This window comes from Chironomus tepperi, unplaced genomic scaffold (assembly GCF_022539635.2).
Source record: "Chironomus tepperi strain 1889 unplaced genomic scaffold, CSIRO-AGI_Ctep_v1 contig_424, whole genome shotgun sequence".
Lineage (NCBI taxonomy): Eukaryota > Metazoa > Arthropoda > Insecta > Diptera > Chironomidae > Chironomus > Chironomus tepperi.
Window position 1 is genome coordinate 1 of NW_027226546.1, and position 233294 is coordinate 233294.

General features: G+C 32.2%; 13 protein-coding genes and 1 long non-coding RNA gene across 16 annotated transcripts; 6 read left to right on the top strand and 8 right to left on the bottom strand.

Annotated features, from left to right (window-relative positions):
* Window positions 1–16527: 16527 nt before the first annotated feature.
* On the top strand, window positions 16528–17986 carry LOC139097537 (importin subunit alpha-3-like). The gene is made up of 2 exons (XM_070649414.1): window positions 16528–16710; window positions 17036–17986. The coding sequence occupies exons 1-2, from the start codon at window positions 16528–16530 to the stop codon at window positions 17984–17986; spliced, it is 1134 nt and encodes a 377-aa protein (XP_070505515.1).
* A 25833-nt stretch (window positions 17987–43819) lies between these two features.
* hay (ATP-dependent DNA helicase hay) lies at window positions 43820–46382 on the top strand. Its single transcript, XM_070649396.1, has 3 exons — window positions 43820–44024; window positions 44085–44950; window positions 45011–46382. The coding sequence occupies exons 1-3, from the start codon at window positions 43878–43880 to the stop codon at window positions 46314–46316; spliced, it is 2319 nt and encodes a 772-aa protein (XP_070505497.1). The 5' UTR covers window positions 43820–43877; the 3' UTR covers window positions 46317–46382.
* A 599-nt stretch (window positions 46383–46981) lies between these two features.
* On the top strand, window positions 46982–49704 carry LOC139097527 (cytochrome P450 4c21-like). Its single transcript, XM_070649400.1, has 6 exons — window positions 46982–47367; window positions 47649–47834; window positions 48058–48199; window positions 48262–48490; window positions 48558–48963; window positions 49116–49704. The coding sequence occupies exons 1-6, from the start codon at window positions 47001–47003 to the stop codon at window positions 49289–49291; spliced, it is 1506 nt and encodes a 501-aa protein (XP_070505501.1). The 5' UTR covers window positions 46982–47000; the 3' UTR covers window positions 49292–49704.
* LOC139097528 (uncharacterized) lies at window positions 49635–51044 on the bottom strand. Its single transcript, XM_070649401.1, has 4 exons — window positions 50891–51044; window positions 50696–50805; window positions 50273–50632; window positions 49635–50212 (listed from the first exon to the last, which is right to left on the bottom strand). The coding sequence occupies exons 1-4, from the start codon at window positions 50951–50953 to the stop codon at window positions 49825–49827; spliced, it is 921 nt and encodes a 306-aa protein (XP_070505502.1). The 5' UTR covers window positions 50954–51044; the 3' UTR covers window positions 49635–49824.
* A 424-nt stretch (window positions 51045–51468) lies between these two features.
* LOC139097548 (thioredoxin domain-containing protein 11) lies at window positions 51469–55728 on the top strand. Its single transcript, XM_070649425.1, has 5 exons — window positions 51469–52244; window positions 52306–53824; window positions 53885–54027; window positions 54221–54398; window positions 54505–55728. The coding sequence occupies exons 1-5, from the start codon at window positions 51715–51717 to the stop codon at window positions 54745–54747; spliced, it is 2613 nt and encodes an 870-aa protein (XP_070505526.1). The 5' UTR covers window positions 51469–51714; the 3' UTR covers window positions 54748–55728.
* A 2861-nt stretch (window positions 55729–58589) lies between these two features.
* On the top strand, window positions 58590–62754 carry synr (sayonara). The gene is made up of 4 exons (XM_070649413.1): window positions 58590–58968; window positions 60898–60988; window positions 61507–61691; window positions 61813–62754. The coding sequence occupies exons 1-4, from the start codon at window positions 58870–58872 to the stop codon at window positions 62623–62625; spliced, it is 1188 nt and encodes a 395-aa protein (XP_070505514.1). The 5' UTR covers window positions 58590–58869; the 3' UTR covers window positions 62626–62754.
* Window positions 62755–64326: 1572 nt separating this feature from the next.
* On the bottom strand, window positions 64327–66164 carry LOC139097552 (uncharacterized). Its single transcript, XM_070649429.1, has 4 exons — window positions 66071–66164; window positions 65962–66003; window positions 64783–65576; window positions 64327–64645 (listed from the first exon to the last, which is right to left on the bottom strand). The coding sequence occupies exons 1-4, from the start codon at window positions 66129–66131 to the stop codon at window positions 64559–64561; spliced, it is 984 nt and encodes a 327-aa protein (XP_070505530.1). The 5' UTR covers window positions 66132–66164; the 3' UTR covers window positions 64327–64558.
* Window positions 66165–67699: 1535 nt separating this feature from the next.
* On the bottom strand, window positions 67700–97331 carry LOC139097518 (ABC transporter G family member 20). 2 transcript variants are annotated; one of them, XM_070649391.1, is made up of 9 exons: window positions 97280–97331; window positions 73122–73452; window positions 70932–71050; window positions 70846–70860; window positions 70529–70788; window positions 70342–70464; window positions 69268–70244; window positions 68572–68924; window positions 67700–68243 (listed from the first exon to the last, which is right to left on the bottom strand). In XM_070649391.1, exons 2-9 carry the CDS (start codon window positions 73223–73225, stop codon window positions 68032–68034), a joined length of 2163 nt encoding a protein of 720 aa, XP_070505492.1. In that variant the 5' UTR covers window positions 73226–73452; window positions 97280–97331; the 3' UTR covers window positions 67700–68031. The 2 variants fall into 2 exon arrangements, with proteins under 2 accessions (XP_070505492.1, XP_070505491.1); XM_070649390.1 differs by lacking the exon at window positions 97280–97331 and adding an exon at window positions 84063–84121.
* A 224-nt stretch (window positions 97332–97555) lies between these two features.
* Window positions 97556–106275, bottom strand: LOC139097551 (ABC transporter G family member 20-like). Of its 2 annotated transcripts, none has more exons than XM_070649427.1 (5): window positions 106265–106275; window positions 100658–100790; window positions 100221–100591; window positions 99686–100161; window positions 97556–98783 (listed from the first exon to the last, which is right to left on the bottom strand). In XM_070649427.1, exons 2-5 carry the CDS (start codon window positions 100785–100787, stop codon window positions 97607–97609), a joined length of 2154 nt encoding a protein of 717 aa, XP_070505528.1. In that variant the 5' UTR covers window positions 100788–100790; window positions 106265–106275; the 3' UTR covers window positions 97556–97606. The 2 variants fall into 2 exon arrangements, with proteins under 2 accessions (XP_070505528.1, XP_070505529.1); XM_070649428.1 differs by lacking the exon at window positions 106265–106275 and adding an exon at window positions 102177–102190.
* A 503-nt stretch (window positions 106276–106778) lies between these two features.
* LOC139097525 (ABC transporter G family member 20-like) lies at window positions 106779–118406 on the bottom strand. Its single transcript, XM_070649398.1, has 8 exons — window positions 118210–118406; window positions 115310–115475; window positions 112619–112641; window positions 111998–112368; window positions 111028–111578; window positions 110094–110679; window positions 108920–109280; window positions 106779–107185 (listed from the first exon to the last, which is right to left on the bottom strand). Exons 2-8 carry the CDS (start codon window positions 115411–115413, stop codon window positions 106959–106961), a joined length of 2223 nt encoding a protein of 740 aa, XP_070505499.1. The 5' UTR covers window positions 115414–115475; window positions 118210–118406; the 3' UTR covers window positions 106779–106958.
* Window positions 118407–128940: 10534 nt separating this feature from the next.
* Apt1 (Acyl-protein thioesterase 1) lies at window positions 128941–131574 on the top strand. The gene is made up of 3 exons (XM_070649376.1): window positions 128941–129071; window positions 129407–129952; window positions 130055–131574. Exons 1-3 carry the CDS (start codon window positions 129016–129018, stop codon window positions 130137–130139), a joined length of 687 nt encoding a protein of 228 aa, XP_070505477.1. The 5' UTR covers window positions 128941–129015; the 3' UTR covers window positions 130140–131574.
* Spn28Dc (Serpin 28Dc) lies at window positions 131485–144593 on the bottom strand. The gene is made up of 7 exons (XM_070649375.1): window positions 144428–144593; window positions 135462–135552; window positions 135159–135401; window positions 134075–134268; window positions 133878–134016; window positions 132784–133631; window positions 131485–131844 (listed from the first exon to the last, which is right to left on the bottom strand). Exons 2-7 carry the CDS (start codon window positions 135536–135538, stop codon window positions 131678–131680), a joined length of 1668 nt encoding a protein of 555 aa, XP_070505476.1. The 5' UTR covers window positions 135539–135552; window positions 144428–144593; the 3' UTR covers window positions 131485–131677.
* Window positions 144594–170461: 25868 nt separating this feature from the next.
* On the bottom strand, window positions 170462–171277 carry LOC139097550 (uncharacterized). The gene is made up of 2 exons (XR_011545079.1): window positions 171178–171277; window positions 170462–171119 (listed from the first exon to the last, which is right to left on the bottom strand). It is a non-coding gene; the product is annotated as an uncharacterized lncRNA (long non-coding RNA).
* A 38214-nt stretch (window positions 171278–209491) lies between these two features.
* Window positions 209492–211705, bottom strand: LOC139097538 (ras-GEF domain-containing family member 1B-B-like). The gene is made up of 5 exons (XM_070649415.1): window positions 211676–211705; window positions 211296–211481; window positions 210751–211113; window positions 210440–210568; window positions 209492–209539 (listed from the first exon to the last, which is right to left on the bottom strand). The coding sequence occupies exons 1-5, from the start codon at window positions 211703–211705 to the stop codon at window positions 209492–209494; spliced, it is 756 nt and encodes a 251-aa protein (XP_070505516.1).
* Window positions 211706–233294: the final 21589 nt, after the last annotated feature.

The window sequence follows — 233294 nt, forward strand, 5'->3', positions numbered from 1 at the left end:
TCTCAACATCATCATAATCATCATCATCACCATCTATTGCACTATAATTCTCCTCATTTGTTATTAATACTCTACGCATTTGATCACATTGCTCTATATCATCTATTGGCGACACACCAAATGATGGCGATGATGTTTTTGATGAAAATTTACAACAACAATTTGTACATGAATTGCTATTTGATGATAAACCATCATCATTATTATTATTATTGCTACTATTGTTATTTAATTTCAATTTGGAAGGCTTTGTGTGGAATAGTAAGTCTTGTTCAGACGATCCTCCTGTTACGCCAGCATTTGATAAATCAACACAGCTCTTTTGTAAAAGTTTACTACTATCTAATGATTTCTGTTTCTTTGGTTGTCGTCTTAGTGAAAAGAACCAATTGGTTCTTGGCTTCTTATCGTTACTAAACATTATTGTTTATTGTATAATTCTCCACTTTTACAGTTGTTACAGCTTTTATGATTAAATTTAATTAAATCTCATGTAATGGACTTGAAATAAAAAAATTATTATTCAGTCGGAATCTCCCTCATGTATTGGTGTGGATATATTGCAAATATGTGCTAAAGAGAAGAGGTTCTGACTCGACTCGATGACTGTTGTTGTTGCTGTTTGTGTAAATTTTTTTCAATTTTTCTCCTCTTTCTCCCCAAAAATATATAATATAATACGTACAAAAATTGGATAGAAGGCACTTTAAATGTAGTATAAAATGAAGCACTTTGTTTTATGTTTATGCTGCGTTGATGTGGAAGTTATGCTGTTTATGTTTATATATGCTGACTCTGATTTTTTGTTCCTTTTTTTCTGCCTGTTTAACCAAATAATTCACTTTTCCTTCTTATTTACTGTCGCTAACACTGCTGTTGTTATTGTTTTATATTTTCCTTTTTATGCTGTATAAAGCCTAGCGCTTTGGCTAGAATTTTAATATGGTAATTTCTGGGAGGGCAATATTAAAAGCTAATATTTCAAGAGCAATCATTTGCATGAAATTTTTGTATACTGTCAATGCTACAGCATCCAACAATAATAATCAACATTGAATGATGTAAAAACATTCAACATCCAACATTGACTCTCTCAATGTTTTCTCTCTCTCGCTCTCTCAATTTGGGTTGTTGTTGTCTTGCTACTTGGCAAATTGCCTGCAAAAGATAAAGGAATTTTTTTTTCTTTGTATCTCTCCGACTATACGCTCTTGCCACACAGCATTTTTTCGTTAATAGCACATATTGCCGTAATAATATTATTATACATATATATGCTTGTTTTTATTTATACACATTTTTTTTCTCTGTTTCCAATTTGCCTTGGACTTGGTCAATTGTTGTTTTGTTGCTGATTTTTTTCGGAATAATGAATAATTCTCGTGTAGTCATCAGCATAAAAATATATTAAATACATGTGAAACTTCTGCTGTTTCTCACAATTTTTTTCTTTTTTTCATGCTCATTAATGGCAATGTGGCAATCAATTAAGGACTACGGCATCATATGCTTATACTCACTCTTCCTTAACCAAACAAAACAAGAGTTTTTGCTGGTTCTGGAATGTGGGCGGGCACATTCAATTTCTGATGTTGATGTTCAGAACAAAAAATTAAATAAAAAAGTTTTTTTTGCATTATTTTACTTCCTTTTACAGAAGATTGCTAATCTGTCAGAATAATCACGGAGTAAGTGTCAATTAGTAAAATACTACGTCTCATTAGTAACACATATATTGATGCTAAATTGTATTAAATTTATTCACATAAGTAAGTAGCTCGTCCGAGATCGAGTTGGACTGATTGAATGGGTTTTGCCTTTTAATTTATTTTATATTCTTTTTTTTTTATTCGAGCACATGTAGAATTTTAAAACATGAATTGAGACGCAAGATTTTGTGGATGATTGAGGAAGAAAGTGCGTGTTTGAGGTCGTTTTGTCTATTAAATCATGTAGAGTTGAATATTTTACTGATATTCACGAATTGATAAAATGAGGTTATGTAGGTTTTGTAGAACAGTGGTGGGCGACCTACGTGCCACAGTACATTAGTGCAGTCAATTTTTTCGCAAGTGGTTAAACTTTAAGTTAAGTTTTTGCTAAATTATTCAGTACAGATTTATAAAAATATCAAAAAGTATAAAAAAAAGTAAAGGTTCGAATCCTATGGAATTGACACTAAAAAGGCCAAATAATAAAGTCGAGTCATAGTATCTATTTTAGATTTTTTGTTTGTTTGCTATACTTTTTGCACAATTTTCAATTCCTTGAACTTTTTTTGTTTGTCCCAATAAACAGGTTGTGCCAACGTTTTAAGAAGCGCTATCATAACTCACACAATAATTGTACATTTTCCACCTTAAGTTTATTTCTTTATTTTTTTAATACATATGTATCATAGGAAAGTATAAAAAAATATCTTTCAGCGCCTTGCAGTCGTTACCGTTAACCCACATTTTTCTTCTTCATACATTGAATTGTGTGCTCCTTGAGAGGCCGGCCGCATAATATGTTAATTACCCAATTAATCGTTAAATATACTTAATACCTCTGGCTTTTAATTTAAAACTTTTTCATGGTTTTTAATCTCAAGAGCCAAAAAAGTATCAAGTTTTTTATACATTCCTTCCTGAAATATCTTATGAATATATAAATTTTGTTCTTAATACAATATTATTTGTTTCCCCCTTTTTTTATTGCTTCTCCCATTTTCATTTTTTTTCATAATCTATCCCTGAAGGAAATTAGATTATTTACACGGTAACTTTACTTCCTTCCTTCCTAAACTTCCTTTCCTCATCTTTCTTTGTACTTTACTTCCTATGCCACCCTTTATAATTCATTTCTCATCATCTTAGATCTTCTTAGTTTTTTCCTCTATACATCCATTCATATATATATTTTTGGAATTATTTAGGATCAATAAAGATAACACAGAGAGAGGCTGAATGAGTATAGTATAAATAATATTGTTTAAATGGAAACACAAAATGCGTGAAAAAATAATAAAACTTTTATTTTTTTTTTCTTGCTCCAAAAGACTTGGAACTTCTTCTTATTCTACTTTGCCAAATAGAACAAAGTATATACACTGTGCAGATATGTACACGCCATGGCAGCATACTTAGATTCCCCCCTTGAATGAAATTTCTTTTCGAGTTATTAGGATGATTGTTGAAAGTTTTTATTGGAAATTTTTTATGGTTTAATTGCAATGAGATGAGGATTTTCCGGGCTATGGAACTTTTTTGACAGGAGGGGAGGAAGTTGTGCAGTAACTTGTGGGATTTTGTCAAATTAATAAATTTATTCAAGGTTTGTGTGAATTGTAGGTTCATTAAGGTTACTAATGTTTAATTATGAGGTTTAAAACTAGTTCAAATGAACAGCTTGCAATAGAAGTGACTGTGTCAATGAAGTGATGATGACAGGCACTGGTTTGATGGAGTTTTATTAGCAAAATCAAGTCACAAAGGAGTTTTTGCAAGATATTTCATAGATTTACGACAAATTAAGAGAAAATCGCAATATCAGAACTGAATTTGTTGACAATGCATGCTTAAAAGCTGCTTAATTCTGTTATTCTCTCAATATAACTTCATCACAGATACCCAGACATGTGTCAACAACCCTAACTCCCATTTGACAGCATCAGTCTTTAAACATTCATTCCAATCCCAAACTTAACCTTCAATTCTACCGAGTGACCATAGCAAATGGCAACAAAGTTACACAAAAACCTCAACAACAATTTCCTCAAGGGGAAATAAGAAATAAATGAAAGTAATTTTCATTTCATAAGGAAAAGAATTTTTTTTCCTCTCGTTCAGTCTTCATTCCATTAGACTTTATTGCGACATATCATCCATGATAAAATGTTATATTATTAAATAGACGAAAAGATGCTTTCAATGCTGATGTTTTATTGAGCAGTTTTGCTGGAATTTCTTGCGAATTGGAAATAAATTTAATTTTTTTTTGTCTTTCCTTCCTTCTTATCGACTTTATTTCTTATTGTATTTTCGGTGACGAAAAGTTTTCGACTAACTCTATTGTTTCTAGGGATTCATGATGATGAAAAAATTCCATTAGTTTGTCTTAAAAGACGACAAAAAATCTTCAACTTCGTTAAGCATCATTATGAGAAAAATCAATGTTAAGGGGTACATCTAGTCGCACAATATGCCTTGGATATTTTAAATGTGTTTCTTCAATTTTAAAGGAATTTTTCTTTTCGTCCCTTATGCCTGCCTCATTTCTTTAAAAAATATTAAATTGTATTTAAATGACAATAACGTAAATGGATTTTTAGAAGCAAGAATATTTCCCGAAAAGCACAAAGTGTTTGGTAGGGCATTACCCCGAGCGAAACATGTGAAGAAGACTCCTTCAAGGAACTTGAAAGGCTCAGCTAAACCTTTTATTAACACCAAACGGAAGCGACAATTTTCGATGTAAATAAATGAGATTTAGCTAAGCCTTTTAAACTCAAAGAAGAGCCTCAAAAGCTCAGTACCAAATCCTTCTTCGTTTGTGTCTGACGTGCCCGTGACGACTAAATTCGACACATTTTTTACCTCGAAAAATACAAACCACCTCATTGTGCCGCTCGGGCTTTTCCGTCATAGACATTAAAAATGTCGCTTTCTCTTCCTTAAAACTACATAACATACACAAATATTACCATTAAAAATTCAAACTGTGTACCCATTTGGCGTTATATCGAGTAATTTTCATTGTATCAAAAAGGACATTCACATTATCGTTATCATCGTCAGCATAAGCTACATTTCATTTGAGGACAAAGATGAAAACAGAGAGAGAAAGTATAAACAGAATTTTAGGAAAGTAAGGAAAATCTGTGGCTGGTAAACAATTTCCGGCACTTTAACTTTTTTACTTTAAATGTTCAGCATTTTTCCTCGTTCTGTTAATGGAAAAAAAGCTGTGAGAGGAATATTGGGATAGGAAAGTTTTGAGCTTTACGCTGAATTTGAATTGAATGAAATGAATTTTTGATATTTTTCATCGATTATGGAAAATGTCGACGTGAAACGAGGATGGGATTATGTGATGGACTAGCTATGTAGTTTAAGTATGGGATTTTGTCAAATTTGGATACAGACAAGTTAGTTAGTATGAAGGAAGTGAAGCAAACTTAGAATAAATTAAAAAGCTAAGGTTCGAATCCTTCAAGTTATTAGAATTAAATTATGCTACCATTCTCACGACATTTTTTTAAATACCTTCTTTTTTGGTTGATTTCCATCTTATTTTCCTTGATTGCTCTAGGGACCATTCATGAATTTTAAGACCCATCTTCCCTTCTCGTCTTAAAATCGAACCTTATAAGTGAACGACCCCTAATACATTTATGTCAAAAATCTCATAATCTCCAAGAAATTGCGCATTTTTTCATTCATCCTTCTCCCAAAAGCTTTAAGTTCAACATGTTCATCTCCACCCACACACAGAACAACCTTGAACAAAGAGCAAGGCAGAGCAAAGAGAAGAAAAAAAAACTTTTAGGATTTTCAACTTCCGTAAAGTTATCATCATTTGCATCATAATTAATAAAAATTGGATTAAAAAAACATTCCATATCCATTAAAGGGTCGTTTTATATCAATTTTGAAGGATTCATTTGCATTTTTATTTCGTCTATTAATTTTTGCAGCCTTTTAAGCTTCTTCTCCTCCTGCTTATTTTCACACATCTGCTTTGAATTATGAATATAGCACAAAAATATGAGGAAGGCTTTGTTGAGTATAAAAAATTATAATAATAAAATTGAAACTCCAGAAAAGTAACGATAATTTTAAAGGGATCATATGCACGAATCTTCGTATTACTGCTACTTAATCATTTGAAATGATGATGATATGCAAATTTTAAATTTTTTTGTTCCATATAGAAAATATGGTAATAATAAGGCACAAGTAAAAATTACGAAGGATTTTTTTCATAACATTGAAATGCTTTTGGTCTCGGTTTATGGCATGAACAGGATGTCCATAGGTTTTTGTGGGGAATTCAAAACAATCTCAGTGCTGAAAGTTGTGGTGATAAATGTTTATGGGAGTTTGAATATTTTATGCTGCTGAGGGATATTGTTGGCAGTTCTACAGGGATAATTTGCATTATTTCTATAGCTTATTATAATATAAATTAGCAGCAGTTGACTTGGTAGTAATTTAGTCACTTTAAAGAAGCAATTTACAAATCGTTAGACCAGTGGTGGACAACATGTGTGGCAAGACACACTAATTTGCCGCAAAAATGCCATCGACTGTATACCGTGTGCGGTTGGGGTCAAGACTCATCATAAAAGGTTGCCCACCACTGCAATAAATCTCTACATCCAACGGTCTACTAAATTTCAGATCCTTCATCACAATTTAATATCAACAGTCGCTACCAAATGTCCCAACTGTCCATAAACAATTTGAAACACAATACATTCAAATCCAAGCGGAAAGGTCAGATTTGTGACATTGAAATCTAAGCTGACAGCACTTCCAAGAAGACAGTGAAACGATTTATATCTAAGTAGTCCATCCGCTTGAACAAAAATCAAAAAATTGTCCCTTAAATATCTCTACACATAGACATCCCACACGTAATCTATGTAATTTGATACTCAGCAACAAGCCTATATCCATCGTAGGAAATTAAATAAACAACATAATCTTATGTACGAGATTTAATGTTTAGGATGTGAAATAATAAAGGTAAATAATATGTATACTAGGTCGAATGCCAGAAATCCGTTAAATAATAAATATTTTGACGACGCTATTAAATATCGCACATTCCATCGCATAAAATAAATTCATGAGCATGCGGAGTTACTGTGTAAGCTACAAAGCAAAAATGTCTCAAACTCATAATTCTTCATTTCTTTCATCTTTAGTCGATTTTTTTTTCTCGGCCACCCACGCAATGTTTTTTCGCTCTATTGCCGTTTCTATTATTGTCTTTTCTCGCCTATAATCATCGAGTATCGGAAATAGCCTTTGGCAAAAACAAAATATATACAAAAACAGTATTTCGTTATTTTTATTCATTATGATTCATCAAAAGGAAGAGACTTAAATTGAATGGCATTAGTGGACGTACGAAAGTGATGGGTATAGGAAAATTGGACTGTTTTTTTTTCTTTCTGTATTTGTCTGAGGTTTGACAAGGATTGGGACATCATTTGGCCCTTAATCCTGTACCTCCTTAGACTACACAAAGGGCAGCTAAGCCGAAAGTTCACTCAGAATCAATTAATATCTATTTATCAGTTCTTTACCATATTCTGATCAAACCTATCAAACCCAGACATCATTTATTCGCGTCCCATTTCAAAAGAAGCTGCTTGCTTCCTTTTCTCTGCCATGGCTATGTTGCCATGTCATCTTTAGTATTTTTTTTTTTTTCAAACAATTGAAAATTGCTCATTTAACCGACATCTGATCGTCATTACTGTCGTCTTCTTTTGAGGTTTTATTTTTAGTATCAACCAAAATAAGAAGCTCTTCCCATCGCTTTTTATATTCTTTTCATTTAATTTTTTTTTTTGCACAACAAAAGATGATAAAAAAGAAATCGAACTTAAATGAGAATTTTGTTCTGTTCTGCTTTTTCATTCATTTGTTTTGCGATAATAAAAATACAAATAATACACAATAGAACGTTTGTTCAGCTGATTTTAGCAACTTGTTGGTGATGCTGACATGCTGTTTGGGTGAGTAAGGAATTGCTGAAGGGATGTTGTTGGATAATTTGAATTTTGTGGGATTATATGCTTGAGGTTCAATGGATATAATTAGAATTCAAGAAAGCTAAACTGATCAAAGGATTAGTTCTGTATAGGAAACAGATTCACTGTCTCAGTTTCCATGCGTCATAATGTCAGAGAGACCTGAGAGTGTCATGACCTTGCAGTGTTGATTTAGTCAGCAAAAGAAGAATTGACTCAGGTGTAATAATAAAGAAAACATCAAGAGACATAATGAGATGCTAGGTTAAGATATCGAGGTTAATCAAGGACATCTAGTTCCGAAACTCCAAGAATTCAACCATGTAAGTCACTTCAGGTGCCAAAAATACACATTCCCAGCTCAACAGACATAACAATGGCTTCCAGCTTTTAATCTTCAATCCCACATACTTCCTAACTTTAATCCCTCAGACTGTCATCACAATTCACATCACCCTGATTCCAACCAAACACCAAATGCGCTTCCTTAATCCCTAACACATACACGCTTTCACTTCATCTATTCTTCTTGATTTTCGATTATATGAGAAATCAATACGACCGAAGCTTTCCGCTTCTTTCTTGTTATTTTAATTTCTGTGCAAACTTTACCCAAGAAAACCAAACCAATTCTCGTATTCCCATTTCATGACAATAATAAAAGAGAGTAAAAATGAAATCATTAGCAAAAAAAATAAGATTGCAAAACGCACATACACACGAAGGTGGAACCGGGAAAGGAATAAAAAAGAATGAAATCAAGCAAGGTTCATTGAACTTTTTGTTGATAAAAAAGAAAGAAGAGAAAATTCTTCGTCGATATTTTCACGCGTTTATGAATCCATATATACCGCAGCCTTGCTTTTTTTATGTTCAGAAATGAAAGAAATGAAGGATTTTTATGCCATTGAGGTGGTAATAAAAATGTCTTGAAGAATCCCCATTCCTAATTTGTTTTGTTGGATGAATGCGGTTCCCCCGCCACTCTTAATTCTTTGTTTCACAAACTTTTCCTCTTCCTTAATTTATTGCAATTTACTTGAGGGAAAATAAAGGAATAGAAACACCAAACTGTAAAACGTCACGTGTTATTTTCCATTTTAATGGTGTAAAATTTTTTGGTACGTGAAAATGAATATTATTTTTGGTTCCTGTTGTTGTTGTTGTTTTGGGATATATAGGCATCGAAAGCTGCTACATACTTATAAGACGCATCCCTTTTTATTAGAATTGTCACATTTATTACATTTAAATGGAGTAATAAATTCAGTACTTGTTCTCTTTACAGTTACATACTTTTTGCCTTTAAAACGCAATTCGTGTTTAGATTACGATCTTAAAGCCTAGCAAATATTAAGCTTGAATGTAATAATAAAGAAGCAGCAGGAAAGATACTTATCTTCACATTCTCAACGTGTACATAAAAATGCAATGAGCAGATTTTCATGCTTTCTGTTATGGCATCAATACGAGCAGTGAATCTTCTTTTCATACACTTTAGACAGACAGACAGTAGAGTTAAATATCTACCATAAGAAATGAGAAGGAAGACAACAAAGAAACTTTATGGTACATTGCATAAAAAAGTTCTTTCTTCAACCAAACACTTCGTTTTTATTTATTAAGAAATAGCTTTTCATCCACATCCCTGAATGCCATTTCCAGACACATTTTTTTTTTCTTTTAAATATAACCAAAAAATGTGTTCCATTCAGATGTGTATGGAGAATTATGTGTTCAACATATCGTCATCATGTGACGATGTAACAGCCAGGTATCTTACAGAAAACTTTCATACACAAGTCATTCATCTATGTTGCTACGTGTGCGAATGTCATGAAAATAAATAAAAAAATTTCAAATGAGCTAAAAAAAATTCCTAGCAATGCACGGCACTAGAATGACGAACAAAAGAGATAGCTAATAATAATGTGAAGGAAATGAAAAAGTTACGATGAAGAAGAAGTTAGCACGTAAGAGAATATTATTAAAGGTTGACTGAAGTGAAGTAGATCAGTGGTGGACATCCTTTTGACTTTCGTAGGACAACTTAATAGTAAGTCTAGATGGAAACCGCACAGAACATACGGTTCATGGAAATTTGAAATATTGTTGTCGCGATGTCCTAGTGTGTCGCAAAGTAAAGGTTGCTCATCACTGTATTAGTTTGAAATTAGAATTTTTATGAATTTATAACGGAAGTAACTTTTAAAATGTCTTTGTGACTTTGTCATCTATTAATTAAACTATAAAATGGTTCTTTGGTCAAAATGTGAAGGTTTATGAACTTAAATTAGAGTATGTAACACGGTTCGAATCCTACTAGAATTTTTATAAAAAGAAGATATGTTTTCAATATTGTTTCGATTAATTTTTTGCAAAATTTTTAAAACAAATTGTCCCTCAATCCACTTATGTTCAAGTAGAATCAACAGACATTTTTGGCAATAAGATGATTTTCTATTAAACTGACAAAATATATTTTACCTGAGTCTACTTAAAATGAATAAAATCTGTCACGCTACAATAATCTTGAATTTTAATTTCGTCTCTTTTTTTGCGAATTAAATTTTCAAATTCCTTTATTTGCTTGAAATGAGTTTGGCATTCGTTCATATTTATCTTATTAATGGATTTATATTAAAATTGATATAACAAGATATATCAATAAAATATAATCATGATCGGAGTTATTTCCAATATTTTATATGTGTGCTTAATCATAAGCAAAATCCATCAACTTGTTCTCTTTTGCATGCAAAACGGAAAGAAGAAGAAGATTTTTAATTAAAAAAAAATTATTCAAAGCCAAAGAAGAAACAAAAAAGTTTGCAAAAAGTAGAAAGAAGAACAAAAAATTTCTTTTTTAGCAAACTAAGGAAGAGGAAGCTTTTATGAACGCATTTTCTGTCTGCTTACCGGTCATTGAGTCTTGTTTATCGTACACTCTGAGGAATTAAGTTGAAAGCAACGAAATTTTCTTGGAAAAATATAAATATTCTATTTTTTTCGTAGAAAAAACGTGGAGATTGAGGAAGCTGAGTATTTTGAGTATTATTGACTTTGCAGATGCGATCATAAAATTCAATAGAAATCTATTTAATTTTATTATACTAACCAACATTGATTTAAATTAGCTAAATTGTGACTAAATTTATGACCTTATTGTAGTTTTTATTTCTTGCTTCAAGCCGATTGTGTGCCAAAAAATTATCAGAGAATCAGGGATGGAGCTAGAGGGAAGTCGCGGACCATATTGGTACCGCGGCATACAGGTTTCCCAACACTGCTCTACGTAAATGAATTCGGAACTGTCTTCAAAATTGAAAATGTTCAACCTTGATGCTTAATTATCAATTGGTCGTCAGTTTTCAAGCATTTCAACAATACCCCCAATTTCCCCCTACCTTCACCCCTGTCCTACACCACTCTACATCCTGATTACAAATTTCAAAAAGAAAATGCGCCGATTCAAATCCAAACATTCGAGAGTAGTTTTGAATTTCATTTATTTGATTGAATATAATCCAGACGGTAGTCAGAAACCACTCAATCGATACATTTTTATACTCTACATCTATATCTATATCCCAAAATGCAAATATTTTGATTATATCATGAAAGTCAGAAAAATTATTTTTTTTGCTCATTCCAATTTTGTTATATTTTTTTCTTCAACACATTGCATTTGTTTCGTGATGCTGAGTGCTGTTTTGTGTGGCGAATAAGAATGTACAAAAAAGCAGTGAAAAATAGCTTAAAGCAAATGCAGATTGACAGTGAGTCGCAAGAGGCAAGAATATCATCATATATTATTCAGTGGCAGTAAATTTTCAAGCTTTATGTTGAAATTGTCATTTTTTGTGTTTAGATCTCCTACATAAGTATGTGAGTCAAGTCAAGGGGATGAAGCTCGATGACAATAAATATAACAAAGATAAACAATGCATGTTAAATTAGCTTCAGCTGCTTATTTTTTTATGCATGCATATGTGGAATTAACCTTTTGACAGGAAAGGATGAGCACATCTGAATACGAAATTCCATTATTTGTATAAGCATGCAGGATTTTTATTTCTGACGACGCTTAGAAGCAACTTTGTAAACTTTTTGTTTTATCACTCGAATAAAAATCTGGCTTTAATTTTTTGTCACCGAGCTGCCAACAATTCACACGACAAAGAAATCAAGATAAATCTTGTTACAAAAAGCACATCTTTTGATCAAATTAGATAGAAAAATTCTCCAAAAAAGAAAAGTTCAAAGAAAAAGCTATTCACACGCCAGCTATTGTCATCGCGACACCGCACGACGTCATGGAAACAACGTTTTATGACAAAGAATGAAGTAATTTGATGATGATGAAATAAATTATAATCAAGAATGATAAGATAATGAACGAAAGTATATTATGTAATGTTCATAAATAATGGAAATACATAGGGTCAGTTCACTTAGTGCAGGAAAAGAGACCTCTTTTAGGTACCGAAGAAGTCATTTTGCACCATGAAGGCAGACTCTTTGTCTGCCAGAGAACACGAAAAATCGACTTCACTTCCTCCTAAAGTAAATTGTCGTTTCAAAATCTCGACCCTTCCTCCCTAAGAGCGTTCCATAATAAACAAACGACCCCATATCGTAATAAAGATGTAAAAAAAGCTTGAATAGGCTCCATGTACTTTGTGCGATGTGTCACTCTAAATTATATTTTTTTATTGTTATTATCGTCATTACGTATTAATGTCATAGTTTTCAGTTCCAATTCCAAGTGGATGTGAAAATTAAAAAAATAAAGCGACAATTTTTTCAGTGATTAGTCATAACAAAATTAGAGTATTTATCATCTTTATGATGTTTCTAAATTATTGAGGATATGAAATTTGTCAGAATTTTACGACCTTGCTTCCAGAATTATGAGGTTTTTTTGAATTTATGTGAATTGTGATTAAGAAACTGACTAATTTTTGGAAGAATTTTGGAAGTTGTAGATTGAGTTGTTGTTTAAAGACAATTGAGATTTGACAAGAAAGATTCAAAAAAGCTCAAAATTTAATTTACATCTTTGAAATTTGTCAACAATTTAAGTTAGAAAAATTTCAATTTAAATGAATAAGATTTATGTGAATTTTTTAAAATTGAACAAAAGTTGCGAGTTCGAATCCTCATCAATGAATGAAATCTAATTTTACGTTATAGTAAGTTGCTGTTTTTTTTTAAAGAAAATTGCAAATTAATGTTTTTCTTTTTTTTCATAATTTTTTCCACCGTAAAAAAAATTTTTATTGACTACTTGAGACCATTTCACCCACCACAGATGCTTCCCATTCTCCCTCAGACATAAAAAATATAATTTTTAACGATGACCGTAAAATTTAAGCCACTAACCAGAACATCTACAAACATGCTTGCTCGGTAATGAATCACTAAAACTATGTCTCAAGTCTGGCAACACGGCAACAATAGAAAAGAGAAGAAATTAAATTAAAAAATATTTGCTGCGTTCTTAAAAATAGCAGAAGAAAATAAAACTTGCAAATCAGAGATAAAAATACGATGACTGAATATTAACATTCATTTATAGGCGCTTTCTCATCATTGTGCAAAATAAAATAAAATAAAATAGAGAGATTTCTGTTGCTAATTTAAAATTCAGTAGCCTTCTATTTATTTTCTATGTCTCACTTTGAAAACAGAGTGACGAACTTCGGTTTCTACTCTATTTCTGTTTTTATCTTGCAAATAAATCAAGTCAGCTCGTTGTTTTTTTGTTTTGTCTATTTTATAAATAAAATGAATATAAAAAAGTGAAATTCATTCTCAATGCGATGAATTGGAAAACGATTTAATTTCATTTAATTTATTGATATGTAGATAGATATGTTAGGTTTGTAACTTAAAAAAGAGAGCATCCAACTCTTGACAGGAAGCCATATTTGTCGAGTGTGAAATTATTTTATACCATAAATGACGATTGTTGTTAATACCTGGCATGTAAACATTCAAGCATAAATGTTTAAATTGAAAGAATAACAAGCGATCATTAACTACACTCAATATTGTGGAGTAGAGCAAACATATATTATGTACATTATAACAGGATTAAACCTATCAATAATCCAATCAACTTCAGACATTTCAATTTCGATTCCACTTGACTACATATTCACTTTCCTCTCTCCTAGTTTTTTATATTTAGTCATGTTGAATATTAGCTGATTTTTCATTTGAATTGTTGGAGTTTGAGGACTTTTTGGAATTTTTTTGTGAATTTTTGGATGAATTGTTTTAGGGATGAATTGCATTTGAAGTCGTGGAACTGATCAAATTGAATAATACAAAATGTTAATCTACTTCAAGACCTGGATTAGAGACAAATCTAACATCAAGCCTTTTCTTCCTCTCAAGCCTCTTGCTGCTCTCGAATTCTTTCCTCGTCTAAAATCCCTTACTTTTCTCATACCCCTTGCTTGTCTCAATACCCTTCCTGAATATGTAATTGCTCCCTCTCATTAGATATGATTTCTTAATAGTTTATATAATCCAAAATGTCAAAACTAAATCAAAATCTGAATAACTCAAAAGAATTTGTTAAAATTCGCATGAAGAGTTAGAGTTCGAGTCTCATTAACATCGAAAATTGTATTTAAGTTTCCTAATGATGCATTTTTTCCACTTTTTCAACATACAATGCGTCCCTAATCGTCAATTAAACTAACTTCTCAACTTTATAACTTCTATTTTTTGTTTCCCATACACAAGATGAGATTATGTTACATCTATATTTACTTCATATTATTTTGATTACTTCTTGTCTTTCCCATCCTCTTCCTCCTATTTCGTTCTTATCAGTTTTATTTTTATTTTCATTTCAATCGACTACGTTCCTCCTTTCCCTTGCATTCCCGCATTCATGCTTTATGAGAATAAAAATTGAAAATTTAATTACATACACATGAATGAATGAGCTCCTTCGTTATTCCCTGTTTCTTATTCATTTTATAGAACAGCATATAAAATGGCATAAATAACAGAAGGAGTAAACATTCGAAAATGGTTGTAACGATGGAGCTGAATGAGTTTTTGTAATATTTAATCAAGTGAAAAAGGTAGAAGGAAACTTTTATTCATACAAGCTATTTTGTTTAGCAACAACAAACACAAATACACACTCAATTCATCTACAATAACATCTCGTTATCGGTTTTGAATATGTTAATGCTTAAAATGTTCTATTCATATATTTGAAAGAGTTGAAAATGATGGGGTTTGGGTTCTTTGAGGTTATTTGAACTTTTGATTAGATGCTTGAAAGCATTGAGGATATAGAAATTGTGTTGTTCCAAAAGTTTAATGACCGACAATACAGAATTATGTGTAAAAGTTTCATATCAGTTCTTTTGTGATTAAAATTTGAGCATGTTATCAAAAAAGATTAGTTTTAAGCACTCGCATCCCTAACATTCTCCAAAATTAACATCTCACGTCCCCATCCCTGATTCATTCATAAATAGACAAGCATGAACTCGCGCGCAAGCAAAATGGTTTAATTTAAAATTGTTATTTATTGCTTCTTTATTCTCCAAATGCACTTTACACTTCGCCCTGTATACACTAAGCATAAAGCATATTTTGGCAACAAACAAGGAAAATTAATTTTCAAGATAGTAAAAAAGAGAGATTGCAAGTAGCAGGCACAAAAGAGAAGAGAAGAAAAATAACTGAAAAATTTAACGATCCGGAAGCATTTTTAAAGTGATTTATTAAGCCAAAGCAGAAATAATAGTATAAATAGAAACTTCGTCCCTTTTCAGCTTCACTTTTTTGTACATTAAATGCGATTTAAATCCAAATGTATGTATGTGACCCACATTTCTCATCGCAATTTACTCCCGATTTTTTTTTAGTAAAGTACATCACACAGAACAGATGGCCTGGCAATCATCGAGAGCGAGAGTTACTGTTGCTGCTTTTTTTTACATCATCATGTTTTGCGACGACCCCGCATCAACGATGCCAAATCGATTGAATAAACAAATAAAAAAGGAATTTTGGACGCACATGTTTATTTACAAAATCCTCAAATTCTTTACTTTCCATGAGTGAGGGATAGAAAAAAATGCTACGGACAGGAAGATCACGTCTCTTGGGGCATATTGACACCGTTAATTAGACTTGTGTAGTAAATTTTTTTATTATGTTACGTGATGATCTTTAAAGATTGATGAAATTTTAGACATGCAATCAGAAAAGTCTGAAAAAGAGCTTGTTGAGGATGTGGCATGATCATCCTCGACATGGATATCCTCAAAATAAGGTCACAATTGCTGAATAAATAAGTAGCAAAAAAGTTAAGCATCAATAGAGCTCCACCCGAATTTTATATTCAAAAGTTCATGATTTAGAGCGCATTTTGGTCATGTCTTCTTAGTTCCGATTCCATTATGCCATAAATTACAGCAAAATTACCCAAAACATAAATTATCATCCACAGTAAACTTTGAAATTGGCAATTTTTCTTACTTTATTCTTAAAAATTGCAATTTTTTCATCGCAGAAAACTTTGAAAAAATGAAAATTTTCATTTTAATTCAAAACTTTAACGTTAATTTTCTCAATTCTGTTATTAATTAAACCAAAGTAAAAATTTTACATCCGCAAATCAATACAAGACATCAATCAGTTAATACTCAGCATGAATCCCAAAAAATTGGTAAGAAAATTAATTTACAAAAAAGGAGGAAGTTTTTAATTAATTTTATTCTCTTTAATCGCAGTCAGTTATGGCTATCCAAAGCATTCGCAAGTCATTGGAACAGAAGGTTGACGAGACTCTTGTAAATGACATCCATTTTATTCACTACATGAAATATTTGCTGATATGTCATGGAAATGAGAAGCTACAGACGGAAGCAGCTTGGATATTTACAAATATCGCAGCAGGATCAACAGCACAGACGCAAATTGTAAGTTGTAGACTAAAAATGCAGGTTTTCGATCTACTTGGATGTTTTAAAGCTTAAAATCCTAGACTTCGCTCATCATTTTAATGCCTACAGCACTGAATTTTCAATATTATGACTCATGACAATGTCCCTAAGCTTTTAAGTAAATAAGCTCTTATAAAATTTTACTAGCTTAATCAGCAAATGTTTATTGACGCGATTATGACAGCTTAAATGTTATCAGCAAACATAATAATCCCAAAGTCAATCCAATCAGCAACCAATCCCACAAAATATCCGTTCAATAATGTAAAATCAATCATCCTTTTATTTTCATTTTTTTAAGGTCGTAGATTCAGGCGTCACTCCGCTCCTGATTAATTTGCTTTCATCAACAAATATCGAGCTTGTAGAACAATGCATTTGGGCTTTAGGAAATATAATCGGTGACAGCCATGAATACCGTGATTTAATGATTGAGCAAGGCATTCTAAGTCCATTGTTATCATATGTTCGTGATGGCTTTTCCGTATCATTCCAACGCACCCTCGTTTGGGTTTTTGTGAATCTCGTACGATGTCGTGAATGTCAGCTAACTGTTGAAATTGTACGAGATATTGTGCCAAAATTATGTGAACTAGCTACGAGACGTGATACACCAACAAAAATTGATGCACTGTGGGCTTTGACATTTCTAGCTGATTGCGGAGATGAGTACATCCAACTCATGATAGAAACGGACATAGTTGCAATTGTTATGCCAATGTTGACAAGTTTCAGTCAAAAACTTCAAGTGACAGCAATGCGATTTTTAGGTAACATTGCAACAGGAACGGATGCACAGACACAAGTTATTTTAGATCATGGTGTACTCAACAACATGCGATTCGCATTGATGCATCAAAATAGAAATTTAAGACGTGTTGCTTTATGGAGTCTGTCCAATATTACAATTGGTACGATGGCACAAGCACAAGCTGTATATCAATCGGGACTTTTGGCAATAATTGTTGATAATCTTCATCATGATGATGACAAAATAGTTAAGGAAGCCATACTGACTGTTCGTAATTTAATCAATTCTGGAACGCCTGAACAAATGTTGGAAATTATTGATTGTCGTGCTGTAAATCTGATATTCAATCTCATCATGTCAAATGATATAGAAACAGCAGAAGCAGCTCGTCGAGCATTGGATGTATTGTTTACAAAAGGTGGACGTTTAGTCCAAAAGTATACACAGATGTATTTGCAAATGATGAATTCCAGCGGTTCCACTGGCAATTTTGAAGACTGATATTATATTTTAATTTAATTTATATTCGTGAAATCAATGGCTGTGATTCCTTGATTTTATATTTTTAAGCCTGACTACATGCTGCTCTCCTTTGTGACAGCTTATTATTGCATTATACATGCCTTGTAAATAAAGAACTATAAAAAGTTTCGCCTGACTTTTTTGTGAGTTTTATCAATAAATTTTAATTTGCCATAAAAAATCGCAATCTAGGTCACGTAAAACAAAAATCCATTTTTAACTACAGGAAATGGCAAGGCTGAAAGTTTACTGCACTTGTAGATTCATTCTTTTTATAGTTTATGCGTTTCTGTTTGGGTTTTTGAGTGGAACGTGCCTGCTTTTTTGTGTTTGACTTCTGGTTTATTTGCTGAGTGATTTGAAATAAATAGCTGAATTTATTATGTCTAGTAAAAAGTTTCAAGAGACGCTCTTTTTATTTTGAGAATGTTCGCATAATGTTTTGTGGACTGAAAGAAAATTCAATTAGGGAAATGCGATGAAAGAAGTCAGTAAGAGGATTAATGTCAAAAACAAGACCCGAGCTGATGAAAGTCTCATTTTTTGCTGCTGGTGAGTACTTATGGGGCTGTCTAGAGTCTAGTGATTGGCAAGCTGTGTAACGAGGCATAACTCGCCGACTTAAGGCTACCCACTACTAGTTTAGATACAACCAAGTGTCCGTAATCATTAGAGGCTAACTCGCCGATTAGGAGAATGACCAAGAGTGTTATAAGGTCGTGTCCAGCTCTGAAATATTCTAAATATGCCCTTAACGAAGACTTTACAGTCTCCTTGAAATCAAATTATGTCACTAACATAATGAATGCAATGGAAGCCATTTGGCATCAATGTCATCACTCGGAAAATTATGAAAATCAGCTTACAAAATGAAGACAAAATCCAAAACAGTCAGCAAATACCCAATTAGCATTAATATTTGCAAATTGACAACAGAAACCATTCAAAACAGCAAATCGTTCATTTCAAGCATTCAAAATCGTCTTTATTAATAATCGAATTACTCGATGTCATGTCACAATTTCGATTGAACGGTGCGAATATAAACAAAAAAATCGAAAAATTTGTTCAAAGAAAACTTCAAACAAATGCAAAGAAATGAAATTGGAAATAAATTTATTTCCAGCAAAAGCGACGATAGAAAGTCTTTAAAAAGGCATTTAAATGTAAACATCAAATATATTTTTTTTTCTGTGATCGTTTCCATTTCTCAACATTTTGAACATATGTGATGTGAAAAAAAAAAAACTTTTTCTTTTCTCACTCGTGTTTTTCTCTTCATCATTTTCAAATATGAAAGTTTTTCATCGAATAGGAAAACATTTTCCCACATGAAATTGTCGAAAAGAAGTAGGAAGAAGAAGAAGCACACAAAAAAAAACGTAGAAATCATCTTCATGTATATGAGTTTATAAGTGAACAAAATACGTATGTTTTTCGTGCCTAAACAACATGATTAAGGTTTTCTCCTTCTTGTGTGTATGCTGTGTCCTTTGAGACACTTTTCATTTTCCTTTTCACTTATTTTTCCTTTATTCCTAAAGTGTCATTTGATTGTATACTTTTCGAGTAAAAAAAGAGGCTCTTTTTGATTATATTAAATTTTTCTTTCATTGGTTTGATGCCTTTAGAGACTAGAGTTGTTCTGGGTGGGTGAAACCGGAAAATTGGGATCTCGGAAAGCTTTTGTTGCGGTTGAGCTTTATGAGAGGTTTTTGGGAAGATTGAGTATTAACAATTTGAGAGAATTGTGAGCAGATGGATGAAATTTCAGAGCTCATTAAGTTAGACCTGAATGTTTTGATTAAGGGTAAATTAAATTGAATGGCAGGCTTAATTATTTTGTACGAATGAAGCCTGTGCTGGGCAATTTATGCTTGAAAAGAGCTGAATAGTGATTCAAGTCAGATGAAACCGATTTGTATTGATTTCCTTTATGGACAGGCTTCCAAAATAGCCAGTAATTCTATTTTAAGGACACAAGCTAAATCCCCGATTTTCGAATTTCACCCCAGACACTTGACAGGCCCTGCCTTTGCTACACCACAAAAGTCAATTAATTTTGTACTCGACTCGACTTCAATTTCTATTTATAAAGCATTGTCAGGTAAGCAATTCAAAAAACAAACAAACAGAACCAATAAGCAACCAAACCCCTAAGGCCGTTCACCTATAAAAAAGATAAATTGCAAAAGTATATTTTAAACCCCAGCACTTGACATCTTCCGCCTGTCATCCCATCTGATCTAGAAACTGAACCTCTACTCTTGATTTCTTTAAGATTTCCTTTCATGAAAGCCAATTTTATACTTTCTATTTCTTCGTTTTTCCTTTTTCTTGCCCATTACATAAATTCTGGCCTTCATTTCTATCCAATGTAATGTCTACAAAAGGACGAAACATGTGTGAAATGTGGAATACTTTCCTTTTCATTTCATTTCACTATAAAAAATAAGCAGTAGGAAGAAGTGAAAACCCACAATGGAAGCAAAAGAAAAAATCTATTTTTATTATATCAAGAAAAAAATTCCATTGCTTCTTCTTATCTCCTGACTATTTTTCTTTCTAAATTTTATATACGTATCCAACTTATTAAATTTTTTGGGGATGGACTGAAAAGTTATTATGTGAATATCATTAAGTTTTTATTGGGGATGAGGATTAAAAATTAAATCTTTTTGGGAGTTTTAAGCTTCAATTTTCACTTCAAATTGATAATTTATTTAAATTTTATTGTTTCTAAGCAGGATGGAGAGACAGAGTTGTTAGCAAACCTGCTAACGCTGTATGGAGTATGAGCAGAATGGAATATTCAGTGTATTGAGCAATATATAGTCCATTCTGCAATTTCGAGAGTTAGGCCTCTTTGGTCGATTGGTTAGACAACAGACCGGATACATGTATCACTTTGTAGGTACAAAGGTTCAATTCCCACCAGAGACACAATTTTTCACAGACAAACCAACCCTGATTCTTAATGTTAATTTCGTTCATTATTTTGTTGAGAATTCAACAGTCTTATCACAAAACGTTCAGGTCCCAATCATAAAATTCATCCACATGCCAACAAATTACTTTCAAAAAGCCATAAAAAAGGAGGCCAAAGTTCAAGTCTAAGAGAATTAATCGTAATTAATTATACGGTAAATGTGGGGCTTGGGGATTAAGATGAATTGCCAAAGATTAAAATTGAATTTCAAAGCAAATGAAAAATCGAATGGCATTTTCCCACAATTAAGTGAGTACATCAATCAATCAAGATTGTTGGCCATATTGAAAGAATTTTATTCAATTTTTTTCTCCTCATTTAAATTCTGTGGCCCATCCCGCCCATAGATCTACTTTACATATTTTTCTAAGGTTATTCGAAAATAATCATAAAGGAAAATGAAGCAGAAATTTTTCACATCCGCTTGGCAATCCGCATAAATGTATCAACTGTTTTTCCTTTCCTGATTTATTATACATGCATATTGCTCAAGCGTCTGGAGGTCAATTCCGAATATATTTTCTCTACAGATTCTACTTTTTCCAAATGTTACTGCTGCTTACGGTATTTTATTAGAGTCATAAAAAGATTTTTTTCTTTTTTGCACATAATTTTCTTATTTTTCTGTCGCTTATCAAAAAATTTACATTCAAACGTAATTTTTTTTATTCGGATTTAGTCATTGGAAATTCTGCGACATTAAATTTCTCATGAAAACTGATAACGATAATGGCATAAATAATAATAATGTATATTCTTGAGTATTCATGCTTGTAGCTGACATTATTGTTGTTGTGATAATATTGGATTCGTCATTTTTCATTTCATGTACGTCAATCTGTGTCGGCATTAAGGCTTTTTTTAAGTTGATATTTTTTTTAAAGCAGATGGTTTGATGTGCTGTTAAATAAAGCAATAAGCATTGTCCCGAATAGCACAATGTGTTTGCTAGGGAATTGCTCTATTGCCGTATTAGCAATAAGACGCAATATTGAGCTAGAGGCTACGTGATGCCTGATTTTGGCCAATATTTATGGAAGTTCCCTGCACAGTGCAGATCGGGTTGGGTATACTGAAGCTTGTATTATGATTCAAATCCTCGACAGCACAAAATAGCAAATAAAATATTTACGACGCATCTAAAGAGCTGTAGAGACACATCAGTGTGTCGCAGACCAAGTTTTGAGCATCACTAGTCTAATGCTGAATTTTTTGGGACATGCTTTTATTGTGAATCAATGTTTGTGGACGATAACATTTGTTCATGTAAGAGAATTGAATGCAATGGACAAAAAACAAACACATGATGTCCATTTTCATAGCCATTATCCTTCTTATTGCTTTATCCCTATCAGATCAACTCCCCAGACAATATAAAAACATTATGACTACCTAAAGGCATCGTCTAAGCTGTCTAGTCTGTATTTTTCCACTTCGCATCTTCATGAAATATTCACAATTATAATTTTCGGGATGAAGGCAAAGTTCAGTCCCCTCAAAAATCGAAAAAATCAATCATTCGTGTCTTGCTGTCTTCATTCACACTTGCCATAAAAATGAATTTTGTGACGGCAAAGTTTCATCTTGTAAAAATGTCAAAAGCCATTAAGTTAATTGAAAGATTCTTATCAACATTCATCTACAATTCTATTTTTTTCCTCTCTTCAACTCACAACTCACACAAATTTTTACTTACACGAATGCTCATGACAGATATTTCATAAATTATACCACATTAAATAAGAAAAAGTTTTACCAACTCTCATAAATTTAATTTTTTTTTTGAATAGACGCTCGATCCTTGAAGCATTAAAGTACATAATTTAAGATACAGAATAGAAGCATTTTAACCCGAAATTGAATTTTATGCTTTTTTTTTGTTCTTGCCAAGAGGAAGAAGAGCTTTTTCTTGTGTGTGCATCTGGTAGATGTTGTGATGACTGTGTAGAAAATGTTTGTAGATTTAGAAATCTGAATTTGAAATGTTTGAGGCTGCTCAGTGAATATTTCTTTGAGAATGCTTTAAGAAATGCTCATTGAATTATTAAAAGCACATGACTTGATTTCATCAATTTGGGATTTATTTTGAGTTAAATCAAAAATATTAAATCACAGCCTTTAGGAATTATGATATGAGTTGTGGAAGAGGTGTAGTCAGGGAAGGGTTGTTGGGGCTAAATGTGATTAAAAGGCTCTTGATGGATAAAAACTCTTGAAAACTCGATAAAAAGGTCAAGAAACAGTCGTCACTGTACGGTCAGGGCACTTTTACATCATATTAACGAAACACCATCAACATGGGTCCGTGGCAGTGTCCAGGTGACTGTGTAGTATCACTCAGGTATCATTCAGGTGTAAGCAACCTTAAAAGAAGTGGTACCTCCTTCTAAATGTTCTGAATCCACACCTGATTAAAGCATAATAATCCGCATCCAAATGAAATTCATATTTTCATAATAAATGTAATAAATGTCAGAGAGCTTCCAAAACAGAGCTCAAACTTTTGACAATTATAATACAGTTTTGCTTTAGTCGTCATGTAAATAAGGAAAAGTAACATCATCAAAACATCATTTAAGCTTCAGAAACGACATGACAATTTCTTTTTTTGCGAAAGAAAACAATCTGACTGATTTTCCCCAAAGGGACTTGCTAAAAATAACAGAAATCCTCAAATTTCCTGACTCAAATACAGAAACCAAAAATAGAGAAGAACATGAAGAATGGAACAAGTACTACTAAACACAGTTTTATGGTTCCACTCTTCTGAATTATCGATTTGTATTCTCTTCTTTGCCATTCCTTCCTATTCATGCTTAGGTTTGCATGAACTATATATATTTAAAATGAAAAATAAATTATTTTCAATTTTTTGGAGCAAAAGCATATCAATCTCATCAGTATTGGTTATATTTCCGTTTCCAATTGCGTACAAAAAAAGGAGGGTGGAAAACCATAAATGGTCTAGTTTGGCTTTTTAGTAGATCTATCAAAAAAGAAAATAAAGAAATTGGGAGGATAAACCAAAAAAATTTACTTGATTTCATTTCGTACATTCGTTGAATTTAAATTGTATATTTTAGAGGATTACTTCTATCCGTTTCATTCACAATTCACAACAGTAAAAAAAGGCCACTTAAAACTTCCAGTAACTTCTTATGTGAGAAATTTATGGCACTTTGCTTTGAATTGATAATGAACTGTACGAAAAAAAGTTTCAATTGGATTTGAAGGGAGTTTAAGAAGTCATTGGCATTGCGGACCGTGAACAAGAAGTTGAAATGATAAATTTTACTAAATGTGTAGCCTGAAATGAATGTCCCACCTAGTGATTTCACAGAAAAATATGAGTTCTTCTTAATTATTGCAGTTCGTCTAGATTTGATCGAAATATTTTAAAACCTGTTTTTTTGGCTTGTTTATCGATTGTGAATTTGTATTCGTCGACCGCAATAGTAGATTGATATTTTATCGTTATTGGATTGAAACAGGAAAGTCAATCGATTGTGCAAAAATGTGTTTCGTTGACGGATGAATTGTGGGCGCATTTTTGAGGAATTCACTGTTTTTGTCTGAATTTAGACAACATTCGCTTACTGACCGGCTTTAAACTGATTGATATGCAGTGTAGGTGTTAAATCGGATGTTTGTCTACCTAAGTTATGTCATTAATCCTACTCGACTCTATTTCTCGAATATACTCCAAAAATAATGCTTATCTTTGAGTATATTTAGTAATCAGCCTCTAATAGCCTTCATAGATGCGAACCTGTAAAGTTCATTGGTATAATTGTTCATAAAACGACACCGACCATATCTTCTGATACTTAATTACTTGCTCAATTGAATTATCTAATCTAAGAAAAGCTTTGCGTGCTGTTTTGATAAAAATTTATCACGCAAAAAGCTCAATAACCTCGTAACTTATATACTTTTTTATGTACGACATTCAATCTGAATTTTGATAAAATAAATTTGCATACAAACGAACGTGCTCAATTCATTTTGTTTGGACAATTAAATGCATGAACACAAAATTGGCCATTGACTTAGTAAATAAATCATATACAGGCAATAGAAATCACATGCGGCCCATATCATCTCATGGAATCTAAATCTCATCAACTCACACCCCTCTTCCTTCACAAATACTCTAAGTCGACATTTCAATTACCTAAATGAGACTACTAACCATAATCCTTAATAGATGACAAGCTATACAAAGGGACAATTCAATGACAACTAAATCCTACTCTTAAAAAAATCAGAGCTAACAAAATTATTGAAAAAGAAGAAGATGAGGACTGGCCATAAAACAAATAAGAAGAATGTTCAATTTAGAAAATTAGAAGTCGGAATGCGACTGAATGGAGTGAGACGGAAGAAAAAGATTAAAATTCCGCAAAAATCAAGCTACAAATATAAATTAAACATCTCGTGGTTGTCTGTTGCACATTTCGTTCTAAATGTCGTCATCTATATTCTCAATAGAAGTGACTCAAAGCAAAACAAAACAAAATGCCATAAAAGCCTCTTCACAATCGACAATAAAAAGTTCCAGAGAAGAAGATGACATAATCAAATGACAGCAGAACGTAAGCCATCATCATGATCAAAATGGATATGATTCCCACAGTCCGTACAATTTTCAATTGTTTTCAATTCTGATTAATTTATTCGGGTAGGTAAGTATTTACTTCAAATATCAACAAAACACACAAAATAAAAAAACCGCAAATTGAATGATGAATATTTCGCTTTATTTATTTTTTGGCATGTATGAATATGAATATGCATGAACAGATACCAAAGTTGTATACATAATTCATGACATTCGATAAGTTATTTTCATATTGTTTTTATTTCGTGTTTGTATTTAAATTACAATCGATTTTGCGATGAGAAATGGCAACAAAAACAAAAATTGAGGCAGTGTAAGGGGAAAGCTATCCGACATTGCATGGCTAGAACATGCTATTGAGTAGTTTTTTTTATGCGCAAAATGCTGATCCAGGGGCGTAATCATAAATTTTTAGAGAAAATTTCGGTGATTTTTGAGCAACTTGAAGAATTCTGAGAAGGAGAGGGGGATTTCACCCCCAAATACCCCCCTTCCCCTTGTACACGCCCCTGCCATCATCTTACTCTCTTTCCACGCTATTTTTATAAATAATAACACATTTTTTTGCAAAAAAAATGAATTTACGACTTCAACTTCCGTTTTATATCACCACATTTGACAGGGAAACAAAAATGTTGTGACTATATCTATAAACATACATTATGAAAAATCAATTCCTATTGTGTATGTTTATAACTTTATTTAAGTGTAATATTACCGTATGTTCATATAGACTTGATCAGTACTACAATGTGTTTATAGACACATTCTACATACATAGATTATTATAGAACCCCAAGCATTGTATTTACACTCTTCATCAAACGAAAGGTTAAACGTCTCGTATTTCCTTAATTACCTTTTCGCCACATGTCCGACAGTTGTTACAAAACAAAAAAAAATATTAAAATACCTTCAATTTCTTGTATTTATTTATAGCCAAAACACGATTTTGCTTCTTTTAAAAATAAATTTTCACTTTTTTTAAATTCAATTCCTTAAATTGTATCAATTTTCTCACGCGCAGTTAAAAAGTGTTAGAAATGCCAAGGTTATAGATTTATTTTAAAATCAATTACCTATCACCAAGAGGAAAAAAAAGCCGAGAGGAGTTGCTTATCGAAAAAGGGGGGAATTTAAGTACCTTTAAGTGGATTTAAGATTTTTGCTTATTTACTCTAGTTCCGTGTGACTGCAAAATACATTTTAAATAATGTATTACAATTAGAGGCATTAACTGATATGGTTGTTGTTTATTTTGTGACAGCTTTTATGTTAATTTTAAAATGAGATTTTCTAATTGAAGATTTCTCTTTTATTTTTGTATATGGTGTGAAGGAATTACAATGTATTTATGTTTTGCCAAGTTTTTGAGCAATTTACAAGTGATATTTTAAAAATTGAAAGGAATTAAGGTGTAAATAGTGTGGCATTTGATTGTCTAAACTTTCAATTTCTGAAGCTTTAACAAGTAAACAAATTACCATGAAGTAACTGATTTAAAGTTCATTAATTTACACAGTCATTGACATAAACTCACAAGTGTTTAATTAAATTAAATGTGCTGAAGTTCCAATGCCAGATTATCTTTTTTTTGTGCAAATTATGTCTGCGAATATTTCCATAAAAATTAAATTAAAACAAAAAAAAAATCCAAATAAAGTATCGAATTCCAATCTATTTTTAAAGAAAAGGAAAAAGCCGATTAGACAATTTCGAAAGTCAGCAATCACATTTTATTACGCGCTTTAAAACGTTTCGCTTCTCCCTAATGTTTACTTAAATAATTCTCATATTATTCTCATTAACTTACAACAGCATAAATTTCTCATGTTTCAAATTAGATTTCTTTCCATGAATACGAAATTTTACTTCTTTTTTTTAATGTTTATATTTCAATATATTTTTTGCATACAAAATATTTTCCCGACATTTTAACGATTTGCGCTTAGTTACTGGAAGTTGAGAGAAACTATTGTGGCAAGTTGAGAAGTAAAATGAACTAAGGAGCGCATTTGTCTATCTTAGAATATGAACTTAAGATCGGCGCACATTCATATGTCGTTTTTGTCAGCTTGCTGGCAATAGGAACTAAGTATGCTGTCGTCTCGACGCTAAAGTGGCAATTTATTAAACCTAAATATGAATATGGATTGAGACTAAATAGACGCAAGATACCAAAACATCAGGAATTGTCAGGTTTCTGATTAGCAAGTGATATAACCGACTTCAGTCGCAATCTAAAGGAGGTCATGAATCATTCTTGATCTAGCAAAATAAGCAAGTATGACTGGCAAAAGTTCTCAAAGGATATAGTTGGCTTTAGACGTTTTCTCCTTGCGGCAGTAGGCTCACGTGCTCTTCAGCCAAGGAAGTAAATAAGCAAGCATGACAGATTTTATAGAATGAAGCTAGTATCAGACATTCCCTTCACGTGACAACGGAAACTTAACCAATAAGTAAGTTTAAAATACAAAATAGCTATTTAAGCACTTCTAAAAACAAAGTTCGATAATTGGTTGTTAAAAATTAATTGCATTCAAGACTCATTTCGTGCTAAAACTTCTTACATCAAAAACAGCGATTCAACACTTTTTGTTTTCATTTTTCCATTGTGTATGACATTTCTTGTATGTAAACAAAGAATTCTCCTCCGTTTTACATGCAATATTGGGAATAAGCACATGTCGTGAGAACTTTCAATTGTATTCGCAAACAGAAAATTTATTTTTTTGTTAAATTGCAATTCTCATTTCTACACTATTAATAATACTTTAATCTACTCTAGAATAGCAAATGTACATGTTGCAGAAAAAGTTTTTCCACATTCTCAATTTAGTTTACTTAATTGATAAATAATCTACAATTGTGACTCATCTGTTTCAACATCATCATAAATAAACGAATTAAAATTGGACGGAAAAGTGGTTAGCGATGCAGCAACAAGAAAAAAGGGGGAAATGAAAATAAATGACACGAATAAGTGTGCATAACAGCCACGTGCTTAAAAAACTGAATTCTTTTTTACATTTCATTTATTGTTCAATGTGTTCCTGACATGAAAATCAATTTCCGTAAAGTGATATGAGGATAATAACGGTTGTAGGGGAAAATTGTGTCAAAAATGCTAGGGAACTGTCATAAACACACTACAATCAACAATAACAACTGAGTTTTTCCCCCATTTTTCTCGCCTTGACCCCGAATCAAATTCGCACTTGTTTATGTCTCGTTTTGATGTTTCAATTCATTTTAGGAAAGTAATTTTTATGATGTTTTTAGATTTATGTCTTAATACCTTTCACAACAATAACCAAAAGCTATTTATCTACATCTTCCACTCATCCATTGCAGATCATAAATGTTTTACTAAGAAAAAAGGCTCAATGCGATAAAAAACAACAAACCGGAAAAAATGGAAGCTTTTTTTATAGGATTTGTTGGTAAGTGATGTAATCTAGCACATGTTGAAATGTTGTATCTATGGGGACTAAGCGGACAGTGTTCTTGGAACAAAACGTCCTTTTTTTAATATGTTTGCGACTATATGCGATTCTATGGAATATTCTGCAAGGTTTTTGACTTAAATTTCAATCAGTAACTCAAATTTTGTCAGTGATGTGATTTTATATAGTTTGGACACTTTGACTGTTTAATGAACATAATCAGAACGATATTGGAACTCCGGAAATCGTTGAATTAGAGGACAACTCGAAAATTGGATTATTTAGCTTCCAGCATCCTCACTCTCCCTTCATCCTTTAGCATATCTTCATAAAAAAGTCATAGCTTCCATTGATAGACCTTACACGCCATACAAGAACAGCCCCTCAATCCAGCTTCAACGTTGTAAACTGCTCCCAATAGAAAACTTTTTTTTATCATCAGAAAGTAACAAGAAGAGAAAAAATGAAATTTTTAGTTTTATCGCGGATTTATCCTCGACTCATCGTTTACGTTTCGTTATGTATTCATTTCATAACACAAGTAAGGATGTAGGTTGGATATAAGGATGATGGAAAATGCTTTTTGATCCAATTATTGTGGCTGTTGATGATTGAAGATTAAGGAATGAGGAAATGCTTTGTAGACTTTATTCAATTAAATTTTTGACAAGGTTTTTGTATCATTAATTTTGCATCCTGTCCTGTCATCTAACCCAAAATGAAGCCATCCTCGCGTTTCCCTTAAAAAATGCACCCCGAATGTTATCTCACAAAACGCCAGGCACACAATGATGATTCCCCACGAGAATAAAGCATTTAATAAAACTTCCTGTTCTCGTTATTTTTTCGTCATGACAATATTCAACAACCGAAAATACACTTCCATGTCCCCATGAATTCCTTTCAATTTGTTAGAAAGCAAATAGCTACATGTCTTTTTATGACTTTTTATTATACCGTTTCAACTCTCGTCAGCAAAAAAAGAAAAAAAATTATCCCGATATATTTGGAAATAAAATTACATTTCAATATCTGTATACGATATGGCACATAGAGCGAGTCGGAGATGAATGGGGAAAAAAATTGAATTCAGCCCATGTCAGAACTCAACGTTTTTTTTTGATCGAGTTTAAGCTGCAGGCTTCATTGAATGTAATAATTCAGACATCATAGCCATTTGTTAAGTGAGATGTATACAGTTTCTATCAAATTTTATCAGCAGCAGGTCTCATCTTTCATTACATTTTATATGATATTACATCGAACAAAATATTTATATACTCAACACAGTTAGAGCTGCTGGTTCTATCAATCACCAGGAATGAGAAAAATTTTTACGTCAAAGTTTTATATTTCATTACGTCTATTATTCAACAACAAGAGAAATGAATGAATAGGATGAAAAGTTTCGCAATCATGATACTCTCTCCCATGCTTGTTTCTTCTAAAAGAATTAAGGAAGGAAGGAATAGAAAAAAGGAGGGATGGTAATAAGAAGAAGAAACAACAAAAATAGATAAATAGGAAGAGGAGAAATGCCTTCGGTAAAAATGAAAGAAGCGTGATAAGAAATGAAATGCGACTTTCAAGGACTTTCCTTGGAGATATTTTGGCAGATTTTCAACCTCTTTTTTTGTTGTCCTTCGAGATGGTCTTGATATAAATATTTACGCAAGATTAAGATTAAACTTGTTTGTGGATAGATTAGCAATGGTAATGGCAAAGTTTTTGGAAGGTTTCCATGTGAATTGGCAGATTACATCGGTAGATAATTGCGTCATTCTGAAAAGCTCTTGAATAACTTCATAATTGTTTGATTCTATCTGATTGTGTAAAGTATTGTTGCAAGACATAGAGGTTAGTGACTTGTATGTGACTTGGGTAAACTATAAAGCAATGTTTCTCAAACTTTTACGTCTTGAGGCATGCTAAGCACTATTTTGATTATAAAAAAGTTGAGTTTGAGCTTAATGTCTAATCGAAGTGCCTCCAGCTGATAACGCTGCTCTAAACCACACCACAGAAGCCACCCCTAAAGTTTCCACCACAAAACATCCACAAGGATCATGATTCTACAAGATAGCAAGGAAAAATTTAATTCGACTCCTTTCTCCTGTCATGATTTGTCAGCAGAAACTTCATATAATTTATTGAGCAATTCTCCTACTCCAATATCTGTCTATATTTACATTCTACGGTCTATAACATGACAAAAAGACCAAAAGTAAGCAGGAGAATGTTTTCAGTCAACAAAATAATTTTTATAGACAAAATTTTTTTGTTTTCAACAAATGCTGTAGGCATCGAGGATGATAAATGATTTTTTATATAGAAATTTTTTTATGATTCAAACTTTTTTTTTATTGTCTTCATTTCTCATTATTCATTATCATACATATTTGGGTTAAAGATCATAAGAATAACGAGAATAAAGTGATACAGCAGGAAGAAAATGTTTTGTTTATATTTAAAGAGTTCACGGATGCTTTTCAAGTTTATTATCAACCGCAGAAAGTTTTGACGTAAATATGGCATTGAGAGATACCAGAAGTAAAACAAAAAATTTTCAAAACATCTCACACCTCAGCAGGGGCATTAACATTATCGCCAAAAAAGTTTTCTTCTTCTAAAACCATAAAATCTAAACTCTTTTGTGTCTAAATGTATATTCTCAACCTGAGAGTTGAGTTAGTGTCGCAAATATGTATAATTTCCATATTTACACCTGAGATGGGTAGTAAAACTTTTTTAAGGCTGTAATTTAATTAACAATAAAAAGAAGAATCTGATTCGAATAAAATTATATTTTTTAATGTCTAATGACCCAAAATAGATGTGGTCGCACCTCAAAGTTTATGAATATTCGTGTCCGGTAACACCTGATGTAATTTTATTGATGATAAGTTTGGAATTAATTAGCTTTATAGGCACATATAAAAGAATTTTTTTATAAAGTAAGTGATTTTGATTCATAAAAGTTTGAAGTCATGAAGGAATTTGAAAGGAACCGCTGTGTGATGAAAACTCAAAATTCGCGAGTCACTTCCTCATTCTTTACAATTCATCCACAGATCAAAATTCCAAAAGATATCAAAAATCATTTTTTCCATCAGCTCCAATAAGCATTCATGTCAAAAGCAATACCAAAGCGCAGCACAATGATAAGGAGCTTTCCAAGGTTAAAATCATTCCATTTCGATTATCAACAAACAAAAAAATATGTATTAAATTCCTTCTACTGTATTTCTCATGTTCAAATCATGCTTACATCACATAAAATATCATTATCTCTTTCAATACTCAGTCATTCATGAGAAATGCTGAACAAAATAAATGGACGTGCCAAAAAATTTCTGTTTTTTCCATTGTCAATAATTCCGAATGGCATTATCAAAAAAAGGAAAGGAATATGAAATATTTCCAATATCCTGGCATGGAACAAAATAAAAATCATTTTAAATTATACGACTGAAAGCGTCCTTTCACGAATCAGAACAGCGCTAAATATTTTGACATGAAAAAATATAATAATTATGGAGTTCAATGGTATTGCCCATGCTCTACATTTAAAGAAGATTTTCCTTTCAGTTTCAATGCAAAATCAATTGACTCCGTTTGCCATTTTTTTTTTCGTGGAAGTAGAAAAATTCAGGTCAACGATATCGATACTAACAAGTCCTTGACATAATGAGCTTTAGCTTGATAAATTTATTGCTTTGAAATCAGTGAAATTATCGATAATTGAATTAAATTAAAGGCAGCATCTTCAGCACATTGTTCTCGACAGGCACTTGACAATGTAAATTATCATCTTATACATAAAATGATAAATGACGCTTGAAAAGCTTTTTAATCGAGAAACTTTTTTATATTTTATAAAAAATTTTTGTTTAATGTCTTTATATTCCATGGTTGACTTCCAAACATATATGCATAAAAATATATATCAATGTCATAGCATACGTGACAACAATGATTCGCAGAAATCAAAGTTCATACCAGGATTTATCGTTATTCGCATGAAGAATTCCAGAGCTTTGTCATTTGCCATTTAAATTATATATTAAAACTAGGCCTGGTTTATGTCAAGCACGAAGGAAGATGATTTGAGAGATTTTCAGTTTTTTTGGGTGTAATATTCATGAAAATTGAGGATTTATCCTCGTGAGAAATTCTAAGGGGTTGAAAAGGAAATTTCAAAGTTGGTGAAGATATATCCTTAGGAATGATAGAATTTGAGGAAGGTAGACTATGGAAATTGCATTGGCATTTTGTTTTTTAAAACGAAGGAAGTTTGGGAAGGAAGATTTAAAATATTTTTGAAAGATGAGAAGTTGAAAAGTTTCAAACAAATAATGAGGAGTTGAGAAGTAGTTTTGAAGCTATGAAGCACTTAAAGGAACGTGCCTTTAACAGCAACTATACTTCGTTGGTCGTACAGATCATCTGTGATTCATGACCTCCCTCAGATGACGCCTAGAAATGATTCTATAGTCTGACGTAACTCAACATCCAAATAATTCCTCAAGCAAAAATTCTCAAGGTTCTGTTCATAAAGTCTTAATTTTGGCAATTTATTGAGTTCATCTCATACTTCCGCTCTCTTTGAATATCAAAATACATAACAACGTCTCGAATTTATCGATTAATATCGAATTAACATATTTCTGAATTTCTGATATATCTGAATGCTGTCATAAGTAAACCCCAACAAAATAATTCAATCAATCGGATCATAACAATCCATACACAACGATTACTCTCAAGGAAATGAATAAAACCTTAGAAATGTAAATATAAACAGGTTCTCATCTTACTGACTTGATGTAAATCAACATCACATTTTGCACTTAGTATTCTTAACTAAAGAGCTAATGTAAAAAGAAATCATAAGATGAACGATGATGGAAGGCATGTGAGTTGAACAAAAATAATATTCATAACGTGAAATGAAGCCGGTAAAGTGTCGCATGTAGCTGACATAAAGCCACAATCCGAAAAGAAAGGAGGACGGAGTAAAGAACAAAAAATTGTAGCGCGATAAATAAAAAATTCTTTTTTTCTCCTCACTTTACTTAATTTCTTGTCGTTCGTTCACTGCCATCCATCCGTAAGGCATACATTAAAATCATGTCGACATAAATAAATGTCGAAGTGTAAAGAACTTTTTTTATAAAAATGCACACAGTACTGCTCTCTTCAAAGTCATTCACATTTTGTCATCGCAATATTTCTTAATAAAATTTTCAAGAGGAGGTCATCGGCACAGTAATTGAAGGAGACTGCGGAATTTTTTTTCGGATAATGTGTGTCATATGGGATATAATGGAAGTTAGAATAACTTACAGTATATTCGACAATATGCCTCCCCTAGTTCCAATTTATACTTAACGACTCCATTCCAAAAGTTGTCCCTTCCTTGATTTTTTTTTTTTTTCCTTTGCTATGCACAAAAATGTTTCAATATTTTTTATATTAAGAAATAAGGTGTGCACGTATATATGGAATATGATTGTATGCAATACATTAAATTTATTCATACTTCAAATGCTATGAAAATGACGTTCAGCCCGCAACTTAAGTTATTTATATGCAAAATATGTCTCTTCCATTTAATCAGCAAGCATAGCAAACATGCATGTATAGAGAATATTTATTAAAAGAGAGGGAAAAAAAGAGATTGCTTGAACAAGAATAGTTTTTTTGGTCCTTGGATGGAATTTTGTCAGATTTTTAGCATGCTGTTTGATATCTGATAGTTATATCCAATTTTATATCTATAATCGTAAAAATTGATTGTTTTTGTCTAAATAATTTGCTAACTAAAATTCCATTGGAATCGCAAAAAGTTCAATAACCTGACAGACATCACCAAAGAATCCAAAATTCCTTCAAGGGATCAGCTATTCCATTTTGATTATCATCTCAAATTCTATCTCTATTTTCTAGCAATGAACGACTAAAAACATGAAAAAAGGGGAACTAAATCTAGAAGTACAAAACATACACACGTCCATTTCACTTAATATAAAATCTTTATCACGTCACAACCAACGAGTAAACGAGAAGTAAAAAAAAGGCAAAGAAATTTTTATTTAAATATAAAACTCAAACATCAAGCACAAAAAAAACGATTTGCATAATGAAGAAGAAAATATTTGTTGTTGTATGAAAGCTGTTTAAGAACGTAGCAAAGAACAAATCTTTAACAAAGATAAAGAAAGGATGGATGGAGATCAATTTCAGCAACAGAACAGCATTATAAAGGTAAGTAACCGAAATAAGAAGAGGTGAAAAAAGATATGACAATAGAGATGATAATAACAATAATAAACGTAGAACAAAAATCCACAGAATAAATAAACCAAAATGCTATGCAGACTCTCGGGTTTGGAATGTTGAATTTATGAATAAAAAATGTTTCTTCAACATCTCGTCATTGTCATGCATTCCATAAGGAAATCACATGTAAATTTTGTGAAAATTTAATTCTATATAGAATATTGAAGCATGAAATTCACATAAACAATGCATACTCATTGTAAGTGGATGTAGGGGTATTTAGAGATTCTTAATGGAAGTGCTCGAGTTTTTTTTTGAAAATATTTTAATAAGATATTAAGAGCTTTTTATGAGTTGAAGATGGGAAATAATTTTTTGAGATGAAGTGCCTTGATTATTTTACGGGTTCGCACGTTTTAATGCTGTAGTGTTTCTAAGCAGTTTAAAAGGCTTTAATTTTTTGTGATAATTGTCAGTACATTTTCAAAGTTTATCTCTAAGTAGCACTAAACTAGCGAAGCAAAAACTGCTCATAATCACTAATATAGCTCAAAAATAGAATGAGTATGCAAAGTTCTGATAAAGATATCTCCGACACAAATTAAGGACCAAGAGTCAACATCAAATGAAAGCCGTCACGAAGTGGACCACCCTTGAAAGCCATGGGATGTTTTATGACATGGAATCGACTTCTATTTGGTGTTAGTAAAGATAATCTCGTGTTGTCAAAAAAGGGAAGGTAGTTAGCGATAGGGCTAGCTTCAGGTGCCAACTAAGAGAGGCCAAGTATCACAGACGATCTCTACTTACAAAATAAGTTAATAATTAAAAAAGGAATTTCGGATATAATTTGATTACAAATCGAAACTTTCTCTAATTTTGTATAAAAAAGCAACTTGTTTAAAGCAAACTTCGTGTTAGCTTCGAGGCATGCATCTGAATACCAGAACGAATGCTACTGTCAAGATATTGTTGCTTGGAACCATACCTAAGAATTCCTAGAACTAACTCAATAACAAGCAAATTTCCAAAAGCTCCCTTTAATTGCTTTCAAGGAAGACTTAAAAGCCAAAGCAATTTTATTTTCTTAGAAAGTCAACAAAGTCTTAATAAAACCCCAAAAATTTCTATATCCAAACTTCCTCAGAATTTCAAACAAAACTTTCGTAATTAAAAACATAAACAGAAACTTTCGGCATTTTTGAAGCCCTTCCTAAAAACACAAAAACCTTTAAGCAGAATAAATATTCTCTGACGTAGGATAACAATGATCAAGTACAGACATGCTCCACTTTTCAGCATAGACAATAACTCGACTCAATTATTGCGGAAATTTGTTAAAAACATTTCATTTTGAAATTCAACATCAATTCAATTACAGAGCTAAATACTTTGCAAATTTATATCTCTTCACATTCTCATGTAGGAAATTTGTCATGACAACAATGACAACGGGATGGATGGAAACGGAGAGTTTTTTTTACATGACCCAGAAAGTGAATTTATTCTATTTTTCGAGTCCATTGACTTTAATTGTTTTAGAAGCTCTTAGCGAACATTCCTTTCACAAGTACATTGTATGTGGATATCTAGATCGTAGCTAACTGTATATACACACTGCTCCCTAACAAATATCTAATTCCGATTCTTATTTTCTGATTTCCCTTCTATTGTCATCCATTTTTCGCATATTTGCTTGTGCTTTTTCATTTCCCTGATAAGTACAGAGTCGTATACACGCCCTTTTAAAATCCGATAATATATGTTACGATTAACCCAGATTAACCTGTGTGCCTGAAGATTTTCTCATTTTCCAAATATTTTCTGTCTCTTTACTGACTCTTTACTGGTGTCGAAATTTTTATAGTGCAAATATAAATTTCAATCAATAAAATCAGCCAACAAAAAACCAGGCATGAATTGAATTCAAAATTCTCTCTGCCAATTGTATTATGCTCGTTTGGTAGCTACACAAAAAAGACAGAACGTGCGTTGCTCTTTTTTTTATTTAGCTTGCGTCATTTTCATGAGAAAAATAAATTCGTTAAGTTATGAAAGAGTATCAACTATGATAAATATATCTCGCTTATGAAAGAATGTATGTATATACAGAGACATAAGAAATGTGTGAGAATGAGTCATGCATACTGTTTTCTTTATCAATTTCCTTGCCGTATTTAGCATTAATTTGCGAAATAAATGTGTTAAGACTTGAATTATTGGCACAGTATGCAGGTCAGTGGAAATATTTTAAATTCTGAATTACTAATTGAGAAAATAAGCAATTGTGGTTGGCAGAGCACAGCAATGTTTGTGTATGACTGCATTATAAGTTTTTTGACCCCACAAAAAAAGGTAAACAAAGACGACCTTGAAACAAAAATGTCATTTACTTGGTTGAGCTCAGTTGATTTAATGTGAGTTTCATGAGCACAGGTAATAAGTGATTCAGTCAGTTTATTTTTATAGCAATTCACAGCTTAGTGCGAAATTTTTTTTCGTTAATCATAAAAGCGCGGAACGGAATTATTATCTAGTTATCATTTGGTATCTTAATTATATAGATTTAGATATGAACTACATTAGTCATTAATTATGTCATGATGATGGCATTCAGTTACATTTTCTGGAACAGACGAGATTGTCTAATCTTTAGGGATGGTGGGAGATTTCTAGAGAAATTGCTCTACAGCAAGCTTCCTCGTCAGAAGCAAATTACACACGTTATTCAATCAAACATGCGCTTTAGTCACTAATTATATTATCAAATATAATTCACGACTATGCTATGTATATAATAACTACATGTGCTTACTTTCCTGCACACTTTCATATTCAATCATAGCTAAAATGATGATACATAGTCTATGTTTATATATATATATATTGTATCCAATTTTGAGAACTAAACAGTGTGAAGCAGATGAATGTAATAGCATAATATATGATCTTTGGGCACACGACGAAACGTGGAAGTCATGAACAATGATATTAAATATTTCATCTCCTCTTCTCTTTCATCTTCTATCTTCTATGCAATTCATTTTAGTTCCATTATTTTCACTTTTCTCACTTCCAAAAAACAATTTTTTCTGTCTATGTGGATAAGATAAATTTATATTAGGGATTGTACGGCAGATAAGTAGAGTTTCAAGGGGATGTAGTCTAGAATTTAGTTCTTGAGTCTAATTTTGATTCATTATTTTGTCACAAAGCGCTACGGTGGATGACGAAGGGTCCAGCAACGCAATTTTTAGTGTTACTTAATATCCGAATGCTCCCTTAAGAACCAAAGACATAATTTTCATTGAGACATTTCATAAATGGTTATCTCTGCTCTTTTCATTTCCATTCATAACATCAAGATCCAACTATTGAATGAGCAAAAATATAAAAAGAAGGCAGAGAAGCATTAATTTAGCAAGCGGCTCCGAAAAATTCTCACACAGAAAAATGTTTTTTAATTAAATCTTCAATGTTTTTATTTCAATCTTTCATTAGTCCAATCATTTTTATAGGAAAAAACGAAACCTTTTCTCATATTTCTGCCAATTAAATCATACTGGAATGAATCATCGTCATAAACAATTTCGTTAAATAAACATACGACCCAGACAGCATCGATGATTGAGTAAAATAAAGTTAATTATCACGAAAAATTTTAAAATAAAAATAAATACAGAAAAATTATCAGACTTTGCCTCATTTGCGCCATAAAGCATTAATGGACGTAATTAAGATGACGATTATTGCGAATTTTAACTTTCTTATATTTAAATTGCAAATTCACTGATCCACGACACATTATTATTGTAAGTTACGACATTCAATAATAATAACCCTTAATTATTAATCAAGGTTAATACGCAAATAAGTCTACAAGTTTCTAGTTATTTCTAGTCCTGACCTGACCCAGTACTACTTTATTTGTTTGTTTTGATCATTTTTGGGAATTTTTCGGCAAAAAACTTTTTTGACTCATAATATTATCAGCGCAGCTGTTATCAGTGTTATTTGTTCTTGTTATTCTTTATAAGCATGAACGGTTTTTAATTCGTTTTCAGCAGACTACAACCATGTTCTACACAGTTTATGAACTAAATTTGTTTATCGGATTTTCCCCGATTTTCCGTGTATTTAAATGTCTGTCCTATATAGAATATTTTAAATTGAGTAACTAAATAGCACAACGAGTTTGCTAGGGCTATATGACGTGAATTGATAAATGGCAAGCGGGAGCCATCGATAGAGCCACTTCAGTCGCCGACTAAGAGAACCCATAGATCACATTTGATCTGTGCGGTCAGCGAAGTAAGTAAAATAAGATACGACGTGAAGTGACCCTGATAGTTCATTGCATGTACTACTGCTCGGGAAAGTACATAGAGTGCGATGATGATGCATTTAAAAAGTTATTTAATCCCTTATCATAGTATAAAGTATTAATATGATGTATGAACAAAGAAATTTGTTATTCAGCTACTAAGAACTACATTATGTAGATTGCAATTTCTTTTGAGAATCAGAATAATATATTTAGTGTTCGCAAAGCATATAAAGACTCTAATAGACAAAGAACATGCTATGGCATACTCGCGATTATGAGCATCTCATAGATGTCAAGCACCCTTCCCTCCTAATCCGTCCGACAGGTTGCTGAAGTAATCCGTGCCTACAAATTCTATTTATTAAAGTTCCAACCTCAATCTTAATTTTGTGAAGCAGCTTTAAGCTTTAACAATAACCCCTTAATAATCTTAAGTAGATCTAACCACAAAACTTGACTTGTTCCATTAAACAAGAAGTCAAGAATTACATTTAACTCAGGACATCCCGTTAAAGAATTTTGCTGACTTTTTCAAAACAAACGTCTCTTTTTCCCGTTAAGAAGAAGCATGAGAAGACAATAAGAAGCTCAGACAAACACTGAGCAATGTCTCAGATACGAGAAATGTAGAGAGGAAAGAAAAGGTCACAAGAAAGCAGAAAGTTTTTTTTTTTTTGCACAAACTTAAATTTACAGAACGAACAAAAAAGCAAAATTATTTGTTCCTTCACAAAATCTTGCGCTTGTACAAAAAAATATATAAAGATAATCTTGAAAAATGATTTTTATGTATTTTTTACAAAACTTTTATTTTTTTGTTGTATTCCTTATTTTATCCACTTATGTGTTCTGTATTCCGCAAATTAGCAGGCAAATTCGTTCAAATTTTATTCATCAGAAATTGAATGTGCCGAAAAAATGCTGTGTGGCTGTATTACAAATAATTTAATTAATATCATCCTTACATTAATTGTTCATTAAATAATTTAGTCAATGACTAAAATCAAATAAATCTCGTTGTGGCTGAGAGAATTACTTTTTTCAGTTCACTGGTTAACAAAAAATATTTCACACAATTTTTTTATTTATTTTAAAATGTAATCCGTGTTCTTGTCGCTGAACTTGTCCTTGCCGGTTTGATGTCATGAACGTCTGTTAGACTTTACTCATCTATCATCACTTTAAAGCGCAAAAAAATTTTTTGTCACTTTTTTTTTATAAAACTAGCTTTTTTGCATCAACTTAAATATTTTAATAAACTTAATTGCGCAATTCACTTATACACTTATCATCTATACTCAATTGTATTGAATTATCAAAGCTAATTAAACTTAATGGCAAAACTTTTATTCTCTTTTTTTTTTTGTTGTTTCAATTCCAACAGAAATAACTTTTTTCTAATTCCGCTATTTATATAGCATTTTTTCCTTATCAATTCACTAATTTAGTAACATTACAGCGATACATGACGTCACTTGCTACACTCTCAAGAATATAGAATAGACCTGATTCATATTTCATCACTTTTGTTGATAAGATAATCTATTTTTCACACTTTTCATTTCCTTTTTTTGTTTAACAACTCCACCAGAGCCAATTCACATTCACACACAGAACAAGATAGCTGGATCCTACTTTTATACTTGTATGAGCAGAAATAACTTCTATAAGACAAAAAACTTCGCGACAAAAACGAACTTTTCGCAAGAAAATATCAGCAATAACTGACTACAAAAAACACTCGAGAGAGCGATTCTAAAAAAATTTAATGTTTTATGATTCCGGCAAAACATTCAACATTCAACATTGTAGTAAAAACAGTCTGAGAGAGACAAGAGAGTTAAACAAGGCAGACAAGCCCATTGAAGAAAAAAAAAATAAATTGAAAATTTATGCTCACAAGACAGAATGAAAAAGTTGCAGAAAACAAAAACAACTTTTGCGCCATTCCGATGCTGGGAGTGTGCATTTAATTACTAGAAATCTAAACAGACCTAGTTTCATTGAATAGGAAATTGCGTTTGATTGGAAAAATGTCGGCAAAGAGAAAATGATGAGAAAAAACATTCAAAAGCATTTTTATCATCATCATCATCATCCTTTTCATCCATTGACACACAAAAAAAAGGGAATAATGAACGACCTCATCACCAAATAATGTATGAAAGATTTGAGGACATGATTTTTTTATTGTCAATTCTCTTCTAAACCCCCTCATATTAAGTCTAAACGTTTTTATATGTTGAAATGTCCTAAGAACATGCTAAACTGTCATTTTTATAGATAAATGCGAAAAAAAGGAAAATAAATTGAAATTTTATGTAAATTCTCTAAGAACGATCAATGGCCTATATTTCTTTTATACTCCAACTTCTTATGACTATGCAGTTTATTAAGAATGTATGTTCCGAGTCACACCTTACAGAATGTAATGACTGTTGTGCATATTTAGTTGATTGACCATAGAATTTAATGCTTTGAGTAATTTGTTGTGAATTAATTGGATTTAGGGTTGTTAGGAATGACTGAATATCATTAATATTAATTTGGGGATGATTTTTTTGGGGGTTGTTCCTTAATTGATATTCATCACAATGTAATGTATTAGGGAAATAAATTGATCAGTTCCTAAATTTCTAATATACAAGAATTACTGAAATTTAAACTGGATCCAACTGGATCTTGAGTTGAGACCAATCTTCAAGTATCCTGAACATATTCTTGAAATTATGGAAGTAACAACTTAATCTAATTCTTATCACAAGCTGTTGAATTTGTTAATTCTCTAAAGCCACTTCAGCTTCACTCGTCATAAACTTAAAGGCTCGATAATAGATATTCTGGAATAATCTGAAGCTAATTTTCCATAAAATAATTTAGAATCATTAATAAAACTTGATGAACAACTCGAAAAACACATAACTAGACTATAAAAGCACTCAACTTCTATAGATTACAGGTTCTGCAATAAAAACTTGATCCTCTTAAGTCTTATCAACAAAAATGCGAAACCCAAAATAATAGTCATAAACCATACAGCACCCTATAATAAAACTTGTTATAGACCATATAAAGTCAGCGACCGTTACACAACGCGATTTTTGCTACCGCACGGAAATCGCACCCTTATGAATTCCGATAGATACACACATACAAATTCATGACCAATTTAACAAATTGGAGTCATAAAAATTGAGTCCCATAAAGTCCAGGAAGGGCTTAGTTGATATTTATCACAAATCTGACAAGTGATCACACTCGAGAAATTCTTTAATGATATTACAAGAGAATGCATCATTCAGTCAGTCATTTGTTCATGAATGAAATTACTTTTATTGAGAGACTGAATATTTCTTAAGAAAAAAGGAATTAGTCATCGGACTTTTTTCATGTCATTCCTTAAAATTTTACAGTAAGATGTATGAATAAAAAGAAATAATAATAAAAAAGTATTGAAGCTATTTAATCTTTGCCGTTTGGACGTACTTATACTGTCTATATTAATCAGTTACCATATTTTAATGTTAAATATGAAGTTTTTAATACTTCGGGGCACGTACCTGAATTTCAAGCAATAGTTCTTGCTTTTTTCGTCGCAATTCGATGAGTAGCTTTTGTTGTTCAGGCGTAAGGTCCACTAAAAATGTACAATTGATAACAGTATTATTAATAATATGTCATTTTGATGTACTTAATTCACTATTTTTGATTGTAAATAAATCAATTGAAGACATTCTTTGTTGACACAAATAATTTAATCATTTTCAATTCACTGGATTAATATTTTTGTAATTATTTCACTTTCAGAACACTTTCATAGCACAATTAACTCAATTAAGGTTTTTAAATTGCTTAATTTGAGTGAAAATAATTAAATTTTTTTCAGATTTCTAGATCAAAATTTTACCTTGTTGAAATTCAATGTTTCCTGCATGCATACCGAATGTTAAATTATTTTCCATAACACTAATCATAATATAAAAACAAATTCACTTGCTTAAAATCATTAAACTTGTCAAATAAGCCACAAATTTAATTAATTTAATTTATTTTGAGAATTCTGTTTTCTTTTTTGCTGGCAACTGAATCACGCAGTTGTTGATCCCCTGAATATTTGAACTGAACGCACTCTCATTGTTTACAACGTTGTTTTTCCCCTAACAGCAACAACATTGGAAACAAATTTAAATTCTGTCTGATTAAAAATGTCGAAATATAAGGGAAAGAAGCGCAAGGCAGAAGATGAATACGATTTGCAGACAATTTTAGAAGAGGATATATCCAATGATGGTGCTACGGAAGCTGCCGTACCACAAGCAAGCGGTAGAAATGCGGAGAAAAACGATGAGACTGTAAGTTAATTTCATAACAATGTGCAAATCCATAATTTAATCAATAATTCCAATAAATAGGTACAAGATGATGAATATGGTGCTAAAGATTATCGACCACATCTCGAATTAAAGCCAGATTATTCATCCCGTCCACTATATGTGGCACCAAATGGACACATATTTTTAGAGACATTTTCACCTGTTTATAAAAATGCTCATGACTTTCTAATTGCTATTTCTGAGCCAGTTTGTCGTCCAGAGCATGTCCATGAGTATAAATTGACAGCTTATAGTTTGTATGCAGCAGTATCTGTAGGATTACAAACTCACGATATCATTGAATATTTGCGACGTTTATGCAAAACATCCATTCCATCTGGAATCGAGAAATTCATTAAATTATGTACAGTCTCATATGGAAAAGTTAAGTTAGTCTTAAAACACAATCGTTATTTCATCGAAAGTCCACATCCAGAAGTTTTACAGAAACTTTTAAAAGATCCAGTAATCCAGCAATGTCGTTTGAAACGAACAGAAGAAAATATGGATGAGGAATTCATTAAAAGTCAACAAAACATGAAAGGTGTATCATTTGGACAAAAAGCAATTGAGGAAACACCTGAAGAATCAGCAGAAAAGGCACAAGTTCCAGAAGACATCACAAAGTTTTATGACAAAATCGATAATGAGGACGAAGAGGAAGTAAGTTTAGAGACAGTTTCATTTGAAGTAGATCAAGAAAAGATTGAAATCATCCAGAAGAGATGCATTGAGATTGATTATCCATTATTGGCTGAATATGATTTCCGAAATGATACAATTAATAAGGACATAAATGTCGATCTTAAGCCAGCTGCTGTTTTACGTCCATATCAAGAGAAAAGCTTGAGAAAAATGTTTGGTAATGGACGTGCTCGTTCTGGAGTTATTGTATTGCCTTGTGGGTAAGTTGCTGCTTAAATTCAATGATAATCCTCAATTTTCATACCAATAATTTATTTCAGTGCCGGTAAATCATTAGTAGGAGTTACTGCATGCTGCACAGTCAGAAAACGAGCTTTAGTTCTCTGCAACAGTGGTGTTAGTGTTGAACAATGGAAGCAGCAATTTAAGATGTGGTCAACAGCTGATGATTCAATGATTTGTCGATTTACATCTGAAGCTAAAGATAAGCCAATGGGAAGTGCTATTTTAATTACAACATATTCTATGATTACACATACCCAAAAGAGATCATGGGAAGCAGAACAAACAATGAAATGGCTACAAGAGCAGGAATGGGGAATTATGGTACTTGATGAGGTCCACACAATTCCAGCTAAAATGTTCCGTCGTGTCTTAACACTTGTCCAAAGTCACTGTAAATTGGGTCTTACAGCTACACTTTTGAGAGAGGATGACAAAATTGCTGACTTGAATTTCCTGATTGGTCCAAAATTATACGAAGCTAATTGGTTGGAATTACAGAAGAATGGATATATTGCCAGAGTCCAGTGCGCTGAAGTTTGGTGTCCAATGACTGCTGAATTCTATCGTGAATATCTCGTCACTAAAACATCCAAGAAGATGCTGCTTTATGTCATGAATCCAAGTAAATTCCGAATGTGTCAATATTTAATCCAGTACCATGAACGTAGAGGCGACAAGACAATTGTCTTTAGTGACAATGTCTTTGCTCTTAAGCATTATGCAATTAAGATGAACAAACCTTACATTTATGGACCAACTTTACAGAACGAGAGAATTCAAATTCTTCAAAATTTCAAATTTAATCCAAAAGTCAACACAATTTTCGTCAGTAAAGTTGCTGATACAAGTTTTGACTTGCCAGAAGCTAATGTCTTGATTCAAATCTCATCACATGGTGGATCACGTCGTCAAGAAGCACAACGTCTTGGACGTATTTTGAGAGCAAAGAAAGGATCATTTGCTGAGGAATATAATGCCTTCTTCTATACTCTCGTCTCACAAGACACGATGGAAATGAGCTACTCAAGAAAGCGTCAACGTTTCTTGGTCAATCAAGGTTACAGCTACAAAGTAATCACACATTTAGCTGGAATGGATGAAGACACATCACTTTACTATAAAACACGTGAGGAACAAGGTCAATTGCTTCAACAAGTTCTAGCTGCTTCCGATATAGACTGTGAGGATGAGAAGATGCCAGGCGAAGGTGGATTTCCAAGATCATCAACGTCTCGTAAGACTGGTGGATTTAGTTCATTGTCTGGTGCTGATAATGAAGTTTATTATGAACAGAAGAAGAGAAGCACTGTTCAACATCCATTATTTAAGAGATTCCGTTAAGTTGTTCTATGTTACTTACTGTCTGATGTTTTAATAATGAATAAAAATATTAAGGATCAATCATAATTTGGGGGATTTATGGGAAATTTGGTTGGGTTTGTGACTTGATTTCAAGATGTCTAGTCCAAAATCAAGCAGGCTTGCATGATACTCTAGAACGCTGCAATAGAATTTGACCAGAAGCACGGAAATAACTGTAATCTGCAAGTGCTGAGCTCCATCATGCAGTCACTAAGGCGGACAAGCTTGGTGTCAACGTTATGAAGTTCCTATTGACATTCTGATCCGTGACTGCATTACTAGATGCACTTTAGAAGAATCATGCCTTACTAAATCTAGCAGTACCAACAGAACTGAGTCACCCAAACCAAAACATAGCACGTAGTCATTCAAAACTGTATCATCTCCAAAAACAACAAAGCCTGTCTATTGCGTAAGCTTTCTCCATTTTAGCAAGACCCTGCCAAATATGAAAAACTCAATCATGTCCAAAAATGCGCCGTCTGGATTAATCCATGACCTTATCACCAAAAAGAATCTATTTTACAGTTATCTGCATCAATTTTAAGACATGTCCTTGATATTGGCAAAACTAGAAGATTTTTGGATGAGATTATAAAGCAGCAGTCATGCTCTGATATTTTCCAGTTAGACTTAAACTTTTGTGTTATCAAGAAGTGCCTGATGATGATTTTGGGATTTATTGTTGCTGTTTTATATCTCGTGTTCCTGTATTTTAAAGTGTTTCGTGGCAGTCACATATGGTTTGATAAGGATGGTGAAGTGAAACGACGAAAGCCGCCAAGATTTTGGAGAATTCTAATGACAATGTATGACTTTCTGGTCCATACAAAAAACGAGGATCGGCTGTTTAAGTTGAGAGGATTTCACAAATTTTCACCGAGATACTTCCGATTTAAATTCTGGAAAATGGATTATCTTACTATTTATGATCCGGAACTAGCAAAGAAAGTCTTCAATTCACAAATTACATGCCAGCGTCCATTCAGGAACTGCTTTCAACTTGAAAAAGGATTGTTGTCTTCGGAATGTAAGTTGATTTTTGATGATCTGTTGGTCTTAGGCTGGAACTTGAAGACTTTGAAAATATGGAGTCTGTTTTAAGCCCGAACAGCTCAATGTGTTTGCTAAGGCACCGCTACGTCGTTCAAGTAATGAAAAGATTCAAGTTGCCCTAAATATTTACGGCGAGAAATTCTGTTCATCGTAGTTTGCAGCTCAGGAAGATGTAAACTGATCTTATACTCTGTTCCAATAACTTGCCAATGTCTCTCTTTCTTTAAAGCAATCCAATTACCTTAATACTTTCAGATCATTCCTGGAAGAAGTCAAGAAAGCTTCTCAATGGTGGCTTCAATTTGAATATCTTAAAAGGATTGATTCCAATTTTCTCTCACTATACTGATATTGTTGTTAAGGAAATGGAACAGCACATAGACGGAAAGGAGTTTGACCTGTTACTTCCTTTGTCGAAGCTTACTACGGAGAGTATTTCAGGTATGTTATTTGTTCTGAATTGTTGGATTTTGTATTGGTTTGTGTTCCCTGATTTTCGAGAGAAATCATCTGAATTTTTATGGATTAGGCTAGATCAGTATTTCTCAAACTAATACTAACTCTAAAAAGACATGGCTACTGAGATTTATCTAAACCTGCATAGAAGAATCTTGCCTCCGCATAGCTTGAACAAGTCCTAATTCCATACATCTCAATTAAACAGCAACCATCATGAACGTGACCGACGTCGAAGTCACCGATCTAGAGAAATTAATCAACGAAGTCGCCATATTTTTGGATCTGACGTGCAAGAGAATGCTGTATCCATTTTTGGAGAAAGATTGGATTTATCGATGGACTAAAAGGTAAAGACCACCAATTTTACTTCTAAAGATCTTTAACTTAACCTCCCAATGATTCAAAACAGCTACAAACGCGAAAAAGAAGCTCGTGATTATGCGATGGCTTATGGAGATGAATTGATAGCTGCGTCACGCAAAAGAAGCAGAAAAGATAAAAGTTTGGTTGATGGAAATGGAAGTGTCATTGTCAAAAGAGACGAAAAAGTCGAGTTCATTATCGATCAGCTGCTTAACCATGAAGAGAAGTTCACAGAAGAAGAGATTCGCGATCATGTAATGACCTTGTTGGCTACGGTATGTGACGTTTGAAACCTAATTCCGCAAAATACCCAAAAATACATTTAAATTCCTAAATTTTCAGTCATCAGAAACAACAACACGCTTTGTGGCAACGACACTGCTGCAGCTAGCCATAAATCAGCAATACCAACAGAAAGTATATGACGAAATTATCGACGTTTTTGGCGACAGTGTTGAAAATATCGATTATGACAAGCTTACGTCCTGCAGATACCTTGAAATGGTTCTAAAAGAAGTATTACGACTTTTTACATCGGTTCCAATTTTCCAACGCGAAACTACTGACAAACTTGATATTGGAATTGGAAAGCCACTTGAAAAGGGCGCCACAATTATCATCTTTGCATACATTCTACATCGTCGTAAGGACTTGTGGGGTGAAAATTCAGAAACTTTCGATCCGGAGAACTTTTCACCTGAGAAAACTGCTGAGCGGGATCCTTACTGCTATCTTCCTTTTGGAGCAGGTAAGTGAGAGCTTGAACTAGATTTATCTGATTCAAATGATTCTTTTGAATCAGAAGATCTAGCCTTACTAATTATTTAACGAATCATAACCTCAAAAATCTAGCCAAACCAACTAGTCAACAAATGCTAACCTCAAAAACATTTTTTCCAGGTCCAAGAAACTGCATCGGAAACAGATTTGCAATGATTGCTGCGAAAACTGAGGTCATTAAGCTACTCCATGCTTACAAATTCAACACCAAATTCAAGGATTCTGATATCAAGCAAGGATTGTCACTAACTAGCAGGCTATCTGTGGATTACCTTATGTCTATTGAGAAGAGATGATTAGAAGATCTTCCTAGTTCCCTAACAGGCAAAAAGACTGCTTTTAGGGTATCGTAGTGGTGTTTCTGTACCCTGAAAGCGTGTTGATTGCCTGTTATACTAGACTTAGAGTTAAACCAAGACTTAAAGAGTAATTTTAGGTTATGGTTAATGTGACTAACAACCAGAATGAATATTCAGGATATACCAATTTCTATAAACTTCTAAAGACATCTGATCTAAGACTCAAATGTCCAATTCTTACTAAAACATGAAAAGTTATTCAGATTAGTCGAATACTTACCCTGTACAGTTCTGAAACCTTCAAAATAAACACAACCTCCTTTGATTAATTTTTAAAAATTTATTCCATCAACTTTTTTTTTAATGACTAGCATTATGTATGTGTCAATTAAGCAATAATCAAGTTTCTTGTCCACAGAACAAATCAATTTGTTTTGTTTTTAATAAAAATAAATTACGTCAAAAAAGAAACAGCACTTTTCTATGAACTATGTATCAAAAAGCAGTAATTGAGAGATTCAGAAATGCAGTTAATATTCGTCACTTTCCCCGCGAATGTTTTCAGCAATTTGTTGACATCGTCCAAGGAACAGTGAGTCGTTCGGTCGTGGTAAAATTAATATCTCATTTAGCTCACCACGCGACTGTCGTTGTGAGCGTGACGCTTGTTGAGGCTGTGTATTCCTGACTTGATATTGTATTGGCTGTAAATTATGTTGCATTTGCGAAACAGGCCGTGACGGAATGGGAGGTCGTAATGATAGGAGCTGTATTGCTGCCCATTCATCACTTGAATCGTTATTCGATGACTGAGATGATTGCTGTTGTTGTTGTTGTACTGTCTGTCCAACTAGACCAGCTAGTTTTGGAATTACATTCATACGATTTTTATTTACATTTGTTGAAGTAGGCATTGACCTGAAATGGAGTTAGTTGTTGTTACTGGATCCAGTAAAGCATAAGTAAGCATGAACTTACCATCGTCTATTAATATCAAAATTGGATTCGTTACTTTTATTGTTTTCCATTGCATTCGCTTCACTCCATCGCCGATAAGACTGTTGTTGTAATCGATATCTTTGTAATGCAGCTTGTGAATTTTGTGGAGCACTTGCTGAGCTTTGACAATCAAAATTGCTCGCTGATAGCGGAGATTGCTCGTCGATGTCAATAAATGAATGTGCCATATGATTTAAAAAGAATAAATATTTTTCATATATATTCCCCATTGTCATACGAATTGTACATGATTCAGGCTGTGCCATCTCTTTATCCTTGCAATTTGATAGCTGTGATTTAAAATCCGCCTCAAAGCGTTCTGCCAAAATGAACAAATTCCTACGAAAAAGAGAAAACATTAAAACGTCATTTTTGTGGATATCAGAATTTACAGCTACTTACTGACTCCATTCCAATAAAGCTATGTAACTCTTATTAATAGATGTCGATGGATCTACGTGATTCATTATTTGTGCAATATTTTTGGTCGATATTGCCATATTTTCTACAGACTATAATTTTTTTAGAAACGAAAATACAAGTTCCGGCAAATTAGATAATGTCACTTCCTTTTATGCTTATTTTGATTATACTCACGTGAACGAAACTACTAAGATTACATTGGAAATCTTTGACAACAGAATCGTAGACGGCACACATTTTAAAAACTTAATTTTCTAAATTTATTTATTTATTTTTTAGTCCAGTGTGGTTCAAGCTGTTTGCTGCGGTTCCTTTTGATACCGCGAAAAAAATTCAATTGATGAATGACAGATAGTGCTATCGATAGATCTTGAATGATTGAATGTTGTCATTTAAAGGCTGATTTTGATGAAGATTTCTTAACTTTAGAAACTTTTTATGATCACAAAGTGTGCCATGAACTGAAAAAGGTTTGGAAGATATTACCGTAATTTTCGATTTCAAATGTGTGGGTATTTTAGCAGTGCAATTCAAAAAATTAATGACCGTTATTATATGCTAAAAGAAGGATTTTAAATTAATCCTGTGATTAAACTTAATTCTTAGACTTAGGATTTAGATTAAAAATAAATCAAAGTCGTAATCTCCAAATTAAGTATAAATACCAGAATTGAAAGAGATGCCAATGAAAAAATTAGCAATTCAGAAGTTTCGCATCAGCTGGGAAAAGTGACATTCGGACAAAAAGTATCAAAATATCAAGCAAAGTTCTTCCATAAAAAAATAATTATTTTTCTTCATATAATTGAATTAAAAACCTCTAAAATCGATATAATAATAGGTTAAATAGATCAAATGAGTAGCAGAGAACATCAAGCACAGGTTTATCATCGAGGAATCGAAAAGTAAAGGCATTAAACTAGGAAAATAATGCAAGAAAACTAAAAATACATACAAAAATTGTGATAAAGAAAAAAAATTAAATCCACGTATATGTTATGCTTACAAAAAGCGACGACGATCAGAACAGTTCAGATAACAATCCAGTTAATAACGAAATTATCAGCGATGAGAATCAATTAGATGTATCAAGTCGTAGTTCATCGATAGATAAATTAAATTCAAATAGTCCAATTATGAAAATATTTTCCTATTCGAAAGAGTTAGTGCTGATTTTCGCTTTTATATTAACAACAATCGCAACCATACAAAATAATTCGGGACCTAAAATTATTCGATCTCCGCCGCCAATTCCGTTCTTCTCAAAAGGATCATTCGTTGAAGATTACTACTATGGACAGTTATATCCAACGCAGACCAAAGTGACGTTGTCGGAACTCTCGTTTGTATTCTATTATGCACCATGGAGTGCTGAAAGTCAAAATGCAAGATCTGCTTTCGAACATGTCTCACGACTGTTCTATAAAGAGGCTTATTTCTCGGCTATAAATTGCTGGCAGCCGAACTCAGAATGTCGACTTCAGTACAGCAAAATCATCAGTTGGCCAATTCTTATGGCTTATACGAGGTAAGTTCCTGAAAAATTCACTTCCAATGACTTAACTCATTAAAATGTCTATTTAATTCAGAAACGGCTTTGGTGTGCAATATCAAAAGAACTTGTGGACGGAATCAGCACTAACAAAATTTGTAACATCAATGTTGAATCCAATTAATCGTCTTACGTCACCAGAAGAATTGCTTGACTTCATGTCTAGTCGTGATTGTGTAATTGTTGCATTTATTGATCATGAAGCTCATTCAAAGCAGTACAGTTCCTTCTATAGAGCAGCACTTAAATTTATTGAGAAAGATCCATTCAGAGAAGTTGGTTTTGGTATTGTTCTTGGACAAACCGGCGTAGAATTTGGAGTTGATCAGATTCCAGCTATTCGTGCATATCTTTGGAATGAAACACTTGAATACAATGGGAATATAACATGGGCCAGTAAAGATATAACAAAATGGATTCAAGATAATATCCAACAAGTGTCACTATACTTATCACCTCCTGGAATCAAGTCATCATCATTAGCACCGTACATGAAGCAAGGACCGGTCCTATTGTTATTTACTCCAAGAAACTTGTATTTAGACTTTTCCGACTCATATGTGATGTTAAGGCAAATTGGAATGGAATATTACAATTGTAAGGACGACGATTGGGTGCATGAAGTAGCTCGTGACTTTCTACTACATAAGCGCATACAAAATCGTGAAAAATTAAAAGAATTACAAAAACAATGTTACAAACTGATGCACATGTCTTATCAGTCAAATAAGCCGATGATCAGGAAATGTAATAAACCTTTGACATCAACTGTGTCCTATTTGAGTGTTTTAAATGCATCAAAGAATCTAGAATCAAATAAGATGTCAAATTTTTGTGAAATAAATGAGCCAATCTCATCAAAATGTGAATGTATGTCAGACAACTGTTTAGAGACAAGCCACAACATGTATTCGTACGAAAGTAATAATCTTGCATCCAACAGTAAATACAGCACATCAATGTTGGATAATAAGAATGATGAAAAGTCACCAGAAGCAATAAACAAGTACAATACAAGAAGGCAATGTCAAATGCTCAGATTGGCTGAAGAACGTAGTGAAATACAGTTTATAGACGATAAAGATACAGCACCATTAAAATTAATTTCAGGATTAGGATGCAAATCAAATAAAACATTCACATTAATATCTATGGACAGTGTTAGTTTTCATACATTTGCTGAACGTTTAGGTGTAGATATATTAGAACTAGAAAATAAGACAGCAGCAATGATTATGGATCAAGATAATGAGTCAACATATCTCCTTGATGAGCCAGTGTCACTTAACTCACTATCAAGATTCATTTACAGTTTTCATCGAGACGGTCTTCAAAGATTTCTCAGAACAAACAGCATCCAGTATAGACACACTCATTTCTTTGATATTAATCAGTTCCTTGTTGTTAAGTCACAGGAAACCATAAAAGTTGAGAATAATGAGTTTTCAAACAAGAAAAAGTGTCAAGTTAGTGATGTTAAGGAGGAAGACAGCCACATTGTGATACGAGAAATTAATTCTGAAGATTTCGATTCTGTTGTTATCAAGTCTAATAAGGTATGGAAGTGATCTATAAAGCAATTAAGATAATTAAATGTGATTTTTTTATGTCCACAGACTGTTGTTATTTTATTCTACTCCACCAACTGTGCCTTCTGCTCGATGATGTCACATAGTCTACTGACGGTGTCAAGAATACTACATAAAATGCCAAATATCGAGTTTGTGAGAATTGAGGGAGATAAAAATGATTTACCTTGGTAATTATATGGACATTAAAGCTATTACTGTTAATTGGGGAAATGATTTGGGTTATTAACATTGGAATGAGTATGAGTTGCTGACTATATGCCTGGATTGTCCAGAAAATTACCTAAAATCGATGTTAACCTCAAAATTATTGAACCTAACCTAAAAAAGTTTGATATAACCTCAAATTCTTCTTCTCCCCAGGCAATACACGATGGCTGAATTCCCAACATTACTAGTTTTTCCAAGTCATTCAAAGTCCGACAGCAGAAAATTCTCATCAAAAATGCCAATAAATGTAACAAATGTTTTAGGCTTCGTATTAGCAAATCTAAATCGATCATACAGATTATTGGGCTTGGTAATGGCATGTAACTACAAGGTAATTTACAAATAATTCCAAGAATGTGTCAAGTCTTCAATTTTATTTTTTCCACATTATTTAAAATTCATATTTTTTGCATTATTTCTTTTTACAATAATAACAGAGGCAAAACTCAACAAACGACTGCATATTAGCAATTCAGGAGGAAATAACAGACACAATCTCGTATGCATTACGCGAATGGCGGAAACATTCTAGAAAGCGCTCAGCACTACTGCGTATAATAAAACAGCTAAAAGAAATTTACCTCAGACTATTTAGTATAGAAAATTCATGCAATTTCATAGAAATCGAACGAGATGTTTTCCATTTAATAAGACGATGGCAGAAGGTTAAAATTTTCTGATGACTACTTGCTGATTAAAGTTTTTTTAATATTCTTTTCAACTGTATCTGTATCATTATTTAATTCTAAAGAAAGTTGGTGTTATTGTGATCAATATATGGACTTGGTGGTTCGTATTAGTAAAGTTACAACAGTTTTTAATAAGAATGATGTTGTGTTCTTACTTTAGGGACTCACATTTATATTCATAGGTGTTGATAATTTCCCAACTGTCGTTTAAAATTCAAATTGTATTTGCAACCAATATTAGTTGATTTTCCCCTTTTTTAGTTGTTGGCCCCTTATTATTATTTATTATGTTTTTAAACTCCGAAGAATAAACATCTTATTTATTTATATTTTCATCCAGTTATTAATTATCTGTAGTGACTTATAAGTTCCTTCATTTACAAGTTATAGCTGTGTCATAAGCTTTAGTATCTTCAGTCCTTCCTCAGAAGTCAAAATTGTAATCTTTCGGTATAAACTGATCATTTGGTCAAATATAAGTCTTCTATCCCGTTCCAGAATATAGTTCACTAGCAACAAACTTGTATAAACTCAAAGCTCTTTCCAAACATTGATTATTGTCCAATTATCATAATAATGAATGGAATCACAACTTGTTTATTTACACAAAAAAAAACTAACCGAAAATCTCACATTAACCTCTAAAATATAATTAAATTGACCATTTGATATGAAGGCATTTCCATATATTGATTACAACCTAATGGATTCTGATAAAAATTAACTTAATTACATTTTATCATTCACTTCTCAGTGAACACACGCAGTGCATGAAAACAAATTTGTTGCAAAAATTGCGTCCTAAATTAGAAATGACATATGGAAATGGAATTTAAATAGAAACAAAAGAACAAAGAAAAGGACATTAATCATCATTCCAAAAATTCCAATTCTTATTTCATTCATTTTGTTAATAATGTTATTACTATTGTGAAAGCGAATAAAAGAATTAATTCAGACTGAAACAATGAAGTCCTTCTTTTCATTTTCCTTTGAAAAAATTCCTTTAATGTGTCCGGGCGCGCTTTTTTTTTGTGCATTATTAATGAAGGTTATTGTCGTCGTTCACATCAAAAACAGTACGGCACATTTTCATAACAAATGTAAGCTAAAATGCTCAGCATAGGCATTACTTTACAAACATGAATTGATATTCTCATAAAGTTTCAAGTTCATGCTTGTTTTTGTGGGGTAGTAAAAATGTTAATTTTGTTGTTACATATGTATTTGGGGCTGTTAAGATGCTTAACTGAAATTTTGTTGACATTTCTTAATATTTAATGAATGAAAATTAATGGACTTTTGGATATGCATAGTAAATGTATGATATTTTGTGTTTACTAGAGTGTTAAGGGTTGTTGGATGTGAAACAAATATGGAATAGACATCAAATGGGAATCATGCTTTAGTCTAAAGAATATCACGAAGCAGTAAACTCGATCGGAACAATATGTTGTCCATACAACGAATCCTCATGTGATTTGCTCATGGAACATCGTTCTGAACCAAATCGAATGACTCAATTGGGATTAGCATCAGTTTGGACTCGATGTGAATATGTTCTTTGTGTTTATTCGTTTAATGGAGAGAGCTGTGAATGGCATCAGTGACCTCTATATGATAGAGCATTAATCTTACTTACCAAAGATTCTGGGTTCGATCCCAAATGGATCCCAAGGCAAATCTAAGTTTCTAGGCTCTTTTACTATTTCTTCGTTCTAGAAACGAAGCTCGGACTGTGTGTTAGATACATCTTTGAAGTATTTAGCATTTGGAGATCACTTTAACCTAACAGAGTCGATTTGTCACTTGCATCGGATTCCACATCATGCCAACTCATCTCCTATTAAGGTTGACTATTAAAACTGGATAACTTCTACGAACAACACCACAAAAGCTTCAAGAACAACAATTCTCATGTCCAACACTCTACAAACTTTTTTAATTTGCCTTACCTAACACATAATCCACAGCTGCAAACCAAATATTTATTTCACACGAGGTGAATATCCTTCAAAATTCCATAAAGTTCCTTAAATCGACAAACTTTTGTATCAAAAGTTCATTCCTTAATGAAGAGTTTGAGAAACTTACAAGGCTTGTTGAAATTTCAATGGAATCCATAAACTTTCCACGAAAAGCAGAAGTTCCAGTGACAAGAATTGAGGCAATAATTAATTGAGTCTTAAATTTATAACTAAATGTGAAGCTATACACACATTAAATCAGTATATAGTAGAAAAAATTCAATACTTCAATATTTACCGTAACTATATCATGTCCACCTACTCACATAACCGAAAAAGAAAACCTTCACATATAATTAAAATCAATGACTATCGTAGGACCCTGTGATTGTTTATCATTAAGCATTAAATATTGTATACATATACACAACATCATAAACATGCAATCATCATGATTGAAAATAATGTGACGGAAAATCCCAAACATAGATACATACATGTAGTCAACGCACATGCAACTTATTGAATGAATCGAGTGTGAAAGTGAGTCTCAAGCGTATACTCAAATATAAGCCATATGTATATCCCACCTGATCCAAAACAATACAATAAAAAAAAATCTTACATACATATAGTATGAAAATTTAATGATTTTTGATGAAAGATAAATATTATCATTCATAATTCCATGTATAGTTCCATCATACCATGACATGAAAATCGATTCCTAACTTTTTTCCTTTTGCCACACGTTTTATACGTTTCGGCATGAACAGCATAGCATAGATATGGACATTCATGATTGACTATAGCGCAATGCTTCCTGGATTAAAGCGCATTATCTTGATTTGCAGATCATATCCACTTAACCGTAATCCATCACGTTAGATTATCAGTTAAATCCAATATAATGATAAGAACTGTGCAATGAGCATTGAAAAGATAAGAAAACTTAAGTTTGCATTGTGTCAAGCTCAATAACAACCCTTGATGGCTTAGTAGGTAAGAGCTTGACATATTACTAGACATGTAGCTAAGAGAGTGAGGGTTCGAGTCCCACTCGGACTATATTTGTGAGAAAGTATTCCGATCGCGAGAAAGACAGAAGAATTCCTGGATTTGGAAGTGTTGAAAAAGGACGCTAGAGGACATAAAGTTACAGTTCGGGATACTGGCAGAAGGTTTCGAATGATAGAGCCTTCGTTAGACATTCCTTGCTAACACCAGTAGGCCATCGTGTGCCCTAGCCAATGAAGTAAGTAATAAAGTAAGAGTCCGTATATATAGATATTGCCCTTAATATCCGAATTGGCAGAAGGTTTCGAATGATAGAGCTGTCTTTAGACATTCCTTACGCACATCAATAGACCCTCGTGCGCCCTAGCAATTGAAATAAATAAGAAAGTAAAATTCCGAACATAAAGATGTTTCCACTGAAACTGGAAGTCAGGATTGAAAAGTTTAATACCGAACCATAATCTCCGTAATCCTGAATCGAAAAAACCGAGTTACTACATGGCCAGAATCTCAAAAAGCATCTAAATTCGACTAGACATTCTAAGCGATCGAACAAAGTATTGGTCATTAGCTTAGAAAGCCAGCTGCTCATAAATTGGAAATCGAAAATGGAATTAAAAACCAGTCTGGGTAAGATATTAATCCAGATTTGTCATATAACAGGCTCCAACCCAAATATTCATCATAATAGACAAAATGCGTCTAATTCAGTCAAACGTCAATCAGACAAAATGAGTACAAAACCTTCATATCTCTCCGAAATAATGACTCTAAAAACAGTTGTAATGAGGAAAAATAGAGAGAGAGAGAGAAAAAATATATTCATTCATTCATTTATTGGACACGGCCAAGAGCAGTCGTTGAAATAGTAGTGCAAGTTCAGGATTGCAATATTTTATATGAAAAGCTTCTTCAATGCTATTTCATATTTGGTGGTGAACGAAAGCATTAAAAGGAAGTAAAAAAAAAAATTTTTAAAAAGTGAAAACGGCCGGAAGATATAGACTTGATTGTTCTTGTGCTGACTACATTTATTGTGTGCATATTTTAATAGAAAATTTACAACAAGTCAAGATAAAAAAAAGTGCAAAGTCAGTGGATTAAAAAAATAATATCCGTCGATGATGTAATGGGTTGTGGATTTTCAAATTCATCAGCAACTGTCAGGGAGGCGAATAGTCCTGATTATCAATCTAGTGCCGATACATATAATAGGAATCGTACTAAAGTGAGCTTAATATAGAAATTACCTTTAATTGATATGTGAAAAAAATAAAGTTTTGAGGAACAAAACACAAAAATTGTCCGTGAAATTTGCAATTTGAAATTGAATTTCAATGAAGTAAGAATATGGTGATTATTTGCATGTTGCATGAATTCAATGCTGTTTAATTTCACATAATTTTGTTGGAAAAATTTTGAATTGAAAATAAGTAAAAATAGTCAGTTTGTGCGGTTTCTTAATGACTTATTCAATCATAATATGCTTGTAATTTATTGGATATAAAATGGTCTCGAATTTGTGGATATTTTGGAATATTTGGAAAGAAAAAACATAATGAGATCGCTATTGTTGCTACATCAAACTAGTTCATCAGACTTAATAAATAGACAAGTAATGTGTCCCGACTGGCACATGTTTTAAAGTGATCAAGTGGCTGCCACATGGCGTCTATATAGTATTTTTCAAAAATGTTCGACAACTGCATCGAGTGGACAGCTTGACATAATGTCTAATTAATAACTAGACCTAAGGTCGGTATATTTTCTTGGCTAGGGCGCACAGAGGCTCATTGCCAAGTTTAGAGTACATATGTAGTCAGCTCTATCTTTCGATAACTTCTGCCAGTTCTTGATACAGGGTACTCTAGACTCTCAAACATCCAATCCAGGAACTTTTCGATTAATGACAAATTTTACGGACGTTCCGGAACAAAATGTCATTAATCAATCATATGTCTAGTTAATTACAAGACATTGCATCAAGTTGTCCACTTGGACACTTCCTATATGCCACCTACCTACCTAGCCACTATGAAAAACTGTGTACTACTCGGGTATTAAACCTAGTGAGTATTAAAACAGCTGAGTTATTAAAATATTGCTGATCAAACAACTCGCATTGTATGAAATATACATCATCAAATGAGACAAGCTAGAGGTACATACGCTCGCAGGGTATACTCATTTATTTAATGATTAGTTTCCATTGTAAATATTTTGAGCATTACAGCAAAATTATAATGTTAAAGTTGACTGACTATTTGTTTAAAATCTGTAAAATTTATTATTTTTTGTGGTAATTTGGTACAGAGTTGGTAACTAGTAGCTGTAAAGAAATAGAAGAAATAGTCTAGTTTTAGTTATTTTCAAATATTTTAATAATTAGTGAGTCTTCGAACTCAATTTGAATTTCAAAGGGATTGGAGTCGACTGTCAACTTATCAATTCATAATTCGAGTCAAATTCAATTCCCCGTTTTGCGTAGGGGTTGTAAAGATCAATCTGCTAATCTGAACTGTTCTGTCAGTCTTTAAAAAAAATGCTGAGTCATTCATATTTACCTTTATTTCCCAGAATGCTTCATATGAATATGTTTCTGATCTAATCTCTTGCTAGACTCTCAGAACTGTCTAAACAGACACATTTGAAACTGTTTTGGGTTGTAATCATGTAATAAGCTCTGAAATCTTTAACAAGATTCTATTAAATCTTCAATTTCTAAGCCTTAATTTATCCAAACAATCCACATAATTTACAAGATACAACTATAATCTCTAAATTAATCATGATAACTGACCAATCCACTCTTAAATTATCCAATTCAAATTTCAAAATATCACGATGATAATTCATTCCTTAATATCAATTACTAAACAAGCTTAACTAATTGCAATAATTAAACAGACCATGCAAAAAGAAAGGAGTTAAATTGGACATAAAGTTACCATCGATCATGTTTTTGTCAATTCAAATAACAATTTTTCACGTTTCCTCATTTCATTTAAAAAAAGCCTTGATTTCCATAAAAAATTCATTAATCATGTCTACAACTACAAAAGCAGCAGTTGAAATAAATTGACTGACTAATTACCATTTTTCACTTCTTTTTTGCTTTCCTCCAACAAATATACGCCAATGCACTCTCTTACAACAGACTAAGGAAACAATGATTCAGGCGTTCAGTCGGATAGACGATGAAATTTTAGCACTCGAAAATTTATCGCCAGGATCAAGACTAACAACAGGTAGTAACAGTTGTATTAATTATGCTTTGATAGTATTCAGTTAATTAATTTGTTACGTCGTTATTATCATTGATATAGTAACAATTTTTTATGGGTGTTAAGGCAGTAAGGCATGAGGTTATTGTGCTCTGTTTGTCTGTATGTTCAATTTTCCAAGAATTGCTTTGGTATAGTTCCAGTTTAAAGTTTTCTAGTATTATTCTTTGATTAAATAATAGTTTAATATACCTGGTATATGGATATGACGTAAGGTCTTTTAATTAGTCACTGTCTATGTCTAATATCTCTAAATATTAGTGCTTCTAAGAATTCTATTGTTTTCAATACAAAAAGCTCATTATTGCGTAACATTCAATAAAAATTTTAAAAATTATTTGACCGTTAAATGTTTGAATATATTTTGTCCGTTAAATTATCAAACAAAATGCTCTGTTTACAATCAAATTAAACCTCATTTCTAATTTACTTCCTTTCATCTCACCCAATTACCCCCATACAAATAACAATTAAACATTCAGCCGAAGCATGGATAGACCACTTACAGAGTATAAAGCTCAAAGTTGATGATACAACAATGACAATACAGTCAGAACGATTAACTACAATGGAACCAATAAGTGAAATTGATGAGACGACATTAGATGACTTAAATACACCATCGACAGCTGACCGCGATCAAGGCGATCTCATCAAGGTAAAAAAAGTATGTAAATGTTCGTGAATTGGTTTAATCGATGTTGTCAAAATTAATGGAGAACATTTTTGCATTTTTTTTCCTCGAAAAATTTTCCTTCTGTTCTGTCTATTCCTAAAAACAATTGTAGCTTGCCGTTAAATTACAAGTTGCATTTGACGTAAAAAAGGCTTCCGAGAATGAAGAATTTTTAGCACGAATAAGTCGCAGTATGATGGAGGTTGAACTTCAACGTTTAAAAATGGACATGGTTGATCATGCTCGTAAGCGTGTTGAAACGTTGTCTGACTCATTCAATAATCTCCGGCAATTGTACTTGGAACAAGATGGATTAATTGCATCTGTATCGGGTGGAACTTATAATTCATCATTAGAACAAGAACTGGATAGTGAATTAGAAGCAGTACGTGAAATACGTGATAGACTATCTGGTGTTGCTGAACAATGGCGTACAGCAAGTAATTTAATGGCTGCAGCTGCAAAAGGAAGTCTTCAAGCATACGAATATTGGTGCATTGTTGAACAGTCAAAAATTGCTCCAGAGCGTATACAATTAGCATTAGATACACGAGCGGCGTGTTTTAGCTCATTAGTAGCACTCGATTGTGCCCAACAGTCTCTTCCACAAGTTGAAATACCATTTATCACATTACGACAATGCAGTGCTGTGCGCCATAGTCTCATTTATATTTTGACGGATATGGCAAATGAAAATCGATATAAGCATACGAAAAATGTTTTAGAAGCTTATCAAGCGAATACAACGAAGGCCGTTGAGTGGCTGTTTGCAACATATAAGAAGACACTGGATGAAGATCTAACGACACAAATTGATAATATTAAAGTGTTGGCATTTCGGCTGCGACGCGAACGAGTTAGACACTTTAAGGAAATTGTGGGAAATAAAATGTATACACGGCCTTTTATTAAAATGCCATCATAAATTATTCTTGTTGCTGTAAAATTTTTATTATATTTTAAAAGGAAAACGTGCTTTAATTATAGATAATGCTACAAATAGATGATTAATATGAGTGCTTTAACATACAATAAATTATATAATTAGGATTAATTCAACATTAAATGTCAATAATTAATCTACTTACAGTCATTTCCTTTTATTGTAGTTTAAGGATATCCTGTTGAGTGTTAAGGATTATCGAAATATTTATACGCGAATTTTCCAAGCAATTCTACATAATTCTTAATTAAAAATGAATTTCAAGACCACGTGGAGTCGTCAAAAGATAATAATGATGTCATTTATTCTTAGAATATTAATACAGTAAGGTTGACAGCAGGCTGTCAATCATAAAGCTTATGAGTAATTTATTGCACGTGAAATATGAGTTGAAAATGTTTAGTTGTATCTTGGGTTGATGTATAGTTTGCATTGTTTTGAATTTTGGAGTACTTTATAGATTTATTCTTTTAAATTTGACGATTAGCGAGGAAATTTGAATCTAGCTGAAAGTCTCAAGCGTAGTCTCAAGCTTGTTAATCGTTCAATCAGATAAGCTTTGCATATAGGAATCTCAAAATGGTTCGTCGCTTAAAATTTTACTCTAGAATTGATAGTTCAATACTGGAAAGTTTGTATCAAATTTACTCGAAATTAATCGAGTTCTAACACTTACTCGTTCTAGGCAGTATAGATAAATGGAGATCGATGTCCTATATTAGATAGCGACACAAGTTAGAATTATCGCTGGCTCACGCGTGTCAATCTGCAATTCAAACCCAATATTGTCCATATCAACAACTCTCTAAGGTTTCCTAATTACATGTCAAACCCAAACACAACCTTCCAATATCAACCTTCAAAAAAGCTATTGCGACACACTCTGATCCGATTCCAGAGATTTGTTCCAGATTTTTATTTGTTAATCAACTTTCAATTTTAACTTTTCATGAGGAACTGAAACTATTTCAGTTTAAGTTTTGAACACTACCTACATTTGAAATTTTCTATATCTTTGATCTTTTAACAAATTCTTAGCATATTTGGTCATGCTTCACGGTTTATCATTGATTGATCTAAAGAATTTCAAGCATAAGAAAGTTCTTTAACCTTAGCAATAAAAGCATCGAAACTTAATGAAAGCTGGAAAATCATCATCTAAATCAAACACTCAGCGCCATCTATTGAAAGTAAATGTAAATTTTCTTTACTGGTGTTGTTTTGAAGCTTTAGTTTCGTAGGTTTTTAGAGGAAGGATGGATTTTGAATTAATTTTAATAAAAAGAAATTTGGAGAATTTTATGTTAAGGACCAATATGGAAACTTCTTTCAACCTTCTGGGAGTAATTCACTTGTCATGTAACGCTTTTTGGCAATTACATATGGGTTTGCCCTGAGTAATAGGCAATCCCCTGAGTAATAGAATCTATAAGAATCGTTAGAAAATTCATTGGTTGAGACGGTTTGAGTCGTACCTAAATCTCGCATGATTATTCATATTATCATTTTGATTGAATTTCATCATATTAACATGCTGATCAAAATAAAATCAATTTCAATTAAATTTTCGAAGAACTGGATGTCAATTTAAATCAAAAATACAGAAATAGAGAATTGAAGTAACTAGAATAAGCAATAAATATTATTGATATTTTAACTAAAATTTACTTTTATTTTACGCTTATACATGAATAGCCATAGACATGATTTAATCAATTCAATTGGATAATTATCATTAAAAGGATCATAGCCAAGGATAAAAGGAGATTAAGGATCAAATTCTTACACTTATACGATACGATATTAACATATCACAATTATTATTAGAAGATATGTAGCAACTACGATATTTTGGACATCATTTATAATATATCCGAAACAGACAAGGAACATGCTCACAAAATTGAGAATTTTTTTAAGTACATGAATAAATTTGAGTACATCCTTCGAACCACGAGCATCCAGATGAAGTATCTTTCAATATATAGTTATAGTGCCTTAACTGAAAATTTTAAGAATTAGTAATTAATAGGGTTAAATATTCTATATTTTATGCTTAGCTGGAAGTTGACTTGAATGGAGTCGACATTTCCATGCAAATTCCGAGTCAACTTCCAGCTCTGATTTTATATTACTTACGTGTTTATCTTTATTCTTCATCACATTCATCTGATCATCTGTTGTAAATGGAACTGAACCAATAATAATTGGAACTACAACAGTCAAGTCTTTTCCTTGTATTCTTGCAGACACTTGAAGAAAGTGCTTAATTCTGTACATTTTTGAGTATAAAATGTCTGAGATTCTCATATCATTCGGTATAGCAAGCTTATGTTCAATCTCAGCAATTGGATCAAATTTAACTAATTTTTTATGGTCTTTAAATATTTTAGTTTTTTTAGTGAGGATATTCCTGTTATAATAGTACAGTTCCTGCCACTCTTCCAATGCAAACTTAATTTTCTTAATTTTTATCATTTCAGCTTGATAAAATCTAATTTTTATATGAATTTCCTTTCCAACAGCACTGCCAAAATTTGGTAAGTATACCAACAGTTTTACAGGTGGCGATGTGGCTGTGCATTTTGATGTTCTCATGACTGCTTGATTTGAAATAGGAAAATTGTTCAAATCATCAATTCTCTTAACATTAAAATATTTGCGGCCCTTGGTCATTGTTCCTGACACAAATTCAACAACTGCTTCACAGTAATACTTGACTTTACAGCCGAACATAAGCGAATTTATCGATTGTGGCAAATCTTGTGGAAGTTTAAATTCAAACTTATATTGATATTTTCCATTTTGAGTTTTCAAATTTACATTTTCCAGCACAACGATCTTCTCATTAAGGTAGATGTCACGTAGATGGTACTTAGTACGGCCTTTGAAAATTGGGTCACTAAATATTCCTTTGATTTTCAAAAAGAGAACTTTAAATTGAAACGAAAAAACAAAAATAATCAGTTTGGTGTGTATTACGTGTAGACATAGATTGTATTAGATTTTAATTAAAGTAAATTAATTTCAATTTCAAAGCATGGGTGGGAATTCCCTGATAGCCTGTTGTTAGCCAGTTGCTAAGTCAGTCCCGATCGACACATATTAAGATATTCAGAACTAAACCAAAGATGGGAACATACTCAGAACCAAATGGCAACCACTTGGCTGCAAAAACAACCAAATTTGTCAGTTGGCTGCCATTTGGTTCTAAGAATATTGCCGTCTAATCGCTATGAGAGCAATGTTTCAATATGTGCCGATCAAGACTATAATTGCCAATTTATATTTACTAAAAACGCTTATAAGTTCACTGACCTTTGACATTTGTCTCTTTTTTCAAAGCAACCTCGATGTGACCTTTTAGAAAATTAAAAATTTTCAATTAAAACACCTTAAATTTATTCTAATTATCCATTTTCCCTACCTGTAACTGTGTCGTTCGTGTAATAATTTTCACCATTATCGAAATTCACTATAAGAGACATTTCAAATAATGTAGATGTATGTCTATTCTCTTTCAAATCACTATTCAGAATGAAATGTAATGCAAAATAATAAAAACAATTCAAAATGAAATAATTTCACCATCAAACAAACTCTAACGACGCATGATGATGATGATGACGTTATAAACGCATATGCTAGACATGTTGTTTATTTATTTTAGGAGTGGTTATTTTTAAAAGATGAGAAGATGGGGTTTAGGGGTCAAATTCCCCTACTTTTTGGAATAAAATTGTGCAATTTGCTTAGGGTAATACAAAAACTAGTATAGACCTGGCTACTCATGACCAACGGTAACGCATTTTCCCCTCACTGTAAGGACCACTCGGTAACACACTCGAAAAAATTCTGAATGCGCCTCTGATTCTAGGTCATTTGGCCGTTCAGAGAATAAATGCTATCTTATGTAAGCATTGAATGCAGAAAATATCCGATTGCTGATTAGATTAAGTATATCGCAAGAATCGATGACTTAAGATTGTTTTGTGAATCATGTTAGTTTCAAACTACTTGGCATTGGAAATTGGCAAGTGGAAGACAACGATAGAGCCAGCTTGAGGCGGGTCATTGATCGCAATTGATCTGTACAACCAGCGAAGTAAGTAAGCAACTTGAGTGGACAAAAATAAGCTAGAACTATTCAATCTCAAATTGATGTCTAGTTCTAAGGTATTTTTGCCCACTCGGGCATGTATTAGTTTCAAAGACAGTCTAATGAGGCTCATGAGTGTCTAATAGATAAGCATAAATTTAAAATCAGTCACTAATTTTTTAATTTAATGACGTTGCTAAGGTTGTTTTGGATTATCAATAATATTGTTCGCACATCGTCATAATCGACATTAATTTAAAAATTGACATTTGAAATTTTTGGTCATTTGTATTTTGATAATTCACAGATCTAATCAATTTGTTGACATTTGACATTTAGGAATTCCCAAAATTAGAAGGGAATTCCAGGCCTTCATAGATGTAAGAAACTGCAGATCTGCGCATCTGGATGCGCATCTAGAACAATAGAAACTGCAGGCTTGCTCATCTTTTCGAACACTATTAATATTATTTGATATCTTATTCTTAGATCCAAGTGGCATCCAATTGGCAAAATTGGTTGTTTTCAGCAATAGGCTGTGTCTTGTTTCTAAGTATACTGACCCTCATCGTCATGATGGCAACATTTCAATATTTGAAATTCATTTAGTAAATCAGCATTTAAATCAATGTATTACATTAATGTTCCTAAGAAATATCAATGTATTATATGTATATGAAGTCTTTTGGTTACGTCAGCCGTCGTCTATGATTAGTTACTTGATTATTTTTGATTGTAGATAGGATCTTCTAATCAGCTATACAGAGAGGGTGACTTAGAAGGTATTGCGTTTGGTATTGAAAATTGACAAGCGGAAGCCAGCGATAGAGGCAGACGACATCTGAGGGATATCAGAGATCAAATTGATCTGTACGGCCGAGTCGAGTAAGTAAGAAAGTAAATATTTTCTGATGAAATTTTTTCAATTTTTTTATTAAATTTAATTTTCAACGCTTTTTACAAATTTGAATATTGAAATTCCTTTATTGTTTTTTTTTCGTATAAATTAGGTTAAAAAAATTTACAAAAAAAAGAAGTTATGATTATCCCATACTGTAACAGTGTTTTTGTTGAGCTTTACATTAATCTTGTCATTTAATTGTAATACCGAATAAAACTACCTATATCTGACATAGAAATACTCGTAAAATTAAAAATGTATTTATGGTGTGTAAAATGGTCGTGGAAAGATGAAAAGAAGTAGAGCAGCGATTAAAAGCTGTGTGAAGAAATGGATTTTTTTTTTCTGTGAACTTAAAGCTTTAATTACATTTTTTTTATACTTCAAATTATTTCTTAATTTTAAGTCCAATAAGACATAGGATTAAAAGTACTACAATCCAGATGGTCGTTATGCTGTAACCAGCAATGATACTCATATAGGAGAAGCCCCATCCTTTGGCTAATATGTCTCGTACTGCAATTGATGGTAGGGTGAATGGTAAGAGGTATGAGATGTATTGTAGATACACAGGCATGCCTTCGAGTGGCCAGAAGATTCCTGGAATTGAAATAAGAAATTTGATGTTAGAATGAATTATTCGTGAAGGAACTGCCTTCATTTTATGGTAGATCCTAAATGCTGGAGAGTTGGCAGGACTTCATTGTGGAGGTGACTCCACTAAAGTCTAGAATCCAGACCTAAAGTCCTGTCAACTCGATTTCCAACTTCAGATGCCGATTTCTTCGGTATGGCTCGATATACGGTATGGGGTACGATATAGGCACACTTTACCAATGAGGTACACCAGTGAGGTGTCTTTACCGTACCGTCCCTACACCGAAGAAATCAACCCCAAAACCCACCATCCCATTCCCATCAAACTTACCACAAAGAATAATCATAGGATAGAAACTTCCAGTTGCCATAAAGTTCGCCATTGTATGAGAATCACAAAATATTGAAATAAAAAGTCCATAAAGCATTCCCGAAAATCCAAGTAGCATCAACAGCAGTATGACAGTAAAATTGTCACCATGATTCTCAGTATCAAATATGAATGCAGCAAGTAGAACAATTTCAACGCACTGCATCAACATCACAGATGATTGTGTGATAATATGAGCAAGTAGAAGCTCAGTCGTTGATATTCCAGCGACTAACGTTCGATCCCAAATGCCTTCTAGACGATCCGTAATGAAGATTGTTGACGTGATGAGAGTTGCGAGGAAGAAAATCATGCTGAAATTGAAAGATTCAATTAAAGAATGTGATAATTGTGCTGTAAGGTGTTAAAATCTTTAGATTTGATTCAGTTAAGTCATAGATTATGAAATAACACTGGAAGTTAATTGATCGAGATGTAATGGATGGTTTTTAGAATGTTAAAGGGGTTTAGCATTAGCACCTTTGGTTACTATAAATACTATAGCATGCAAAGAGCTTGATTTCAAGAGCAGAGTATGGCACATGAGCATGCTAAGCTATGAGTAATGCTTGAGAAGCATTGGAGAGCATATGGACATTAAACCATCAAAATTACGACCAGAATCAACCAAATATAACAAAATCCTCAAATACTCACGTCATGACAACACCAGGAGCTATATAATCAGTATAAACGCCATCAATAGATCCATAAATTGGATCCCTAAAGTCTATCGGTATATTTCCAGCTTTAATCGGATATTTACAATCACCCATCAGCTTCTCAATAAATTCATGATAAGTTTGCATCAATTTCTTTTCCAGGAAGAATGTCAGCTGCTGATCTGACTTGTCCATATAAATTTTAATTTCAGCATTCTCAAACGATCCTTCAGCCGCAAAACTAGCCTCATCTCTTATATCCTGCATTGATTGTGTGAAATTTTTGGCAAAATAAATGACGCCCATGACACGTCCTTTCTTAGCGTCCACATATGCCTCATCAAATGAACTGTAATAATGTTTAATGGCAACGCTGTCATTTATGTGACTTATAAAACGGCAAGAAATTTTATTTAGATCACAGGTATCATTGTATGGATGTGCTGTAATTAATGAATTATTCCAGCATTCACTAAAGCTACCAAGCTCATCATCGACAATTCCAAGTTTAAGACCAATTGGATTTCCACCAATTGCCACATAGAAGCATACAAGTTGAAAGATTGGAAAGCATGTAAGAAATATCATTCCGGCAGGTTGTCTAAGCATTTGTAAGAAATTTTTCACTAGCAGTGCCTTCATTCGCTTCCTCGTTGTGATTTGAAGGTTCTTTACTAAATTCTTCTTGTTACAATCCACATCACCAACACCTGTACAACATGCTGTATTTGAATCATTTGATTCTATTGAATTCTTTCGTTTTACTTCATTTGGATTTACTGACTTTTCATCAGTCACTATTTTATCGGGTATTGTGCTAATTTGTTGAAGTTTTGAATTTGCCTCGTCGGACACGCCGTGCTTAACACAGAGCTGTAGGAAAGCATCTTCTAATGATTCTGCTTCGTATTGACTAAGAATATTTTGGGGTGAATCTTCAGCTAGTAGAATTCCATTTCGCATAAGTCCTATCTGTGGATTGGAAGAGATATGATTGAAGTATGCATCAAGCCTTGACCTCTAGCAAGTGATGAACTTGCCAGTCAATACAAAATAATCAACAACTTACACAATTTGCTTGTTTTGCTTCTTCAATGTAGTGCGTTGTAATAATAACTGCAAGCTTGCTTGTCCTTGTTGTTTCAACCAAAAAATCCCAGATTTTTTCTCTGAGTAGCGGATCAAGACCAACCTTAAAAACATTGTAAAATGTCAATATGCATCACTAATTTGAAGGGCTTTTTAAAGTCACTTACTGTGGGTTCATCGAGGATCAAAAGTTCAGGCTCATGTACCATTGCTGCTGCGAATGACACTCTTCTCATTTGTCCGCCCGAACAATGGCCAACTTGACGATTGCCGGGTGGAAGGTCAAGTAGATCTTTAAGTAATTTATACCTTTCTCGGATCTTTTCTGTGTTCATTCCATAAATACGTCCAAAATAGTAGATTGTTTCTTTGATTGAGAATTCTTCTGTGAGAGCGATTTCTTGTGGCATGTAACCAACACGTGGACCTGAATATATATGGATATTTAGCTTAAAATTACAATATATTTTATAAATTTACATACCTGGAACACCTGAACCTAATAATTGATCATAAATTGTAAGAGAACTTGGATTAGTAACAAGTCATTAGCATGTAAATTAGAATTACCTTTCTTGCCAGGTGTTCCACCTAATACTGTGATTTTGCCTGCATTTAAAAATTTTACACCAACAATACATGACAATAGTGTCGTCTTGCCACATCCGGAAGCACCCAATAGTCCGTATCTATAAAGAATAAATTACATAGAATTAAGTAAGATTTAATTTCAGTTGCCGACAATTTGTAACTTAAATTAGCACCTATCATGGATGAAATGGTATTTATTAACAAAAATGTGCGAATTCTCAAAACCATTAAGACTGGCTGTTTGCACATGTCTCGATATATATGACGAAGTAGACAGTTTGGAGATGAGTTCATTATGTTCATCTATTGATTGAGTCACAAGCTGTTCTTTTAGACAATAAATTTTGTTTTTGACACACGCTCACCTCACATGTTGCTTAATTACAAGCCATAAAATTGTTTGTTAATGTTATGAATTTCACAATATTTTTATCTGGTGAGAACTGTTCATTAATGTCTAAATTGCGTGGTGATTCTTATCAGAAAGTTTATGTAAATTAACTAAACTGGGCTTAACAGGTTGTTATAAGCTGTGAGGAAGGATGATTGCATGTGGAATAGACTGCAATTAATTTTAAGCGATCTTATCCATTATTGTGTATGACTATCAACAATCTTTTAAGTTATAGGGTAATTAATTAGGTGTGCTAATTGAAAATTCAGAAGATTGAGATCTAAAGTACTTTCAATTTACTTAATTGAATTTATTAGTTGATTATCAATAAGATTATTGTAATTATTGCCACGAAAGTAAACAGATGAAAAATTAGGAATGAGGATGAGATGTTGTCTATTTTGGGATAATTATAAATGTGAATTTCAATTCATCCTGACAATTCTTCAAATTGCTCTAACAAACATTCATTAATTCATCGATTCTAAAAAGATAAGAGTCGACTTCAAGCTCTGCTTTCTGTTTACTTATTACTTATACTTAATACTTAATCAAAATCACAAGTGGACAAATTGACATAATGTCCAGTTAAAAACTAAACCTACGGTCAACTAATGATATATTTTATGAATCGTTCCATCATGTCAAGTTGTCCAGTCGACATCAAATCATGCATAGCTCGAGGTCGAGTCAGATTTTGTATGGATTCGAGTCGATTTAAGTCGACTTTTTATTTCAAAATCCGAGTCGATTTCGAGTTCTGAAATCATGGTTCATAGGGTTAAGTTAGAATGCACCATTCAAGAACTTCTTATGAATTAGATTCAAAATATGACAAAGCTTTACAATTTATCGAGCCTAGGATCGAACCAAATTGAAGATTTTTAACAGAAACATAAACTGATACTTGATAATACCTATTAAAATAAGAACAAGCTTGTTAATTTGAACCAAACACCAATATCAGACACAGTTCATTAATTAAAGCATATAATCAAATTTTTCACATGCGTTAATTTACAGTCAACCTACCAATTGACATCAAATTAATCAAGAAACAAGTGTTGACTTGTAAATTACTTAAAAATTGTGAAGAATACAAACATGATAAAATTCACAACTAAAATATTGTGCAAAAATTCACAAATTTGCATCTATGCATAATGAAGTGCAAAACTCAATATTTACGGAAGTTTTATTTTTGTGCAAAAACAGCTCGTCATCGTAATTTAAGTTTTGAAAGCCTCACTCGACATTCTTAAGTTAATGCAATAATCAATCTCTTTGAGAGTTTTTTATTCTGCATCATCATAATATTGTTATTTGAAGGAGATTCGTGAGATGATGATGATGATGAGCAGTCACAAGGGCAAAAAGCTTTCTTACTTAAGCTGTTAATGAATCATTACATGCAAAATTCATTTGTGACTCTTTAATTTTGGGTTGTTTGGATGTTATGTCATGCGGAGGATTATTTGAACTTGGGATTAGGATGAACTCAATCCTGGGATTGATCTTGGAACCCAAAAAATTTGATTCCGAGATGACAGACAATTGAATTCCCGATTGAAATCACTAGTCATACATCAAGCAGAGGATGGACTCACATTTCGAGTTTTAGTCCAATTTTTCTAAGAATGGACCAACTTGAGAGCCTCAAAATCCAATCCAAAGCATCACATAACATCCAAACATCCCCAAATAGACTGTCGCTTCTTCACTCAATTCCACGTGACTCAATGGCAATGAAAATTCATCTATTCAATAATACTCACATTGATCCATGTGTAACCGTCATGTTGAGACGATTGAGAACAATTTTTGGATCTTTTTCCTTTCCATAAAATTTGTATCCATCTCGAACCTCCACAGCATTCATGATTGTGTTTATATTTATTGAACTATTTACACTGTACAAAAAAGTCCTTTTATTTTTATTGGCGTGCAAAAAGGCACGCAAAAATTTGTTCCTTTTTAATTCACTTAATTCCACTTGATTGTTCTACAGATTATAAATTGTTCTGTTTCTTTTAATTAATTTTTTATTTCTTATTTTTTTGCTCGATCACTGCTAAGCATGTATCACTTATGGCATGAACATCATTACTAAAAAAGATAGAAGAAATAATTTTTGTTAATCAGGAAAGAATGTGTTAAGCTTGTCGATGATTTGAAAATGATTTTTTAATTGTATATTAGGGACTGTTCATCTATTACGTTACAGAACAACGAGCTCTCTATACCCAGAATGTATTAAGTGAACAGCCCCTTATTCCAGAGCTTGAAGTCGACTCGTAATTTTGTATGGAAATGTCGATTCAAATTGACTCAATTCAACTTGATTCCATTTGAAATTCGAGTTGACTTCAAGCTCTGCATTATTATTTACATCCGCGGAGATAATTTTTATAATTTTTCTGGAATTCGATTATTATTTTATTATCAGGTGAATATTAAATTAGCAAAATATTAGCAAATAATCTGTCTGATCTCTAGATCAGACTCATCATTTATTCAAATTTGAGCATTTTGCACGCAAGAACTATAATTTGAGAGTCATTCATATCAATTTTAAACATCAATAAAGTGAATAAATACGGTGAATTTCAGTGTCTGTTTAGCATATTTAAAATTGATTTTTGATAAAAATTAAATTTAATTAAAAGATCCCCTTTGATGCAACATCCTAGTGATAATCAGTCATTCAGATAATCGCATGAATTATTCAAATTTAGGGATAGTTTTTAAATTTTTTTTACTAAAAAATTCCAACAAATGAAACAATTTTTAATGTAAATGAAGAAAATCCGATCAAAAATCAAGTCCCAGGATCAAGATTTGATGCCGGTCTGGTACCGGATCATAGATCGATTAACCGAGTTGACTTCAAAAATTACAAAAGAAATCATTAACTTAAGCAATCAATAGGAATAGCTAATTTTTACAAATTCAAACTTAATATGCTGCTCAGCTTTTGATGCAACAATCTGATTTATTTAAGTAATAACAATCTATATCACAGTAGAATCTACAAGTTGTAATGAATAATATCGACTTTTTAAATCCTCTTGGAAATCAATCCCGGAAAAAGAATCAGCACTTGTTCAATTATGCATATAATCTGATCAAATCAAAATAAACAAAGGAAAAGACTTAATATCAGAAGTATTATTGAGAATTTGTTATTTTTTGCAATATTTTAATAAGATTGACAGAACTGACTTGACTTGATAGTTGTTGCCATTTCTAAAACTATGCAAAATACTATTTTGGAAGTCATTGCTTTGAAAAGTTCACGGAAATATTGTTCGAATTTTAAATTTGTAGATAAAGCCACGGGATACTCATGACCGGAAGAAAATGTTTAGTAATCGAAATCGCAACAGACAATAAATCATTTCCTGATTTTATTAATGAGTTGTGGATAGAATCATTGTACAAACGTAAATTATTTTGTTTTAATAATGATCCTTTTGGATAGAAATATGTAATTTTCTTGTCATTAGTGAGCTTGCCAGATCCCCACATATTGAATAGTTGACACTTGGAGGATGAGACGGCAGTATACATACTTAACCAAATGGTACTCAATTGGTGAAGACAACCAAATTCATCTCTTGGTTTTAAGTACACTGTCGTGTTGTGTCCTCGGTGGCAACATTTGAGTGTGGACCGATAGAGCGGAATTAAAAGCTCCTTGCATCGTTTCCGAACAGCAATCATTAATAATTCGCAAATAGAAACCGCAACTCAACTTCAAAAGAGATAGAGAAACAGCTCTTACTAAAGAAAAGAACATTGCATGCAATCCATTAGAACCTTTACAAATGACTTGTTCCTTTCATGTCAAAACAGAACCTCATATTAATCAAGACATCAACTTTGATGAACCGCTGATGATTTTTGTGCTTCAAATATTTTGTTCATAATTTATATCATGTGATGATCATTATTAATAATTAATCATTTATCTTTTACAAAGAATCCACACGTTAATTACAAATAATAACTCTTGTACATCTCGCTACACATATTAATGACATATAATTATTTAAAGTTGCAAATCCAGTGTACATTTAATGAGTGACAAATTTTCAAACAACGGCGAGTCTTAAAATAGCGATCGGATTACTGTTTATTTTTTGCAGATTAAAACTGCTGCGTCATTTCTTTTTAACTATGACCGTCAATAAAATCTGATATGACATGGGGTTTGTGTCATTTGATCCATTGAGATGACAAAAAATGAGTTTTAATTACTGAGAATACTTAATTCTGTGACTGTTTGAGTATCCCGAGCGACACAAATGGAACTGGATCTACTATGAAGCTTTTAAGGGGTCATCTGAAGCTCCTTTATTAAGACCAAATGGAAGCCGTCTATTTTTGACAGTTATATGAACGTCAAACGGGTCACAAACGGAAGCCACCTTCTTTCGGCATTCATATGACTGCCAAATTAGGTGGATTCCATTTGATATTAATAAAAGAGCTTTTGCAAAGCCTTAGAAGCTCCTCGACGGAGACTTCTTCATTTTTGTCGCTCGGTATTAAATAATTCAGTTTTAATCCTTCCTTTATGTCCAGAACTGATTTGAAAGATCTTAATCGATTCAATATTCATAAAAAATGCAGTGTGTGGTTTAATACCTTTTGAATTTTAGTAGCTTGAATAATTAGTGGACATAGTTGAAAGCAACGTCAAATTCAGCAACAAACTTTTTGACATGTCTGTATTTTGTGAATTTAGTCAGTTGTTAACAACAAGCCCATTTTAATTGTTAAAATTCAAAATTACACTGGATTTTGAGCTCTACTCCAAGCTTTTTCTAACCGTGGTACACAGATAGCCTATCACTGCTTTAGATTGTCGAATGTTTCAAAATGAACAGCAGTTAATTCATATTCAATATTCCAATTTCATGACCATTATGACTTATCAAAAGTCACTAAATCTTAATAATTTATGAATATTTTGTGGTTTCATAAAGACATTATTGCACTTATTTTAACGGCTTTGTTTCACGTGTAGTTTAGTTAATGAAATGTTTAAACCACAAAGTTAATGATTTACTGCTGTGATTTTTATGATTTTAAAGACTTTTCAGCACTCAATAATTTTTTTATGGGTACAACAAGCAGATTGTTTAAGAGAGGATTTAAAAGTTCATAAACATTATGTCCTGCTAGGAGCTCCATTAAGGAAGGCATATCAGTGACATTTATCACGTCCTTGTCTTAAATATGATCCAATTAGTAACAGTTAATCTCTTTCCATTCAACTAAACTGTCCATTAACTGTCCATGATCATTCAATTTGCTGATTTACATTTCCTTTGACGTCAAGGAATCAAAATAAAAAGTAAAGTTTTGCACGCCTTTACTGTAGCGAAATTTAAATTAGGAAATAAGCAAGCATGTATTCAAGCATGACTAGAAAGATTCAATTACCATGCACTTGTTTTTTAGGATTTATAAGTCCTCGACGTTCATGACTTGTCACTAGTTTTGCTAAGTACAGTCAACAAATTTAGCAAAAATGTTGCGAATAATTGAACTGTTTATTGAAAATCATTTGATTTTGACAGGTTATTAAGCATCTGGAATTCGCTAATTGTCCATGCTTAATATACACAGATAATGATCAGTCATGGGAAGCCAGTGGAAAGCTTCTCGTGGGACTATCCTTCAGAAGGTCAAACACGAGAATTATTGTAATTAGTCAGTTTAAAATAAAAATCATGTCCAGCCTTTTCTAATTATTTACAATTTTGTCCATTACATGGTGTACCTTTTCATCAACTCTCAAGTGATTGATTCCGAGCAAGATAATTGCTTTGTTATTAAGATTAATTATTTTCATATTATAGGTACTGATGTTGAAATCTGTTTTTCATTTAAAGCTAGTAAAATGGTCTTTAGTGGATTTAGTATGGATATTTTGGAATTAATTCCCGAGTTGCATAAATGAAGGAACTCCGCCATGGAGCTTTTACTAGGACTAAATGGAATCTGTCTTTATTTGGTAGGCTAAGAAATGTTCAGGAACAGTAAAATGCGACGAATTTCGTCACTTCCCTTAAAAATGGACAGAAATCAGCTGTCAAGTTGTCGGGGCATATTCACGTTTCACCGTGAACGCAGCAACAGCGAAGCCTGAACGACCAAGTTGTACTGCACGGATAATCAATTCAGCTGCCTAATTTACTCAAAGATAGTGGACGTGATAGCCACAAGGAATCAAATTACAGGTTACTGGAATAATATTGTCTTTTTAGTGCCAAATGACCATCTGCTAAGTATTTTCAAAGTAATTTTTATATATTTCTACTTTTTTTTTTGTATTTTCACAAGTCAGTAAACCAATATGCTTCAAAGTTAACTTAACAAGTTGATTCATAAAGCGAATCATTTTCTGCGAAAAATATTGTTCATAACAATTTGTTGATTAACAGGCTTTGTTTTGATGATTCTGTGTATAGTTTATTATTATGATACATAAGATCATAAAAGCTTCTTTTTTTAAACAATATAAATGAGAATTAAATTGAAGGGCAGTGGCTATACTTTAAACTTAATATTAATCATTAAGTTGAAGATTCACACAACCAACCCGAGTAGCAATATACTGCGATTTGGCTCTTTTATTAGTTCGAAATCAGCTATAACTATGCCACCCGGGCACTTTTGTGACTTAACATTAATATGGCGACTTAACGGTGTCCTAGTGAACACGATTTACTATTCGGCAAACAGAACAAAGCCCAAAATAGCTAAGTTTGGACAATTTTAAGTTTAAAACTGGTTAAAAGTCCTCAACAGCAAGCTGGGAGTGTGGACAGAGTGGACAATATTACATTACAACCCGAAATCGGTCTTCGCAAATTCTCCAAGCCGAGTACGAGTCTATCCTGGGAAATCTCGATCTCGGTCTCAGTCTCGGCATCGAGAACCCTTAATTATGATTAATTATAACGTATTCTTGTCCACTGGGGCTACACATCACTGCCTGTACCTGTCCTACATCTCTCGGAACGTAGAATATATATATTTCACAACATCACGTGATCTTCAAGCCCCAATCTTATTTCATTTTGATTTAAACGAGTCGCATTAATAACCTGCGTATAATTACGTCACATAAGAAAGGGCATTGAATGAAGCAAATATAAGCAGCCACAACAGCAGCAACAGAAAAATAATAAGAAGTGAAGATCAAAGGGAGAGAGAAGAAAAAAAATTATCAAGGTGATGTGATGGAAATTAATCACAACTTGCATAGCGCGCAACTTTACGTATAATAAATTAAATGTGCTATATTACAGCATATAACCTGAAGAGAGTGGAGGCATTCAACTCGAAAGAAAATTGGTCTGTATGGGTGAAGGTCGTTGAAAGTTTTAATTAAATTTAAGCTTGATACATTCCAGTTTATTTAAGATACATTTCCCATCTCACTTACTCTCCTTTGCCGGAATGGACCCGCGAGAGCCACAAGTACATTCGCATATGAATGTGAATTATGCAAACAAAAGGCAAAGCCGAAACGAAGAAATGAAAGCGAAAACTAACTCAACTTATGCATAATAATTAAACTTATTTACCGATATGTGTGTTACTAGGTAAAGCACATTTTTTTCGCATACACACATTATTTGCTGTTTCGTTTACACACTGAGCATTGCTCTTGATTTTTTATTTACGTATGCAATCCAAACATTATGCAATGACTGGTAATCTGATAATGAAGATGTTGTGTGTTTCGGGGGGATTTCGGAATGCAGTGTGGATTGAGTTGAGTGATTTTTATTGGATGTCTGAGGAAAGACGCATTTGTGTGTGCTGTGAATTAATATTTGTCAATATTTTGTTGCCTTCACATTTCTCTTGTAATGTGGAAAGACGTGACTAGGAATTTCCGAGATTTTATTTCACATGATTATAAAGAAAGGGACAGTTTTGTAATTCAGAAGAATTTAGTGACGCACGAAAGGTTTTGATGCTGAGAATCATGTGATAAGTTAGACTAAGCTTCCTGTAGAGCTCATCAATGAGATCACAAGATTTTATTTGGGAATTTAATGAAATTTCTACATTTTTTTGCTGATCTTTGACTATTCTTCCTCTAAATACGAAGATTAATCATCGATGCCGTTTTAAGACTTTTTAACCGACACGCAGCCACATTGACTTCCTTACTTTTAAATCTAAATGTCAAATTCTACTAAAATTTCGATATTATATTCTAATTTAACGAAAATAAAGCACATACTTATTGAATTCAAACGTGACATATCCATTGATGATCATAGAATATCAAAATCTCAATAAACAAAGCTAGATTCCAAATAAATCTAATATTTGATTCAAACTACAATCAGCAAAAGTCAATATCATAAATAAAGAGTCGTAAAACTGCGAATTCTGTGCGAAAAACTTGAAATTCTTGACTACGCAACTCAATTTCTATGCAAATCTTCAAACCATTAGTCTAGAGTAAGCTGAAGAATACGCAAAAATGTACAAAAATTATTTATGATTTTTTGAAGTGAGCAAACATTTATTTGCCAATTTAAATGCCAAAACTAGGCACATGCTGTTGGGTTTTATTACGATTTATTATTTATGAATTGTCAAAGATCTTTAAAATGCTTGAAAGGTGCTTTAAAATGTTATCAAAAATTCAAATTTGAATTCGTTTTGTATAAAAGCGCTAAACTATTTTCATAGCTTGAGTCCCTTTGAAATTTCACGTGTTTATCAGTCTTACAGCACTAAATTCGAAAGTTTTCATTAATTACATCAATTTAATTGAATTAAAAGAAGCAAACCAAGTTCCATCTCATCAAAAATCTTGCATTATTCAGCAAACAATTAAGACAAAGTAAGTAAAATATTGAAATCTCATAATTTACCCAACATTTTCAGCTTAAAAAATTATTATTTATGAAATGAAAAAACAATTGTCAGCTCAAATCTTTCTTCACAATAGCTGTTGACAAATTATAATTATTAAAGCGATCATCAACATTATCGTCAACGTCATGTTGTGAACGATATAAACACAACTTCTTTTTTTTTGCAGATACAAGAAAATGACGACATTGAACTTTTGTTTCCATTACAAAGCAACAAGCTCTTTTGTTTGGGTGAGAAATTTTTTTTTTCTTCTTTAAGCTTTGAATAACATTTACTTTGGCACTGAAATTGCAAGCATTTAGTTAACACTATTAAATCATCTTCATTGCTTATATTACGCACAGCTATTTCTGTATAAGATTTCGTTCCAGTGACCTCAATTGATTCCATTTAGTCACTCAATCTGGTGTTGGTTGGAAATGAGAGAAAAAATATTGTTTATGGACGAAACACACAGAAGAAAAAAAAGTTGAAGCACAACATTTCGTGAGAGACCCCGAAAGAAATTGAAATGAAAGTGAAATGAACTGTTGGATATATTATGCGCAATGCTCGATTCCCTCATGAAAGAGAGGCGAAATTGAAAGTGAATCTGGTTAATGCTGTAGACTCTCGGCTGTTTGTACTACTAACAAACTAACCTACATATAAAGCGACAACAAACTTTGTGTAAAGAAGTAAGTAGAAAATGTGAGGTAATAGCACGAATGCGCAAAAGTCTGTTGCAAAGCTTTTTTTCCTAGAGTCGCAATTACGGTTAAGCTACTGAGCCAGCAGCTACAATGACCCTTCTCTGGTCTTTTGAGAAAAAGCTATGCTGAATAATCTGACTCATATGCTGTATCTATTGCATTATAATGAAAATGTTTTTGATATAAATATTTCAACTCATTGAAAATTTAATCGAGTTAAATATTGTGGTAGGAATAGCAGTTGGAAATGTGATTATGTTAGATAAGACGCATTCGATCTTTAAGGTTCAATTAGATTTGATTTTACTGTAAATTGAGCTTGAATTCTAATAGAATCTTAGATGAATTCTACTTTTCTGTTCAAAATGAGATAAATTCGACTTTTGAATACAAAATCTGAATCAACTTCGAACTCTGATTTCAAGACATTGGCGGTATTTGTTTGAATTGGATATTCTGTTTTGAATTGTTTAGTTCTTCTTAGTCTTGAAGATGATGATCATTTCACTCTTCTGTGAAGTGTTTGGCGTTTATAAAAATTTTGATACCAACTCGATTGTTAGATACAGCTTCAAACTCACTGAATTGTTTGAGTTGTTGGGTCACTTCTTTACAAATGGATGATTAAGTAGTAGCAATGAGTTTGTAAAGATTTCGGCAAATTCCAGAATACAGCTCGATGCGGCTTATTAGTAGTGTCTTTGCCTAGCTTGTATATTCGTGACTTACCGCTTAGTAGTTAGCTTTTTTTGAATCTTTAAATTCCAAATGACTAACAATTTTTGAATACACATAAAAATAACGCCAGAATGTCTAGTTTTTCGTCAAGTGCACCACCACAATTGTGTTTTTGACATCAAAATGAGCATTTATCAATCTAAATCTTGACATGGAATATTGTTTACAAGATTGTGGTTTTATTAGTAATTTAGAGAGTCTTAAATATTTAAAATATTGAATTGCTCATTAATAACTTGAATGTGAAATGTCCAGGTGGTTTTCTTATTAAATATTCCAATAAAACTTAATCAGATGTTGTTTTTAGATTTTCAATCAACAACAATTCTAAACTTGTTATTGTAATTTATTACTAAAGATTAAACTAAATCATATCAAAAACTGCCCAAAATGACGGCCCAACAGCCACAACACATTAAAAATTCAGACACAAAAATTACACCGATGTTTTGAAACATCGTAAAGTGTTAATTGTATTTTTTTTTCTTCTTTCATTTCATTTCTCGCACTGGAAAATTGCAATCAGATTAAAAACATTTTTAAAGCAAGTTTCTTAAATTAACTTTTGTTCAAATCACATCACACGAAATACAAGAAAAGAAAAGAAAAATTAGTTTGGGTTCAACTATTATCCAACACTGAATTATGTAATGAAACTTTTTGAATATTTTTTTTTTAATATTTTAATTTTGTAGCTCAAAAAAATTTTTTTGATTTTGGTGGACAAACGAGTTGAATTCATATTTATCTCTCATTCATTAATTTATTGCGACTTTCTTGATTGCTCTTTTGAATTATTTTCTTTGTTCTTGCCTTTCTTCATCCATTCATGATTTGATTTGGATTTGAATGATGATGATTAGTCTTAGATCATTGTTGTGTCTTAAGAGAACTTTTGTTTAAGCATATTATGAATAAATTACTCAATAACGACAATCCGTGACTGGAATAATCAATTGTCACTTGACATCTTAATAAAAATGGTTTATTATTATGCACACATGTCTTAATAAGAATGTTTGTAGTAGAAGAATTCAGGATTAAAGTGAATTGTTCATTCGCGGAATAGAAGTTGATTGTTCAGAATATGCCAACGGTCATTTTACATTCAAACTATATAATCAACTTCAGTTAATAGATTTTCCCCTTTTACAGCTGATAGTCCCCTGAATAGAAATTTATAAGTTCCTTCATTTACAAGTTATAGAATTGATTTTAACAAATTTACTTTGCCAAATGAATAGTTCACATTCTTTAAAAAGCAACTAGATAGTCTGACAATTTCTGGAGTTCTATAACGCAGACAAATTTAATGAATTTAAATGAAACAAACCTAAATATACCAGATTTTTGGAATTTGATATGAAAAGTCCTACTAAACACAGTTCTTACATGATGTAATGTTATTAACTCATATTTCTATATACAACCTAAACATTCATTGTCTTACGTCCATTAGATTCAAAAGCTTTTAGTCACAAAACCAAAAATTCTACCTAAGACAAGTTTTCAATCACTTTTAATGTTCTATAATTACTATTTAGACTGTCCAAGCTACTTAAAATTCAAACATACAATACAGCCATTAGCCCTTAAGTCGAAGTCCAAAGCTTCTTCAGACAGAACCCAAAATCAATAACATATCCATACCAAAGCCATTAATTTACTTGGTCTTGTAATAAATGAAGTATTTAAACTATAATTAATTAAAAATTCAATCAAAAGAACTCATGGCAATCAAGTTTTTTTTGATAAGTGACTGTCAGACGTTGAAAATTAAGACACAGCAGCAAACTTGCAGTTAAAGTAAGACAAATTGCCTCATAGGAAACATAATAAAACGATTTAATATTTATGATCAGTTGCTCTTATTTTTTGTTGATGTTATTGTGCAAGGCATTTACTAAATTTAGATTCAAGTGTCCAAACACATTTTTGCCACTTCTGTCAATCATATTTTGTACTTAGAGTATCCAAAATTATATATTTTCGTAATATTTTGTACACAGCACGTAGCAACGCGTATTTTAATGATTCTAAAAGTGGTAGCGTCAACTAGTTCTTCAAGTTCAAACACAAAATGTCAAGAATCTTGACAATTTATCCACAAACATCATCGGGTGATTATTACATCAAGTTTCTATTGTTTAATTGTTGTTAAATTTCAATGATTTTTTTCCACAAAAGTCACAAACAGTGAATGTCCAATGCCACAAAATTTAATCCAAAAAATGATTGCACAAAACAATAATTTCATCACTGAATTCCTTTAAACTGTCTCCATCTTGAGCCCACATGTAAGTTTCGACATTTTTTTCATTTTTTTTTCTTTTCTTACTATAAATTAAATAAAATATTTACACTGACCAGAATTGAAGTCGCGAACCAGCTTAGTCTTTCGATGTTTATTCGCTCGCGACTAAAACTCAACTGCGGCAGCGTATAAACTCATAGTGGCATTGCTTAAGCTCCTTTTGAGTAAGTTTTTTTTTTTTTTTGATGCAAGCTTGTGCTTGAAATTTTTCACAAATCTTTTCTCTCTCGAAAAAAAATGTTTTTTACACATTAAGCATGCATACATGTAAGTTTATGGACGGAGTGATAGGCTTGCAAGACGCAATATTCAATGAGAATTGGGAATTTCTAGAAAAAACTTAATGTATGCAGTAGAAAAGAAAGAAATAAAAAAAAAGCCATTTCAAAACTCCCTTCACGTGAATGGTCATGAAATATTTTTTTATGGTTCATTTCTCGTGATTATCGAGAGTTGAGTTGATGCTGTGTCTGCTAAACTTTTTATTGTGGTTGATCTGTGAATTTATAGGAATTGTCAATTTGATTCCATTTTGGACTAACCATTTTCAACCGAAATTTCATTAAAACTTGATAGTTAGTTTCCTCAAGCTTTTCCTTCAGACTATTTCACAACTCATCCGCACCGTACCTTACATCAACAAAAGTGTGACACACCCTTTCCGATATCTTATCACGTGAAAAACTTGTTATGCGGCCACAATATATTATCTCGATTAAACAAATATCTTTAGCCTTCTTCAAGCTTTGAGTAGCTTGTGTCAGTATTTTTGCAGAAAATAAGGAAACGATTGTCAATGCGAATCTTATTGCTGCTCAATTCTTATTCTTTGTGATCTTCCGAAATTGGTTCTATTTATTGGATTATTATAATTTTTTGCGACTTTTATGTGGACATTTGGATGGCTTAATGCCAAATTATTAGATTGTGATTTGTTTGATTATTTAAGGAAATGGCACATGCTATAACGGTCATTTTAGATTTAAATAATATTTATTGTACATAGTTGAAAACCCCTTTTTTTACAAAAGTTCAGTTTGTGATTGAATTTCGAAGAATAAACATAAAAGTTGAAAATTAAATTCATTTGGAAGTTGTTTAATTGAACTGATAGCTTAATACAATAGCACATAACATAATTTGATAGATTTAAGTCACTTTTCCTACATAAATGACCAAAAATTCTGAATATTATCCAAATCCACAAAGATAAAGATCAAAAATTATAATTTATCAAACATTTATCGCAAATCTACCAAATTAATCAGTTAATCTATCAATCCTAAACAACCTTTTAAGCTAAACATTCCAAATCTCCTTAATTAATCAATTCCCAAGACATTTACTGTCACTTCCAAACATAGTTGTGTCAAGACAGCGAAATTGACTTTGATCCATTCATGTATGACCTTTGCCGTGTGCGTGAACCAAGTTTTAAACTCAATGAATCATTTAACTCAGGCGAGCATATGTCAGCAACCTTTGAAAGTCGGTCATTTGCAAGTGACCATCTGCTACAGTTTTGCAGTAAGTGTGAATCATATTATGGACTGTAACTTCTTAATGTGATTTAATGGTGATCTGTCAAGTAATTATGACAGTTTAGTTAGAGTTGAAGTCATGGGAGGAGTTAAGGATTTCAAGTAATTCCTTCCAATTTCTCTGAAAACACTCATGTATGGAACGTGACCATTTTATTGAATTAGCATAGCCAAATCATAAACATAATGCGTCATAAGGTAACATAAATTCGCAAAACTTCCTTAAGTCATCAAATATTTATCATAAAAATCATCGCTGTCCTCGCTCAAAAAACCTTACCGAAGTTGACAAAACTCAAAACTAACATAAACAGTCAGACCCCATTTCTATGAAATTAAATTCATTCGTCCTTCGCTTGAGGAAATCCGCAAAGAAGAGTTGAGCAATGGAAGTGAAAAATTTCCCATCTCTTCGGTATCATCGACACATAATCGTGGCATCCAACATCAAAAATACATTCATGATTGCAGACTGATTTATGTATTTACATAGAGTATTTCTTCTATTTAGTCAAAAATAGACACTTTCTGCGAAGTGTTATACGTTATGTTATGTCATATTGGATACAGCAATAAAAGAAACTGACCATGTTTGCTTATTGTATTCGAAAAAGAAAAAGATATCATCCTATGAATTACAATACAGTAATAATACGAGAAGTTGTCTCAACTACAACATCGTCATCTCGTCATGTGTGATTATGTCTTCTAGATAAACGAAATTAATGAAGAAAAACAGCAGTTTATGGTCATTTGTGGGTGATTAAAGCGCATTTTTTGTGCATAGAATTGAAGAAGAAATTAACGGTCAAGAAATATTTGAAAAATAACGAAAAACGACAAATTTGAAATGTAACGGCCAAAAATCTTTGAAAAATAACGAAAAACGACAAATTTGAAATGTAACGGCCAAAAATATTTGAAAAATAACGAAAAACGACAAATTTGAAATGTAACGGCCAAAAAATATTTGAAAAAAAAACGGTAAATTATAAATTTGAAATGTAACGGTCAAATATGATTCAAAATGATCAACAATGATCAACAATCTCAAGTCAGACTGATGGACAGACAGACAAAAAGCATCTAAAATATCTCAAAATTCCGATTAAAAAGCCAATGCGAATGAAATTGGGGAGAGTGAGACAGAGCCATAAATGAGCTTTTTCTTCTTTCCTTGTTATCGAAATGGCTTTGAGAGCGATTAATACCGCTTACATAAATTAGATGAATTTATGATCGCCACACACCGAAAAAAAAAAACTAAATACACTGCCTGCTGTTGAAGGTCGTCGAACAATCTCATTATGTAAAGCAATTTTTAAAGCTATTGAATGAATGGAAATATTATAGACATCTGTATCTATTGCAATTCAATTTAGATGCGCTTTTGAATTGGATTTTTTTCGAGAAACTTAATTGTTTTTTCTTTAATTTTTGTAGTGTTTTGTTGCTGTGTGTGAGCTTGAGCTAAAAATCAATTATTACAATATGCATTTAAGTTATGCATGAGTTGATTTCTGCTAAATATTTGAGATATTTCAGAATATATGTTTTTGCTGCTTTAATGCACATGCTGATGCCTCAGTCGATAGTTGTCATATTGATGATTATTTGAGATTGGTAAATAGTCGACGTACAATAGAATTGTTGAAATTGCTGCATTTGAGGAATTTACCAGCTGTAAAAAATGCAACAATAATGACAAAAAAGCTTACAAAGCGCCACTAAGTGGGCGTCACAGGAAATTAAATAAAATATTAGAGATAAACATAATGCACGAAAGGAAATAAAATGGGTCACGAATGTGGTATTACGTGGATTTATTTGATCATTTTTAGAGATGTGACTGCCATGCCCTAGTTACGGCTAGACAAGTGATAATTTTGTTTTAAACAGGTGATTTTGAAGTGCTGTTGTAGTTATGAAGTTCTTTGAGGTGGATTTGCAGTAAATTGCAGCATTTGGTAGAGCTGAAAGCCGACATGATCGTAACATGCAGTCTAGGAGATGCATGTTGACTTGTCAATACAAAATTCAGTCAGCTCTGAGCTGCCTTCAAGCTCTAGTCTAAGGAATTTATAAAATTCCTACAATTTTATTAGAATTCGACTTTGTTTAACAGAAGGCTACATTAGGCAGCGATTTAGAAGCCACACGGAGTCGGGTACGTAATCAGCAGTAAGATATGGAAGCCAGATTGCCGAAATTCGATGTAAACTGCTTCTAGCCATGTAATCTTCCTGAGGGCAATCAATGCAATACATTTTGGCAACATTGGTACAGTCATGCTTCAAATTATACTAGTCCAGAAGACACAATGTTCAAAATACCCCAGAATGACTACCTGATTCTGGCATGAGACTGGATTCAGCTAGATTAAAATCGGTCTTGCGCTAGATCGAACTCGAAAATGTCACTTTTAAGCTGTCAAATTGATAAAATTCAACAAAATTCATAGAAAACTAATCAACCGGCAGCCAAATGACCGGCAACCTTTAGCTTAATATGACTAAATGTTTCCTATTAACCAAAATCAAAGCTTTCATTTATAACTAATTTTTTGCATGCGCCAAAAATATCCCTGACCATTCCTAACGAATGTCAATGCTAATGTACATACTTTCGAATATTCATTCTAACCCTGATTTTGGCAAATAAACAACGAAATTTATGTATAATGTTAAGCTTAATTAATTGATTGTGAATACAAGTGTTCAAATGTAGTGACGTCATGAACTGGGATTTTATCATTTGCGTCATTGAGGTTCGATTTAATAACATTGATTCCAAATAGTCATTCCATAAAATTAATGAACGATTTGAAGCTTATGACGTGAGAACTAAATTTACATCCTCAATTTTTGAGCCAAAAATTCTCAGCTGTCAGTCAAATAATTAAATGAACTGCAAAAAGTTGAGCATTAATATTATTTCTGTAATTTACATTCATCACTTAGATTCCACTCAATTACAGCAGCGGCAAATAAATTCACACACAAAACAATTTTATGTGAAATAAAATTAACAACGGCAGCAGAAAAAGCTATGAAACTGAAAATGTGGGTCATGTTTACTTGAAATAAATGTATAAAGCTTTTAAACAATTTGTAATTTAGCAATTTTAGCATTATGAATACGATTTTCTTTGCGTATGATTTACACTTAATTTTTTCATATTATTCCGTGCTTTTGTGTATGAATTGAGGCAGTGGTGGTCAACCTTTGTGCCGTGGCACACTAATGGACAAGCAAATTGCCATTGACCGCATGCCATGAGCGTTTTAGTCGTGGTTTACCACCTGATAGTGTCTTGGAGCAATAAAAGTTGTCTACTTCTGGATTAAGAGGTAACTACCATGATAAACATAGTTTTAGCCAACAGACAGTGAGCATACTCATCTAAATAAGCGTTTTCATGAGTAAACGCAATCAACATAATTAAATTTGCTCAATTTTGTAATAAGCATGCTTCATGTCTGTTCCGTTGTTGCTCCATAAACTCCTCAATCAAACCTACCCTCTAAAATCATCAATACCAAAGGAACAACAGTCAATCATCTTAAATCTCAATTTTAAGGAAGTTTTGATCCACAGATTAATCCGATAGCTAGCCATTACTGTTAATCCTACAGTGACATTTCACACTTCCTTTAATCATTGAAATTAACAGCCAATATATCGGCAGTTATGAAATATTTTACTTTTTTTTGCATATTATAAAGTACTGGAAAGGTCATCGCTCATGATCACGAATTAGCCATAAAGAAGAAGAATTGAATAAATTCAAAAAAAGTGAACGTAACTGCACAAAAATGACAAAAAATTAAAGTTGTACAGCGTAAAGGAAGTTGAAAATGATTTTTAATGGTTTATGTACAAGTAATAAAGTTGTCAAAGTAAGTTGATGCTGATTTTATAGCTTTTTACGGGGATTAATGAGGTTTTAACTAGAACAGCTGATATTTTGTAAAGGAAGGTGGGGTAGCGTATGTTGAAATGTTGTCTATAAGATGGGAATGCGGGCAGTTTACTTAGAACCAAATGATGTAATTTGGATATACTTAGAAGCATATTAAGCATGGCTGGCTTTGTCAGTAGCTCCAGATTGGCACATATGACCAAAAATTAACATAATCGTCAAGTGACCGGCATTCAGTTCACAGTTGTGGTCAACCTAATTCGTGTCATGGCACTCCTGAGCATCCTGCATACCACACCGCTTATACCACATCACACAGTCTGTCCACTTTCAAGCTATTCAATCATAATTTGCGACCATAACTCAATATCACCAAATTAAGCTAATCTTAACACAGTCTAATAATTTAATCTTTAATGATCCAATCATAAAAACTAGTTCATAAAAGGAAATTTAGGACATGACGCATATACCCCAAAAAAATTCCAATAAATTTTTACATAACACTCAAATTCCAAACGTGAGACTTCACTGAATGAAATAATAATTTACATGTGAGCCAGCGGCATTTTACTCTAAACAGCAATTTTAGATTTGCGAAAATTATGAAATTGTTGATTATAGTCAAATTTGGAAGTATTTAATAATAATAAGAAGGATAACTGATTGTACATAATCCACAGATGTAACTGAATGATGATGGGGTTCATGGGGATTAGTCAAAGAGTATGAATAAAGCATGAATCAATCAAGCTATGGTTTTGAGTAAGGTAATAGTCAATCTGATTAAGATTACCTTAGAACAGTGATGGGCAACCTGTGTGTCGTAGCACACAGCTCATGGCATGTCCACGAATTATCAATGGTGTCACGGCACACAGGTTGTCCAACACTAGCCTGTAGCTACTAGAAACTGACTAATATCTTGGACAAATTCCTTCTGAACATCATAAAGTACTCAAAATTCACCTCAAATCTAGTCAGACATACTGACTCAAAATATTTAATGAACTTCCAAAACAAGTCTATCAAAAACTTTCATTATTGTGGCGTTCAAATTAAAATTCATGGTTGAACTGCTTCAAATCCATTTCAATTTCATTTCCGATTACATTTAGCTTAATAATTCATAAATGCTTAGCCGCAAGCTTATAAGAAATCAGAATCAAAAGTTTCATTTTCATGACCGTTCTGAATCCGAACAGCACAACGTGTTCGCTAGGGCACTGCTTTGTTGCCTATGATTTCGTAGGATTGTGCTCCTCGGGAAATAAGCTTCCAATCATGATTAATCGTAGAGAATCCAAAGTCTAATGATCCTACACAAAACAAGACGTTAAAGTTCCTCTAACGTGAGAATTAAGGAATATTTTGTGTGATTTTTATCAAAAAATAATTCAAAACAACCAAATTTATTCACTGTCTATGACGTACATGAACTTAAATGCTTAATTGATCATTTGATGAACTTGAAATAATGTAGTACAAGCTTGTGGATACAACTTAATATTTGTTGTATTTCTTGCGAATTAAACTGTTTTGTGCAAAATACCGAATACAATGAACGTAATCTCTAAATTGCATAAAAAACAATAAAGCAAACATAAAACAGCTGTAAATGCTCCACAAGTTGTATTCAAACTAATTTGATTTAGTGATGAAATTTGATTATGAAATTTTATGCAGAGCATTACAAATTTTAATGCCTATTTCGGTTTTAGTTCCCTGCTGGATATGAAATGAGGGAGCTTTTGGGAGTTGTTTATCAATGACGTCTGTTATTTAGTAAGATTTTTGATCCTTTCGCTGTTTCAAGAGCTAGAAGTCGACTCGGATGTTGTATGGACAAGTCGGCTAAGCTCGATATAAAGTTTGAATCCAATTCGAGCTCTGACTGTTCCTTGTTTTAAAATTTCAAAAATTCTACAAATTGAGACAGTACTGAACTTGGTTTTAGCAATTATCAAGCGATAGAGTTAGTGCCAGATCCAGTCTTAACAAGGTTCTGCTCACTTGATGTATATAACCAGAAAAGTAACTGGAAACTCTCTAAGCATTCATGTCAATTAATATGACACCATAGTTGAATACCCCTCATATTGCATATTCTTCAAACTAATAAGACATCCTTATTAGAATATTTTGCAATTAGTCAACACTTTAATTCCTTTAACCTTTCAATAAACCGTCACTAATTGAAGCTATGATCCTCCGCAAAGTGATTAAAAATATTTTAATCCACCACTGATCCATTAAATTGAATGGATAATTACTTTGATTCTTCATAAGATTAGCATTGTGAGTTACTCAGCGGTTTTTGCAAATTTATTGAAGCTTATGTGGGCAGTGATTGTTTGGAATGTGATGAATTTGAGTTTGAGAAGCTTAGTTTAAGGTTGTATTGTTTTTGAGAATTTTATTATACTGCGCTTTATTGAGGAATGTCAGGAATTCAGAGGAATGTGAAGTGACTAGATTATTGTTGTCCAAACTGTGTGCTCGGCATGCTAGTGTGAATGTCATGAACTACATGATGTGTGCGGTTTCGTTCGCGGCTTATCACCAGGATGAGCTATGAGTCAAATATGTTTGTATTACACCGGCACTGGACTAGATTATTATGAATCAATAAGCTCAACAATCCATTAAAAATGGAAGATTGGGGAACTCTGACTCCGAAGCTGACCAATTGTCATCTACCACGTGGTGTCCCTTGATTAATGAAACATCAAAAATGTCTACTCAAAAATTCCATTCTCTCTCTGATTTTCTCTACGAAAAAAAAGTCATGCGATAGAGACTCACGAGACTCATATCAAATGTCCGAATATAGTAACCTGTCTTTACAATTTGAGAGACAACAAAAAAATTCATTACACAACATTTTTGCATATTTGACATAATTTTTGACTATTCGACACCAAAAAAATCAAAAATTTCTGAAGTGAGGATGGAAGATGAAAGAGATAAGCTATAAAATTTCATCGTATTTGATAAGTCTTCAATGAATTAACGAAGAAAAAACTTTAAGTTTCTTCTGGCCGACGATCTTTTATTTTTAAAAGGTCAATAAATGCATCACTGTATTATGTATTAGATAATTTTCTTCGAGTATTATTTAATGCCTGTAATTTTCGACACGGTGAAGACATTACAATGTTTATTTTGAGTATGTTTTCTTGATATTTGATATTACTTAAGTACAAACATTGCTGCTTCTTTTGTGTTTTTTATTTAAAAGTGAATTTCGGGATGTTATCTAATGACGGCTATCAAAAGGGATTCCTGTGGCAACATGATTCCTTGCTACGTCACTGCGGAGTAACTGAGTCAAAAAGCTACGAGTTTACCGAGTAAGAATCAAAGTTGCCTAGACTCCAACGCTCGGGTAAGTAACTAGTTTTAGTCCCGAGCAGAACAATGTCTCTAAAGCGCCGTTACTTAACCGTGTTGATGACAAGACGTGAGTGTACCCTGATGGCAACAAACACGAGTGGCACAATGCGGTGAACTAGACTTTTCGCTATAAAAATGGGTCTGGATTAGCCGTCATGGTGCCGTCAGGACAACCGGTAATGTAGCAACAAAGCAGTGTCTTAGCGAACATGTTGTGCTGTTCGGGATGATGCTTGTTTTCGGTGTATATTGAAGCCAAAATATCAGAATCTACGAATCATCCTGTTTGGATGGAATTCAGAAGCTAAGATCTAGAATTGAGTTGTATGCAATCCTGAAATCAATCCCAGGATTCAGTGTATTTTAAGAACATTATATGTCTAAACTTAGAATGAACTTTTAGCACAATTTACTCCTGAAATTAATTTTGTATCAATTTTTCACTTCACATTCTTAATAAACTTTAATCTAATATTCTCAAAAATTAACATCCAAATTATCCACCGCCAAAAATTGGTAATTATCACTGCACTAATAAAATCCACACCAAATCTTCTCTGAAGAACTTTTATGACGACAACTTACTAATTTAAACTCGTGAAAACTCAATAAAATCCAATAAAATCTTAACACAGTTAATCTCAGTATGTAGCATAAGCTATGCTTGATATTGGATATTAAATTTGTTGTTATTAATTGAAGGTCTGTCTATTTGTATAATTACTAAACATTTGGTAATATGGAATGAAACTGAACATTTGAAATAGCAAAAATTCACATGAATCTAGTTGGATTTGGGGCTGTTAACTAGTTAGGTGACGGGGAAAATAGACTTGCTGACTGCATCCCACCTCAGACTCCTTTAGAAGAAATCCACCCACTCTCTGTTTGAGGTACAAAATCTCGATATCCCTAAGAGGGGGTTAAGAGCATTCCATAATGACTGAACGACCCCCATATAAGTATAACAAATTAACACCAATGCTCACATGCTTCATATATTAATATTTCTAAGTAAAAATAAGTGAAACAAGAAAAAAAAGAATTGGAAGGTCATACTGGTCATTTACTTGCTTAGAAGTTAAAAACTGTTTCTATGTCAATGCAAATATTGGAAGTTGCATTCATAAATATAAAAAAAAAAAGTTCAACAGCTTCTAGAAATAAGATCGTTAATATGTTAGATGTGTGCTTAATCGTGTGACTACTTATTACGATCTTATGTTCAGGTTTTGATATTCAAGTGCTTAAAAAGAGTTCATTAGTTTACCTTGGAACACATGAAGCTTATAAAAAAGTCATACTTAGATTGAATGCAGCAGCGACTACACATTTTATATATTTTATAAAGACGACAACAGAGCAAAAACTTTCAATGTCAAGTTAGAGATAAATGATGAAATTATCTAAGCAGATAATGCGTAATTTTTGGTGGTTTCGTGCCAAATTGACAAGACATGCTAATTAAAGTGTAATGGAAGCTGCAACCTCCTTTTAATCAATTAGGATTAATTTTGAAATTTAATGTTATTTTTGGATATAACAATAACAAGTTTATGAATTAGATTATAGAAATTTTAGATGATTACAAGGTTCCTCAATCTTGTTGATAAAGTCTTGAACTTAGCTTCTGTTTTTCATGGTAAATAACATAACCAGCTATCAAAAGAATACAGCTGATAACGATGTGACAACTTATTCTTGTTTTATCATATTGTTGTCAATTTTATAGCAGCAACAATAATAATATTATGTTGTGTGAATCCTATCAGTTATCATAGCCGATTGCCTTGGGGTATTGAAAAGTTTTTATGTGATTTTTGAGGTGTTAGATTGATGATTTTGATTACTTTTCATGCATGCATCATTAGATGTGGTATGTTTTGTTTTCTTTAGTTTGTTTTGATGTTCAATGCTACTTTCGGATGCAAAAAGTTTGATAGTTCAAACGAAGAAGATGAGATTTTGGCATTTGGTCTTATTTTGATTACAAAGGTCAAGTTAAGGTTCACAAAAGCTCAATTTTAAATGAATTTTCAATTTTTAAATTCACGAAAGCACGGAATGATTGATTTTGTCGTCCGAATTGCGCTTTTCTATTTAAAATCCGGTGTGTTTCTGGCATGGTGCTGAATTTAAACCAAATCCAACCACCAAAGTGCAGATTCAAACTGTATTGAAGTCGGACATTCGATCGATTAGCTGATTCGCGATTTGGAAGGAAGAATTGTTGATAGAGACAGTATTGCAGTATTGCATTTGGTAATACAAATTAACAAGCAATAGTCAGCGATAGGGTCAATATCAGGCGACATCTGAAGAAAGTCATGGATCACAGTGGTTCTTTATGATCAGCAAAGTAAGTAAGCAAGCCGAGTGCACAAAAATACGTTAGAACTAGTCATCAGCTGCACATTAACTTGCATTTAAGCGACTCATAACATATTCTTGTCTATTCCGGTAAGTAACCAAGTTATGCAATTCGAATCAGATTTGAACTTGACAAAACTTCATAAAAAACCCGAGCTTTCAAGAATATAAGTAACTCCTCATTCACAGGAAACATAAACTATCAATAAATCAACATGCATTATTAATGCTAATCAAAATGTTCTAGGATATAAAATGATTCAACCTTGCATAATCATGTCTTGTATTGCATTGTCTCAAAAGAACTGTCAGTTGATTTTAACTAATTCTTTATAAATTTTTTACAAAATATATATAAATTGTCTACAAAAGTCAACAAAATTCCCCAAAAATCCCACTGACATTGCTTTTCCATAAAATACAATTTGTTAAACTCTTCCTCATTGGAATCGATTAATTCTTATTTTCATCTAATTTTGTCCAATTCTATTTCCCTAAAAGCTTATGTGTCATATTTCCACACTGCATACAGCACAAAATGATTTAAATAAACGCTAATCTCCCTCATTTAACTTTACTTTATCAAGATTTTACAAGCATCGAGCTTTCAGAGCAATTGACATTTTATATCCAAAATAACTATATAAAAAAAATTATTTCGAAGGTAATGGTTCGTGAAAGAGGAAATAAATATCAGTCAGCCACTGATTACGGCTTTTATATTAAGTTCCGGTAATTTTTTTTACAATGCGCCGTTTAACTTTTCTCCGATTTTTTGTTCAAATATTTCTCGAATCATCTGTAGATAATTGCCCAATACTTTTATTTTCAGTCTCAAAATCCGGAAATGCATTTGCCAAAAATAATATTTTTACTGTTTTAGTAGCCGCATACTTGCAAAACATGAAAAAAATAACTTTTTTTGTGTAAATAATAATAACAAGTTACGAAATTGCGCAATATGAAAAAAATAAGTAAGTAAGTGTGCACTTGCTTAAGAATGTGAATTGAATTGAAAAGCAAAAGTAAATGTGCTAATAAAAAGTAACTAGAATGATAAATAAATTAACTTAGAAGACAATTTGAAGTGACTTGGAACCAAGAGTCAATTTTTGCTGAAGTGCCTGACCTTTCAAAATGACTTACGACAATCTAAAGATATTAATTCTAACAGACTAAGCAATCAAGCAAAAATCATGCTTTCATGGTCACAGAAATGTCACTACAGTACCAAAAAGCATCCGCTTTGAAAATTGCCATCAAAATCTAGAATTAGAGACTTTTTTTAGCAAAAAATCGAAGCTACTAGCACATTGCTATGTCAGATTGGTAATCATCAACCCGTGATGGCTCCCCAAGTATTTAGGATGACAATATCCGACTTTGTGGATGATAAGAGATCTCGAGGAAAGTCAAAGAGTTCCTGAATTTGATGCGTGCAAAATTACGCTAAAGTCCTTAACATTCCGAACTGGAATTTCTCGAAGGATAGAGTCGTCACAATGTCTGATTTCAGCACATTTTAACAACAAAAGTACTGAACCTGACTATGTCCTAGGTGCAGACCCTTTATCCACCACATTTGATGCTCGATAGTAAAATCTGTATTGACAGTTCAAGACAACGACTTAAAATTTGTAACTAGATTAAACTAAATTGGGACTTAATTTGTCCTTTTACTTCACAACCATTTCTACGTGACATTCATATATTAGAATTCAATTCCAATCTTAAAGTTCAACAAAATTTGTTTTCAAATTCTCAAAAATAAAGGATTAAAACTGAATAATTCAAATTGACACATTCACAATAATTTTTGGTCTATTGTTTAAAATATTTATGCATAAAAACCTGAACAGCAATTCCATAAAATAACAATTGATCACTATTATATTTAATTCCTTATTATTTCACCAAAACAAGCTCCTTTAATTGATATTAAAAGAACCAGACACAAAAGTTAATCCAGAAAAATTAATTAACGTAAATTCTCAATATTTTTTTTGTGGATGAATATTTTATTAATTGTAGATTAATTTACCACGGCACAACTAGTCTTTTTAATGTCGAGTCAACCGATCGCACAGAAATTTGACAGAAGACTGAATTTAATATTTTCCATCCATCTGATCATTGACACATAAAAGCTTGAATTTTTCTTCAGCAACTTTTGAGCTTTTTGTGACTTATGCTCACTGTTTAGTTTTCTCTCAGTTCCTCTCTTACCGGCATTTGTGCGGAGCTTTTTGAGTTGTTTACGCTGTGGATAGAAACTCACCAAAACGTGAGAGAATTAAATGAGAGAATGAAACACGTGTTGTGGTGGATATACTAAAAAAATGGTAAAAACTTTATTCCAATTTTAAATTTATGTATTTCTACTATATTTTTTGTTCTTTAAGATTCTTAACCCAAAATAGCATGAAAATACGACCCAACCGGACGCAACAATGAATCCCATAAATACTGATCTATCAGCCAGGGTATAACCCTTCTGAATAATGTTAAGCAGCGATATGCCAGGTAATGTAGTCGGTGTAATTAAGGATATTGCTTTAATAACTGAAGGCATTCCTTCGACCGGCCAAAACATTCCTGACAATACAGTTATTGGCTGTGTTAATCCAAGCAATAAAATGTGTGACTGCATTATTTCTGTGCATATACATGATATGTAGACACCAAAGAATAGCCCAGATACTCCAACAAGCAGTAACAGACTTACTACGAGGAGGTAAGATCCATAATGATGCGGATCGTAATAGAAGTAGACAATAATCAGCATCTCAACAATTTGAAGGATTTGGACGACTATATTGATTGTGATATGTGAAGCCATCATCTCAACAGTTGAAACACCAGCAAGTAATGTTCGATTCCAAAATCCTTCCTTACGTTCCGACACAAATGCACTAACTGTAAGACTTGCTGTTACATTGAATAATGATAGAATTACGAATGCTGGAACCATTGAGTGTTGGAAGTCCGATTGTAATGATCCAAAAATTGGTTTTTCAAAAACTATTGGAATGCTTTCCAAGTTCTTAGGTAGCTGACAATCTGTCAGAATACTTTCTGAGTAGTCTTTGTATACATCGTATATCCGTCTCTCAAGATATGTCGATATCTGTAAATCCGATCTATCCATATAGACTTTAATCACACTATTCTTCCACGTCTGTGGATCAGCTTCATTTGGATATCTTTTAACTTCATTATACGATTCAGTAAAGTTAGCATCAAAATAAATTATAGCACTAAGTTTGCCAAGTTTAGCATCACGAAATGCATCATCAAATGCTGTATAAAATACTTTTTCGCCTACATCATCCGTCAATTTTTCCAAAAATCGACATGATATTAAGTTGACTTCACAGACGTAATCTTCTTTGTATGCATTTATTAATCCAGGTACTTTACATTCTTGATGATTTAGAATTTCGTCATCAACAATTCCAATTTTTAAATCTTTTGGATTTCCACCAATTGAGTAACGAAGGAAATATAGTTGAATAACAGGCATCAACATCAGGTAGATGACGGATCTACAAATAAATGAATGAATATTAAGGATGAGTTATTAAATGTGGGTTTTATCGTCAAATTTAGAAATTGGAACTTCAGAAGATTATGTCGGCATAGAAAGCATGTCAACAGCTCTCTCTCCTGCTATTGTTTTTCAAAACAAATTCCTCAACGACTCAAATGAAGAAGGCTTCTATGTGAAGACCATGTGTCTGCATAGTATCCTGCATATAGAGCTGCATAGTGCCCTACACATAAAGCTACATAATGACATACATATAGAGCTACATACTGGCTGCTTCCAATTAATACTGCTAAAAGAGTTTTAGCAGAGCCTTCCTTATTTGAGTCGCTCGCACAGCTTCCGCACTTGACTATTGACAGATTATTACAGTCTTCAAGGAAATAAGACAAGTTTGTCTTTTAAGCCAGCGAAAAAGCTAACTAATTGTTCTTGGTATCATATTCTAAAACATTGCATCACTAAACGGCAAAGACTCAATTATGGCACATCAACCAAAAGTTTTAGTCAATATATAAAAACCAAATTTGAACTTCCGCGTGGAGCATGGATTGAATTTCTGATCGTAAATTCTAAATCGATCAATTTGCATTCCAATTTGAGCCAATTTCGATGACATGGAGGAAGTGATTCAGCAAATTCTATAGTGATCTCAAATAACTGCAATCCATATCCACGCGGAAGTTGAAATCAGGTTTATGGTCTCACGGAATTCCAAAAATGTATATTCTTTAATAATTTAGCTATAAAATATTCAAATTTGACATCCTATAATGTTATTTACTGTACACACGCAAAATAGTTCTTAAACTCATTATGTCTAGTCTATCTTGATTCTTTGAAATTCGAATAATCAATAGTGCCTAATCATCATATTTATCTAATAGATTATATACTCACGCAGGCTGTCGTTTTATCTGCAGAACATTTTTGACAATCAATGCATATATAATTTGCCATCTAAATCTCATATTTGAATCTTCTTCATCATCTTTCTTCCTATGATTATCAAGTTTATCATGTTTTAAGTTGTTGCAATTTATCGTATTTTTTGGTTGCATTTCAAGTCCGTTGTTGTTGATTTTATTAGCACCGATGATGATTCCTTCTGTATTCTCTTCTACCTCATCCGAAACTCCTTTCCGTAAACATAACCGTAAAAATGCTTCCTCAAGATTATCAACATTCAAACTGTTCATCACGTTTAACGGTGAATCTTCAGCTAGTAAAACTCCATTTCTCATTAATCCAATTCGGTCTGCTTGTTTAGCTTCTTCAATGTAATGAGTTGTGATTATGATTGTTAAGTTGCTGGTTCTTGTGACATTTATCATGAATTTCCAAATTTTTTCCCTCAGTATTGGATCTAGACCGACCTAAAATGTAACGGAATTAAGTATTTTGAACCTCAATTCCTAAAATTCCAAAAACTTACAGTCGGCTCATCAAGTATCAACAGCTCTGGATCATGAATCATTGATGATGCAAATGAAACTCTCCTCTGCTGTCCACCTGAACACTCTCGAATCAGTTGATCACCCGGAGGTAACTCAAGTAAATTATGCAGCATCTCATATCGCTCTCTGATCTTATCAGTGTCCATTTGAAAGATTTTACCAAAATAATAAATTGTTTCCTTGACTGTCAAGTCACCGATCAATGCCATTTCTTGTGGCATGTAACCGATTCGCTTGCCATTTTTTTGTAGTGAAAAGTGCGTTATCTCATTTCCAAAAACATTGATTTTACCAGAGTCTAAAGGTATCATGCCGATTATACACGACAATAGCGTTGTCTTGCCACAACCTTGAAGATTTTTTGCATAAAAAATGAGATTTTTTTTTTTTCAAAAATGTGTGACTTAAAACTTACCAGAAGCACCCATCAATCCATAGATTGACCCTGGTGATATTGTCATGTTAAGTTGATTGAGGACAGTCCTATGATCATTCTTCTTATGTCCATAAAATTTGTAAGCATTTCGTACTTCGACGACATTCATTTTCTGTAAAATTGGTTATTGGTAAAGTGTGAGGATTAGTTCCAAAATAATTTGAGGTGCTCTGAGGTATGGATGGGCTTGGTTCACTTATTGCGTTCAGGAGGCAAGTAGAGGGAACTAAATTCAATTTTAGCAATAAAAATTTCAAGAATTTGATTGATAATTCTTGAAAAAAGTCCGTTATTCTGTAACGTAATAAGTGAACGGTCTCTATTGCTGCTTGTGGATTTACTGGGCTTATTATTTGATTTTTAATTAGACAAATGTCTTGCAATAAATCTTGCAATAAAGTGTGAGAAAAATGTTTGCTAATTGGGTATTAATAAAATATCACTTCTGTAGTAGCTTAACGTGTGCATATAGAATTTGGACAAATTAGATGACGGAGATGGATGGCATATTTGAATATTCAAATATCTGCCCAACCTTAAAATTTCTGTCTATTGCAGTAGAATAGCAAAAACTTTTGACATATAGATTAAATTAAGATTTTTGTGATTAATCATACGGTATTTAATGCAGCTCTCGCTCTTTCCTATGTATCTGAGCTAGAATTCTTGTAAATGCTGTTTTAAACTTGTTTAATTGGGAATTTGATGCATATGACATTTACTGAAATTTGTCGTAGCTATTTTTTTTTATCACCTATTTTAGATAGTTGTCTTGATTCTGATAAAGTCAGTCTAAATTTTATTTGATTTGTTCATTTAATGACAGCAATGAAGATTTAATCAAATTCTGGAACTGTGTCAAAGCAAGTTCAACTCAAATCAGTTGGAACTGACTACAAGTAATGAATCCGGTTGTTTTCGCCAAGTGGGTGCCACTTGGTTCCTAGTATACTATTATCTCGTCGCCGTGGTGGCAACATTTTAAAGAGTGTCGATCGGGTAAGCATATGCAAAAGTTAGTCAACTAAAATTGACTTGAAATCAGTTGTCAGCTGCTCTTGTATTATCTAGAAGACACGCGGCGTAGAAATGTCGAAAAATTCGACATTAGATTCGCGTGACTCTCACAATAGTATTAGTGCACACTCATCAGCATCCTAATTTAGGTGAGTACAATCATTGTCTGTTAGGGCTAGAATCAATTTTCATGCACACAATGGCTTGAGGCTAGAGTCACGCTATCCTGGTACCAAATTTTCGTCCATCTATTTTGATAAAATCCATTTCCATAAATAACATGTGTTTTCCGGGCTATGTATAAATCTATAACACGATTACTACTGTCATCAACTGCTTCATTGATTAAATTATCTTTTGTCACGCAGAATTTCGTTAATGAACTGAAACCTCTATTTATCATGCAAATTATTAATAATATTCAAATTATATCTGGTTTATAATAGACGCAAAATAAAGTTATTTGCAAATATTCTTATACTTAGCAGTTAAACCTATACTTCCATCGGCTACTTCATGTGGAGCGTAAATTGAAAAATAATCACAGCCATTTAACAATTGCTGTTGATTCTTTTGTTCAATATTAAATAAATTTATTATCCTTACAGTATGTCCAAAATTCCCCCAACCTTCATTGTTCTGTACAGAATGATTTAGGAGTGTAAAATAATCCTAAGTAGGGAATTTTCCAAAATATAAAGCTATTGTCATTCTATTAATAAATTATTATGGTGTATATGTGAAGCATGACTTTGCTTAAATTTTGGCTGGACATCTTCAAAAACCCAGAACTTTTATGGAAAAAAATTTAAATTTAAAGATCTTTGATTCATTTATTGGGGGAAACATGCACACCTACCTAGATGATATTGCAAAAAAAGTTTGTAGTTTATTAAATTCTGGTTTTTACAGTTTTTGATAAAATATTAAAATGTGTGACTGCATTCTGTTTATGTCATCAAAGAATTTAATGGATCGTGCTTCACACTTTAAATGTTACTATCAAGATTGACATTTGAAACTTATATAACAAGCAAATTCCGAGCAACACAAATTGAAGATAAGACTCAGTCAAAGTTAGTTAACTACTTCCATTTGGCAGCCAACTTACTAACTTCGCTGGCTGTGCAGATCAATTATGATCCATGACCTATTTTGGCAGATTAACTACAGTTAAATAGGCTGTAAACTGCCATGTCGCAGAATCTTCTTCATTTGTGTCAATCGGGTGTAAACCGATACCGAACAGCACAAGGCAATGAAAAGGCATGAATGTGGCCTGCAGTCAGCGTTGTGCTAACCAAGTGCTGAATTGGTTTCAAGAACACAATAAATCCAACTTTTTAAGGAATTGACGCAGCTCAAGTGATAGAAATTCTCAATTGTGTTCTCCGGGATAGTGTCTGACTAAATGTTGATCATGTCATAAGCCAAAGATTTACTTTTAAGATACTCAATAAGTACGCGACGTAAACAAAATTCTCTTTTAAGTCTCCCTGTTGAGATCAATTTCAGCGTATTATTGATAATAAATGATTGATGGCTATTCAAATTTTGTTATTTGTTTTTATTGCTAAATTCTCGATTTAGTTGGTGAATTTTAGTTACGATTGATATTAAAGGAATGAGATAATTTTGTTTTACAATACATGCAGTCAACTGAACTTATTCCTTATTTCTAAATTTTTTGCAACACGAGACACCTAATTGTAATCCTCGACTGACACCCAGACAACATATGCATGATGCATCATTGCATTTCCAAAATATTCGGATATTTGGGACAGTACTGGCTCATATCAAAAATTGTATGAATCCTAATTAAACATTGAATATTTAAATCTATAAATTCATAACGACAAAGGTTTCTTGAGCATGTCTACCATAGACAGCATGGCGAGAACTCTATTTGAAAATCCTACCAATTAAGCAATTAGTAATGTACAGCTCGGAAAACCTAAGAATCATTCCAAAATCAGATTAAATTTTGATTCAGAATGACGAATCATATAAGGAAGTTGTATAAGACCATCTGAGCTTCGATAGGAAATACAGATATAGAAAAAATCAAAATTTATTGCAAATGGCACAAGCTGAGAACCAGAAAGAATTGAGAAATTATTTAAAGATATGCAAAGTAAATTGCAACCTGCTGTGTTTATAACTTTTGCATAATAAACTTGATTCTAAATATTTTTTGGAAAATTTTTGGAAATAAAGATTAAAGAAGGTGTGTCTTTGGCGGTTTAGGGGTCGGAATCTGAATTTTTTTTAAAAAAAATCGTTCAATTTTCTTGGGATTTTCGTGAAAAATTCTCAAAATCTACATCTAAATTCTAAAACTAGACCACTCGACGCGTCCCTACCCTCAAAATATTCTTAGTTACCCCCTGCATCCCAAAGAAGTGAAATTGGATGAGAATTGACGAGAATTGACGACATTCTTTCGGAATTACAAAGCAACTGCCCATTTCAAGCTACTCTCAACTATCCATTGACTTCTCAAGTGCTGCTAATTGTCATTCAACTGCTTTGTGCCAAAAAGATTATCTAATGGACATTAAGTCCAACTATGATGACATTATTCTCAACAAATTACATGAACCTTGACTCAGTCCTCGGTCCGCCATTATTACATCTCCAAAAAACGCAAAAAAATCATAAAATTCGCGATTATAAATTCCGACGAACCCAAAATTTGCATATCCAAAAAAGTTGCTGACTTTGAAGAAATATTTGATGATGAGCTTGAATGTAGGTCAAGTCGAATGAATTTTTATCAGAAATGTTAAGCTTCACAGTAAATCCACAATAAGCACTCAATTTCTCTTATGCTACAGCATAAATATGTAACTTTTCTTTCTTTTCTTGTTAACAATTACATGAAGAACAATAAAGCTTACAAAAATTTTTATTTCCACAGTCTGCTGCTTTCACATTTATAATATAAAGTATAACAAGACAGTTTATGTCACCGAAAATAAAATATATTGCAGGTCTTATACCGTTTTGTGATGTTTTCTCAAAGAAATCGCGAAAAGAACTGAGCATGATGGGACTTGATTTGGATCACAATAAAAATACGTAAGTTCTTCGCTTCTCCAAAAAAATAACAGTGTGAGATGAAAAGAGAAGAACTGGTTGTTGTCTTTTTGGCAATATTATGAATTATTTGTGTTAGTTATGCATAAAGTATCTCCATCTTTGTCATTCCATCATCGTCTTCAATCAGCTGTTTCATTGTTGTCTTTACATGCGATGGTATTGTTTGGGTATGCGTGAAACATACCAATTTAGATTCAGCCATGTGCTACAGTGAGTAAACAACCAGGGGAAATAACTTTGTAGTTTTTATACAATTATTAAGTCTTGATGCTTAGTCAGTTTGAGTAGAAAGCTAATGGAAGAAAATTGGTTGGAAAATTTGATAGAAAGTTTGAATTTATCTGTGATTGTTGTTTTAATGCTTTGATAGAGATTTGATTGATCTAATTAGATGTTGATCTAGTTTAGATACTTGGTGAGTTATTGGTTAGTGGTAAATAATGCAGCCAGGTTTGTAAGGCGGTATACCACCAAATACAACGAAAATATATACAATTACAGCCACACGATGCGAAATTTATATGATAAACCAGTGCTGGACTACCTGTGTGTCACGGCTCACTAATTTATTGCGAAAACTCTCAATTATTTTGGAAATTTTCTTCAAAAAACTCCAAAATAAACAATTTTTCAAAATATTGGCACAACTAAGGTGTGCCGTGACTTAAGAAATGTTGCCCACAACTGTGATATACAGTCGGCCGTGTTGTCCCACCTTGTTTCTGAAGCTTACATTTTACAACAATATTTAAAAGACTGATCAGCAAATTTGCTTATTCATGTTCTCGGCATTATTTACAACAAAATGTTTGAAAAATCCCAAAATAAATCTTAAAAAACATTTCAAACTTGATATTTGAGAATTTAAATGTATTATATCCTCAGTGTTCATGAGTTCTGTTTTGTTTGGGTTTTTTGAGAAATGTTATGGATTTTTTTTTAAAACAATTTTGATATACTCTGGATAGTAAATGACAACAGCGTCAGAATGATATAGCTTTTATTTAGCTCCAACTTGATATCACGCTGCTGAATTCGAAGAGTATGTCCATCCAACTGTTTAATGACAACCAATTTGTTGTATTAATTCACAACTTTAAAGCGTTTTCATGAAAATCATTCAATAAGCTATTTTGTGAGGTATGATTATTGAGTTATCATACTGCTTAACCCAACAAATGATGTAATGTCCCCTATTTTGTATACTTACTCCCACTATTCTTGACATATGCTTTCAAAGTGATTCTTTTCAATCACTTAAAAGATTGAACTCAACTTTCATGAGCTTAAAATATTGTAACAATAAAGGCAAAGACTAGCACAAGGATTATCACACGTTTTACAAAATATAACACATTAGAAGGTTTTCAGTTTTATGAATGATCATGTATGTTTATGAAGTATTTATAAAAGCTGTTAGAAAGCCTTGAATTTCACATAATTGAAGACTTTCTTGTAAATTACATGAAGTTTTAGGGATTGTACACTCATGACATTACATAGGTGTCCAGAACAGTGGTGAGCAACTTGTATGAAACAACAAACTATTGTGCAGCTAATTAAGTCGATGCTTATCATCAAGATGTACCGGAAAATTAAAAGGTTATCCACAACTGGCCTAGGAGACTGAAGCAACAACACTTTTTTGAATTCTATTGTTCTTTTTGAAGAAAGGCCATTCCTGAGTTACATAATATGCAATCGGGCCCTTCCTAAGTTCATGTTGTTGATCAACACTTTATCACAGAGTTGGACAACCTTTATGCCACGATATACAAGTGTGACATTAAAAATTCTTGGAAACCCCATGAATAGGATGCCGAATGCGGTTTCGGTCCACACTAACAATCAAGATGTGCCGCGGCTCACAGTTCGTTCACCACTGCTTAATTACAATGTTAGAAAATACCCTGAAAGTTAAAAAAGCTTTTGAATTTTTCTGAAATGAACAAAAGCGTTTAAAATCTACATAAAAGAAAACTTTCTCATCTCCATCTCAAGACAACATTAAACTTTAATATCAGATATAAAATTTACAACATAAAAAGTACAAAAGGTAGAAAAATAATAAACAAATAATTAAAAAAAAAGCATTAAGGTAAGGAATATGTTACAATTAAAAAATAATAAAAAGAAATAAGCAATAAAGCACCTTAATTTATGTATTTCGACTATACTTTTTCCGTTTTAAACCTTGTAACCCTAAAAATACAGCAAAGAATGCCCAACTTGTCACGATTGCAGCACCTTTCAATACTGACGGATCGAAGAACGAGTAGCCCTTCATCATAATATTTCTTACAGCTATTGAAGGCAATGTGAATGGCATGCAATAAGATACATACTGCAGGAATACTGGCATGCCTTGAAGTGGCCAAAACATACCTGAAATTTAAAGAAAAAAGGAAATGAATTAAAAATCTGTCAAAAATATAAATGCAGACATTCAAGCTCAGCTTATGCAGGAAATTAATTCAATTTACGGTAATTATATATTATTAAGCATAGACTAACTGCTTTATAATGATACAAAAAGTGCAACGAGATGAATTATTCACGGTAAAATTGCTTAAACTCTATTATTGTATGCAAAAAGGTAGCAATTATCTGATGCCTTAATCAGTTATTATTTAAAATTATGATAAATTGATTCTAGGCTTATTATAAATTTTATGGATTTTTTGTGCATATTATTTCAAAATTTTTGAATTTTTGCGAATTAAGTGGTAAAAATTTGCATGTAGAATAGCGAAATGTTTTTGTAATCTTGTATAATTTGGCTCTGGATCTCAATTGATTTATGCGACTAGCAAGGCATGTAAGTAATCTTGTATAATGAGACTTTTCATGGCAGTTAGGGCTTGAAGCATGCATGCGAAGTCGGGCCATGAGTTTAGCTACAATAGAATCAAAGGTTGGGAATTGATCAAAGTGATTATAAAGTACCGCACACTTTGCCAAAATATGATTTCATGTACGATTAGGGGTTGTTCGCTCATTACGACACACTCTTAAAGAGGACTGGCTCGAAAGAGGTCAGATTTGAGGATCTGAAGAGAGGTCAGATTTGAGGTGAAACAGTTAAACATTGGATTATGGAAGTTGGAGGAGTTGGGTTTGGGCTTGATGTCAAAATATCGTTTTATCGCGTTACGTAAAAAGTCATTGCTCGATGTCGACTTGGATTTCACATGAAAAAGTCGACTAAATTCGACTCGACTCCATGTAACATTCGAGTTGATGTTAATGTAAGACAAAAAACTCATAAGCATATCCACAAAACTAAGCATTCCTAATCATAATAATTGAGTATACTCAAGAGAACGCTCATTTAGTTGAGTATGTTTATTGTATGTTTGGGGGGAACTTAAGTAGGCCTTCTGAGGGAGCTATAAATGCCTGTAACGACTTCATTTGTGTTTCTCCGGTTCCACTCCTATTCTTACTTCCATCATAAGTTCAGTCCTTGAAACGCCACTTTCAAAATAGTAATTTTAACCAAAATGTTTCCCAATAATAACCAATCATTATTATTTCAATTACTCCAATGAGTGTAAAGCTACTTTGTGATAATGAAGTTCAATTTCAGCATATCTAATTAGATTGATTTCAGTTAAATTCATTAGCCACGAAATGTAAGTGTCGCTTGTTTTTCACAATGTCTTTACTGCCGCTATTGTTAAAATAATAAATAATTTTTGCATAACCTTTTTGCATATAAATCATAATTAGATAACAGCGTGCACTTTTATTTCTGTGACTGTATGGCATTACAAATGTTAAAAATACGTATTTGCAATTAGAAGTTACAGACATAAATAAAAACGTGCCATAAAATGTAGTCAATGATACGAACTTGTTGACTGTTTAATTGACAAAGCACTGCTTGCCTCCGGATCATACAAAACCTGTTAATTTCCCATTGTCACATCTCATGAAGATTAACTTTACGACATAATTAATCGTCACATTCAATTGAGCAGTTTGTATTGGTCTGCCTGACTACTATTTATTACTATTCCAATTTTCAATTACAATTCGTGTTAAAAAGTTCATTGGAAATCCACATAAACTACTTAACATGCCATTCATTCATAAAAAAATCAATCGATTACTCACCAGCAAGTACAACCATTGGAGTAGCAATGCCAGTCAATACGAAATTTGCTTCTCTGAGATCATTACATTCAACAGATAACAGCATTCCGAAAAACATTCCCGAGTACGCGAGCATCATAAGCAGGAATATGACACCAAGATTACTTCCTTTATTTTCAGCACCAAAGACAAATGCGATAAGGAAGATTGTCTCAATAAGTTGAATGATCAAGACTGTAGAGTGTGTCAGGATGTGGACAAGCATAAGTTCCTTAAGCGTAACGCCAGCCAATAATGTTCGATTCCAGAAGCCTTCCTTTCGATCAGCAATGAAAATAGCAACAGTTAAACCAGCTGCGATGTAGAACATCATGACCATGATCTAAAATTAATGGAATAAATTAATGAGTTAAGCAATTAGTTAGGCACTAATCGAGTTATAATTTAATAAAAATATATGAAAAAAATTTGCAATTAGTTTGGATATTTGTCAGGTGTTATTCAAAAATGACGGCTAACACAATGTTCTGGTTTTGCATACTAATGTACTTGAATGTCATGAAATGGACAGCAATAGCTGAATTGGTAGTACTTTAAAAGTCTGGACTCAAAAAGACACATCCAGTGAAGTCTGGATAACAAAAAAAATTGACTTGATGAATGGAGGCGCCTCTAAAATGGAGTCCAGACAGCTTTGAGCAAATATAAGAATCTAAAGCAGTGGTGGGCAACCTGTGTGCCACGGCCGATTAGTGTTCCGGAATTTTTTTTTGAAAATGCCATGAACCGAACGCCGTATATTGCTACGGCACAGGATTACCATTTAGGTGTCCAATTGCGTTAGTTCGAGCAATGCCCTCAATTTTCCCATCCCTGTTACATCACTGCTAATCGACCCATTTCTCACAAACCCCACAAAAACTTGAAGACCCTCTTCATATCCTCCCCATACCCTCATAATTCCCAAACTTTATGAAATCTGTATTAAATCCAAATTATTAAAAGCTTTTAAAGCTCATCAAAGCTTCCGAAACTCAATAAACCAATTTGTCAGACCCGAAAGAAGACATACAGATAGCAAACTATCATAGCCTCCAAAAACCTTAAGCAAATATTTCAACTACAAAAATCATGAAGTAAAAAAAAATTCAGCAAAAAAAAAATTAATTTCAAGATTAACGACGTAAATATTTACCATTGGCGGTGCCATTGAATGCTTAAAGTCTGTATCGTAGCTACCGTAAATTGGCTGTTCAAAATTGACAGGAATATTTCCTAATTTCATTGGCAAATTACAGTCCGACATCATATGTTGTGTAAAGTTTTTGTACATTTGATAGAATTTTGATTGCAGGAAGAATGTCAATTGTAAGTCAGAATGGTCCATGTAGATGTCAATACGGCTATTGTCAGCTGATCCATCATCAGCATTACGACCTTCCTTCTGTACTGTATCTAATGCCTCTGTAAAGTTCTTTGCAAAATATAAAAATCCAATAATTTTTCCCTTCTTTGCATCCGCAAATGCCTCATCAAATGTCCTATAATGCTGCTTAATTGCCACATTATCTTGAAATTCCTGTATAAATCGACATGATACTTTGTGTAAATCGCATGTATCTTCATGTGCTATCGTTGTTATTAGTGATGAATTAAAGCAATCATTATAGTTTATTTCTTCATCTACAACGCCAAATTTAAGTCCAATGGGATTTCCACCGATTGCCATATAAAAGAATACAATCTGTAATATCGGCACTATACTCATGAATGCTACGCCACTGCAAAAGAAATGAATCAAATTAAAAAAAATTGAATAACTAGTATAGATGTGGTCACGAGTGACCGACGGTAGCGCATTTTCCCCGTACAGACAGACAGACGGACAGACAGACGGACAGACAGACGGACAGACAGACGGACAGACAGACGGACAGACAGACGGACAGACAGACGGACAGACAGACGGACAGACAGACGGACAGACAGACAGACGGACAGACAGACAATAGCGTCTTCACTTGAAGGAAAATGCGCTAAAAACGAAAATAAATTTCACATTTCGAAAATAAAAAAACCAAATAAATGTGAAAATATTTCGTAGTTACGTCACGTTAATAGATACTTACGCAGGTTGCCTTTTCATTTGCAAATAATTTTTAACAAATAGCGCTTGAAGTGTTGACCAAGTGTACTTTTTACGCTTGAATACAGTCGCTACGGTTTGGTGTGGTGGAGTTGGCTGTTCTTGTTCTTGACTAGTGGCACAATTATTGTTATGATTTTGAATATTATTATTGTTATTTGTTATAGGCACAATTTTCTTATCATTTCCATGCATTGGCTTCTCGCCTCTCTCCTGCAACTCTAAATTATCCATCTGTAATTCACTACATTGTTGTGCGGCTATCATGTCAGTGTCAACAGCATCTTCAGATACACCACGTTTCATGCATAACTTTAAGAATGCTTCCTCAAGGTTATCAACCTCGTGACGACTTATAATGTTAAGTGGCGTATCCTCAGCTAGAAGAATTCCATTCCGCATTAATCCACATCGATCTGCTTGCTTTGCTTCATCGATGTAATGTGTTGTGATGATTATTGCAAGCTTACTGGTTCGTGTTACATGCAGCATAAAGTCCCAGATCTTTTCTCTCAATATTGGATCTAGACCGACCTGTGAACATGTTAAGTAATTTTGAATTTTAGTCAATGGTTTTTAAAATAGACTTGAATGTTAGTTTTGTTTGCATTTCCGTATTTCAAGCATTTTTTTGCTGTTCGTGTGTTGCGGGTTTTTTGCATGATTATGTCATTAACAGACATTCATAAATTGCATATTAACGGCTAAAATTTGTTTGAATTTGGCTTTAAAATTCTTGAAATTCAGGAAAAATTAACAAAAAATTAAAATTAATGCGATTATAGCCTTATAATCGATTATGTAAGCTGAATCACAATGTTATTCACATATTAAACCTTAATTCATTGAATTATTCATGCCATAACTTGAAAATATTGATAGAAACTTGAAAATTCACTAAAATGCTCAGCAAAACTTATTCAAATTTTAAAAATCCGTTAAATTTAACTTACCGTCGGTTCATCAAGAATCAACAGATCTGGTTCATGAATTAAAGCAGCTGCAAATGAAACTCTCCTCATTTGTCCACCTGAACATTCCTCAACACGCTGATCACCACGTGGTAACTCAAGTAGTTTATGTAACATCTCGTACCTTTCTTTAAGCTTTTCATATTCCATTTGAAATATTTTACCAAAATAATAAATAGTCTCCTTGATTGTAAGCTCTCCAATTAAAGCTGTCTCTTGTGGCATATAGCCAATTCTGTGTCCTGCTTTTTGTATCTCATTTGCCTGTGTCTTATGTCCTAATGCGGTAATTTCACCACCATCTAATGGTATCATGCCGATTATACATGAAAGTAATGTCGTCTTGCCGCAACCTAAATTTGATTGATTTAAAAAATTGTCAAAATTGTTTCGTTATGCAAAAAAAATTAAATGACATCAAATTGGACATAAAAAGATATCAATCATTGTTGGCATTGGCCAGTGCTGCTCAAACTTTTTCGAACCGCGGCACATATTGGCTGTTGACACATGGTATGCGATTTATAGCATTTCATGACCATTTAACACTAATGTACCGCGACACAATGTTTGGACAGCACTGACATTGACCATAACACTAACCTGACGCGCCCATCAAGCCATATCTAAAAGGGTGTTGGAAAAAAATCATGAAATTAATGAATGAATAGTCAAATAGAAATGTTCGAAGGTGAAGATAACATTTGCTTATTAACTTTAACATTACACAGTGTATTGTGCGTGATCAACGGAACTAAACGTTTAATATTGATGCAATCATTTGTTTATGATCAATAAAGTCTCAATGAGATGTTTTGTACTTAATTTGTTAGGAATTTTAATTCCTGGGGATCATTCTTATGTGACGTCATCTTTGAACTTTTAATGAGAATTGCTCAATAGTCCCAGCTGCTTATTGACGATACTCGTAAAACACATTTGTTCAAACAATTATCAGTTGTGGCAACTTATTGGCATTTTTCAAAAAAGTCTCATGGATGCAACTTTCCATCAATTTTTGGATATACTCATTCAAATGATTAAGAAATCTTAATCTTTATGCAGATTTGTATTCATGGCACCAGATTCCTTATTTTGGGAATGCCTTTTCAGTTTCATTTATGTGTCCTTGAGTTTGATTTGAAAAGTCAAACTGCATATCATTAATATACTTGTTAATTGATAAATTAGACAAAATGTTTTGGAATTCCGGTTTGAAGTTCTAGAGAAAACAAACATATCCAATAGAATGGATGAAGAAACTGTTGATTTTGATTCTTAGATGATCTTTGGAACTCTAAGAAATTTGTCTCAACCCCTTAATCTCATCTCCTTATGAGAGGTTTGTATCAGTCCTCTATTCTTAAAATAGAAGCAATTGAGAAGCCCAAAGGCTCCACTTTGACTAGGTTCCTTGGTTTGATCCCCCTTGTCATTCCCCCTGAACATGATGATACCGTGTTATCATGCTCACTCTCTATTAGCATGCAAATCTATAATAATCGATAGAATACTTGAACAGACAAGGACCATTACTTGTCAATACTTGCCATTAATTGTCATGAGTATGATTACAAAATTAAGCATACTCAATTAAGTTGATTGAGTATATTCATGAGCAAGCTCAATTAGATGAGTTTACTCATTGACTGTTAGGGACAAGAGCTCTAACCATTTATATAATAAGCTGCAATGTGATGAGCTTTGCACGAATCCTTGTCATATCGACAGCACTCTTGAAACACAGATGCTTAGCTCTCTTATTTGGAGAATCGATCATATATGACTCGAAACCCAAGATCATTTTCTGCTCAGACACTCATTAATAAAGTATTTGTTTCAGTCCCAAAAATAAGTTAATGAGAAAATTTTAAGAAACTTTTATCAACAATATCCCCATCCAAATCCATTTGGACATCCTCAAAAACCAGAAAATCTGGAATAAAATTTCCGGCTTCCCCTAAAACTTGCCTAAAACTGGATTGGCTTCTTACCAAAAATACATTCGACACGTTTTTGATAAGTAAATATTATCACAAAACCTAATAACTTTAAGGTAGAATATTCAGCAAATAAGCTTTATTATTGTTGAATCTCGTGACATATTTTAATGGCAATTGTGATCATCTCCTAAAAAATTATAACAATCATCATGATCAGAAGCAATCTTCAGGTAAACGAACGTAAAGGCAATAAAGAAGTTTTGCAGATGTCTAGTTAAATTATTGTTATGGCTTTTTTCACCTCTAAGTTTCTTATTCTTCATCCTTGATTCATGGACTTTTAAAGAAAATCAAACTAATGAAGTACTTTGTTTATGAGTCTGCTCTAATTTTAATCAGTTGTGATGAAAGGCTCCTGCATGTTAATTTATTAAAATTTTATAATTCGCAATTTTGCGAATCATAAGAACAAATTAATCAAATAACCTTGAGGAAATAAAGATTTGCGCAGAATCAGAAAGGAAACTTTCAAGCACTTAAGTTAATATTAAGAAGGTTGAACCTCTGCATTAGAGATCTTATCTAGGGGTGTAGTCAGGAAATTCAATAACTTTTAGAAATATTTGCTAATTTCTTGTCTTCCGTGATTTGCTGTATTGTTTAAAAATTGAGGGTTAAAATGTTGGAATGGAATTCCTGCAAACGCCTTTCAATGGTTTATGATTGGAAGTTCAGCAATAAGGAAGATCCAGAAAATGTATGATTTATGCATGGCGCTTTGCCACATAGTCAAGAAACCCTCAATAGCTCAAACAGCTCAGTGGCAGGAGCATGTGACTGAAAATTGAAAGTTGTGTGGAAAATCCGACTCGAAATCTGTTATTACGAATTGTACGAATTGTATTTTTCTGCTGGATCCTTGTATCTTTCAAAGCTGTCCCAAACAATTCATACTGTTTGCTAGTAGATCCACTACATTTTTTGGTAGCGGGATGGATACAAGATTGCCCTGACAGCACCATAATGACTAATTTTGATCCATTTTTATGATGACTTAGGTGTTTGCCATATTGCAGTCACTCTGCGAGAATCCCATTCCCATCCCAGATTAAGCATGACACACAAAACAAAACTGTATACACGAATAGTTCAGACCTATCTAAAAGCCACTTTCTGACTACACCCTTGTTGACAAAAAAATCACCGCGTAAATATTTACATAACAATTTATCATATTACGATTGCATTTGATATTTAACACACAAGTTCCACTACACAGCATCTGTATCTTCAATGACTCGACAGAAATAAAGGTATAAAAGCTCAGAAATCCCCAAATAACAAAACTTACATAGAACCTGGAGCGACGGTCATATTCAATCGATTTAAGATGATTTTCGGATCTTTCGGCTTCCCATAATACTTGTAAGCACCGCGCACCTCCACAGCATACATGTCTGGTTGATCGTTAATCCGATTTGTCTCACTTTATTATTGTTAATGCCTTATGGATCCCTCTGTGGAATGCACACACAAATATGTCACAATAAATTTTTTTTGTTTATATTTTTTTACATAAAGACACTTCATAACACACATATACACATGAATTGACACAGAAACAATGAAGCACTGTCGAATATTTTCGTGATCAAACTTTATTTTTATGTAAAATGCTTCATGGGAATTTTATGTTTTAATTTTTTTCGATTGTTTTTGCTTACTTGCACCATATATAATTAAAATTATTTAATTCTTTTATGTTTGTCTCTTAATTTTCACAAAATTAGCGTAAATGACAATTATATTCATTTCATGTTTCAGAAAAACAATTAATTGGAATTACGTATTTCTTCTTTTTATTCATCTGCTGATTAATTTAACACAAAATTAATTTTTTAAGGTTTTTTGGAATTTTTTGCTTTGAATTTGAGGGGAAAAAATTGTAAATTGCTTAATTGTAGTTGATTGAGGTTTGGTACGGCTGTTCTTGCTGGGTAGAATCCCGAGCGACACAGTTGAAGAATGCTCCGACACGGACCTGTTTATTCCAAATTGCAACTAAATGGCTACCAAACGGAATGACTTATTACAATAGTAAAAGTGGAAGTTTAAAAGCCTCATGCAGAGTTGCAAAACAGGTGCCTGTGACAGGCTAAAACCCTACAAATTCTTGATAATTTGTATGGTTTTGTAGGAAAACTTTGAAATTGTGTGGTTTTTGCTTATCACAGGCACCTGTTTTGCAACTCTGGCTCCATGACAGAGCCTTCTAAATTTTGTCGCTCGGGTGGAATGATTGAATTCTGTTTTTGATTCTATAGAGTTTAGTTCAATAATTTTGAAATGAATTAGAATTGATATTTATCGACAGGTTGAAATTTTGATGGTTCAGACAGCAAACAAAGGATAAAAACTCCTGATTATTCCAAAAATCCAAGCACTATTAGCTTTAAAATATAAAGAATTGCAAAAATCGTGTCAGGAAATGCCAAGGAAATGCTGAAATTTTATTGAATTTTTTCAAGAATTTCCTAGCCTTGACAGCTACAAATTTAATTTTGAAACATTCAATTATAAAGCCACATTCACTTTTCATTCTCAAACCACGAATTTATTTAAACATTTGATATCTTTGCCCTGATTTTCTAATTTTAATGTGTCTGAGTTAGGGCTCAGACTTCAGTTTCCACAATTCAAGTCAAATACAACGCATTGGACTGTTTTTACAAAAATTAACCTAGTTAAATTAATGATTTTCTGTGCTTGATTTCTGATCTAATTTTGAATACTTTGAATGCATAATTGAGTACTCATTAGGGGTGTACTCAGAAAATTGGGAGTCAAGCTAACATCCCATCCCTTTCTGGCTATACCCGTGATTCTCATTGATACAAAACGCTATAAAATACCACAAAAATCCAAATCCTTGACATAAAGCTCTGCTAATCCACAATTTTAATAATATCTCAATTGACGTTGTCAAAAAAGCCACAACTTTTAATAAAAATCACTTCAATACAAGTCTTTCAAGACATTGACGACAATCGGAAGTGTTTACAGTCATTCTAAAAGTCACAATCAAATATTATTTATGCACAGTCATTGTCATTTTAAGTCACAAATCTCAATGTGATTCGCAGTTTGTCATCCGGGAATCTGAACAACAAAATATTTTCTTTTTTTATTTGTGCTGCTTCTTCTTCATCTAACTCTCTCATAATGCGTGTGAATGACGAGACTTTACATGTATGTGCATGTATATGGTATTAAAAACCAGTTTTCATATTTGGCAGAGTTTCTTTATCTTTTCATACATAGATTTTTTATTGTCAAGTGGAATTTTTGTGTCATCTTCTTGGATTTTTTATCGATCAAGCTATGTTTCTATGATCATTAGCACATGAATTAACTCATATGTGGTATGGAGATAGGAATTTTAATAGCGCGACATGAAGTAGAGTTTGGAGCAAGTCTGAAGGTACGGTATTTTGTAAGGGGGTTGGTAACGCCTTAGTTACAAGCTTTTAGGTCCAAAATTTGAATTATTGGCAAATTTGGTGATGAGGAGTTCCTCTACGTCAGTGCTGGACAACCTTTAATCCACATTGATTGTTAACCTCGATCGAAACCGTACAATTTATAAGGTTTATGGCATTTTGGCAGCACACTAGTGTACCACGGCACACAGGTTGCCTACCACTGCTCTATTTGCTACCTAAAGCCTCCTCCCCAGCCTCTACCCCAACTACATCTCTTAAAACACATTCTTTTTACAACAAATACTCAATACCGGATTGGTACATGTAACGGAGTCACACAGATACCAAAGAGAAAAGAGAGAGAAATTTTCACTTTCAAGAATTCATCATGTGGCCAAACGTATGGAATCGAGCAACAACAATTTCTTTGCCTTTATATAAAAAAAAATGAAATTGAAATTTGAAATCGAAATAATTTTTTGAAGAAATTAAATGGAATTAAGCAGGTGGTGTGTTAATAAAAAAAAATTGAGGAGGTCAATCTATGGTGTATGATGAGTGAGACTAAAGGAAGGTCACGCAGTACATATATATAAAAAACTTTCAACAGACAAAAAAAAAATTGACCACAATTGCATAACATGGAATCAATGTAAACAATTTTTTCACTACAACTTCTTCTTCTTCATCATCATTTCTCTTATTGAACTCAATATGTGTACACACAGTAATAACTTTTTCACAAAAAAAAAGAAGACAATGGCAATACCTATTTACTTGTAATACACTCTTATGTACTTTCACATTTGTGACGATCGATGAATATTATTTTTTGGTATTAACTTCTTCTTAACTATAGACGCGCCACGGCTGATGAAAAATAAAATAAAAAAAATTAAAGAGATTTAATATTTATTTTTCTGCACGATCGACACGACGTCTGAAAATGAACTAAACGATAATTGAGACTGAGCGAATAACAGTCTCGAATATCTTGAATATTATTAACATGGAAATAAAGTCTTTCGATAGCTTTTTTTTCTTCTTCTGTTTTCGGCAGTGGCTTCGCTCACGTTTTACAACCTGTTAATGTATGCTTATTCTCTTTTTCTCAATCAATTCTCTTTTTTTGTTCAACTTTTACGTTGATTTGTAAGAAAAAATTAAGTTTTTGGTAAGTTTTTCATTTGATGAGTATGCTCGTATGGGCACACCGTATGGATTAAAAATGTAATGTTTTCAAATTACTGTAATGTACAGCTGTCAGGTGCGTAGCTGTAATATGAAGATGTTCAAATTGTGTCAAGTTCCTTTAACTTTGCACTTGATCATGAATCGAGCAAGATAAATTAGGAGATGGAGTTCATATGAAGTCTAGATTGATCTGCTTCATTCAAAATTCGAGTCAATTTTGAGAATTGGGTCCAATCGGTCGATATAAACAGCAGAGACATATTGAGGCGGAGAGGTTGGAAGTTAAGTCACCCCTTCCCCTTCCCTTATTTGAAAATTATCCTTTAATTCGCTTTGATGAATTGTCATTCAATTCTGCGCAGTTGCATGGCCCAGGGTACACCAATACAATCTACCTACCTAACTAATAACACCATAAAAGCACCCGATTCCGACTAGACTTTTCCTGGGATCGAACCCGTGACGTTAGAGTCGATAGACTAACCACTACGCCATTGCTGCATTTTACTGCAATAATTTGCAAGGGTTTTCCGCGATCCATATTCAAACCCTCTCCCCATCACTACCCTTGCACCCTAACAGAGCTATCCCTACCAAGCTATAACTCTATTTAATCTGATGCCTATAACCTACCAACCTCTAAATTGCAATTATTTTTAATTGTCTAGAATACTACCTCAAATTAAAATATACTTCAAAAAGATTACATAATCGACTTGTAAAATGCATGAAGCACGTAAGCTGCAGCTTAGACTCATAAGCCCAACAAAAACATTACTCATAGCATGAAAGATTTAATTCTTTGAATTTTACGAAATGGAGTAGGTATCTTATGAAACATAAACATTCACTTATCCAAGACTTTAAAATTTTATTTCACTTTTATTTGCATAAAAATTATTATAATCATCTTATTAGGAACGAAGATGACTGCACGGTGTGAACATTGATGAGAGTGAGAGAATAAATATAAATGAGTATAGCTCTTTTATCTCATGACAATATGTATTAATAAATAAGAAATACAGGAATTGCATAAGTTAAGAGTGCATTCTCACATTTTATTGAAGAGTTTCTCGTATTTAATTCAGTTTATAGAGCGGAATCAAAAGTAGTTTGGTAGGTCACTTTGTTCTTTTGTTGGGAAATTAATCCAGTTTTATATAAATGTTGTAAAGCAAGTTATGAAGTGACAACATTAGGAGAAAATCATGAAACTTCCTAATCAATTGAAAGAAAAATCAAAAGACGTTAAATTTTGAATTTCTTACAATTTTTTTCATTTGTTTACAAACAGTTTTGATGAGAAAATTATTAAAATTTGTAAATTTTAGCTAATTGGAGTGAATTAGTTAAGAAAATATGATGTTAATTGCTTTGCTCACGTTTGTTCTACATTTTTTAATCATTTAAACGTTTAAAAAACGTGTAATTAAGTAAAAATTAAAGATCAAAGTATTCATGTGGAAAAAATTTTTCGAAATCGAAATTCGAACTTCTTATATCGAGTATTCAATCAAATTGAAGCTTATTTGACATTACCTTAACAATACAGCAACTTACAACCTTATTGCAGTTTTAAGTACTTATGTAACATCAACGTGCCTTCCATGCAAAATAAATTGCATTCCTTAAAATGCGTTACAACGCAATATCACCTTTAATCTCTCAAATAAAATGCACAATTTTGCACAACTAGGTAGCAAACAATTCGATGGAATGAAGGAAAATTGCGAAATTATTTTAATAGCCTTCAAAGATCAAGGTTAAGATTAATACTATATTTACAGTACATTACTATGTGTGCCATTAATAGAAACAAATTAAAAATGGATTTAATGGCTGATTATCATTCACTTACGTATTAATTAAATAAATCAAACGAAAATATCTTCTGACTTATTGCTGAAAAAAAGCTCAAAAATTTATTGCCAATTTTTTTTTAGCGGAATTGCCAAACCTCTTTTCACTTTCTTTAAATATAAAAAATCATTATGAAATGTCTGCAAAAAAAAAAGTTAATTTTTATTGAATGTGCTGTAAAAATAATAATTTTTTTTCGAGTACCTCAGACATCAAATCTCTGTCAAGCATGTTGCCTTGATAAAATACTCACTTCTGGTTGTGTGTATATCTTTACCTTTTTCATTGATTGCTTATTTGATTCATGAATTTATGTATTTTAACAATTTAGTTGATTGGGGTTTGTTTGTAAATGACGTGCAGGATGAACTGTACCGGATCTTGAATGTTTTTCTTAGCATTTCCTGGTTCCTGGTTGGTACGGTACGGTACTAACCTCCCTGAACATAATAACTGAAAAACCCCATATAGACATCATTTCTAACTGTCCCCAACATGTACAAAAGAGATGAAAATGAAAATGAGCAAAGATGAATGAATGTGGTGCTGAATATTTACACTCTCAGATGAGATGTGTCATGAATTTAATAATATTGATGGAATTTTTCATCACAATCTTTTTTTTGAAAACAACCTTCACGACATAATAACGATAGAAGAGGCGAAGAGACTTTCGCAAATATTTTTGTCCGTAAAGAGCTTTGAATGAGTTTTTGGATAAGTGGCTTATGCATTTTTTATGGCATATTTTTTATGATAATGATTACGAGTTTTGGAATGCATTTGTGATGATAGTGAGAGATGATATGGATGCGATAACTTGGTTGATCAGCACAGTTTTACTTATTATCATGTCTATGAAGAGACTATCTGTCCTACGGATAAGTGTCCGAGTTGCAAAATTCAGTAAATCACACCTTTTTGTTGTTAAGACAATGTTTCGATGCTGTAAAGGTATTAATCATGACTCTGTGACGTTTTGAAGTTTACAACTGAGCGACGTGAGTGTTGACTTAACAACTTTATTATGCCATTCGGGCAGAATTGACAGAATATTACTAAATATGTATCAGATTATTGGTATATGCATTCTTGATTCATACACGATTAGGACATATTGTGATATTGTCATGGCGGGGCCTAATTAGCTGTATAATTTGATCCAAAGATTGTTAATTGCTTCAAGAGCTACTGACTCAATACCGTGAAGTCAACATTTGAATGTGTACCGATCGGGTTGAGAGATTTGATTACAGATTCAGAGTGAGATTGGAACCCACGCTCTTCAACATCTAGTTCATTCTCTCATCACAGAGCTATAAAATGCTAGTTCCATATGTGGCTTTCTAATGTATTATTGATTCTTGTTTTGTATTAACTTACTCAAGTCCCAATCAGTCATGACAATCCAAAATCTTCCAATATAAATAGAAATCTGATATGAAGATTCTCAAAGCCTAAACTTAAAAGTACCAAAACAAAATACTTTGCAGATTAATTGCACATTCTAATGATGAATCGCTATTATTTATTACTTTACTCATTAACTTCACCAATAAAAAAAAATTAAGAAGCGATCAAGAAATGAAAATAATAAAACTTAATTCAAAACGGAACCGCAGTATTAAATGTACAAATTCCAAGAGAACTCTGTTCAATCCACAAGATAAGTTCAACGTTATGAAGAGGCTTAGAAAAAAATCTGTTCATTTGTTGAACAGTTATAATTACGAACCTAGCCCATAAGCTAGTCATTCAAACTAAACAGACACAATAACTTGTTTTTCAGCAGATGTATCATTACCATGTGCTGAATTTTCGCATAACTTTTGTTTATATTTCAAGCTATGATTCAAGCATTTTTAGGTTGATAAACTTTAAAAAGCATTGTGTTCCGTAATAAACGTGATATGGTAATGATTCCGCATGTATATGTATTGAACATATTAAATTCACATGTCGTGATGCCCTGCTTAGTTACAAATCATTCTTTGCATGTCGTATGCGGCACTTCCTATGATTAAATTTTTAATTCTCAAATCAAGATGATCTCGAAACAATTAAAGACTCATGCCTTTGTCTATAAAGTCATTATAGTCCATCTATTGTGACATAGACAGGCAGTTAGTGTCGAATTCATTAAATTTGCATGAATAGCTCAACGATTTTTAATGTCAAGTGCTATAGAAAGCACCTTCATCACCGTTGATGGTGTTGATGTTTTGATACGTGTTCAAGTCAGTGAAACTGACAACATGACTGCTGCATATATTCCAATTCATGTTCATAGCATGATAACGCATCCCATGTAACTATTGTCAAGTACATCCAGATGCTTTACGTGATGTAAGATTAAATGTTCAAACTGTTACATTAAATAGGAACTTGTAATAACAGCAGTGGATATAAATGATACAAAAGAAAAGAGTACATGACATGTCCTTGACAGTGAGTGGAACAATCGCAGTAGATATCAAATGACAAAGTAGTAAGATGCTTAATAATAGTTTCTTTCAACAAAAAATGAGGTAAGAGGGGTCATGTCTTGTCTCTTATCAAGTTGTTGACTTTTTATATTCGTGCTGAGTCATTTAATGGAAGGAAGACAAAGTTAATGACGCTGACAGGGTATCTTCGTGACTTTTAAATGGTTTGCCGTCAGCAAAGTGACTTAGTTGTGATAAGAATAAGGCATAGCTTCAAATTAGAGAAGCTAAACTCATATTAAGTTCCAATATACTACTCCAAACTGTGTTAAAATTGTAAAAACTATGAATTTCAGCCAGACTTAGAAAGAAAATGTTTCATTTTGGCTATTTTAAATGTGACAAAGAAGGACATTTGACTATCATTTATCTCGTGTTCAAGGTAGTTGTTATTTGACTTTATTGGATGAAAAGTTCAAACTTAAATTATCTCTTTTCTAAAACCAGATTGGTTTAAGCTATATTTGAAGGTATTTCAGATTCGCAAAAGTTGAGTAATTGTAGTCGATTCCCCGATTGAGACATATTGAAATGTTGCAATCAGGTTGACAATAGATTTAGATAGTCGTTTGGTGAAAACAACCGAATTTGCCGATTGGCTGTAAATTGGTTCTCTAAATCGCTTAAGTACAGGGGCGTAGCCAGACAGTAGAGCGGGGCTTGAGGGAGGAAGAGTTGTATTATTTTGGATAAATCTCCAAAATTTAGTAAGTTTTGGGATTTTTCAAGAAAAATTCTAAAAATTTGAAGAATTTTTTCCAAATTGGGATGTGAGCGTCGACTCCCAACTTTCCAGCACCTCTGTTTACACCCCTGCAAATCTAGGCATCTTCTAGCTACTATACCTGCTGTCAGTATACAGCCTATTGAATTACAAATCCAATTTTCTAATGCCCACAGCGATTACATAGATATTGTCATCAAAATTGACAAAAATTCATTCTAAATTGACTCAAAGTCCTTCTGAGAAAGTTGCACAGTGATATAAAATCCAAAACAACAATTGTCATGCTAATTTTTGTTAAGCCTGACAAGTTTATCAACTCTTTCGCATTGCTACTGACAGTTGAACGTGATATAGATATAACTATATCAGCTAATACACCTACATTAACTCAAAAACACTTGTGCATTAAATGTAAGACACGAGGGACTCACAACAGCATGAAGTTCAAGGCACTTAACCTTTTTTATTATTCAACATTACGCAATCTGGATTTGATTTGCTGATGATTACGATATAAAGCGGAATAAAGTTTCAAGAGTCAAAAAGTTCGGAACTAAGAGGCTTTTAAGCTTTTGTGAAGTGTTTGGGTTTCAAGACTTGATGATTATTTAAGTATTTTAATTAAGAATTATCATCTTTGCATGATTTCTAATTAATTTACAGTGAAAGTGATTTTAAGATGATCTTGAATAGTGCTAAAAGTATCATTGACCTTTAAGTATCATCTTTGTGGATTCTGATATTAATTTTCAATAGAATTTATAATTTCTGATTCTTTATTAGCAATTCATTATCGTCCAATTAGTACAGAAGCTTGAATATTGAATAATTTTGTAGTTTCATTGAAGATTTTACGATGAATAATACTTGGAGTAGCACTTGATTAACGCGGAATTGGCATTGACAGTTATTTAGTTCTATTATTACTGTCATAATTCTTAATGAATTGCATATTGTTATTTTGAGAATATTTCAACTGTCATTTAATATTTGAAATGCATTTGCAACCATAATTACCTAGTTGATTTTCCCCTTTCTATAGTTGCAAACCCCGTTCATAGAAATTTATAGAAATATTTAGTTTGTTTACAATCTTCAAACAATAAACATCTTTTAAATTGTTAAGTAACCAACTGTACAGCAATCATTTTGATTACAGAAGATTAAACCTCTAATTACAATTAATTCTTAGCAATTTCCCAGTAAAATCACAAGTCAAGTAGAGATTAAAAGTAATGCGAAGCTGCACAAAGATAAACACAATGTTTTGACGACTTTACAGTCTGAGATAAAGTTGTTAAGTATATAGATACTTAACAAGCAGACATCATCTTCTTTCAAAAGAACAATGGAGCTATTTTTAGGTACTTATTGGACGTCACATTTTGTGACAAAAATACTTGAAAATTTCGCAACATTTTGCGACTGTATAGCCACAAAATCAATACCTCGACTGTTCCTTAACAACAAAAAAGTCGGTGCTGACATTGATTCTCAAAATGACAAAAAGCTGACTAAGTGAGAATTTGAATTTCCATAAAAAATAATACCGTAGCAATCTGTACCTTCGAGATTTAGTATCGTTCAGCAGATATAACCGAATGACGATTGGAAGTGACATCAACAACTTCAAATTGAAGAAAAGTTTTCATCCTGAAATGTGGATAAAATGATAAAACTCATTGAATCGAAACTGCAAATTCCGATTAAAGAGGTAGAAAAAAAAGTCATGACTCAAAGCACTTGCATCTACCTGCAAAAACCGTAGATCATCAATACACGTCAATGATAAATTTTTTAGTGCTTTTTGCAATCAACTTTTTACAGAACTCAATTATTGGATTTTACATCTCTACGATTATGTACGTACCTAAAGCTCAGAAATGAAATGCGAAGCTTTATTGCACTTAATCAATTGAAACTGAAAGGTGGAAATGTAAGTTTTTTATTGGATTTAAATTGAACAGATGTAAAAATATGTTTTTTATGAGTAGTACAGACATGAGTAGTTTAATCCCTGAATTCTGCATTTTTTATGTAGTCAATATGAATTATTTGCAAATATTACTTAAGGATATGCATTCAGAGGAAATTGAATTTATCGGTTTTCAAATGTCTTATATTTCATTTCTGTTTATGACGTTTTACTTATTGTACGATATGTGTAATAAAGCTTTTGACACTATTGTGCTTTAGATTTTAAATTAGTTTAGAAGTTGTGGTGTCTGTGCAGAGTGGGATGTGGGGTATCGAGTCATACATAGGCGTATCATCTAGTGTGAGGGTAAGGCCTCTTGGGCCGAGTGGTTAGGCAACAGACCGGAAATCTGTATTACTCTTTTGTGAGTTTATGAGTTCTATTCCCAGAGACAAAATCTGGTAATACAAGGATTGACACAATGTTCACGACATAGCAGAGTGTACCATTCCAAAAAGACTCTCTTAATGATATTTAAAAGATTTGAATTAGATTTAGAGCTGGTGACTTGAATGAGACCAAAATTCCATGTTCCACGGCACACGCAACACACGTGTCGACATCCAGGCAACATGATGTTATCCTAGTAACCTCGTCATGACATTCGAAACAGACAAACTCACTTATATTTAGAATTTTAATGTCAAAATTGTCATATCTAACCAAAAGACTTTGGACCCGCTTTCTTCTTACTCGATGTCTGATTAATGTCTGCCCAAATAGCAGGATGTAGAATTCTTTTTCAAATTAATTGCATTGTATTGTTTTGAAAGTCAATTCTGAAAATTAAAAATAACTTTATAATTTAGAGACATGCTTGATTAATCTCCATCAAATACATGTCTAAGCTAACATTTCCGTAATTTGATCTAAAATTTGACTTAATTTACCTCAAGAACATGTTATTAAACTTTTTTTTGGTAATTTTTCTTTGCCTCAACTTCTTTATCTAAAATTAAACGACCGTAAATTCCCCAAAAGAGACTGTTCAAAGATTAGTAACAAGAAGAACATGTTCAGTTTGTTGTGGAAATTCCAAAATCCAACTTTTTAATTTGCGTGGAATATTTTATTACACAGAATATTCTTACACGAATTCATGAATAAATTACATCAAATAACACTCAACAAGTTGTGTCAAACTGAACGACATGTAACAAATATTGATATTTCTACTCCAACCCAAAAAAAGAGAGTCTTGACACAATAATCTAAATTGAACTGTGATTGTAATAACATGAAATTGCTCAAAATTGAGATGTATAACAATATGACTCCGTCATGTTATTCTATACAACAATATAGAATTGAGGAAAAATTGAAGCCCTTATTTAGAATCAATTTGTATAGAAATTGCCATTTTCTTCTTCGAGCTTCAGAACCAGATGTCGATGAATTTTCTACACAATTGGAATTGAAAAACATTTTTTCTATTTCATAGAACGTGACAGGATAATAATTTTGTAATTGTTGGATTTTAAGTTACAAGAACTTTTATCATAATTGCCACGTTTACAATTAAAATTTTTGAATAGAACATCTGTATCCGTTCGAGTCGAATCGGATATTGAGCTTAAAGCAGGGGGAATTGATTTGTGATAATGTTGATGCTGAATTAAGATTTATTAAATTTTTCCTAATTTTACAGATTTCATTAACTGCATTTTACTATGTTTTACTGCATGATTCGATGTTTTGCTACATTTACCGATGTTATGCCACATGTTTTAATGTTTTCCTTAATTTTAGAATGCTTTGTCAAGTTTTTTGAAATTTTCAATGTTTTTCGACGGTTTTATTATCTTTTATCAACTATTTTAGATGTTCTTCAATATTTTACTAACCATTTATGATGTTTTACTCCAATTTGCGATGTTTTACAATGTTTTGTGTCCATTTTAGAATGTTTTGATGTAAAAATCACCAAGATTAAGTAAATTTCAAAATAAATCCATTTTACACAAACCTAAATTCCCCCTACCATACAAATTCATCACAAATTCCATCCATTGAAAAATTTGTAATTGACTTTCAAAGAAAAATTCCCAACAATGCTTCACTTCTGTCAATGTATGTACAATGACTGGCACAGAAAATTTAATCTTGTGGATAAATTCATTCAATTTTTCATATTTTACACAATTTTACAGTCGATAAACTTTAAACTGAATGCTACTTCATTATGTACACAATTTTCAAAGACCATTTGCTTGTGACAGTTGACAATGATGCATTTTACTTTTTCATGACCCCTATTTAATGTCTTATTCTGAGAGAAATGTTGTTGAACATGGTCAGGTTCATGAAACTTGTCAAAGGGTTGTAGCTGGTTCACTGGAATCATTAATAGCTGATATGATCAATATTGTGCTGCTTGATGGATAATTTCATTCTTTCTGCTATTCTGAACACTCCATGAACTTAAACAACATTTACAAGACGTAAGCAGATTCTCTATTGACACGTCGTCCACCAGTCTCAAATATTTCGAAAGACTCAACCTTTGTGTTGCCCATTTATTAAAATGTGTACATCCTTCATTATCATGCAGATATTTTTGCAAATAAACAAACTTTCATATCTTCTTTACTGCCCTTTTCTGTCATCAATGCAAAAGATGTGATCATAATGCTTATTCATCCATAATACAGACAGTGTAAATTTTGAAACTTTATTGTCGAAAAAAGAAGTGTCAATACGCTTCAATAAACAAAAAGAAAGAAAGATAAATAGTCATGTTTTATCTTTTGCTTGCTAGTTTTATGCTTTCTCCTTCTTAAAAGTCTTTTCAGTGTTCACTTTTAGTCATTCAAAGGTACTTTGTGCAAGCAAAAGCATTTTACGATGAAGTTTTTATCATATTTTACTGTGATTTTTATTGCTCCTTTAGCTGCTTCGCAGGTATTTCTTTTGGAACTACGTGGAATTTATTGAAAAACATTTTGTTAAGCTATTGGTTACGTAAAATTTTATTAAAATAGGATTTTTGCAAACTTTCTCTTTAAAAATTGTTCGAAGCTTTTTCTTAACCGAAAAAATTCAAATTTTCCCGCAATTTTTCGTTTTCGATATTTCGAAATTTATTTCAAGTGAATTTTTCTCTTTCAATATTTATTTAATTAAAGTGATTTAAGAACAGTAGATTTTAACACACATTTCTGATTTCAACTTTAAATTTCAGTCGATTTGGTTGCTAAGAATAAAAATTGTGTAACGGTCGAAAAAAATTTAAAATTGCTCATTTTACTTCTACAAAATTTTTGTGAAGAAATTAATTTGCTAAACAATAATTCTTAAAATTAGTATAATTGGACTAGAAATTACACAATGGCATTGGCTGCAAACTACATTAGGAAGTCCGCAGATGTTGTCGGCGTTGCAAGGTAAGCATAAAAAGTGAAATTGATGTGATTTTTCTCAAAAGAAGAAAAAATTGATTTTTTTAAGTTCTGGAAATTGTTTTAAAGTTTTTTCACTGTATTTCCATAAAAACTAAGCAAAAGATCAATGCGAAACAATTAAATTATGTTAATAGTACATTGTAAGTGTTATAACACATAATTTTATTAGAATATTTTTCTAATCCAATAAAACATCAATTTCATACTTTTTTGCTGTATATCAGTGCATTTCAAGGCAAAATATACAGAATGTCAAGTACACTTGTAGAACTATCAAATATTTATGATGTCCTTTAATTTCCTTTATTGTTCTATAGAAATGGCAGAGCAACAGCATCAATCATCTTTTTACATGGCTTAGGTGATACTGGACATGGCTGGAGTTCCTTAATCGATGAAATTCGACCACCATTTATGCAATTCAACTGTCCAACAGCCAATACAATGCCGGTGACATTGAATTTAGGATTTCAGATGCCTTCATGGTTTGACATTCGTTCATTGGAATTTGGAGGAACTGAGGATGAAGCAGGAATTAAGAGTGCCGCAAGCTCTGTTCATGGAATGATCAATAATGAGATTAAAGCTGGAATTCCAGCAGATCGTATTATTCTCGGTGGATTCTCTCAAGGCGGTGCTTTAGCATTGTATTCGGCTCTAACTTTTCCTGAAAAATTGGCTGGTGTCATTGGATTGTCTTCATGGCTGCCACTTCATTCATCTTTTCCTGCTGCAAAAGTCTGTCCAGATTCATTACCTGTTCTTTTGTGTCATGGTGATAGCGATCCAATTGTTAATCATAAGTTTGGACAACTCAGTCATTCAATATTGAAGACTTTCTTGAAATCGACCCAGTTGAAGACGTAAGTGAATTAAAATAAATCCTAGGATTTAAATTAATCCTCTGGATTTAAAATAAATTTATGCCTCATTCACTAAATTTCATTATTTTTCATCCCATCCAGGTATCGTGGACTTGCTCATCAAAGCAGTCCTCAAGAAATCAGCGATGTAAAGGACTTTATTGATCAATGTGTTCCACATCCTTAAACACATTCATCGTATTACTAACATAACAAAATTAATAATTCACAATATTTGCAAAAAAAACACAATTTATTGAAAAGTGGACAAAATTTAGAGTGTGTATGAAAGTTGTCAAGATCTTTATGTTGTTTGAATAATTGTGTCAAAAATGAAAAGAATATTCCTGCAAAATAATTAAAAAAAATACACAAACAAAAAAGTAAAAATCGTATATATTTTTCTGAGAGAATCCTTTCGACAAATAATTAAAAATTAGCAACTAAATATTTAAAAATGAAAAAAACTACCTTAATTAATAGAAAATGTGAAAAATCAATTACTGAGAGAAATGTTTTAGTTTTGTGATGGGGTTTGGAGTTGACTGTGTTGTGAAGATGTGAATGCTGACAGTGAGATTTGTAATAGTCCTGCCAATGCAATTAAGAGGCTACAGTTTAATTTGCAATAAAAGATCAAATTCTTTTATCGTTCAGCTCCAACGTCCAAAATTTGGAATGTATAGAAAAATATGTAATCGGAAGCTATGTGGCATTTCTAAGAGGTCTTAAAGTCGAATTTTCTGATAGACATACCTAAACTCAATCTTGATCAAACTTAATTTAAATATTTACCTGGAAATAGCTACTTGAAATAACAGGAGCTCAAAACTAGGTAAATCTATGCATTTTCATCTCGTGCATTTACCACTAAACTATCGAGGATTGCTCAACAAACCTAATGTTGAAATGCATTACTAAAATACGTTTCTGGCCTAATTTAATATAAATATAAATATCCGATCCAATATCCCATACAAAATCGTTAAAAACTGTCAGATTAATCCACAATTCATCTCACCAGTCAATCCACCCCAAATTTACTCTTTATAGTGAAACATTGAGTGACTTTTTTATGGTTGATAAAGTAAAAATAGAAGAATCAATTTTTCAAATTGTGATAATTTAAGTGGTGAGCACGTCCTTAAATTGAATGATTATGAAACTTCTTATTTTTTTATGGACAAAAAATGCAGAGTGAAAATGTGTTTCCTTCATGTTTAACGATGTTCATTTTTTATTGTACAATCAGACTTTAAATAATCACATATTAGACATTTGAGACATAAAGTTGATCAGCTTGAAAAAAAAAGAGTAGAAAAACCTATTTTTTGACATGAAAATGTTTTTTTTTCTTAAATATCACGTCAGTAAAGTAATAAATATAATAATAATAAATAATCTTATTATCCTATCTAATTGCTTACACAGGTCCTCTAACAATGGGGCAACTGAAAATCAATATTAGTTATTTAATGATTGATTGAACTTGAAATTGCCAAAGCAATTAATTTATGATAGACTTTACACAATTGTATGGCTAAAATTCCTTCTTATTTTTTCTTTTATTTCCAATTTTTTGTAGAAACTTTTTTTTTTAATTTATAAAAAAATTAAAAACAAAAAAAAACACGAATTTGTCTCTAAAAATATATTAATCAATTAAAAGTATCACTTTAGGAAAAAGAAAACAAAAATCTCCTTTTTCTTAAATTCTTAATTCTATTATGGACCATTGCTTTTCTCACTCCCAGCTGGCGGCTCGAAGACAACACCGTAGAATAATGGAATCTTCGTTGTATCGTGACGAATCAGGAACATAAATGGCACATCTACTCGAAAAACTACGTTCGTTCCGGATCTGTTGAGTGTTACTGCTGTTGATGCACCACCTAAAACATTGGAAATAAGTGAGTTATTTAGTAGTCTAGATTAGTAGGCAACATGGCGTAGAAGATAATGAAGGAATGCCAGTTAGATGTCAAAACTGAGAATTTGTACAAGCTTTGTGGTTCAGTCAGATGAAAAGCCTTTTGTAGCAACCTAGGATCCAAGTCGGAGCATGGTTCCAGCAAGTAAGTTAGCTAGTATCTAGAATTGAAATTATTGACCTTACAGCCTTTGGCCGTGCCTCACCATCAAGGTATGCCGTGAATTGTGATTGATTAGCTGATAGACTGAGTGTCACTCTAACTACATCTCTGTCAGATGTACTTAATTTATTCCGTCTGACAACTCAATTTACAGCACTCAAGTCTATTCGAACAATTAAAACACCAATCAAGTCATAAGACTGTAGTCATTCTTCCCACAGCTAATCTTCCAATTAATTAAGTTTAACAATCTACAAAGTCATGAGAATAAACAAAATTGATGGCACCCCTGTGTCTCATGACAATGTAATTTGATATAACCTTGACCGTACATAAACAAAGTCAGACATGAAGTAAAATATCAAATTTCTTGAATTTTTACCGGTTTCTAACGTGATATGCAAAGTGGGTAATTAGTGATGTACAAATTAAAATCGGAAGATAATCTGTATTGGATGTACCGCTAAAACCGCATGTTCTCAACTAGAATCTACAGTTCTATACTTCTTCCTACAGAAATTCTATTCTACTTAATGACATAATCTAATTAGCATTTTCTTGTTTATCCACAAATCAGCAAATTCCCCCAAGACACAAATCATTTAAGTCAGTTATCGCCTAATTTAATATACATAATAATTCTCAGTAAAGGCAGTCAGTCGTTCAAATATTTGTATTGGTCTACAAATCTATATCAATTAGAAAATTGTGCCTAAATACATTGATTAGTCGTCTTACCTTCAGTTCCTTTCTCATTGATATTAAGATCAACTTTATGTATGACATCGTCAGCAAACACCTGTGGATTTGGTAACTGTGTCTGTCTTAAATGTTCCAATAGGTCAATCGGCGCCAATCTCTTAACTTCACGTTTAGTCTTTTTAGACTTCTTTCCATGACTCTTTTTGACAATTCGCTTACGATTGAAAAAGTCTTTCATGTTTAGTGGATACGGTGAGTCTTTATTTTCACTTCCAACTTTGTATGTAACTTCGCGCTTATTTCTTTTGAGTATATCAGGGAATGTAACTCGATGTGAACATCCGTCTGTCATTTTTGCACAATTTTCACTGGACATTACTGATAAATCACTCTCATTCTCTTGAAATAGTGACTTTACGCCCAAATCTTGTAAGTCTGATTTCAAATGATATCCAGACTTTAAATGCATCTTTGGAAATAGAATAACTGCTGTCTTTATTGTCATTTGATCAATCATGTTCTCAATCTTATCAGCAGTCAATTCCTTTTGGACTTGTTTTAAACGCTCTGTCGACGATTCCGATGGTAGAATGACATACATCGTTGTACAATTTTGCTTGTAGGGAAAACCCAAAATTTCAACATTAAGTTCCGGATCACGATAATGTGGAAAATGTCCTCCTTGTGCCATCAAATCAACCGTAATTGATTTACCTCCTCTACCGTGTGGATAAAATGGTTTTGGTCCCGTAGCAGCTTCAAAAAATGTCTGCTGCCATTCAGCTTTGAAATAGAGAGCATTAGCAAGGACAATTTTTGTATTTGGATTCATCACTTTTGGTACAATTTCGCTGATTTTTCCGTGTGTATTTTCGCTCACCCAACTGTGTATAGGAGAATGAGATGGGATTGTAGATATGGAAATGATAGAACTAGAGTGTGGCTATCTCAAAAACGACCGTTAAATTTGTACAAAATTCAAATTTTTTTTGACCGTTAATTTTACTTTTGTTGGTAACGTAAATTTTTATTTCAAAATAAGTTAAGTTCGAATTTTTCGACAATTTAATTTCGAAAAACTCGAATTTGAGACGTCCACACTCTGGATAGAACAACAACTAGTTACTTACGCATTAATAACTTGTGATGCCTTTCCGGGATCATTCTTAAAATTCAATGATTCAATATGACTTCCATACATTTTCTCAACGACTTCCTTATATTCATTTCGAATGGATATATCACTTTGTACGAATATTCCATTAGCAACTGTAAAAGGAGAATAAATTTATTCAAATAAGATTTTTCACAATGAAATTAAATTTACCTTCAATCTTATGCTGAGTATAATTTACATTTTTATCTTGACGTCTTAACGAATTTTCTATATATTGCTGACTTGCCTGCTCTCTCCAATTTGTAATTTTTCTTTTTGGATTTACGGAATTTAATTTTAAATCTTTTATAATTTCTGCAAATTCTTCATTGATGTCTTTTGATGAATAATTACCATAATTCATGCTGTAACATATGTAGAGCGTATTCTTATGTTAGTATATCAAGTTATAATGGGATTTGATTCAAGAAGGAATAAAGCGTGAAATTGAATCTAAGAAGTCATTCAGATCAAAGAACATGGAATTGTATGTTGGAGTATTGTAGTGTTTTGGTAGCCATAGTAGGAATCTAAGTCGTATTGCCCAAGATGCCTGTGTAGAGTGGAATCTCGGGTATTGAGTTATTTATATAGACGAATCTGCCAGTGCCATAGCAAAGTCTCTGTTACCGAATGTTAAGACATTAGATCAATTATTAGTAGTATCGATTTCGTGAGTACGTGAGTTCGAATCCCACCAGAGACACCAATCTCTCAATCATTACGCAGTGTTGTCGATATGACAGGATTCACACACAACGTTCACATCATTACATTGTACAATTTAATAGAACTTAATAATCGATATTTGATGGGAATCGAACCGATGATCAAAACTGACAACTCTGAAACTGACAGATTTCATTGTTAAGTCATTAGATCATTATGGGGCAGAAGGACAACTTATGTGTCATTGACACTTTAGTGTAATAATTGTAATGCTTAGACTTGCCGCCATAGCTACTTTAGATCATATTCCACTCCGACAATACACTATCAATTGACACTATGGAGTTACAATTTACTCAAAAATTCAAAGTTTCACGACCATTTTGTTATAGTAGAAAGGAAATATTCTCAGAAACTGTAGAATGACTCTAGAGTCCTCGAATAGATTTGATTCACAATAGATTGACATCATTCAAAAGAACAAGTTACCAACTGACTACCTTAGATTTTGTGTAACATGACACCACGACTTTCATTCCTTCCGGAAATAAGCAAAACAAATGAAAATTCCTTTTTTATCACTTACGCTTCTTTAAGCTCATTAAAAGTATTTCCTTTTGCCCCAAGTAGAACAAGTTGCAATGCAGAACCTATACTAATTGGCGACATCACTTCAAAATTATTTGAACTTGACGACAGCACTTTTGATGTTAGTTGCTGTGATAAATTTAATACACCTAAAGCTATTTGATTTGCTATTTCAGTTTTGCTGTCAACTGTTGATGTTTCTGATTGCTGCTTATTTCCATTAATCTGATTCTCACGGGATCTGCAGGAAATAAATTAAATCAATCAATTATTTTGTGATTAGACAATTAGTTATACTAACCTTCTGCTGTCACACAGGCACTCATCAGCAATTATTGACAGGAGTAATAGGAAAATTAATTTAAATCTATTCATCATTAACAGCTAAGCACCTGCAAAGATAGGGAGAAATGACGGTTCATTGTTATTCAATGAATTGTAAAGCATATTTTATATTATGAATCAGCACAATTGCCTTGACAGTGAACTTTCAATTTCTTTTTCATTTATAAACACTCCTTGTGTAATTTATGACGGATTTTTTATTACTATCTGCATTGATTACAAACTTTTTCTTTCATTCCGCTTTGCTATTTTTAGCTCATTGTCTCTTATTGTTTCGAACAAATCTCGTCAATTGACAGCATAATCTTACTGTCGTGACAATAGAGTCTTTTGTAATTTATGAGATAGTATTTGAGGAATTTTTATGGGGATGGAAGAGTTTGATGTAAAGGAGGTGGATTGATAATTAAAATTTGATAGTAAGTTACATTCGAAATCGCACACAGTTTTCAATAACACGATTGATGTATGATCGTAGATATTGACAGTATTGACCTAAACCGACGTATTGTCTGCACAATTCAATGGTTTAGGATAAATCAATACAAAACCAAAAAGAAATGCTATTCAAAAGTTAACTGCAATTAGGTTTCAGCACGTTCGACATTAGATTGTCGAAAAATTCGAACTCAACTTATTTTAAAATAAAAATTTACGTTACGAAGAAAAGGAAAAATAACGGTCAAAAAAAATTTGAATTTTAACGACAAAATATAATTTTTGGAGAAAAATTAACGGTCGTTTTTGAGAAAGCTACACTCTGGTAAATAGAAAGCCATAGGTAGTAGGACAATGTGAAACTCCACTCGAATCTGACTAGACATTCTCAAGAATCGAGTCAGAATTTCTAATCGAGTCGGCTAGCCAATAATTCATATGACGTCACAACTGCGATAAAAGACTAGGCCTGTCGTATTCAGTTATTCAGAATATGTAAGCAATTGATCTGGTAATCCAAACAAACAAGGTTTCATCATCGAGTATATACTCTACCTTAGAATTTCCCACTAATGATTCACTAGTGATTCACATCACCTCATCATTAACAAATTAGGTCAGATATCCATTGTTTCATCAGAATCATTCATCTAATTGACACTTATTCAACCAACGAGGGCAAGAGTTATCAGGGTGACAAATGAAAACATTGACACAAAAAAGTTTGTTATTATTTCCCGGAAAAAGTGGAATATGGATGACTGAACTCTTTATACAGTTGTTGATTGATGATATAATGCTTTTTTTACAACTTGCATAATTCCTCCGCAATTTGTTGACAAATTTTCATCGTAATTTATTGACCCCAGTCCACAAAACTTTTTTTGGTTCATTTCCGAGTTGGACGATTCATTCATTATCAAAAAATATGGATGGACGATGTTGTCATCAGAGTGTGGCTGTCTCAAAAATGACCGTTAATTTTTTTCAAAAAAAAAATTGTTAAAATTCAAATTTTTTTTGACCGTTACTTTAACTTTTTTTTTCGTAACGTAAATTTTTATTTTAAAATAAGTTGAGTCCGAATTTTTCGACAATCTAATTTCGAAAAACTCGAATAGTAGACTGATATACTCTGGTTGTCATCAGAATTACACTACAAATGTTTTTCAATACAAAACCTTAATTTTGTTCTCAAAACCCACATTGTGAGCAAAAAAAAATCATTAATAATTGAGCGCATACAGCACGAATGACACCAAAAAACTCATCTCACTGTCATAAAAGATATAAAATATTAACATAATCATTAAAACAAATACCATAAAAATGAGACGACACTAATGACGTTGATGATGACGATAATAAGAATTTTACACTCGAATTAATAATTTCATAATTAAATTGCGCTCAAAATCTTCAATGGGAATTTCCATAGTTGCAGTTATCTGTAGCTGCTTCATCTGAATAAAGCAAAGAGCATTAAATAAATTGCTTCTCATCCATTTAATTCTTTTATTTAAATTTTGATTTCACTGTATCATCAAAATTAATGGCTCTCAATGAGAATCCTCTCATCTAACTGGTCAGAAGAAGAATTAAGATTATTATGACTTAAATGAACAGTCAAATTGATTTGTCTGATTGCTATCCAAGTGTTTAATGTGGCTGAAGAATGATTAACCATTTATAGTTGTTCAAATATTTTGATTTATCATTTAACAATTACCCTTGAGTGAAGGTTTAAGTCGACTACTGCGAAATTGCTGCTTGATTCGTAAGAGTTAATAATAAACATTGCTATTTTAAGAATAACTTGGAAGAGTTCTTACAGAAGTTTAAGGTTAAAGTTATAACATTTAATATTACTAGTAAATTTGCTTTCTATCCTGTCAAGATCTCTATTTACCTAGTTCTTTACTGTATTGTGGATTAAGATCTTAATTGCAAAGTAGCTAACGAGTCTTAAGCACAAATATAAATTAAGTTCTTTACTGTTTTGTTTTGAAAATTAAAGATTTCAAGCTGTGATTTGCTATAATCAGCTAAACTTTATGTAAAATTCTTGCAATTCAGACTCTCCCTTTATGATTTGTGCAGACGTAATTTGAAATTTAAATAACCGTTACATTTTATTGAAATGTTGTTTTAGGAAATTCAGGCTTCCGACTAAATCTTCTTTGTGTCAGATCTCATTTGGTGTCAAACGGATTGAAAACATTTTTCAAGGCGCTGTTTAGACACGTTTTTATGGAGTTTTGTCTTCAGATTGGTGTCATAGCTGTGTCTTAGTGACTATTGTTACTCTATCCTTGGTTAGCCCGAGAGGACAAAAATACTTTATAATTAGTTGGTGATAAGCTAATGTCCAGTTGATGGTTAGGTCTACCGTATATTTGTTCACTAGGTTAAAATCCCTAAGGGCTCTAAAAGCTCCAGAAGCTACCTGGCGCAGAACAGTTATTAAAGAATGTCAACCTTAACGTGCGGACAGAGTCAGATTGAAGGTATTTTGCTGTAACCTAAGGTCCACAAAGAAGCATGGTTAGAGTTAATAAGTAAGTGACCTTTGTCTTAAAAATGACTAGAAATCAGGCTCCACGATGCCGTCAAGGCAAGTACGTGTTCTAATCGCGGTGTAGTGATACCCTAAGGATCTTGTTACGTTATTCAGCAATATACAGTGTCACTTTAAAATAATCCAATATTCAAACTACCATTTGTCTGATTTCCGAGGAAACAAATCATTGAAATGAGCACCAAAAGAGAAAATGCACTAAGAACAGCATCAAATCAGCATCAGGACAGTTATTAATATAGTTTTTGTCAGCAAATTTAAAGTGCTCTATAAATTTCAAACTGCATAGCTGCACATAATAAAATTAATGTTGAGAATTAAACAGCATCAAATGCAATAAAGTCAGGAATTTATTTCCACTTACTTCTTCTCATATTAAAACCTTAAAAAATAACTTAACGCTTACAAAAAAGTGTAAAAAATGTAATATTTTTGCACAAAAAGAAAATTCCATCTTGTTAAATTAAATTAAAAAGCTCTTCTTTATACATTTTACAGAACTTTTTGTTCTCGCTTCCATTTCTATAGTCTTTAAATTAATGACATGAAGTGGAAACTATTACATTCGCTCTTGCCTTGTCTGTTAAATTTACTCTGTAATGGGAGGATTCTCGTCGTACGCTTAAATGATCTTTAATACAGACAATGTTTTGACTAATTTAATAAAAAAGATAGTGCTTTAGTCGGAAGGAAATTCTATGTCCTAGAGCGTTTATACATCCACATCCACCACAACTTTTGTGTGCTTATGTAAGGCAATGCCTTGTTTGTTGTAAAAATCTCATTAACATTAAATTTTGAAGAGTTTAAAATTTTTCATTCATAATTATAATAAGTCTATTGTTTTAGGCTGTTTACTTGTCGAGTGTGAAGTCAGGAAGAAGATAAAAGTCTATTTTGACGACATCCGCATAAACAAATGGAACAGACTGTGATTAGGCGACCTTATGTCTAGTAATGAACTTGACATTTGCCATGGAATGTAAAGTAGCTTGCCAAAGAATGTCAAGTAACTTGCCATAGAATGTCAAGTAACTTGCCATAGAATGTCAAGTAACTTGCCATAGAATGTCAAGTAACTTGCCTTAGAACCTCAAGTTTAGACATTCAGTCGACTAATCGCAGCTTGTTCCAATCAGCAAAAACTAGATATTTGTAAGGAATAGTCGACTTTAAGCATAAAATTTCCTTAAAAACCAACCAAAAAACCCCAAAGTTGTTTCCCCTTGCCACAATTCAAATTTACAACATCAACAAAGCTTCTTACATCAACGAATGAACTTCCTTTAAAACTTCTCTTCTTCATCAATGTTGACATCGATAAATTCGCAAGCTACCCTCATAATTCAATGATTTCTTCCGAATTACAAAACTTTTCAACATAATTTAAGGCTTGCTTATCATTTGTAATCTTTCGTTAATTAGATTTAGTCAAGTTTTACACCCTTAAATGATTTATAATGAAGGACTAAGCTGTTGTTAGGCAAGGGATTGAGTAATTTGATGTTTGATATCTAAACAAAGTCTAGCTTGATTCTCATTAGGTCATAAGATGACAAAAATACCAGATAATATGCAATTCAAATACCTTCGGAATTCCCAATATATCAACGTAGTATTTACTTTAAACTAGTTATGCTAATCGATATTTCTAAACTGATGTTTCACCAGCAAATGACTGTAAATAACAACACATCAAAATAAGATTGCAGGTATAATAACAAAGTTTCTGAATATTTACCCAAATATGTATTTAGCACTTAAATAATAATGGCTTTCAGGGCAATGATCTATAAGACAGACAGGGGGTTAACAACTCAGGTGACATAGTTTGTTATATTTGTCATTTTTTGGTCATTTTGTAAACGCTTTTTACTGAGTTGCTCTTTTGGTTGGTTGGTCAAATCTTCGACCACTTCTACGTGTCAATTTTGTCAAATTTGGTCTAGTTTTTTCTGACTTTTTTCTGGTACTGCTCATCTAAATTGTCCGCTCACTGCTTGGGGGCGTTGTAGTATTCTAAGAAATAAAGCATGGTTGTTTAAGGCAGAATTGGCAATAACTCTATTGTGGAGGCGCCTCTACTTGAGTCCGGACTCCATTTGAGGCACCTCTTTTTGGACTTTTAGAGTTCAGACTCACAAAGTCCTACCCAACTCTGATTTTAAGTGCTTTTGGGTTGGATCAGATTTTGTTGATGACAAAAAAGCACAAGGAAGGTCCAAGAACTAGTAGAGAGAAGCAGTCGATGGAGATATTGTAGCCATTTGGCATCGGTAATTGCGAGACAAAAGCTAAGGAATGAGCCAGATTTACATCTAAGCAGAGCTCGAAGTCGACTCGGATTGTGTATGTAAAAGCCGAATTTAGTCGACTGCGTTTAAGCTCTACATCTAAGAGTCAGATGTACGTCTAAGGAAGGTCATGGATAGCAATTGATCTGCACTAACTTTAAACTCTGGTTTGAGTATTATTTAGGTTGCATCAGCCTAAAGGATTCGAACCTTAACCTCTACTCACTTCCTGTCTAAATACCAACTGTTTCCTCAATTTTCGATCTATTTTAATACCAAAATAACCCTCATAAATAGTGCCTGAAACCAGCATTTAAAAATAATTTCATTACCATTATGTAAATCCAATTAAATAACTTATATACCCAAAAATTTTGCAATTTGTGAATCAACACTTGAACAAATAAAATCAAATTAACGTTAAAATTGTCATTAACTCGTTAAAAATTATGTTTACAATGAGTAAATATTTTAAAGCAGATTAGCTTTTCATTCATGCTGTTCGACATTATCATCAACAAAATAAGTTCAAGTGCCAACAAAATTATGTGAATCATTACAGACGAGAGAGTCAAGTCTGAATCACTATTATCAAACAAAGTGTCGCACTTGTGCTTATTTGTAAAGTAAAGTAAAGTAATTACACATAAAGACGACGTGAAAATCAAGCATGTACAATAATTACGAATAGCTACATTGTATTTTATTTAAAAATAGCAAGCAGCAGCAGAAAGGTTCTTGCAGTACTAAATTATATAGCACACGACATTACTGTATTAATTATAATCATAATCATCGTCTTATGAAAGGAACTGAGAATTTCTTTACAGTATAATCAACTTTTAAGTATGAGTAATGAAGGAAGAAGGAAATGCAATGTAAAAGACCTAATCAGATGACACAAACAGTTGAAATTCTCGTTGACTGCTCAGCAAGCGCTTCTTATTTATATCTTTCTCTGTCATGTCCAAAAGAACCAGTTTTTTACGTCTTGTGGATATTGAATACTCTCGTGATATGGACGATATACGTGACAATTTTTGTATTTAAAAGCTTTTATGTGGCAATGGCCGAAAAATTGAGAAGAGAATTTTTTTATTAATTGATGCTAATTTTTTTAAGTTTTGAGATTTTTAATTTTGCTTGTGTTGGCCATACAATGTTAAGTGCGCCGGTCTGACTTGAAATTGTAAGCAGTGTTAATTACTTGTCGTTGACGTAAAATGTTGATCATTGCAAAAACAGAAAAAGTCCATTTGGTATATTTAGACAAAAGACAGGCATATGATTAGTTCTGTCTAGGCCTAAACTAAGGTAAATACATGAATGCCTAAACTAATTTAATGTATTGTTCAGATCAAGGTTTAGCTAGGGTGGTCAGAGGATTTTCGCAAAAAATCGGGACACTTTTAGAAAAAACCGGGACATTTTGAGCAGCAGCAAGGTAGAAAAGTACAGCAGCGTCCCGGCAAAAATACAGCAGGTGGCCGCCCTAGGTTTGCCTGATTGTCAAAGACAATGCTTTTGTTACAAATAACTGTAAAGTCTGACTATCGAGAACTTAGTCCACCAAAAGTATAGAGCGGTTTTAGAACAGCTTCTTTGATAACAAGACTTTCGGATTTTGTGTATTGGTCCACATACAACGGATAAGTGCTGGGAAATGAGCATTGTATAGAGAAGGTTTGAAATATAATTAAGAGGGCGTAGGTTCAAGTCCTCAGACAGTATTGCACTTGGTATTGATACAATTAGCAAAGAACAGCCATCAATAGAGTCAGTTTTCAACGTCATCTGGAAAAGGCTATGGTGCACAGTTGATCTGTACGGCCAACGAAGTAAGTAAGTCAAGGTTCGAGTCTAGAACTCTAGTTGTAGTAAGGTTTCGAACAATTACTGCCAGTTACCTTCAAATTATGACTATTAGTTGCATTTTGCTTACATATGATTTGAAAAATGACAATTGAAATATCGCTCCTGCTTAGTTTCGAACCCATGACTGAAATTTGCAGTTAATTAAGTTTCGAAGTAGCAAACCGTTCCGCCATCGAGGCACTTTGATCCACAAATTAAAATTGAGCAAATCTACGTATTAAATAAGAAGTTCAATTTTATCAATGTTAGGCATTCAGAAGAGGTTTTAGGACTGTACATCAGAGCATCAATCGTAGTTCCCCGATTTGCTTTAAGAAAATCCAACATATGATTGTATATTCTACGTATAAATTGCAAATCCTACAAAAATAGAATAAATTGTGCTTCCACTACAATTCCAACAAGATAAGAAGCAACAGCACTTAAATAAAAATTAGCTCACTGTAGTAGCAGCAATCAACAATAATAATATGATTTCAAGGCATTTAACTCAAAATATTTTATTGCAAAATATAGAAAGCATCACTACATGCACAAACTCCACAAACTACAGAAAGGTCGAAATTCAACAAACATAAAAAAGAAGCCAAATAAATTCAAAAAATAAACTTTTGCATGTTTATAAACAAAAAACACAAAAAAACTTCATCCCCGGAAACCCAACAATAACAAAAAAAAATATTCTCAGTACAGGTATATCCATATCCAATAGCAAGGTGCAATCTGAGTTAACACAAACAATACGTCAAAAGCAATATGCTGGTACTGGGAATTTCCCATATATCTCTCACTCTCAATGTAATGTATACAATGGATGCTCCTATAGAATTAATCATTTCAGCCTGACTGATTGATGCCTGATAGAACACATGCTGAATTGTTAATGAACATATGACGCGCATTTACATCAAAAAAATATATTTTTTTTGTTTTGCTTTATGTCAGTGGTGGACAACCTTTTGTTTTTAGTGGGACACCTTGTTGGAGCTGAAGTTTCTGAAGTTATTGAAAGATAGAAGAGTCTATGGACCTTCTCCAAACGCAGAAATGGGCGCAAGGGGGGTCCAAGTCAAGTAAATAAGTAAATAGCACGTTGTTGATTAGCTTCGGCTCAAAACCGTACACGACAAACGGTTCATGGAATTTTTGAAGCATTTTGAGTGTGCCGTGGTAGAAAGGTTGCACGCCACTGTCAATTGACGTTCTATAAACTTGGGAATCGAGCCCCATGCGCCCCAGGGTAGTTATTAAATATGGAACACATTGATGATGTGCCTCGGTCCAAAACCGTACACGGCATGTGATTCATGTCATTTTTAGACATTTGTGGCACCACAATGGTGTGCCGCGCCATACAAATTGCCAACCACTGCACTTATTTGAACACTAAACGTTGGAATGGAGCCCCGTGTGCCTCAGGCAAGGAAGTAAGCTTAATAACACCTTCTGGCCGAATCCGCACACGACATGCGATTCTCTGAAATTTGTGACACCACACTAGTGTACCGCGACACACAGGTTGTTTACCACTATCTTTATTTGAACTCTAAACGCGGCAATGGAGCCCTGTGCGCCATAGTCAAGTAATTAAGTAAGTAACACCTTATTCATGTGTCTCGGCTCAAAACCGCACACGACATGCGATTTGTGGCAATTTTGGAAATTAGTGCCACAACATAAATGTGCCGCGACATAAAGTTTGCCCACCACTGCCTTTATTTGAACTCTTCGACTCACCCGTTGTTATCACTAAAATTCTTATTTTTATATTTTTATTTTTTTCGGAAACTTATTCCCGAATGAGGAAGGAACAGATGAATATAAACACAAGAGATGATAAAAAATTTTTTTATTAATTTGACTCGCTCACTGGACACGAGCTAAAATAAACTAACCGCACGCACGCCACAAAGTCGACTGAATGAACTTTTTTTTTAAAAAATTCATAATATTAAGCATGTATCAAGTTTTTTTTGTTGCCGCAGTCACATTCAAGTGTAAATAAAAGCGTATATGTAGATTGTGTTGAATATTTAGAGAGGAATAGAGAGGAACTGCTCTCTGACTGTCTGTAACTTTATATTGTGTATGTAAATTTTTTATGGTAAGCAACTTTTGTGTCGTGATATGAAGCATCAATGAATACAATAATAAAATGAATAGTTGTCCTGGGTTGATGAGCTTTTGTGAGATTCTGTTGTGCTATATCTTGATTTATGAGGAGCTTAACGAGGACAAGAAACTTTAGGTAGATTTTTTTTTTTATATTCAAGGTGGATTTTTGCTCTCTTTTTGCTCTATTCTGGACTGGATTTTTTTGCTTTATTTTAAGTCATAAAACTTTTAATCTCTTTTTGGGGGAGTCGTTTGTAAGTTATGTCAATTAATCAGGAAATTTTTTTGAGGAACGAAAAAGCGGCAATCGTCAAGTTGGTTAGGAAGTCGAGCATACGACTCAAAGGTCCCAGGTTCGATCCCAGGGAGAAAAAAACATGATGAAACTTCTTTTCCTTTTTAAGATTTATTTCCCGAACTGGCAGAGGGTTTCGAAGGATGGAACTGTCTTCAGACATTCCCTACGCGCGGCAATGGGCCCTCGTGCGCCCCAGCCAAGGAAGTAAGTAAGTAAGTAAGTTTTTAAGATTTAAGTACTGACTATTGTGTGGTCACACAAGCGGAATAGTGTTGTAGCTGGGAGAGAGACACAAGCTTGCTTTACCGCCTTTGGTAGGAATCCAAAAGGGAAAGGGTGTCTTGGTGCTCCAAGAGCAACATGACGTAGAAGGGTAATGAATATATGCCAGTTTGATGTCAAAACTGAGAACTTGTACAAGCTTTGTTATTCGGATAGTAACAGAGTGAGATAGAAGACCTTTTGTAGCAACCTAAGCTCCAAATTTGAGGATGGTTCGAGTAAGTAATTAAGTGGTATGGTTCTTACAGTTTTGTGTCAATAGGAGTGTTCGTGAACTTTTGTCCATTTCTGTAATTTTGGGTTAAAAATCATGTGATTTCAACGAATTTTGTCCATTTATACAAATTTATGCCAATAATCGTGTGTTTGTAACGAGTTTTGTCTAATTCTTCATAATTATGTCAATAGTCGTTTGCTTGTAACGACTTTTGTCCATTTCTACAATATTTTGGTCTCTACTAGTTTGTTCCTAATGACTGTAATTCAATTATTTAGTAGTCTTCTCCCTCCGACCACATCCTCTTCATTATCAACCTCTAAATCCCCCTCCATTCGATTCCTGTCCATCATAACTCAACAAACCCCAACAAATTTAAACTATGTAACATCCGAATCCTCTTTAAATTACAGTCATAAAACATTTCTTTATTTTTATATAAATTCATTACTGTTTTGTTTACTGCTCACACAGTTTAAGAGCTTGGGATTTGTGGCATTAAAAGAGCAAAAAATTCCATTTAATCAGCACGAGATTTGATTGACGTCTCTGAGAACTTTAAAATAGAGAATGAGATTAATGAAATTCTATTGAATTTTTGAGAGTTGATTGACGGAGTTATGGCATTGGAATTCTCAATTTGGCTTCTTTTTCGGGATGGCTTGACGTTATTTGTGGCTTGTTTATTGATTCAATTTTCATTTGAATTTCATAAAATGAATCACAAGAATCAAAACTTTGTCAAACGTCAGAGAAGTCTTTATGTCGTAATTTGTATATGCATGTGACGTAAAGGATCACAAAACAAAGCTTGCTATTTGATAGCAGTGATTTTTCTTGGAATATGTATGTCATGAATATTGAATACCAAATCATTGGGGATTTTTTCTTTCCTTTGACGTCACAATTCTTATGTAAATTATTTTAAAATTCTTAGTCATGCAATGTTGGGTGATAAGAACTTGATATGTGGGAATTACTGGATAATCTATTGAAAATTCTATGAAAGAGTTTGCTATGTGTCTAGGTCTTTAAATTTTAACTTGAAAAAGAAGACTATACTAGAAGTAGACACTCTTGGGGAAATTGTATGCAATAATTTCCTTGAAATGGCTTGAAATGTCTTTAAGTTCTTAAAAGTCAATTAATTGTGTGTTTTTGCAAGTTTTTTGTTACTAATCTTGTACTCTACGATATTGGAAATACCCCAATAAAAATACCTTTAGGTTGAAAATGGTCATTTAGCTATGATGTCTTTTTATTATTAAATGGATGCAGTAAATGGAGTTCTGCGTCAGAGTTGGTAGAACTCTAAAGTGTAATTATGGACTGTATAAATCCGTACTGCTAGGTCATGAATCACAATTTTTCTGTACAACTAGCGAAGTAAGTAAATAAGCAAATCCGTACTGCCAAAATTCTGCTAATTCTACTTTGTGTTATCGGCACATATTGAAATGTTATCATCACGATTGCTAAGCGACAGAATACTTAGAACCAGGGTTTGTCCAATAATGCAAGCTTTTTAGATGAAAAATGCAGGATTGCAGCCTTGGACGAACTATAAGGTACTATCAAAAATTGCAGGATTGCGGCTTTTTGATCGTAGCGTTCGATTAGAACTTAGTGACAGCGAATTGACGAAAACAATCAAATTTGGCACTTGACTGGCACTTGGTTTTAAATATAGCTACTTGATGAACTTGAAAGGAGAGTCAACAACTTACTTCGAACCCGAGCACTCTAAAATTTGATGCTTTTAAAACAGATTAAAGCTCAATGGCAGCGTCTCTTTTGGTGTGATGACCTTGCTCTTCTTCTAGTTTGTCACTCGGGCTGTCAATAGTGCCCAAGATTCAGCTCTTAAATATTAATTCCAAAATTCATAAAGTTCAAAAGTCTTCAAGAGAATTCAAGAGTTCACATACATCGTAATTGAATTCTCAGAAAAATCTATTGTTTAAGTTTCGTACACACACCACCCACATATGCCACCCACTCCACCTCAATCCTGTTACGTTACAAGTGTGAACAATCCCTAAAGTAAGCATGATAAAATAATACAGAAATAATAAAAGGACTAAACGAATTTTAATGCACAGAAAAATAATATTTCGTTTCCCACACAACGGATATAATCTTCATAATCCAATGGAATACATGCATAATGTCAACAGAAACTTCCTCTTTAAAGTCATTGTTTTCAATGCTCTTTTATTTCCGGTTGTGTTTTAAATAATAAACACTGAAAAAGTTAAAACTTCCTCGGTTGAAAATTTGTTAAAAGCTTTCAATGCTTTTTGTATATATTTAATCCATTTCCAGTCAGTGCTAATCCTCCGTACTGGAAATTATTATTAGTCACATTTACACTGTTCATTTCTAAACAATGCACGAGTTCTGTTAATCTTCCAAGAAATAAGAATACACAAAATAATATTAAAATTCAGCAGTGTCGAGACACAAATGTACACAAAAATGTTGTCTTCTTTGTTTTCTAGTCCAAAAATGATGATTAAAAAGTGTCGCATTTAGTTATTCACCTCACGAACTTGAGCAAGTAGCAAAAAAATAAGTTTTGTTTTTTGGCGTATTAATATCAGGAAGGTGAATAGAATAAAGGCAAATAAGGTTGGATGGAATGATGTTGTGTGATTGTTGGTTGTGAATTTTTGGATGGAATTAGAGATTGAGGGGATTATTTGAATTTTAATTTTTAACGGATTTTTTGAATTTGAATTTTCACTCATTTTTAGATTTGAAATGTAACGATGTGTAATTTTTTTAAATTTAACGATGTGTAAATTTTTGAACTTTAACGATGTGTAAATTTTTGAAATTTTTCGATGTGTAAATTTTTGTAAATTTTTTTTGTAAATTCAATGTGTAGATTTTGATATCTAACGACGTGTAAGTTTTTGAAAACGATGTGTAAATTTTTGAAATTTAATGATGTGTAAATTTTTGAAATGTAATAATGTGTAAATTTCCGAAATGTAACCATGTGTAATCTTTTGAAAATTCAATGTGTAAATGTTGAAGCATAACGATATGTAAATTTTCAAAATTGAACGATATGTAAATTTCTGAAACTTAATGTTATGTAATTTTTGAAGTGTATCAATGCGTAAATTGATGAACTGAAACATAACGATGTGTAAATTCCTAAAACTAAACGATGTGTAGATCCGTCTGTCACTCAACATTTCCCAATTTTCCCTTCCATCCCACAAAGACATGTACAAATTAATACACAAAAAGCCAAAATAGCATCGAAGGTGTACAAGCAGAATTGAAGTGAAACTTTCTCTCTGACTGAACATCTCCACAGACATCATTCGTTAAGGATCAAATGTCTTCATATTCTTTTGTAATATTTTTTATTATCATTGTTATTGTTGCTTGCTACAATATTATTATTAAAATATGAAAACTTTCACAGAGGCAAAAGTTACTTCTTCTTACTCATTTTTTTGTGTTGCTGCCTCTTTCTGATGTGGTTGATTGTCTGCAGTGTATATGCTTATTTTTTTTGGTGAATATGTATCACGCTATACACAATGGAAACTGAAGAATCTGCTTCACAACCACAGAAGTCTTACATGCTCATCCTATTGCCCTGTTGTTTACTACTCTCACTTCACTTCCATACTGCTTGGTGCCGTGGTACACAAAAAATATTATTCATAAATAATTCATGTTGTATGACTTTACACATTTGTAAATGACTCTATATAGTGTGGTCGGAAGAATGTTTTGAGTTAAGATGCAAGAATAATAGTCATGATGGTAAAATAAAGTAAAAAGAGATTAATTTGTGGATGGGGAACATGAAGAAGAAGAACGAGGAAGTGGAAGGAGAGTGAGAGAGAAGAAATTAAGAATGGCAAGGCAATTATTTATACAAAAACAAGTAAAAATGTCTGATTTTAAGTCATTTACTAAGAGCATTCATCTTATGGTTGGTGGTCTGAGTGGAAAGATTTATGTTGTGTCATGATTTTGTAATATTTTTTACAAAAGAATGAATCTGCTAATGTGAGAAATTTACATTTTTTTACTACCGAATGACACAAAATAACAGAAGGCAGTCGTATGGAATTCAAGCAAAATTGACTTTAACTTCGAATTTAATTTAGCTTCAAAATGGTGTTTTGTCGCACATCCCGAGCGGCACATCATTATGAACATGATAGCATATGACAGTCATTAGAACGTCACAGTCATTTGAAGGTTAGGGTTGGGCAAAATCGATTCGAATATATTCGAATACATATTCATGTGACAGTCATTCAAACGTCATGTGATAGTCATATAAACGACATATGACAGCAAGCTGAACATCATGTAACAGTCATTTGAATGTCATGTGACAGTTGTTTGAACGTCGTGTGACAGTCACTTGAACGTAATGTGACAGTCATTTGCACGTCATATGACATTCATTAAAACGTCGTGTGGCAGTCATTTGGATGTCATGTGACAGTCATTTGAATGTCATTTGACAGTCATTCGAACGTCATGCGACAGTCATTCGAACGTCATGTGACATGAACTATGTGACATGAACGTCGTGTGCTTTGTTCACAATAAGCCATTGATTCTTCTTAATTTCATTTCAAGTAATAAACTAAGCAATTAAAACAAATTATACTCAAAGAAACTTAGCATTTTAATTTACCAAATCACATAATGCAGTCAAATGCATGGATATCTGCCAAAAGACTTAAATCTAAATGCACTAACTTTTATTCCTCGTCATAAACAATTTTCATATATGTCATAAAGATCTATGACGTCCATCATATCATTAGTTAGCTATAGTAAAACGAATCCGTAACAGATTCTTGTTTCACTTTTATTGAAGCAGCCAAAGTGAATCAGATGGATATACTAAATGGATGAAAATATGCAATTCAAAACTTTTTGCATTTTAAAGTATTCAATTTCCGCTTTTGTTAGAAAATTTATTCAATTTTATAGTCGAGACTTGTTTAAATGCAAGGCTCAGATACTCATAAAAATTAAGCTCAATTATTTTTAATGAGATTTTGTTGGAATTAGTTTCCTGCAATGCTCTTTCAATGGTATATCATTGGAAAGCAGGAATAGTAAGGGGGATACAGAAATTATGTATGAATCTTAGCCATAAAGTCGAGTAGCTCCGATAGCTAAGTAGTAGGAGCATTCGACCGGAAATCGTCACACGTGGGTTCGAGTCCCAAGGATTCCGTTTATTCGAATTATAACTTTTCTGCCTGATCAACAGATTTTACAATTTTGTGTACAATGAGTGTCTGAGTCTTGCCCAAACGATAGTTTTGTTTACCGAGATAGTACATTTTAGTTTTACATATCAGCAACAAGAGAATCTATACATCTGATGTAACCTCAAAAGCAAAAAACATTTTGTGTTATTTTAAACATTACCAACTGTGGCATCAAGACAAAGTTAGAATGGCTTCACAAAAAAATACTGAGTTGAGAACATTTGAAGTTGTAGACTCCACTAGCCCTTAATATGGGGATTAGGGGAGTCGAAGTATGACTCAGATTGATGTATGGGGGATGTCGAAGCCAAACTCCGAAGATGACCCGATGTCAAGAATATACCTGCTCGAAATATTACCTGTTATCATTAAATACACCGCTGGCGGCCAAGTTAGGTGCCAGGATAAGTACAATAAAGGATTGAGGACTAATGACTGTCCAAAACACCTTGCCTATAGGGTGGCAAACCCACAATCAGGCTAGGGATGACAAGACTTAAAATTTACCATTTCCGAAACCAACTTATTCAAAGAAATCAACTTAAGGTAGCAGATAAACAGAAAAGAACTAACAACAAAGTCAAAAGTGGAGGGATGGGGGTCCCACTCCCTTGATCCACCCCTGACTTCCACCACTGCATTTAAACAAAGCAAACATATTCAGTTCTGATAAATATGTAAGCAAATATCAGACAATGGTTGTAATTTTTCATCGTACACACAAGACTTTGTCAAAAGAAGAACTATAGCAAAAAAAAAAAAATCAGTTTTGTGAAGCATGTTTAAGTACCATAATCTTCATCTTTATCACATTGAGAGGAGCAATTCAATCCAAGAGCAGCAAAGAAATGGTAAAATAATCATAAAAGGAGATAAATGTGAAGTGATTCAATTTGATAAATGACATGAAATTATAGGGTGAACGCGAAATAGTCTTGTGCTGAATATTCGATCGTTCTCAACAAAACAAGGCACAGAACAAAAGATACAAAAAGTAATTTTCCACATCCTTTTCTATTATCTTCGACTTAGACGGAAATCTTTTGTAAAAAAATAAGGCACAACAAAAGACTTTTTCGCATGAAGAATTGATTTTTAATAATATTGAAAATCATAAATCTCTTTCATACAATTCCTCTTAGTCATGAATTGAGATCCATAGATTATCGTAGATTACTGCTTAACATTGCCTTGATATTGACAAAGTTTATTGCTTCTGTTAGGTCATGAAAAATCAATTGAGTAGTTGAATGATGTTGAAAATATCTGAGAGTATTTTAAAGCAATTTTTTTGGAGTTTATTGTTATCGAGGCTTGATTGTTCTGTAGAATTTCACCTTCGTGCCTGATTGTTGAGTTATTTGTTGCAATTTGAGAGTAATTTTCTATCAAATCTGTCGATATTTTTGAAGCTTAATGGAAGTTGAGGTGATTTACAACAGCTTAGAGCAGTGTCCCGAGGATGAGGACATCCAGAGGATTCATGGAAGTAAGCTGTAGAAACAGACAGTGTTGCATTATGCCATATTGGAAATTGGCAAGCAGAAGGAAACAAAATGATCAATTTCAAGCGGCATCTAAAGGAAACCGTGGTTCACAATTGATCTGTACGGCGAGTGAAGTAATTAAGTAATTTAGAGCAGAGTTGCTCAAATTGAGTGTCGCGGTGTACTTACTTACCCCAACAAGCATAAAGTATGTTTCCACGGTACTGAAAGACCACTAAGTTACCTAATCAATCCCTATCAATACCTATCAAATCAATTGTGATACTAGATCTTCTTAGCCAGGGGTGCGCAACCTTTCATTTTTCACGACACCCATTGTTGGTAAGCATCGATCGAAATCAAACACATCATACGGTTAGTGGCATATACAAACATTTTAAGCAGCACTAAAGGGTGCCACGGCACACAGGTTGCAAACCGCTATTCTAAAATGACTGCTGAAGTTGGCTACCCTTTGACAATTCCCCACAATCAAGTGCATTACTGTCTCCATCAACATAAACTTCTCGTACAAAAGTTCAACTTCATCAACTGCTTTAAATCCAGTTCCATACTCAATCTCAATCCATAGAAAACCCCAAATGAAATAAAAACAACTTTTTAAAGATATACCAACTTCCCCAAAAGACATATTCCTATGATTCATAACGAACAAACTCTTCATAATCGAGTTGTTATCCAAAAAACAACCATCATTGCCATAAAATTTTATCATCACGTAATTTCTATTTTTAAGCATCAACCAGAATTCCATTTCCATCCAATTTCCTCAGAAAACTGTAAAGTAAATCGCCTCAAGTGAAGCAATAAGCCGATTCTAAAATTGAGATTTTGAGATGAGATTTTCCAAAAAAGTTATGAAATTCAGCGCAAATTATTTCTCATTTAGATAACGAGTGGATTGACCTTTTCTGAATTTTTGAGTAATAATCTCTTGAGACGAGAGAGTTGTTGTTTATGTAGATGAAAAATTAGTGAAAATTTAAGAGTTTAAGTCGTTAACAGTGCTTGAAGTCGATTTAAACCAACTTTTCCATACAAAATCCGAGTCTACTTCTAGCAAAGGTTGCTATTTTTTCAAATATTTGAATTTTTCCCGCCATTTTTGCCATGCGTTCCTTTTTGAACATAAATTAAAATTAAGATTTATAGTTTTTGAGTTATTTAGGGCAATTTTGCTTGTTTGTTATATTGCTACATCATTAATCAATCATTTAATGACATTTTGAAACTATTCAAACTGCCAAAAGGCACAACCTTAAGGAATATGAAGGAAAAATCGAATTGTAAACAAATCATTTTCGAAAATTCTGACTTTCGAAAATCAAAATTGTAAACAAATTATTTTCGAAAATTATGGCTGTAAACAAATTATTTTCGAAAGTCGAAATTGTAAACAAATCCTTTTCGAAAATCAAAATTGTAATCAAATCAAAATTTTCGAAAATCAAAATTCGAAACAAATCGATTTCGAAAATCAAAAACTTAATCAAATCCTTTTCGAAAATCAAAAACTTAATCAAATCCTTTTCGAAAATCCTCACTTTCGAATTCAAAAATCCCCACTTTCGAATTTGAAAATCCTCAATTTCGAATTTTATAATCCTCACTTTGGAATTCTATAATCCCCACTTTTGAATTCGATAATCCCCACTTTAGAATTCTAGAATCCTCACTTTCGAATTCTAGAATCCCCAATTTCGAATTCGAAAACATCCAAAAACAATTATATCCTCTCATTTTCATTACTTTCGAGGTCTACCACTGTCAATGCCGCCATACATCACCTTCATATGAACATACCTTGAAAATTTTATAAATTCTCAAAAAACCCATAATTCTATATTGGATGCTGCTAGTGCTGTAATATATCACACGTCAATTCTTTAATGTAAGAACTCTTGTCATTTGCACATCGGGTGAATAATGGTGTAAAAAAAGAATCTTTTTTTCCTCGTGTCTGCGATGGCATTCCTTAAAGTTGGAATGAGCGGAAGAGCTGAACGAAGAAGTAAGAGCAAAACATTTTAATGGAAAGATCAATAAAAATTAATCATCGTTGTGCTGTATATGATGAAAAATATGCCAAAAGAACTTTGCCAAGGTCCATTTCCATAGCAATGTCCTTCCTTAATACTCATAAAAAATTTATGGCAATAATTAATTAATTATGCGAGTGAGTCATTCATTATGATTGCGATGATGGCATCTGATAGGAATATAAGGAAGAAGGTGAAGAAAAATTTGTTTGCTGGGTAATTATTCAAGCGATGAGTAATAACCGTAAAAGGCTGTAATGCATGGAAAATGGGAAGTTGCTTGTTTTTTTGCTTGTTCCTTCTTCGTTGTTGCTCCTTTGAGAATTTTGTCTGCTATTTTTCTTTTTGACTAAAAGGCTGAGATAGCAAGTTATCTATGTTTTATCTTTATGAAGGCAATATTGGATGATGAAAGTTTATAGCTGTTCACTTAAAGTTATGTACTTGATCGTAAAACTATGGGCAATAAACAATACATTTTGATTAATTTGATTTGACCGTTGAGAAATTCTTGTGAATTCTAGAAAATCTTGTGGATTCATAGATAAATCTTAGGAATAGTCCAGAAGGAGAGGTTATATTAGGTTCGAATCCTATTTCGAAGCTCTCAAATCGTTAAATCTATTAGGTCAAACTAAATTGTACCGTGTCACTGGTTGTACTTACCAATTTAAAGCTCCGAAGACAACTATCATGGGTTCGAAAGCTTTGCAAAGCCATTTTTTTGCTTTCTCGAGCTTGGGCCATAACGTATGGTAAAGCCTAGCATACATATACCATAAGACTACAACCAAAATCGTACTAGGCAACCTGATATGATTCTCATATCAACTGCTCACTTCTTCACCAACGAAAATTGCCAGACCTTAATCTAGGTCATCTAAATATGACTTTAATAGCCGAAAATATATCAAAATAGATGTCAAAAAATACCAAAAAGTCATGATATATTGCAACCGTACGTGATATTCATAGCCAATAAAGCATCAGCATACGTCTGACATAACGCAAAAATTCAAAGATTCACGATAATGAATGATAATAGCACCTCAAATTTTCTATCGTATTTGTAAACAAAAGGAGCATTGCTACAAAAAAATTGTTATTCCACAAACATTATCACAGTGTTTTTCAAGCACTTCCTCGACATTCTTTGTTATTTACCGTTACGTACGAAGCAAGTGGAAAATGTCGTAAGGGACGGAAAAAAAAGGGAAATAGAGACAAAATGATTGCACGTAAATTTTATGATCTCATAACGATTCCTTCATATGAGTATACGGAAGCTGTATGGGTTCTCAGCATAAATATACAACACAATAGCCTAGCAATCGTATAGAAGCATCCATTGACCATAATAATAAATAAAAGAGGAAAAATGAGTCAAGGAAAGTGAAGGCAAAGAATGAGAAACAAAAGGCAATAAAAAGCTCCAAAGCATTAAGACATTTGCTGGCTGGCTGGATGGTTTTTTTTTCGGTACACTCAGCTCTTTAACTTCAATTTTTGCACTTTAAAGTTCCATAAATTTTCATATTTTTTTTTCTCATTTATTTTCTGTGTGTTGCTTTCTCATGTTGCTTGATATATCACAACGGTACAAACTAGCTTGAAGGCAGAACATGAAACATGAAGGAACAAAAAAAAGGAGAAATGTTCAACATTTTATGCCATTTTTCTAGTTAGTGCATAAACAGAATTAATAGAAAAGCAGTCAAAATGAATGCAATCTCACAGCAAGGTTGCAGGGGTGGAGGAAGGGGAAGACGTGAACGGAATTGAGGTTAAACTGATGACTGAAGATCAAAGGGGAGCGCAACCTCAGTGCCGCGTCACGCTAATAAGTTGCCAAAAATATTTTGAATTGTCTTGAACCGTACCTTTTGTGGGGTTTTGATCTAGGTTTACCGTCATGGTGTACCGCAAAAAATAAGAGATTGCTCAACACTGTCTAAGGGGTGTGCAATATGAATTTTCCGTTAGTTTTGAGCAATTTTGTCAGTTAAAAAAGCCTTCAAAAAAGCTTAAAGTTCAAATTTTTTTTACATTTTGATTTTTAATTTGTTTTCCAAATTTTAGACTTTCTGGACATAATTGCTTGTCATATTATTGATCTTTAGTTAGTTTACAGCTTAAAGTAATGTATTCAATCTGTTATAAGCCAGTAAAATGTCCAAAAAGCACTTAAATTTCCAATTTTCTAAATATTTGCAATTTATTTAATGTTCTAAAAATTTCAAATTTTGTACTAAAAACCGTTACAAATCGAAGCTTGCTATTTTTAAAAGTTTTCTCACATTCTCCTCATACCAAACAATGATTTACACTTGCATAAGACAGCATCTTGCACAAAAATGTTCATAACCTCATCACACCCACTCCACCCAACCTCCACCCCTGCACAAACAGTCCTGAACGGTTGTTTGATTATTAAAGAAAAATATGCTAAGCATTTTACGCTCCAAGCATGTTTATGGATGGAAATTTTGCTCTGCTTTTTTTTTTTGTTTTTATTTACATGACATTTTTTTTTTCTTTCCTTCCACTTCCTTCTTGTTTTTTCATTCTCATTCCATTCATTTCTCTATTATCTTGAAAGATTTTCAGTCCTTATTTGCATTTATCGCATATTTTAGATTACATACAATTCAAATCTGATATCAGCACATCTTTTGTTTTAGAAAAGTGCTTTCATGTCTTTGTTTCATCTGTATGACATTGATGCAGATGTATGGGATATACACATCATTGTTATTTATTGGATATGAATTATTTAATGAAAAAAAGAATCTTTCTAAATTTTTTATGATTCTTGTCGGATTCTGACTGAGGATGTCGATTCTGATTTTTGTTGGATTATCGAATGTCTGTGGTAATCAAGCATGGAAAAGTTTAAATTAAATCACAAGTGAGTTTGGTTAACCGCTGTGATTTGCAATTGGGTTCTTGAGTGTGGTCAGCAATTAACTTATGATTAATGGATGTGCATTGTTCTGATTTAAAAATTTATTGTGGGGGATGGAAATTAGCTGATTTTTGTGAAAGTTTAGATGATTTTTGGGTGGATTTGATCCTAAAAGTCAACAAAGAGAACGCTTCCTTAACAGGCAAAGATACAGCTATTAGGTACCGTGTCGGTGTTTCTGTAATATGAAAGCATCCTCTTTGCCTGTTAGGGCTTGTAGGGACCATGGTGGTATTACTGTAACATGAAAGCATCCTTTGTCTCTCAGGTGGCTCTTGGGATAAATAGTGCAAAGACCAGGGAATAGTTTGACGTGCTAGCTCACACTTCTGAATTTTCCATTTTTTGAGGTTATGAATTTTGCTTTTTTTGAGGTTAAGGCTACGTAACTTCTGATTTCATCGCATATTAACGTTTAAAAATGGAATTTAATGCATCGGACTGTTCAGGAGGGTGTTAATGAAGCTGTTGACTCAAATAGCACACCGTGTATGACACTAGGGCATCTTTGCGTTGCTGAATTAATTGTAAAACGGGAGGTTACCTTGACGAAACCATGATTTCGACCCATTTTTACGGTAATAAATGCGGTTCGTCTACTGGTGCGGTTCGCCTACTGGTGCGGTTCGCCCCATGTTGTTGCGCATTGCTCCATTTTGCGCATTGCTCCAAGTTGCGCATTGCTCCATGTTGCGCATTGCTCCATGTTGCGCATTGCTCCATGTTGCAGTTTGCCTCATGATTTGGCTCGGGTAGAACAGTTCTTCAGTTCCTAATTTCCAAGAGCGTTACGTAATAAAAGGATAACCTACAAAGAGGCATATTCAGGGGGGAGCAAAGGTGCGATCCATCATTTTTCTTCAATTTGCTAGGGTATGTCCCCTACTACCCCCGCAAAAATTTTCCCGAATTTTGTCATCCTTAAATTTCCATGTCAACTGCGCTAATAAACTTTCAAACTCTTACTTCCATCTACTTCTGCTTCTGTCTCTCTTGCGTTACGATGTCACACATGAGTATCATAATATAGCAAAAATTCATATTATAATATTTATGCTAAGTACAAAAAGAAGGAACAAAATCTTCATGGTATAAAATTTTTGTGTGTCATAATTCACGCCAAAAAATGTGGTAAAAGCAATGAAAGACTTAAGGCTTGAATCATGTCTGTTGAAAATAATAATTTTGATATTTTTAATTTTTCAGCACTCAAACAAAGATCCGACAACCTTCAGCCCCTCATCATAGCCAAGGAAATCTTACAAAAAGATAAAATAAGCGTAAAATCGTACATAATAAGCGACGGGAAGGAGGTAGAGGAGGAAGTAAGTGAGGCAAAAAATTAATTAATCGTGTAAAATTGAATTTTGTGATTATATCCAATGAGTATATACACATGTTTATGCAGACGTACAAAAAAAATTCTTATAAATCACATTAAACAAAGACTTACTTATCATTATGGATTAAGAATGTATGTATGCATGCATTTGTTCTTATGTGTTTATTTTAAAATTAGAATCACGTCAGTTCAAATGTTGAAGCTTTTAAGAATGACTCAAAGACTCTTCTTTTCTCTCATTCTCTTTGTTGTGACTCTCACGGATGAGACTTTTGCTCTCTTTGTGCTAAAAAATGAATATTTTTAGCATTGTCTTGAGTTATTGCTGGATATGAATGTGAATGATTAAAGATGATTTTTTTTCAATTTTTCACAGACTTTTGTGCTTTTTTAAATCATTATTGAGGTGAAATGTGTTTGAAATTTAAGGTTTAAGGCAGTGTTGGGGAACCTTTTATTTTTTACTGCACATCTTGGTGTCTCGACCAAAACCGCACATGGCATAAGATTCATGACATTTTTAAAAAAATTCGGCAGCTCATTAATGTACCGCTACACGTAGGTTGTCCACCAATGGTTTGAGGAGTCATACTATTGAAAAGGGAGTGAGGAACTCGAACAGCACTTTGCGAAACATTTTATTTAAGGATGCGGGACTAAACAATCTTATTTTGATCATCTTCATCTGTTCCAAACCTTTAATTTCATTTTTCGGCATCAAAATGAGCCATGAATAGTCTTCACTGTTGTCATCAAGGTTATTCTATGTGAGAGTTGACAGAACTTTGGGAATCCAGATATCCAGACTCCAAAAGTCAGGACTCACACTCAATGATGGAGTCAGGACTCACTTTTCCAACATAGTTCTACGTATTGCTGCCAGGTTTAGGAAAGGAATCCCAAAAAGCACAAGTAACTCTTCAGCAGACTATGTATCATTACTTTGTTGTCCTTAGGTAGGCGTGACTCTTGTTCCAAGTCTATTTATATCTATGTTAGCAAAATTTGGCCAAACGCCTGAGTCATACTGGCTTGAGGACACTATTTTCTGACTTTTTTACACCATGTGTCTTTCGGGTATGAGCGATGAAACACAGATTGCCCACCAATGCTTCAGATGGCTCTAGGAAGATGCAACATTTTAACTAAAGACGAAACAAGTCAAAGCAGCAAATCTTCCCACAACCAAAAAATGATTAAATGACCCATTAAGCTGATTTTCTTCTTAGAAATTCTCTAAAAATATCGATAAGTGAAACCCGATGCTTATGGCTTACCCATCTGACATTCATGTTAAAATCTATGGCAACGAAAAGTTCGCAAGTAGCAAAGAAAAAAAAGCTCGAGAAACAAACAAAAAATTTTTGGCAAATAATACTAAGAAATGACATGATGAAAGATAGATGCTCAATCAATATGATTATACCATTATTGGATGTTCTGGCCGCAACAACAAATCATGTTGATCTACGCTGGATATGATAAAATATTCAACATGTTTATTTAAACATATTTTTTGGAACTTTTAGTTCCTCGAGGCACTGATAAGTCTACCCAAATGGAAATAAATTGAAAATCAGAAACAAATGCTTTGAAATGTTACAGAAGTTCCACAAAAGTGTCTAAATTTGATAATTTTAGAATGTTTATGCTGCATGGAACTGGCACAACAGTCGAAAAAATTGGAATAATTCTCGGAAAAATTATTAAAAACTTTTGTATGAAATTGATATTGTGGCTTAATGGCATCCTAATAGCATGTGGAGTAAAAAGTGTTGTATTTTTTGATATTTCCTAATTTGAAATCTGATATGTTTCATGTAATTTAAGGAACAAATTGTTATAATGATGCTGATAGGTTGACACATGAGTAGGCATATTTAATTATGGAAATGATTTAACCTGATGTTGTGGCATAATATGTATTTGAACTTTTTTGCATCAATTTTGTTTTTTTCTGCTTCATAATATTGTCTGGATTTAGTTTTTTGCTTCATTTTTTGCATCTTTTTTCGCATTTAGATTTTTGCTTAATTTTTTGCATCTGTTTCTAGATTTAGAATTTTTTGCTTCATTTTTTGCATTTTTTTATGGATTTAGAGTTTTGCCTCAATATTTTGGCATCCTTTATGGATTTTAATTTTTGATTCAATTTTTTTTGCATCAAAATTTTGGCTTCACTTTTGCATCTTTTTCTGGGTTTAAATTTTTGCTTCATTTGTTTGCATCTTTTTCTGGAATTTGAATTTTGCTTAACTTTTTGCATCCTTTTCTGGATCAAAAATTTTGCTTCATTTTCTGGATTTCGAACTTGGCTTCATTCTTTGCATCTTTTTTTGGATTTAAATTTTTGTTTCATTTTTGCATCTTTTACTGGATTAAGATTTTTTCGTTATTTTGCATCTTTTTCTAGATTTGAATTTTTGCTTCATTTTTTTTTGCATTTTTGTCAGAATTTAAAATTTTGCTTCTTTTACTGGATTAAGATTTTTGCTTAATTTTTTGTGTTTTGCGTTAATATTTTTTAATTTTTTGCATCTTTTTCCTCTCTTTTTTGAATTTTTTGCTTCTTTTTCCTCATTAAAGATGACTTCTAAAACTTAAAAATATCCATAAATTCGTTAACTGTCTTCTTTTCCCACAACAATAAGAACAAAAAAAGAACATTTTCCATTAATTCCCTTTTATTGTTTTCTGCTTCAAAATTTATCAGCCTATGGGAGATTTTCACCAGCATTCAATATTTTATGCTCTTATTTTATGCCTGATTAGATTGTTTTCTATAAAAATAGAAATTGTTTATTCTTTTATTTCTTTAAATACCCGTAAAGCATAAAGTTAAGCAGGATTACACATCATTAATAGCATTTATTGTTTGTTGCCGTCTGTAAAAGCTTACCGAATGACGCTCATGAACAGATGTCGCATGCTGTAAGTAATAAGAATGATGCACGAGAAATTTTCCGAAGCGAGAAAGTAATTTTCAGTAAATTTTATGCATTAGCAGTCTTATGAATGCACAATATAGCGATGATGCAGAATATGGAGCGAGAATGTGACATTGTGTTATTAATTTTCGAGTGCTATCAAGTATAAGTCATTAGATTTGACATTTTAGAGCTTCATTACATGCGATATATCTTTAATAATGTTAGGGAATGCTTTTAGCACATTTTTGTACATATTAGGAGATGTAAGGGAGCTATTTACGTGTAAACGAGCAGCACAGGGTGGTAATATATAATGCTTGAAGGGCCCAGCCTTATGAGCTGGAGGCACTGCGATTTAAATCTGTTTTTCAATACCCTGTTGTACTATACAGGGAGGTGAGTGTAATTGTAGGGTCCACACACCTAGGCGCTTGATAATAGGTGGATACCTAAAGGTCGAATAGTTAGCATGCTCATCAAGCTACATCAGCTTGGTCTTCAGCTACTGAGTACCCTTTAATACCCTCTAATATGTAGCACCCTCTCTAAATGGACACTTTACCTTCAGCTAGCTAACATCGGGTTACACCTCCTTCAGATAGCTGACAAGGGGTCAATCCTCCTTCAAACGGCAAACAAGGAGTCAATCCGCCCTCTTTCCATCCTCCTTTACACCAAAAATGGGCAACCCTGGCATAGTTAAAGCCAATATCCGGTCTGCTTTCCTCACAAACTCCTTCAAAATTCGTTCTAAATTGCTTTAAGAGTTGGTAGTGAGACTTGAACCCTCTTACACCATACGAGGGTTTGATATTGAGAATTGAACCCACACAGCAATTTGGTTGGCTTACTCATTACCAAACCAAATCAATTACCATGAATTAAAAACCACGCTCATAACATTAAATCCTTCGACACATTCAAACATAATTTAAAATATCTCAAGATTCTTGACATTTTTCACATATGTAAGCATCTTCGAGTATTTCATCATTATGATCTTTAATATCAAGCACCGAATGACTGATAAATTTGATTTTGATGATATTGTTTACACCGTAAAAGTTGTTGTGAACATAAATTTTTTTTGCAAGATCTTCAGAATTTGTGAATAGCACAAGTCATGGAATATAGATAACATTTTATCGATTTCAGGCAGACATAAAATGACTAAGTTTTCTACATTCAATTCTAATTGATTGTGTTAGTGTCAAATCAATTTGTCACTACAATATACAACAGGAATGTAGAGACTAGAGACTAGAGAGGATTGTTTGGATCCAGTGATGGTGTGCTGGACTTTTGAGATTGAATTTGAATTTCAGAAAATCGTTGAAAATTTGAATTTTTAAGGTTCGTTAAAATTTGAATTTCAAAAGTTCGTTAAAATTTGAATTTCATAAATTCGTTGAAATTTGAATTTCAAAAGTTCGTAAAATTTGAATTTCAAAAGTTCGTTAAAATTTGAATTTTTAAAGATCGTTAAAACTAAAATTTTAAATTTTCGTTAAAATTTGAACAAAAAAACATTAAAAATTCAAATTTGAAAATTTCATTAAATTCATCAAAAATTTGAATTTTGAAAATTCGTTAAAAGTTCATCAAATGTTTTAATTCTAAAAATTCAAGTTCAAGTTCAGCCAAGTTTGTTGATGCGACATGATTAATTCTTACGTCACAGCACCAACCCACGCAACATCTCTGAACCAAAAATAAATGATGAAATGGAAACGTATTTCCTATTTGATTTATCATCCAACAAGTATCGAAATATTTTCAACAATAAATCAATTAATGCCTTCAAGAAAGGTACATGAACTCTCATGTATTGTCATAAATTTTATCATCATTTCGTACGCTACACTTTTGGGCTTTCATATAATTGACATTGCTATTAATAATGAACCCATGTTTCAGGATGTATTGTACTATATATTGTCATTGCTAAAATTTAGATTCAAATCTATGAGAATTCTAATTAAAACTACATACATGATTTTATTGATATATTATAGTATACTTAAAATTTTAATGTATAAGACGATTACAAATGTTAGGCACATACATGGGCTATTGCTTGTTATTGCTTAATATTGCTATTGTTGGTTTTGTAAATTTTGTTACTCATTTACCATTTTATTTCCATTGTTTGTGTATTGACTTTATTTATTGTAAATTAGAGTGTTATTTGTACAATATTGGGTTGGATTCGATAGTAAATGATGTCTAGCTAGTTTCAATTTGTAACGGTTTTTAGTACAAAATTTGAATTGAACAATTAATTGCTTCTTAAAAACTTTATTGACATTTTACAAGCTATAAGCATGTTGAATACATAACTTTGTGCTGTATACTAGCATAAGATCAATAACATGACAAGCAATTATGTCTAGAAAGTCCAAATTTTGAAAAATAAACAAAAATTCAAATTGTAAACAAAGAATTTTTGAATTTTAAGTTTTTTAACGGACAAAATCCCTATCAAAAGTCAATTGACATCATTTATTCATATCTGAAACTGAATTGAGCCTTTATACTGCACAATACTATACAATATATTCAATAAATTCAATATTTTTTAATTAATCAGATTTAAAAAATACAGTTCAATTAATTAAAACATCCACAATAACCTTTAAAATCCAGTAGTAATCTCATTCAGCTTCAGTTACAAAATTAAATCATTTATGTAATTGTCAATAATTAATTAACAAAGTTGCACATTTTTTTAACGGTTCTTATCTGTGCGGATAAATATTTCAACATTCAAATGCCACAAAGTGTTCAATAATATTCAATGGATTGGATTATAAATCATGATTGGAACCGATATAAAAGAGGCTGATAATTTGGTTTCATTGTGATCGATTATCAGGAAACAGAAATTGAAAGCTGCATATACGCAGATAATTCAATTTCAATTTGAAATTCAGCAATTTATTGTAGCATTTTATGGTTGTGTGTGCTGTAAAGCTTACAATATATCTCCTATTGTACTCAAATATAATATTTTACATTCTTATCAATTTTCCCAGTCCTGAATTATAAAAATATAAAAAATTGCAATTCTTACAAAACTTTAAAAAGGAATAAACTTTGTGGTCGATTTATGCTCATAGCCTGAGGTGAAATAAATATTCCTTTTGATTATCAAGTTTTTCAATCGATTTTTTGGTCAAATGTTTGCAGCTATCAAAGCGAAATTAAACTTTTATTGGCTATTTTGTGATGAAAACAGCAACGTTTTTGGTGGAAAAATCAATTTTATTTCATTTGACTTTTATGGACAGTTTTGTTAATTTACGTAAAATCAGGAGCATAGACAACCGGGTGATGAATGGGTTTTAGTAGAAGCAGGGGAGTAGCTAGATATTTGAAATTGAGGCTAAAAGCTTTAAATTACTATTTTCGGCAGAAGAAAGTTTTCAAAACTGCTCAAAATTTAGATTTTTGGATCTGTGTTTACAATTTTGTACTAAAAAATTTCAATTTATGTACTAAATTAATTCAAAATTTGTACTTAAATATTTCAAAATTGTGTTCTAAAATACTTCAAAATTGTGCACAAATATTTCAAAATGTTGCACTAAAGTATTTCGAATTTTGTACTAAAATACTTTAACTTTTGTACTAAAATACGTCAAATATTTCAAATTTTTTAATAAAGTAGCTCAATTGTGTAATAAAATGCTTCAAATTTTGTACTAAAATATTTAAAATCGTGTACTAAAATAGCTCAATTATGTACTAAATTAATCCCAAATTTCACTAGAGTCGTCTTTTGTGTAGTTCAGACTTTACGGAGTCCTTTTGAGTTTTTGCAGCATATGTGACCATAAATGAAACATTTAAAATCAAAACATAATATCAATCTAAAATTATGTACTAAAATATTTTAACAAAATATCCATATTCATTTAAAGTCTATCTTGACATGAACATAACTGCAAAATGGCAAAATTCTCATCCATAATAAAGCTCTACCTCTTCAATTTCAAACCTACAACTCGATCCCTAATCAGTTCATTAAATTTTGACATGTCTTTTTGATGACATCTAAGTACAGCGATTCCTTTTAAGCCCACTCAACAGAAATATCTTTCAACATTTCGTCAAATTCCTTGATAATTCAATCATCCTTATTTATAACATCAAATAGCTTGGAGCATTTTTGTTGTATGACTTTGCAACCTTTATTCAGCTACAGCACTAAAAGAAATTAAATTTTTCTTACTAAAAAGTAGATTTTAAAAAACTTTAAAATTTAATAAAAGGAAAAAAATGTCAATTTATTCTTCCATTATGAATCATTTTCCCATAAGATTATCAAGTATCGCCAGATATAACACAATAATAGCACTCGATGCTTCCTCATAATAACATTTCGTACATTCTAAAGTCATCTTGCATCGAGATTGCAACACTGACTTGATTTACAGTTAATGCACAGCTCTCTCTTCCTTGATATTTTCTACGTCAACATCATTATCATCATCTTTTTTTTCCTCATGTCATCATATTCAGTCACCTGAGAATTTGCTGGCGCAACAATGTTTCACTTCTTTTTAGATTTTTTTTGCTCCTTCTTCCATTTCAACAATGTTATTAACAGATGAAAAATATTTTTATGTATCTGCGACACTTGTTTAAATTTTTACTCATCTTTGCTCCCCTCTTTAACTGTCTGTACTTCCATGCTCTTCATATTTGTTCATATTAAATAAGGAGAAATTTAAATCAGTGGTTGGTAAGCTGTGTACCGCGTCATACTTTTGAGGTACACTCGGTTAATTGTCAAAAAGATTGTTCATCACTGATCTAAATACTCTGAACTCTTAACCGTTTTAGTACAAAATTTGAAATAAACAATCTTGAATTTTAGTACAAAAATTCGAAGCGAACAATCCGAAATTCCTGGATTTTAGCACAAAGATTGAAGGAAACAATTTGGATTTCCTGAATTTAAGTACAAAATTTTGGAAAAATACAAATTTAATTACTTTCTGGTCATTTTACAAGCTCATAACTTGTTGAATTCATAACTTTGAGCAATAATCTATCAAAAGATTACAAGCAATTATGTCCAGGAAGTTTAAATTTTGAAAAACAAACAATTTCCATAATGTAAACAAACATTTGAAAATTCGAATTTTGAGTTTTTTGAAAGCTTTATTGATTTCAATAGTTGTAATAACTATCGTTCGTTAAACAAGCTTACAAAAATTCAAAATTTTCAAAATCTTTGTTTACAAAATGATACAAAATTTTGTTTTTTTTTTTTTTAAATTCAGACTTTCTGGACATCATTGTTGGTCATGTTATTGATCTTTTGCTAGATTACAACTCAAAGTTATGTATCAACATGTTTCGAGCATCTAACATGCCCAAAAATACTTAAATTTACGATTTTCTAACAAAATCTACTAAATATTCAATTGACTGCCACATATTTCTAAGCATACTTCCGAAAATGAACAGCTTTCAGTAATAAACTTAACCCAGAAGTTGATAATCCATCGACAGCATTCTAATTCTCCCCTCAGCATACTTTCATGCGTATGCTCTACATAATAGAATCCCTGAAACAATGTCACACATGTGTGCTACATCATCATAATCATCGTCATATTGTGCTACTATGAAAGGATTTACAAAACTTATGGAATATTATACAGCAAGCCACATTTACATGCTTACATAAAAATAACTCATAAGTCATGTAAGAAAGTGAACATCCAACATTATTATTTTTTTTTTTTTTTCACTTTATTATTTTTCCCTTCCACTTCCTGTCACATTTCATCCTTTTGCCACATTTCATTTCGATGGGGATTTTTGTGCTGCTCAAACAATGAAAATTTACTTCCTTCCTTTCATGTTGGCGGGGAGGAATGGTTTGAGGGGTGAAATTGTAAAATATTTGTGCGATCATCAGTTTGTCTAGAGTAGACTTAATCACTAACAATTTATCTCCATTGATCCTAAAGGTATGTCTGTAAATGATAGCAGTTTATTTCCCTTATGTCACATTTGTCATTTCTTTGTTGCCTCTCTTATGTGAAATAAAGCATGTCCATTTATTTGACTCGAAATATATCCAATTTTTCCGCCCGTCCTCATCATATTGCGTTATGGCATCGTCGTTCAAATATCCTGCAAAGTATGGAAATTTAATATTCACAAAATTGTTCTTGATCGATTGTTATATAATTGCCAATGGCAATATCTGATGCTGAATATGCCAAAAAATTTTCATCTATTTGATTTGCATTTGATGGCTTTTATTGGTAACTGACAATGATTTGTGAAAGTGTCAATGACACAAACGCTTTGTAATGGAATCAAATAAAATTCATAAAGCATGGCGGTTAATGGCAATCATAATCAATGCCTTTTGTCGCTCATGTGTATATTATTGAAAATTTGAATGTCCTTTAGGGGATATGCTTATTGTTTGCGGTATACAAAGAAATGAATTTTCAGACTTCCATCTCTCCTTCTCCTTAGTGAGAGAACCCTTCCCTTACTCGTTTTACTTCACTATGTCTAAGAATGGAGTCTCTAGAATGAAATAAACGCGACGACCTAAGAAGTACTTTGGTTCCAAACAATAAAGTATATGTGGAAGACCGGGGGATTGATTTCCTGGGAAGATGTCATCTATATTTCTTTAACATAGGAGCGTAGTTGGGAGTGGCATCTACTCCGGGAATCAATCCCGGTCTTGCACATATACTTTATTGTTCGGATCCATAAAACATCTTAGGTTCTAGAGAATGAATAATGTATTTACTCACTTAACTGGGACTCGAACCCATCTTCTTCCTCTTCCCCAAGTGGGGCTCGAACCCACGTTCTTCCCGAGTAGGACTCGAACCCACATACTCCTCCGAGTGGGACTCGAACCGTCGTTCTTCCCCGAGTAGGACTCGAACTCACGTTCTTCCCGAGTGGGACTTGAACCCACGTTCTACGATTTCTGGTCATATGCTTCTATCACTGAGCTACCGAGGGTTGTAAGATTATGAGTCAAAAAGCACACTTAAACCATTTGATAGCTCTGGATCTTTTCTTGATAGCTCTGGATCTCAGTCGAGGAAATTGAATGGAACAATTACTTCTCACTGCATGTACGACGTAGACCAAAAAGTTCCTGAATTGGATGTGTTGATAAGGAGGCTAGAGTTCTAAATATCCCGAAATGACAGAAGTAATCGAAGGATAGAGCTTTCTATAGACATTCTCTAAACGTGGATATTGACCCCCGTGCGCTCCACCCAAGGAAATAAGCAAGTAAGTCCAATGATGATGAATAATATTCTAAAACTATAGTAATGTCCATGCATAATCAAACAATTGAATTTTTTTTTAAAAAAAAAAAAGTCATATATTAAGTCGTCATTAAGAAATTAGCAAAATTCCAATTTTTACAAGTTATTCTGGATAACATTTAGGATTCAATTCACGAATCGCCTTCAAAACAGCTGTTCGATCACTTGTAATTCTTATGTTGTCACATGGTTCCCAATCGAAATTTCTCGTCTTGTCTAAAAATAAATCGACCAAGTCATTAAGCTCATTAAAAACCTCTGGATGAATAAAGGTTAACTTGTTATCAGTGTAGGAAATGTGATTTATTTTTGGATTATATGCAAACAAATTCTCGGGTATGGTTTCGATTTCATTTCCCCACAAATCTAAACTTTCTAGGTTGACCAAGGATTTTAGATCATTTTGTGTAACTTCTGTCAATCCAGAGAAATGGATGTATACACTTTTGATGTTTGGAAAGAGAACTTCAAGGTTACGCGGAAAATATTTAATTATTTTGTTGGAAGCTTTAAAGGCAATGACGTCATCAATATTATGATCCCACATATGATCGCCATGAACCATAGCGACAAATGATGTTTTTCTTGAGTCAATGATCAAATTATCAGCTTGGCATCTATAGGGGTAACCCAGGTGGTAGAACCAATCATTTTCTGCATACTTGCATACGAGATGATTGGCAGTGACTGCTGTAAAAATGATGAAGATGTTGATCAACCTGGGAAATATGGATAGGTGGCTGTAGATTTAAATTTTTTCAAGAATTTTAAAGAATTTACTTACAAAAATATTTTAATCATCTTTATCAGGCCTTCTTTTGTGCAAAAGTATTTCGATGTGTACTACTCAGATTGCAAATAGACAGTAACAAGGCAAATCTTCCGTCGTTTATATACTTTCCAAAAGATTAAGAAACAAAGAACACAGGACGATTGACGTACTTAATTTTCAATACTTTGAACTTCCACGTGTAACAGGGTCTTGACTTTTCATTCATCTTCTTAAATCAAGCGGATTGTTATCCATGATCTGCCTCAGATAATGCCTAAAGCTGGTTTTATCGCTAAGAGAGCCAAAAACTTCCCCTGCCTCTTAAAAAGAGGACGTAATAAGTGAGTTACCCCTTACTCGTTTCCTTAATGTGTCTAAGAATGGAGTCTCAAGACTAGATTGATATAATTGCATAATGTGCAAGACCGAGATTGATTACCGGGACAGATGCCACTCTCGACTACGTTCCCATTATCTCCTGTTAAAATATAGCAACTCCGTTTCTGTCGAGACATAGGAACGTAGTTGGAAATGGCATCTATCCCGGGAATCAATCATGTTCTTGCACATATATTTATGTATTGTTCGGAACCATAGCACTTCTTAGGCTCTACAGAAAAAAAATACATTTACTCACACAACTAGATCCGAGTGGGACTCGAACCGTGGGTTGTAAGGGAAAAAAGCATTAAGTACACTTAACAAAAATTAATTTATATTTTATTGAGTAATTAACAAAATTCCAATTTTTACAAATTATTCTTTATGACTTGATGGAAAGCATCTAGGATTCAATTTACGTATCGCCTTCAAAACAGCAGTTCGATTATCTTCAATTCTTATGTTATCACATGGTTCCCAATCGAAATCATTAGTTTTGTCTAAATACAATGTTTCTAAGTTATTCAGCTCATTAAAAACCTCTGGATGAATAAAGGTTAACTTGTTATCAGTATAGGAAATGTGATTTAATTTTGGATTAAATTTGAATAGATTCTCGGGAATTGTTTCGATTTCATTTCCCCATAAATCTAAAATCTCAAGATTCACTAAGGATTTAAGATCATTTTGTGTAACTTCTGTCAATCCACAGAAATGGATGTAATAACTATCGATCTTTGGAAAGAAAGTTTCAAGGTTACGTGGAAAATATTTTACAGTTTTGTGAGAAACTTTAAAAGTATCGATGTCATTAAAATTAATATTCCTCATATGATCTCCATGGATCATAGCGATCATTGATGTTTTTCTTGAATCAATGACCAAATCATAAGCTTGACATTTGGTCTTTGACCAACCATAATCGCATCCAAGACGATTGGCAGTGACTGTTGTAAAAATAATGATGACGTTGATCAACCTGAGAATTATGGGAAAATTAAGCAACAAACATTAAGTTTTTTAAAGAATTTACTTACAAAATTAAGTTCATCATCGTTATCAGGCTTTACGTTATGCTAAATAATTTCGATGTGTATTACTCAGATTGTGGCTAGACAATAATGTCATCAAGTCAAATCATTCGTCGTTTATATACTATTCCAAAATTAATCATGTGTTTACTTACTCTTTTTTCGAAAAGATTAAAAAACAAAACAAAAAACATAACGTGATTGACGTACTTAATGTTTAATACAATGAACTTCCACGTGCAACAGGGTCTTGACTTTTCATTCTTCTTCTTAAATCAAGCGGTAATGTTTCTGGAACTGTTAAGACTTAACAATAATTCATAAATTTATGTTATATCAGTGGTGGGCAACCTGTGTGCTGCGGGGTACTAGTGTATCGCCAAAAATGCCATGAGGCTTATCACCAAGGTGTGTCACGTGGTAGGCCAAAGAACTCATGGAAAGAAGTTGTAGATAGAAATAGTACACTTTGAATCGGTAATTGGCAAGCGATAGACAGCGATGTAGCCGGTAATATAGACAGCTATGTAGCCGGTAATATAGCCAGCGATAGAACCGGCTACAGGCGCCGACTTAGGGAAGCCATGGATCACACTTGATCTGTACGGTCAGCAAAGTAAGTCAGTAATTAAGTGTCACAAAAAGTAAAATATTGTCTTCCACTGTATAATATCCTCCTTATACACCAAAAAACAGCAACTCTTCGAGAACAAAACTGAAAGTCATCTGAAGGATTTACTTTTTCAACCCCAGAAATGAGAACGGAGCTAAAATCATTGAATGAAATAAAGTCATAAACTCATCACAATGTGAACGGAAAACTTTTCTACTGAAACAGCAATAAGCTACCGAATGGAGAGTGAGGATGGAAAGTTTTGCACTGCTGCTGGAAAACAAATAAAAAGCAACAAACTCATCAAAAATGGTCATGAGGAAACCATTTAAGTTATTTGCTCTATTGAGATTTATTTGAGGAAGATAAGGAATGATTGCTTTGATGGGAAAATTACATTCTTGCACTTTTGGTCAATATTTGTTTATGTTTGAATTTTTAAAGATTTAAAATTTCAAAAAAAAAAGATTCAAATTGACAAAAACCGTTAAATTTCAAATTCACCATGACCGTTTAAAAAAATTGTCCAAAACCGATAAAATTCAAATTCACAGAAAACGTTGAAATTCAAATTCACAAATACCGTTGAAATTTAAACTCACAAAAACCGTTAAAATTAAAATTCATAAAAGCAGTTGGAATTCTTATTTACAAAAACCGTTGAAATTCAAATTGACAAAAAACGTAAAAATTCAAATTGACAAAAACCGTTGAAATTCGAACTCACAAAAACCGTTGAAATTCAAATTCTCAAAATCAAATTCAAATAATCCGTTAAAATTCAAATTCACATAAAACCGTTAAAATTTTAAATGCATTCTTTTTCATCTTCTCAAAATGCACAAGATTCCCAAGTTTGAACTAAATTAGCAGATTGATGAGAATCTTACTAATTGAAGTGCAAACAAGAAGAAACAATTGTGCTAAATGTGAAACTTTAACAAGAACTTTTTTTTGTTTGAATTAGTTCAAAGAAACAAGTATATAAGCATTAATTACAAGGTAAGACATTCGTGTCGTAAGTGATTAAACTAATAATTATTCCCGTATGTAAAATTAAGGTTTTTGTTAACAGAATTCCATAGTGGTTTTCCAGATAATTTAAGCACAACTTTATTCGTGGTATAACTTTCTGCAATTACTTTTAATTAATGCAAAGTGATTTCGGACAACTTTAATCTGTTTTGCACTTGTTTCTTCTTTCTTGTTCTTCCTTCATCTTCATCTTCGTCCACAATTTTTCTTCATATAAATTGCGACCCAAAGACAACTTCATCTGAATAATAAGCAATAAAGTCCTTGCAATGTTTATGAATTTATTTGTTGTTGCCCTGGATGTAGTCTTCTTTTGACTGACTTATTTAGGACACAACAACAACAAAAATAAAAGTTGTTACAAAGTTTTTTAATTGATGAAATTTAAGTCTTACCTGGGTGATTATGCTAATTTTTTAAACTCCACTGAATAAATAATTAATTAAGCACTTTATAGTTGATGGGTGGAACTTGAGAATTGTGTCAAGGAAGGTCTTTTATTATCCTCAATGTTGTTTCCTTAACTTTTGTTGCTTTTTAATTACTTTATTTAAACTTTTAAAGTGTTTTTAAGGTAATTTTGAATTTTTTTCTCTTTCCCGAGCAACACAAATGAAGTTAGCTTCGCTACGGAGCTTTTAAGGCAGTGGTGGACAACCTTTTAATTTCCGCGGCACACCATGGTGGTAAGCTTTGACCAAAATGGCAAAGAACTTGGTGTTTCCAAAATATTTAGGCGGCACACTTGTGTCTCAAAGTGCAGAAGTTGTCCATCACTGCTCTAAGGCTCCGTTAAAGCTCTTTCATTAAGACAAAATGGAAGTAACTCCTAATTTACAGCCTTATGGAAGCCACGCCTTTTTCATTTGCATAGCTCTGGAAAGTAAGAAAAAACCCATTAACGGTCATTTGAATTTTGAATTTTAAGTTTGTTGTAACTAGTTGACTGCCCCTTGTTTTGATTTAAAGTTTTAATACAAAAGTCATACAAAATATTTATTTTAACTTACTTAAATTAGTTTAGTGAAGTGTTAAATTGCTTAAAGTTGTTACAAATTGACTGCCAAGACTTGCAGCAGCCAACAATTTACCGTAAGTTCTCAAATCATGTCAGTTTGTTACGAATTTACAAAATATCTTTTCTACCAACCTAATCACGAGTTTTTTCAAGCAATTGCTCGTCAATAACATATTTCACTGCCACACTTACGTCACAAGTGTTTATCTAGAGCACAAAACAATACTTCCAAATATAAAATCTACTTTGTATTAAGTACGGTACAATATTGGTGTTTTGAAACTCCCTCAAGAGATCAGCATCCGTACTTAACTCCTAAATTTATACCCAACATTCAAAACCTTTAAGTATTAAGCATAACACAAAAACCCCATTTCAAACAAATGCGCCATGATCCATTCCAATAAATAAAATTTAGTCTTAACCAGCGACTCATGCAATCCTCTCTACTTGCTACATTCTTGGAAGATATATTTATTATGATTATGCTTCTTAAAAAGAGACTCTCACGACATAACTTTCATTTTTTAATAACAAGATTTGGATTCTGTCATTTTATTTACAAATCTACCCTCGACATCAGTATCAAGGTATACCTTTTGTGTAAATCAAAATTACATTTTAAAGCAGCTTTTCATTTAAATTTATGAATTGCTTTGGGCTGTTTTTAAAAGTTTACACAGACGGCGATGAGCTCTTTGTTTGATTTCTCTGTGGATTTAAATGTTTTTGAAGAGTTTGAGGTTAGAATTTGTTCTTAAGCAGATTTGGCAGAATTTTGAGCAAACTTAACGGTTTTTTGAGATTTGAATTAACTTACGTAGCAGGGAGTGAAATTATAGAGGTGGTAAATTGCATTTAAACAATAGAAGTTCGCTAAGGGTTTGTTCACTTATTACGTAACGCGGAAAAATCGACATTTTGACCTCCCATTGTCCAATCCGTAACATAATTTCATACCCCTTTCCCCTTGGAAGGTTGACGTAATAAGTAAACGACCCCCAAATGAATCGCCCTTCTACCTTCTCCTTTTAAAAGCGTTACGTAATAAATGAACGACCCCTAAGTGAACAGTCCTTTATGCAAATTTCGAAAAAAATAACGGATTTTGGGAATTTAAAATTGAATTTCAAAGTTTATGTTCGAATTCGTGTTTTCTTGCGTTACATACTAAGTGGACGACCCCTCAGTGCACAGTCCCCTACGAAGTTTTCGAAAAATTAACGGATTTTGAGAATTCAAATTTGAATTTTCGAACATTATATTCGAATTTATTCTTTTTTTTATCAACTTGTCAAGGGAACGTCAAATTTTTATGTGAGAGACGGGTCTATAAACTCATATTTTCTTTACGTAACTCCATAAGTGAACGACCCCCAAGTTAAATTGCTTCAATAAAAAGCTCCTTTTAAACACTTTTCACCATAAACACTTGCTTCTTATCGCTTCTCACTGGCTCAATTGTAAAGCTTTTTTGATGAATGTTTCGGATTGCCTTTTTATATTCTACTCACTTCCTCATCGTTGATATTTTAAGTATTTCAGTGTGAATAATAAAAAATAAAAAGTACAACGATGTTTTGTATTTCCCACTTCTCATTCTTTCCATTCTTCTTACTGTTTTTTTTTTCAAAACGAAGTGCTAAAGTGAGAACAGAAAGGAATAAGAGGAAGAAGGAAAGAAAAAATCAACCACTAAAAATGGAAAGCATAAAAGCAACAACACTCGAGTGGATAACGCATAAAATGTGAAGAGAAAAAATGTTTCTTAAGCTCACTTCGAACCATTTCCATAGGCAATAAATAATGGATCACAAATTGGCACACTTACAGCTTATTCTTGATGAATATAGTCTCAAGAACTCATATGTAAATAAGGATGATTATTTAAAAGCTAATCAAGTTCGGTTAGATTTGAAGGAAAATTTTCGAAATTGTACTACTAATCTAAAGATGGATATTCAACTCATAAGCAGTTAGGAACTGAATGTTACAGCACCCTAGTGTACTCTGGTGTCTTGCACTTCACCCTGTTGTCTGAGAACAGTGAAATCTGGAGTATCGAGTCCTATATAGACGAATCTGCCAGTGATATAGTATGACCTCTGCGGTCGAGTAGTTAGACATCGTATTGGATATCTAGATCACTCTATTGTGACTATATGGGTTCGATTCCCATCAGAGACCAATATCTAAATCTATTAAATAGAGTGCATGTCAATATGACAAGGATTTGCACAATGTTGACAACATACCGTGATGGAATTAAGGTGTATAACGTGATTGCTGACTGAAGATGAACCTTTGTGAGTTGTTGAACCTACTGAGAGTTTTGTTAATCCAGAGGATCCTTTAGTATGCCTTTTATCGCGTTATCTACCTGTATCTAGTGTATCATCTTCAAAATGGCAGTTAATGCGTCGATTCTTGAAGGTAAACGGCATATAACTCAATGCTAAGTGTCGTGCCTCGAGAATGAGGTTAGGTTCTGTAAAATCCGGCTTCAAGCCATCCTTCTGGTTCAAACCAAGAAGAGGTCTTAAGAAGCTTAAGAAACTCTGCATTTGCAACAGACAGACCACCAGATTTATATAACTAAAAGCTTTATACAGTCTAAAAGTTTTCCATTTATTATCTTGTGCTTTATGAAGTGAAGTGTTTTATTTGCATTGATGAATTACGATTTTGTTTATCTGAAATGATTCAAGACTATAATATTCATATTATTATTATTGCTGTGGATTCATAACAAAGAAAACTGAAGAGACCTACTTTCTCTGTTAATTCTACTTGTTTTGATAGAAAATGTTGTTTTATTTGCATTTGTTTGGTTTTCGAGCATTTATTTATAATTCTATTTGTGTAAATTATGCAATGATGTTTGAAGCACATCAAATTTTAAAAATATTTGGAATAGGTAGGTAGGTCAAGTATTTATGTTATTTTCAATTGTTAATATATGCTATAAGTGGAAATTTGAAATTGATTTGGAAATGTTATTTAGCTAAGGGAAAAGTAATTTTTTTGTAATATTAGAAAATTTAAAATTTCAACGGTTTTGAAATTTTCAAATTTTACCTATTTTTAAAATTTCAAATCTTCACAATTCTCATAGATTGCCAATTTAGTTCGAAACTTCGAATTTACAAAAATTAAATTTGTTTCAATTTTTTGAATTCTTCGAAAATAATTTTGAATTTTTCGAAATTAATTTCGAATTTTTCGAAAATAAATTTAGAATTTTTCAAAAATATTTACGCATTTCGCTAAAATCATTTCAAATTTTTGGAAAGTGAATTCAAAGTTTTCGAAAATAATTTCGAAAAATTCGAACATTTTTCAATGAATTTCAAATGTAAACGGTTTTTAAAATATAAATCTAGTAGCTATGTCAAACTTTTGCAATTAAGGCCAATTTGAAATCAGCTAAGTGACTCCATTATAATTTAATTCAATCCAAAATACTTAAAACCTCTCAAAGTTCCATTGTGCAACAATAAAAAACCTTCAAAGAACATATTTCGAGCATTTTGATACAAAATAATTGCGTTCTTGGATTCCAAAGCAACCAAAATTTATATTTATAGCCTCAATCCAATTTTCTTTTATAACATTTTTTTTTATAAACTCATCCATTTTTAGCATAACATGAGAAAAGTAGACTTTAAATGAAAAAAAGAAAAAAAATAATCTCTAACGAAGTATAGATCCTATTATACATGCATGCATATGTGGGATGATAAGACTCCTCAATATTTGAATAAAACTTATCCGATATGATGCAAAAACAGAACTGAAAAAAATCATCCCATCTCGAAATCCTATTTGCTCTTAATCTCACAATATTTTACTATCATTTTAGTGCTGCCAATAAAACTATCCATATCATTACGTAACATATCCTGAACTTTATGCTCTTCCTATTCAAATCTACCAATTTTGAAGTTTTTTTTTGAAAGATTCTTTATCTTAATGAAATTGAACTTAAATCAATAAAAAATTGAACATTTTTTGAATTAAGTATCAATATAGAGTCATTGGTTATCGATCAACATCCTGTTCTGAATATTAATTATTTCAATTAATATTTGATCAATTATTTAAATTGAATTTGAAAATTGATGAATTTTAAAAGAGTTTAAATTTTAAAAGAGTTGAAATTTTAAAAGTTTATGTTGAAAACTGATTGAAAAAATTTATGATTTTTTATAAAATTTAAAAGTTTTTATAACTTTCAAATCTTCTTAAAGAAAGTTTTTCTGTAATTAAATAAAACATTTATGATGCATAAAACAGTATTTTTTCAAACTATGCCTGGATGTTTCGATTTTGGAAATGACTGTTTATTCGAAATTTTGAAAATAATTTTCAAATAGGCTAAGTTCATTTTTGAAAAATTTGAATTAAATTTCGAAATGATTCAAATTAATTTTCGAAAAATTATAAATCAGTTTCAAAAAGTTCAATTTCTTTTCGAAAGTTTAAAATTATTTTCGAAAAATTCGAAATTTTTTCGAAAAATTCAAATTTATTTTTAAACATTTCTAAATTAGTTTCAAAACATTTTATTTATTTTCGAAAATTTAAAATAATTACGAAAAATCCCAAATTTACTTTGAAAAAATTCGAAATTAACTCCGAAAAATTCAAAATTTCCAATTTCTTTTCAAAAAGTTTGAAATATTCAAACTCAAATATAGACAATCTGGTTTTCATTTATTATTTTCAAGCCAAAGTTAAAATCCTTAAGCAAAACTACTTATATACTTACAAAGTATATTCGAACTTCACAGTAAAAGTTCTTTTCTATAAATCAAAAACAAAAATCTTAAAAGTTTAAATAATATCTAAAGTACATAATCTATAAGTAATGTTATAATATTCTCAAAAATTACACAAACAATTTCAATATTGAACATTTTATGGATATTACGAATATAAATCAACATTTGTAAGTCAATAAGAATATTTTCTCGATTGAGTGAAGACATCTCATGAAGATAATTTAATTTTTATGATAAATATTTTATAAAAAATCTGAAAAAAATCTCAGCAACAACACGAGCCATGAAACCTTACCTATTGAATTTCAATTAAATTATGAAAATACGCAAACAAATAAATAATATAATGATAGGAATCAATCAGGTATACTAAGTGTGGGGAAATTCAATTTGCATAAATGAATAAGTAAATGGTTCTTGGCTATGCAATGAGATTTGATCTAACAACATTGCAGGCAAATAAACAGAAAATAAGAAATTAAGAGGGATGTAAAGGTTAAGAGATTAAATAAATTTACTTCTGTGTAGTAACTGTGACTTGGGAAACAAGTTTGTATTGTTTTTGTCTAATTAATTTTGTGAAAAATACCGAATTTTGAAAGGATTTCATAAAAACAAACAAAACTCTTTTAGAAATTGATTTTTGTTTGTTTAAAAAAAGTTTTCAAAAAATTTCAAATTTCAAATTTTCAAAATCTTTGTTGACAAAATGAAATTTGTTTATTTCTTCAAAATTTGAATCTTCTGGCCACAATTGCTTGTCATGTAATCGATCCTTTGCTAGATTACAGATCAAAGTTATGGATTTAATATTTAAAGAGCTTGTAAAATGTACAAAATGTGCTTAAATTTGTAATATTTAGAAATTTTGTACTAAAATTCAGAAATTCTACATTGCTTTTCTCAAATTTTGTACTAAAACTCGTGAATTTAAGATTTTTTAATGTTAAAATTCACTAATTTCAATTTTGTACTAAAATTCAATAATTTTAATTTTAATTCTCAAAAGTTTTTACTAAAATTCATGAATTCAAAGATTGCTTGTTTCAAATTTTGTGTTAAAATTCACTAATTTCAATCAATTTGTACTTAAATTTAGAAATTCCAAGATTGCTCAATTCAAATTTTGCACTGAAATAAACCATTTCAAATCAAAAATTACTTAATCTTCAAAATCTCAGTCAATAAAACCTTTAAATTCAAAATGATTAATGATTTAAATTCTTTTAACTTTAATTCCTCTCGACCTTTTCAAAGAAAACTCGCAAAACGCCAACAACCTCATCAGAATTACGATTAAAAATTATATTCAAATCAAGCCCCAAAGAAGATGCAGCAAGCCCAAAAATTTTCTCCACAAAAATTTAAAGCTAATATGCTTTATTAAATTAACTCACAGAAAAGTAAAGAATAAAAAGAACGTTTCTATGCTAATTAAATTGAATATTTATCCGGAAAAAAAAACTCAGTAATCGCTTTGTTGTTCTTCTTATATTCCATCTCATTTAACTTATTACGCTGTGTATTTATAGGAATAAATTTTTAATGATTTCCGTTGAAATCGATGCGGTGAATTTTGAGACTTGTTATTGAGTTATAGGGATACGCCTACTCAATTTACACAGCTGACTTCCTCGAAAAAAACAGAAAAAAAAATTCAATTTGTGTTAATTAATTTTTTCTCTCGCTTCATTTGATTCCATTATATCCTTTGTGAGCATTTTTTTTATAGATTAAAGTTCTCTTTGGTATGAGAAGATGTGTATCATGATAGAATCTCATGTATAGTGTGTACTATGTAGCAAGTAAGTGGAATTGAGAATGTCTGACACAAGTTAGAAAATTCTCCATGGAGATACAAAGTTTAAGGATGGTATTTACCATTAATGCCATGCATGTTTACAGCTTGGCAGGTGTTTTGTAACCAAAGTGTGCTTACAGCATACCAAAAGCAGCAAATTGTAAGTCACTCTAGGGATATTTATAAACATGATTTTTAACATATTACTGAGTTTAGTAAAAAATTTGAGTATGTGACCACAAAGCTGATGACACAAATATTTGGTACATGTCAACAGGACACAACATGCTGACAACAACTCTTGACAATATGTTGGTCATGTAAGCAAATGAAGTGTTTTAGTATTGGAGTTACTTTACACGTTTAGTTAATTTTTACATAATTGCTTTAGTTACTTTAATTACCTTAATTACTGCCCCGAGCGACGCAAATTAAGAAGAATCCGTCTTACCTCCTCAAAAAACCTTTTATTGACACCAAATGCCAGAAATTAACTTTCATTATTTGAAGCGCAGCATAACCAACTCTTCAATCCTCGTCCTTTAAGAGACTAGTTCTACAGAGTTGCTAGATATTAACAGTAACCTGAATAACACAAATCGTCTCATCGATCCAATCTTCGATAAAAGTCCGACGTGACTCTGACATAATTTAATAATACCTTAACGTAATAAGACTTCATTATCAAGTCATCAACTGAATCCATTGTCAAGTCAGAGTCACGTCGGTCTAGGCCGAATTTTCAATGGATTAATAAATTTGTGGTGTTCGGGTATGAGAGTTAATCACGCCTGAGCGGCATAATGGAGTCGCAAGAGCAACGCTATGTTGTCCTATTGATTACAATATGTGCAGAATCCTGTGAACTTTAGGGGTCAAAATCATCCTCATTTGGATAAAATTCTTCAATTTGCTGGGGTTTGCCGTAAAAACAAGAGCTCCACCCCTCCCTAATTACTGGCTACACCTATAGCCTTCATGATGACTTTATGGCGAAAGGCTTTCATGACGACTGATTCCGGTCCATTTTCAAGCCGAAATGTAAAACTTAAAACTCGAGAACAAATTGCCTTAAAACCTTCACACTCAATTTCCAAAATTCTCGCATTCAATTTCATCAGTGAATAAAAATCAAATTGAGGAAGCACTTTATACGTTGCTCTTGCAACAACACATATAAAAAAGTCTATTTTCAAAAGAAAAAAATATAAAATTGAAAGACGACAAAGTTTTCTCAGCTGAAATTCACGAGAAATGCCTTTCAGTGCTTTTTTTTGCCTCTCTTTCTGTTATTCCTCTTCTTTATCCTTAGTGCTATTTTATTTTTGCAAAAAGCTAACACTTTTATTTCTTTTTCTTTTTGTGCTGTATATTGATGCTTATTTTAAAGAGGAATAGAGATGAAAATATATATAAAATTCAATCAAATGTTCAATCAAAAGTTTCTTTTCTGCTTTTCGTTTAAAAAGTTTAAAAAGAAGATGAAGAATTGTGAAAAACTTTTGTGCTGCAGTATGTAGTTATGAGATGTTAAGATACAGAAGGAGAAATTGATTTATAATTTGCTTTTTTTCGTTTGAGGCATGGGAAAAATTAAAGTTTGAGCAAAAGTCAAAACTTCGTGATTTTCTGAGATTTTTTAAATAAAAACAAATAAATTTTGAGTTTTAAATTAAGAGTTCAATAACTTATCAATGTTTCAAACAAAAAACTTAAAAAATTTTTAAAGTTTTAAAGAATTTAAATTCAAAAATTCGAAAAGAAAATTGAAAAATTGAAATTTAAAATTGAAAAATTTAAAAATTCAAAAAAGAAAATCAAAATAAAAATTGAAAAATTTAAAAAAACTAAAAATAAAATTCAAAAGAATAAAAAGAAAATTCAAAAATTCAAAAGAAAATTTTAAAAATTTCAAAAGAAAATTCAAAGTTTCAGAAAACAATTTTTAAAATGTAAACAGAAATTTGGAAAATTTAAAAAGAAAATTTGAAAATTAAAAAATCAAATTCAAAAACGAAATTTAAAATTCAAACAGAAAATTGAAAAAATTTAAAGGAAAATCCAAGAATTTTATAAAAAAAACTGAAAAATTTTAAAATAAATTGAAGATTTCCAAAAAAAAAGTTTCAGATTTTCATAAGAAAATGAAAAATCTGAAAATTTAAAAAAAATTGAAAAATTTAACAAAAGTTGAAAAATTTTAAATTTGAGTTTAAAATTTTCAATTTTATACAAATGTGTATTTCATTGAAACTTTAAAAATTTAACAAATTTAAAAAATTTAAATAAAAACTTAAGATTGAATTTCAATAATCTCAAAATGTAATTTAATTTCAATTCAAGTCCTTTGAAAAAAATTAAAATAACTAAAATTCAAACAATCGCAAATTATAAACAGCTACTCCCATTTTCATCACATCACATCCCTACATCTGTTTAAATAATAAACTCGTGTAAATAAGCAGCTAATAGAAAATTCACAAGGAACTTGTAAAATTCATTGTAAATGAGAGAAAATCACCATTAAATTTTATTCACGAATTAAACGAAGTAGAATTATTTATAATAACTTCCAAAAAAAATGCTGTGCTAAGCTAAATGGCATCTCCTTATTAAGATTTTAATCTGTTATTTTCATTTCATATTGTTTTATTTTTCTCAATTATTTTTTATCGTGAAAAGGAAAGCTTAAAACAATGAATGGAGGAAAATGTTTATTCCCTTATTTTCATCACGTTTCAATCTCCTCATTTTACTTCCTCCGCATTAAATTTTATACTTTTTTACTGCTTCCTTGTCCTTAGGGCTCGCGAAATTACTATTCTCTTGTGGCTTCGAGATATAATAAAGTTATTGATCTGTGTAGGAGCTGTAAGGAAGCTTTATAGTTTTCTAATCTCTGGGTGGATTTGAAAATATTAAATTTAATTCCGTTTGCTTTTTACATTCGCATTTAAAATTTGAATTTTTAAAGTCGTTAAAATTTGAATTTTCAAAAAATGTTAAAATTTAAATTTTCAAAAAACGTTAAAATTTGAATTTATAAAAGAAGTTAAATTTGAACTTTCAAAATGCGTTAAAATTTGATTTTTTGGAAACCTTTAAAATTTGGATTCTCAAAAGACGTTAAAATTTGAATTTGAAAAATTTGTTAAATCTAATTTTCAAAAGACGTTAAAATTTAAATCTTCAAAAGAAATTTTAATTTAAATTTTTAAATGAATTTAAACTTTGAATTTTCGAAAAACTCAAAAATTTAAATTTCTAAAGTCGTTAAAATTTGAAATTTCATAAGTCGTTAAATTTTGAATTTTTAATAGTCATTAAAATTTGAATTTTCAAAAGACATTAAATTATGAATTTTCAAAAAATAAAATTTGAAATTCTCAAAAAAGCTTTTAGAAATCAATTGAAGATTCAAAATCGTCTAAATCCGTTAAAATTCAAAACCATTTTACTCTTTAAACCTGAATCGATCTTTAAACCTTTAAAGTATATCTTTCAATTCTCTCTAAACGTTGACAAATTTTTACGTTTCCTAAAACCACTCATTAGCATTTCTAATTTTCCACCTTTTTTCCTCAAAACCCCTATTTGTCCTTTCTTTTTTCGCTCAGCAAAGACATAAAAGATTCAATATTAATAAGATGTTTTGTTCCTTTTTCTCCTTTCATTCCTTAATAATTTGTACAATCATTGGGTTTTTCCCTTTCAACATTCTCCCAGCATTTATTAATATTTTATATACTTTATTAATTTTTAATAGATTTCAAAAGCATTCAGCATTCAGCAGGAACCTTTTGATGTAAAATAGAAGATTATTTCCTCTTCATAAAATGTGCTTTGCTTTACACAATTTTAAATTACTTTGAAAATTGTAATTTTTTTATGAGTTTTTATGTCCTTCTGTGAAATTGAGCTTTCAACATACTACGGCGTACTTGATGTACTCTAGAAATAGTTAGAATCTCAAAAGGATATCCGATCCCCTGTAATGTTATTGATTGAAGTTAATAGCTTGTACATTTCAATGTTGTTCATGCATCAAAGTTGAGTATATCAGTTCTTATTGCATTTTTGAATTAATAAATAAAGATTCATTTGATTGGAACTAGAGAGGAACTAGAATCTAACGACACAGAATCAAATTGAATTGTTTTGTTTGAATTCTATGAATTTTGAATGAAGTTTAATGGGTTTCGTAAAGTTTAGTTTTAATTGAGAGTAGTTCTTGGAAGACTCTTGAGTTTGTGGTTGTGATGATGCACTATTATGGCATAAGGAGAAGCAGGGGCGTATCTAGCAGAGTTGCAATCTGTGACAGGTCAATAGAAACAGTCCTTCTGTCAAAGGACTGACTCCTGTTCAAAGGCTGACAGATTTGGCCTGTCACAGGCCTGAACTGTCGCAGGTCTCGCCTGTCACAGGTGATGACCTGTCGACAGCTTAAATCCAGAAAAATCTGGTGTTAGGATGGCAGATGCGTATTTAGTACCCTAAAATCCACCTTTTTGGAAGAAGTTCTTTATTTTTCCGAGGATTTTGAGACATAAATCCTAACTACCTCTGATTACTTCACTGCAGGTAAGCGTGACTGTGGTTTGGTACCTAATTCGGTGAAATCTAGACTCAGGACAGACTTACACCAGTCTGAAACTCAGTTTTAGATCTTTCAACGCTGTATGCCTCCCTGGTTGACTGGATAATCAACGAAATGTTCGAAAAATGTTCCAAACTTGTTAGAATGTCATTCTTGTAATAGCCTGTCAATAGTATTTCATTGGGAGTGCAGTAGTAAGGGAGATACAGAAAATGCATAATTTCCATATTTCACATTGCCATTCAGTCAAAATACCCCCCATAGCTCAGTGACAGAAGCATGCGGCAGCCAATCGTAAGACCAACGTAAGACGTAAGTTCGAGTCCCACTCAGCATCCGTAATTCGGAATCAAACCTTTTCTTTGTTAAACATCCAAACTGACATTAAAAGATGATTAATCAGTTCCACACCTTTATTGACACAAAAAGCACATGAATACACAATTGATGTCAATATCATCAATCCCTTTGATCCAATGCCTTTCATGTTATGTACATAAACAGAAATTTTATCAATTTCAAACGCGTATATTTATTCCAAATGCAAATAATGCTACAAAATATGTCACTAAACTTTTACTCTGACAATCAATATAAATTTCCTCAAATATTTTTCACCAAATTGCTCTCATGGCTGTTTGCCTTACCAAGAAAATTTTTGGTGTCATAGTCATTGAGTAGTTTCCACTTCATTTCACCATCCCTTTTATAGAATGCAATTTATTTCTATACCGTAATTGACACTTTTCGATCAAATAAGGAATTTGTAATGTAAATTCCATTTCAAGAGATTGGATATGAATAATTTTTTTTTTTTTTTGGTTTTTTAAGCTCATGCATATATGCATTAGCAACAATAAAACCGTTTCCCTAGAGATTATTTCGACATTATTGTCTCTTTTGCATGAACATTTTAACCACAATCAGAAATTGAAATTTTCACAATCTTTGAAATTAAGTAAGCATTGCAAAAAATACCATAAAGTTGTGTTTTCATCCTTGAATCTATCCACACCCCATATTTGTGGTAAAAACAGTAAAGTTTCTTTGGAACAGAGTTGCAAAACAGGCAAAAACCAAATAAATTCTTGATAATTTGTGTGGTTTTTCTCACAAATCCACCTGTGACCGGCAAAAACCATACAAATTCTTGATAATTTGTATGGTTTTTCTTACAAATCCAGATGTGACAGGCAAAAACTGTACAAATTCTTGATCATTTGTAAGGTTTTTCTAACAAATCCACCTGTGACAGGCAAAAACCGTACAAATTCTTGATAATTTGTACGGTTTTCTTAAAAATTCATACAAAATATCAAGAAATAGTACGGTTTTTACCCGTCACAGGTTCCTGTTCTGCAACTCTGCTTTGGAATATCATTTTTAACTTAAGTATCAAAATCCTCTCAGCTCTTATTCAACGACATGACAGAAAGGTTGTTTGCATAAGTTTTTAGTTTTTTTTTGTTTGCTTTGTCACACACACCATATGCTTAAAAATTGTTGTACAAATATAGTTTTGGTGATAAAGTTTTCGAAACCAAGAAATGTATTTCTTTTGAGTATGGAAATGATTTTATATGAAGTATTTGTGAATTAAATGATAATTTTCTAGTGTACATGGAGATGTATTTTTGGTGAAATTTATGGAATACATTGTGGAATTTATGGAATATTTTGTGGGAAATTGGGAGTCAAGGGTGCCTTTTTGGACAAAATTCTTCAATTTTTTAGGATTTTTCTTGTACTATTGTACCACCACTTGGATACCACTTGGATACCACGTGTCTGCCACTTGGATACCACGTGTCTGTCACTTGGATACCACGTGGCCACCACTTGGACTCTTTGGGTGGAAGGAAATCTAAAAACGTTAATTTTACGTAATTTCCGAACGCTCCTTATCAAAAATGCACAAAAAGCTCAACAAACAAAAACCAAAAAAAGTTCATTCATCGAGTTGAATTTTCAGATTTGGAAGCAAAACTTTATCAGTTCAAGTCAAGTGTCTTAAAAAAGATTCAATAAAAATCTTAAATCCGATTAATGTGAAAATTTATTGAAAACTTTTGCGATAAAATCGACATCAAACATATCCAAAAATTTTTTTTTTGTGAATTACACTTTTGTGTACGTACAGATGAGAAGTTTTCCATAGAAATCTAGTTATCTGTGTCGTAGTCGAAAAAAGATTTTTTTTTAAAATAATTCCCAGTTCATGACAAAACTTAAAAAACTTTGAAACTTTTTTTGAAAAATTGAAAATTGAATAACAAAATTCGTAACATATGTGCTGTATCATTCACAAGAAGCTATGAGAGAAATTTTCAAGTTTTTCGTACATGACATGAGGAAAAACTTTATAAATGTAAAATGTGAAATTATAGTTTTTTATGTCGTCATATAGCAATGGCAAATAGCGAAGGCATTATGTGACATAAAATGATTATTTTAACATCAAAACATAAAGCTGTACATAAATGAATGTCACCGAGAGTGAAACATTTTTAATTAGCTTTATTTAAAATTTTCTCTCTAATGGAACTATTCATGTCTCATGAAGCATAACAAGATAGTCATGATGAATTATGCACGAGTTAAATCACTTAATTTTTGATTAAACTAGCAGGGGAATGCTGACTAATGTGGAAGTTCTTATTGTGATATAACCGGTTCTTTTCTTCCCACCTCTTTTTCCCCATCCCTATTTCCTCATCCTTATTTTCCCATGCTTATTTCCTGGTCCCTATTCCCCATTCCTATCACCCTATTCCTTTTTTTCCCATCCGCTTCCGCAACAGCATTTATATGTGAACTGCCCTATGGACATAGCCAGAAATTTTTTGAAGGAAAGAGAGGGATTTATCAAAATTTAGAGCGGGTTTTTAAGATTTTTCTCGAAAAATTCTAGCAAATTGGAGCATTTACAGCATAATTAGGTCCATTTTCACAACCAAAGCCCCTCGTCCACTGTAGCGTTCACACATAGATGGTGCAAGTAGCATTTAGTGACGCGAGAGATGAGTTGGGGTCAGGTTGAGGGATACGTCCCTGACTAACCCCTTATTACATTGCAGATTCTGAAATATAACGAGTTTTATCAAAATTAATGATGGAATTTTGAAAATTTCTATTGTTTAAATCAAACTTACCCCTCTTCTCTAAGGGTTCAAGAATTTGTACGGTTTTTGCCTGTCACAGACACCTTTGCAATTCTGACTAAGACCGAAATTTCCCGGCTAGCGTCGGTGTCGGTAACGGTCTCGAGATTTTGTATAATCTGAAATTTCGGAAAAACATACCCCTCCATACCTTCTTCCCTCCTAAACATAATAAGTAAACATCCCCATACCCAACAACACAATCTCTTCCATAAAACAAAGTGTCACAACTTTGGCGACAAAAGCTTTTCCTTAATTTTAAAACTGTGATAATTATTTATTCCTGTTATACATACATTAATGTATACGCTACACATCCCTTACTCAACACATTTCACATGACTAATTAATTTCAATTTATCTTCTTGATACTTAACAATATATTCAGCATGTATTCAGTAAAACAAAAGGAATAAGAAATTATTTTCATTTCTCATTCTTGCGAGAAGAATTTTTTACACATTTATAAAAGAATGAAGCTTTTGTTGATTCAACCTGCTTATGTTATTCTTTGCATGTTGTGCTACACAAGTTCATTGTGCTAATTAATGGATATGCTCAATTTTGTGTCAAAATCATAAATTATAAGCGATATAAATTGATAGGAATAAGGTAGTATAAGTGGTAAGAGGTAATAACCTGTATTCCGCGGAACCTTCGAAGCTTTTTCGGCTGCACAATAGTGAGTCGCGGAACATAGGTTACCTGCCCCTGATCTGGTATATGGTAATACAGCTTTAGCATATGTATATCCAACAAAAACTATTCCGTTAAACCAGTGCTGTCCAAACAGTGTGTTGCGACGCAATAACATCCCGAGTTGACAAGAAACGCAAGTCATGAGCGGTTTCGGTTGTGGCTTACTGCCGTGCCCTGCGTTAAACCATCAGTATCGTTTAAATTTGTCTAAATAATTGGATTAAAATCGTATTTTGCGTCTTGGAGGTCTTGGAGATCTTCATCCACGTAAATATGCCAATTCTAGATCAAATCAGCACAATTGATGCATCTAGTTAGCAAATATTTGTCATTAAAGTAGATTGATTCGCAACTATGCACAATTTGAATATTCATGGCTTATCAACACAATGTGCAAAGCTAAGGGTTCACCAAAATCAGATATGAATGCCTGCAGTTGATGGTAAGCCCTAGTATAGCCTCAATTTGCATGCCGTGAATCACACTAACCAAGTTTTATGACCTTAACAGCATAAAATCATTCAAATTTCACAAAAAATTCTCTGGACTCGATCCCACAACCATTGGCACAGAAGTCGACCACACTAACCATTTCACCACTGTTACTTTTTCTGTGCAGCTCCCATAATTACCACTTTTAGACCAATAATAACTTAGTCTTTTAAATAAAGCTTTATGACAATCATCTGTCACAACAAAACAACAATAACAACCCCAAGCCCCAAAAAAAGTAAAAATGTTTCATAAAATCATACAATAAAATATAGAAAGAATTATGTGACAAGCCATAATTTTCACACACTCATACATCCCCGCTTTGTTAATTTAATAAAATTGTTTAACAAAAAATTATTATATAATGTATATAAAATATAGCTGCATGAGAGACGAAAGCAATTTACACGTTGCAAAAAAACATTCTTTACATCAGTTCAGTATACAGCAACCGTGTGAAGATGAAATTATTTATTAAGAGAACAAAAATTCTCATTTCCGCATCATTTGGTAAAAAAAAAGCTTTTCATTCTCATTTTGGAGAGAATATATGAAAATTACAAAAGTATTCGGGCTTATTGAGTGACTTGAGCGCACTTTCTTCCAGCGATCAGTAATTGGTTAGTAAATTAGATCCAGCAAGCTTCAAATTTCTTCGCAAAATAAATGATAAAGGATTTTAAAATTTAACGATTTTTTAAAATTTAAATTTTCTAACGGTTGCTAAAAATTCAAATTTTTGAAAGCAACGCTTTAAAAAGATTTTTTTCTGCTTATGAAATGAAAAATCATTAATTAACGTACATAGAGATGGATTTGGGCTTCTAAACCAATCGATGCCGGAATAAATGAATGGCACGGAGCTAATGCTTCAAACTAGAGCTTTCTACGATGTCTGGTTGCCGAAATCTCGTCATTAACCCAGACAACCAGCCAAACTGAATCCGTCCTTTTTTCAAAAAATGCGCCAAAAAATATTTGACATAATTTATGGCACATTTATATCATATGAATGCTTATTTATGTGTTAACAACTTGTTAAACAAATTTCTATCTCTTTTAGAACATGATGAAATGCCTTCAAGATGAGAATTAAATGCTTATCTCAAAATGTTGTAAGATTATACCTCAGTTATTTATACAGACACATTTGGATGTGACATATATATTGTCTGTTGATGTAATACGACAATAACAATACTCTCCTCAATTATGCAATTGAGAATGGTAATTTTTGATAGTCAAGTTGTAACTTGAAGACGAAGGATTGTGAAATGTTTTGTAACATTCAATGTCTCTTATAGATAGTGTGCTGGATGGCGTTGTCGTTTTGCTCTTTGGGACTTAATTGATATTTGTAACTGTTCGGAGTCTTAGAAGTGAGTCGAAGTGGGTCGATGGCGGAATGGTTTAGTATTTCGGTTCACAATTATTGCGATACCGACCTAGCGGCCATGGGTTCGAGACTCGGGAGAAGAATTGGACTCTTGTCCTTTTTCGGAGCATATGTTGTGGGAACCAAGGCTCCATAGCCTTGCTTTGTAGATTATAGACAGTAATGTCATCAAAGGAATGAAGTCTGATGCAACAATAAACTGGCAGGACTACTGAGTGCCTCGAATTGACTGGAATCTTACAACCTTACAAAACGTACAACCCCACAATATAGTCCGAGTGGGACTCGAACCTAATAATGATAGTGATAGCTAGCTAACGAGTATTGATAGTGATAGGGGCAATATGCTCACTTAACATTGAACAAAGATAGACAATCCAACAACAATCCCCATTTTAAGACCCAAAAAATTACGTTAATCTCAAGTTTCCTTACAGCCATTGACATTGCTCATTCAAAGTTATATGTAGTCTGTTTGTAGACATGCACGAAAAATGTAGATTCAAGAAAAGATAAACTTTCAAATGCCTGTCAAAAGCTCTTCCATTTTAAGCACAATTCACAGTTGCTATTCTCAGCAGAGTGAGTTGAACAAAAAGTCAGGCAGTAAAGGAAGGAACAACTCATACGAGCAAAAGGAAATACTTCCATTATGCAAGAAAGAGAAGTAAATTTAATTCTTATCTTGCAGCACGTCACATAAGCTTTATGTAGGAACAAATTTATGGTTTCTTAAAGTGCGAGGAATGAAACTTTTCTTCCCAACAATTCTTCTTAGTTCTGGTCGGTGAGACGTGAAGGAATTCTTCTTTCTTCTTCTTCTTCCTTCTTCCTTCTACTTCCTTGTGCCATGCCAACGACATTTAAAAGCTTCAAGAAATTTTTATGACCTTTTTCCTTATTTTTATCATCGCCTTGCTTTCTATTTTCATACAAGTAGTGCCTCATGCACTTTTTTTTATCCTTTACAAGTCTTCTTCCAATTCCCATTTTATTTATTGTATTGTTATTGTTATTATGGTCAATGAAATGCCTTCTTTTGTTGTTGTTCTATTGTTTTCTATTATACAGCATTATACAGTGTATTTATATAGCCATGAACTTCTTAGGGGAGATGTTCAGAGGTGATGTCAACCTCATTATGAGTCTAGTTGAACAAGAGTTCGATGTTGGAGCAGTTGAAGTTGATTCGACAGTAAGTAGATTAATAAAGATCAGGTCGACTTGATTTGGAGATTTGAAGCTGATTATTGATATTAATATTAGTTCCAACAGCTAGGTACAGACCACTTTAAGCCTGTAGTATTCCACCAGACTCGGCTGATCCACTTGGCACACCTAACTCGCTTAATCCGCTTGACCCACTTAACTCGCATGTCATTGACAACAGAGACTCACCTGTGACCTAAGTCGATCCAAAATCATCCACGAACCTGAAAGACACATTCCAAAGAAAAGGCACTAAATTCAGTGATTTATCGGCATGTCTCTGGGGACTGTTTGTTGCGCTCTTTAGAGCATGCTATAATTATTAGGACAGAATTGACAGTAGTCCAATCAAGTTTGGATTTCAGTGGAGGTGCCTTGATGGGCTTTTTGAGTCCTGGACTTCCGAATTCTTGGCAACTCTACCTCATGATGTAGTACATTCCAGTTCAAGAGTAGGGTGTCCTAGGATGCCCTAAAAACCAGTTTTTGGTCTGAAGCCAGCCTGAACCAAATCCATCTCAAGGCCAGGGTCACGCTAACCTGGTGTTCGATTTTTTGCTTTTTATATGCCTTGTGTCCTCCGTCGACGTAGCTACAAGGTAGGCCAAAGAACTCATGGAAAAAAGCTGTCGATACAGATAGTATCACATTTGTAATTGGTAATTGGGAAGCGGTAGCCAGCTTCAAGCGCCAATTGAGAGAAGCCATGGATTACACTTGATCTGTACAGCTAGCGAAGTAAGTAAGTGCCTTTAGTGTAAATCTTTAGTAGTCAGCATGACTACAAAAACTCAATATATTTGTTGATTTTTTTTTTTCCAAGAGACCATACCTTCTCATTCCTTCAAAACATCACACAAAACTTATAAACAATCCCTTTACGCTTCCATCTACTCTCGCAACACATATGAGAAATTGTTATGAGATCGTAAAATTTACGTGCCATTATTTTGTCTCCTATTCCATTTCCTATCCTCAAAAAAAATTCCATCTGGATTTCCCTTTCATCGATGTTGTAAACAGCTTTGTGTGTTGAGAATATTTGCTGAAAATACAGAAAAAATAAAGGAACAAAATGAAGTCACTTTTCATCTTTAGAAATCTTTAATGGATTTTCTATATTTTTTCGTCCATGAGAACTTTATTATTGAAGACATCGATGAACTCGGTCATTGCTTGTACCAAAGTTTTGTCTTCATACTTCTTTCAAATTTTTTTTCTTATTTAATTTAAGTTTCCAATAAAAAGTTTTGCTGCCATTATGAATTGAATTACTAATCGAGAAAAATCAGTTTAATCTTTAATGGATTTATAGTTTATGACCATGGACAGTCGTGCTTGAGTTTAATTTAGTTAGAAAGTAGTAAAAGTAAGTGAAGGAGACTGAAAATTTTAATGAATTGGATTTATTACATGCTATTCCAAGATCTGATTGGATTTATGATTCAATGCTGATTCAACTTCATATTCTATAGGAACGAGATGAGTTTAATGATACCTGAGTGAACGGGTTTCCATTTCACTTGTTTGATATGCAGTCTTACTCTAAGAATGACGAATTGCATTAAGAGGATGTTAGTTTTATTGCTCCTTACTCTTTAATCAGTGGTGGAAGACTTAAGAGTCATTGTTCTAAAAGGCTGTCCACCACTGTCTTGAATCAAGCAGCAATGCTTTATGTGTTCTTAGCACTATGAGAACTGAAAAAGCAATTGTATATCAGGTGTCAATTGACAATATTTTAAGGTTCCTTTTAATAGAAGCCTTGCTACAAAATAGCACAATTCAGGTAATTGATCAAAGATCCGCTACCATGATGGCGTGTTTTATGACTTGGTGCTGGATTTAAATTCAGTTACTTCATATCATTAATCTGTTTCCGTTTAGCTTTGGTCATCAATGTTATTTTCAGTACGGCTTCTCTTTAGTTCTCTTAGCTTGTATTTAAGGATTGGGGATTACTGGACCAAAGCTCTTTATTAACCAGAGCTTCGTTTGAATCGGCTTGAATTGACGGTTTTCATCACGAGAAGGTGAAATTGTCACATGTTGAAGTTATGTTAAGAGTGGCATAAAGTCACATACTTCGTAAATAGAATGCCAGAGAAAATGTCACTGTTGGTACTGAAGCACAAGTTTGTTACACCACCCTTGTTAGGAATCTACAAGGAAAAAGCGTGTAAAAAGAGGAAATCCTGGAGATCCAAAAGCTACATGGCACAGGACAGTGATGGAAGAATGTTTGCTTAACGTGTGGACAAATAAATTATGGCACCCAGAAAACCAACCCCAGAGTCAGATGGAAAGCATTGTGTTATTCCATACCCGAGGCTATCTAATTCCTAAGATGTGTTGGTCCGAACAGGAGTCTAATTACAATAAGTAAGCAAGTAATTTACAAAATTGACTTTAATTTATGATTTTTTAATACTTTAATATTTCATCTACATGAAACTAGCCAGCAGTGTATTTATTTTAATCCAAATAATTCACAACAAACTTTTCATCAAAAAAAATTCGTTAAAAATACAAAAAGCTTAGCTTGAAGCGATGAAAGTTAATCTAATAGAAATGTCTATAATTTGATCTCATTGCCAACAACTTAATCAAATGTTTGATGTGCTCAACATGACAAACAAGAACCACTGAAATGCTTACTTATAAATCATACAAAAATATATAAAAATACACATATGAGGATGTGGAAGGAAGATGAAGGAAGAAGCAAGCAAGAAAAAAAATGAGTAAAAATAAATAAATAATAAAAAGGAAAAAAAGTTGTGCTGAACTCAAACAACGATGATTAATTTTTATTGCTTTTTCCATTAAAATGTTTTCTTCCTTCTTATTTTTAATGTCGTTTTCTGAAGCTTTTTATTGAGCAACTTTAAGGAACTTTGATGAAAATAAAAATTTTCGTTACTTTTTATATACAGGACATAAAAAAGGTTTTTCTTCAATTTATGTTCCTTTTTCAGTTCATCATTCATGAAGGATGTCAATGACAGGAACGTTTATTTGGGGATTTTGACATGTAATAAATCATTTAAATAACAAAATTTTTTTTTATTATGGAATGGATAATAAAAATGAAAATTTTCACATGAATCTTTTGAACACCTTAAAGCTTTTGGAAATTTATAATTTGAATAAATCCGATTTGTCAAATAATTTTTTTTATATTCAATATTTCAACTTTTATTATGGGATTTTGTAATAAATTTATTCTTTTTAACCACATTGATATAATCCATCAATAAATATTTTTGGGGGTTAACTTTTGCAAACATAAAGAATAAAATATTTTTTAAATTTTTTCAAAATAATTCAAAATTTTTTTAAATTTTTAATTTTTTCCAAGGCTCAGACACTCAACAAAAAATTGTGAAAATTGTACAATTTTTACAATTCGTATGGAAAAAATTGTGAAAATTGTAAAAATTGTACAATTTTCACAATTTCACAATTTTTGTATGAAAAAATTGTACAATTTTTACAATTTTCACAATTTTTTGATGTAAATTTCAAGAAACTAAGCAATTTAGTAATCCAGTTAATAGATGAAAATTGTGGTTTTCACAGCAGGAAAAATACTTTGTGAAAACATGGAAAAGATGAAAAATGTTTATTTTGACTGGATTACTTGAAAAATCATGTTTTGATGCATAATTCATTGGCGAAATGTGAAATTTTTTACTGTTTTACTTACAGAATGGGAAAAATATCTTGTAAATTGCTATTTTTTGCAATAATTTTCTTAAACTATGATGAAAACTCCAACGGAAAAACGGAATTTCACCTCGTTTTTCTTATTAAATGTAAAAAATGCCTCAGAAAAGCCGAATTTTGCTTCGGTTTCTATATTTGGGGTAAATTACCCCTCAAAATTGCCGAATTTTGCTTCGGTTTCTATATTTAGGCTAAATTACCCCTCAAAATTGTCGAATTTTGCCTCCGTTTCTATATCAGGGGTAAATTACCCCTTAAAATTGCCGAATTTTGGCTCCGTTTCTATATCAGGGGTAAATTACCCCTCAAAATTGCCGAATTTTGCTTCGGTTTCTATATTTGGGGTAAATTACCCCTCAAAATTGCCGAATTTTGCTTCGGTTTCTATATTTAGGCTAAACTACCCCTCAAAATTGGAGCATTTACAGCATAATTAGGTCCATTTTCACAACCAAAGCCCCTCGTCCACTGTAGCGTTCACACATAGATGGTGCAAGTAGCATTTAGTGACGCGAGAGATGAGTTGGGGTCAGGTTGAGGGATACGTCCCTGACTAACCCCTTATTACATTGCAGATTCTGAAATATAACGAGTTTTATCAAAATTAATGATGGAATTTTGAAAATTTCTATTGTTTAAATCAAACTTACCCCTCTTCTCTAAGGGTTCAAGAATTTGTACGGTTTTTGCCTGTCACAGACACCTTTGCAATTCTGACTAAGACCGAAATTTCCCGGCTAGCGTCGGTGTCGGTAACGGTCTCGAGATTTTGTATAATCTGAAATTTCGGAAAAACATACCCCTCCATACCTTCTTCCCTCCTAAACATAATAAGTAAACATCCCCATACCCAACAACACAATCTCTTCCATAAAACAAAGTGTCACAACTTTGGCGACAAAAGCTTTTCCTTAATTTTAAAACTGTGATAATTATTTATTCCTGTTATACATACATTAATGTATACGCTACACATCCCTTACTCAACACATTTCACATGACTAATTAATTTCAATTTATCTTCTTGATACTTAACAATATATTCAGCATATTCAGTAAAACAAAAGGAATAAGAAATTATTTTCATTTCTCATTCTTGTGAGAAGAATTTTTTTACACATTTATAAAAGAATGAAGCTTTTGTTGATTCAACCTGCTTATGATTTTTCTTTACATGTTGTGCTGTATAAGTTCATTGTGCTAATTAATGGATATGCTCAATTTTGTGTCAAAATCATAAATTATAAGCGATATAAATTGATAGGAATAAGGTAGTATAAGTGGTAAGAGGTAATAACCTGTATTCCGCGGAACCTTCGAAGCTTTTTCGGCTGCACAATAGTGAGTCGCGGAACATAGGTTACCTGCCCCTGATCTGGTATATGGTAATACAGCTTTAGCATATGTATATCCAACAAAAACTATTCCGTTAAACCAGTGCTGTCCAAACAGTGTGTTGCGACGCAATAACATCCCGAGTTGACAAGAAACGCAAGTCATGAGCGGTTTCGGTTGTGGCTTACTGCCGTGCCCTGCGTTAAACCATCAGTATCGTTTAAATTTGTCTAAATAATTGGATTAAAATCGTATTTTGCGTCTTGGAGGTCTTGGAGATCTTCATCCACGTAAATATGCCAATTCTAGATCAAATCAGCACAATTGATGCATCTAGTTAGCAAATATTTGTCATTAAAGTAGATTGATTCGCAACTATGCACAATTTGAATATTCATGGCTTATCAACACAATGTGCAAAGCTAAGGGTTCACCAAAATCAGATATGAATGCCTGCAGTTGATGGTAAGCCCTAGTATAGCCTCAATTTGCATGCCGTGAATCACACTAACCAAGTTTTATGACCTTAACAGCATAAAATCATTCAAATTTCACAAAAAATTCTCTGGACTCGATCCCACAACCATTGGCACAGAAGTCGACCACACTAACCATTTCACCACTGTTACTTTTTCTGTGCAGCTCCCATAATTACCACTTTTAGACCAATAATAACTTAGTCTTTTAAATAAAGCTTTATGACAATCATCTGTCACAACAAAACAACAATAACAACCCCAAGCCCCAAAAAAAGTAAAAATGTTTCATAAAATCATACAATAAAATATAGAAAGAATTATGTGACAAGCCATAATTTTCACACACTCATACATCCCCGCTTTGTTAATTTAATAAAATTGTTTAACAAAAAATTATTATATAATGTATATAAAATATAGCTGCATGAGAGACGAAAGCAATTTACACGTTGCAAAAAAACATTCTTTACATCAGTTCAGTATACAGCAACCGTGTGAAGATGAAATTATTTATTAAGAGAACAAAAATTCTCATTTCCGCATCATTTGGTAAAAAAAAAAAGCTTTTCATTCTCATTTTGGAGAGAATATATGAAAATTACAAAAGTATTCGGGCTTATTGAGTGACTTGAGCGCACTTTCTTCCAGCGATCAGTAATTGGTTAGTAAATTAGATCCAGCAAGCTTCAAATTTCTTCGCAAAATAAATGATAAAGGATTTTAAAATTTAACGATTTTTTAAAATTTAAATTTTCTAACGGTTGCTAAAAATTCAAATTTTTGAAAGCAACGCTTTAAAAAAGATTTTTTTCTGCTTATGAAATGAAAAATCATTAATTAACGTACATAGAGATGGATTTGGGCTTCTAAACCAATCGATGCCGGAATAAATGAATGGCACGGAGCTAATGCTTCAAACTAGAGCTTTCTACGATGTCTGGTTGCCGAAATCTCGTCATTAACCCAGACAACCAGCCAAACTGAATCCGTCCTTTTTTTCAAAAATGCGCATAAAAAATATTTGACATAATTTATGGCACATTTATATCATATGAATGCTTATTTATGTGTTAACAACTTGTTAAACAAATTTCTATCTCTTTTAGAACATGATGAAATGCCTTCAAGATGAGAATTAAATGCTTATCTCAAAATGTTGTAAGATTATACCTCAGTTATTTATACAGACACATTTGGATGTGACATATATATTGTCTGTTGATGTAATACGACAATAACAATACTCTCCTCAATTATGCAATTGAGAATGGTAATTTTTGATAGTCAAGTTGTAACTTGAAGACGAAGGATTGTGAAATGTTTTGTAACATTCAATGTCTCTTATAGATAGTGTGCTGGATGGCGTTGTCGTTTTGCTCTTTGGGACTTAATTGATATTTGTAACTGTTCGGAGTCTTAGAAGTGAGTCGAAGTGGGTCGATGGCGGAATGGTTTAGTATTTCGGTTCACAATTATTGCGATACCGACCTAGCGGCCATGGGTTCGAGACTCGGGAGAAGAATTGGACTCTTGTCCTTTTTCGGAGCATATGTTGTGGGAACCAAGGCTCCATAGCCTTGCTTTGTAGATTATAGACAGTAATGTCATCAAAGGAATGAAGTCTGATGCAACAATAAACTGGCAGGACTACTGAGTGCCTCGAATTGACTGGAATCTTACAACCTTACAAAACGTACAACCCCACAATATAGTCCGAGTGGGACTCGAACCTAATAATGATAGTGATAGCTAGCTAACGAGTATTGATAGTGATAGGGGCAATATGCTCACTTAACATTGAACAAAGATAGACAATCCAACAACAATCCCCATTTTAAGACCCAAAAAATTACGTTAATCTCAAGTTTCCTTACAGCCATTGACATTGCTCATTCAAAGTTATATGTAGTCTGTTTGTAGACATGCACGAAAAATGTAGATTCAAGAAAAGATAAACTTTCAAATGCCTGTCAAAAGCTCTTCCATTTTAAGCACAATTCACAGTTGCTATTCTCAGCAGAGTGAGTTGAACAAAAAGTCAGGCAGTAAAGGAAGGAACAACTCATACGAGCAAAAGGAAATACTTCCATTATGCAAGAAAGAGAAGTAAATTTAATTCTTATCTTGCAGCACGTCACATAAGCTTTATGTAGGAACAAATTTATGGTTTCTTAAAGTGCGAGGAATGAAACTTTTCTTCCCAACAATTCTTCTTAGTTCTGGTCGGTGAGACGTGAAGGAATTCTTCTTTCTTCTTCTTCTTCCTTCTTCCTTCTACTTCCTTGTGCCATGCCAACGACATTTAAAAGCTTCAAGAAATTTTTATGACCTTTTTCCTTATTTTTATCATCGCCTTGCTTTCTATTTTCATACAAGTAGTGCCTCATGCACTTTTTTTATCCTTTACAAGTCTTCTTCCAATTCCCATTTTATTTATTGTATTGTTATTGTTATTATGGTCAATGAAATGCCTTCTTTTGTTGTTGTTCTATTGTTTTCTATTATACAGCATTATACAGTGTATTTATATAGCCATGAACTTCTTAGGGGGAGATGTTCAGAGGTGATGTCAACCTCATTATGAGTCTAGTTGAACAAGAGTTCGATGTTGGAGCAGTTGAAGTTGATTCGACAGTAAGTAGATTAATAAAGATCAGGTCGACTTGATTTGGAGATTTGAAGCTGATTATTGATATTAATATTAGTTCCAACAGCTAGGTACAGACCACTTTAAGCCTGTAGTATTCCACCAGACTCGGCTGATCCACTTGGCACACCTAACTCGCTTAATCCGCTTGACCCACTTAACTCGCATGTCATTGACAACAGAGACTCACCTGTGACCTAAGTCGATCCAAAATCATCCACGAACCTGAAAGACACATTCCAAAGAAAAGGCACTAAATTCAGTGATTTATCGGCATGTCTCTGGGGACTGTTTGTTGCGCTCTTTAGAGCATGCTATAATTATTAGGACAGAATTGACAGTAGTCCAATCAAGTTTGGATTTCAGTGGAGGTGCCTTGATGGGCTTTTTGAGTCCTGGACTTCCGAATTCTTGGCAACTCTACCTCATGATGTAGTACATTCCAGTTCAAGAGTAGGGTGTCCTAGGATGCCCTAAAAACCAGTTTTTGGTCTGAAGCCAGCCTGAACCAAATCCATCTCAAGGCCAGGGTCACGCTAACCTGGTGTTCGATTTTTTGCTTTTTATATGCCTTGTGTCCTCCGTCGACGTAGCTACAAGGTAGGCCAAAGAACTCATGGAAAAAAGCTGTCGATACAGATAGTATCACATTTGTAATTGGTAATTGGGAAGCGGTAGCCAGCTTCAAGCGCCAATTGAGAGAAGCCATGGATTACACTTGATCTGTACAGCTAGCGAAGTAAGTAAGTGCCTTTAGTGTAAATCTTTAGTAGTCAGCATGACTACAAAAACTCAATATATTTGTTGATTTTTTTTTCCAAGAGACCATACCTTCTCATTCCTTCAAAACATCACACAAAACTTATAAACAATCCCTTTACGCTTCCATCTACTCTCGCAACACATATGAGAAATTGTTATGAGATCGTAAAATTTACGTGCCATTATTTTGTCTCCTATTCCATTTCCTATCCTCAAAAAAAATTCCATCTGGATTTCCCTTTCATCGATGTTGTAAACAGCTTTGTGTGTTGAGAATATTTGCTGAAAATACAGAAAAAATAAAGGAACAAAATGAAGTCACTTTTCATCTTTAGAAATCTTTAATGGATTTTCTATATTTTTTCGTCCATGAGAACTTTATTATTGAAGACATCGATGAACTCGGTCATTGCTTGTACCAAAGTTTTGTCTTCATACTTCTTTCAAATTTTTTTTCTTATTTAATTTAAGTTTCCAATAAAAAGTTTTGCTGCCATTATGAATTGAATTACTAATCGAGAAAATCAGTTTAATCTTTAATGGATTTATAGTTTATGACCATGGACAGTCGTGCTTGAGTTTAATTTAGTTAGAAAGTAGTAAAAGTAAGTGAAGGAGACTGAAAATTTTAATGAATTGGATTTATTACATGCTATTCCAAGATCTGATTGGATTTATGATTCAATGCTGATTCAACTTCATATTCTATAGGAACGAGATGAGTTTAATGATACCTGAGTGAACGGGTTTCCATTTCACTTATTTGATATGCAGTCTTACTCTAAGGATGACGAATTGCATTAAGATGATGTTAGTTTTATTGCTCCTTACTCTTTAATCAGTGGTCGAAGACTTAAGAGCAACAGTATAAAAAGGTTGCTCACCACTGTCTTAAATCAAGCAGCAATGCTTTATGTGTTCTCAGCACTCTTAGAACTGAAAAAACAATTGTGTATCAGGTGTCAATTGTCAATATATTAAGGTTCCTTTTAATAGAAGCCTTGCTGCAAAATAGCACAATTCAGTTAATTGATCAAAGATCTACTAGGTGCCGGATTTAAACTCAGTTATTTCATATCATTAATCTGTTTCCGTTTAGCTTTGGTCATCAATGTTATTTTCAGTCCGGCTTCTCTTTAGTTCTCTTAACTTATATTTAAGGATTGGGCTTACTGGACCAAAGCCCTTTACTAACCAGAGCCTCGTTTGACTCTCCTTCATTATGTGGCTTGGATTGACGGTATTCATCACGAGAAGGTGAAATTGGCACATGTTGAAATTATGTTAAGAGTAGCATAAAGTCACATATATGTCACTGTTGGTACTGAAACACAAGTTTGTTACACCAACCTTGTTTGGAATCTACAAGGAAAAGAGGAAATCCTGGAGATCCAAAAGCTACATGGCACAGGATAGTTATGAAAGAATGACAGTTTAACGTGTGGACATATAATTTATGGCACCCAGAGAGCCAACCCTAGAGTCAGATGGAAAGCATTGTGTTGTTCCATACCCGAGGCTGTCAAATTCCTATGATGTGTTGGTCAGAATAGGAGCCTGGTTACAGTAAGTAAGCAAGTAAGTAACACAATTGACTTTAATTTATGATTCTTTAATACTTTAATATTTCATCTACATGAAACTAGCCAGCAGTGTATTTATTTTAATTCAAAATAAACTTTTCATCTAAAAAATTCGTTAAAAATACAAAAAACTTTGCTTGAAGCGATGAAACTTAATCTAATAGAAATGTCTATAATTTGATCTCATTGCCAACAACTTAATCAAATGTTTGATTTGCTCTACACGACAAACAAGAACCACTGAAATGCTTACTTATAAATCATACAAAAATATATAAAAATACACATATGAGGATGTGGAAGATGAAGGAAAAAAAATGAGTAAAAATAAATAAATAATAAAAAGGAAAAAAAAGTTGTGCTGAACTCAAACAACGATGATTAATTTTTATTGCTTTTTCCATTAAAATGTTTTCTTCCTTCTTATTTTTAATGTCGTTTTCTGAAGCTTTTTATTGAGCAACTTTAAGGAACTTTGATGAAAATGAAATTTTTCTTTACTTTCTTTTTATATACAGGACATAAAAAAGGTTTTTCTCCAATTTATGTTCCTTTTTCAGTTCATCATTCATGAAGGATGTCAATGACAGGAACGTTTATTTGGGGATTTTGACATGTAATAAATCATTTAAATAACAAAATTTTTTTTTATTATGGAATGGATAATAAAAATGAAAATTTTCACATGAATCTTTTGAACACCTTAAAGCTTTTGGAAATTTATAATTTGAATAAATCCGATTTGTCAAATATTTTTTTTTTTTATATTCAATATTTCAACTTTTATTATGGGATTTTGTAATAGATTTATTCTTTTTAACCACATTGACGCATTATAATCCATCAATATATATTTTTTTGGGGGTTAACTTTTGCAAACAAAAAGAATTATTTTTTTTAAGAATTTTTTAAAATCATTTAAAATTTTTTGAATTTAAATTTAAGTTTTCAAATTTTTTAAGATCAAAATATTCAAACCTTGAAAGTTTAAAAGGTTTAAAATTAAAGAAAATTGAAAATTTTCAAAGTTTTTTAAAATGTTTGAAATTCTTAAAGTTGAAAAATTTTGAAACTTTTAAAGTTGAAAAATTTTGAAATTTTTAAAGTTGAAGAAATCTGAAATTTAAAAATTGAAAAAATTGAAATTTTCAAAGTTGAAAATTTTAAAATTTTCAAAGTTAAAATTTGAAATTTTCAAAGGTGAAGAAATTTTAAATTTTAAAAACTTAAAAATCTATAAATTTAAAAGTTGAAAAAATTTGAAATTTTTCAAACTCTGAAATTTCTAAAGTTGAAAATATTAAAATTCTTGAAGTTAAAAAAATTTTAACTTTTATTTTAATTTTTATTTTATTTTCATTCTTAATGTCACAATCTCTTGAATCCCTAAACAAAAATAAAACCTCTAAATCCGTAAATAATGTTGAAATTTAGATAATAATTGAGTGTAGCATAATACATGAATGTGTATATTGATGATGCATTTAGTGTTATAATAAGCATGATTTATGATACTCCAAATTACTGCTTCGTAATGCGTCAAAAATTGTAATAAATAAAAAAAGCTTTTAAATTTAATATTTTTGTCAAAATTTTATAAAATATTTGCTTTTAAACTTAAAATTATTTCTCAGAATCTTTCAGACTCAATTTGCTGTCAACAAATTTGCCATAGAAATATTTTAATATTTAAATAAAACCAAATTGACTGTAAAGTTCTGTAAATATATTTTAGATCTTAAATAAATTGAAATGGAAAATGTCTAAAAATACCAAGAATGGATACACAAAGGAATGAATTTCAAAAACTCTTGTGATGTGTCACATTTCTACCTTTCAAAAGAATTTTCTTTACTATTGGAATTTGAGATATTTTATTTTTTAAAAGAATATTTGTTTTCAATAAAATTTTAAATTTGAAATTCCTTAAAATATTTATTTTTCCAGAATGTTTTTAAGGATTTACTATTCAAATGAAAAATATTAAATTTCATCAAATTCAAATTTCTACAACTTTCAAATTCAAAAATAAAAGAATTAAAAACTCTTCAAATTCAATTCAAAAATATAAAAACCGTTACAAATTTGAAAATCAGAAAATCGTTAAATTCAAAAATTGGAATTCAAAAAAGTCGTCATAAAACAAACTTTTTTCCCATTTTCGAAGGAGGGGAGGGGACGTACCCTTAATGACCCCTTTCCTCCATTCTCCCTTACTACACCACTACCTTCACTAACAAAAAACTATTGTAAAAGCCATTTTCCCTCAATATCTCATTCTTGATGTCAAAACCTTTCAAGGACACACCACATAACTCATAAATAAGCCAACGTACCAAAGTAAACGTGTCCTTTACACAATAATTCATTCACCTTTCAAGACTGTTTTCGTCCTCTCCGAAATTGCTTTCCACTTTTCTTTTCCCCAGAAGCATCTTCTTTTCAAAAATTCATCTCATGCGTAAATTCTAAAGTCTATTCTCGATCCGAAGAAAAATAAGGAAATCTTGTGCAGCTCAACGAACGAAAATATGCAAATACGAAAATAATTTTTTCCTTTCCTTCCTTTAAAGGAAGATCCTTTTTTTTTCTTCATTCACAAATTTTACTTTAATGAGGATCGCTTTTGTGTCAAAATGATAGCTACATGATTTAGATTTTATGACCCAAAATCGTCGTGACCCAAAATGTTGCTTAAATTGTGTCTTGGTGTCGTTTTTATCATTTATTTTTGGACAATCAGTGTTGTTATCTGGTTATTTATCTTTCAATTGTCTTGGCTATGTCCTTGATTTATGACATGGATAAGTTGGATTCAAGCATTCAAGTCTTTACACTCAGACAAACCTCAATAATCTATGAAAATTGAAACTTCTGAGATCAAGTTACTAACACATGCTGTATCGTGTTGCTGACACATGTTGAAGTGTGCTGCTGATACATTTTGGAGTGTGTTGCTGACACGTGTAGTCGTGTGTGGCTGAGTGTGAGGAGTCAGTCTACTTATGATGCATTTCACTCTTTAAATCGTGTCGCTGATACATGTGGCAATGTGTCACTGATATATGTTGCAATGTGTCGCTGAGTCTTGAGAATCAACCAACTTGTGATTCTTGACACTTAAGAGAGATCGTATCACTGACACATGTATCGTGTCCCTGAATTATGGCACTGTGTCACTGATACATGTAGCACTGTGTCACTGAGATATGCTGCACATGTGTTGCTGAGTGTGTTGCTGAGTCTGAAGACTCAATTCACTATAAATCTATCATACCATCCCTGTCCGGACGACATTTACAGACCACATGAAATAAAAATCTCTTACATTTAAAACCAATTTAAAAATTTGATAAGAAATGAGGCCAAAAAGGTTTCACATTTCAAATTTGATGTAATAAAGCGCGACACACTTCCATTTCCTTCATTTAACGATACGACGGCAAAAATTATTGAATGGAAAGAAGAAGGCTAAATATGCTGGCTGTTGATTTTTTTCTGTCCTTCCTCATTTTTTGGCAAACGGAAAATAAATTTTTTTGGCAGCCAAAAATAAAAATGCTGAGAATAAAAAAAGTTATGAAGCACAGCACAGCACACAAAAAATAGAAATAAGCTAATTGCGAAAAAATTATTATAGTGGAAAAATTGAGGAAATATTTTATACAATTTTTTACTCTTTTGTTGTGAAGCAAATAGGAATTAATGCCAAACTTTTCACTTTTTTGCTGCTTTTTTCTTTTGTTTTCAATTTAACACTAAAAAATAATGAGCAGTGATAATGGAAATGAAGACGAGTAACTAAGGGTGTATTGCTTAGCATGAATAAATTTAATGAGTTAAGTGAATAAATTTTAATTATTTTTCACTTTTTAATAATGTGACTGTGCTAATGGCGAAATATATAGCTTTTGTGAGTTTTTATAGTATATTAAAATTCTATATTTAGCAGTTTAAATGACTTTTTGTGATAATTAAAGCTGTGCTTGGCAATTTAATTTATTATTATAAAATAAATTTTCACACATTTTTTAAAAAATTTAAAAAAAAACTAAAAAAATTTTAAAATTTTAAAACAAATGAAAATACAAATTTTCAATTTGAAGAAAAATTTAATTTAAATTTTCAAACTTTTTAAAATTAAGTAATTTAAATTTTCAAATTTTTAAAGTTTGTTAATTTAAATTTTAAAACTTTTTAGTTTAAGTTTTTAAAATTTTAATTCAATGAATGAAAAAATTAAATATTAAAAAATTTTCAATTAAAATTCAAAATTTTAAAATCTGTAATAAATTTAAATTTTTACAAAATCATTAAAATTTAGATTTTTTTAATGAAATAAAAATAAACAAAAAATAATTTAAATTAATAAAATTTAGTTTCAAAATTATTTGAAAATCAAATTTAATTTATTATAAATTTGAGTAAATTTAAATTTTTACAAAAAATCAATCAAAAATTAAATTTTTCAACATTAAGAAAAATAAATTTCAATATTAAGAATTGAAAAATCAGTTAAAAAAATTGATCTTTTTTCAAATTTTGAAACTCAAAATTTCTTAAAATTCATTATAAATTTTAAAAATCTAATAAATTGTACTAATATTAATTCATTTATAATTCAGCCCTTCGACACAAAAAACTTTTAAACCTTCGTTAAAATAATTGCAAAAAAGTAAAAAATTTAATGAAAACAAGAAATTGATAATTCAATTATTAATTCCAATTAGAGCATTTGAATATTAAAATTGTAGGTTAGGAAAAATTGTATATTCAAAGGAAAATTCATTCTAGAATTCAATTATCCCACACCGAATATTGAAATATTGTTTCTTAATTTTTGTTTTTCATTATTTCACGTTGCCGAGGGTTATGATTGCTTTGCATTTAGTTTGGGTTGTAATTTTCATTTTCTTAATTTTTTTCTTTCTCCTTTTTTCTCTTTTAAAACATTTTTCAAAGCGAATTTTTCGGCTCGTTGGATCCAAATTAAATTTATTTATTTCCAAGACTTTTTTTCTGCTTTGTTAAAAGAACAGCAGGAAATGGAGTTTCTAGAAATTCGTCCAATAAGTTTTACTTTATGATTTAATTTTAGAACAATATTTATAAAGGATCGTAAAGAAAGAATTCGAAGAAAATAGAGAGAATCTGTTTATAGGAGATGATTTATGGATTTGATGTTGGTTAGAAAAATCAGAAATTTCTGGGCAATTTTAAATTTTAAAGTAAGAATTTTGCAAGTTAATTAAGGTTTTTTTTTTTTAAATTTAAATATTTAAAGAATTCCAATTCAAATCTTCATAAATTTCAAATTCAAATGTTTTCTTTTTTAAATTTAAGTTGGAATGTCAAAATTTCAATTTAAAATCCTTTTAAAAATTTCAAATTCAAATATTTTTTTGAAAATAAAGTTTGAATGTTTTTCAGAATTTCAATTTAAAATATTTGTAAAACTTAAATTTAAATATTTTCTTCAAAAATTAAATCTAAATTTCTTTCAAATTCAAATTTTAATGTTTTTAAACAATTTAAAATTCAAAAGATTTTAAGATTTGAAATTTAAAAGATCTTCAAAAATTCAGTTTGAAATTATTGTCGCAAATTTGAATTAAATGGTTTTAAAATTCAAAAGTTTTTTTTTAAAATTCAATTTCAAATCTGTTTAAAAATTTTAAATTCAAATGTTTTAAATAAATTCAAATTTGAATATTTATTTTAAATTAAATGTGTGTAAAACACAGAAAAACATTCAAATTTCATACATTTTTTCAATTTTATATTAAAAATATCTTTAAAAACCCCAACCCATATTCACATCAAGTCATATTTCATCACATTTTCACAATAAAAAAACTTTCCAGGTTTTTCAATAAAAGTTAAAAATAATTTTTTTCATTTATCCAAATTAAATTCTATCAGCAGGGATGATTCTGACGAAACAAATGGTCTACAATTGGATTACAATGTAAGTAAAAGACCAATAACGCAATACATTAGTGTACACAGTCAATCGATTGAAGTGAATTCCAGTAAAAAGCTTGTTGAATGTTCGCCTTTAGTGTCTCAAATGGACAAAGTTAAATTAAATTTTAATATTTAATTGAAAAATAGTTTTGAAAAATTCTGATTTTGCTCAGTATTTTTATATTAAATTTTTCATTGTTTTTTCATCAAAGATTAAAAATTTTCCCATCAAAATTACAAATTAAGGAACAAAAGAAAATATCAAAAAGAATTCCAAAATTCAATTTAAAAATTGTCAAGAACAAAAATAACAAATTTCAAAAGGATTCTAGGATAGATGAAGATATTGCTCACATGATGGTATGCCTTGTGGATTATCTAGATCAAGTTCGGCATGGTTAACACATGTCTTTAAAATAATTCATGAGAACATTTCTTTTATCTTTTTTATATTTCAATAGAAATTCTAGCAGATAACCTTAAAGCTTCTCATAATCCAGTTTCTCATCTTACAGAAATGTGCAATAAAGAGATTACTTGTGACTGGTTGCTGGAGGATGAGAAAGTTTTGTTCAAAAAGGTGTTGTTGTTTGGGAATTTTTATAAGTTTGTGGAAGATTTAGTTGGGTTTGAAGTTTTTTTTAAAGCTTTCATTTTGCCTTCATCCAGATTTATCAGGTTAGTGTTGTTTAATTATTTTGCGTTAGTGGTTGGGGGCCGTGCACATATTACGAAACATTCTTCAAAGGATGGGAGTGTTGTGATGCTTAAAAGAATGAAACTGGACAATTTTTGATGGATATTAAAATTTTTACGTTACGTAACAAGTGAACGATCCCTCTTGGAATATTATAGATAATGTGAAGAATATTGTAGTTATGTTGAGGGTTTTATAAGTGCGGGTAGATAATTGATATTTCAACTACAGAAGATTTTAAACTTTTAACTTTAAATTGATAAAAAAAAAGTTTTTAAACTCAATTTTCTGGATGAAAATTAAGCGAATCTTAATGTCTATCTTTGTCTTCTGTCCAGCTAGCATTAAAGACATAGTTCTATAAAGAAGAACAGATGGGATTATTGTGTGAGCAACGATGAAAAATAGCTGGGAATTAGAAACTGACAGAAGTTATCTAATGGCAGATTCAGCTTTTGAGGTAATTGACAGTTCCAATTCCAATATTGTTCTTGTCAATAGTTCTTTAGTCTCGGTCTTGGTTCTAGTCAATTCATCAAAACCGAAACCTCAGAAAGCCCAGTCCTTCCCATCCCGACCTTGTAGACAGTGTAATTCTAAACTGTGATGGCTTTCTGGCTATGCTTTCTCGCTATCGGGATCGGGATCGGGATTTCCCGGGATATCCAGAAAATATCAATCTCGATCCCGAAAATTTATCGGGACCGGGATTTCGAGAAAGCATACTTCTGGCTATGTAAGTTTGTTAAAAGTACCAGTCACAAATCATTTTTTACCTTCGGACTTTTATATTTCTTAGTTAAGAATTTGTTCAATTTTAAAATATTTTGATATTTTTATGACCTCAAATCCAATTCAATTTAATCAAATGCGTCTTTTTATATCTCCAACTCTCCAGTCAAATCAACCAGACATTTGCAATCACATTTCGAAAAATAAAAATGGAAAAAATTAATCAAAAAAAATGTGCTTCGAGCATTTCTGATAACTAAGAATGTACGATAAGCTTCATAACAAAAATATTTTTTTTCTTTTTTCGATCAGCATTGAAAATAAAATAAATGAAGATAAATCTATTCATAAACAGTTGTTGATGCTGCGACATCATATCAAATTTATCAAAAATATATCCGATAACAAGAATTTTTCTCAAAATCCAATTTTTTTGTCAATTTTTTAAGAGAAAATATTGAATTATCCGAAGAAAAGCAAACATAAACAATGGATGTGAATGAACGATGAAACAGTTTTAACTTACCATAGTCTGTAGTCGACAGATTGGTTCTAGTATTGATGTTGCAGAATTGTAGTTTCCCACAAGAAGACAATGCTGTGCTACGCTACTCCACAATTCTAATTTTTTACTTCGATCACATTCACTTGTGCACTGTGAATGATATCGACATGCGAGCAGCATGAATAACAAACAAAAGGACGAGTCATATGGAAAGAAAATAGAGAGATAATTCAATTGACATAGCTGAGAAAACGAAAATGTGTGAACATGAAGGAACGGTAGTGTTTGCGGTGTAAATTATGAGACGCCAAAAAGCAATAACAGGCACTAACCTGCAATATTTCATTGGCCACAACCAAACGTAATCGACTCGACCATTCAAAGTAATTTTCCAAATTGCAAGTTTTCTTTTTGTTATGAACATCCTGCAATTGTTGTTGTCCAACAGCTGCAGATGCAGATACAGTCATTGGATTTGTGGCAAATGAATTAGTTATGATTGAGGTAGCTACTGTAGTAAGGGATGAAGATTGTGGAACATCATAATTTGATTGCTGTTGTTCTTCCTTAATTAGATTTTGACTGCATTGAACAAACTCCTCCGGTCCGATATGTTTGGCAAATTTCTTCTCAACATGACATAACAATTGAGCTAATTTCGATGAGCTTGGCCATTCTACTTCACTTGACTGTGACTTATATGAATGATAACATAATCATAAAAATGAAATAAGCAATTATTGACAATAGTAAGGAACGAAAGTGTCACGAAAAGAAATTGATTTATCTTCCGGCAAGTTATTCAAGATAATGGAATCGGAATCAATTTCTTTTTCGTCGGTCATGGACAAAAAAGAAGGAAAAAGTTAAAGCTTACCTCGGCTAGTGGTCGTTTATATAATTTCATCTCATCCTCATGTTTACTCAAATCTGTCAATTTGATTAACAAGGCACTCAAAAGATCCGACATAATATCACCAAGCCTCTTGTTTGCACTACACCTTGCTACGATATGTTTAACGAGCGACATGATTTCTTCGCCTCGAAAATCGTAAGGAAACCACTATTGAATAGGAAATGAAGGAAGAAGGAGATGAAAGAAAATAGATGAAAAAAAAGGAAAAAAAAGTTTTTTGGCACTGATGTATTCTTTTAAGGGTGATAATGTCCTATGCTTTCAATACACGAGTCATGTACGTTAAAGTTCTCACCAGAAAAACAAAGGACATAATGAGAAAGTTTCTTTTTTGTACGTACCCTCGTCCATTCTCCGATCACAGTAACCATTTTCAGGCACAAAAATCAATTATTTTTTCATAATGTTGAATTTGTCCATTCTCATGCTGAGTTGCAAATGCAAGCACTTCTGTCAACAAATCAGCAAACGAATTTTTAGTTCTGCATGTTGAACTCCAACTGTTTGAATAGATATCCACAACCATATCACTTAGTCATGCATATCATCACTAACATAATGGAGAATTTTTCAGAATCTCATTTTCAACAATTCACTGCTGCCGTTGCATTATCATCACTTTCGACAACATCCGTTTTACATGATTTTTACTCATTTCAATTCACGAATGTTTTGATTAGCATCTCAACCATTTAATGCTCTATTCGTATCTCCATACTAGTCAAGTATGCATCAAATACTTATATCTCATGACGTTTTATGGAATATGAGCTGAAAATTCTCATCACAAAATAGCTTTTTTTTTGTGATTGTTAATGGCTTTTAAACTATCGTGCATTATATGACTGGAAAATGTTGGGAGAGAGAGAGATTTAAGCATGCTAATGAAAGAGCTTCCAAAATTGAAACGTGACCGTATTTTCATTACGTAATTTTATGTTGAGCTCAGTAATTGTATATTAAGGATACACCTCTAGTTGGATTATGTGAATGTAGAGTAGCTTCATGATTCAAAAAACTAAACCATTCAGTTGCTGTCTTTTGTGTACGTTTCAAAATAAAATTGTTAGTTTTGCTTGGTCTTTATGGAGAGTTTTTTGAGGTTGTCTATTGAAAAATCTCTCTGTTGGCATGACATTTAGGGTGGAATTGTAAAGAATTTTATGTGATTTAAATTCAATGACTTTAAAATCTCTGAATATGACAGTGTTACTTTTGGATTTTTAAGTTGCTGGATGTTTTTCGAAAATAAAGCTGGATGTAAATCTATTGGAAGTCTTGTATCACTGTGCTTTACAATTGATTTGTACGGACAATTAAGGAATTATTTGGGTATTAAAGCTTGTCAAACTGTAAAAAAAAAGACAAATAAAGTAAATCAATAAAAAACGTGTTAAAATATATAATACAACAAATTTACTTACTTTTTCAGGTTTTATTGAGTTATTTTACTATTCTTCATGTGAATCAATTTGGTTATGATGCTTTTAACAATAGAAGTTCTATTAAAACTTGTTGCTTGATGTGAAACACTTCAAATTTATTGAAAAATTAAAATATCTTGAAAAACAACAATATTTTTTCAAAGTTAAAAATTTGATTGCCCCTTGATTTTAGAAAGTTCAAATTTTCAATGAACGTTACATATGAAATTCATTAATTTTAGCAATCATTGCATTTTAAACGTTCATTTGTCTTTCGAAAATGTCAAATCTTGTTAAATCCTTGAATAAGTGATTAAAATCATGTGAATAAGATACAGGAAATTTGATTTAAATGATTATTTCCTGGATTGTTTCTGTTTTTATGCAAAAATTTGTATATTAAATGAAATTTCCAAGTATAAACCATTATAAATAAGAAGACCCGAGCGACACAAATGAAGAAGGCGTTGTTTAACGTCCTTTTGGTTGCCAAAAATAAAAGTGTCAATAAAAAAGGTTTAGCAGACCAGATCGGCACATACCGAAATGTTGCCACCACGGCGACGAAGTGGCAGCAAATTGGCTGCGAAAACAACCAAATTTTTCAAGTGGCTGTCACTTGACACTAAGTACGCTGACAATTCGCCAAAATTTCAATATGTGCACGTCGAGAGAACCTAAAAAGCTCCGGAACAGAGCGGTTCTGCCGGAGTTTTCTTCCTTTGTGGCAATCGGAATAATAAAGTCTTTAAAAATCCACTTCCACTGCTTTATTTGTATCTCTTTAAAAAACGCTAACGACATTTCATTGAATAAATTATGCAAAAAATAAAATAATACAAAATGTTTAGGATGTCTGGATCTAGACTAGAAAATTTTAAAGCGTCATTTTTATGCTGAATCTTCACATAAAAAAATTCATGCAAAATACTTAAATCAACAAAAAAACAGATTAGAATGAGAAATTTCAGAAATGCACAGCATCAAAGTACCTTCTCATGCTCGTCTAGTATCAAAATTTCTGCATAATTTAAGCTTAATCAAAAGGGAAATAAAAAAACAAAATTGTTTTGATTTTTATAGTACGAGAAAAGAATGAAAATGTTTATGTAGAAAATTGTATGAAAATTGTACATATTTTTTATCGAACAAAAAGCATCAATTACCTCAAGCGATAAAAGCTCTAAAGAGATCTTTAAGATGAAGAAATGAAGGAAAAAAAAAGTTTTAAAACAACCCCATTTTTTACAAATTGCAATAAAGAAATTTCAAACTTTTCATTCTGTTATGGGGATTGATATTGAGACTCGCTGTATACTGTCATGAAAATCTTTTTAAATTGAACCGAAATGAAACTCTTTTAAAAGTTTGGAATTTGGGGGAATTTGTGACTAAAGCGCTACAAATTAGGGTTTATGACACTTTTAAAATTGTTGCTTTTCTCAATTGGATGTGATTGAAAAATCAAGTCATCCTTAGGATTTGAAACCTATTGCTTGACCCTTGCTGACTAGATTCCACCCCTGTCCAACAGCTAGATGTGCCGCAAGAAAGCTCAAAACTCGACAAGAATTTTAGATTGAAACGAGTAAACCCTTTCCTTTTGATGGATGTTGGATGAATAAAAATGAAATTAGCTGCAATATGCTGCATCGGGGTAAATTTAAATTAAATTCGGAATAACAAAGCGAATTAAATTCTATCTACTACAGGGGTGTGGTCGGAAATAAATTTGAATTTGAATTTATACAAAACATTGCAAAAATTTCTCATAAAATCCTAGAAATTTAAAGATTTATTAACAAAAATTGTGGGAAACCGCAGGTTGAGTCGAAGTGGCTCGGTGGTGGAATGGTTTAGTACGTCGATACGTAATTATTGCATCACCGATCTAGTGATCATGGGTTCGAGACTCGGCATGGGAAATGTTTCACATGTCCTTTTTCGAATCATATGTAGTGGAAACGCGGCTCACAGCCTCCCTTTGAAGGCTACAGGCAGGAAAGTCATCAAAGAAGTGGTTCTGATCCCACTATAAACTGTAGCTCTAGGTTTGAGCGAGAGATCTGGCGAATCCTCCCTCGTTAAACTTCCAATAGCCATGAAACGCATATAAACGTGCAGGAACTCGCTCCTAAAGCTACTTGACGCAGAACAGTAAAATGAAGGAATGTCAGCTCAGCATGCGGGAAGAGAGAATTTGTACAAACTAGGTGACAGAGTCAGATGGAAAGCCCCTCTGCTCCCCATTTCCTCCTGCATTCACAATATATGTGTGTAGATAAGTATCAAGATTTTACCTCAAAACAGCATCAATAAAAGAAGACAAAAGTTTTAATCAACTCAAAATTCATCATCATCACCAAAAGCCTTATAAATCCAAGAATCTACAACATATCATCCCGGTACATAAAATCAACTTCATCCAACTTTATGACAAGAAATTAATCCAATCAGACTCTTTACCAATTATCCACCCAAACTTAATAATTTTTGAGTGCACAATACTTCTAAAAGAGTACTTAAGGAAATAATGACTTTAAAAAGTTTTTCACATGATAATCAATATTGCCTGCTTCTTTTCCACCTCATCCCATCCATTTCGTCATGACAAGACGATATTGAATGAGCGTAAAGAAAGATAATTTTTAACGCTCAACTTACTTACAATGTAAGTAAGAATATTCCTTATACATCACAAAGTAACAAAAAAAAAAGAAAGTTTTTAATTAAAGTCTTCAAGTTATTTTTTTATTTTATCTGGATGAGAGGAAAAGTTGAGCCATAAAACATTTTATAGGAGTGCAGGGATGGGCAACCTGTTTTTTCGTGGCACACTGTAGTGGTTAAGTTTTGATCGAAACCGTACATGACACACAGGCTGTTTATAGTATTTCTTAGTTTGTCGCGACACACAGGTTGCTCATCACTACATTAGTGTGTCGCAGCTCACAGCTTGCCCATCATTGCACTGGTGTGTTGCGAAACACACATTACCTACAATTGTACTAGTATGTTGCGACACACACCTTTCTTACCACTGTATTAGTGTGTTGCGACACGCACCTTGCCTACCACTGTATTGGTGTGTCACGGTACACCTAAAAAACCTTTTAGCTATTCAGATCTTTAAGATCCAGAGCTGCGCTACGGCGATACGCGGCTAATGATTGTTTAACGAGTGAGGGTGCGCCAGACCACTGCACTCAATAGACCTACAGTTTATAGTGGGATCAGAACCACTTCTTTGATGACATTACTGCCTATAGCCTTCAAAGGGATGCTGTGAGCCGCGTTTCCACTACATATGATTCGAAAAAGGACATGTGAAAAATTTCCCATGCCCAGCCTCGAACCCATGATCGCTAGATCGGTATTGCAATAATTATGTACCGAAGTACTAAACCATTCCGCCACCGAGCCACTTCGACTCACGGTACACAGGTTGCTCATAATTACATTAGCGACACACACTTTACCTTGTCCTCCATTACACTAGTATACCGCGACACACCTTGACTACTCTTGCACTAGTATGCCGTGACACACAGCTTGCCCATCATGGCACTAGTGTGTCGCGACAGGTTGCCTACCACTTTACTATTATGATGTGGCACACAACGTTCTTACCACTATATTAGTGTGGTGCGACACACAGCTTGATCACAACTGCACTAGTACGCCACGATACACAGCTTGCTTACCAATTTACTAATGTGTTGCGACACACAGATTGGTCACCACTTGACTAATGTGTCGCGTCACTCAGGTTGCCTACTACAATACTAGTGTGTCGAACCACACTGGTTATCTACCATGGCACTAGTGTGTCGCAACACACAGGTTGCCCACCACTGTACTACCGAGCAAAAAAAAATGATCAAAATAAGTACAAATTGTGTGAATGAGACGCATTTGTAGCTATAAAATATTAACATCGAATTAATCATCTTAAATCAAGGCATTTTTATGAAATATCCTTAGAGATTTTTTGAAGCATTTCCTCATTATTCATTGTAGAAAAAAAAAATTTATCTTTGATGCAAATATATTACCATAGTCATCGTGACTGTTGCTTTTTTTCGTTGAAAAATCGCGCTACAAAGAAAGGAAGATTAATAAATTCTGATAAGATTTATGTACTCATGTTTTTATTCGACACAATCTCGAGCAAACCAATTCAACTCCTTTTTTTTATGTGCCATGAAATGGCAAAAGTTGTTCAACGATAAAACGTTTAAGGATTCTGCACTGTAAGAAAAAAGTGAAAATACGTTTTAAGTTTGTTTTTAATCGCTTTTTTAGTTCCTTTGTGAATTTTTGAAAGTGCATTGATTTTATAGAATTGAAAACAATCAAGAGAGACAAATAGACGTGTCCTTCAAACTGAACGTGTACTTTGTACTGAATGTGTCATTCAATTTGAACATGTTCTATAAACTGCACGTGTCCTTCAAACTAAATGTGTTCTTCAAACTGAATGAGTTATTCAAACTGAATGAGTTATTCAAACTGAACGTGTTCTTTATACTGAATGTGTCCTTCAAACTGAACAAGTTCTTTAAACTCAATTTGTCCGTCAAACTGAACGTGTCTGTCAAACCGAATGTGTCTGTCATACTGAACCTGTCCATCAAACTGAACATGTTCTTTAAAATAAATCTGTTCTCCATATTGAAAGTGTCCTTCAAACTGAACTTATTATTTATACTGAACGTGTCCTTCAAATTGGACGATCCTTTTGAATTGACCGTGTCCTTCAAATTGAACGATTTTTTCGAATTGACCGTGTCCTTAGAACTGAACCATGTCCTTTAAATTAAATGTGTTCTTCCAATTGAACATGAATTTCATACTGAGCGTGTCCTTTGCACTGAACCTAAGCTTCAAATTGAACATGTCCTTCAAACTGAACATGTTCTTCAAACTTGACGAATTTACGGACGGATTAATTTAAAGTAAACATGTCCATCAAACTGAACGTATCCTTTAGGTTAAACGTTTCTTTTAAACTAAACGCATTCTTCAAATTGAAGCAACAGAATTGTTAAAGTAAGCATATACTTGAAAATTGCTTGAAACAAAATTATTTCCTTGAACTAGAAGTATCAATATCCAATTCCTCTAAACTGAACTAGTTTTCTAAGAAATAAAAATAATAATAAAATAGATAACATGTTCTTGGAACTTAATATGTATCTTTAAGTCTTCATGAGAAAAAAAAGTTTCTCATTGTAAAGATATTACTTGCCAAAAGCAGCTGTTGAGAAGACTTCTCAAGTAATTCAAAATAATAAACACAAAATGTCATTATCAATACAGAAAGTATCTGAATACAGTACAATGTATTTATAAAGTATATGCTGTAATGGTATAGCTGGAAAATTCGAATATTGAATTAATGTACAACATGTAAATGAACTACTTCACAATAATTCAATGATGTTCATTTTCTCTTCTTTTTATTCATGCTTTGCACTCTCTTGGTCGGGAATTGATTTATTCGGGTGGAAAATTTTGATTTTATTTTAAATTTACGGTCATTGATTTATTGAATCGGATCTACGCATTCAAATTAAACTTCAATCTTGAACTTAGCCTTGACATTGAACTTATCCATAATTCTGAATCTATCCTCAATATTGAACATACCCTCAATACTGAATTTATCCCAAATACTGAACTTATCCTCAATACTGAAATTATGCTCAAAATTGATTTTATCTTCAATACCGAACTTATCATCAATATTGAACTTATTCATAGTCCTAAAGTTATTCTCAATACTAAACGTATCTTCAATACTGAACTTATCCTCAACACTGATTTTATCCTCTGTATTGAACTTATTCTCAATAAATAATAAACTAAAATACTAAACTTACTCTCAATCCTGACCTTTTCCTCAATACTGAACAAATCCTAAATACTGAACTCATCTTCAATACTAAACTTATCCTCAATTATGAGCTTATCCTCAATACTGAACTTATCCATAATATTCATCCTTAAAACTGAATTTATCCTGAATACTAAACGTGTCCTCAATATTGAACTTATCCTCAATACTGAACTTATCCACAATAATGAACTTATCCTCAATTTTGAATTTAACCTCAAAACTAAACTCATCCACAATACTGAACTTATCCTCAATTGAACTTGTCCTGAAAACTGAATTTATTCCCAATACTGAATTTAACCTCAAAACAGAACTTTTCTTCAATACTGAGCTCATCCTCAAAACTAAACTTATCCTCAAAACTGAATTCATCCATAAAACTATGCTTATCCTTAATTCCGATTTTATTTTCCATAAATTAAATCAACAATTATTAATAATACACAATTAATTCTGACCAATTGTGTATTACTGAACAGTGTAACTGAACAACGACCACTTTGTAAGTTTTTTTGTGAACATAATCGAACATAAAAAATTATTGTCATGAAAATAATTTTCATTTTAATACAGGAATACAGGATATAAATGCAGTTCGAACAAGTAAAATTTTCTGTAACAATATAAAATTATCAATTGAGCTTATTCGTTCATTCGTAATCCTCATATCCAAAAATTGTAAGGTTTCAATTTCACTTCAATACAACATTTTCATGTATACAGGAAGGATAATGGTATTGGCACACCTGTACATCGAACGTGAATATAATTAATTGAATATACCGGCGAGAGTTCATAAATCGCATTTTGACCACAAATTATGTATTAACGTGATCGTATCCAATAAAAAAAGACTCGTAAAATTTTATTTTTCAAAACTATTTTTTATGCTTTTTTTGGTGTTATGTATGTATATTGCCTGGTACAGCTTGCAGCCATTTGTGATTTCATTTCAAATTTAATCATTCGGAAAAATCTCACGCCTTGCAATCGAGCTGCCGATGATAAATTTGATACGGAAAAGTAGTTTTATCTATGATTTTTGATGCAGAGTTGAAGGACTTGATGGTGATTTTCGATGAATTTAGCTGAAATTTAATGAATTTGTATGGTTTTAGAAAAAATGTAATCTGAATTTGTATGGTTTTTGATGAGGTGCAATCTTATTTTGTATAGTTTTGAAGTGAATTAACCTGAATTTGTATAGTTTTCGTAGAGAAACAAAGTGAATTTGTATGATTTTGAACAGATTCAATCTGAATTTGTATGGTTTTTGGAGAGGTCCAATCTGAATTTGTATGGTTTTTAAAGAGATGCAGATTGAATTTGTATGGTTTTTGAAGAGGTGGAATATGAATTTGTATGTTTTTGAAAAGAGTCAACCTGAATTTGTATGGTTTTTTTTTGAAGAAATACAATTTGAATTTGTATGGTTTCAAAAGAGATGTCAATATGAATTTGTATGGTTTTTAAAGAGGTCCAATCTGATTTTGTATGGTTTTTGAAGAGGTCTAATCTGAATTTGTTTGGTTTTTGAAGTGGTGCAATCTGAATTTGTATGGTTTTTGAGTAGGTACAATCTGAATTTGTATAGTTTTTGAGTAGGTGCAATCTGAATTTGTATGGTTTTTGAGTAGGTACATTCTGAATTTGTGTGGTTTTTGAGTAGGTACAATCTGAATTTGTATGGTTTTTGAGTAAGTACAATCTGAATTTGTATGGTTTTTGAGTAGGTACAATCTGAATTTGTATGGTTTTTGAAAGTATACAATCTGAATTTGTATGGTTTTGAAGAGATGCAAATGAATCTTCTTCCAACTATGCAAATCATTCAACAATATCGTTCAAACAATATTCAAATGAGATGGTTGAGAACATCCAACCCCGAATAATATTCCTCCAAAATAGCCAACAAAAAAAAAAATAAATTAAACAAAAAAACTTTGATGTATTGCAGCTATTGCGGATGTATAAATAACATTCAAGTTAAATGGTTAAATCGTGATTTATATTTAGTGAAATGGTGATATATATCTCCCGTCTATGCATCTATTTCACTCACTTATTCATACACACGACTACCTTGGGAATAGTTGTAGATTTTATCTTTTTTTCCATCGATTGCCTTTCCACTCTTATTTATGATATCTATAGGTTAAATCCTGGGTATTATATTCATTTAGTAAAAGGTAATTTACTTCTATGCTGGTTGTTGCCTTCACCTTCAATGGGATTAATTGGAATTTCACATTTAATTTATTTCTATTCACCTTTTTTACTTCCTATCTAAAATTCTTTTCGTGTACATCATATGATGTATTTAATGTCTAAGAATATATTTTGAGGTATTATTTATGTCGTAGCTGACCTAATATAAATAGGATTATGATCATGACACAAATACTAAGCTTAAAGACTCATTTCAAGAACAAACTTTTATGAAACATATTTGAGAATGATTTCATTTGATTTCAGCATGCAAAGTTTGTCATTTAATAGGATTGAATACTTTAAAATTTAATTTAATTTATTTTTCAACCTCAAAGAATTCAACAAAAAGCTCACGAGCAGCACATTATGGCAAACCGTAAAATTGGGTTAAATCAGCCATCATGGTGTTATCAAGGGCCGGTTTGTTAACATATTCGGGATATCTTACCATTCCATACCCTACGAGCAGGACTATCCTAGGTTACTATTTCCGTCGTAGCCTTGGTACACTTATGCTAAAGGAAGAGTAGAGTATGTGGTGTACACAAAAATAGCCCTGTTTGTTTGTGTAGGGTATTCCAGGTTGAGTAGGGTAGGATACTTCAAGTAGAGTAAGGTAAGACACTCCTGTTATAGTAGGATAGGGTTGAGTAGGGTAGAATACCCCGTGTTGAGTATAGTAGGATAACCCGTGTAGATTAGTGTAGGTTATCACGGGGAGATTAGGATAGAGTAGGATAGAGTAGGATAGAGTAGAGTAGATTAGGTTAGTATACCCCTGGTAGGGTAGGGTAGGATCTCCATTGCCAAATCAAACACATTATGTTGTTCATAGAGCCCAGCATATGCAGCCTTTCTCTCACAACAACAGTGTGGAAAAAATATTATACAACAATATGTTGTAAATTTATAGCACATAATGTTACGCATTAAAACATCCAAGTGAACTTCACATCCCATTAATTAAAATAAAAAAAATTTAAAAAATGAACTGAAATGTTCGAAAACCACAAAAGTAAACGCAGTGAAACATGAAATTTAAAACCAGAAAATAATAAAGTTCTGTAGTGAATTAATGGTAGAGTAGTTTTGTGAAATTAAATGGCTATGCTTGGGATATATGGATATAATTTGTAAGTCCTTATGCTTGAATGCTTGGTGTTCATTCATTGGGTATTGCGCAAAGGTTTTAAAGATTCTGGAGATTTTGAATTAATAGTTTTTGAAAGCTTTTTTGAAAGCTTTTTGAAAGCTTTGTGAGAGCTTTTTTAAATGACTAAATTTTCTTCACAAAAAAATCAAATTGTAAACAAAGATTTGAATTTTGAGCTTTTTGAAAGCTTTTTGAGAGCTTTTTGAAAGCTTTTTTTGGAAAATGGACAAAATTGCTCTACAAGCATTGGATACAAATGAATTTCTTTTCAGTTCTAGAATTGTATGCAATACTCGCACTGCGTATTAAATGACCGACATACATAGTCAGTCTCATCATTAAAAAGCATCAAAACTCCTTCAATTCTTCAAACTTTAAGTCCATCTTCAAAATGGAATTTATCATGCTTACGGCTACATATAGCAACAGAAAATATGAAACTACACAAAAAATTAAATTATGAATGTCTGCATACAGTGTAAGCTGACTACAGCTATCATGCAGATGAAGAAAATTGAATTACAATTTTAACTTTGTAAAGCGAATGAATCTCAGCGGTTTTTATTTAATATCCTGCATGATATGCATTTGAAATAACAAATATGAAGCTGGTTGGTGATGTTTGAGATCTTTAACATTAAGTTCCGAGGCTGAAATATGAGTATGTAACTTAAACCTTTCATTAACCACCAAAATTGGTCAATAATTAATTAAATTAATTAAAATCACAAACTTCCATTCATAAATTGTGCATTTAAATACAATTTACAATTAACACACAGAAAAGCTCCGTCAATTAACAAAAATAAAAGAACTGGAAGCAATTATGATACTCTTGAGGCACAACAACAACAATTGCGTACAGATGCTCACAAAAATGGAGTAATTAAAAAGCATTTAAAAATTGTATTTGTTTTTCCATCTCATTTTCATGTTTAAATGCACACGTAAAAGAAATTAATTAAACTTTTTTTTTTTTGTTTCTGTGATGAAAAATAGCAGAAATGAACACGAAAGTGTCGAGTAAATTAAAAACAAAACAAAAAAGGTTGAAAACAAATGATGTGCTTACAAGGTAGCAGGGGGTAAAGAAGGGTGGAATTTAGGAGTATTTTTCAGGGGCACTATGAATTTAGAGAGTGAAAATCACAATTTTTAGAATTTAAAAGCAATTTTGTCCATTTTCAAATAAACTTAAAAAAAATTTCAAAAAGCTCTCAAAAAGCTCTCAAAAAGCTTCCAAAAAGCTTTCAAAAAAGCTCAAAATTCAAATCTTTGTTCACATTTTGATTTTTCGTTTTGTAAATTTTGTACTAAAATAATAAAAACCGTTACTTTTCCAAACTTAGCACACAATAATCAGCTAACCCATCTACCTCTGATTCCACCCCTATCTAGCTATCTTTATCTTTGTATGTTTTACCGGTTGACACAATTTTAATCCATTTCACTTCATTTTGATTGTTTATGTGCTTATTGAACGCATAGCACAAAAGTGTCATCGTGGCTTAAACGATTAAATAAACAAACATGCCTGTGGATTAATATCAACACAAAAACTTTAAAGCATTAAAAATAATCAAAATTGTATTTAAAATGATTTATTAGTCTTTGTATACAATTTATGGCGCATGTGGATGGTTTTAAGAGAAAGTTTTAAATGAAATTCGTGAAAAAGAGTTTCAATGTGGTTATTTTTTTGATGATTGAGGAATACATTTTCATCCATTAACAAATTTGCATGTGGTGCAAGAGTCGGACACTATTTTAAAGAATTTCGATTCGTAACGGTTTCTTTTATTTTGAAATAAGTAATCTAATATTCCTCATTTTAATACAAAAGTGAGTTTTTAGAAAATTGCACATTAAAGTGCTTTCTGGGGATTTTACAAGCCTGAAACATGTTGAATCCATAATTTTGGACTCTATACTAGTAAAAGATCAATAACATGACAAACAAATATGTCTAAAAAGTTTAAATTTTGAAAAAGAAACCAAAAATCAAAATGTAAACAAAGAATTTTTCAATTTTTGAATTTTGAGCTTTTTTGAAAGCTTTTTTTAACGGACAAAATCTCTCTCGATCGTAGTTAATGTCTAATCCTTGAATATCTCAACAATTAGTTAGTAAACTCCGTAAAATCTGCAAAATTGTTGTGGGAAAAACATCTCACAACCACAACTATGAGTATGGCTGTTGGCTGGATCATAAAGAAGAATATAGAATCTAGAAAATATTTAAAAGTTTACAAAATTGTTTAGAATCATCATCAACAGACATTGTTAAATATGTATAGGATTTTCCGAGATTTTCTGTTCTTGGTTGACAGAACTTTTGACAAATTTCTGCAGGATTTTAATTCTTAATTTTTCACAATACAGTCTGGTAGAACTTGGGATGAAAACCAATGAAAACTGGAAAATCTGTCATATTAAGCTCTTGCCCGAGTGACATAAAATGAGGGAAATGGAGGACAATTGACACTCCTGCAACAATTGTGACCCGTGCACCAACTGCACCCCTTGCACCAACTGCACCGCCTGAATCAACTGCACCCCATGCACCAACTGTACCCCATGCACCAACTGCACCGCCTGAATCAACTATACCCCATGCACCAACTGTACCCCATGCACCAACTGTACCCCATGCACCAACTGTACCTCATGCACTAACTGTACCCCATGCACCAACTGTACCCCATGCACTAACTGTACCTCCAGCACCCTCTGCACCAACTATACATAATGCATCAACTATGTCCAATGCACTAACTGCACTTCCTGCACCCCTTGCACCAAATGTATTCCCTGCATCAACTGTACCCACTGCACCCCTTGCACAGCAACAAATGGAACCCCTGCATCAAATACAACCTCTGTACCCAAACCACCAACTGTACCCCCTAGCGTCTCATGCACTGCTTATGTGTCACTCGGATAAGTATGAGATAAAATGTGGAAAATATTTGTGTGTAAATTTCACAAGAAACAACAGTAAACAAAGCACAGCATTCATTTAACAGGAAAAATCTTATTACAAACCTCCCGAAGCATAAAAAGAATTAATTTACTTCAAAGTGAATACAACAACAACAACAAAAAAAGCATGAAATTCATTCACATAACAATCCATTTCATTCCTCAACATACAGCACAGCACAAAAACTCAAACTTTTTCACATGATGAGGAGCAAAAAAAATTGTTTTTAATGAATTCCTTAACATATTCATGAATAAATGTTGATAAAAAAGGAATATTTTTATAAAAGATATTTCATGATTTATGAGTTATCATTCTCGATGTCTCCATGGAATACAGAGACTCTTTTTTTTGTTACTGTACATAGAGTAAAAAGCGACATTGTGAGACACAGTAAATGAAATGAAAGCAAAATGCTGAGAGCTTACAAAAAAAGTCTTATTTTCATAAATAGGAACAAAATTATTGTCATGCGTTCGTTATGAAAGAAAATTCACAATCAGATCAAAGATAGAACGCAAAAAAATTATTTTAAGCAACAACCATGTTTTTTCTATAAATTACATGCTGATTTTATTTTGGAGAGCTTATTTTGTCCGTTCCGTTAAAAAAAACTTTCAAAAAAGCTCAAAATACTTCAATTTACATGTAATTTTTGAATCTGTAAGTATTGTTTGAAAACTGCATAAGGTTAAATCCTAACCTAACTCTAAAGGGAAATGGACCAATTCAAAAAAAGCTCTCGAAAAAGCTTCAAAAATGCTTCCAAAAACTCTCAAAAAAGCTTCCAAAAACTCTCAAATATGCTTTCAAAAAAGCTCAAAATTCAAATTTAGAACTCATTGTTTACAAAATGAAAATTGTTTGATTCTTCAAAGTTAGACTTTCTGGACATAATTGATTGTCATATTATCGATCTTTTGCTAGTTTGCAGCTCAAAGTTATGTATTCAACATGCAATGAGCTTCTAAAATGTTTAGAAAGTGCTAAAATTTGTGATTTTCTAAAATTTGTTTTTTTGTACTAAAAATTTTAGATTGCTCATTTCAAATATTTGTACTGTAATATAGAAAACCGTTACGATTGCTGAATTATTGCATTCAATCTACTTTGTACTAAAATAACAGAAATTGTACTAAAAGTTTTAGAATGCTTTTTTAAAATTTTTACTAAATAAAAGAAAACCGTTACATATCCTTAAGAATCCACTCCCAATTTCCTGTTACGGCTACCTTCCCTACATAGAGATAATTTAAATATTGTAAAATTAAACAATTTTTGTTAAATTTGATATAAATTCCACAATTATTCTACATTTTTGCTACTATTACGCCTCTGGATAAACTCATTATTTTTAAAACTTCATTTACATTCATTTGCTGCATAGAATTTTAAAATCCTTTCATTCATTTGCAGTCTCTTTGATTATTCTCTCATTGTAATATTGAAATATGAACGAATTTCCATTCAGTCAAAAGTTTTTTTGTATTTATTTCTATCGAACAATCATGAATATATCCATATATACATGAGTGTAAACGTAACTGATTAAAGAAAAGCTTTAGTAGAAAAAGTTAATATCTTAATGGATTTTTTTGAATGGAAAATTGCAAAATAAAGGATAAAAAATTTGGTTTCAATGCTTTTTTAAAAGGTTTTTCAATATTGTGCTTAAAAGCTTCAATATTTAAAGTTTTCTTGTAAACAAAACCCCTTTGCATCCATAGTTTAACCCCCCGTAGCCAGAGGGGGACACGGGCTCTCCCTCTGAGAGTGGGATAACCGATTATTTTGTAACGTTTTTTTTATTTTCAAATTTTTTTGAGCTTTTTAAAAAAATTCAAAAAAAAACGGTAATTTTCTTGCTACGTCCTTGCCCCTGACCCTCTCAAATGTCTGACCACACCCCTGTACACATGAGATTATTCAAATCACCTAGCTATCATATTCAATCTACCAATCCAAATTACCTACAACAACTGCATACAAAGCAACAAAACAAAGATTTTATTTGCAGACATAAAAGTTAACGACGTTTTTTTTTTCAATTTTAATTTCAAAAACTATTCATTTTTATTGATTTGACATTTCCATCAATTTATTTTCAAATTATTAATTCCCGCATATATATTTAGATGAATCTATGCGAGCACATCAGACATCAAAGGATTTGATAGAAATGAAATTGATTAAAAACTTCAAAGTGGATTTTAATATTGTTTGGATATATTGCAGTCATATTCATGTATGATTAGTTTTAAAAACTAATAAAGTTGGATTATATTGATTCGAGGTAATCCACCAATAAAGTTAGCGATGAGTCATTTACATTGTAAGTGGTTTGGAAAATGTAATGGGGGTTTTAGTACAAGATTTGAAATATTTTAGAACAAATTTTGAAATATTTTAGGACACAATATGATATATTTTAGTACATATTTTGAAATGTTTTAGTACAAAATTTGGAATATTTTAGTACAACATCTGAAATATTTTACTACAAAGTTTGAGATATTTTAGTACAAATTTTGAAATGCATTAAAACAAAATTTGAAATATTTTTTAGTACAAAATTTGAAATATTTTAGTACAAAATTAAAAATATTTCAGTACAGAATTCGAAATAAATTAGCACAAATTTGAGCAAGTTTAGTATAAAAAATTTTGAAATATTTTAGTTCAAATTTTGAAAAAATTAAGTACAAAATTTGAATTTTGAGCTTTTTGAAAGCTTTTTTAACGGACAAAAGCTCTTTAAAATTCTTAAATTGCTATTTATTCAATGCTTTAATAAGAAATATCCTCAATTCCTTTAAAAGTTGCACAATTAATTCCAAACTTACCATCATATGAATGATTCATCCACACACATGATTTATTGATGACAGTAAATTACAAATTAGTAAATTAATTAATTTTATCATACTTAATGCATCATCATTTCAACTATAATCCAAAATACTGGAATGGCTTAATAAGTATGATTGACTATCATTTTGATGTCGCGGCATATTCAGGCAATAATTATATGATTAATAGTACTTTTCGGTACTTATTTAATTAATGAATATTCCAGCCACAACCTATTCAAAAAATAAAGTCAGGATATATCCTGAACTTCATGAGTATTTCCACTGATAGTAAAAAAGTCCAAACAGTTTTTAAAAAAGTTTAAAACCCTTAATTGCTCTCATCCATTAACAAATTAAGCATGACATAAAATATATTTTTATGATCGAAAAAAAAATGTCTGTTAATAAATTTATTTCACGTTGTATGCAGCATCACGAATGAAAAATATGAAACTATATATTTTTAAAGCTTAATGGAATTGTAAAACAAAATAAAAAATTACAAAAGTCCTCCTTTCAAGTGACTAAAGCGCATTTTTTTCCCAGCGATAATAAATTAATTAATTAACGGTTTTTGGAGATTCAAATTCGAGATTCGAGATTCGGCTTTGAATAATTTGGAAATTTTTTATAAATAAAGTTGTTAACCTAGAAAATAACTCTTGTTAATTTAAATTTGTAACGGCTTTTCGAAAATCAAATTCGTAAAGGCTGTTCGAATTCAAAAATACAAATTTGTAACGGCTATTCGAAATTCAAAATTTGTAACGACTATTTGAAGTTAAAATTTGTAACAGTTATTCAAAATTCAAATTTGTAACAGCTACTCGAAATTCAAATTTGTAACGGATATTCGAAATTCAAATTTGTAACGGCTGTACGAATTTTAAATTTGTAACTATTCGAAAATCAAATTTCTAAGTAAAATTTTTCATTCGTAGCCAACTTCAGGTATATTTACAAATGAATTTGAATGAAATTAGCATGCTACGGACATTTCAGTGTCGAAAAAAGTCGACATTTATGAAAAAAAGTCGACTTGTGTCGAATTTAGAATTTTTTGCATATTTTTGTTTAATTTCAACATTATTAATCATCTATTTTAGCTAGAGATTGATCTACATACAAGAATTGTTCAATTAAACCTTGTTAATCAATGAAAATTAACTAAAATTTGTGAAAATTTGACGGTTATTTTGAAATTCAAACGAAAAAATAACGACCTTTTTCGACATGTCCGTAGCATGGAAATTAGAATCAATAATTATCGAATTTAGGAATGATTACAGGATTTAAGACTGAGATACGCTAATAACTCAATAAAACTGATCTCACAAATCTTATTTGAGCTCTATACGATGTCTGCTTAATGAGTTTTCAATTGAGGCCGACCATCCGACCAAACAATGACTTTATTTTCAATATTTACGCTAAAAAAGTCGGCAAAAAGTTCCATTATCGATGGCAGCAGCTTAAACAAATAGCAAGGAATGAGTAAAAAAAGAATATTCTTGTTTTTTTGATGATGCTGGGATAAAAGCTTTTTGCCATAAACCAACTTTCGTCATATTGTAAGAGCAATTGACTTTCTATTGATAAAAATAATACAAAATGTCATCGAGTTTTGAGTGCTTTTCAAGCGGGAATTTTCAGCCATGCTTGTATATACGTTAGTAGCTCTCTATTATTTCATGTTTTTTTCCCAACTCATTCTGCTGCTAATAGACACAGCTAAAGTGAATGGAAAAACATATTTTAATTAAATTTATAGCCGTCGCTTGAAGTAAAATCTGAGCGAATTGATGGACAAGTAATTTTAAACCACTCTGAGTGGCTGTGCATTGGTGGAAACTTTACACGACATAGCAGGTATTGGAAATGTTGTTGGAATATTCATTTTTCTATCAAATATTGGATTTTTTAAGGTTAGATCTGATATTGAAATTTTTCAAAACTGAGTAGTCTGGATAAATAACGGATTTATCTGATTTGAAATGACAGAACATTTAATTTGTTGCAAAATATTTTAACTTGCAAATTTAAGTACTTTTTAGACATTTTAGAAGCTCATATCATGTTGAATACACAACTTTGAGCTGTATACTAACTAAAGATCGATAGCATGACAAGCAATTATGTCTGAAAAATCTGAATTTTGAAAAAGAAACAACAAATCAAAATGTAAACAAAGATTTGATTTTTGAGCTTTTTTGAAAGCTTTTTTTACGGACAAAATTGAGCTTTACATAGAATTTTTGTAGTAAAATTCCTAACCAAAATCGAACAGCTATCCACCATCATCACCTTGACCATAACTTACCCCAGTTCAAAATTTTCCCTTAAAAATCGTATAACCGTCACGACAACGTGACGACGGTCAATTGACCGTCTTATGACGCTTTATGTTCAACTCTAAGATAATAATTTCACAGAATTCAATATGGGAGATTCTTTGGATGAGTTGAATTTTTGAAAAAGAGCTTTTACAATCCAAGGTTATTTGAATTTTATTACTTAAAAATGTTTTCATAAAATTTTTATCTAATTTCATATTTTGATAGCTTAAATTGACTTTAAACAGTCATTTATCATTAATTCTTGATATACTAGTAGTTATTTCACATTAAAATGCTAAATTAAGACGAAAATTTGAATTTTTCTGAAAATTTCATTTGGTATTTTTCTACACGGATTAGGAAAAAAAAGCTCGAAAATAACTCGATGACATGATTTTTTACTCAAAGAATCGAAATATCTCTTTAATTAATGACTAATGGTAAGATCTAGTAGCATACAATGATAGATTTAAGTACGATGTATCCATTAGTAGCTGTCTTTTAGCTGTAGTATCTTTAATTTTGTCTATTTTTCGATTCTTCGGATGAAAAATAATAAAAGTTCCGATTTTTGTCATCGAGTTATTGACCGAAGAATCGAAATAACTTAATTAATACATTGTTTAAAGATCCATAATTGAACGAATATGATAGTTTTTGGTCTATTGAACTAGTTAAAGCAATAAAATGAAGAACTTTAGTGGAAATATTTTCCAAAAAATCGATTCTTCGGTAAAAAATTTCAAAAAATCATCCAAAGAAATACCCATATATCAAATTAAATGTAAACACAGACATAACATAAAAGTCTCTAATATCTTTGAGGCTTTTTTACTTATTACGTATTGCATGAATATGCTATTTATTTACTTTGTGAAAAAATGCTCGAAAAGAGCCCTGAAGATTTGTTTACAATAAAAATTTATTACCAAATCAGACAAAGTTATTGCGTATGTTTTATTATATTCTGTTGTCTATTCTGATTATCTAGTCTGTTGGATTTTGCGTCTTGGATAAATGCAACGATAAGAGCTGTGCAATGCTGAATAGCAGGAGGATCAGTTAATCGATTAAGACTCCGACCTCAGACCGACATGACTCTGACTTAGGTCTGGTGTCGGATTTGGAATTGATTAACCGATTTGTGCTTTTAAGTGAGCATTATTCCAGACTTTCTAACAACCCTCGGTAGCTCAGTAGATAAGAGCACTTGGCATGTACGTTAGAGGTCGTGGGTTCGAATCCCACTCGGATCATGTTATGGAAAACTGTACTTTTTTCTCTAAAACCTTAATTGTTGTAAGGTTTCGAACATAATCATCATTATTGTCTATATCATCATTGTGCATGACATTCAATGTTAATGTTATGAAATGGATCAGCTGGCTTCCAACTCCCTGTGTTATTACATTCAACTAAGCAGAACACCTAACAGCTGCTCATCCATGTCAATTCATAAAGTCATTTTCTTTGTTCTAAATTCTTCAAGAATTCCTATCGACATCCTTGTCCTTGACTAAACATCAAAAGCATTTTTTGATGTTCTACCTGTAAGCCAGGCAGTAACACAACTCAAAATCATGTCAATCATCCTTCGAATGGCTATACTTTTACGTCCTCTTATTGATACGAAAATCTCATTATATGCTAGACTTTCTACCCTTAATAGCCATCCCCAACATCACACCATTCCTTCCACTTTTGGTCTACTTTGTGTCACAATTTTTTTAAAGGCAAACCGAAAAATAAAAGGAAAGAAAGCAATTAAAAGCCCCAAATTGCTTTTTTTTTTGGCTCTTCCTTTTCACATACAATTGCTTTCTTGATTATCGCTGATTCTCTTTTTGTTCTCGCACATTTTTTTTTTGGGATCCCACAATGGAGTGAGAAATTTAATTAATTGGAAGCTTCAAAAGAACGAAAACATAAACACAGGAAAATTGCCAGGCATTATTTTTTTTTATCTGCGACTAATTTGCCTGTCGAATGACCCCAAAAAATAAGACTAGAGCAGTTGTGGGAAACCTTTTTTGCTTGACGGGTTGGTTGTAAGCGTCGACCAAAACCGTACAACAGTTCATGACTCACCTTGGTTGGAAGCTTCGACCAAAACCGTACAATAGTACATGACACGCCTTGGTGGTATGCGTCGATTAAAACCATACAACAGTACCCGACTAACCGTATTAGTAAGTCTCAACCAAAACCGTACAACCACACATGACATACTTTGGTTTAAGCCACGACCAAAACCGTACAACAGTACACGATGCACATTTGTGTTAAGCGTCGACTTGGCGTTGACCGAAACAATAGAACAGTACATGACACACCTTAGTGGTAAACCTCGACCAAAACCGTACACAATATACGGTTTATAGCACTTCATACTAATGTACCGCATCACACAGGTTGCCCACAACTGGACTAGAGTAAAATCTACTCCCAAAAAATTTGAAATTACGAGTAAACATTATTAATGACAAGGGTTCATTGAGTGAATAAATGAGTGTGGATTATATGAAAAAAAAAGGAAAAAGAGATTTGTAAATGTGACATAAAGTATATTGTTCAACAATAAAGCTGTCATATTTAATTTAATTTTCTTCTTCTTCCTTCCATGAAGGCTTTTTTATCATTAAAATCAATAATTTTTTCATCATCATTAAAATAAACATTGTTCAATGATTTCGTAAATGGCAGAGAATGAAAAAATTAAAATGTTGTATGGAACAGGAAGCAATTTGATGCGGAGTTTCTCACTAGAACTATTTGTGCGTTGAAAAATGAAGGTAATACAGTCGCTAATAAACGATTGTAAATTTGTTTGAAATGTTATACTTCACAAGAGTCAGCAGAAAAAATAAATAGATATTTATACTTTTGGATCATAAAATAACGTAATATAAGCTCCCCTCAAATTAACAGCGACCATTCAGCGTATTGATTAGAGTGTTGACCAATCAATCCTAATGATCCGGGTTCGATCCCAAGGCAAGTCTAATTGAATTTGAGGTACTTTTTCGCTGTTTAAGTAATGTCAATTCGAATCGTTTGGCAAATTGTGGTTTTGTGCATTGCAGTGATATACCTGGGGTG

What these genes read in the sequence shown, in the direction of transcription:
- LOC139097537 (XM_070649414.1), top strand. Translation starts at nt 16,528, where the DNA reads ATGGCTATCCAAAGCATTCGCAAGTCATTGGAACAGAAGGTTGACGAG. An exon ending in CAACAGCACAGACGCAAATT is followed by an intron (nt 16,711 to 17,035) that starts GTAAGTTGTAGA and finishes CATTTTTTTAAG; the next exon opens with GTCGTAGATTCAGGCGTCAC.
- LOC139097518 (XM_070649391.1), bottom strand. Translation starts at nt 73,225, where the DNA reads ATGAATGCTGTGGAGGTTCGAGATGGATACAAATTTTATGGAAAGGAA. An exon ending in TGATCCTCGATGAACCCACA is followed by an intron (nt 70,465 to 70,528) that starts GTAAGTGACTTT and finishes AATGTTTTTAAG; the next exon opens with GTTGGTCTTGATCCGCTACT. An exon ending in TCCTATGATTATTCTTTGTG is followed by an intron (nt 68,244 to 68,571) that starts GTAAGTTTGATG and finishes TTTCAATTCCAG; the next exon opens with GAATCTTCTGGCCACTCGAA.
- LOC139097552 (XM_070649429.1), bottom strand. Translation starts at nt 66,131, where the DNA reads ATGTCTCTTATAGTGAATTTCGATAATGGTGAAAATTATTACACGAAC. An exon ending in CACGAACGACACAGTTACAG is followed by an intron (nt 66,004 to 66,070) that starts GTAGGGAAAATG and finishes ATTTTCTAAAAG; the next exon opens with GTCACATCGAGGTTGCTTTG. An exon ending in TGAAGAATAAAGATAAACAC is followed by an intron (nt 64,646 to 64,782) that starts GTAAGTAATATA and finishes TAAAATTTTCAG; the next exon opens with TTAAGGCACTATAACTATAT.
- Spn28Dc (XM_070649375.1), bottom strand. Translation starts at nt 135,538, where the DNA reads ATGATGAATAGATTTAAATTAATTTTCCTATTACTCCTGTCAATAATT. An exon ending in TACTCAGCATAAGATTGAAG is followed by an intron (nt 134,017 to 134,074) that starts GTAAATTTAATT and finishes CTCCTTTTACAG; the next exon opens with TTGCTAATGGAATATTCGTA. An exon ending in CAATGAGAAAGGAACTGAAG is followed by an intron (nt 131,845 to 132,783) that starts GTAAGACGACTA and finishes CCAATGTTTTAG; the next exon opens with GTGGTGCATCAACAGCAGTA.
- LOC139097525 (XM_070649398.1), bottom strand. Translation starts at nt 115,413, where the DNA reads ATGTATGCTGTGGAGGTGCGCGGTGCTTACAAGTATTATGGGAAGCCG. An exon ending in TGATTCTTGATGAACCGACG is followed by an intron (nt 111,579 to 111,997) that starts GTAAGTTAAATT and finishes ACATGTTCACAG; the next exon opens with GTCGGTCTAGATCCAATATT. An exon ending in TCCAATGGTTGTACTTGCTG is followed by an intron (nt 107,186 to 108,919) that starts GTGAGTAATCGA and finishes TTTAAATTTCAG; the next exon opens with GTATGTTTTGGCCACTTCAA.
- hay (XM_070649396.1), top strand. Translation starts at nt 43,878, where the DNA reads ATGTCGAAATATAAGGGAAAGAAGCGCAAGGCAGAAGATGAATACGAT. An exon ending in CGGAGAAAAACGATGAGACT is followed by an intron (nt 44,025 to 44,084) that starts GTAAGTTAATTT and finishes TCCAATAAATAG; the next exon opens with GTACAAGATGATGAATATGG. An exon ending in GTTATTGTATTGCCTTGTGG is followed by an intron (nt 44,951 to 45,010) that starts GTAAGTTGCTGC and finishes AATTTATTTCAG; the next exon opens with TGCCGGTAAATCATTAGTAG.
- LOC139097548 (XM_070649425.1), top strand. Translation starts at nt 51,715, where the DNA reads ATGCTTACAAAAAGCGACGACGATCAGAACAGTTCAGATAACAATCCA. An exon ending in ATTCTTATGGCTTATACGAG is followed by an intron (nt 52,245 to 52,305) that starts GTAAGTTCCTGA and finishes TATTTAATTCAG; the next exon opens with AAACGGCTTTGGTGTGCAAT. An exon ending in TTGTTATCAAGTCTAATAAG is followed by an intron (nt 53,825 to 53,884) that starts GTATGGAAGTGA and finishes TTATGTCCACAG; the next exon opens with ACTGTTGTTATTTTATTCTA.
- Apt1 (XM_070649376.1), top strand. Translation starts at nt 129,016, where the DNA reads ATGGCATTGGCTGCAAACTACATTAGGAAGTCCGCAGATGTTGTCGGC. An exon ending in GATGTTGTCGGCGTTGCAAG is followed by an intron (nt 129,072 to 129,406) that starts GTAAGCATAAAA and finishes ATTGTTCTATAG; the next exon opens with AAATGGCAGAGCAACAGCAT. An exon ending in AAATCGACCCAGTTGAAGAC is followed by an intron (nt 129,953 to 130,054) that starts GTAAGTGAATTA and finishes CATCCCATCCAG; the next exon opens with GTATCGTGGACTTGCTCATC.
- synr (XM_070649413.1), top strand. Translation starts at nt 58,870, where the DNA reads ATGGGTTGTGGATTTTCAAATTCATCAGCAACTGTCAGGGAGGCGAAT. An exon ending in ATAATAGGAATCGTACTAAA is followed by an intron (nt 58,969 to 60,897) that starts GTGAGCTTAATA and finishes CTCTTACAACAG; the next exon opens with ACTAAGGAAACAATGATTCA. An exon ending in AGGATCAAGACTAACAACAG is followed by an intron (nt 60,989 to 61,506) that starts GTAGTAACAGTT and finishes TTAAACATTCAG; the next exon opens with CCGAAGCATGGATAGACCAC.
- LOC139097528 (XM_070649401.1), bottom strand. Translation starts at nt 50,953, where the DNA reads ATGTGTGCCGTCTACGATTCTGTTGTCAAAGATTTCCAATGTAATCTT. An exon ending in GCTTTATTGGAATGGAGTCA is followed by an intron (nt 50,633 to 50,695) that starts GTAAGTAGCTGT and finishes TCTTTTTCGTAG; the next exon opens with GAATTTGTTCATTTTGGCAG. An exon ending in TTTGATATTAATAGACGATG is followed by an intron (nt 50,213 to 50,272) that starts GTAAGTTCATGC and finishes ACTCCATTTCAG; the next exon opens with GTCAATGCCTACTTCAACAA.
- LOC139097551 (XM_070649427.1), bottom strand. Translation starts at nt 100,787, where the DNA reads ATGAATGTCGTCGAAGTACGAAATGCTTACAAATTTTATGGACATAAG. An exon ending in TGGATTGATGGGTGCTTCTG is followed by an intron (nt 100,592 to 100,657) that starts GTAAGTTTTAAG and finishes AAAATCTTCAAG; the next exon opens with GTTGTGGCAAGACAACGCTA. An exon ending in CAGATAAAACGACAGCCTGC is followed by an intron (nt 98,784 to 99,685) that starts GTGAGTATATAA and finishes ATTTATTTGTAG; the next exon opens with ATCCGTCATCTACCTGATGT.
- LOC139097538 (XM_070649415.1), bottom strand. Translation starts at nt 211,705, where the DNA reads ATGGTTACTGTGATCGGAGAATGGACGAGG. An exon ending in TGATCGGAGAATGGACGAGG is followed by an intron (nt 211,482 to 211,675) that starts GTACGTACAAAA and finishes CCTATTCAATAG; the next exon opens with TGGTTTCCTTACGATTTTCG. An exon ending in TCTGTCGACTACAGACTATG is followed by an intron (nt 209,540 to 210,439) that starts GTAAGTTAAAAC and finishes TCTTCTTTATAG; the next exon opens with AACTATGTCTTTAATGCTAG.
- LOC139097527 (XM_070649400.1), top strand. Translation starts at nt 47,001, where the DNA reads ATGATGATTTTGGGATTTATTGTTGCTGTTTTATATCTCGTGTTCCTG. An exon ending in AGGATTGTTGTCTTCGGAAT is followed by an intron (nt 47,368 to 47,648) that starts GTAAGTTGATTT and finishes TAATACTTTCAG; the next exon opens with ATCATTCCTGGAAGAAGTCA. An exon ending in TAATGACCTTGTTGGCTACG is followed by an intron (nt 48,491 to 48,557) that starts GTATGTGACGTT and finishes CTAAATTTTCAG; the next exon opens with TCATCAGAAACAACAACACG.